General features: G+C 40.8%; 1 protein-coding gene and 1 pseudogene across 5 annotated transcripts; one reads left to right on the top strand and one right to left on the bottom strand.

The window, feature by feature from the left end:
• Positions 1–55,812: 55,812 nt before the first annotated feature.
• LOC126244356 (caspase-1-like) lies at positions 55,813–253,739 on the top strand. 5 transcript variants are annotated; one of them, XM_049948231.1, is made up of 8 exons: positions 55,813–55,886; positions 87,982–88,187; positions 110,750–111,021; positions 147,959–148,131; positions 194,883–194,966; positions 215,736–215,819; positions 246,624–246,717; positions 252,142–253,733. In XM_049948231.1, the coding sequence occupies exons 2-8, from the start codon at positions 88,030–88,032 to the stop codon at positions 252,369–252,371; spliced, it is 1,095 nt and encodes a 364-aa protein (XP_049804188.1). In that variant the 5' UTR covers positions 55,813–55,886; positions 87,982–88,029; the 3' UTR covers positions 252,372–253,733. The 5 variants fall into 5 exon arrangements, with proteins under 5 accessions (XP_049804188.1, XP_049804189.1, XP_049804192.1 ...); XM_049948232.1 differs by having other exon boundaries at positions 55,822–55,886; positions 87,987–88,187; positions 252,142–253,739; XM_049948235.1 differs by lacking the exons at positions 55,813–55,886; positions 252,142–253,733 and adding exons at positions 57,115–57,554; positions 251,222–251,386.
• Positions 156,600–156,717, bottom strand: LOC126206430 (5S ribosomal RNA; annotated as a pseudogene).
• Positions 253,740–288,358: the final 34,619 nt, after the last annotated feature.

The following is a 288,358-nucleotide window of genomic DNA, read 5'->3' as shown; positions in this document are numbered from 1 at the left end:
CTCAAAGTACCCTCCGCCACACACCATCAGGTGGCTTGCGGAGTATGGATGTAGATGTAGATGTAGATGTAGATGTAGACGTAGAAAGAGGCACATTTTCTTACGTTAATGTCAAGTTACTGACAGACATTTTTGAAAGAGCAGAACAGGACAAAAATATATGTAACAGTTGCCAGGAAAATAAAATTAATTTGGTTCATCAGAATGTTGAAAAAAAAAATATATGAGCTTCTTATGTGCTGAAATATGTGAAAAATTCTGAAGTGACAGATGTTCGTGCCTCTCTGACCAACTAGTACCCACAGAGATAGGGAAGTTAAATATCAGGGATTATAGACTTGCATTATTTTTGTGTGGAGCTGCCATGGAAAAAGAAGTGTTGCAACATATGTTAAAGTTGGACACAAAGTCAAAAATATTGAAACCAATATTTTGTGTGTTCATCATAACCCAGAAGCATGTGCCTGCAAATTGTTACTGCAGAATACTTCTTTGATAATTGTAATAGTCTACAGATCCCCTCTAGGAAACTTTTGGCTATTTATGAGAAATCTAGATACAGACAGGAAAAATGAACTAGAATTTTTATTTGGGTGTTTAAATCTAATTTCAAATGATGTCTACCCAATTACTATTGGATCATCTGTTCATGATGCGCAATTAATGGAAATAACAATATCGTGCCTCATAACCATGAGGCAGGTTCACATGAAGCAGTGAGGCTTATTAGTAAGAAGAGGATACAATGTTTTAAGAGTAAGTTAAAAGGGGTGGTACAGATTAGGTACGTGGGAACAGGGCAATATACTTGGTGGCTAAAATGACATATGTCACTTTATGCAGCGAAACATGCTTATTACAGTACACAGATACTGAGTTGTAATTCACTAACAATCACAATGGCAAGAGAAAACAGACTGAGTCAAATATGATATCATTGAGCTTAACAGAAGTTTAGGCAGACTCTTGAGAGTCAATCCACTATTGATAGTCACCACAGGAGAGTAATTCTAGTGTGGCAATTGTACTTTGTTGTGGTTAATCTCCACACTACAGTCAACGAGTTCTTTAAGAAAGTGTGTTACGTGTTTCTTCTGCTCCTCAGGAAATGTGGACCAGGTGAGAATTTCATCAAGATAAGCATAGCAAAAAGACTGCAGGGCGCAAAGCAGTATTCAGACAAGCCAAAATGCATAATTTTGGCTGTTTTCAGTATGTCTTCTTTGTGCATAGGGATCTGATCATATGCATTGTGGCAGCCAATCACAGTAAAAATCCATGCACCATTGAATAGTTGAACGAAGTCTTGGATTAGATTAGTTTTTCGTTCCATAGATCCGTACTGAGGAGATCCTCGTGGCTGTGGAACAATTTTTTTTTTTAAAAAAAAAGCTGAAATAACAATACTAATAGTATGAATAAATACAATACATCATTTGTTTCTATTAAAAAATTCGTCAATGGAGTAGGAGGAGCTGGCCACTAGTAAGTCTTTCAGGCTCGTCTTAGACTGATCTTTATTTGTAACTAAATTTTTTATGTTTGCTGGCAAATTGTTGAAGATGAGTGTTCCTGAGTAGTGGACCCCTTTTTGACCTAAAGTAAGTGCTTTTAAGTCCTTGTGCATATCATTTTTGTTCCTGGTATTGTATGTATGAACTGAGCTGTTTGTTGGAAAAAGAGATATATTATTTAGGACAAATTTCATTAAGGAGTAAATATACTGAGAGGCAGTAGTTAGTATATGCAGTTCTTGGAAGAGGTTTCTAGAAGACGTCCATGAATTTACTCCACAAATAATACGTATTACATGCTTTTGGACTCTGAAAACTTTTGTTTGACTTGAAGAGTTACCCCAAAATATTATACCATATGACATTATGGAATGAATGTAGGCAAAGTATGAAAACTTTTTCATTGTTATGTCGCCTATGTTAGCTAACACTCGAATTGCAAATACAGATTTGTTAAGGCGTTTCTTCAGTTCTGTGGTGTGCTCCTCCCAACTGAATTTTTTATCAAGTTGTAATCCCAGGAATTTAAGACTGTCAACCTCTTCTATCTGCTCTTCTTCATACTTTATGCATATGCTGGGTAGAAACCTCTTACAGGTTCTGAATTGCATATAGTGAGTCTTTTTGAAGTTTAATGTTAGTGAGTTGGCTTTAAACCATTTATTAATATCCATGAAAATATCATTAGCAGGTCTTTCTAGAACTACACTCGACATACTATTTATTGCAATACTTGTGTCATCTGCAAACAAAACGAACTCTGCTCCTGGCAGTGTAACTGAGGAGAGATCATTAATGTACACAAGAAAAAGCAATGGCCCTAAGATGGATCCTTGTGGGACACCACATGTAATTTCTTCCCATTCTGATAATAACTGATGACTTAATTCACTAGTCCCTTGCACTGACACCCTTTGTTTCCTGTTAGCGAGGTATGACTTGAACCATTTTGCCGCACTGCCTGTGACACCATACAATTCTAATTTATTTAAAAGGATTTTGTGGTTCACACAATCAAATTCCTTTGACAAATCACAGAAAGTATCTGCTGCTTGTAATTTATTATTTAATGAATTAAGTACATTTTCACTGTAGGTGTAAATAGCCTTCTCGATATCAGAACCCTTCAGAAATCCAAACTGTGTTCTTGATAATATGTTATTTGTGGTCAGATGGTTGAGAAGCTGCCTGTACATTACTTTTTCTAAAATTTTTGAGAATGCTGGCAAAAGTGAAATCAGTCTGTAGTTTGATGGTATCTCTTAATCCCCTTTCTTGAATAGAGGCTTAACATCTGCATATTTTAGCCAGTCAGTAAATGTCCCAGTTATAATTGACTGGTTACACAAATAACTTAGAATTGTACTAAACTCTCAATTAACTTTGTTGATATTTCATTGTAACCACTAGAATGCTTTGTTTTTGAAGATTTTATTATGGAAGTTATTTCTTTTGGTGAAGTGAGTGACATATTCATGTACCTGAAGCTATTTGTAAAGGCTAGTTTCAGATATTCAAGGAAATTATTTACAGATCCTGACAATCCCATTCTATCAGTAATGGGTATAAAGTACTTGTTAAGTAGATTTGCCACACTATGCCCATTAATTAGTGATGTGTCATCTACCCCTAATGCTATTTGCTCATGTTCCTTTCTGGTTCTACCAGTCTCCTCTTTCACTATATTCCATATTGTTTTTATTTTGTTCCCTGACATGGCTATCTTCTTCTCATAGTGCATTTGTTTAGATGTCTGAATTACTTTTTTTAATATCTTAGAGCATTCCTTGTATTTAGCTAAATCATCGGTATTGGAGCTATTCTTGGTTGACAGATACATTTTCCTTTTTGTCTTACAGGAAATCTTTATTCCTTGTGTAATCCATGGTTTTATTGCAGACTTCTGTTTAATTTGAGTAACTTTTAGAGGAAAACAGTTTTCAAATGTGGTGGTTGTATGTGAGGTGTTAGTTGAGCAAAGTCTCGTATGTGAGGAGTAGGGTAGTTGTCCATATTGACACAATTGCTGAGCTAGCAATGGCCCCCAACCATCCAGAATGAACCATCTTTCTTAGGGTCTAGATGAAGAGTGGATGCATGATTCCAGTATTTAAGAGTTCATGAATGACTGATTTTGCATGATGAAGTTCCTTAGAGGTTAGGCATTGGGCCTTGTAAAGGACTGGAGGGCCTCCTGTAGTAGATATCATATGGCAGGCACCATTTCTGATTGCACCAACAACAGCAGTTTGGGTATGTGAGGGGAACACACATACACCAACTTGAGATGGAAGTCCCTCATCACAAGAAACATTGATAGTTTCTGTCTAGCTACCACCGACTCTGACATCACCGTGATGACCTTTCCAAGACATCAACAAACCTACCACACCACAAGTCACATCATGCCTGACCATTCTCATTGTATGCTCACACAACTATGGCATACCATTGACCTCAGTATGGTCACTGCTAACTGCATCACACTGAGCAACCCTGCACCATGTGTTGGCATGTCCTCACAGGAGCAGTCTGACAACACTGCAGCCAACTATTGCCTGCCTTGTGACTACTCAATAGTGCATTCAACAAGTTCATCCATTGGAGAAGACTATCCTAATCATTTCAACACTCAGTATGGCACTAAATCTTCTCTCACTCCACCAATAACAATGCTATCACATGTCATATCTCTGATACCACATATGAACACAATCTTCTGATTGACATGCACTCTGAAGAGTTCGATGGGGCTTCCATCTCAACTGGATCCACTTCCAAGAACCATGTTTTCAAATCTGCCACCTGCCTCCTTCCCTCCAATGAAACATCGTCTAGCAGACGTAAGTCCTGATATCAGTCCTCTGCCATCTGATGGCTCATCAATGAAGGACAAATCTATGGCATTGAGAGGCAACCAGCTTGTCAATAGCAGTGCATGGATCCTTGACTCATGGAAATTCTCTGTTAAGGAAATCATGAAACCATAAACGTGGTGGACGTTTTATGGCAATTCGACCTCTCATTGGCTGTACAACACACTGTGCTCCTGTAATTTGACTCAGGCTGCTGCATGAAAGGACCTTTAGCCTTGGCGCCTACTTCTGTAAATGGTACATCAGCTGTTCAAGATGAACACTGTAAGACAATTGTACATCCATTGACATACTCAACGAGTGTACCAACTCAGCAGAGGAGCTCTTGGTGGTTCACCAATGCTACCTTGGCTGCTATGTATCACTGGACGCACTCCATATGAAAACATATTACTCCTGCAGTGTTGTTGTTGTGGTCTTCAGTCCTGAGACTGGTTTGATGCAGCTCTCCATGCTACTCTATCCTGTGCAAGCTTCTTCATCTCCCAGTACCTACTGCAGCCTACATCCTTCTGAATCTGATTAGTGTATTCATCTCTTGGTCTCCCTCTATGATTTTTACCCTCCACACTGCCCTCCAGTACTAAATTGGTGATCCCTTGATGCCTCAGAACATGACCTACCTTCTTCTAGTCAAGTTGTGCCACAAACCCCTCTTCTCCCCAATTCTATTCAATACTTCCTCGTTAGTTACGTGATCTACCCACCTAATCTTCAGCATTCTTCTGTAGCACTACATTCCAAAAGCTTCTATTCTCTTCTTGTCTAAACTATTTATTGTCCACGTTTCACTTCCATACATGGCTACACTCCATACAAATACTTTCAGAAACGACTTCCTGACACTTAAATCTATACTCGATGTTAACAGATTTCTCTTCTTTAGAAACGCTTTCCTTGCCATTGCCAGTCTACATTTTATATCCTCTCTACTTCGATCATCATCAGTTATTTTGCTCCACAAATAGCAAAACTCCTTTACTGCTTTAAGTGTCTCATTTCCTAATCTGATTCCCTCAGCAACAGCTGACTTAATTTGAGTGCATTCCATTATCCTCGTTTTGCTTTTGTTGATGTTCATCTTATACCCTCCTTTCAAGACACTGTCCATTCCGTTCAACTGCTCTTCCAAGTCCTTTGCTGTCTCTGACAGAATTACAATGTCATCGGCAAACCTCAAAGTTTTTATTTCTTCTCCATGGATTTTAATACCTACTCCGAACTTTTCTTTTGTTAACTTTACTGCTTGCTCAATATACAGATTGAACAGCATCGGGGAGAGGGTACAACCCTGTCTCACTCCCTTCACAATCACTGCTTCCCTTTCATGTCCCTCGACTCTTATAACTGCCATCTGCTTTCTGTACAAATTGTAAATAGCCTTTTGCTCCCTGTATTTTACCCCTGACACCTTCAGAATTTGAAAGAGAGTAGTCCAGTCAATATTGTGAAAAGCTTTCTCTAAGTCTACAAATGCTAGAAACATGGGTTTGCCTTTCCTTAATCTTTCTTCTAAGATAAGTCGTAGGGTCAGTATTGCCTCACGTGTTCCAACATTTCTATGGAATCCAAACTCATCTTCCCCGAGGTTGGCTTCTACCAGTTTTTCCATTCGTCTTTAAAGAATTCGCATTAGTATTTTGCAGATGTGACTTATTAAACTGATTGTTCGGTAATTTTCACATCTGTCAACACCTGCTTTCTTTGGGATTGGAATTATTATATTCTTCTTGAAGTCTGGGGGAATTTTGTCTGTCTCATACATCTTGCTCACCAGATGGTAGAGTTTTGTCAGGACTGGCTCTCCCAAGGCTGTCAGTAGTTCTAATGGAATGTTGTCTACTCCCGGAGCCTTGTTTCGACTTAGGTCTTTCAGTGCTCTGTCAAACTCTTCACGCAGTATCAAATCTCCCATTTCATCTTCATCTATATCCTCTTCCATTTCCATAATATTGTCCTCAAGAGCATCGCCCCTGTATAGACCCTCTATATACTCCTTCCACCTTTCTGCTTTCCCTTCTTTGCCTAGAACTGGGTTTCCATCTGAGCTCTTGATATTCATGCAAGTGGTTCTCTTTTCTCCAAAGGTCTCTTTAATTTTCCTGTAGACAGTATCTATCTTACTCCTCATGAGATAAGCCTCTACATCCTTACATTTGTCCTCTAGCCATCCCTGCTTAGCCATTTTGCACTTCCTGTCGATCTCATTTTTGAGATATTTGTATTTCCTTTAGCCTTCTTCACTTACTGCATTTTTGTATTTTCTCCTTTCATCAGTTAAATTCAGTATATTTTCTGTTACCCAAGGATTTCTACTAGCCCTCGTCTTTTTAGCTACTTGATCCTCTGCTGCCTTCACTATTTCATTCCTCAAAGCTACCCATTCTTCTTCTACTGTATTTCTTTCCACCATTCCTGTCAATTGTTCCCTTATGCTCTCCCTGAAACTCTCTACAACCTCTGGTTCTTTCAGTTTATCCAGGTCCCATCTCCTTAAATTCTTACCTTTTTGCAGTTTCTTTAGTTTTAATCTACAGTTCATAACCATTAGATTGTGGTCAGAGTCCACATCAGCCACCGGAAATGTCTTACAGTTTAAAACCTTGTTCCTAAATCTCTGTCTTACCATTATATAATCTATCTGAAACCTTCTAGTATCTCCAGGGTTCTTCCATGTATACAACCTTCTTTCATGATTCGTGAACCAAGTGTTAGCTATGATTAAGTTATGCTCTGTGCAAAATTCTACCAGGTGGCTTCCTTTTACATTTCTTAGCCCCAATCCATATTCACCTACTACGTTTCCTTCTCTTCCTTTTCCTGTTGTCGAATTCCAGTCACCCATGGCTATAAAATTTTCATCTCCTTTCACTACCTGAATAATTTCTTTTATCTCATCATACATTTCATCAATTTCTTCATCATCTGCAGAGCTAGTTGGCATATAAACCTTTACTACTGTAGTAGGCATGGGCTTCGTGTCTATCTTGGCTACAATAATGCATTCACTATGCTGTTTGTAGTAGCTTACCTGCGTTCCTATTTTTTATTCATTATTAAACCTACTCCTGCACTACCCCTATTTGATTTTGTATTTATAACCCTGTATTCACCTGACCAAAAGTCTTGTTCCTCCTGCCACTGAACTTCACTAATTCCCACTATATCTAACTTTAACCTATCCATTTCCTGTTTCAAATTTTCTAACCTACCTGCACGATTAAGGAATCTGACATTTCATGGTCCGATCCGTAGAACGCCAGTTTTCTTTCTCGTGATAATGACGTGCTCCTGAGTAGTCCCCGCCCAGAGATCCGAATGGGGGACTATTTTACCTCCGGAATATTTTACCCAAGAGGGCGCCATCATCATTTAATCATACAGTAAATCTGCATGCCATCAGGAACTATTACGGGTGTAGTTTCCCCTTGCTTTCAGCCGTTCACAGTACCACAACAGCCAGGCCATTTTGGTTAGTGTTACAGGGCCGGATCAGTCAATCATCCAGACTGTTGCCGCTGAAACTACTGAAAAGGCTGCTGCCCCTCTTCAGGAACCACACGTTTGTCTTGCCTCTCAACATATACCCCTCCATTGTGGTTGCACCTATGGTACGGCTATCTGTGTCATTGAGGCATGCAAGCCTCTCCACCAACGGGAAGGTCCATGGTTCATGCAGTCTAGTAACATCAAATCTGCTGCCCTCAGCCTGGCACAAGACCAGCTCATGGCCTTGACACAAAACAGTCATGACAACAAGACGGGGAGCACTCACATGGCTACAATCCCCTTGGATGGTCATGGCCACCAGCGGTTCAACCATGCCGACCCCCTGCCCTACCCAAAATTCCTACTGTCACTAATCCTGGATACACAGTAAAGCACACACATCAGTAACCTTGCCCCACCTTCTCACCTAACTTGTCAATCAAAGCGCATGGACATTCTCTGTTAAGGACATCATAAAATCAGACCTAGTTATGGACTTCTTACACTGATCCCCCCTCCTTGGTCATACAACACACTGAGATCCAGGGCTTTGACACAGGCTGCTGCATCCCTGTGTATTTGGACATGCCCCTCCAGCTGAACAGTGCACCGTCACCATGTCTCTTCTGCATGGCCCACCACAATACAGCTTGATCACCATCCAGTGGGGATCTTCACATGACAACAGTGATCCCACATATCTACGTTCACCTGGTTCCGCGTTTGACTTCTATACCCCTTCCATGGGTGGCTTGTGGTCTACAAAATAACACCCAGAGCACATGAGAGGAACTGAATGCAACATAACACCTTTTAGACCACTTTCAATCATGTAATTCACCTTTAAGTGCCACTGACAACTTCAGCACCTATTCCTGACATGAGTTTACCACAACAACACTGAACTCTATAGTTGAAATTCTGTCTGCTGTGACTTCAACCATGAAGCAAAACGGGCTGGTACTCTGTGTTTCTGCCTCCCTGTGGCCCCCACTCCCACCACAGATGGCCTCTTCATAGACAACACCCTTCGAAGTTCGCTACACCAAATAAATTATCAGCTAATGTGAACCACACTACCCCCTCAACATACACCATCACTTTGAACAGATTAAAGTCTTTCTTGCACACGTGGCCTCCACATTCTGACATCCTCATCACTGACACCACACCCCTGTCTGTTTGGTCATACTGTTGGTGTCCTGTGTGGGCACACTGTATACTTCCCACAACAGCTACAGCTGCACGATCACCTGTTTAGCGTTCATACCATGCCTACCACAACTTCAATAAGTGGCTGTCATACATCAGTTATATCATACCTTCTCCATACTCTCACTACAGATTTTTCAGATAACGTGCATTCAGTGTCTGTATTCATATGTATTTCTGGCAAAAATTAAACAATGGAAACTCTAGGTAGAAATATCGACAATGTAGGAAAAGACAGACTGCTACTTACCGTAAAGAAGACATGTCACGTTGCAGACAGCATCGTTAAAAGGCACTCACATACGGCTTTCAACCACAGCATTTTCCCATAAAGAGAAACACACACACACAACATTCACTCACACATACACACAAGCAAGCAAAGATCATGCACACATGACCACCAACTCCAATGACCTAGAGTGGAATGCCTTTTGTTACTATCTTTTAATCATACCTGTCTGCAACTTAATGTGTCTTCTTTACAGTAAGCAGCAATCTATCTTTTCCTACATTGCTTCTATAAAAATTAAGTAATGATTCTGTACCTGGTTCTACTTCCACATTGTGAGTAACTTTTTTCTGATTTTTCCCCTCACACATCAATGTTCATTGCCTTCCAGAATTTCCCATCAAAATACAGTCTACTCATTTCATATCTATCTCCATCTCTCTGTCTGTATGGTAGAAATTTTCTCCTTGTCTCATAACCTTTTTTGTAGTAATTAGCTTGATATCTATCTCCATCTCTCTGTCTGTATGGTAGAAATTTTCTCCTTGTCTCATAACCTTTTTTGTAATAATTAGCCTGATTTCATATATTTTTCCTCACCCCAAACTGAAAGCCTCCAATGGGATCATCCCAGATGTTCCTGTTCATTACCCCTACTTTCATATCTACTGTGGTTAAATGGTCTCTTATTTCCTTCCCATGGTCTGTTTCTGTTTTCATGTTTTCTGTTCTCATTCCCATTTCTGTCATTATACTTTGATTCTTGTCTGTCACCTCTTCCCTGATAATTTTCTGTATAATGTCCTCTTTCTCTCTTTCCATATTAAGTACATGATAGCAGTTTTTATTCCACTCCTCATGCTGAAATCCACCATGACCATTTTGATCAAGATTATACCTACCATTTCTCTGTATTGTCCTGTCTAGTTTTTCTACATATTTCAAAAATTGTTCACTGGAATTACAAGCCCCACAAAGCAATCCCCACTGCACTTTCCCTGGCAATCCCCTCTTTAATACATTGTAAGATCGTTTAGCTATGTGGATTAATCATCCCAGTTGCTTCTCAAAAAACTCTTCCTACTATCATTCCCTCCTTGATAATGTGATCAATTTAGGACTTCACTTCTGAACCAAGCTTTTTCAGATTCTGATCAGAATTTATTCAGAGATTGTTTTCAACCAATAATGTACTGGTTAACACAAGAGAGAGCTTCCTCATCCAGAAACATTTTTATAAATTTTATCTTGAGTAAATTAGCTATACCACTAATTAAATTATCAAGACAATATTGTAATAAATCATCTGGATGAAGTTTATTGTCTGATGGAACACTTTTAATTGGTACAAAGGCCCACAGCTCACTACAGTTACTACTGGAACTTTTAGTGCAAAATGTTCTTCCAGTTCAACTAGTTTCCTACAAATATTATGTACATAACTGTGACATGCATTGACATTGATAGTTATAGCTTGCTTCACCTTGAAAGGTTTACTATTAATTACCAAAATTTGATTACCTATTTTACTCTCTAAATTACTGAACTTATATTCAGGACTTTGAGTATTTTGACCAATTTTGGATCATAATACATGAGTCTCTTTTTTTATCACATTGTGGACTATTTCAAAACTTTTGCCAATTTTCTCAGCTGTCTCAATAAAATTTGCATTAAGGTGGCAGCCCTCTTTAGACACATGAAAAATATGTGATTTTCATGTTCTTTTTAACTAAAATAAAAGGCAATGCTAACTGCTAACTTTGATGATATAGTTTTATTACTTACACTTTTGACTTTTGTTTTCAAGAAATCGTTTTTCTGTCCACAGTGGACACTCCCTGTAACTGCTGCACTGTGTGTAATAACCCCTTGCAGCCAGAACATTAGTTATTGGTGAACATTTCTGAAGCCCTCCTATTAGAGCAGTAAAAAACGACTCTGTAAAAGATCCTTTCAGTATCTTTTATATTTTGGCGTACAGAGGGTAACTGAAAAATATCAAGTTCCAAACAAAAGATGACATTTTAAAACAAATGTCATTTCTTTTCACACAAAACTGAGACAAAATTGTGCACCAAAAAGAGACTTGTGAAGATATCGCAAAATGGCTACCCACATTGATAGAGAATTCAGCGTTTAGAGTGCCGACATCAAATTCTGAATGAAATGGTATGTACCATTCTCGAGTCATGTCTGTCATCAATTTGAAAAAAAATGGTTTTGGAAAAAAAGCCTTTAAAGTTTCCAGTTTTTTTGACTAGTTAAAATAAACATACCTCTAGCCAGTGATCCCTGGACCATACAGTAATGCATCCAGATCTCAAAGAATGTAGTCCTCCTCCATCTTATTCGTGGCTATGGTGGTCTTGCAGGCCTCTGTGGCAGGTGCTGTCATCCACTGCTCTGCTCACTCAATACACTTTTGTACAGAAGTTGTAACTAGCTGGTCTGTTCTCAAGTTTGTGCTCATTCATAGGCTGTCATTGAAATTACATGTTGCCTATTTTCTCCCTGCTGTGAATGATTTTTGGAGATCCTCTCTTATTTAAGTGACCTGAACACTAGTATTTAAAATTTCATTCCCCAACTCACTTAACATATTATTTGTGGCATATGTCTTTCAAATGACTTATTGACCCTTCAGTCCTACCACCCAAGTCTCTATTTAATCCGGTTTAGAGGCCTCAGTTCTACCACCCAGTTCTTTATTTAGTCCACTATTTGATGTGTCAGTTCTTCCACAGAAGTATTTATTCTGATTACTCAAATCCTTTTTTATTTCATCTATTTCTTAAGTTTGGTTTTCGAATTGTTCCTGCATAAAAGTCTATAGCTGTTCAAAAACATCAATGGTGATCGCTAAAAGTTCTCTTGTGATCAGAACCTCAGAATGGACTGCAAACATTGCTAATATTGCTGCCTACTGCTCCTTCATCACGACTCTGATTACATTCAGCATTATTGTTCAAAACTATTTCTGCCTCACAAAGACTTTCATCAAGTTCTACATTGTCATTTAAAATTGATTCATTGTTAACTATGCCTACCTCTTTTTGATTTTTCCTTTTCCCTTAAACTGAGCAATATAATACATTGACACTAAGAAAAAAAGATTCCCTCAATCTAACCACTGTTTTTGTTTTTTTACTACTGTACAGAAACAAAATACGAAAATTGCAAAAATTATCTTTTTTGATCTTCACAATAATGATGTTCAATTCTATTAATTCCAGCCATTTAGGTAATCATGTTTCTTCTCCATCTGTACGTTTCATTTTTGATCAATATTGCTGTCTGCCCATCCATTTATGTATTTTAAATTTTGTTTTTGTAATGCATTGAAGTCTGAATCTAAAAAAAACTGGTTTTCACATCTATCCTGACCTTTTCAGTGAACCTTGGCACACCTTTACCATATTAAAACATAACCAGCGTTTGTGAATACATTTCAGTTACTCAACTTGCTGAATGTCAAAGCAATGTTGAGTGCATAACACAGTTCTAATATAGTTACTCCTTTAATATATTCTCTGGGATCAGTTATTATGTATTTATTAGCACTTCATTGTATGTTGACCAACAAATAATGTAGTCAAAAAACAGAAAAATGCTTTTAAGATATGTTTATTGCATCACATTACAGACAAAGCTGATATGAATGTAATGTTCACAAAACTGATTAGAGACTGGCATGCATGGCACTGCTGCTAGCGCTTGTATGACATCCAACAATTACAAGATTTTCTTCTGTGTATTGTTTAAATTGACCATGATTAGACTTACAAATGAAATTTGTGTGTTTTCATAATACTGATTACAGAATTTGGTTTGACAGATGATGGCAGCAGGCCAGTTACAATTAGCCTATTGAAATAAATTTGTTTCTGCATCAAAACTTCATGAAATACTTACTGATAGCAATGCCGTCACTACTTCCATTAATTACTTCATAATTACACTATGACATTTTATGCTAACATTATTTTGATCCCTTTATTTTGAGTTCTGTCATTAGTAAACTACTGCTCTTTTGCTTATTTTTCTTAAAAAGGATGTTCTCAGTGTTTAGTTTAACATACTTTGGGTTTGCAGTACAGTCCTTCCACAAATTACTGGAATTGTGTGTTGTGCACTTAATTTAATTGTAAGTTAATAATTTTCATAGATATAGTAAATATATGATAATTCAGTTGAAACTTCTGCATATGTATGATTTTTCATAACAATCAGGTGATAGTATCACAATCTTAAAAATGTATGGCATCATTCTCTTCATTTTATTTTTAGTTTTTTAAATTTTTATACTGTCTCATTCTGATACATTACAATACATACAACAGAATGAGATACACTTTGACGCAGACTCACTTTCCTGTTGACAATCCTAACTGTCATCCCATGTTGCCTTTGTCAAAAAAAAAAACATCCTACCTTATGTCCCATGTATTTCAAACCATGTATCCAGTTGAAACTAAGATGCCAGATGCCGCTCTGTTGTGGGCTTTATGGAGTTTCACCCCATGACTACTAGGCTACTGCCAGGGTGAAACAGAATCTCTCCCTCCACAAAGTAACTCAAGTGCAGTTTCATCTGACATTGTCAAAACTGAATTTAACTTTTATTAAAATGTTATTAAATGCAAAATATTAAAATTCATACACAAGAAACTTATAACCACAAGACCCAAAACCAATATGACTGAATGTATTTTCAATCCAGCACACATTCTAGAGCCAATATACAGGGTATCCATATAAGTTTCAGTTTCAAAACACTGTAGAAAGAGAACCATTGCTGAAAATGGTGTCAAATTTGAACAGTATGTTATTGATGCATGAGGAAACATCACGGAACAAAAAGAAAATTAATGACAATTTTACTGATAGATGTGTCTTAACATAAATGGGATCCACTACAAGTGACAGATGAATCACATTTGTAAAAAAACTGACTCGTTCCACAGCCTTGTGAACCCAACACAGTTGGACCTATGGAGCACAAAATCAAATAAATCAAATCAAATCAAATCACAATATTACAGCTGTGGCTGGAGTTGCATGATACACCATATGTACTGTTCAGTGTGCATGACTGCTTTAAGTTCAACAGTCAACATTTGTGGCATGGTTAGTTAGATAACCCTATCCACGACAGATAGGATTGGAAAAATTGATTTTTGTTTATCCTGATGCCAAAAACTGCATAAAAAGCAAAATGATACTCGTTTTTAATTGTCCTATGGCCAAAAACCACATAAAAAGTAAAATGACATTGTTTTCTAATTGTTCTGGTGAAGCATAACTGTATTTACATGCATAAATGTGCCCTTGGTAGCAGTGCCTCCCTTCAAACACTTAACTTGCACTTTGACTGTTGAATGAAGTACTGTTTATGACTAGATTGAGTCTTGCCTATAAAATTTATGTGCAGATAAACAACTGGTCACATTCTATGCTCTGTAGATTCCTATAATGTGAATGTTCAAGTGCAGCAACCTAACAGTGAAATTAATCAAAAATTCATGGGTGGCAAATAAGTTATTAACACATTTATGACTACACTGTCCATCCAGGTGGATAGTCATATCAAAATGAACACTCTGTGCACAGTAATTATATTTTTGAAATAACACTGTCCATATTGTCTCCCATAAGTCCAACACCTCGTCCAAGTCGTGGGAGATGGGCAACGGCACAAAGTAGGGGACTGCCTATAGGGGCGATGTACAGCGGGGACTTCATGTGCCCCAGGACCGCTACGGTAGCTGGGAAGGCCCTATGGGAACCCTGAAACGTGACGGCTAACGGGGCTCTGGTGAAGCTGCGATAGGCCTAGCAAGCCAGTAGTGGATAAATCAACTGCTTTTAAAAAGGGAACATGCCTCGGATCACGGAACGGATTTAAAGGAAACTGACCAAGCAATGGAAAAGGATTACGAGATGGTTTACGACTGGGCACCTTAAACGTAAGGACTCTAACTGGGAAGTTAGAAGAAATTGTAGAAATGATGGAAAGGAGGAAATTGGACATCTTGGGACTTGCTGAGACTAGGTGGAGAGGAGTTGGTGAAAAACCACTAAGTAAAGGATGTATACTGGATAGGGAATGAGAGGGGAAGAAATGGAGTGGCAATAGTGGTCAGAGAGGGTCTGCAGGAGGAGGTGGAAGGTATCAATGATCGAATGATAAAAGCCAGAGTACGAGTGAAAGGAAAAAGCATTGAAATCATCCAAGCATATGCCCCACAGGTGGGGTGTACAAAAAAGGAGAAGGAGGAATTTGAAGATGACATGCAAAAGCAGCTAAATGGAGGTAATCACATTATAATAGGGGACCTCAATGCACATGTTGGCACAGACAGGAAAGGATTCGAGGAGATAATGGGACCAGAGGGCTGCGAGAAACGAAATAGAGAAGGAAAATTGTTGCTGGAATTCTGCAAGAGGAATGGGCTGGCGATCGCAAATTCCTGGTACAAGAAGAGAAGTAGCCACAAAATAACTTGGTACAGTGGAGACTGGTCCCAAACTTCAGTAGTAGACTATGTACTAGTGGATAGGCCGATGATGAGCAGCCTCACAGATGTTAAGGTCATTCCATCTGAGGCCTTAGACAGTGACCATCGGCTGTTGGTAGCCACCCTGAGAGAGAAAAAAGATAGGAGGGCAACAGATATACAGGAGAAAAGGTTGAAGACATGGATGCTGAAAGAGGATGAACGGAGGACCCAGTATCAGACACTGATCAGGAAGAAGCTGCCAAAGGAAGATCAGAGAACAGTGGAAGAAGAATGGGGAGATTTTAAGAGGGCTCTAGTTGAGGCAGCTGAGACTGTGTGCGGAAGAACTAGCACAAAGAGGAGAAGTAAGGAAACCCCATGGTGGAACAACATATGTAAAGAGGCAGTACTTCGAAAGAACAAAGTCTTCAGAGAATGGTTCCAGACCTGAACAGAGGAAGCTAGGGTAAAATACACTCCTGGAAATTGAAATAAGAACACCGTGAATTCATTGTCCCAGGAAGGGGAAACTTTATTGACACATTCCTGGGGTCAGATACATCACATGATCACACTGACAGAACCACAGGCACATAGACACAGGCAACAGAGCATGCACAATGTCGGCACTAGTACAGTGTATATCCACCTTTCGCAGCAATGCAGGCTGCTATTCTCCCATGGAGACGATCGTAGAGATGCTGGATGTAGTCCTGTGGAACGGCTTGCCATGCCATTTCCACCTGGCACCTCAGTTGGACCAGCGTTCGTGCTGGACGTGCAGACCGCGTGAGACGACGCTTCATCCAGTCCCAAACATGCTCAATGGGGGACAGATCTGGAGATCTTGCTGGCCAGGGTAGTTGACTTACACCTTCTAGAGCACGTTGGGTGGCACGGGATACATGCAGGCGTGCATTGTCCTGTTGGAACAGCAAGTTCCCTTGCCGGTCTAGGAATGGTAGAACGATGAGTTCGATGATGGTTTGGATGTACCGTGCACTATTCAGTGTCCCCTCGACGATCACCAGTGGTGTACGGCCAGTGTAGGAGATCGCTCCCCACACCATGATGCCGGGTGTTGGCCCTGTGTGCCTCGGTCGTATGCAGTCCTGATTGTGGCGCTCACCTGCACGGCGCCAAACACGCATACGACCATCATTGGCACCAAGGCAGAAGCGACTCTCATCGCTGAAGACGACACGTCTCCATTTGTCCCTCCATTCACGCCTGTCGCGACACCACTGGAGGCGGGCTGCACGATGTTGGGGCGTGAGCGGAAGACGGCCTAACAGTGTGCGGGACCGTAGCCCATCTTCATGGAGACGGTTGCGAATGGTCCTCGCCGATACCCCAGGAGCAACAGTGTCCCTAATTTGCTGGGAAGTGGCAGTGCGGTCCCCTACGGCACTGCGTAGGATCCTACGGTCTTGGCGTGCATCCGTGCGTCGCTGCGGTCTGGTCCCAGGTCGACGGGCACGTGCACCTTCCGCCGACCACTGGCGACAACATCGATGTACTGTGGAGACCTCACGCCCCACGTGTTGAGCAATTCGGCGGTACGTCCACCCGGCCTCCCGCATGCCCACTATACGCCCTCGCTCAAAGTCCGTCAACTGCACATACGGTTCATGTCCACGCTGTCGCGGCATGCTACCAGTGTTAAAGACTGCGATGGAGCTCCGTATGCCACGGCAAACTGGCTGACACTGACGGCGGCGGTGCACAAATGCTGCGCAGCTAGCGCCATTCGACGGCCAACACCGCGGTTCCTGTTGTGTCCGCTGTGCCGTGCATGTGATCATTGCTTGTACAGCCCTCTCGCAGTGTCCGGAGCAAGTATGGTGGGTCTGACACACCGGTGTCAATGTGTCCTTTTTCCCATTTCCAGGAGTGTATAAGGAAAGCAAGAAAGCGGCACAGACCATAGTAAGGGCGGAGAAGAAGAATTGGATGGAAAAATGGACAAGAATGTTAGAAGAGGACAGTGAAGGGAACAAAAAAGTACTTTACACCATGGTAAGAAATAAGAGGAACGACAGAAGTGAGTGCCTGAGGATCATGGATAATAATGGAAGAGTTGTGGAGGAAATGCATGAGCTCAAAAAGATTTGGAAGGAGTACTTTGAAGATCTGTTGAATGCCGCCAAGCGGGTAACTAACAGCGATGGAGAGCCTAAGGCAGCAGACGATTATAATAGTGGGGAAAGTGATGATCTAACTTGGAAGGAAGTGGAAGAAGCCATAAAGAGGATGAAAGGGGGCAAGGCACCCGGTTGGGACAAAGTAACAGTGGATATGATATGAGCAGCAGGAGAAGTAGGAACCCAGAGGCTATACAGAGTGCTGAGGGTGGTGTGGAAGGAGAACAGAATTCCTGAGGATTGGAAGAAAGGAATTATAGTCCCGATCTTCAAGAAAGGGGATAAAAGGAGATGTGAGAACTACAGAGGAATCACCCTGCTATGCCACTGTGGAAAAATCTATGAAAAGATCCTGGAGAAGAGAATAAGAAGCAGTATTGAAAGTAGACTGCAAGAGGAGCAGTATGGTTTCAGACCGGGAAGATCAACAACGGACCTCATATTTGCGGTAAGGCAACTGCAGGAAAGGCACTATGAGTACGGGAAGGACTTAATCATGGCCTTTTTAGATATTGAGAAGGCGTATGACAGTATCTGTAGGGACAAGCTCTGGGATGTGCTGAACGCAAAAGGGATAGATGAAGAGATAACACGAAAAGTCAGAAAAATGTATGAGGGAAGTGAGAGTTGTGTGAAAGTGGGGAGGGAACGTACTGCATGGTTCAAGCTGGAAAATGGGCTGCGACAGGGAAGTGCACTTTCGCCTTTATTGTTTATTATTGTTATGGATGAAATCCTACAGCAAGTATCAGATGCAATTGGAGATCATAAAATGAAAGCAGTGCTTTTTGCCGATGACCTGATGTTATGGGGAAATTGCGAGAAGGAGGTGCAAGAGCAGTTAGATGTATGGGAGGCAACGGCAGCACAATATGGAATGCATTTCTCTGCAAAGAGAAGTGAAATAATTGTCACAACAAGGAAGAAGAATAGGCCAAATGTGGATATAACTTGCGGAGGGGAAAAACTACAAGTGGTGGAGAACTTCAAGTACCTGGGAAGCATGATTGAAAGTAAGGGGGGAAACGCAATTGAAATAAATGAAAGGTGCAGAAAAGCAGGGCAGTTCTACAAATGCATTAGGGGGCTTATTTGGAGCAAGGAGGTGCCACAAAAATCCAAGGGAATTATATACCGAACCTACTTTGTCCCCATATTGGCATACGGAAGTGAGACATGGGTAATGCACAAAAGCGACAAAAGTAGAATACAGGCTAGTGAAATGAAGTTCCAGAGGTGCAGGTTGAGTGTAACAAGACGAGACAGATTGCGAAATGTGTATGTGAGGGAAAGACTAAAGGAGGAACCAGTACAGGACAGGATAGAAAAATCAAGACTGCAGTGGTATGGACACATGAAGAGAATGGATGAGGGAAGAATTCCAAAGAGGATGTTTGATCTGCAACTGGAGGGGAAGAGGCCCAGAGGAAGACCAAGAGATAGATGGGTGGAGGGAGTGAAGGAATGTGTGACGAGAAGAGGAGAGAACTGGAAGAAGGTGGAAGAGGGGGAATGGTGGAAAGACAGAACATGATGGAGAGGCTTGTGTTCCTGACAGACCCAGCCAGTGGCTGGAAACTGTCCAAGATGATGATGATGACTGTCCATATTCTGTTCTTGTTATCACAGTGAGCATTATTCAAGTTATGGCACAGTTCCTGATATTAATTACATATTCACTGTTCAATCAGCCATTTAAAACAGTCACTGAACTATAGAGTGATATCCCAGATGCAAAAATTAGATAAAACGTGGTACATTTTATGACTTGTGAACTGTGCTAACTTGCCTGTGGTATATTTGTGAAATCGGCGGTCATAGATCTTGTGCCTTTCACAACCTTCTGTAGATGACTAAAGCGGCTTCCAGCAGCCTTTCTTTCATAAATTTGCAGCAATTAGAATTGCATTCAGCTATTGTTGCTTGTTATACTTTCATTAATTACAATTCAAGATTTCCTTTTATGAGAATCTGAAAGTGTAATAAGATTTTTTTGGCTGAGGATTTTTAGATACAATAATTTCATTTAAATGGTGGCTAGTTTGCTAAAATATGGGTGAAAAGCTTGCTAACATTTTTTAAACATTAGCTGTATAGGTACTTCACTTATTTGTGCATACCTCTGATCTACTGCATCAGGTAGTTAGTACTCAGGTATATGTCCACAAATGAACAATGAAATCAAAATCTGAAATTACTGGTAATCTTAATTAGCATGCTTTTTAGGTAAATAGTCACACCAGTGGATTCTAATTAACCAAATGACTGTAATGAATAATAAAGTTATGTTGGCTGAGCCCCAAATTAATATTCCAGATTTTTGGTTACTGTGCACATCTCGTAAAAATGACACTATTTAAAATAGTCACACTGGGGCCAAAAAATGCATAAAAAGTAAAATGACATTGGTTTCTAATTGTTATGAGACTGACACAAGACATGTTCAATATACTGTCCATTGTTTTCTACCACAAACTGAAACTGAGAAACAACAACATGTCCCACAACAGATCAGAGTTTCTTTGGGGTCACATTCAGAATGTGTCATGCAATGCATGCCTTCAGCACAGCTACATTTGTAATTGGAGCACTGAACACAGCATCTTTCATATAACCTCACAGCCAGGAGTCACACGGATTAAGATCACGTGATCTGGATAGCCAGGATGAAGGGAAATGATGGCTGATAATTGTAGCCTTCCCAAAATACCTGTGCAGTAGCCACCCACTGGCTGTGCAGTGTGCAGAGGAGCACCACCTTACATAAATATGATCCTACCAATACATTCATACTGTTGAATGGTTGGAATGATGTTGGTGTGCAAAAGATTCTCATAGCATTTACCAGTGATGGTACAGCTAACACGACCTGCAGGACTAATTCACTTGAAAAAATACAGCCTTACAATAAATGAAGCCATCAACCTGCACACAGTCACCTTTGCAGAATGAAGTGGTACCAGCTGACATGCATGCAGATTTTCCATGGTCCATATTCTGCAATTCTGCTTACTGACATGTCCTTGGAGATGGAAATGGGCTTCGTCTGTCCACATAATGTACCATGGCCATTCATTGTCCATTTCCATGTGAACAAGAAATTCTAGAGTGAACATTTGTCTTTCTGGTAGGTCAGCAGGAAGCAACTCCTGAACATTGTTGATCTTGTATGGATAGCAATGTAGGATGTTTTGTAGCATTTATGCACCATGCTCACAGGCATGTCCAATGCCTGGGCAATTACCGGGGCACTGCACGTTTGAATACCACCGCTCAACCCCCTCCTGCAATGCTGTGCCACATCTTCAACAGACATCAGATTAACTGCTTTCCTCCCTCTGCCACATTGCACTTGAAAAGAACCTGTCGTTTTGAATTTTTATCATTTTCTCCAGGGACTTAGCAGACATCAGATCAATGCATTTTTTCATACCCTTGAGTGTCTGGAACTTCATTCCTGTAAAAGAGCTTTACTAGCAGCGCGTGATTCTTCACGGAAACAGTCATGTTCATCTTGGACGTAAACTGAGGAACAGCCATGTGCTGCATGTCTGTCGATGTGCATATTCTGATGCTTACAGTCCCATCTATCAGTCAAATTTTTGTTAATGTAATTTTTTCCATGACATTCCCTCCATGTCAAAGATATGCTGTTCAAATTTTATGTCATTCTGATCAGGGGTTCTCTTTCTACATCATTTGAAACTGGAATTTTAATTATGGTCAACCTGTATATGTCTAACTTCCTGTATATTCATATAATGTGTGTATTGGTCTATGCATTATTTTGAAAACACTGATTGCAAACTAACTCTGCATTGCACAAGAAATGTTTTGTATGACTGTGATGTGTATAGAAAAGCATTCACTCAACAAAATTATAAAAAGAATACTTGCAATGACCTAACAGTTCAATTTCTTATCAGAAACTGTACTAACCCCAATCACTTAAAACTGTGTCTAATCACCTTCCTCTTACTATTTCAGGCTCTAATTGTTTAAGAAAATTAGTGTTCTCTGCACATAATTAACTATTTAAAATTGTGTGTCTTTATTAATTAAGTAATTGCTCTGATTTACCTATAAATTATAGTTACCTTTTGTTAATTGGTTTAGATGAAACCATATGCTGCAAACAGAAAAATTGTGGAAAAACTATTATTGTTCCTAGAATGAAATTTTCACTCTACAGCGCAGTGTGCACTGATATGAAACTTCCTGGAAGATTAAAACTGTGTGCCGGATCGAGACTCAAACTCGGGAACTTTGCCTTTAGCGGGCAGACTTAATTCCGCCAGTACCTCGTCTGTGAGGACGTGGCACGAGTTGTGCTCGGGTAGCTCAGTCAGTAGAGCACTTGCCCACAAAAGGCAAAGGTCCCGAGTTTGAGTCTCAGTCTGGCACATAGTTTTAATTGGCCAGGAAGTTTCACTATTATTGTTTCTTAAATAATGAAGAGCAGAAGAGCTATTTTGATTTTTTTCATTTACACGCCATACTAACCAGCTAATCACTGAAATTACAGTGTACCTAGGCCATGACCTAGCTCTAACATAGGCAAGACCCCCCCCCCCCACACACACACACCACAAATTAGCCAGTAATTAACACTTCCTTACTACATGCTCTGATCTTCTCCAGCATCCACTTTGGGGACAGTGTAGTCCACACATGCAGCAAAGACATTGAAGTGTAGCCATGTTTACCTGTGAAAATATGCCCTTGGTAGCTGTGACTCTGTCAAATCTGGCTGAAAAGTGATTTTTTATTTTCTCAAGTAAGCTATTTTAAATCAGGTGGTCCACACTCAGTTTGCAGTCCAAATGCTTAAACTGCACTTTGATATGAGATAATCTACATTTTATGGCCAGACAGACTCATATGTTATAATTTATGAACAAGTAATCAGCTAGCCATGTACTATACTTGGTTGATGTCCTATAATGAGACTGTTCGCGTGCAGTAACCTAACACAGAAGTGTGGCAATTAAATCACAACACATTCCTCAATTACACTTTCCTTCCAAGTATAAAGTCATACCAAAACAAAAAAAATAATGATGAGCACAAATATTAACTGTATATAACTCAGTACTATTGTCACAATTTGCAGAATGCATTATTAGTGTTCGACACAGTTCTTGAAATTAATTGCAAGCTTGCAATCAGTCATTGAAAAACAGTCAATGTACGAACTCTCAGACATGGAATTTAGATACAGCTCATCACATTCTTATGAATTGTGATTTGTGTCCACTTCTTTACATACATTGTGCAATAACATCATTCCCTTCTGCAGACTGGCCAAAACAGCTTCTAGCAGCCACTCTTTTATAAGATTACAATAATTAGCAATACATTCAGTTATTGTTGTTTGCTGTCTTTTTACAAACTGTAATTAAAAATTTCTGTATCTGAATAACTGAATAGTGGAATAAGGTTTGTTTTACTGAGAAATTTTAGATAAAACCCTAACTGCTATTGGATTATGCTGTCTGTCTGGTTTGTCAAAATATATGACTCTACTTCAGTAACAATATTTTAGGTAAGAATGCCAGTTACTCTGATACTAAATGAGTGCAAAAGTTGCCAAGATATTTTCAGCATTAGCTGTCTAGATACTTCAGTTATTTATGTATAGATTTGATGTACTTCATCTGATCATTAGTAATTCAGCATATGTTTACATATGAACAATGATAATGAAGTTTGAAATTTGTAATTTTCATGGCTTTTACCTAAAGCTACTTAGGCCAAAAGATTCAAATTAATCAAAAGATGATAATGGAAAATGAAGTTAAGTTGGATAAGCCCTGAGCTAACATTCAAGATTTTGGGTACTGTGCACATGCCACATAAGTAACACCACTATCGGAGATAATAATAATAGTAACAAACAATAATAATAATAATAATAATAATAAAAAGATGGGCAGGGGAGGAAGAAAAACATAGCAGCTGGTAAGAATCCACTTGCTTTGTTACAAGAGCTGCTACTTACTCTTAAATGTTCCACCTAAATTTTAGTGTAGCTAACAACTTAAAATTGTTCTTTAATTTGAAAACTTTTACTGGCTCCAAATCTCGGAAGTTAACTTTAACTCTGAAAGTGACTCCTTAAACAGTCTAAATTAGCATAAACTGCTTCATTAAAATTTATTGTGCCTTGGGAGATAGGAACATAGTGTACTCCTACTGAATCTTAACCATCAACCAAGTAAGAAGACTGTATTTACTTTACAGTAATTTTCAGTATGCATTCAACACATCACTTTAACTTTATATGTATAGGCAAACTAAAATGATGAAGCTCAGGATTACCACTGTTAACTGAGCAGCATAGGCAAATAGATGATAATGATTTGGCTTTATCATAGCAACTTCTTCTGACTTTAAAATGCATGATATTTATTACTGTTTTCTGTCATGAAATAATACTGTTGAACTTCATTGGTAATCAGTAAGCAATTCTTTTTAATAGTGAAAAACTTAGCTACTAATGCAATTTCTCCTTAAAATTGTAAAATAGTTTTATTTTCATTAATTATTATTGACTGTGCTTAACTATTGTTACTATGTTAGCTTGAAATCAGCAAGATCTTATTCTGATTTAACTGATGCAGTATACAAATTATTATACTGTGTTGTGAAGGCCTTTGATGTATGAAAGCTTTGTCCCGCTTTGCAAGACATCCAATCTGCAAAAGTTCACTGATACCAAATACTGTGAAGCAATGCTGACTTTACTTATGTAAGCAAATAAATGAAGTTCTTTATATACAAGCACAGAGTCATCAGGACTAGTAGGTTGTTTTAAGAAACAAACAAACACTAACTGTTTTCAATTGACTTATAATTTCAAACGAAAACATATTTTCCACTCTCTTAGTGAAGGGAAGTCACCCCCCCCCCCCCCCATGAACCATGGACCTTGCCATTGTAGGGAGGCTTTCATACCTCAGCGATACAGATAGCCATACCATAGGTGCAACCACAACGGAGGGGTATCTGTTGAGAGGCCTGTCAAACGTGGTTCCTGAAGAGGGCAGCAGCCTTTTCAGTGGTAGCAGGGGCAACAATCTGGATGATTGACTGATTTGGCCTTGTAACACTAACCAAAAGGGTACCCTGAGTACCTCTATCAGTTCTCCCTTCTATTCCAGTCTCGTATTGTTCGTGGAAAGAAGGACTGTCGGTATGCCTCTGTGTGGGCTCTAATCTCTCTGATTTTATCTTCATGGTCTCTTCGTGAGAAATACGTAGGAGGGAGCAATACGCTGCTTAACCCTTAGGTGAAGGTATTTTCTCAAAACTTCAACAAAAGCCCGTACCGAGCTACTGAGCGTCTCTCTTGCAGCGTTTTCCACTGGAGTTTATCTATCATTTCCATAACACTTTTGAGATTACTAAATGATCCTGTAACGAAGTATACTGTAACCTAATTCCTTTGTTTTTTGACTGCATTTCCTTAGGATTCTTCCAATGAATCTTAGTCTGGCATCTGCTTTACCGACGATCAACTTTATATGATCATTCCATTTTAAATCACTCTTAATGCCTATTCCCAGATAATTTATGGAATTAACTGCTTAAAGTTCCTGACCTGCTACATGGTAGCTAAATGATAAAGGATCTTTCTTTCTATGTATTTGCAGCACATTACACTTGTCTGCATTGAGATTCAATTACCATTCCCTACACCATGCGTCAATTTGTTGCAGATCCTCCTGCATTTCAGTACAATTTTCCATTGTTACAACCTCTCAATATACCACAGCATCATCCGCAAAAAGCCTCAGTGAACTTCCGATGTTATCCACAAGGTCATTTACGTATATTGTGAATAGCAATGGTCCTACAACACTCCCCTGCAGCACACCTGAAATCACTCTTACTTCGGAAGACTTCTCTCCAGTGAGAATGACATGCTGCCTTCTGTTATCTAGGAACTCTTCAATCCAATCACACAATTGGTCTAATAGTCCATATGCTCTTACTTTGTTCATTAAACGACTGTGGGGAAATGTATCAAACGCCTTGTGGAGGTCAAGAATCACGGCATCTACCTGGGAACCCATCTATGGCCCTCTGAGTCTCATGAACAAATAGCGCGACCTGGGTTTCACACAATCGTCTTTTTTGAAACCCATGCTGATTCCTACAGAGTAGATTTAGAGTCTCCAGAAAAGTCATTATACTCAAACATGATATGTGTTCCAAAATTCTACAACTGATCAACATTAGAGATATAGGTCTATAGTTCTGCACATCTGTTCAATGTCCCTTCTTGAAAATGGGGATGACGTGTGCCCTTTTCTAATCTTTTGGAGTGCTACACTCTTCTAGAGACCTACAGTACACCGCTGCAAGAAGGGGGGCAAGTTCCTTCATGTACTCTGTGTAAAAGCAAACTGGTATCCCATCAGGTCCAGCAGCCTTTACTCTTTTGAGCGATTTCAATTGTTTTTCTATCCCTCTGTCATCTATTTTGATATCTACCATTTTGTCATCTGTGTGACAATCTAGAGAAGGAACTACAGTGCAGTCTTCCTCTGTAAAACAACTTTGGAAAAAGACATTTAGTATTTCAGCCTTTAGTCTGTTATCCTCTGTTTCAGTACCATTTTGGTTACAGAGTGTCTGGACATTTTGTTTTGATCCACCTACCGCTCTGACATAAGATCAAAATTTCTTATGATTTTCTGCCAAGTCAGGACATAGAACTTTACTTTCGAATTTGTTTAATGCCTCTTGCATAGCTCTCCTCACGCTACATTTCGCTTTGTTTAATTTTTGTTTGTCTGCAAGGCTTTGGCTATGTTTATGATTGCTGTGAAGTTCCCTTTGCTTCCGTAGCAGTTTTCTAATTAGGTTGTTGTACCATGGTGGCTCTTTTCCATCTCTTATGATCTTCCGTGGCACATACTCATCTAATGCATATTGTACAATGGTTTTGAACTTTGTCCACTGATCCTTAACACTATCTGTACTAGAGAAAACTTTTGTGTTGAGCCGTCAAGTACTCTGAAATCTGCTTTTTGTCACTTTTGCTAAACAGAAAAATCTTCTTACCTTTTTTAACATTTCTATTTATGGCTGAAATCACCAAAGCTGTAACCACTTTATGATCGCTGATTCCCTGTTCTGTGTTAAGTGTTTCAAATAGTTTGGTTCTGTTTGTCACCACAAGGTATAATATGTTATCACCATAAGTCGGTTCTCTGTTTAACTGTTCAAGGTAGTTTTCAGATAATGCACTTTAAAAAATTTCACTGGATTCTTTGTTCCTGCCACCTGTTATAAATGTTTGAGTCTCCCAGCCCATATCCGGTAAATTAAAATCTCCACCCAAAACTGTAACATGGTCAGGAAGTCTACTCGAAATATTTTCCAAATTTTCCTTCAGGTGTTCTGCCACAACAGCTGCTGGGCCAGGGGGCCTATACAGACATCCAATTACCATGTTTGGGCCTGCTTTAACCCTGACCTTCAGCCAAATTATTTCACATTTCGGATCTCCATCAATTTCCTTGATACTATGGCATTTTTATTGCTATAAACACGCTTCCCCCTTCACTGTCCAGCCTGTCTCTGCAGTATACATTCCAATGTGAGTTTAGAATTTCAATACTGTTTACATCTGTTTTCAGCCAACTTTCTGTCCCTAGTACTACGTGGGCATTGTGACCGTTTATTAATGAGAGCAGTTCTGGGACCTTTCTATAGATGCTCCTGCAGTTTACTATTACCACATTAATATTGTCATTCCCTGTTGCCTTTTGCCTAGTGCTAACTTGTCATGTCTCAGGAGGCATCTTGTCGGGCCTAGGGAGGGAATTCTCTAACCTAAAAAACCCACATGTGCACTCCACACATACTCCGCTACCCTTGTAGCTGCTTCCTGCGTGTAGTGCACTCCTGACCTATTCAGGGGGACCCTACATTTCTCCACCTGATAGCAGAGGTCGAGAAATTTGCACCCCACATCTCTGCAGAATCGTCTGGACCTCTGGTTTAAGCCTTCCACTCGGCTCCAAACCAGAGGACCGCAATCGGTTCTGGGAACGACACTACAAATAGTTAGCTCAGATTCCACCCCCCAAGAGCGAGGCTTTCCACCTTCACTGATTCTGCCAATCACCTGTATGAAGTGAGTATGACCTCTGAACCCCGACAGTAGGAGTCATTGGTGCAAACATGAGCAACAATTTGCAGTCGGGTGCACCCAGTGCTCTCTATCACTGCCAGCAGGGCCTCCTCCACATCTCGGATGGGACCCCCACCCTCCCCCCCCCACCCCCACCTTTTCTGCTGTTTCCCTAAGGGGCTCCATGACCCGCCTAAAATTGGACATTGGAGCTCCCAATCACTAATAAGTACCTCCCCCCCCCCCCCCCCCGTTTGCCTGCTCGGACTTTGCTGAAGGATCAGCCACATGTCTACTCACAGGCAGAGTGGGTGATGCCACACCGCCAGCCTCCACATTGACCCTCCATCTCGTGAGACGCAAACACCGTTGAACCCGCCACTCCCCTTGGGGAGAGGTTGGCCCAACCGTGCCTGGTACCTGCGAAGATGTCCCGACAGCAGGGACCATGGGGGAAGCATGTAACACCTGGGGTGTACCATGCGATGCACCAGACTCCCCACTGCCGCTACGCTCCGAGGTAGCAGCCTGAAGATGGCTGACCGTGGCCATCAGCATGTTTAGCTGTTCGCGAACAGTGACCAGGTCCTCCTGCATCTGTACACAGCAGTCACATATCCTATCCATCCTAAGAAATCAACAATTTACAGTAGAGTGTTAAGTAATCAACTTTTAACTAGACTGTTTATTCACTATAGGCGGCTGATAGCCGACTAAACTGTGGTTACTAGACACTTCTTGTTGGAAACAATGAAAATAAGCAATATCTGTCATTGGACTGTATTCAAAACAAGCATGAAATCTATGGAACAATATTACTAGTATTCGAAAATTAAAGCTTCCTAAAAGCAAAAACACACGGAAAAAGAAGTGACAAGTAAGAAAAACACAGTTAATATTTAAATTTACGTAGCTTGCTGCACAGGAGATGTGAAGCAGACAGCGGTTTCTTAAATATAGTAGAAAGTAAATGGACAAACATTTCAAGAGAGAAATCACACCTGTGTATTGAAAAAGCAATTCTCATAGAATTCAATCAAATGAATGTATCACCAACTTCTCCTTGTGAACTTAATGAAATTATACTTCTCTCAAAAATAAAAGTTCATCTGGTCTTCATGGTGTTTCCAATAGAGCACTAAAGATTTATTTCCATATAATAAGCCCTGTATTATCAGGAATATGTAATGCATCACTAGCACAAGGGATTTCTCCAGCAAGACTGAAAGATGTCATTGCCAAATTCCTCCTTAAGGAAGGTGGTAGGATAACTACTGATCAGCTTCACTGCTCACAACATTCCATATCATTAAAATTTTGCAACATGCCATGTTACTTAGTTAGTTTCATGTTTCATGGATCATGAGCACAATAAATCATAATTATGTGAAACAAATCATTTTACATACCCATCACAACTTAATTTTTAAATATGCAATGGATTATTTACTAATGAGGGAAGCAGTAGTCAGACTGCTCAACTCTTTAGATGTCCACAAGATCATCATGGATGTGCATTATATGTTACTCTTACAGCACAAAATTGTTGAAACGGCTCTGAGCACTATGGGACTCAACATCTTAGGTCATCAGTCCCCTAGAACTTAGAACTACTTAAACCTAACTAACCTAAGGACATCACACACATCCATGCCCGAGGCAGGATTCAAACCTGCGACCGTAGCGGCCGTGCGGTTCCAGACTGTAGCGCCTAGAACCGCATGGCCACACCGGCCGGCTCTTACAGCACATTTTTGGGCAATGAAGACTTTAAGCACACATGAATTTGGAAGTTTCCACCCTATTTATTATTTCCTCATCATGTGTTGCATTTATCACTGGCGTAGTACCCCTAGGTATGCAGAGCTGAATATGTTGCGTCTACTTAAAATTGAGGGTGAGACTATTCACAGAAAACCAGTCAATTATGCTTTTCAGGACATTTTTTACTATTTCTTGTTTCTATATGTATGTTTGGATTTATTACAATACTAGTGATCTCTGCTAAAAGAACTAATTCTACTTGTTGTACATTGGACAGAAGATAGTTTACATACATGAGGAACAACAGTAGACCTAAGATGGAGCCTTGGGGAAGCTCATCCATGACTTATTCTGCCAGTATAATGTTTCTGGACTACATTTGTTGAATTACTAAGTACAACTTCCTGCATTCTTTTGATTAGATATGAAATTATCTATTAGTTGGCTATACCATCAATTCTATTAAACCTCAATTTCTGTGGCAGAATATTGTGATTCATCATCTACATCCACACTCCACAAGCCACCTGACGGTGTGTGGTGGAGGGTACCCTGAGTACCTCTATCGGTTCTCCCTTCTATTCCAGTCTCGTATTGTTAGTGGAAAAGAAAGATTTTCGGTATGCCTCTGTGTGGGCTCTAATTTCTCTGATTTTATCCTCATGGTCTCTTCGCGAGATATACGTAGGAGGGAGCAATATACTGCTTGACTCCTCGGTCAAGATATGATCTCGAAACTTCAACAAAAGCCCGTCCCGAGCTACTGAGCGTATCTCCTGCAGAGTCTTCCACTGGAGTTTATTTATCATCACCGTGACGCTATCGCGATTACTAAATGATCCTGTAACGAAGCGGGCTGCTCTCCGTTGGATCTTCTCTATCTCTTCTATCAACCATATCTGGTACGGATCCCACACTGGTGAGCAATATTCAAGCAGTGGGCGAACAAGTGTACTGTAACCTACTTCCTTTGTTTTCAGACTGCATTTCCTTAGGATTCTTCCAATGAATCTCAGTCTGGCATCTGCTTTACCGACGATCAATTTTATACGATCATTCCATTTTAAATCATTTCTAATGCCTACTCCCAGATAATTTATGGAATTAACTGCTTTCAGTTGCTTACCTGCTATGTTGTAGCTAAATGATAAAGGATCTTTCTTTCTATGTATTCGCAGCACATTACACTTGTCTACATTGAGATTCAATTGCCATTCCCTGCACCATGCTTCAATTCGTTGCAGATCCTCCTGCATTTCAGTACAATTTTCCATTGTTACAACCTCTCGATATACTACAGCATCATCCGCAAAAAGCCTCAGTGAGCTTCCAATGTTATCCACAAGGTCATTTACGTATATTGTGAATGGCAACGGTCCTACGACACTTCCCTGCGGCGCACCTGAAATCACTCTTACTTCGGAAGACTTTTCTCCATTGAGAATGACATGCTGCCTTCTGTTATCTAGGAACTCTTCAATCCAATCACACAATTGGTCTGAAGTCCATATGCTCTTACTTTGTTCAATAAACGACTGTGGGGAACTGTATCGAACGCCTTACGAAAGTCAAGAAACACAGCATCTACCTGGGAACCCGTGTCTATGGCCCTCTGAGTCTCGTGGACGAATAGCGCGAGCTGGGTTTCACACAATCGTCTTTTTAGAAACCCGTGCTGATTCCTACGGAGTAGATTTCTAGTCTCCAGAAAAGTCATTTCAAGCTGTTCAAAAGAAAAATTAAAAAATAATCGAAGTTTGGTCATGACAAAAAATGCCAAGGAACAGACAAAGACGAGGTAAACAAATTATTTTACATCACCTGCCCGGAGTAATCGGACCTGCGGAAAACGTGACTAATATTCTAGATTCATGGAAATGCCTCATCCCTGACACAACGATTCAGCCTGTTGTAGAAAATACAAACAAATTTATTCTTACAATACAAGATAGTTATTCTCGTTCAAGGGACGCTCGACAGACAGACACAGTGGAAATGAAAGCCTTATTCGGGCTACTTTTCCTCGCTAGGGTGTACCGCCCGAGTCGTCTGAATCTAGAAGATTTATGGCGGATGGATGGCTTCCTTACTGTCGTGAGTATAAAAACATTTCAGTTTTTAATGCGATCTGTTCGTTTTGATGATGTGGAAACAAGAGAATGAAGAAAAACTGACCGCCTAGCTCCTATAAGAATTATTTTTGAAGAATTCGTTGTGATCTGCCAAAAATACTATTCACTTGGTGAAAATGTCACAACCGATGAAAAGTTCGAGGCTTTTTGAGGTAAGTGTGGTTTCATACAATATGTCAAAAAACCAAGCAAATATGGCATAAAAATTTATGCCTTGGTCTACTGTTAGCTATATTATACATATAATATTGAAATAAATACTGGAACCCAACCAGAAGGTCCATTAGTGTAAGTCATAAACCATCCGACGTTGTGAAAAGGTTAGCAGCACCCATTTCTAGTGGGGGAAATGTCACAGCCGACAATTGGTTTAGGGATTACAATTTCGTAAAGGAATTGAAATTAAAAAAAAAATCATATGTTCGCACGTTACTAAAACCAAGGCTTAGATTCCTCCAGAATTCACAGCGACCAGAAAGCGAAAGCCCCACTCAAGTCTGGTTTTTGCAAAGAGGCAACACTTGTTTCATATGTGCCAAAAAAGTACAAGAATGTTTTGTTGATACCCAGCCTTCAAAACGATGTAAAAATCGATGAAAGAGCAGGTGATCTGAAGAAACCAGAAATTATAACTTTTTACAATCACACGAAAGGTGGCGTTGACACTGTCGGCAAACTTTCTGGGTCTTTCAACGTTGCGAGAAACACAAAGTGATGGCCTCTGGTGGTGTTTTTTTCGATTACAAACGTTGCTGCCATAAATTCATTTATAATCCTGAAAGGAAACATCAGCAATAATTCAAGAGAAGGAAATATCTCAGATATCTTTCGAACGAACTTGTACAGGGGCATGTAAAAAGGAAAAGTACCAAAGTGACTGGAGACCTCTGTGCAAAAGTTTTAGATGTGCCGCACACAGAAGATAAACACCAATAGCAACAAGGAAGCGGAGAAGAAGATCAACCTCAGGAGCCTCTGAAGAAAAGATGTAGGCCATGTTTGGATAGTAAGAAAACGAGAATCATCCGTTTCAAACGTGAAATATATGGACTGTTTATTTGTTTCCAGCATTCAAGAAATGCTTGCAATGATTGTATTTCAGCTTCTAATAATCATCCATTTCAAATGTCAGGTATATACACGGTATGTTTTGTTTACATCATTCAAGAAATGTTTACATTGATTGTATTTCAGCTTCTAAATAACTTTAGTGTATTGAGAAACCAGAATTTCAAGCATAATCCTGTACAAATTTGACATTCGTACACGGAAAGTATCAGTACCTCGAGAAGCTGTTTTCGAACACAACTTTATTTTTAAATAAATTGAACTTGCTTTTGTTTGTATAACCCGTGAATAATACCTGATATTACTTTTATGATAAAAACTTAATGTTTAAAGAGACAAAGTTTATTAACAACAAGTGGTATCTGCGAGATAATCGCGACCGCCCTTGGCCGACTAGAAGGCGCGCCTGTCGGAAAGCGACATGGAACGCTTTTATTAATTGCCTTAGATATCATCATTTCCATTACTGTCATTGCTTTCCAAACATTGTCCCCCATGTTGGCTGATGCCTACTGCTTCATTACCCCCATCACAGCTGTCACCTGGAGCATCAACACTTTCGTTATTCCCATTGCCTTCCAGATATTGCCCTACATCACTGCCAACTCCTGCTGCTTCATTACCGCCATCACAGTTGTCAACTGGAGCATGTAATCTACCCCTTCCTCACATCATTTGTTGAATGCCACTCATTTCATAATAAACTCTTTTAATAAAATAGGTTTAAACTCTGTCAATAGCTAAGACAGAACTTTAAAAATCACATCATCTTACATAATACATTCCTGACAATGGAAAAAGAACAAAAAAAGTATACTTATGGATCCTGTCTATTTGCTTTCAGTTCAGTGATATTTCATAATCCAAACAACTTCTTATATTTAGGATACACTGGGCTGTATGCATAAGGATGTGGATTTTCAAGAATTTTGCATGGTCCAATACAAATACTGAAAAATTTCTTTATCTCAGATGTCAACACTTCAGATATCTCTTTGGCTTCAACCAACACAAGATCTCTTACCCTAAACTTAGAAAATCTGCCTTTACCATCATGACTCTGCTTTTTCCTATCCAATCCATACTGAGAATTGTATTTTCTTCCAGTCTAGGGATCACTAAGCATCCATGTTCAAAGGTTTTGTCTTCTATACTAAACATTAAAAGTACCTGAGATTTTATCAATCTGCTTTGCTTACCTGTAGCTCCTCTTGTCTTTACACCTACAACAGGCATTTCCACAAATTTCTTACTATACCTGATTTTGTCTCTAAATTGTTTAGATGGAACACAAATCAGGCTACCTGTATCAATCAAACAGGTCCCTTTTCACTGATCAATCTTAATTTTAATGTAAGGACACCCAAAAGCCAGCCCTCAATAATTCCAAAGTATTAACCAGTTTTGTTGAAAGTATTGTTTGTATAAATGTATTAGTTAATTTCTTCATTTAAACAAAAAATTTGGCTTAACCCTTATAGTAGAAGAAAGTGTTAAAATGAAGGAATTTTCTATATATTCAGCTAATTGAATGAGTTATGATTTAATTGTAATTTCTATAAATCAAATATCGAACAATGTATAGTTTCAGTACCTATTACTGTGAGGATGTATAAAGGCCCGATTTTTGGTCCCAGGACAGTCAGTCCATGACCGATTTCCAGATGAGGAACCCGTATTGGTTAGGTCAACAACAATGCATCAACTTAACTGTAAAATAAGTGTAACACAAAGAGACCATGTGTTAAAAAAATGACAGTGTCTGTTCAATAATGCCACAGGTAGCGTATTACTCTGTTAGAACTGTGTGGTTAGGTTTTTACTGCTCATATATGTTCAACGGTAAACTATTGTCACAGTAAGCTGACGTTTGCCTGCAAACTATTAATGAGGCTTATCAAAAGTTAACCAGTAGTGAACTGGCCATATTAACTGTGTAATACTGGGTGGGGAAGGGGGGGGGGGAGGAGGGGGGGTTGTGAACAGTGAAAGTAAAGAACCGTGAAATGCAACTGTGCAACTGTCGGCTACATCATGCTTCCACCACGCCTCTCCCCCCTCCCCCATTTTTCAAGCAGCATAACAATGCAGTATGTCAACACTGAGGGCTATCAACGAAGAAATAAAACAGGTGGATGTCACAAGCAAAATAGGAATAATGGGGATAACTGTAGGCAATTTAATAGAAGAAGGAATCATAGAAATAATTACTCAGTAAACGGCATCAGCAGCTCGTGGTCTAGTGGCTAGAATTGCTGTCTCTGGATCACAGGGTCCCGGGTTTGATTTCCAGATTCCCAGCTGGGTTGGGGATTTTCTCTCGTCAGGGATGGGGTGTTTATGTTGTCCTCATCATTTCATTATAATCATCAGTTGTGATAGTGGCTCGATTGGACTGTGTAAAAATTGGACTGTGAAAAAATTGGGACTTTGTACAGTTGCTGATGACCACACATTTGAGTGTCCCACAAACCAAACATCATCATCATCATCATCATCATCAGGAAATGTCAGTCAGACTAAATGAAGGTCCACAGCTTTGGGTGAGGAAGGACAATGAGCACAGGACCCCTAATTCACACTTGCAATTAGACAATAACAACAGTGTTAATAATGTGGCACAGTTGTCTGAAGTTGAACAAAAGGAATATCAGATTTCTCATAAGTTTTGGGGTACTATGTTTAATTATAGTGATGTAGGTGCTAATCACAGACCACAATGTTAGAGCAGTGAGAATTTTGACATAGTATGTACTAAAGATTTCTTCTCTTCATCAGAAAACAGTGTTATTGATGTATGTAAATCAAGTGATGACTGTATTGGATCTGAATTAGGTGGTATTTTTGATGAAGATGTGAACGAGTGCTGTGGTAAGTCTGATACTGGTAGCTTATTGCAAATGAATGGAGGTTAATGATATTAATGATGTTGTTGTTGAAGTAATTGTGGAACAAAATGATAATAAAAATAATGATGATGATGATGATCTTGATGTTGATGAGTATCAGGTATTTGGGGGATTTAAGAACAATGAAGTTTAAGAGTTATTTGTGAATGATGTTGACAATACAGCTAAGGTAAGTGGTGTATGTGATGATGTGAGTCAGTCATGGTGTACCACTCCAGTGAGAGCAGTTTTTCATTAATTTCATGCGGAGTAATGATCCAAACAGTAAAGGTGAGTTATCTGTAAGCCTAGAGAACAAAGATGAAAATTTTTGAAGTGTGTTTGGGACCAGATTGATGATAACATAGATAAATGTGCATTCTGGAATAAGTTAGCTGTGGATAGTCATGATTTGTATCCAAATTGGTGGATTGAAGTCAAAGAAGGGCCAAACAGGAAGTGTAATTTTTACAGTAATATATTTTGTGTTCCTTCTGTAATAACTGATGTTAGTTGTGCTATGTAATCCATCCGTTGTGTTCAATCTTTACCTGACAACATGAGGAACCAAAGTAATACTATGATGCCAGTAAAGTTTATAAAAACCTCTAAAGTCAGTGTGGATGTATCATTTGATGAAATAGAAAGTGACACTACCATCCTTATACATATATGAAAGCATATGTTTCTTAAAAGAACACGAGGAATTTTCTACATTAAACAGAGAATTTAACAACTACGAAATGAGGAATAGGAATGATTTCCACAGAGAAATTCATAAAACAGCTATGTATCACAAAAGTGTACTATACCAACCCAAAATCCTCTACAGTGCTCTCCCCAAAGAACTAAAAATAATACCAAAACTGCAAATTTTTAAAAGAGAATTAAAAAACATGTTATTGACCAATAGTTTTTACAGTATTGAAGAGTTTATGAATCATTGACAATAAAAGTGCAGTTAATATTTCCCTGACATAATAAGTATGTGTAATTGCTCACATTTAAATACTTGCTGTTTCTATGAAAGTGTGAAACAGTGTTAATGTAAGAATGGAAATAATCTTTGATGTGAGAATCACTAGCTTTTTTTTTTTGTATGTTGTTATCCTACTTGTATATTTTTATGTTAATGTTCTTATAGTCATATTAAAATTGTAATGTCTAAGTGACAAGTAAATGCAATTATAAATTTTCATGTACATGTATTTCAAATTGTAATGTTTTTTGACAATTCCTATGTCATTTTGATGATGTACTATAAGGACGCTAATAAATTGAATTGAATTGAATCTTTTACATGAAGTGTCTAATAACAAAGATGAAATAAGTTTAATCCAAAAAAATATCCCGGAGTTTTGACATGTTCTTTTCATGGAACAGTGAAACAAGTATAACCACATGCAGTGTCGGCATCAGTAATCAACCATGTGGTAACAAATATGGATTGGAAAAAAAAGGTGATGTAGCTGTAAGAGATCTTAAGACTCTCACATAATTTCTGGCAATTAATGTCAGTAAAAAGCAGATATGGACAAAATCCATATCCTGGAGGCATACAAAAGACTTTCTTTGAAAGTCAAAATACAAGTTCTCTGAAGAAAACTAGTAACCTGAAATTGAAATGAAGTTTATATAGAAATCAATGTAACTGAACAATTGTTTTGATTTTCAGTATTATTTGTACTGAACTGCGAATAGACATTTCCAAACGCACCCACTTCAGTAGCAATGTGTCACAAAAAATAGATAACAGATGGTATTAGGAAGTCCTCAGTTCCATGAAAGATAGTTATAATGAGCTATTAAAATTTTACCACAGTAATAAAAAGATTTGTAGGAACTCAAATGCTCCAAAAAGTCATCTAATCACAGCATAGTATACAATGAAAAGCATAAAAACAAAGCTGTATGGAATGTGATAAAAACAGGAAATGGAGAAAGAGAAACAATAAGGTATGTGATAAAGTAAATGAATCACCCCGCCCATGTAACCAACTCTGAGAATGGGCATTTTACAGGTACTGAAGTAGACTTGGCAAAAATGTTTCCAAAACAGTAATAACACCTAAACATAATTATTAGCCAAATTCCACACTACATTATTACTAGCCATAGAGCATTAAGCCAGTAAAGTGGTAAATTTTTTTTAGCTGATCAGGCCTAGTTGAAGTAATGAAAGCATGTATTGAAATAATGCACACAAGCTCCCCTTAAATATATACTAATTTATGCTCAAGCATTAAATGTGTAAAACTGTACAATTAATTCTCAAATGTAAAGTATATAATGATTATTATGCAAAATAATGACATGTGAAAGAGTAAAAATTACTAATTACTAAAAAGATTTATGCATATATATGCATAATGTATAACGTAAAAATTAGCAACAACTATACTTTTATGAGTATGTAAAATGTATTTTGACGAAGCCAATTGCATGGTAAACATGCTGAACGGCTAATAAATAAACATGTAAACATATAGAGAATCATCCAGAACGGGCGAAAGCTGTGCTCCTGCATAAAAAGTAAGACAGAAGCATAGAAACATACTGGACCATTTCCTGCTGTCATTATCATAAAGAATAAAATGAAAGACAGATTAATGAATTACTTGGATAAATACAGCTTTGTAAGAGTATCACAGACTGGGACTCAAAATGGCAGAAGCCCAGAATCAATGACAAAATAATTTACAAAAGCGATCCTTGATGCAACTGATAAGATTGAATATCTCACAGGCATATTCTCAAATCTATCTAATGCTTCTGATACTGTTGTCCTTTCAGAGGCAGACCTAAGTGACAAAAGTGGCTAGTCACGTGCCAAGCCAAGCATGGCAAAAGAGGCATCCGTGTGTAAAATCTGCATACAAACTGTATTGTTATTAGTAGAAACATTGACATGGGTGAATGTTTATAAGAGAGGATGACAGGGGGCGCCAAATGATATGTTGCTTATGTGGAAAAGGGCCCTGTGTCCTTAAAATCCTAGAATATTTAGGTATAAGGGGTGTAGGTAATGACTTTGATAATTCTAGGACACAGATACAAGACTAGAGATAACCCAAATCTCAAATAACACAATAGTTTTGTGAAGCACTTATCAGAACCAAAATAAATTACTACAGGAATTACTCTGGGTAGCATAGGGAGATCAACAGTTTTCCCGAAATATTTCAAAAACCTTCTCAGTTATATTAGTCATGGGGAAAGAATTCTCTCTGCTGCTGAAAGCAACATTATAGTCAAAGAAAAAATAAATAAGAAAACTTCATAGTAGGGGAAGGAAATAAAATCCTCAAGCAAGCTTACATTTGTTGAATATGCAATAAATTAACATCAGACATTTTTAAAAATGCCATGAATTTTAGTTTTAAATGTTTAAATGTAGGTGGTACCTCTATAGATTATTTAACATACATGAAATTTTTAAGAATGAATATTGTATGATGAAGTGGTGTGGACACACAAAGATATCTTCTAACAAAATGTCATGAGTGTGTTACGTCCATATAATTCTGCCAACAGTAACAGCCAATACCTTTTAATTACCTACTGTTCAAATGTATATTCAATTCTTAACTATTTTTTTCCTTGGACTTCTTTTCTGGAGAACAAATGCTCAAATTATGAACATCGTTTCTGAACTGTACAAAAAGGTCGCAATAATAATAATAATAAATAGTAATTGGGCTCAATTTGATCTTTTCAGAATATTGTGGGTTTAATTTTACACTGTGGAAGTACATATAAAAATCTGTTGTGTGAATGAAAAATAAATTTTGTAATTTCTGTGTAAACAGCTGTGTCCATAACTATGGAACAAGATCTAGACCAAACTTACATTTACCGAGAAAGGGTAAACATAAAATTCAAAATAACCAATTAATGAATTTTGCAATAAACTACCTAAAAATATTGAACAGATTACAGAAATAACTTATTTCAAAATGTTAAATGAACCTGATAAACAATATAGTCTATACAGTGAAGAATCCCTTGGATAACAAAATGTACAGGTGTGGAAGAAAATGTAACAGACATTATTAATAATAAAACAACTCTGTCATTTAACAACACACTTTCATGCTATGATGCTTTTTAGTTGTGTTCTAATTATACATCAAAGTTCTGCAGTGAATGATACTAAGATTTTATCTTCTTTCTGAAGAAGATAAGATAGTAATGTTGCCAGCTGAAATTGTATCATAAGTATAGATATCCAGTAACTGGTGTCAGGAAATTAATGAATAGTGTGGCACAAGTTTTTCTTCTTACCTCATGAAATTACTTATTTACAGTAATGTACGAGGGTTGCCCAGTAAATAATGCCCCATATTTTTTTTCTCCAGAAGTATTTATTCCACAACAATCAAATTTACATATGTGAAAGACTGATGTTTTGTCTACTTGCTTTATTTTTCCACATAATCTCCTTCAAGTTCGACGGCCTTTTTCCAGCGAGACACAAGAGCGTGTATTCCCTGCCGGTAATAATCTTTACTCTCCCTACGGAGCCAGGTTGTCACTTCGTGAATCACTTCTTCGTCATCGGCAAAACATCTTCCACGAATGAAATTCTTCATTGGCCCAAACAAGTGAAAGTCTGAAGGAGCCAAATCGGGGCTGTAGGGTGGATGGGGTAACACTATCCAACCCAGTTTCGCGATGTGTTCACAAGTCCTCAAACTTGTGTGAGGACGAGCGTTATCATGCTGAATCAAAACATCCTGTGGGTTAACATGACGCCCAAGGCGCCGGAAGCGCTGCTTAAGTTTGTCTAATGTTTTGACATAAGCCTCTGAATTAATGGTACTGCCTTTTGGCATCACATCAATGAGAATTACGCCCTCGCAATCCCAAAACACAGTCATCATGACTTTTCCGGCTGAAGGACCTGTTTTGAATTTTTTCTTCTGTGGAGAATAAGCATGACGCCATTCCATCGATTGTCTTTTTGTTTCGGGCTCAAAATGATGCACCCAAGTTTCATCACCTGTCACAATCCGTGTCAAAAAGGCCTCCCCGTCAACGTGAAAGCGTCGCAACAAATCGAAAGAAATGTCTTTTCTTTGGGATTTGTGATCGACAGTAAGACACCGAGGAACCCATCTTGCACACACTTTTGAGTATCCAAGCTGATTGATAATTACATCCACACTTCCTTTGCTTACTGACAACTCCAGTGCCAATTGTCGAGTCGTAATGCGTCGATCCCGTCGAATGAGAACATCAGCCCGCTGCAACATGTCAGGCGTGACAGCCGTGGGAGGCCTTCCCGACCGCGGCAAATCTCGGAGCTCCGCAGCACCGCCCTCTGATGCTTTCACCCTCTGTGCCCAGCGACCAACAGTACTCCTATCGACTGCAGATGTTCCGTAGACGTTGCACAAGCGTTTATGGATATTGCCCACGGTTTCTTCCTCTGCTACGAGAAATTCAATCACTGCACGTTGTTTCTGACGGATGTCACTTGCAGACGCCATTTTAGAACATTCCTACACCACCGCTCTCTGTCGGAGGAAATTGAAACTTTGCGTACACACGCGGGAAACTTCAAATAACTCGCACCTAAAGTTTCACATTTCTAATATTTTTTATTTCGGAGAAAAAAAATATGGGGCATTATTTACTGGGCAACCCTCGTATAAACAAGACATTAATGTACACTGAGGACAAAATGAATGAAGAACACTCTTGCTTTAAATTTATAGGAATGGAAGCTCTAACCTACATACAGATACCTGATTTTCTATGGTTTCTCTGAATTATTTCAGGCAAATACTATGAATGTTTCTAATATAAGACCATGGATGATTACCTGACTATACTTGTCAGTCTAACCCTGTGCCTATGTAAATGCCTCTATATATGTGAGTTATGGTTTTTTTGTCTTTTTGTGTGCTCTCAAACTAATAAAATCCAAGAACCACACACACACACACACACACACACACACACACACACACACTCACACACACTTAAAAATATGGTGCTGTCATCCCTCGCTCTGCTAGTTACTAGCAAACTGAGTCTTATTTCACTAGCTGACAGTGTATATTGTACTGAAGAGGAATCCAACGTCCTAAAAGAAAAAATAACATGGAACAGCTACTGAAAGTTTGTGGCCTTGTTCATGACTTAACTACTGGCCTTATTCTTGCTCTGCTGGACCACTATTATTGTAACATATTTTGGAAAATGCAAACTGCACAGAACAAGTTTTTCTACTCCATTCTGACTTGCACAAATTTATGAATACCCTCTTGACCACAGGATATTGCTTCATACAATCACTTGAACAATGGAGGTGAAAGCAAACTTGCATTCTCAGTGCCCCTCAGTAGAGCATGGCATATCAACAATTGTGAATGGGTCTTTTGCAGGTTGTGTGCACTGTTTTGTCAGTATGCCTCATGGGGTTGTTTGGAACTTAGACAACATGTGCATTGTCACTTTATAGCAAGAAGGGTCATCAATGTGACAAGATGATTGTATTATTCACTCCACAGTGACGTTATTCGAAAACTGAGCCACAATAGTGGGACACAAAACAATGAAAATCTGTCTTATAGTGGTCACTAACTGACATCAGCTGATGAGTTGTACATATAAATTTAGCTTTTAGGTACTCAAAGGAGAAGGGGTACTACTGTGCACTGCCTGTTTGACAGCAATTGAGAGGACTTTGTCAACACAGACACAGAGACAGCCATCCCCACAAAGACAATCTAGCCTCTAGGTGTTGCAATGGAACCAGGCATTGTTCTATATTTATTTAGATGTAGATAAAGTAATTTATGATAAATTTTTGACAGTGTAAGGCACTTAATTGTTAGAGACCATCACTTGTTAACTCAAGCTGTATGCACTTACAGTAAGTTCACTTGCTTCCTGGATACGGGATGCAAAAGACATCCACCACTATTTTTTGGTATAAAATGATGATGCTGCCTTGGCTAAAGCAAGCTGCTAAGGAAATGGACCAGACCAGGGCTAATCTAACACAGTTATGTAATTGACTACTTGCTGATACAATGAGAACTGTTGCTTTGATGCCAGCCAATTACAACACTGCAGGCACCAGTGTCATAATAATGATGACAGAACCACTGTGGTGTGGTGGCTTGGTTACTTCATCCTAAGGTGTAAGCTCTTTTGGGGCTGTTGGTTGGCATCAACACCTTCGCAAAGCAGGTAGCCTATGTAACAAGCCCGTATAAATATCCCTCATTTGTAGACAGGCTCTCACCTGAAAGCTTCAAGGAGGTGTCCATATGCGACTATGAGTTGACCTGACTCTACAAGCAGCCACTATGAGACTTGGTCTCCACGACTGCTGATCTACTACTGGCTTTGAGTATGATGGTGTGAACTTAGCGTCTTCCAGCCAGTGGGCCAGCATTTCCTGTCACAGTATTTATTCTGCCCTGTAGCAAAAACAGTGTCTCCCTAAAGACCAGGCAGAAGAAATTAAGCAAGAAATGTCCCACACATTGCATTGGGCTTGGTAAGTGTGGGTAACATGTCTTCTGTTGAGAGAACAGGTATTCATTCCCTTTGTAATTGTTATGAAGTAGTAGTTCTACCAGATGCCAAGTGGAATGCCATGGTTGTTTTGACAAATGATGATGATTACATCCTTAAAAAGGATTCACTACTCAGTGACTGGATAACAGAAGATTATATACAGATTCCACAGAAGGGATTAAATGAAAGACTCTGCTTCCTTTTAAAATGAGCACATTGTCAAAAGATTTGTGTGGGAAACTTCATTCTGGTGCTGTTGTTCTGCCTATGTTGCATGGTCTGCCAGAGGTACATAAGGAAGGCATACTCTTAATAATCTGGGTGCACCCAGTTACAACCTGGTGAAATACTTAACACTTATTTTTAGATCATATGTTGTTAAGTGTGAACACCATATCTCCTTTTGGTGGATTTTATTCCACATTGAAATCTCTTGAGACTGGATCCTTAGGATTTACTTGTAAGTTTTGATGTGGTCTCTCAGTTCACATGAGTCCCTCTGAAAGAATCCTTGAGTTTGGTTAGTGAAAATGTGGGTGAGGGGTTGGTGAATGTTTGTTGTCTCGTGCTGACATCCCCATATTTTTCTTTTAATGGTAACATTTTTAACAGAATGATGTAGTGAATACTGTCAGTTCTTTATTGCCCATAGCCACCAGTTTATTCGAGGACAGGGTGCTGAGAACTTGAGCATTGCAACCAACGTGCCTCTGGAGATATATTGTATCTGGCTTCATGGACATGAAGCTCCAAAGTGATTTTAAGACCACTTCAGCTGTACAGGATAAGTTGTACCATAGGGCTCGAAAGTGACAGGAGGCATCCATTTTTGGCCATCATGGTTTACCCAGGGAAATAATGTTCACCGAAAGCCAGCACATACCAACCAGTAGTATACAGATACTGGTTAGTGTCTGCATGCTAAGAGTTGTCATCCACCATACCAATGTAATGGCATCTGCAGGACTTTGGTACACAGAGTTTATGCTGTTCCTCATGTAGACAGTTCAACCCACGACATAATACATTTGGCAGCTGTGTTTAAGGAAAATGTTTACTCTGAGAAGCAGATTCATTGAGCTATTGAGTTTCAACTAACCTTGGAGGTGCATAAAGAGGGGATAGATCTGCAGCCTTTGTTCCTTATGGTGGGGGCATATTGTTTAAGATTGGAAGAATTTTAAGGAGTTTTGACATTAAGTGTGTGATATGGGACTTAGCAAGCCTGGCATATACAAAAGTCCACGTGAAAGTGGAAAGCATTACATTGGCCGTTCGATCCGCACACTCTAATATACGCTATTTGATCAAAAGTATCTGGACACCCCCAAAAACATACTTTTTTCATATTAGGAGCATTTTTCTGACACCTACTGCCAGGTACTCAATATCGGCAGCCTCAGTAGTCATTAGACATTGTAAGAGAGCAGAATGGGGTGCTCCGCTGAACTGACAGGCTTCGAACGTGGTCAGGTGATCGGGTGTCACTTGTATCGTACGTCTGTAAGCAATATTTCCACACTCCTAAACATCCCTAGGTCCACTGTTTCTGATGTGATAGTGAAGTGGAAACGTGAAAGGACACATACAGCACAAAAGCATACAGGCCAATCTCCTCTGTTGACTGACAGAAACCACCAACACTTGAAGAGGGTTGTAATGTGTAAGACAAACATCTATCCAGATCATCACACAGGAATTCCAAACTGCATCAGGATCCATGGCAAGTATTTTGACAGTTAGGCGGGAGGTGAGAAAACCTGGATTCCATGTTTGAGCGGCTGCTCATAAGCCACACATCACGCCAGTAAATGCCAAACGACACCGCGCTTGGTGTAAGGAGCGTAGACATTGGACGATTGAACAGTGGGAAAAACGTTGTGTGGAGTGACGAATCACGGTACACAATGCGACAATCCGATGGCAGGAAGCAGGTACGGTGAATGCCCGATGAATGTCATCTGCCAGAGTGTGTAGTGCCAACCGTAAAAATCGGAGGTAGTGGTGTTATGGTATGGTCGTGTTTTTCATGAAGGGGGCTTGCACCACTTGTTGTTTTGCTTGGCATTGTCGCTGCGCAGGCCTACACTGATGTTTTAAGCATCATCTTGTTTCCACTGTTAAACAGCAATTCGGTGATGACGATTGCATCTTTCAACATGATCGAGCACCTGTTCACAATGCACGGCCTGTGACGGAGTGGTTAAACGACAATAACATCCCTTAATGGACTGGTCTACACAGAGTCCTACCTTTGGAAGTTGTGGAGTGCCGACTTCGTGCCAGGCCTCACCGACTGACTTCGATACCTTTCCTCAGTGCAGCACTCCATGAAGAATGGGCTGCCATTCCCCAAGAAATCTCCCAGCACCTGACTGAACGTGTGCATGCGACAGTGGAAGCTTTCATCGAGGCTAAGGGTTAGCCAACACCATATTGAATTCCAGCATTACCGATGGAGGGCACCACGAACTTTTAAGTCTTTTTCAGCCAGGTGTCCAGATACATAGTGTAGGAGCATGAAGCATCGTCATCACACGAGGCTATAACAGCCTGAAAAGTCGGCGGTAGCTGAACATTGTTTAAAATGGGGACATGGTACTGGGGCGCCCGCAGTGGGGGCAGCTGCCCTAGTGAGAATTCATTCAGTTTACAAATATAAAAAATACCTTTAACTTTAGGGCTCAGTTATGTATGATTTAAAATGCCTGTAAAATTACCACTAAAATAACCGGAAAATATAGATAAAATGATGTAAAAATGATATAAAACATATGTAAACAGAATTACAGGATGAACTAGAGCAATTAAAAACTTTAAAGGAGAATCGAATTAAAATTAAAAAATGACGATAAATTTAAAAATTGTGTTTTTTTTTTCTTTAAGAAATCTCGTTCGTTGAAGATGTGCAAAATTGTTATATATCCGTCTTACAGCTGTTGCCTACGAAGTATCTTTATTTTTATTTCTACACCCACACGTGGTAGAAATTAACAACAGCAAGTGAGGCAACAATGGGAATAATCAGATGAACCAGCAGCATTTAAGCGTTTTTCCTGAAGGCACGCCCATTGTTCGTTCTTTACATACTAAAAGAATCAGTTGTCTAATAAAGGGACGTTAAACACAAACGTAAAAATATTATATCTTACTTGAAAAATAAACTACGATACAGTATCTATACGACGAAAAATACAAAATTAAAGATAGATATCTATAGCCGGAATATTCGAGATTTTAGTAACTGTAAACAATGCATATCTGATAAGGAAAGACCGTTTACATGTTAACAAACTCTGGGCATCACTAATAAACTGTAATAAAATAAAGCAAATCTGCCGATCGACAAACTACTACATGTGTACGTGGTCCCATTAAGAATGGTACCCATGGTTAGAGTTCCATCTCCAAAATGTTGACTCATAGGGTACTAAAATGTCACCCCCTCTGTTCCCACCTCACTAGGTACAAACCTCTTCATAAACCTCAACTGGAAACACAATACAGTTGCACAACAAAACACACTCGGCAAAATGTTATTCTTTCAAATTTCAAATAATGGTTAACAATTGTCAGACGCTAATTTAAATTAGCGTATTGTATTACGTTCCTTTTCGTTTGCTGAAGTGTTCGAGGGTAGTGTGTGGCCACTAATATCGCTACTTGTCTGTAGAAGGAGGCAATATTCGTCATTGGAACTACTGTCAACTAACGTGATCTAGCAGGGTGTGGCGTGAGCTACCTTCATTTCCGGAACGTTCTAGATGAATCTTGCTATGTTCTAATAGGAACATCTCGCATAAATTTTTTCACATCAATCGCAAGAAACCGCTCCAAACGATCGCGCGAAACTCAAAGTCGCTGGCTTGCGGTCTAATGGACACCGCGCTGTTTCATTGTTGAACCAAAACCCCTCCCTCCCTCCCCCCTACCAGCACTGTGATACGATTTCAGCTTCTGTTCTTTAGTCATCGCTCAGATCGGTTCGGCATAGCATCGCGTTAAGGGTTGCGTAAATTCATTGTGAGTTGTAAGTGGACAGTGGTGCATGATTGTGGTTTGCATAGACGTCTGTGGGTTGTGAATTTAAAAGCGCAGTGTATACAGTGGCAAAATGACCGATATACGGAAGGTTTTTGTACCTCATAAGCGAATGAAGGTGGAGGTGTCGAAGAAGATACTGTCTATGATGTGGTATCACAGGAAAAGGGTGACTCAAACGCAACCATCGCTTTTAAAAATTCCATTAGTTGTGCTGATGGAGAAAATAAAGACGAAGCCAGTACCTCTGCTGGCTTCAAGTGCGTTGATGAAGAGGGTAGTAGTATCCTGGTCAGTATTCCCGATGTCGCAAATTACATTGAAAAAAAAAAAAAGAATATTGACAATTGCCTAAAGTGTAAGATTTTATTGAATCCATGGCAACTTGAAAAAAGTTATAATTTTAAGAATGACATAGACAGCACAAAAAGAACATTTCGACCAGACTGGCTGCCATTATATCCGTGGCTGGTCTATTCTAAAGCAGTTAAAGTTGCCCTCTGCATGTTTTGTGTGCTTTTCCGCCCACGCATAACGCATAAGTCATTATGGCGCATTCATAAGCCGCCCATTCACAAATTTCAAAAAGTTCCATGAATGTGCAAAAATGCTTATGAATTCCGAGTGGCATAAAGATGCAATAGAAAAGTCAAATAATTTCATTAGTGTTGTGACAAACAAAACTAAAAGTGTGGAAGAACTCGCCAACGAGAATATTGCGAAATTAGTACAAACTAATCGTGCGAAGTTAAAATCAATTATTTCTTGTGTATTGTTTTGTGCATTATATGACTTACCTTTAAGAGGAAAAACAAATTCAATTGCTGTATTTGATGATTTGTTACAATTTAGAGTACAGTCAGGTGACGAAACATTTGCGGAAACATTTTGAGGGTTCGCCTAAAAATGCTACCCATGTTTCTCATAGAACCCAAAATGATTTAATTGATGTATGCGCCGAAGTACTAAGAAATGATTTGATTAATACCATCAATAACAGCGAATCATTTTCAGTTTTGGCAAACGAAACAATGGATATCGCAGGCACAGAACAACTTTCTCTTTCTGCATGTTATTTTGATCTTGCAACTAATGTTGTCAGAGAAGACTTCCTTGGATTTACACCATTAGCAAGGTTAGATGCAAAACATATCTCCAACACAATAGTATCTACTTTATCTTCTTGGAGTTCAAATCTAGATAAAATGGTAGGACAAGGCTATGACGGGTGAAGTTCGATGGCCGGTAAAATTGGCGGGGTACAGAAGATAATTGCTGAGAAATATCCCAAGGCTCGCTTCTATCATTGTGCTAGCCATAGACTTAATGTAGTTGTGAATGATTTGAACACCTTACCAGAGGTTAGAAATGCCATTGGTACTATCAAGGAAGGAATTTCTTCTTTCCGGGGGAGCATGCAAAGGTAAGTCCTAGTTGGGAACCTTCAAAAACTGTGTGAGACTCACTGGTCTGAGAAGCGTAAGTCTATAAGGAAATTTAATGGTAAGGTTTTAGAAATCGTTGAAGGATTAGCAATTTTACATGAAGAAGGAGATCCTGAAACTAGGCAGAAAGCCTGGCAACTTTACTGCACACTTACTTCTCCAACATTTATTGTTATATTAAAAGTCATAGCAAAATATTCAGCCAAACTAGAACCTGTCACCAATATCCTACAATCAGTAAACATTAACTTGTTAGAAGTTTCAGAACACATTCAAAGAATTGTAAAAATGTTATTGGATGAGAGAGAAAATGCGGAAACCGAATTTGAAATGATAATGAAAAGTGGTGAAAGCAACTATAATGCACTTGGAATAGATGTCACTGGCATTCGACAACCGCGAGTTGTTGCACGACAAATGCATCGTTCAAATCATCCGTCAGTTTCTGTCACTGAGTACTACAGAAAATCTCTCTTTATTCCATATTTGGATTCCCTAGTCCGGTCCCTGCAAGAACGGTTTCCAGAAGAAAACAAGGCATCTATTGAGATTTTCTGCTTGCACCCAAAGGTAATGAAATCCCAAAGCGACCTAGATATGAAAAGGATAATTGAAAATATCAAAAGATTTTATGGCGATCTTTTAGATAACTTCACTGAAGAAGTGCGGACATGGATCAGTATGGTTGGTTCAAATGGCTCTGAGCACTATGGGACTCAACTGCTGTGGTCATCAGTCCCCTAGAACTTAGAACTACTTAAACCTAACTAACCTAAGGACATCACACACATCTTTTAGATAACTTCACTGAAGAAGTGCGGACATGGACCAGTATGGTTGGTTCAAATGGCTCTGAGCACTATGGGACTCAACTGCTGTGGTCATCAGTCCCCTAGAACTTAGAACTACTTAAACCTAACTAACCTAAGGACATCACACACATCCATGCCCGAGGCAGGATTCGAACCTGCGACCGGCAGGATTCGAACCTGCGACCGTAGCAGTCGCACGGTTCCGGACTGCGCGCCTAGAACCGCGAGACCACCGCGGCCGGCTGATCAGTATGCGAAAACGCGATAAAGTAACTGAAGGAGATATTGCTGAATTAAGCCTGACTGATCTACTGGAAAAAGCCAATTTCTTGCCCGCGGTAGCTTCAATCTTGAAGATAGCCGCTAGCTAACCGGCAACCACCCGCTCTGCGGAAAGATCGTTCAGGTACTTAATTACCACAGTAAATTTTTTCTGATTGTAATTACTTAATTAGAAAGACTTTGAAACAATTTCTTAAGTCAGATGAAACATTTCTTCTTTAAATCTTGTTTGAAATATTATCACAATAGATTAATTGAAGAAGGTTACACTGTGTGAATTAGTATAGGCCTACATCATGTTTGTTTGCAGCACTCTCAGGCGCGTGAAAACGTGGCTAAGAACTACCATGGCAGATAATCGACTCAGTTGTTTGTGCATCGTGTCAGTTCATCGTGATAAGATAAAGTCAGAGGAGGAGTCCTTTATCGAAAAAGTGGTAGATAGTTATGGGAAGGACCCGAGACGAATTCAATTTCGGTTTAAGTAATGCAGGTATGTGAGTAGTCAAGTATTGCACATTATTAGTAACAGAACCGATTTCCACAATCGTATGCTATCTTTTGTTCTTAATATTAAATTTACAGCAGTATTTCAAACTACATTAATATGTTTGTAACAATAAAACAGTCACATCATCCTTACAACCAAAGTTCACAAAATTTGTTAAGACATGAATCTGTTATGGGTTGTGGAAATTATTGTGTACATTTAGTTTTTACTTTACAAAATAGAAAGTAAAGCCCTGTTTTTTTTCACTTTTCAGGGGACTAACAGAGAAAAGTGTAAATAGCAAGAAAATGTGTTAAGGCAGGCGAAAATGAACGATTCATTCTTACTTAAAAAGAGAAAATAATTTATTTTTACCTATTTAACAATCTGAAATTGTTATTATTTATTTTAAGCGCCTATTAACATCTCTCAGCAGTGGTGCACTTACTGACATGGCGTTGTGCCTCAAAATGTGCATTTTCGAGAGCAATTCAGAATATTCCCACAACATTAACTCTTAAAATGAGACACCTTAACAGCAAATGTGTGAGAAACAGCGAATTTATCTAAAACCGATGTGGCTGACACTAGGGCGTCTGCCTGTAAGAATACAGCATAGCACACGAATCTAAACTTTGTAGAGCTGCCAAATTTTATTCGGAAATGCGTTTCCAGTTTTATTTGTCTCCTCTCTGTGACCATGTGGAGTCGCCGCACTGGAACCAAGTTTGAAACATTTGCCAGTTGCCATTTACTTCAGTATTGCAAGCGAGGGTACGCCATTAACCATTCAGGCATTTGATCAATATGGCATATTGTAGAGAGATGGTAACTAATAAATGACTGATGATTAATGAGACAATGATGGCTTGTTTGTGATAGTTTGATAATGACTTACAAATGAGTGGTCTCAATCCCTTAGGAGTCACAAGGGCCACCTGTGTTTCTAGGCTTCGTTCCTATAATATATTCCGGATGTGCCAGTTTCCAAACATGCAGGAAAGATAAAAACTGATTTTCAGCGTCTTGAAGGCCTGGTCAGGCACAAGGCACAGCGGATGACCGGGGCAAGGAACGCCGCACAGGCAAAAACGGTTGCTGCTGCGTCAACTGTCACACCGTGGAAACGGATGGAACCTCATCACATAGCAGCCTGCACGTGTAACGTGGTATCAAAGATCTGCCTCGCGCCGTTGCTGTCAAATGCGCCAGCAAATGCAAACAGCCGCTCCGGGCTGCTGTGAATCTGCCTGTGTTGAATCTCGACGTCAGCCGGTGCGGCGAGCCGGACCAACAGCCGGCCAGAGTCGCTCTGTGTAACCGACACATATACAACAACGATGCGGCCTGGCCGTTGCCGTTGCTATTCAAGCACACAGGTCGAACCGCCAGGCCGCGCTCTTTCTGACCAGGTTTTTAAGGCCGTTTGCACTCAGCGGATATTTTCCGCCAGGTCAATTGACCGTCGCCATTGTCAAAAGTCCAGTGTTTACACACACGGCGCTAAAATCACCGTCGCCACCGCACGAGTCAGCAGATTAACGGCAATGTACTTTCATCATCAAAATGTGTAACATAAATTATTACTTTTTTTAAAACGTACAGTTTTGTTGGAAATGAACAGACAGTAAAATCTAAGTATTGTTATTGTGTCGACTAATGAAAAGGAGAAGGAAAAACCGAATAATTTGGGGTCATCATCCAATTAATTTAAGAAGAGGGGAGGATGGAGGTTTCTAAACGTTGTTTGAAGGGAAGGATGACAAGATATCCTTCGGTTGCTTCCGAATGTCGATTTTTAATAGCAGAACAACAAGTAGTTCAGAGAGAAAAAGCTTAGGACAGGACCAAACGAAAATGGCGGCAAAATGTAGTCTGCTAATGATAACTCTGGCATGGTACTAAAAGTGCATCAGTATTTCTAAATTGCATATAAGGGGAAAACATCTGGCTTACCATGAAACGACAAATGCTCTTCAGAGAACAACAGTAATTCAGTAAGCATATTAGAATGCGAGGTCTATTCCAAAATAGGGCTGTATCACATGAAAGAATCGTTCTTAGTACATTATGCAGCTGCAGAACACTATTGTTGAGTGCATAAAAGAAGCTTTCACAGTAATGTAAGTGAATTTGACCAGGTTTACACAGTTGAGTGTAGTGAACCGTTTTTTCCGGACTGTTAATTTAAATCCAACTGCGCTCACTGCATGAGCAGTGTTTTCAAGCGCTTAAACAATTATTAGTGGTAAGAAAACAATTTATTGGCAGAATACGGTTCAGAAACATAAATTATGGGAATATATATATATACATATATGTGTGTGTGTGTGTGGTGCAAATGTTTTGCCCCTACTGAGACAAAAACCTGCGGGCGCCCCTGACATGGTGTGAAATTTGATGATACACAGATAGATGCCATTACAAACGGGTTTTCGAATGTTTATTTATATAAACACGGTTCAAATTAGACTTGCAGGTAATTTGCTTAATAAAGACAAAGGTTTTCCTCTTAGTAGGACGCGAAACCACACTATAAACTCTCTCATCAAAACACTGCACTCTTTGGAGGGGGGGGGGGGGGGGGGCGGCCCGAGATAGTGTTTGAGTGTGACATCTCGTTGACGGCGATGTGTTACCAGGGGCGGTGCCTGGAGGCAGCAACCGTAGTGGGCAGCGCATGCACCGTGCACGGTATGGAGACCTATGTAAGAAGACCATTTGCAGACTGGGCGTCAGTTTACAACGGGACTCAGTAGCAGCAGCGTTCTCCGGAAGATGGCGGACAAATGGTTCAAATGGCTCTGAGCACTATGGGACTTAACATCTGTGGTCATCAGTCCCCTAGAACTTAGAACTACTTAAACCTAACTAATCTAAGGACATCACACACATCCATGCCCGAGGCAGGATTCGAACCTGCGACCGTAGCAGTCGCGCGGTTTTGGACTGAGCGCCTAGAACCGCTAGACCACCGCGGCCGGCAGTCTGTAACAGCCTGGGGGTGTGGCTAAGCCATGTCTCCGCAATATCCTTTCTTTCAGGAGTACTAGTTCTGCTAGGTTCGCAGGAGAGCTTCTGTAAAGTTTGGAATGTAGGAGACCAGGTACTGGCAGAAGTGAAGCTGTGAGGACGGGGCGTGAGTCGTGCTTGGGTAGCTGAGATGGTAGAGCACTTGCCCGCGAAAATTGTAAAAGCTCGTTCCCAGTGGTTGTCTATGATGTACACAGTGCACAATTAAGCGAATTGAAAGCATCATCAAAATCATGATAAAAAAGCTGTGAGCACAGCAGGTTCATCCATGACAAGGAAACGTGGGTAGCACATGGCCTCTGTTAAGGGGCTCCGGAACGCTCTATACTTGCAATGTTAAAATAACGCTTATAAATTACATCTTTCCTCACAAAGTATTTGAGGTAGGAAGCTGAACTTTTTACAGATTATTTATTGGAATACGGGCTACAACTTAACACAGGGATTTTACAAAATTTTCGTTCAGTTATTAAAGATGATTTTTTTTTCAATTGTAATGAAAATTCACAACATTTTTTTGCAATTTTTTATTTATATATTCAAAAATATACAGTTTTTTGGAAAAAGGCTGTGTTAAATTATGCAGAGGGTACTGTGTAACATTTACTGAAAGTTTGAAACAAATATGTTTGGAAGATCCTTAGAAAACATGTAATTAGTATGAGAAAATAGAAGTTTGGGGAATCGAGCGACAAAGATTGGATTAACTTTTTAGTGCATTCCAGGTCCATAGGATGGATTATCTTCATCCTCTGCAAACTCATCCTCCAGCTTCCTCTTGTTCCTCCTCCTGTTTACTCTTGCTTGTATTTCTAGACTCTTTACAGCCCTGTCTGCAGCCCGAAGGCGTTCCTTGTCTAAAGCAAGCATCGCTCGTACCATGTTAGAACCTATCTTCATTCCCATATTTCTAAATACCTTGCACCTTACAATGTTGCCATCATTGAAAGTCGCAACAGCATCATACACACCAAAGTGAAGTGTTTCTATTCCAACAAATACAGTCTTGGGGATTCTCGACCATATAACACTATTTACACTTTCATTGGGGTTTTGAGTTTTTCCGTGAATACACTTTTTCAACAGTTCAGGTGCTGCTAAGTCTCTGAAAATAGGTTTTATCACCTCCATTATTGCATGAGGCAGACTATGCTTATGAGTGTACACTTCACCAGTTAGCAATCCTTTGTTATATTTACACCAACTGTCTTCTTCTTTGGGACACAAGCTATGTTGGGGATTTTCATCGTCTTTATTGTTTACAGTAATAACACATACCTTTGGCTTTCCAACATTTCTCCTTTTCTTAAAAGCCTTCAGAGGATTTCTAATAACTTTACTTTTACTCATTATTATACTTCAACAAAACAGAGACTCAAGAAACAGAATTAATTACGAATATTTTCGAGATAACGACAGAGTAAATAAACATGAAACAATCGACAATCACACCAGCGATATATATTGAACCATCACAGGTTAGCCACAACACATACTTTATCTCACCTCACTAAAATGTACCTGATGAACACGGACGTTAATAATAACACAATTTGACAGCAGTTTAACAGCGCCACAGTGGGTCACGCCCATGTAGAACACATTTCAAAAATAATTTAAAAATAGTTGTAGTCTTCGGAATTGAATAAATTATATATCAGATTCAGAAAACGCAAAAAAGTAAAAATTGAACTTTTCATGATTTTGAGCCTTTCCGGAGCCCCTTAAAACTCTAGCCCGCGAAAGGCAAAGGTCCCGAGTTCGAGTCTCGGTCCGGCACACAGTTTTAATCTGCCAGGAAGTTTCATATCAGCGCACACTCCGCTATAGAGTGAAAATTTCATTCTAGTGTTACATAGTCATCGATGTAGATTTGGATTTCATGAATCCATACTAATTTTGTGATTATAATCAAAAATACTGGACGGAGAAACGAAAACGTGAACATTCTGAGAAAGTTAAAGACTCATCGGAAAGCAAAAAGAGCGAAGAAAGACAGGGAACTGAAGCCAGATCACCATACTATTGCCTGAATTCGAATCTGAAAAAAGTAAAACGCTAGGGAATGCTAAGTGACAGATTAGCTGTACAAGGAAACTACTGTATTCTGCGTTGCTCCAGTCGGCCAGAGAAGCGGATGTCGCCATTGGCCGGACTTTATCAGTAGGCGAGCGCCGGAAAAGTGTTGGCTGGATTCGTTTATCAGTAAGTCAGACTCTCTTAGCTGTGACAGTAGTTGATTAGTCATTTGAGCAGCGAGACACACGATAGCACCTCGGTGAGTAAAGTGCGGTCGCGAGTTCTACACGTGCGCTAAAATCTGATCCCTTAAAAAAAGTAGTTAGAGACTTGGAATTTTAGGAGTCTGATCGCTAACAGCAAAAGTTCGTTATTCGTAGAGGCAGGGCAGAAATGTCAGATGCTTAAAGGACGTTTCACACTTGACGGAAAAACAGAACCTCAAAATACTCCAAAATGCGTTTCAGATGGTGGCATTCACGGGGTCGTTTGCTAATATCGGAAGATAACATATGCTCGCTGTATTCGCTTATATCATTGTCGTGGATTTTCTGTCAGTCTGCATTTGATTCTTCGTTTTGTTTTCATGACACACTGTGACAGTTGCACGAACGCTTGGATACATTTCCTATACGCTTTCTTTCGCAAAAAGGACCGAAAAATAATTTAGGTTTTGCAATATCTGCACAAAGAATAAACATACATTGTGTATAAATGACGACATGAACTGATGAAAGAATTTTCATTGAATAAACTTTTTAACAGTGAGGAAGTCACCTGTACTGAAGGGAAAAATTAGAGTTGTTTTTAACATTATTTGGTGTTAGGAACAAAAGGAAAATACCATGAATAATGTAGAGAGGTTTTATGTATAGCCGCCTAAATATTATTTCGTATGTTCTCTAGCAAATAACTGTCGATGAATTGAAATGTTTGGACGACACTTTTCGTATTGTTTGACGTCTGAGCAGTTTATCATAAAAACCTTGTCAACAACGTTGATTTGAATTTTGCTTTACTGTCAGTGAACTTTATCATTACTAGTTCCTTAATTCTGATTTTGTATTCCGACTTTTTGTATCGCCGATGGTGTCTCAAATCTCACTTTAACCACTCGATACTAGCAAAAATTGAAGCCCGCGTTGTCTTCTCACCTAACTTCCTCTCTTTTCTCTCTGCTAGCAGGCGCTGTGGGAAGTGACGTCAAGACGAAGCGTCACTCGATGCGACTGGTTCCATACTGGTTTCGTCACGCTTTGCAGTTTTACGCTGTTTGTCAAAGACTGACATTTTGAGACCCTGGCTGTGTACAAAATATAGGTTGACTCTTACATACAGGATTACGGCAACCAGCCACTTTTTACAATGCTATTTATTTATTTAAACAGTGCCCTTACCGGTTTCGAACCGACAGGTTAATCTTCAGACGGCTAGTTCACGTTTTACATTAGATTTCGCCTTTTGTGTATAATATTATATATGACATATGTTACACACAAAAAGGTGCATTATACAGTTTTCGCTGCTGCAAGATGATAAGCAGCCTGCACTGGAACATACTGGCGCGGATTCTTCATCACAAGTAATCGAAACATCTTCCCTTTAATAACAGTAATTTGTTACTTCACTTAAAATCGTTGTGAGGCACAATTACACTTAAAAAGACGTTGTCTCACATCTTGTTTTGGCTGTAGTGCACCACCAAGCCAAGGAAATTTCGTCAGTTGGGGAAACAAAAGGCGAAATGTAATGTAAAACGTGAACTAGCTGTCTGAAGGTGAGCCTGTCGGTTCGAACCCAGTAACGGCGCTGTTTAAATAAATAAATAGCACTGTGTAAGAGTCAACCTATATATTGCAGTTTTTCCGTTATAACTCGCAGCATGCCGTATCAAGGAAATGTCACACCGAAGATATATCACAAACAGGTCAGCCTTGGTATGATTTCTTCTAATTAAAAGTTAGTTAATGCATTATCGGCGACAAAGCCTTCATTGGATACAAATAAGAATCATATAGCATATAACATGACTGCACTACAGCGAAGTGTTGTAGTAGGTGAACTGGGAACTGTAAGCAGAGAGGCTTGCATCCTGACAGGGACTAACTTTTTTTTATCTCAGAGTTTTTAACACATTCTGGACTTTCTTATGGCCCTAATTCAGCTATGTTTTGCAATACTCGATATTATTTAGAGATAATAGAGCACTCCTTCGGAACTGGGTGCGTTGTGCGTAAATGCAGTTTTATACAACAGTTTTTACACGATAATTAATAAAAGGTAATAGCTAATTACAACAAATAACCATAACTGTAAGACTGGTATGATTGTTTTGTTTTTAGCTCAGAGGCAGCAACGAGAATCAAGAAGTTTGCACTATTGTTTCCTGTTGTTTACACTGCACACATGACTTTCTTGGCAGACGATTTATTGTTCACATCGATGTCCACAAGTATCCTCGATTTCTGTCTGATTAGAAAACTACGGATGAAATTACTTCCAGTCAAACAACGAGGAATGACATTTGTATTCTTGCTTAACACAAATATTTGGCCGTGCTTTCCGAATATGTCGTGTTTTCGAAGAGTGTGTTGAGACAGGAACCTAGGACTTTACCGTAAATTTCTTCGTGTGAAATGAGCAACAATGATTTTTGTATTCCTTGCTTGTCACAAATATTTGGCTATTTATTTCTGAATAAGACCCGATTTCCGAGAGTGTCGTTAGGAAGGAACCTGAGAGCACAGCTTATATTGCCGCGAGTGAAATATTTAGCTATTGTTTCTACGATGCTTCTTTTGGCGAGGGAAGATGTCTTTGCCGGTTCTATTCTCCTTTTCTCGTCTGTCATGCATTACTTTCCATCTAGTCTCGGAAAATTGCGTCACTTAGCCCACTATGTGGCTCCCAGTTTTGATTTCAAATTTGTCTCTCATCTCTTTTCAGCTACCATACTTATTTAGCAACATTCGATTGTATACTCGATAGGGGTTTAGTCAAGTATAAGCACATAACAACTAAATAGATTTAGCTTCCTACGTGAGAGACACATACACGTAACATTTTGATTATACAACACAATAAACAATATTAAAAGTTGAGTTGGGAAATCAGAACAGCAAACAGTATTAGCCAATATGTAGTACCATACCTAAGCCGCGAGGGGTAGCCTTGTCACGCTTCGCGCGCATCCCCCGGTCGGAGTTTCGAGTCTTCCCCCGGGCATCGGTGTGTGTGTGTGTGTTGTCCTTAGCGTAAGTTATTTTAAGCTAGATTAAGTAGTCGATGGCCTCAGCAGTATGGTCCCATAGGAACTTACCATAAATTTCATACCCAAGTAAAGAACGTTATCAGTCACTGTCACATTAGTTTTGCACATTGGTATTATAATGGCTGGACTAAACACATTTTAAAAAAATGCTTCCAAACGTGAGCAGTTTTTAGTTACATTAATACAACTGTTAAAGTAGTGATGTAAGTAATTTTCACAGCAGCACGTCAGACAGAGACTGCATTCTTAACTGAGCTCAGTCAGGGGTAATTTTCCATCCTGGGGATTTGCTGCGTAGCTAAAAGCGCAAAATAAAGCCTTTTCTGATTCAGTTCACTTTACAGTTTTACTAAATCTTTTCGGATAATCCACAAGAGCCCAACACAGCACTCACAACAAGGAAGACTAAGAGATACAACATCTGAGACAAATTAATACTGACCACTGCCGTCATAGCCATGATCTTATTTACATTCTTTCAGCAATTAATATATTTATTATTTTGTTTAAAAATTGTTATTACGATGGGAGTTCAACAAGTAATGCGACACACTTTCTTCTCGGCCAATTTAGGGTGAAAAGATGCGAAATTTGCTGTGGGACATCGTGGAATTATCCCACTCCATCCATCTCCTATAGTTTCATGAAGTCCTGACAGATGGCAGTGCTATACATTACCTTCAAAATGGCGTCTCTAACGAGGTGCGTTCCAAGCAGAAAGCTGTCATTGAATTTCTTTTGGCGGGAAACCAGAGCATCCAGACATTCATAAGTGCTTGCAGAATGCCTACGGAGACCTCGCAGTGAACAAAAGCATTTTGGGACGTTGGGTGAGGCGTCTGCCACCATCACAACTAGGTTGGGCAAACCTGTCCGAACTCCTATGTGCCGCCAGCTACACACAGCCTTGACTCGTGCAATATTAGAATGTGCGGTCACTCTTATTCGGGCCCATCACGCCTGGATCTCTGCCCATCCTACCTTTTACAAATCCCTTCAAATCCTAGAACGCCATGCGCTCCACCTCGCCAATCGCATCCGCCTTCCCTCCCCCACACGGACCTGTATGACCTCATTCCATTCTCATACCTCCTCCTTTTCCTTGAACGGATATGGATCCTCTACACCTCCCGTAAACTTGATCCCCCTCACCCGCTTGTCTCTCCCATCCTCCCCCACCCCCATCCGCTGTCACGCCTGTATTCCCTCGTCCCACCTGCTCTCCATCTCTCCACTCTCCACAGCCTCGCCCAAGGTGGTTTGCGCCAACTCCTCCTCCCTGATGATGCCCACATCTCCTCCATCTACCCCTCCTACCAACTTTGATCCTCCCAGTCCACCCCCTGTGTCTTTTCCCAAGGGCACCCTCTCTCCTTTCTCTCCCTCCTCACTTCCTCCCTCCCTCCTCTCCCCTAGGCTTCCCCTACCCCCTACCTTCTTTCCTCCCCCTCTCATCTCCTCTGCCACTGGCATCTACACCCTACCGTCTCCCTCCTCCCCTGCCTTTTCCCCTTTGGCAGGTCCCCAGACTCGTACACCTACAGTGAACTTTCGCGCGCCGGAGATCATCACCATCGGTTTTTTTAATGTGTGTGCCATCGTGTTAGTGCCTTAGTGTTTCACTGCCCACGCTCCATCGTTCACGTGTGTCTTTCGCCTACGTTCGTGTACCAGTGCTAACCATTTTTTATTTTACTACGCCTGTGAACGGCTCCGTGTTTTTTACTCAGTGTGTCTACTGTTTTCTGTCCATCATTTTGTTTTGTTTTTTGTATGTCTTCCTGTTTCTACTTTTATTATCTGTGGCTGAAGAGCGGCGTAGTATTGCTGCTGCCGGCCTACCTTGTCAAGGTGTTAAAATTACAATAAAGAAAAAAAAACTCTTAATCTAGGTACAAACAAAAGTCTTCTTCATGACAACGAAGTCCTCACATAAATCTGCACACCCTAGAGGAGCACACAAAATGGATTGTTCTTCCTCATCCCCCCTACAGCCCGAACCTCTCCCCTTCAGACTTCCCCTTTTTTTCCCAATGGAGGATGCATTTCGGAGGAAGTAATACGTGGACGCTTACTCCATTGTCGACCAGCGGAGTGGTGCCATGCGGGCTTACAGGCTCTCCAGTAAGGTGCCTTAAGGTAGTGGTTGTAGGTGGTAAGTTCCTATGGGACCAAACTACTGAGGTCATCGGACCCTACGCGCGGCTACCCCTCGCAGCCCATAAGGTCGTCGCATTGCATAGAGATTATGTGAAAAGAACGTAGAATTTTGTAACCAAAAGAGTGGGTTATAATATCGTGCATTGGAATTATAAATAAAATCAATTTGCTTTCAGAAAAAAGATTTGCTGCGTTACTTATTGAACCCACCTCGTACATTTAGTTTTATCTACTCAAACAATTATGACAGACTTATTGTGACAGTTTTTTATTAATTACCAGTAAATTTGTGAACATTCGATTGTTTTGCAAATATGACCTCCCTGCTATCGTGGCGGATACATATGGCGGGCGGCCCCCCCGCCCCCCCTTGCGGTGCCGCCCGTTTTGCCACCCTCGCCGCCCACGCCAGTCAGCCCGCTTGCTATTCGTTCGTTCCTTTCGTCAGTCAATTTGACTGAATCGAGTTATCGAGTAGTTGTACTTTTCTATGTAGCACACGTTTCCGCGTCATCGTTACGTTTTTGTCTGGCACATAGATAGCTAACACATACCTACGAGAAAAGTCGCGGCCATTCCACTAATCTCGATACGTTATTCTGTCTGGCATTTCTTAGAGAAAAGTCGCGAATATGTACAGGGTATCTTCAATACGTAGCGTTATAAATACGGGCTATTCGCCGAATAAATGGTTCAAATGGCTCTAAGCACTATGGGACTTAACATCTGAGGTCATCAGTCCCCTAGAACCTAGAACTACTTAAACCTAACTAACCTAAAGATATCACACGCATCCATGCCCGAGGCAGGATTCGACCTGCGACCGTAGTGGTCGCGCGGTGCCAGACTGCAGCGCCTAGAACCGTTCGGCCACACCGGCCGGCTATTCGCCGAATAGGAAGGTAGTTAACATTCAGAAGCAGAAATATTAAGACTGAAGAATGAATAAGGAACAAGTCCTAGTTGTATCAAGTGCAAGTGTGAAGATTAGTCAAGAGTGAGAGTAATTATCTGGCACATAAACTGAATCAGTGCTTAACTGAACTACCGTTCTTTGAAGAAGAATCACTCTTTGTGATGAAAAAGAGACTAATGGGAGAGATTCTTCAATACAAGCAACCGAGCATAAACGCCTTTAATGATAGGGATTCTGTTTTTCGAGAGTTGTCTGTTTGTCCTGGATCTGACTATCCTACTTTGCAGACGCTGTACAAAATATTTGCTTGTCTACCTGCATCTGTTGCTTCGGTAGAAAGAAGTTTTTCAGTATTGCGGCATACAAAGACAAGGCTGAGGTCGACAATGAAGGAGGATCGACTTAATCGCTTAGCTCTGTTGAACACCCACCATGACATTGATTGTCTTATTGCCGATATAACTGACTAATTTGCTAGGAAGAATAGGCGCATAGAATTCATTATTTAAGGAAGAGAACCACACTTGTAACTTTTTTGTAACATAAGATGCCATTGTCTTAGTTATGTGTGTAATCAGTTTAAATAAAACGTTCTTAAGCTTTGCATGTAACTTGATTATTTTTTATTGCGGTAAAAGTAAAGGTTGTTGTTGTTGTGGTCTTCAGTCCTGAAACTGGTTTGATGCAGCTCTCCATGCTGTTCTATCCTGTGCAAGCTTCTTTATCTCCCAGCACCTATTGCAACCTACATCCTTCTGAATCTGTTTAGTGTATTCATCTCTTGGTCTCCCTCTACGATTTTTACCCTCGGCGCTGCCCTCCAATACTAAACTGGCGATCTTTTAATGCCTCAGAACATGTCCTACTAACCGATCCCTTCTTCCAGTCAAGTTGTGCCTCTTCTCCCCAATTCTATTCAATAACTCCTCATTAATTATGTGATCTACCCATCTAATCTTCAGCATTCTTCTGCTGCACCACATTTCGAAAGCTTCTATTCTCTTCTTGTCCAAACTATTTATCGTCCATGTTTCACTTCCATACATGGCTACACCTCCATACAAAGACTTTCAGAAACGACTTCCTAACACTTAAAACTATACTCGATGTTAACAAATTTCTCTTCTTCAGAAACGCTTTCCTTGCCATTGCCAGTCTACATTTTATACCCTCTCTACTTCGACCATCATCAGTTATTTTGCTCCCCAAATAGCAAAACTCCTTTACGACTTTAAGTGTCTCATTTCCTAATCTAATTCCCTCAGCATCAGCTGCCTTAATTCGACTACATTCCATTATCCTCGTTTTGCTTTTGTTGATGTTCATCTTATATCCTCCTTTTAAGACACTGTCCATTCCGTTCAACTGCTCTTCCAAGTCCTTTGCTGTCTCCGACAGAATTACAATGTCATCGGCGGGCCTTAAAGTTTTTGTTTCTTCTCCATGGATTTTAATACCTACCCCGAATTTTTCTTATGTTTCCTTTACTGCTTGCTCAATATACAGATTGAATAACTTCGGGGAGAGGCTACAACCCTGTCTCACTTCCTTCCCAACCACTGCTCCCCTCTAATGTTCCTCGACTCGAACAACTGCCATCTGGTTTCTGTACAAATTGTAAATAGCCTTTTGCTCCCTGTAGTTTACCCTGCCATCTTCAGAATTTGAAAGAGAGTATTCCAGTCAACATTGTCAAAAGCTTTCTCTAAGTCTACAGATGCTAGTAATGTAGGTTTGCTTTACATTAATCTATTTTCTAAGATAAGTCGTAGGGTCAGTAAAGGTAGCTCAAGATATATTCCGCGCCCGCTCCTTGAGGTTTTTATGTATCCGCCACTGCCCTGCTACAAATATGCATCCTTTCTCATGCGACTTACATGTTGTCACTCTCTTATGACATTTATTACCTATCTTTAGGTTTATTAAATACATTTCTCAATCAACGTTTGTTTGGTACTGAATCAAATGCTTTTGTTAATCTGCTTGACTGCCATGCCCATGGTTTTCAGCATGTCATGTGAGAAGAGCGAAAGTTGGGTTTCACATGGCCGATGTTCTCGAAATCAAAGATATTTTCATGGATAATGTAATTCTGCTCAAGATACCTCATTATACTTGAGTTAAGAATATATTCTAGTATTCTACAACGGATGGGTGTCAGTGGGAGTGGCCGACAGTTCTGTGGATCACTTCTGTCACCCTTCTTACAGACTCGTATGAGCTGTACGTTTTTTCCAGTGACTGGGCACAGATTTTGTTCAAGGGATATACGGTGTTTTAAGGTTAAAATGGGAGCTAATTCACCTGAAAATTCTGTATGGAATTTGACAGAGATCCCATCAGACTTGTGAGCTATGTTGAGTATTAGCTGTTTCTCATTTTCACTGACGCTAATATCTATATCATTTACCTTTGCAGTGGTGGAAGAAGTGAGCTAGGATGTTCCTCCCGTATCTCGCATAGTAAAGGAGCAGAACCCAAAAATGACAAGATACAAGATCATAATACGTGGGTGAATCAGGTTCTTCATTACGCATTTATTTCGTATGACCCAAGAAACGACAAGATACAGGATCATAATACGTGTGTGAAACTGGTTCTTCATTACACATTCATGTAGTGTAGTAGATTACAAGCTGTCTAAGACGGTTACATTTCAGTATTAATTGCTGCCTTTGTTACTTTTCTATTTCATTTAAATTGTCTTTCACAGTTTAATAAGCTTTTTAAGGACATACGCTGTGTCCATTTATAGTTCTTTAATGCCTGTGAGGTAATTTATGATAGAGTTTTAACCCCCCCCCCCGAAATCGTATACTGTTCTGGGTTCTCATTTTGGTGTTCTTTCTAGCTGCCGACGTTCACTTTATGTTGTGTTGTCTTGTATATAGAGATGTTTATAGTATCATAGTGTTTATTTTTCCTTATACACACCATTGTTTCACTGGACTCGCATTCTGGAGGACGACGGTTCAATCCCGCCTCCGGCCATCCCGATTTAGGTTTTCTGTGATTTCCCTAAATCGCTCCAGGCAAATGCCTGGATGGTTCCTTCGAAAGGGCACGACCGACTTCCTTCCCCGTCCTTCCCTAATCCGATGAGACCGATGACCTCGCTGTTTGGTATCCTTCCCCAAACAACCCATCCCAACACCATTGTTTGGAAAATACACTCCTGGAAATGGAAAAAAGAACACATTGACACCGGTGTGTCAGACCCACCATACTTGCTCCGGACACTGCGAGAGGGCTGTACAAGCAATGATCACACGCACGGCACAGCGGACACACCAGGAACCGCGGTGTTGGCCATCGAATGGCGCTAGCTGCGCAGCATTTGTGCACCGCCGCCGTCAGTGTCAGCCAGTTTGCCGTGGCATACGGAGCTCCATCGCAGTCTTTAACACTGGTAGCATGCCGCGACAGCGTGGACGTGAACCGTATGTGCAGTTGACGGACTTTGAGCGAGGGCGTATAGTGGGCATGCGGGAGGCCGGGTGGACGTACCGCCGAATTGCTCAACACGTGGGGCGTGACGTCTCCACAGTACATCGATGTTGTCGCCAGTGGTCGGCGGAAGGTGCACGTGCCCGTCGACCTGGGACCGGACCGCAGCGACGCACGGATGCACGCCAAGACCGTAGGATCCTACGCAGTGCCGTAGGGGACCGCACCGCCACTTCCCAGCAAATTAGGGACACTGTTGCTCCTGGGATATCGGCGAGGACCATTCGCAACCGTCTCCATGAAGCTGGGCTACGGTCCCGCACACCGTTAGGCCGTCTTCCGCTCACGCCCCAACATCGTGCAGCCCGCCTCCAGTGGTCTCGCGACAGGCGTGAATGGAGGGACGAATGGAGACGTGTCGTCTTCAGCGATGAGAGTCGCTTCTGCCTTGGTGCCAATGATGGTCGTATGCGTGTTTGGCGCCGTGCAGGTGAGCGCCACAATCAGGACTGCATACGACCGAGGCACACAGGGCCAACACCCGGCATCATGGTGTGGGGAGCGATCTCCTACACTGGCCGTACACCACTGGTGATCGTCGAGGAGACACTGAATAGTGCACGGTACATCCAAACCGTCATCGAACCCATCGTTCTACCATTCCTAGACCGGCAAGGGAACTTGCTGTTCCAACAGGACAATGCACGTCCGCATGTATCCCGTGCCACCCAACGTGCTCTAGAAGGTGTAAGTCAACTACTCTGGCCAGCAAGATCTCCGGATCTGTCCCCCATTGAGCATGTTTGGGACTGGATGAAGCGTCGTCTCACGCGGTCTGCACGTCCAGCACGAACGCTGGTCCAACTGAGGCGCCAGGTGGTAATGGCATGGCAAGCCGTTCCACAGGACTACATCCAGTATCTCTACGATCGTCTCCATGGGAGAATAGCAGCCTGCATTGCTGCGAAAGGTGGATATACACTGTACTAGTGCCGACATTGTGCATGCTCTGTTGCCTGTGTCTATGTGCCTGTGGTTCTGTCAGTGTGATCATGTGATGTATCTGACCCCAGGAATGTGTCAATAAAGTTTCCCCTTCCTGGGACAATGAATTCACGGTGTTCTTATTTCAATTTCCAGGAGTGTATATTCACATGCGGCAACTGTAATACCTATCTCCGTAAGTAATTCAGCGCAGTGAGACCACTTATTCGCTGTCACTGGCTCCTAAAAGCCCTTTTCGTGACTTGAAAATTTTTCCTAAGTTCTGGCAGTTTGAGCCCCAGACAGTTATAACTTACCTATTGACATGTGCATAATAAGTTACTCTGAGGCAAGTTCTGGTTCTGGTACGCTAGAGCATAGCATGCAGATGTAATTTATTTTGTTCTCCTCGTAATACACTCTCTCCGCTTCAGTTGCTCAGTTGCCGTCTATATCCATCCTTAAAAATTTGTGTTAATTACACATCTTACCGAGCCACCATTTAATACCGACATTACTTTTGTTAATACTGAAGGTCATACTCTTCGGTATTTTTATATTAAGTGTTACCTTATTCTCCTCTTATCATTTATGCACATTTTTAGCATATTAGCTTTGCACAGAAATAACACTTTTGAGTTATTATACTGCTGTGTCAGCAAACCGAAATTTGTGTCTTTGCACGACACTTGCTGGGAAGTCATTCATGTAGATCAAAAACCGTATTCGGTACATTTCTGTAAGGATCTTATGCTGAAATGTTTAGCGCTCATCTATTAGATGTTACGCTGTGTATTAGAGATCTTTATTGATCTGTGAAATTTCCACTCTATGTAAGTGATTAATGAGATATGACTAGAACCACCTGTTTACTACTCCTCTTAATCTGTTCAAAAATGGTTGTTCAAATGGCTCTGAGCACTATGGGACTTAACATCGGAGGTCATCAGTCCCCTAGAACTTAAACTACTTAAACCTAACTAACCTAAGGACAAGACACACATCCATGCCCGAGGCAGGATTCGAACCTGCGACCGTAGCAGTCGCGCGGTTCCGGACTGTAGCGCCTAGAACCGCTCGGCCACCAAGGCCGGCTCTTAATCTGAGCGCATCCATTTTATGGAGAAGTATTGTATAGGATACCGTATCGAACGCCTTCCGCAAATCTAAAAACATTTCCTGTTACAAAAACTCCTCCATCCGAGGTCCGCATTAAGATTTTAGAAAATTCTGTAGTTGCTGATGCTATTCTACAGTGTAGTCTGAATCCGAATTGCAATTTTGTGTATAGCCAGAAGGAAAATGCAGAGAGTTCTTCTGTCTATACCCTGTGAAAATACGTATATGGTGAAGGTACAAATGGCTCTGAGCGCTATGGGACTTAACATCTGCCGTGCGGGATTAGCCGAGTGGTCTGGGGCGCAGCATTCATGGACTGTGCTGCTGGTCCCGACGGGGGTTCGAGTCCTCCCTCGGGCATGGGTGTGTGTGTTTGCTCTTAGGATAATTTGGTTAAGTAGGGTGTAAGCTTAGGGACTGATGACCTTAGCAGTTAAGTCCCATAAGATTTCACACACATTTTTGAACTTAACATCTGAGGTCATCAGTGCCCTAGAACTTAGAACTACACTACCGGCCATTAAAATTGCTACACCACGAAGATGACGTGCTACAGACGCGAAATTTAACCCACAGGAAGAAAATGCTGTGATATGCAAGTGATTAGCTTTTCAGAGCATTCACACAAGGTTGGCGCCGGTGGCGACACCTAGAACGTGCTCACACGAGGAAAGTTTCCAACCGATTTCTCATTCACAAACAGCAGTTGACCGGCGTTGCCTGGTGAAACGTTATTGTGATGTCTCGTGTGAGGAGGACAAATGCGTACCACCACGTTTCCGACTTTGATAAAGGACGGATTGTAGCCTATCGCGATTGCGGTTTATCGTGTCGCGACATTGCTGCTCGCGTTGGTTGAGATCCATTGACTGTTAAGCAGAATATGGAAGCGGTGGGTTCAGGAGGGTAATACGGAACGCCGTGCTGGATCCCAACGGCCTCGTACCACTAGCAGTCGAGATGAGAGGCATCTTATCCGCGTGGCTGTAACGGATCGTGCAGCCACGTCTCGATCCCTGAGTCAACAGATGGGGACGTTTGCAAGACATTAACCATCTGCACGAACAGTTCGACGACGTTTGCAGCAGCATGCATTATCAGCTCGGAGACCATGGCTGCGGTTACCCTTGACGCTGCATCACAGGCAAGAGCGCCAGCGATGGTGTACTCAACGACGAACCTGGGTGCACGAATAGCAAAACGTCATTTTTTCGGATGAATCCAGGTTCTGTTTACAGCATCATGATGGTCGCATCCGTGTTTGGCGACATCGTGGTGAACGCACATTGGAAGCGTGCATTCGTCATCGCGATACTTGCTTATCACGCGGCGTGATGGTATGGGGTGCCATTGGTTACACGTCTCGGTCACCTCTTGTTCGCATTGACGGCACTTTGAACAGTGGACGTTACATTTCAGATGTGTTACGACCCGTGGCTCTACCCTTCATTCGATCCCTGAGAAACCCTACATTTCAGCAGGATAATGCACGACCGCATGTTCCAGGTCCTGTACAGGCCTTTCTGGATACAGAAAATGTTCGACCGCTGCCCTGACCAGCATATTCTCCAGATTCTCACCAATTGAAAACGTCTGGTCAATGGTGGCCGAGCAACTGGCTTGTCACAATACGCCAGTCACTACTCTTGATGAACTGTTGTATCGTGTTGAAGCTGCATGAGCAACTGTACCTGTACACGCCATCGAAGCTCTGTTTGACTCAATGCCCAGGCGTATCAAGGCCGTTATACAGCCAGAGGTGGTTGTTGTGGGTACTGATTTCTCAGGATCAATGCACCCAACTTGCGTGAAAATGTAATCACATGTCAGTTGTAGTATAATATAGTTGTCCAATGAATACCCACCCGTTTATCATCTGCATTGCTTCTTGGTGTAGCAATTTTAATGGCCAGTGGTGTAGTATTGGGGTGCGGCAGTCTTCGGTTGGTACAACTCTCCGAGTTGGGCACAATCGTAGGTTTGGCGCTGTTTATTCTTCGCTATTTGTTCTTGGTACGAAGGACGTTCATAGGTCCAGTGGCTGTTTGCACAAAAAGAGACAGTCTAGTGATCTATCATCGCTGTCCTTTAAAATGAATGAGAATGACAGAAGAGAGAGATGAGAATACTCTATTCGCATAAGCGACGGAACTGAAATGATGGTAGGCTGAAAGTAATTTGGAGCCCGCGCGTCGGAGACGGGCGCGCTGGCGTGAGACTGCCAGGGAGCGCACCCTGATGCCATCTATTGGCGAAACCGGGAATACAACCCGAACTAACACCAACGGGAACTAGCGGAAAGGCACCACCGCGCTATCTGTCAGACAATGCACTAAGCCCTCGGACTCAAATGTATTCTTTTTCTTGTTAATTATAAGTTATTACTGTATAATTTAATGTTGTTAAGCGTTAGTAGTAAATCATTATGACTGCTATTAACTCCAGGCTAATAAATATAAAATTTCTTAAACACTAACTGATTTCGATAAAAATGTGGTAGGGGAAGGCCCCCACTCTTGGTGATACGAGCGTCGCTCGTGGTAGCTGGAGACACAGGGATTGAACAATAGAATGGCCTGGGTAGTGTTGACGTGATCGGACGTGTGTAACTGTGCTCACGAAAAAGTGATTGTGCAATGCCGAAGAGGCGAATATCGTCGCCGTTTGTGGAGTAAAACGCGACGAATGGTTATCGAAGTCGTCTCATACATCTCACCACCAGCACCGGCACGTCTACCCAAGGCAAGACTGTTTGTAATTGTTAATTCGAACTTTATAGAAATGTAAAAGGAGAATACCAGTTACAGAGGACAGAATACAGTTATGAGTAAAATTACGACGCATGTTGTTCATTGTAAAGTGTAGTAACCTCAAACATAGTATAGTGAAATCAGACTGAGGCCACCATCGCCTCTTTCATTTACAATTCTTTTTGTTTTAGAATACTTTAGCGCGTAAGAATGTTAAAAAGAGCAATGGTCACACCAGAATGAGTCGCCATTTTATAGTTAACTTAAATTTTTCTGAGTAACTTTTTAAGTAACATTACTTAAGTAGTTCTATATCAATTGTTCAAAGAGTAATATCCAAAATCATTACATAAAGTTGAAGGATAGAATTTTGTTAACCCAAGTTGCATAAATAGCCTTGGTAGTAATTACGAAGTCAACACACAGAAATTGAAAGAGTATTTGCTTTGTTGAATCACCTTGAATGATCAGTAATAGTAATATTCAAAATTAAGTTTAAATTCAACTCAAGCCTTTTCACTTTGAAACGAGCCAAAAAATTGATTTCTTCTTTTGCTCCTTCAGAGCTGGCGACCGTAGTTATATGTATTTTCGGGAGGATTCGACGGTAAGTCTGCTGCTCTCGTCGTTCTGATAGGATCACCACTGCTGCTAGCAGTGGTGATTGGATACATAAGCTCACTACCAAGTTAAGTGGGTCAGGTAGGCAGTGTTACCGTGTGAACTATAGGGCACTGTAGACCGTGGATCGAACCCGCTCAATCATCACAGCTCTTTGGGAAATAGTCCGGTTAGGAGTGTGCTTTAATTATTAGGTAAATACTGGCGAGTAACGGTCAAAATGTACATGCGAGTGAATTTAATAGCTTAGCAAGGTCCAAGTAGCACATAGTTAATGTTGTGCAATGGCGAGGGCAGGAGCGGAGTAAAAGTGAACCGAGCATGTGACAGCTGTGCTGTATTCAAAAATTAACAACTTGAATTCACTACTACCTCTTACCATTGGGGCTGAGTTACTTGCTGGTAAAATACGTAGCAGTAAGCGCAAGGGAGTGACAGCTACAAGTCCGTATTGGTGATATAGATACGGAGTTAGGAAGCGGGTCATTCCGTCAGAGTTGTTGTTGTTGTGGTCTTCAGTCCTGAGACTGGTTTGATGCAGCTCTCCACGCTAATCTATCCTGTGCAAGCTCCTTCATCTCCCAGTACCTACTGCAACCTAGATCCTTCTGAATCTGCTTAGTGTATTTATCTCTTGGTCTCCCTCTACGATTTTTACCCTCCACGCTGCCCTCCAATGCTAAATTTGTGATCCCTTGATGCCTCAGGACATGTCCTACCAACCGATCCCTTCTTCTAGTCAAGTTGTGCCACAAACGTCTCTTCTCCCCAATCCTATTCAATACCTCCTCATTAGTTACGTGATCTACCCATCTAATCTTCAACATTCTTCTGTAGCACCACATTTCGAAACTTCTATTCTCTTCTTGTCCAAACTATTTATTGTCCATGTTTCACTTCCATACATGACTACACTCCATACAAATACTTTCAGAAATGATTGCCTGACACTTAAATCTATACTCGAGGTTAACAAATTTCTTTTCTTCAGAAACGCTTTCCTTGCCATTGCCAGTCTACATTTTATATCCTCTCTACTTCGACCATCATCAGTTATTTTGCCCAGCAAATAGCAAAACTCCTTTACTACTTTAAGTGTCTCATTTCCTAATCTAATTCCCTCAGCATCACCCGACTTAATTCGACGACATTCCATTATCCTCGTTTTGCTTTTGTTGATGTTCATCTTATATCCTTGTTTCAAGACACTGTCCATTCCGTTCAACTGCTCTTCCAAGTCCTTTGCTGTCTCTGACAGAACTACAATGTCATTGGCGAACCTCAAAGTTTTTATTTCTTCTCCCTGGATTTTAATACCTACTCCAAATTTTTCTTTTGTTTCCTTTACTGCTTGCTCAATATACAGATTGAATAACATCGGGGAGAGGCTACAACCCTGTCTCAGTCCCTTCCCAACCACTGCTTCCCTTTCATGTCCCTCAAGTCTTATAACTGCCATCTGGTTTCTGTACAAATTGTAAATAGCCTTTCGCTCCCTGTATTTTACCCCTGCCACCTTTAGAATTTGAAAGAAAGTATTCCAGTCAACATTGTCAGAAGCTTTAAGTCTACAAATGCTAGAAACGTAGGTTTGCCTTTCCTTAATCTATTTTCTAAGGTAAGTCGTAAGGTCAGTATTGCCTCACGTGTTCCAACATTTCTACGGAATCCAAACTGATCTTCCCCGAGGTCGGCTTCTACCAGTTTTTCCATTCGTCTGTAAATAATTCGCGTTAGTATTTTGCAGCTGTGACTTATTAAACTGATAGTTCTTCCCCGAGGTCGGCTTCTACCAGTTTTTCCATTCGTCTGTAAATAATTCGCGTTAGTATTTTGCAGCTGTGACTTATTAAACTGATAGTTCGGTAATTTTCACTTCTGTCAACACCTGCTTTCTTAGGGATTGGAATTATTATATTCTTCTTGAAGTCTGAGGGCATTTCGCTGTCTCATACATCTTGCTCACCAGATGGTATAATTTTGTCAGGACTGGCTCTCCCAAGGCTGTCAGTAGTTCTAATGGAATGTTGTCTACTCCTGGGGCCTTGTTTCGACTCAGGTCTTTCAGTGCTCTGTCAAACTCTTCATGCAGTATCGTATCTCACATTTTATCTTCATCTACATCCTCTTCCGTTTCCATAATATTGTCCTCAAGTACATCGCCCTTGTATAGACCCTCTATATATTCCTTCCTCCTTTCTGCTTTCCCCTCTTTGCTTAGAACTGGGTTTCCATCTGAGCTCTTGATATTCATACAAGTGGTTCTCCTCTCTCCAAAGGTCTCTTTAATTTTCCTGTAGGCAGTATCTATCTTACCCCTAGTGAGACAAGCCTCTACATCCTTACATTTGTCCTCTAGCCATCCCTGCTTAGCCATTTTGTCCTTACATTTGTCCACTAGCCATCCCTGCTTAGCCATTTTGCACTTCCTGTCGATCTCATGTTTGAGACGTTTGTATTCCTTTTTCCCTGCTTCATTTACTGCATTTTTATATTTTCCCCATTCATCAATTAAATTCAATATTTCTTCCGTTACCCAAGGATTTCTACTACCCTCGTCTTTTTACCTACTTGCTCCTCTGCTGCCTTCACTACTTCATCCCTCAGAGCTAACCATTCTTCTTCTACTGTATTTCTTTCCCCCATTCCTGACAATTGTTCCCTTATGCTGTCCCTGAAACTCTGTACAACGATCTCTGTCTTACCATTATATAATCTATCAGATACCTTTTAGTATCTCCAGGATTCCTCCATGTATACAACCTTCTTTTATGATTCTTGAACCAACTGTTAGCTATGATTAAGTTATGCTCTGTGCAAAATTCTACCAGACGGCTTCCTCTTTGATTTCTTAGCCCCAATCCATATTCACCTACTATGTTTCCTTCTCTCCCTTTTCCTACTGTCGAATTCCAGTCACCCATGACTATTAAATTTTCGTCTCCCTTCACTACCTGAATAATTTCTTTTACCTCATCATACATTTCTTCAATTTCTTCGTCATCTGCAGAGCTAGTTGGCATATAAACTTGTACTACTGTAGTGGGCCTGGGCTTCGTGTCTATCTTGGCCACTATAATACGTTCGCTATGCTGTTTGTAGTAGCTTACCCGCACTCCTATTTCTTTATTCATTATTAAACCTACTCCTGCATTACCCCTATTTGATTTTATATTTATAACCCTGTATTCACCTGACCAGAAGTCGTCAGAGGAGGGGGTTAAAACAACTGACTCTGTTGACAACATACCCCATTTACTGACGGAAGGATTCGGCGGTTCGGTCGCAACGGGTATTGCATATTTGCTAAGGAACGACTTTACAATACCATGCAGAAAGTATTTAAGGATTTAGTTGACAGTGAAGGACGAAAAATTACAATTATCGACAGACGGTATTCACTGTTCTGTACATCAAGAAGCACTTTGTGCTAAATTTGCAGTCGTGGAGAACTTGAAGAAATTGGTGGTACGAATAGTAAAATTTGTCTAGTCGCACACATTATTCCATTGCCAGTTGCAGTAGTTTTCAATGGAAGGAAGAGTAAGGAAACTTCATATATTACTGCCAAGTACGTTGATTAAGTCAATTTTTCGATTTAAAATTCGCTATTGTCGAACTTATGAAGGAATACGGAGTGCAGAAACCAAAATTAGAACATCATTCAAAATGGATTGCAGGCTATGCATGTTAAATGAACTTGACTGCACATTGCCCACAGTAAGAAATTGTAAGGTAACTTCATTCTGATTTGATGGGGATGCATTTAAAAGAGGACACATAACTATCAAAGACAGTCCATTTTCCTAAGCTCAATGGCGTTAAAGAAAACGCGAGGTTTGAAGAATTCATTATGGCCTTGAAATAATTACAAGGATAGTTTTATAAAGGTTTTGAGGACACTGTCAATATTACATCTGTTTTTGAGCTGTTTTCGCAGTTTCAGTTGAAAGTGTCTCTTTCCCCTCTGCAGATGTAACTGATTGACCTGCAACGTAATTCGGGTTTTAATGACAAACGAATTCCCAGGCCTCCATAATAATTCGAGTGACATATTTATGTGAAAGACGTTCTTTCGGTTATTAAATTAAGTCACGACTGCGTCGGAACTTCAGTGCCAAACTCTGAAATTTTCTACATTTGTCCGAATACCAACAGTCTGTACCAGATAAAACATATACACTGAAGAGCCAAAGAAACTGGTACACCTGCCTAATATCGTGTAGGGCGAGCACGCAACAGGACGTGGCATGGAATCGACTAATGTCTGAAGTAGTGCTGGAGAGAACTCACACCATGAATCGTGCACGGCTGTCCGTAAATCGGTGAGAGTACGAGCGGTGGAGATTTCTATCACGTTGCAAGGCAATGCCCAATAATGTTCATGTCTGGGGAGTTTGGTGGCCAAGGGACGTATTCCAACTGAGAAGAGTGTTCCTGGAGCAACTCTGCAGCAATTATGAACGTGCGTAGTGTCGCAGTGTCCTGCTGGAATTGCCCAAGTCCGTTGGAATGCACAATGGACGTGAACGGATGCAGGTGATCAGACAGGATGCTTATGTGCATGTCACCTTTCAGAGAGCCGGCCGGTGTGGCCGAGTGGTTCTAGGCGCTTCAGTCCGGAGCCGCACTGCTGCAACGGTCGCAGGTTTCAATTCTGCCTCGGGCATGGGTGTGTGTGATGTCCTTCGTTTAGTTAGGTTTAAGTAGTTCTAAGTTGTAGGGGACTGATGACCTCAGATGTTAAGTCTCATAGTGCTCAGAGACATTTGAACCAGTCTGTCAGAGTCGTATCTAGACGTATCAGGGGTCCCATACCGATCCATCTGCACACGCCCTGTACTGGTCCGTGACTGGCAGTACCCAAGATGGATTGACAACGACAAGGGATCGTACTGTACCAACGTCTCTATGCCGTTACTGCAGAGTATCCTTAGGCCATCAGTCAACCACCGCACCTTTAATTAGGTACAGTTTCTTATTTTTAAATAGATGTTAAGACTGCAGAACGCTATCTAATTGCAGAAGATTCCAGTTACGACAAGAATCTAGCCCGCGCCGCAATCACACTGGCAATGAACTAATCGGACACGAAATCAGCCTTAGTACAATTAATATTGCAGCCACCTCAACCGCTGACCATGCAAACAGCCTGTCTGCCAAATGATGGGAACAATACCCTGCCTAGACATGACGCCGAAATCGTACCAAGCCACGATAGAACTACGAATAATCACTTAACAATATTCACACACCAATGATTACTGAAGTTAAGCAGTAGTGAATAAATGGGCCTATTTAATGAATCACTCTCGTTGTCTACGATACTGATCTCGTCAGAGCAACAAATTACTTTAATTTCAGTACCTGATTATCTTGCGTGATGATAAATGCGACATCCAACTAGTAATTGTTATCTTTCGCAACGAGCTTTTCACAACGCAGTATGTACTCTCTGACATAAACTCGGAACTATTTTATTACTTGTACTAAAATACCAATCTGTCTACCGTATTGAAATGATTATTCTGTTTATGGACACTTCCATCACTACTGTTAGGAATTAAAACTTTTTAATTTTCCCTTAAATATTTTTCCAACTCGACGCAGCGATAATATGTAAGTGATGAGAGACTTCGCATGCGTCAAAGAATAACGAATCTTTGTTAGTAGCAAAATATTTGGCCTTTCCGTAAATAATTCAATTACTTCAATTAAACTTATTCATCATTTAGGAAGTTTTTTCCCTTAATTGAACTCTTTTCTTTAATATTGAGATCTACTTACAGTAGATTATTTATAATTTTCATTCTTTCAGGAACCTTTTACCAAGCACATTTAAAAACACCGCATTATACGTGATATCGACTCCACTGTATCAATATCTCTGAATTACACTCGTTTATACTTCCAAAAACCGAGCGAGGTGGCGCAGTGGTTAGCACACTGGACTCGCATTCGGAAGGACGACGGTTCAATCCCGCGTCCGGCCGTCCTGATTTAGGTTTTCCGTGATTTCCCTAAATCGCTCCAGGCAAATGCCGGGATGGTTCCTTTGAAAGGGCACGACCAACTTCCTTCTCCATCCTTTCCTAACCCTATGAGACCGATAACCTCGCTGTTTGGTCTCTTCCCCCAAACAACCAACCAACCAACCAACTTCCAAAAATTCTATAGATATATTCATACTAGATACCAATTAAGTGGACTGGAAGGTTTCCTTTAACCCCAATAAAATTGGATTTATTTTCCTTCTAGGTATCTCAATACACGTTGGTTATCACCAGTGAACGAGTGAAAGCAAATATGTTATCATTCCCCACAATACGGAAACAAGTAATAAAAAAAATCAAACAAAAATCCTAAATGTCACCGCCACTTTTCAACTAACCTTAAGTTACAATTTAAAAGAAAATCTTGACCTCTTCAGGTGTTGAGCACACGCGATCCGCTAAGTTCCCTAACATTTAAATCGGCCACGCTTCGCCTTGATGAATCAAGTTTTGGTTTAGCTATGTGTAGCTCGTTAAATGGTTCCTTCAATTTACTATCGCTTGTCTACTCAGTGATACGTGCACACCATCACCGTATAGTGAAACAGTTCGTCGTTCTATGAGCCAATTCGCTGTCTGCCGCAAGCTAGTGGTCTTGAAAATACAACTACCAACACGTGTTCGAGGTTTTCCCTTCTTGATACACACACGCACAATACCCAAACCACCTCAATAAAAACGACAAGCAACCCAATTACCTCTGGGCGCGTCGCGACCACTCAACATACAATGCAGACGGGATATCGGTCACACCGATTCCACAAAACTCAGCACCTAACAAATCAGTCTCTCAATTAAATCAGGCTCACGCGGGACTCACCCCAGCAAATTTTACGAACGAAACTGTTCCCACAACTATAATCAACAAAATTCCGTGCACTCTTCCAAGACTAAGGTGTCAACTGAGTAGCCTCACTACACCACGCAGTGAAACTCTATAAGATCAGACCTGATATACACCACTACCACCACGTGGTTGGTGAGAGGTCTATCCGGGAACTAAATAACCCTTTTCGTTGTACAATAGGAACCATTTAAAACGAACAAACACGCAACGCCACGCCAACTTCTAACCATTAATGTAATAGTTTTTGATGCTGTCGATTCTTTGCAATAGCGGTCGGCTGCTGCGCGTCGCTCAGGCGGCATCTCTGGACGCAGCGAGGGCGATATGGTATATCGCTGCAGTCGCGCATGTCGCTACCTGCTATTCCGTAGACGCTCTCATATCATCTAGAACACAATTTGATTTTGGTTTTACCACATCATACACTTATATTATCGTGACCACCAGGTGTTATCATTGATTTATCACGCAGGACGCTCAGCACCAGTAAGGGCGAACGTACCCCGTGCGTTTTGACACAGAACAGCCCGACACCATTACAGAGCCTCCACCAGCTTGAACACTGCACTGCTGACGTGCAGGGTCCACGGATTCATGAGGTACACGTCCATCCGCTCGATACAAATTGAAACGAGACTCGTCCGAGCACGCAACGTGTTTCCAGTCATCAACAGTCGAATGTCAGTGTTGACGGGCCCGGGCGAGTCGTAAAGCTTTATGGCGTGCAATCATCAAGGGAACACGAGTGGGCCCTCAGCGCCGAAAGCCCATATCGATGATGTTTCGTTGAATGGTTCGCTCGCTGACACTTGTCGATGGCCCAGCACTGAAATCTGGAGCAATTTGCTGAAAGGGTTGCACTTTTATCAGGTTGAACGATTTTCTTGAGTCGTCGTTGGTCCCGTTCTTGCAGGATCTTTTTCTGACCTCGTCAGTGTGGGAGATTTGATGTTTTACAGGATTCCTGATATTCATGGTAAACTCGTGAAATAGTCGTATGGGAAGATCCCCACTTCAATTCTACCTCGGAGATGCTGTGTCCCATCGCTCGTGCGCCGACTATAATACCACGTTCGAACTCAATCAAATCTTGATAACGTGCCATTGAAGCAGGAAGAACCGATCTAACAACTGCGCCAAACACTTGTTGCCTTATATAGGTGTTTCCGACCGCAGCGCCATACTCTGCCTACTCCCTTGAGTACACTCATTGCCACTTCATCTACCCCCGAGAATTTTTTTATTTTTTAACCTGCACATTACTCTTCTGACTGCCTAATTACCAGCTTGGTATAAACAGCAGTGAGTTTGTTGAGCAGCTTCTGGCTTGCAGTATGTATGACTCTGAAAAGTTTTACTGTAGTTTTGTTGCAATGATGCGAAGTAACTGTTCATGAAACTGACCAGTTTCCACAGGTTACAGATTAACATTCCTCTATTTCTTATTTGGAACTCATTTCTGATTTTTCCTTCCCCGTCTCGTTTCTTACAACTATCACAACAGGTTTGCTTACATTGTATGAACTACCTAAGATTCTGTCATTCAAGGATTTATTTTCCACTAGCAATGCTTTCCTGTACGTTCTTTTGTATTTGTATGATGTTATTTAAACTCTGGTTCTGTGACGGCTTTGCGGAAAGGTAAGCTAATTAAGAGTTTGGGAGGATTTCGTAATTTTCATGGAGCGAAGTCGATGTTCACAACTGAAAGGTGTTAATTGTGTTCAGATTGTACGCTGGGCAGGCCAGTCCGTTTCGGGAATGTTATTGTCCACAGACCATTGCCTCACAGATGCTGCTTTAAGGAATGTTGCATTGTCACGCTGATACAGTCATCGCCTCTGAACTGTTTCTCTACTGCACGCACTACACATGCTCCCGCCACGCGAGGTAGCCGCGCGGTCTGGCCGGTTTGCCACGGTTCACTCTGCTGCCCCTGTTAAAGGTTCGAGTCCTCCCTCGGGCATGGGTATGCATGTTTGTTATCCAGAGCGTAAGTTAGTTTAAGTTAGACTAAGTAGTGTTTAAGCTGATGACCTCAGCAATTTGGTCCTTTAGGAACTTACCACAGGTTTCCCAATTTTTGCTGTGCGGAGTGACCATCTACATCTACATCTACATCTATACTCCGCGAGCCACCTTACGGTGTGTGGCGGAGGGTACTTATTGTACCACTATCTGATCCCCCCTTCCCTGTTCCATTCACGAATTGTGCGTGGGAAGAACGACTGCTTGTAAGTCTCCGTATTTGCTCTAATTTCTCGGATCTTTTCGTTGTGATCATTACGCGAGATATATGTGGGCGGTAGTAATATGTTGCCCATCTCTTCCCGGAATGTGCTCTCTCGTAATTTCGATAATAAACCTCTCCGTATTGCGTAACGCCTTTCTTGAAGTGTCCGCCACTGGAGCTTGTTCAGCATCTCCGTAACGCTCTCGCGCTGACTAAATGTCCCCATGACGAATCGCGCTGCTTTTCGCTGGATCATGTCTATCTCTTCTATTAATCCAACCTGGTAAGGGTCCCATACTGATGAGCAATACTCAAGAATCGGACGAACAAGCGTTTTGTAAGCTACTTCTTTCGTCGATGAGTCACATTTTCTTAGAACTCTTCCTATGAATCTCAACCTGGCGCCTGCTTTTCCCACTATTTGTTTTATGTGATCATTCCACTTCAGATCGCTCCGGATAGTAACTCCTAAGTATTTTACGGTCGTTACCGCTTCCAATGATTTACCACCTATGGCATAATCGTACTGGAATGGATTTCTGCCCCTATGTATGCGCATTATATTACATTTATCTACGTTTAGGGAAAGCTGCCAGCTGTCACACCATTCATTAATCCTCTGCAGGTCTTCCTGGAGTACGTACGAGTCTTCTGATGTTGCTACTTTCTTGTAGACAACCGTGTCATCTGCAAATAGCCTCACGGAGCTACCGATGTTGTCAACTAAGTCATTTATGTATATTGTAAACAATAAAGGTCCTATCACGCTTCCTTGCGGTACTCCCGAAATTACCTCTACATCTGCAGATTTTGAACCGTTAAGAATGACATGTTGTGTTCTTTCTTCTAGGAAATCCTGAATCCAATCACAAACCTGGTCCGATATTCCGGAAGCTCGTATTTTTTTCACTAAACGTAAGTGCGGAACCGTATCAAATGCCTTCCTGAAGTCCAGGAATACGGCATCAATCTGCTCGCCAGTGTCTACGGCACTGTGAATTTCTTGGACAAATAGGGCGAGGTGAGTTTCACATGATCTCTGTTTGCGGAATCCATGTTGGTTATGATGAAGGAGATTTGTATTATCTAAGAACGTCATAATACGAGAACATAAAACATGTTCCATTATTCTACAACAGATTGACGTAAGCGAAATAGGCCTATAATTATTCGCATCTGATTAATGACCCTTCTTGAAAATGGGAACGACCTGCGCTTTCTTCCAGTCGCTAGGTACTTTACGTTCTTCCAGAGATCTACGATAAATTGCTGATAGAAAGGGGGCAAGTTCTTTAGCATAATCACTGTAGAATCTTAAGGGTATCTCGTCTGGTCCGGATGCTTTTCCGCTACTAAGTGATAGCAGTTGTTTTTCAATTCCGATATCGTTTATTTCAATATTTTCCATTTTCGCGTCCGTGCGACGGCTGAAGTCAGGGACCGTGTTACGATTTTCCGCAGTGAAACAGTTTCGGAACACTGAATTCAGTATTTCTGCCTTTCTTCGGTCGTCCTCTGTTTCGGTGCCATCGTGGTCAACGAGTGACTGAATAGGGGATTTAGATCCGCTTACCGATTTTACATATGACCAAAACTTTTTAGGGTTCTTGTTTAGATTGTTTGCCAATGTTTTATGTTCGAATTCGTTGAATGCTTCTCTCATTGCTCTCTTTACGCTCTTTTTCGCTTCGTTCAGCTTTTCCTTATCAGCTATGATTCGACTACTCTTAAACCTATGATGAAGCTTTCTTTGTTTCCGTAGTACCTTTCGTACATGATTGTTATACCACGGTGGATCTTTCCCCTCGCTTTGGACCTTAGTCGGTACGAACTTATCTAAGGCGTACTGGACGATGTTTCTGAATTTTTTCCATTTTTGTTCCACATCCTCTTCCTCAGAAATGAACGTTTGATGGTGGTCACTCAGATATTCTGCGATTTGTGCCCTATCACTCTTGTTAAGCAAATATATTTTCCTTCCTTTCTTGGCATTTCTTATTACACTTGTAGTCATTGATGCAACCACTGACTTATGATCACTGATACCCTCTTCTACATTCACGGAGTCGAAAAGTTCCGGTCTATTTGTTGCTATGAGGTCTAATACGTTAGCTTCACGAGTTGGTTCTCTAACTATCTGCTCGAAGTAATTCTCGGACAAGGCAGTCAGGATAATGTCACAAGAGTCTCTGTCCCTGGCTCCAGTTCTGATTGTGTGACTATCCCATTCTATACCTGGTAGATTGAAGTCTCCCCCTATTACAATAGTATGATCACGAAACTTCTTCACGACGTTCTGCAGGTTCTCTCTGAGGCGCTCAACCATGTGGTTAGAGGCGCCATGTCACGAATTCCGCAGCCCACCGGAAGTTCGAGTCCTCCACAGTCATGAGTGTGTGTGTTGTTCTTAGCGTAACTTAGTCTAAGTAGTGTGTAAGTCTAGCGATGCAAAGGCCTTGCCGCAGTGGATACACCGTTTCCCGTGAGATCACCACAGTTAAGCGCTGTCGGGCGTGGTCGGCAGTTGGATGGGTGACCATCCAAGCCGCCATGTGCTGTTGCCATTTTTTGGGGTGCACTCAGCCTCGTGATGCCAATTGAGGAGCTACTCGACCGAATAGTAGCGGCTTTGGTCAAGAATACCATCTTATGACCAGGAGAGCGGTGTGCTGACCCCACGTCCCTCCTATCCGCATCCTCCATCGATGATGACACAGCGGTCGGATGGTCCCGGTAGGCCACTCGTGACCAGAAGACGGAGTAAGTCTAGGGACCAATGACCTCAGCAGCTTGGTCCCTTGGGGATGCACCCCCACCCCCCACCCCCGCCCCCACCACACACACACTGCTGCCATATGTGTGCATTTCCTTCCGCATTAGGCTATTTTTAAGCACAATGAGGGGACCATTGTCTGATCACGAAAATCGCCACAATGCCGTAACACCACTGCTATATGTGATGACAGGTATCGTTCTCCAGGCATTCATCAAACCCAAACCCTTTCATCGGATTGTCACAGAGCATATGTGGTTTGTCAATAAAAGCATTCGTTTCCTGTCATCCTTTGACTAGTGGCGTCACTCTCTGCACAATGTCAAGCATCACTCACTGCAGCATTGAGGTATATAATGTGTGGCTTATGAGGACCATTTACCACATTCTTTTTAACTCATTTTACACAATCGTTTTGCTAGGTGGACTGCTGGTCTATAGTACACGACTGGCCATTAAAATTGCTACACCACGAGGATGACGTGCTACAGACGCGAAATTTAACCCACAGGAAGAAGATGCTGTGATATGCAAATGATGAGCTTTTCAGAGCATTCACACAAGGTCGGCACCGGTGGCGACACCTACAACGTGCTCTCATGAGGAAAGTTTCCAACCGATTTCTCATACACAAACAGCAGTTGACCGGCGTTGCCTGGTGAAACGTTGTTGTGATGCCTCATGTAAGGAGGACAAATGCGTACCATCACGGTTCTGACTTTGATAAAGGTCGGATTGTAGCCTATCGCAATTGCGGTTTATCGTGTCGCGACATTGCTGCTCGCGTTGGTCGAGATCCAATGACTGTTAGAAGAATATGGAATCGGTCGGTTCAGGAGGGTAATGAGGAACGCCGTGCTGTATCTCAACGGCCTCGTATCATTAGCAGTCAAGATGAGAGGCATCTTATCCGCATGGCTGTAACGGATCGTGCAGCCACGTCTCGATCCCTGAGTCAGCAGATGGAGACGTTTGCAAGACAACAACCATCTGCACGAACAGTTCGACGACGTTTGCAGAAGCATGGGCTATCATCTCGGAGACCATGGCTGCGGTTACCCTTGACGCTGCATCACAGGCAAGAGCGCCTGCGATGGTGTACTCAACGACGAACCTGGGTGCACGAATGGCAAAACGTCATTCTTTCGGATGAATCCAGGTTCTGTTTACAGCATCATGATGGTCGCATCCGTGTTTGGCGACATCGCGGTGAACGCACATAGGAATCGTGTATTCGTCGTCGCCATACTGGCGTATCACGCGGCGTGATGGTATGGGGTGCCATTGGTTACACGTCTCAGTCACCTCTTGTTCGCATTGACGCCACTTTGAACAGTGGACGTTACATTTCAGATGTGTTACGACCCGTGGCCCTTCATTCGATCCCTGCGAAACCCTACATTTCAGCAGGATAATGCACGACCGCATGTTGCAGGTCCTGTACTAGTCTGGCCGACCCGTGTGGCCGTGCGGTTCTAGGTGCTTCAGTCTGGAACCGCGTGACCGCTAAGGTGGCGGGTTCGAATCCTGCCTCGGGCATGGATGTGCGTGATGTCCTTAGGTTAGTTAGGTTTAAGTAGTTCTAAATTCTAGGGGACTGATGACCACAGATGTTAAGTCGCATAGTGCTCAGAGCCATTTGAACCATTTTTGTACTGGTCTTTCTGGATACAGAAAATGTTCGACTGCTGCCCTGACCAGCACATTCTCCAGTTCTCTCATCAATTGAAAACGTCTGGTCAGTGGTGGCCGAGCAACTGGCTCGTCACAATATGCCAGTCACTACTCTTGATGAACTGTTGTATCGTGTTGAAGCTGCATGGGCAGCTGTACCTGTACACGCCATCCGAGCTCTCTTTGACTAAATGCCCAGGCGTATCAAGGCCGTTATTACGGCCAGAGGTGGTTGTTCCGGGTAATGATTTCTCAGGATCTATGCACCCAAATTATGTGAAAATGTAATCTCATGTCAGTTCTAGTATAATATATTCGTCCAATGAATACCCATTTATCATCTGCATATCTTCTTGGTGCAGCAATTTTAATGGCCAGTGGTGTACTTTGGAGTTTATAACAACGATTTCATGTGATTTCTTACAACCGCCCAACACGGTGGTCGACGATCCCTGTCCACCAGAACATGAGGGTTGTCTGGTCTTGCTTTAACTGTGGTTGTTCCTTCACATTTCCGCTTAGCTATAGCATTGCCAACAGTTGGCTTGGACAGGTTTATAAGAGTTGAAGTGTTCCTAATGGATTTGTAGTTAATGTGACACGGGCTTATTAGTCCACATTCGAAATTACTCAGCTCTCCTGACCAACCCATTCTGCTGTAACTGTTTCTCTGCTGACAGCACGGTACTTGCCACCTCCTTTTATACTGGCGGATCCCCCTCTCATGAAGTCTAACTGTCAATTCCACGTTACTTAAGAGTACCTCAATAACTTTGATCAGATAGCATATGTATCAGCGAGCAATTCGTGCTGTTGAACACTGGCAACCACTGAGTGGGAGATCTTCAATAATGTGTGTCTTACGATAGCGCCTGAATTTTCGAGTGACGTCACACCATGTGCGCCAATTCGGCGGGCAATGCTCTGAATCCTGCTTGCTGTAAAGTGACAAAGGGGACATGGGCTACTAACCAGCCGCGCAGTCGAACGCGCTGCTTCTCGAGTGGGATGGCGTGCCGGTCCCCGGCACGAATTCGCCCGGCAGATTCGTGTTGAGGTCCAGTGTGCCGGCAAGCCTGTGGATGGTTTGTAAGGAGGTTTTCCAACGACCTCGGTGAATGTGGACTGGTTCCCCTTATTCTGCCTCAGTTACACTGAGTTGGCAATTGCCATGCAAACACCATTTCCACATACGTGTACACCATAATTATTTTACGAGGGTCACTCCAAAAGAAATGCACACTATTTTTTTTTAAATCCATCTTTTATTCTACATGTTTGAAAGTTTTACAGTGTGTAGATACATCCTTTAGGAACAATATTTTACGCCATCTTGGAGCCAGCACCTGTATACCCGCACGGTACAATTCTGGACCAACATGTTGGAGTCACTGTTTGGCAGCGTGCACAAGGGAGTCATCATCTTCAAACCTTGTTCCATGAAGAGAGTCTTTCAGTTTCCCATAAGAGACAATAGTCACATGGAGCCAGGTCAGGACTGTAAGGCGCGTGTTTCAGTGTTGTCCATCCGAGTTCTGTGATCGCTTCCATAGCTTTTTTACTGACATGTTGTTGTTCTGGTCTTCAGTCCTGAGACTGGTTTGATGCAGCTTTCCATGCTACTCTATCCTGTGCAAGCTTCTTCATCTCCCAGTACCTACTGCAACCTACATCCTTCTGAATCTGCTTAGTGTATTCATCTCTTGGTCTCCCTCTACGATTTTTACCCTCCACGCTGCCCTCCAATGCTAAATTTGTGATCCCTTGATGCCTCAAAACATGTCCTACCAACCGATTCCTTCTTCTAGTCAAGTTGTGCCACAAACTTCTCTTCTCCCCAATGCTATTCAATACCTCCTCATTAGTTACGTGATCTACCCACCTTATCTTCAGCATTCTTCTGTAGCACCACATTTCGAAAGCTTCTATTCTCTTCTTGTCCAAACTAGTTATCGTCCATGTCTCACTTCCATACATGGCTACACTCCATACAAATATTTTCAGAAACGACTTCCTGACACCTAAATCTATACTCGATGTTAACAAATTTCTCTTCTTGAGAAACGCTTTCCTTGCCATTGCCAGTCTACATTTTATATCCTCTCTACTTCGACCATCATCGGTTATTTTACTCCCTAAATAGCAAAACTCCTTTATTACTTTAAGTGTCTCATTTCCTAATCTAATTCCCTCAGCATCACCCGACTTAATTTGACTACATTCCATTATCCTCGTTTTGCTTTTGTTGATGTTCATCTTATATCCTCCTTTCAAGACACTGTCCATTCCATTCAACTGCTCTTCCAAGTCCTTTGCTGTCTCTGACACAATTACAATGTCATCGGCAAACCTCAAAGTTTTTACTTCTTCTCCATGAATTTTAATACCTACTCCGAATTTTACTGACATGTGGCCGTGAATTGTCGTGCAACAGCAAAACATCCTGCTTTGGCCGATGTGGTCGTACACGACTCAGTCGAGCTTGAAGTTTTTTCAGTGTCGTTACATATGCATCAGAATTTATGGTGGTTCCACGTGGCACGATGTCCAATCGGAAAACACTGTAGCCATTACTTTTCCAGCAGAGGGTGTGGTTTTGATTTTTTTTCTTGGGTGAATTTGCATGATACCGATCCATTAATAGCCTCTTTGTCTCTGGTGAAAAATTATGGAGCCATGTTTCATTACCTGTCACAATTATTCCAAGAAATTCATCTCCACCATTCTTGTACTGTTCCAAAAGTTTGCTGCATAGCGTTTTTCTTGTTTCTTTGTGAGCCACTGTCAACATCATGGGAACCCACCTGGCACAAACCTTATTTAACGCCAACACTTTCAGTATTCTGCAGACACTTCCTTCCCCTATCCCAACGTAGCATGACAATTCATTCACTGTGATGCGATCGATGGCAGCATCTGCATACACCTTTTTCAATCTCTTGTGGATGTTTCCCACTGTCCTGTTTTCACAGCACAGGAATTCTATGACAGCACATTGCTTCTGACGAACGTCAAGTGTAGCAGCCATCTTTAAGACATGCTGTGACAGCGCCACTCACGGGAACAGGTTGAACTAAGTTTGAAAGCAGGCGGGAAGGATGTATCTACACACTGTAAAACTTTCACACATGCAGAATGAAAACAGTATCTTTACAAAAATAGTGTGCATTTCTTTTGGAGTGACCTTCGTACCATGCAAACGTTTGGGGTTACACTTGTCTGGTGTGAGACATTCCCATGGGGGCCCACTGGGGGCCGAACTGCACAATAACCCTGGGTTCGGTCAGGGGCAGCGGTGGAGCGAGTGGACTGCTGTATCCTGTTGTGGGGTTGTGAACCACTGAGGGCTACGGCGGGACGAAGCCTCTCCGTCGTTTCTAGGTCCCCGGTTTTATACAATACAATACAATGGGCTAATAACCCTGAAATGTGCACAAACCATATTCTCCCATTACTGAGCAAACTTAGGTTTTGTGCTTTATTTATCTGTTTTTCACTTGTTGCAGAGCAGACCAGTAAGCAAAGACTAAGCGAGTCTCAGATCCTCCGTAAGAATGGAACAAGGTTACGAATCCTCTGACAGTGGAGTGTACGACATAGTGGACATCGCATTCCCATTTGAATACCCCCGCCAGCCTGGCAAGGATTACAGTGGCGGAGGTCCTCACCAAGAAGCGGGTGCCGGACATTCAGGATTCCTTCCCCCTGGCATGTAAGTACCGAAGCTTGGTTCATACTTTATTCATTCACTGGTCAGTTTACAATCATTCTCAGGTCAGTTTACAATGAGAAATATCAGATTAACACAACAATAAAACATAATTAAAATTTAACAAACATTCGAGCACATAAATTCGTAAATTTATTGATTTTTTAAAAATAACATTATGCGATTTGTTCAGATCTCATCACAAAACACTGCATGTTTTACACTTGCTGCTGACACTACACACACACACACACACACACACACACACACACACACACACACACAGCCGGCCGAAGTGGCCGTGCGGTTAAAGGCGCTGCAGTCTGGAACCGCGAGACCGCTACGGTCGCAGGTTCGAATCCTGCCTCGGGCATGGATGTTTGTGATGTCCTTAGGTTAGTTAGGTTTAACTAGTTCTAAGTTCTAGGGGACTAATGACCTCAGCAGTTGAGTCCCATAGTGCTCAGAGCCATTTGAACCACACACACACACACACACACACACACACACACACACACACACATCTATCTTTTCGCCTGACTGGAGGATCATGGTGATATCCTTGCCTCTCCATCGCATTCGTGGCACGTTCCCATTTGTCTGTCTGGAAAACTGAGTCTTCATCTCTCCAAAATGAAGATGGTGTGTCCAGGCAGTTGAAAGGAGAACAACATTTTCTGTCACAGATCTTGGGCATACAGTTTTCCATTAACATACATTGTGTTCTGAAAATGTGCTGAAGGTTGATTGGTACGGTTTAAATTTAAAGTTATTATCAGCTCCAAAATTTGTTATTGTTCCGTACAGTGAATGGTATGACGCCATTAATAAATATAGACCTTAATCAGAAGCATATAGCTAAGGTAGAATATTCCAAATTTTTAGGTGTGTCCATTGATGAGAGATTAAATTGGAAGAAACACATTGATGATCTGCTGAAACGTTTGACTTCAGCTACTTATGCAATAAGGGTCATTGCAAATTTTGGTGATAAACATCTTAGTAAATTAGCTTACTACGCCTATTTTCACTCATTGCTTTCATATGGCATCATATTTTGGGGGAATTCATCACTGAGGAATAAAGTATTTATTGCACAAAAGCGTGTAATCAGAATAATAGCTGGAGTCCACCCAAGATCATCCTGCAGACATTTATTTAAGGATCTAGGGATATTCACAGTAGCTTCTCAGTATATATACTCTCTTATGAAATTTGTTATTAACAACCAAACCCAATTCAAAAGTAATAGCAGTGTGCATAACTACAATACTAGGAGAAAGGATGATCTTCACTATTCAAGATTAAATCTAACTTTGGCACAGAAATGGGTGAATTATACTGGCACTAAAGTCTTTGGTCACTTACCAAATAGTATCAAAAGTCTGACAGATAACCAACAAGTATTTAAGAAGAAATTAAAAGAATTTCTGAATGACAACTCCTTCTACTCCATAGAGGAATTTTTAGATATAAATTAAGAAAAAAAAGAAAAAAAATATTTAAAAAAAGATAAAAATAAAAAATAAAGAAAAACAAAAAACACAAAAAAATAAAGTTGTTATATTAACTTAAGTATGTTGTTAAATTAACCTAATTATGTCATGTATTGGAAAATTCGACTCGTTCCACATCATTACGAAATATCGTATTCATGATCCATGGAACTAGTATTAATCTAATCTAAAAATCTAATCTGTTGTAGTCTGTGTCATTCAAGATCGTCTTTGCGTTTCTGAACATCTTTACTACTTGAGAGGAATTTTAACTGTTTCTAACATGCTGGTTCTGGCTACCTATTCGATTTTGTTAAAATGCACCATTTGTTCAGGCGAGATAGCACCTATAATATCCTTTGCCCGTGGCCAAGTTCGACTGAAAATGGGAATCGGTACAAAAATCTTGGTGTCAGACTGTAATACACCAAACTCTCACAATTATTTTCTTACTGATACTGCCAGTTTTACGCTCATTTATTCTGCTCATACATATTTAACATAATAAGAGATAAATACAGAAATGCAGAACTGGGGAGGAGCTTTACAAACACTGGTTAGAGACTAAGCGTATTAAATTGCAAAGAAAATATTCTGATAAACTGTTGTGTTCCAATGCACAGACAATTTAAAAAAATGCAGACTTTATCCAAGCAGTCTGCTATGAACAGTTAAGTGTGGGATATTTTTTAAATACAGTTGTTGTAGTTGTTAAATGCTTCATTTACTGTGCAACTGTCGTATTTATTAGATGATTTGTGCCACCACCATGTGTAGCCTTTCTTCTTCGAATTAGAAATGAGTTTCTTATACTTTCACGTCATCTTTTATGCTGTTATTGTTGTTATGGTCTTCAGTACTAAAAATGGCTTGATGCAGCTCTTCATACTACCCTATCCTGTGCAAGCCTCTTCATCTCTGAATAACTACTGAAATCTACAGCCTTCTGAATCTGCTTACTGTATTCATCTCTTCGCTCCCTCTATGATTTTTACGCCTCCCCCCCTTCCCAGAAATACACTTCCTTCCAATACTAAAGTGATGATCCTTTGGTGTTTCAGAATGTGTCCTACCAACCAACCACTCTCCTCTATTAGTCAAGCTGTGCTACAAATTCCTTGTCTGCCAAATTATGATCAGTACCTCGTACTTAGTTACGTGATATACCTATCTAATCTTCAGCGTTATTCTGTAGCGCCACATTTCAAAAGCTTCTATTTTCTTCTTATCTAAACTGTTTGTAGCACGTGTTTGACTTCTGTTCATGGGTACACTCCAGACAAATACTTTCGGAAAAGGCTTCCCATAACTTAAATCTATATTCTATGGTGACAAATTTCTTTTCTTCGGAAACGTTTTTCTTGCTACTTCCAGTCTACATTTTATACCCTCTCTACTTCTGCCATCATCAGTTATTCTGCTGCCCAAATAGCAAAACTCATCTACTAGTTTAAGTGTCTCGTTCCCTAACCTAAATCCCCCAGCATCACTTGATTTAATTCTATTACATTCAATTAACTTTGTTTTACTTCTGTTGATGTTCATCTCATATCTTCCCTTCAAGATGCTGTCCGTTCCGTTCAACTGCTCTTCCATATCCTTTCCTTTCTCTGACAGAATTGCTATGTCATCGACAAATCTCAATTTTTTTGTTTCTTCTTCCAAATTTTTCTTTGTTTTCCTTTAATGCTGGATCAATATACAGACTGAATAACATGAGGTATAGGCTACAAAGCTGTCTCACTCTCTTATCAACCACTGTTTCCGCTTCATACCCCTCAGCTCTTTCAACTGCCGCCTGGTTTCTGTACAACCTGTAAATAGCCTTTCGCTCCCGGTATTTTAACCACGCAATCTAATGAATTTCAAAGAGTGTGTTCTAGTCAACATTGTCAAAAACTTTCTCCGAATCTACAAATGCAATAAATATTGGTATAACTTTCTTTAACATATCTTCTAAGATAAGTTGTAGGGTCAGTATTGCCTCGAGTATTCCTACGTTTCCCTGGGATCCAAATTGATCGTCTCCGAGGTCGGCTTCAACAATTCGTGTTAGTATTTTGCAAATCTTCCGTGTGCTGCTGCTATACCATAGCCTTAAAGTTGGATGCAGATCGTAAAATGGAACTATATTGTTAAAGCAATTATGGGATAAAGCAACAGAGCAGTGTTACCCTCTGAAAGAAATTTTGTTGTGATGACCGCGATGTACCTAACGGAGGTGGCTTATAGGAAGTGAAAGTCAGAATTACGTAAATATTTAAACAGAAACAAACAATAATTTACCCATCCACAGTGTCCAAATGATAATAAAAACGATCGACAGCCTAATTAAGCATAAGAATGAGTAACATTCTTGTTCAAGAAACTGAAAATAAATTACTTCAATGGGCAAACACAGCCTATACTTTGTCACATGAGAGTGCAATGAACTCTGCCACCTGCATACAGTATGTTAACGTTATGGTTGGAGCTGACAGAGCAGAACAAACTACTTGGATAACAGGTAACAAAACACACTATTACCTTGACGACTTAGTCAAACTGAATGATCTCAATAACGTTTCTGTTAATATTCACTGTAGAATCGTAAATTAGACATAGGTTAAATATTACTTTTCAAACAAATCCCTGTTTGACATGAAATATGAATATGGTTCACAGCAAAATTAGTTATTGTGCATAGATTAAGTCTCTCACTACTAAATACCTTTCTACTTAGAATGAAAATTAAATGGAGTTCACTAACAAATTACATCTCAGTGTCTTTTGAATAAAGAAGTTACTATTTTCATGGATAGTGGTCTTTCTATTAATCGTTATCTATCATGAGCACAATAGACAAACTGTGGATCCTGTTACACCATTAATATGCACTTCCAATACACGAGAGAGACAAGCACTTAGCAAACATGAGTATATAACTTTCCACAAATGCAGTTCATGACTTTTAGTGCAGTGAGACACAATATTGACAAATTTGTAAAAAAAAAAAACTGACTCACCTTTTAAAATTTACAACAGGCAGCACTATGATCATTAACTAAGCAAAACTCTATAAGCCTCAGTTTTAAGAACTTTTAATTTTTGAAAGTAACAGCAAATTGTCTTTATTACTACAGTCTTCTGCTTTTAAGTCAATGATTAAATAAGTAACTTTGAAAGTCCACAAAACTTTAAATTGGACTGTTTCAATCGCTGAGAGGCTTTCAAAAAGCTACATTTACTACCTTCCACAATTTTACCCAATGCACAGTAAATCTGAGTACTCCCTTCTTACCAAAGATCAAACAACATTATTTAATTAACTGTTTGGCTTTGAGGCTTTTGTTTTTTCCACAACAAGGACACTCGGTAATCATAGTTCAAATGGAGAGGAACCTGAGAGGTGTTGTGATAAGGAAAAAATCAAGGTAGGTACATAAATTCAGTTATAAATTACCTTATATTTGAGCACACTGAAACATCCAATGAGCTGATCCTTCACTGTACATTAGTGTAGTTCTTCTGTTCCATTACAGTGATTGCGCATTGTGGTGGCGAGTGCATGTTGGTAGATGGATTTGCAGGTAGAATTGCTGGACTCTGTCATTTATTGGTGGCGATGATAGATACCAATTCCAGAATAGTCCCAGCTCTTTATCCATCCATCCGAGGCATTGGAAAGCGCCAGGAAAAGCCTCTCTTGGAACCAGCACAATACACAACTTCTACATAAGCAGTTGATAGTTTGGTAGCTCTTCCCCGACTGACTCTTAATCCACCTCTTCTACCTGTGCCAACCACAATTTGCGCGCGCTGCTAAGTCTGTTCCGTAGGGGAACCACACCACCTTTTACATAAAAAATAACTAAGAGCCCTTAGTGAGGATCAGTCTTTACATAACAGCAACCAAACATATTAAATAACACAGAACCTTTGCACATATTGACATTTGTACAAAAAGTTATTTAAACAAAATTACAATTATATACATTAAGTTTTGTTCCCTCCAAATGAGACAAAGAATTTAAATGATAGATACACTATATTGCATAGAATCAAACCATGACATCAAAGTTTTTACAAAGGAATAAAGTGAACAATTGTGCTATCAATGCAATCAAAACATTTACAGAAACTCAACGTTTTGACATTAAACATCAAACAAAAGGCAAAATAAATCAGTACAGCATTAGATCAATGGTGTTACAACCTGACTTACTAAACTGATAGTTCGGTAATTTTCACACCAGTCAGCAACTGCTTTCTTTGTCATTGGAATTATTATGTTCTTCTTGAGGTCTGAGGGTATCTTACCTGTGCAGCGCAGGGTAGCCTCACGGTCTGGGCACCTTGCCACGGTTTGCGCGGCTCTCCCTGTCAGAGGTTTGAGTCCCCCCTCGGACATGGGTGTGAGTTTGTGTGTGTTGTCCTCAGCGTAAGTTAGTTTAAGTAGTGTGTAAGCCTAGGGACCGATGACAGCAGCAGTTTGGTCCTATAGGAACATACCACAAATTTCCAAATATCTTACCTGTCTCTTACATCTTGTATGCCAGATAGAAGAGTTTTGTCATGACTGGCTCTCCCAAGGCTATCAGTAGCACAGACCGAATGACTTCTACTCTCTGGGGCTTGTTCCGACACGAGTCTTTCGGTGCTCTGTCAAATTCCTCCCTCCCATTTCGTCTTCATCTATGTCCTCTTCTGTTTCTATAACACACCCTTCATTATCATCTCCCGTGTATAGACACTGTATATGCCGCTTCCACCTTTCAGTTACCCCTTCTTTGCTTAGAACAGGTTTTCCATCTGAGTTCTTGATATTCATACAGCTGCTCCTCTTTTCTCCAAATGCCTCCTTAATTTTCCTGTTTACGTGAACGTCTTTTGTATTATTTATTTTGCTTTACATGATCTATTTGCTCAGTCACGTTGCATATTTCAATAATCATTTTACTTAATAATTGTGGGGATACAACCTCTCAATTTATGCCACTGGCTAGAAATCGTAATGTGGTTAACAGCCTCTCCTTGCAGTTTACAACCTCTCTCATCACTGTATTCTTTTTCGTTAAGAACGATTTTATAATATTCAGCAGCTTCGAAATCATTCATCCATTCTTAGATAATGACGAAAACCATCGGCTCTCAATTGTTTAAGCAACAGCACGTGTGTAAATTTCTTTCCTTGCCTTAGCAAATTCTTTGCTAACGACTTAATCTCGGCATTTTTTCGCATTGTTGCCTCTAAAACAGTCAAGGCAAACCCTGTTTTTGTTTCTGTGTAAAACCGAGCGGGATCTCGTAGAATATAAACTCAATAAAACTTAAGATAAACAAACCACAACAAGAGGGCGGCACTGTAATCACTGACTGCAGACGGTCTGGATGTATATAGGCTGCCAGGAAATTTGTCGGTCGATTGGCCGATAAGTTGATGCGTGTGTAGGGGTCTTTACCATCCTTTACCCACCACATGCGTGATCTCAAAATCGCGCGGCACGCCTATGAGATATCTCTGTCAATAGCGTGTGTTTATAGTCGGTGGCCGAGGGAAATGCGGTTTTTCGTAGGCAGACAAGAGCGGTAGGAGAACTCACATACATTCTTAATCCATTTTTTTCTTTTTTTTTGTATTTTCATTTTCTTAATCGGTCAGATTTGCGCACATCCTGTGCCCTATCTCGCCACATTCTTGGTATAGCCCAGGAGGGACAAGAGGTGGAACTTCTCTCCGCCACCCCCCCCCCCCCCCCCCCCACACACACACACCTCCCTTTGGATTCTCGTGTACAGTGTCTTTATTCGTTACAGTATTCTCATACATTTCTAGAAGTGAGTTCCCGTGATTCCGCCAAACCTCTTGTTTAGCCAATTACAACATTATCTTAGCTGATGCTGGGGTGACAGCAAACACCTTTAAAAAATAACTAAGACTTGCCGACGGCACAGCAGTCGTGGGGAATTTTGAACCTTCGGCGAATGCCATTGCGGTAGTAAGGGTCTGTTAAGTAGAAGCGGATTGTGTGGCTTTTAAGAACTCATTCCGTCTTCAGGCCATGAGTGGCCTACCGACCATGCGATCGCCGTGTCATCCTCGGTGGAGAATGCGGATAGGAGGCGCGTGAAGTCAGCACACCACTCTCCCGGTCGTAAGATGGTATTCTTGAGGGAAGCCACTACTATTCGGTCGAGTAGCTCCTCAATTGGCATCACAAGGCTGAGTGCACCCCAAAAAATGGCAACAGCGCATGGCGGCCTGGATGGGCACCCATCCAAGTGCCGACCACACACGACAGCGCTTAACTTCGGTGATCTCACAGCAACCGGTGTATCCACTGTGGCAAAGCCATTGCCAGCGGCTTTTAAGAGCACAGATCGGAAATTATGTATTTATTGGGGGGATATATACTGTATTTGTTAGTGGTAATTGCCCTTTCTACTCATTCTAGTTTACGTGAAAAAGGTGGGGAAGAATTTAAATGCAGCGTTTAATTGCACAAATAAATTCGATAAAGTGACCAACATTAACTTTCGAAAGTTTGTGGATATTTTTAAATGTTTTGTATATTAATGCACTTGCCTTATAACTGTGTCTACAACGTGATAATATAATAAACACACATTTAATTGCAGGTTTCCTGTTTCAAAACCACAACTTTTTGAAAGGTTAAATGCTATCAGGAGGCACACTTCCTGACCAACAAAAAACGAGTTTCTATATTCAGAACATTTCGAGGGACGCTGTTTTATTAGGAACTATGTAAATTGCAGAAGGCTCAAAGATGGTGCTGTTCCATCTAACTTTCCTTTTCAGAGTCATGTACTATTGAATGTAAATTACTGTTGTACCCCGTAGGGCCTATTATATTTTATTTTAACTACAGAACTTTAAACACACCAAAGTGTAAGCAAAGGGAGATTTCGTGCATAAGTTTACCACTACAGTGGCCGCTATTCAATTAGTCCAATGTTCATCACCGACCACTTACGGCATAGTGGGACATTGGTTCACAGTGGCACCGACTTCGGTGTATTCTGCCGACAATCGACATCGCCCAAAAACGGCCGAGTGTTTCAAATCAGAATGTAAATATGTACGCAGTCAATAATGCAAGCGATCTCATCATCTGAAGGTACAGACTTAGGACGACAATCGGTAATATTCAAATCAGTTTCTTTTCTTCGGTTGAAATGGCAGACATTCTCACACACGAAATATATATTGTGAGGGACTGGTTCAAGAAAGAAGGAATAATCCGGTGTATCGACAAGCGCCGGCACGAAGATGAAGAACACAAGAGCAGAGAAGGCTGTGAGACAACGTCAGCCAATAGTCCGCTGACGAGGACCGCACCACTGCAGGAGCGGCCTCTACAAGAAGAGAATACACTAGACTCTCACTAATCCGGCCATTCCTGGCACATATGGGTGCCTGATTAGCGGAAGTTTTATTTTATTCATTTATTTTGTTTTTTATTTATTTTGAAAACATAGGGAAAGCAGAAAGGTGGAAGGAGTATATAGAGGGTCTATACAAGGGTGATGTTCTTGAGGACAATATTATGGAAATGGAAGAGAAAGTATATGAAGATGAAATAGGAGATATGATACTGCGTGAAGAGCCTGACAGAGAACTGAAAGGCCTAAGGCAAAACAAGGCCCCAGGAGTAGACAACATTCCATTAGAACTACTGGCAGCCTTGGGAGAGCCAGCCCTGACAAAACTCTACCACCTGGTGAGCAAGATGTACACTCCTGGAAATTGAAATAAGAACACCGTGAATTCATTGTCCCAGGAAGGGGAAACTTTATTGACACATTCCTGGGCTCAGATACATCACATGATCACACTGACAGAACCACAGGCACATAGACACAGGCAACAGAGCATGCACAATGTCGGCACTAGTACAGTGTATATCCACCTTTCGCAGCAATGCAGGCTGCTATTCTCCCATGGAGACGATCGTAGAGATGCTGGATGTAGTCCTGTGGAACGGCTTGCCAAGCCATTTCCACCTGGCGCCTCAGTTGGACCAGCGTTCGTGCTGGACGTGCAGACCGCGTGAGATGACGCTTCATCCAGTCCGAAACATGCTCAATGGGGGACAGATCCGGAGATCTTGCTGGCCAGGGTAGTTGACTTACACCTTCTAGAGCACGTTGGGTGGCACGGGATACATGCGGACGTGCATTGTCCTGTTGGAACAGCAAGTTCCCTTGCCGGTCTAGGAATGGTAGAACGATGGGTTCGATGACGGTTTGGATGTACCGTGCACTATTCAGTGTCCCCTCGACGATCACCAGTGGTGTACGGCCAGTGTAGGAGATCGCTCCCCACACAATGATGCCGGGTGTTGGCCCTGTGTGCCTCGGTCGTATGCAGTCCTGATTGTGGCGCTCACCTGCACGGCGCCAAACACGCATACGACCATCATTGGCACCAAGGCAGAAGCGACTCTCATCGCTGAAGACGACACGTCTCCATTCGTCCCTCCATTCACGCCTGTCGCGACACCACTGGAGGCGGGCTGCACGATGTTGGGGCGTGAGCGGAAGACGGCCTAACGGTGTGCGGGACTGTAGCCCAGCTTCATGGAGACGGTTGCGAATGGTCCTCGCCGATACCCCAGGAGCAACAGTGTCCCTAATTTGCTGGGAAGTGGCGGTGCGGTCCCCTACGGCACTGCGTAGGATCCTACGGTCTTGGCGTGCATCCGTGCGTCGCTGCGGTCCGGTCCCAGGTCGACGGGCACGTGCACCTTCCGCCGACCACTGGCGACAACATCGATGTACTGTGGAGACCTCACGCCCCACGTGTTGAGCAATTCGGCCTCCCGCATGCCCACTATACGCCCTCGCTCAAAGTCCGTCAACCGCACATACGGTTCACGTCCACGCTGTCACGGCATGCTACCAGTGTTAAAGACTGCGATGGAGCTCCGTATGCCACGGCAAACTGGCTGACACTGACGGCGGCGGTGCACAAATGCTGCGCAGCTAGCGCCATTCGACGGCCAACACCGCGGTTCCTGGTGTGTCCGCTGTGCCGTGCGTGTGATCATTGCTTGTACAGCCCTCTCGCAGTGTCCGGAGCAAGTATGGTGGGTCTGACACACCGGTGTCAATGTGTTCTTTTTTCCATTTCCAGGAGTGTATGACACAGGCAAAATACCCTAGCCTCCAAGAAGAATATCATAATTCCAATCCCAAAGCAAGCAGGTGTTGACAGATGTTAAAATTACCAAACTGTCAGTTCAATAAGCCACCGCTGCAAAATACTAACACGAATTCTTTACAGACGAATGGAAAAATTCGTAGAAGCTGACCTCGGAGAAGATCGGTTTGGATTCCGTAGAAATGTTGGAACACGTGAGGCAATACTGACCCTATCTTAGAAAATAGATTAAGGGAAGGCAAACCTACATTACTAGCATTTGTAGACTTCGGGAAAACTTTTGACAATGTTGACTGGAATACTCTCTTTGAAATTCTGAAGGTGGCAGGGGTCAAATAAAGGGAGTGAAAGGCTATTTACAATTTGTACAGAAACCAGATGGCAGTTAAACTTTGAGGCCCGCCGATGACATTGTAATTCTGTCAGAGACAGCAAAGGACCTGGAAGAGCAGCTGAACGGAATGGACAGTGTCTTGAAAGGTGGATATAATATGAACATCAACAAAAGCAAAACGAGGATAATGGAATGTAGTCGAATTAAATCGGGTGATGCTGTGCGAATTAGGTTAGGAAGTGAGACACTGAAAGCAGTAAACAAGTTTTGCTATTTGGGGAGCAAAATAACTGATGGTGGTCAAAGTAGAGAGGATATAAAATTTAGTCTGGCAATGGCAAGGAAAGCGTTTCTGAAGAAGAGAAATTTGTTAACATCGAGTGTGCTCCCTGCCGTCGTTGGGTAAGCAGCTGCCAGCAGCAAGTCGTATACTCTTAGCTGACTTACTTGTTACATAGTTTAATTCTTAATTTCTTTGCATGTTTTTGGTACTTGCATTGTTTAATTCATAAATTTCGGGCTTATTATAGTATTTGAGGGTTGTAGCATCGCATTTTAGTACCTGAATAGTGTAAAATCGCGTAGTCTCCTTCCACCCCCGAGCAGTGTGTCAGCAGTGCGCAAGTAGCAGCATTACTGCATTTACTAGGCAATCTTGTATTTTAATAACCATTTAAATTTTGTGTCGAATTGTTTGTGCTCACTGTAGATTAGTTCAGACATTCTTTGCACAACACCTTTTAGCATGGATAGGGACTGCAACTGCTGTGTTCGGATGCAGGCTGAGTCGCATCCCTTCGCTTCCAACTTCAGGCAGTGTTGGCTTCGGTCACAGAGCTTGAGGCTGTTGCCAATGGGCATCACTGTGGGGGTCCAGATAGGGGTTTGTCGGGGATGGCCAGCTCGTCCCACGCATCCCCCAATCGGACTACGGCTGTGGCTGCCCGGGATACTGCCCACACTGAGGCTGACCCCTCACGCGTGGTAGAGTGGGAGGTCATCTCGAGGTGTGGCAGGGGGCGAAAGACATTCCGGAGGGCTGAACGGAAGGCCTCTCCAGTTTGTAATCTGATGAACCGGTTTCAGGCTCTGTCTCCGGCTGATACTTATCTTCGGCCAGACATGGCTGCTTGTCCTGTTCCAGAGGTTGCCCCTCAGTCTGCAAGATCCGGGCGGTTGCAGAGGGTGGGCTTAGTGGTAGTTGGGGGCTCCAACGTCAGGCGCGTAATGGGGGCCCTTAGGGACATGGCAGCAAGAGAGGGGAAGAAAACCAATGTGAACTCCGTGTACATACTGGGGGGAGTCATTCCAGATGTGGAAAGGGTCCTTCCAGATGCCATGAAGGGTACAGGGTGCACTCATCTGCAGGTGGTCGCTCATGCCGGCACCAATTATGTTTGTTGCTATGGATCGGAGGAAATCCTCTCTGGCTTCCGGCAGCTATCTGATTTGGTTAAGACTGCCAGTCTCGCTAGTGGGATGAAAGCAGAGCTCACCATCTGCAGCATCGTTGACAGGACTGACTGAAGACCTTTGGTACAGAGCCGAGTGGAGGGTCTGAATCAGAGGCTGAGACGGTTCTGTGACCGCGTGGGCTGCAGATTCCTCGACTTGCGCCATAGGTTGGTGGGGTTTCGGGTTCCGCTGGATAGGTCAGGAGTCCACTACACACAGCAGGCGGCTACAAGGGTAGCAGGGGTTGTGTGGTGTGGACTGGGCAGTTTTTTAGGTTAGATGGCCTTGGGCTAGTACAGGAAGGGCAACAGCCTCAAAGGGTGCGGGGCAAAGTCAGGACATGCGGGGACCAAGTAGCAATTGTATTGTAATTGTAAACTGTCGAAGCTGCGATGGTAAAGTACTGGAACTTCAAGCGCTGATAGAAAGTACCGAAACTGAAATCGTTATTGGTACGGAAAGTTGGCTGAAGCCAGAGATAAATTCTGCCAAAATTTTTACAAAGGCACAGATGGTATTTAGAAAGGATAGATTGCATGCAGCCGTTGGTGGCGTGTTTGGCGCTGTTAGTAGTAGTTTATCCTGTAGTGAAGTAGAAGTGGATAGTTCCTGTGAATTATTATGGGTAGAGGTTACACTCAACAACCGAGCTAGGTTATAATTGGCTCCTTTTACCGACCTCCCGACTCAGCAGCATTAGTGGCAGAACAACTGAGAGAAAATCTGGAATACATTTCACATAAATTTTCTTAGCATGTTATAGTCGTAGGTGGAGATTTCAATTTACCAGATATAGACTGGGACACTCAAATGTTTAGGACGGGTGGTAGGGACAGAGCATCGAGTGACATTATACTGAGTGCACTATCCAAAAATTACCTCGAGCAATTAAACAGAGAACTGACTTGTGGAGATAACATCTTGGACCTACTGATAACAAACAGACCCGAACTTTTCGACTCTGTAAGTGCAGAGCAGGGAATCAGTGATCATAAGGCTGTTGCAGCATCCCCGAATATGGAAGTTAATAGGAATATAAAAAAAGGAAGGAAGGTTTATCTGTTTAGCAAGAGTAATAGAAGGCAGATTCCAGACTACCTAACAGATCAAAACGAAAATTTCTGTTCCGACACTGGCAATGTTGAGTGTTTATGGAAAAAGTTCAAGGCAATCGTAAAATGCGTTTTAGACAGGTACGTGCCGAGTAAAACTGTGAGGGACGGGAAAAACCCACCGTGGTTCAACGACAAAGTTAGGAAACTTCTGCGAAAGCAAAGAGAGCTTCACTCCAAGTTTAAACGCAGCCAAAACCTCTCGGACAAACAGAAGCTAAACGATGTCGTGAAGCGTTCAGTGAATTCGAAAGTAAAATTCTATGTCCAGACTTGACAGAAAATCCTAGGAAGTTCTGGTCTTACGTTAAATCAGTAAGTGGATCGAAACAGCGTATCCAGAAACTCTGGGATGATGATGGCATTGAAACAGGGTATGACACGCGTAAAGCTGAAATACTAAACACCTTTTTCCAAAGCTGTTTCACAGAGGAAGACAGTACTGCAGTTCCTTCTATAAATCCTCGCACAAACGTAAAAATGGCTGACATCGAAATAAGTGTCCACGGAATAGAAAAGCAACTGGAATCACTCAAGAGAGGAAAGTCCACTGGACATGACGGGATACCAATTCGATTTTACACAGAGTACGTGAAAGAACTTGCCCCCCTTGAAAGTCCACTGGACTTGACGGGATACCAATTCGATTCTACACAGAGTACACGAAAGAACTTGCCCCCTTCTAACAGCCGTGTACCGCAAGTCTCTAGACAAACGGAAGTTTCCAAATGATTGGAAAAGAGCACAGGTAGTCCCAGTCTACAAGAAGGGTCATCGAGTAGATGCGCAAAACTATAGACCTATATCTCTGACGTCGATCTGTTGTAGAATTTTAGAACATGTTTTTTGCTTGCGTATCATGTCGTTCCTGGAAACCCAGAATCTACTCTGTAGGAATCAACATGGATTCCGGAAACAGCGATCATGTGAGACACAACTCACTTTATTTGTTCATGAGACCCAGAAAATATTAAATACAGGCTCCCAGGTAGATGCTATTTTCCTTGACTTCTGGAAGGCGTTCGATACAGTTCCGCACTGTCGCCTGATAAACAAAGTAAGAGCCTACGGAATATCAGACCAGCTGTGTGGCTGGATTGAAGAGTTTTTAGCAAACAGAACACAGCATGTTGTTCTCAGTGGAGAGACGTTAAAGTAACCTCTGGTGTGCCACAGGGGAGTGTTACGGGACCATTGCTTTTCACAATATTTATAAATGACCTAGTAGATAGTGTCGGAAGTTCCATGCGGCTTTTCGTGGATGATGCTGTAGTATACAGAGAAGTTGCAGCATTAGAAAATTGTAACGAAATGCAGGAAGATCTGCAGCGGATAGGCACTTGCTGCAGGGAGTGGCAACTGACCCTTAACATAGACAAATATAATGTATTGCGAATACATAGAAAGAAGGATCCTTTATTGTATGATTATATGATAGCGGAACAAACATTGGTAGCAGTTACTTCTTTAAAATATATGGTAGTATGTGTGGGGAACGATTTGAAGTAGAATGATAATATAAAATTAATTGTTGGTAAGGCGGGTATCAGGTTGAGATTCATTGGGAGAGTCCTTAGAAAATGTAGTCCATCAACAAAGGAGGTGGCTTGCAAAACACTTGTTCGACCTATACTTGAGTATTGCTCATCAGTGTGGGATCCGTACCAGATCGGGTTGACGGAGGAGATAGAGAAGATCCAACGAAGAGTGGCGCGTTTCGTCACAGGGTTATTTGGTAAGCGTGATAGCGTTACGGAGATGTTTAGCAAACTCAAGTGGCAGACTCTGCAAGACAGGCGCTCTGCATTGCGTTGTAGCTTGCTGTCCAGGTTTCGAGAGGGTGCGTTTCTGGATGAGGTATCAAATATATTGCTTCCCCTTACTTATACCTCCCGAGGAGATCACGAATGTAAAATTATAGAAATTCGAGCACCCACGGAGGCTTTCCGGCAGTCGTTCTTCCCGCGAACCATACGGGACTGGAACAGGAAAGGGAGGTAATGACAGTGGCACGTATAGTGCCCTCCGCCACACACCGTTGGGTGGCTTGTGGAGTATAAATGTAGATGTAGATGTATAGATTTAAGTGTCAGGAAGTCGTTTCTGAAAGTATTTGTATGGAGTGTAGCCATGTATGGAAGTGAAACGTGGACGATAAATAGTTTGGACAAGAAGAGAATAGAAGCTTTCGAAATGTGGTGCTACAGAAGAATGCTGAAGATTAGATGGGTAGATCACGTAACTAATGAGGAGGTATTGAATAGAATTGGAGAGAAGAGAAATTTGCGGTACAACTTGATTAGAAGAAGGGTTCGGTTGGTAGGGCATATTCTGAGGCATCAAGGGATCACCAATTTAGTATTGGAGGGCAGCGTGGAGGGTAAAAATCGTAGAGGGAGACCAAGAGATGAAAACACTAAACAGATTCAGAAGGATGTAGGTTTCAGTAGGTACTGGGAGATGAAGAAACTTGCACAGGATAGAGTAGCATGGAGAGTTGCATCAAACCATTCTCTGGACTGAAGACCACAACAACAACAGGAGATATAGTGTACTGTACTTTAGTAAATGAAGGATACAGTTTTAAAACATAAAGGATATACTTTATTAAATCCAAAAATACATTAATTTTCAAAGAAAACTTAATCCTTGAGTGCTTACTGTACATAATTATACAGTCGTATCACTCACTGTCAAACATGTCCCTAATTTTTAACTGTCACAATGATGATGCGTGACGGTGGCATACGTTGTCACGCAACCGCTTTACAGAAATTACATTGGTACTGCATATATTTGGTTGTTGCATATTGTGCTCCAGGAAGACGTCGGCAGCTTCAGCACCAGCAATGTGAGAAATCTTCATGCTCTCTCCTCCTGTGTCCTCTGCTTCATTACTTTCATCATTACTTTCTTGCACGCTTTTGATTATTTCTTCGTATGTTAAAGTTTGGTCCTTATCACAGATTTCCTCATTCGGCCACTTAGTAACATCTTCATCATCAATTTCTCCTCCTCCTGGAAGGTTGTGGAACATGTCAGTGTACAAAGTAATTGATAATTACGAATTGACTGGCTCATCGCTCTCACTCACTACTGGATCCAATTCGGCATCAATGGATGGCCACAATTTTCTCCAGCTCTTCGTTATCGTAAAACTCTCCACTTTATCCCATGCTTCGGTTGCTTGGAAAACATCTCATATGTTAATTGCTTTCCATGCCTTCAGCATAGTTTCGATAGAGTCGTTTTCACTTTCGTTCAGCAAGGAGACGAGAAGTGAATGTCGATAATGACGTTTAATTGATTCCTAAATTCCCTGGTCCATAGGTTGAATTAGGGCTGTCAGACTGGGTGAGAGAAAGAGTGCTTGTATACCATCAGATTTTAGAGAAACATCTGAAAGATGACTGGGAGGTTTGTCAGTTATAAGGATAGCTTTCAGTGGAAGCTTTTTTTTCTTCTTTAGCTCTTTTCTCACTGCTGGTACAAACGTTTCATGGAACCACCGAGAGAATATTTGTCTGTCCATACACGCTTTCTTCTGAGCCGCAATACTGCACTGGTAGAGTACAGTCAGTGTGTTGAAAACAATGTGGATGTTGGGATTTTCCAGTCACCATAAGCGGTAGTTTATGACTCCCATTTGCATTTCAACACGCCATTAATATTACGTGCTGTTTCTGTTGCTTGTAACCATGAGCTTCCTTCTCGTTCCTGGCAGCTAATGTTTTTGAAGGAAGTGTCTTGTAAAAGAGTCCTGTTTCATCAGCATTATACAAGGCATCAGCAGTGAAATCTTCTTCCTCTGTTATCTTCCGCATCTTGCTTACAATCTCATCAGGATCCTTATCTTTAGGTGATCGAATTTCCCTGGTGACTGTCAGCTACCGGAAGCCATGTCGTTTTTTCTTTCAGTTTGATAGCCAACCTTCGCTCTCTGCAAACAAGTTACTACTGCAAAGTTGTTTGTTAAATGCAGCTGCTTTTTCCTATATAATCGGGCCACTGACTGGATTTCCTTTACTGAATTGTTGCATGAACCATCTATAAACAGCTATGTCCAGTTCTTCATTCTCACTCTTTTGCATAACTTTCTGTTTTCCCAAGTCACTCTCCGTTTGTGTTGAGTATTGTCGAATACCATTTTCTTTCCTTTTTATGTCATAAATAGTTGCTCGTCCAACATTGAACTCAGCAGCAATGGTTTTCTGCGAAGAACCTCGATTTTAGTTATCTAAAATTTCGAGTTTCTGCTTGAGGTCTAGCGTAACGTGTTTCCGTTTAGAAGACATGATTCCGAACTGTAAAGAAACCTACAATTTCAGATACTGTATATAAAGCATTGTTTAACTAAGCAGTGTTGCGCACGGTAATTCATTGTACACGTGTTCTTGGATGTACGCCGGATTACTGAGAGGCCGGAATACTGAGGACCAGATTCGCGAGAATCTAGTGTATAAGCACCGCTCCTGTCAGCCTCGGTCGCACAGTACTAGGCTGGCTCTAGGAGAGCACTACTCTTTCAATTATTAGTGATTCATATCCATTGCTTGTACGGACATAGTGTATAGAGAAGGACACTGATTGTTCGCATGTCGCCCATCGCTTGCGACACGTTCTTTTAAATCCAAAGTTACGCATTGTCAATCTTCGTTATAGTAATCCAGTAACAACGATTAATGTGATTTGCCTGAATTGTATAGCTATCTGAGAAGGCAACATTCTTTAGGTACCCTGTAAGAAATGAGTGGGCAGAACACCACAAGGAGTGTGAGGGATCCTGAGATTGAGAAAGATCATAATTGGGATATATCTCGGAATGTACAGACTGAAATCGCAACTTCATTGAAACCACAAGTAGGCAAACTCTTCATCTGAAATTTTAGGCATAAATTATAAACTCAAAAAATAATTTGTTCAAGTGAAAAGGGTGGTGCACTGTGTCTTACGGTCCAGTTATTGTAGTAGATCTTTCTCGGGTTGTGGTAGATGAGCATTAGCTGTCTATGAATTATAAGTATTGCTTACTGGCGTTTTTCTGCAAGCAGGGTAGCAATTCTGCTATTTTAGGTGGTTTGCAAATGTGGTGTGTGTTTCCACCTTTCAGTACTTTAGGTGTGGAGAGCCTCTTATTCTAAAATGTACGTTTGTCTTTCACACATATGCTGAGATTAGATTAGATTAGTACTTGTTCCATAGATCATGAATACGGCACTTCATAATGATGTGGAACATATCAGGTTAATAAAAGGTGTCTATACAAGATATTACATTACACAAAATATTACATGACACTTAATTATTTTTTTGTGGGGGGTGGGGAAATTACCCACTTACTACATCCAAAAATTCATCTAATGACTAGAAGGAGTTGCCATTCACAAATTCTTTTAATTTCCTTTTAAATGCTATATGGCTATCTGTCAGACTTTTGATGCTATTAGGTAAGTGACGAAAGACTTTTGTGGCAGCATAATTTACCCCCTTCTGAGCCAAAGTTAGATTTAACCTCGAGCAGTGAAGATCATCCTTTCTGCTAGTGTTGTAGCCACATACACTGCTATTACTTCCGAATTCGTTCGGATTGTTAATAACAAATTTCATAAGTGAATATAAATATTGTGAGGCTGCAATGAAGATCCCTAGCTCTTTAAATAAGTGTCTGCAGGATGATCTTGGATGAGCTCCAGCAATTATTCTGATTACACACTTTTGTGGAATGAACGCTCTTTTACTCAATGATGAGTTACCCCAGAATATGATGCCATAAGAAAGCAGAGAATGAAAATAGGCGTGGTAAGCTAATTTACTGAGATGTATATCGCCAAAATTTGCAATGACCCTAATAGCATAAGTAGCTGAACTCAAACATTTCAGCAGAAAAAAATGGTTCAAATGGCTCTGAGCACTATAGGACTTAACATCTGAGATCATCAGTCCCCTAGAACTTAGAACTACTTAAACCTAACTAACCTAAGGACAATCACACACATCCATGCCTGAGGCAGGATTCGAACCTGAGACCGTAGCGGTCGCGCGGTTCCAGACTGAAGTGCCTAGAACTGCCCGGCCACATCGGCCTGCCATTTCAGCAGATCTTCAGTGTGTTTTTTCCCGTTCAACCCCTCATCAATGCATACACCTAGCAATTTGGAATATTCTACCTTAGCTACCGATTTCTGATCGAAGTCTATATTTATTAATAGTGTGATTCCATTTACTGTGTGGAACTGTATATACTGTGTTTTGTCAAAGTTTAATGAGAGCCCATTTCCAGAGAACCACTTTTTTTAATGATTTTCTGAAAAACATCGTTTAAAATTTCACCAGTTAATTCTTGTCTGTCGGGTGTCATAGCTATACTTGTATCATCGGCAAAAAGTACCAGCTTTGCATCTTCGTGAATATAGAATGGCAATTCATTAACATATATATTAAGAACAGCAGAGGACCCAAGACCGAACCTTGCGGCACCCCATTCTTGATTGTTCCCCAGTTTGAGAAATCACCAGTTTTTTGCGCATTATGTGAACTGCGTATTTCAACTTTCTGCACTCTTCCAGTTAGATATGATTTAAACCATTTGAGCGCTGTCCCATTCATAACTTAGTACTTGAGCTTATCTAGAATTATTCCATGATTTACATAATCAGAAGCCTTTGAAAGATCACAAGAAATCCCAACAGGTGACTTTCGGTTACTCAGAGCATTTAATATTTCATTGGTAAAAGTATATATAGCATTTCCCGTTGAAAAACCTTTCTGGAAACCAAACTGACATTTTGTTAAAACTTTATTTTTACAAAGGTGTGAAGCTACTGTACAATACATTACTTTTACAAGAATTTTGGATAAGGCAGTCAGAAGAGAGATTGGGTGATAGTTGTTGACATCAGACGTATCCCCTTTTTTATGGAGTGGCTTAACAATGGCATACTTCAGTCCATCTGGGAAAATACCTTGCTTCGGAGAGCTATTACATATGTGGCTAAGAATCCCACTTATCTCTTGGGAACAAGCTTTTATTATCCTGCTGGAAATGCCATCAATTCCATGCCAGCTTTTATTCTTGAGAGAGTTTCTTATCTTCCTAATTTCAGAAGGAGAGGTGGGTGGAATTTCAATTGTATCAAATTGTGTTGGTGAGGCCTCTTCCATTAACTGCCTTGCTTCTTCTAATGAACATTTAGATCCTAGTTTTGCTGCAACATTTAAAAAATGATTATTGAAAATGTTTTCGACTTCCGGCTTGTTGTTTGTCAAATTTCCATTTGCTTTGATGGTAATGCCATCATCCTATACTCTTGGTTGCCCTGTCTCCCTTGTAATAATATTCCAAATTGTTTTGATTTTGTTATCAGAGGTATTAATGTCAGAGATGATGCACATGCTTTTGGACTTTTTAATAACCTTTCTTAATGTGGCACAGTAATTGCTATAATATTTGACTGTTTCTGGGTCATTACTCTTTCTTATTGTTAGATACAGTTTCCTTTTGAGGTTACAAGATATTTTTATTCCTTTAGTAAACCAAGGTTTCTTCCATGGTTTCTTATAATTAGATTTAACTACTTTCTTGGGGAAACAGTTTTCAAATTCTTTTACAAATGTATCATGAAATAAGTTGTATTTTAAATTACCATCAGGTTCCTTGTACACCTCATCCCAGTCTAAATGCTGAAGATTTTCCCTGGCATTTCTAAGTGTTGAGCCATTAATTGAACGCACAATTTTGGAGTCTAGTTTTGAATTACTGAATGGAGCCTTGTCATATAATGTAACTAGCTGAGCACCATGATCACAAAGGCCATTCTCAAAAGGACAAGAATTTATGTTTTTAAACTTATCTTGGTCTGTAAAAGTGTTATCTATCAATGTGCTGCTGTCCTTTACTACCCGAGTAGGAAAGTCAATGACAGATGTCAAATTGAAAGTACCGAGCAAGACTTCCAGGTCATTCGTCCTATTACACTCTTTCAGTGAATCAACATTGAAGTCCCCACAAATAATAATTTGCTTTGCCCTATCTGACAGATAGCACAACAAGGCGTCCAAGTTTTCCAGGAATAAATGAACGTTGACTGAAGGGGACATATATACTGTTACAATTATAAAAGAGCCCTCTTTCAGTTTAAGTTGGCAAGAACATGATTCTATATGTTGCACAAAGAACCTATATCCTCTACCACCTGGCTAAGACATGCACTTGGCTTGAAAAAGTTTGTGACCTGGTACCTGTCACGTAATTTTTCCAGCAAAATCTGGCCCACACCTCTTCCACGGCTGCTACCTAGCAACATAACCTTCCTCTTACTTTCTTACCTCTCTTACCTCTGAATCACAGTCATTGAAGATAACTGACATATGTCTGTTCTTATTTGAATTTGTACAGAGTGTCTGTATTCTTGCTTTTCACTGTCACAAAAAATCACCTAGAGTATTTAACAGGACGTTTCTCTCTTTGCAAAATTTATCTGGTTGTTCCAGTAACTGAGGAAAGACAGTATCCACTACATGTTTTTTCGAGGCTGACATAGATTACTGTCGTGCATTCAACCATTTTTTAACAGCAAAAGTCGCAACGCAGCACTCGTATCCAGGCATAGATGTGTAGTGGCACCTATGCTGCCCAAGGAGATTACAATAGATTTTGAGCCCCTTAACGGGATAGATTTTAACGTACCATAAACTCTTTCATCCCACCGAAAACTGACGAAGGAGATCGGACAACTTGTGATGAAGCTGTCAGCCGATGTTATCGAGCAACCTCTGGCGACCTGAGGACCTCCTTCTGTGCCACTTTGAACAGCCTTAGTTTTTGCGACTTGACATCTCGAAACTGACACACTAATTTAAATAAAATAACTATATTTACATCTGTGTTATTATCATTACATTATAAATGTGCAGCATCTTGAAGCTATTGGATGTTGAGATAATGATTGTGGAATATTAATTTTGCTTTCTGAATAACCCTGCAATATCATTTTTGCTTTCTCTAGAATCCCAGTGCCCCCGCCGTCGACCCAGCCTGAGGACGTGGTGCCAATACGTGGAGTCTCTGGAGAAGATGAAGAGTATCCCATGGGCAACCAGGAGCGTGGGATAGCCCTCATCTTGAACCATAAATTCTTTGAAGAAGACTCCCTTCATAACAGAGCGTACACAGAGTTAGACAGAAACGCATTGATGCGTGCATTCACAACACTCGGCTTCGAAGTGCGCTGTTTCGACGATCTGACATATAGCCAAATTCGCCAACAACTCAGACGAGGTAAGTAAGTCTACATCTTCATCTTCTTCACATCTGTGTCTGTTCTCTGACAAAGCATGTCATGGTGGTGAGAGATTTGTATTGTATTTAGAATGGACAAATAGAGGCTAAGTTGATCATGCGGAGACGGATCCGCACTGTCTTGATGAATTCTGCCCTCCAAGCTGCCTCCAAAACGGCAGAATATAGATATTTTGCATTCTTTTGTGCGTACCTACCCATAATTTGCAGGTAGTGGTCATCACCTGATGTTGAAGCTTCATTTCAGATTAAAACTGTGTGCCGGACCGAGACTTGAACTCGGGACCTTTGCCTTTCGTGGGCAAGTGCTCTACCATTTGAGCTACCCAAGCATGACTCATGCCCCATCCTCACAGCTTTAATTCTGCCAGTACCTCGTCTCCTACCTTCCAAACTTTACAGAAGCTCTCCTGCGGACCTTGCAGAACTAGCACTCCTGAAAGAAACGATATTGCGGAGACATGGCATAGCCACAGCCTGAGGGATGTTTCCAGAATGAGATTTTCACTCTGCAGCGGAGTGTGCACTGATATGAAACATCCTTGCAGATTAAAACTGTGTGCCGGACCGAGACTCGAACTCGGGACCTTTGCCTTTCGCGGGCAAGTGCTCTACCATCTGAGCTACCCAAGCACGACTCACGCCCCTTCCTCACAACTTTACTTCTGGCTGGACCTCGTCTCCTACCTTCCAAACTTTACAGAAGCTCTCCTGTGAACCTTGCAGAACTAGCACTCCTGAAAGAAAGGATATTGCGGAGACATGGCTTAGCCAAAGCCTGGGGGATGTTTCCAGAATGAGATTTTCACTCTGCAGCGGAGTGTGCGCTGATATGAAGCTTCCTGGCAGATTAAATCTGTGTCGAGACCGAGACTTTGACTCGAAGGTAGGAGATGAGGTACTGGTAAAAGTAAAGCTGTACGGACGGGGAGTGAGTCGTGCTTGGGTAGCTCAGATGTTAGAGCACTTGCCCGCAGAAGACATAGGGCCCGAGTTCGAGTCTCGGTCCAGCACACAGTTTTAATCTGCCAGGAAGTTTCATATCAGCGCACACTCCACTACAGAGTGAAAATCTCTCTCTGGAAACATCCCTCAGGTTGTGGCTAAGTCACATTTACATATTTTATGCCCACACTGGAGCACTTTATTCAATCCATACACAATTAAGTCTTAATACTAGTTGTAGATTTGGCTTTCCTCTTCTGCTCCCAAAACGTCTTCATCCTTTTTGACCTGGCTACCCTTTCTTCATCAGCTATGGTGTATTTTTTGCGTTTAAATGTCTTTAGTTTAAAACTCTTGTCACTGTGTTTCAGGATCTTCTTCTCTTCTCTGCATTCAATTTGTTACATTGTCAAGCCTAACTCGTCTAAATCATCTTGAACTTCTTTGAACCAGTTGTTCTTGGTCTTACTTTTCCAAAAGTAGCTGAACAGTTGTTTCAGTAGCCTGCTTCCTGGTAGTCTGGAAATGTGGCAGAAAAAAGCAACCCTCCTTTTCCGTATTGTGTCAATTATTGACCCAGTTTCTTGGTATACAATTTCATTAGGTAATAGTCGCCATTGTCCCTCTACTTGGTATTTTTTGTTTATAATTGTTCTAAGGATTCTTCTGAATGCCTTCTGTAGTTTGCCTGTGATTATTTGGTGTCCCTCTCGAACAGTGTTTCACTAGCACAGGTTGCTTCAGGTTTAATAGCATAGTGATAGTGTCTGAGTTTTGCATTTATCGAGAGACATTTCCTTTTGTACGTTGACCAGGTGATGCGCTGCGCTTGTTTCAGTTCAGTTGTTCTGCTTTCTACTGACATTTTCTCATTTGAATTCCAACTTATAACCTCCAAAAGATATTTGAATTTCTTTACAATTTTAATTTGTTTGTTATATTTCAGTGTAAGAGCTGGTGTTTCAATTCCTTGTCCGACTTCTGCTGCTATTTTTTCGAGTTCTTCAATTTGGTGTTTAGGCTCTTCCACGCTATTTGCGAGCAGTGCTAGATCATCAGCAAAGGCCAGGCATTTGAGTTTGATATTTCTGACAATCTTGATGTTTGGTTGGCTTTCTTCTTCCACTCTCGCATGACTTTCTCCAATGCGCAGTTACATAGTATTGGTGAGAGACCATCCCCCTGTCGGAGTCCCGTCCGGATTTCAAATGATTCAGATAGTCCACCTGAATTTAACTTTTGATTTAGTATTCTTAAGAGTGAGTCCAATAAGATTAACGAGTTTCAGGTGCAATCCAAATTCCACGAGGATTTTAAGTAATGACTCACGATGGATACTGTCATATCCTTTCTCTAAGTCAACAAAAGTGGTGACTAACTTCTTGTTTCTCACTCTTTGAAGTTTCATGTTCCACTTAAGGCTGATAATTTGATCTGGACAGCTTCTTCCAGGACAAAATCCTCCTTGATATTCTCCAAGTTCTTGGTCTAGTTGATTCTGAATTCTTGTAAAGATAATTGTAGACAAGATCTTACATGTGACATCAAGCAGTGAAATCCCCCGATAGTTGTTTGGATCAAATCTATCGCCGTTTTTCTGTATTGGGTGGATTATAGCTCTATTCCACTCTTCTGGCATTTTCTAAGGATTCCAGAGGTCTACTATGTGCTTACGGAGGTTCTGAAGTGTTTGTTTATTTGTGTTCTTCCACAGCTGTGCGACCAGTTGATTCTCCCCTGCTGCTTTGTAGTTCTTGAGCCACCTAGTTGCTTTGATCGCTTCACTGAGATCTGGTGGTGTAATCTTCTCTGGATGTGTTTTGTTTTCTTGATGTGGTTCGAAATCTAGTCATTCTTTTGGTTCCTTGGCATTTAGTAATTCTTTGAAGTGATCAGCTAGAATGTTGGCATTGTCTTGATTATTGTGCGCTAGTTTCCCTTTTTCATTTTTCATCATGAGTGTGGTTGCAGTATACTTTGATCGATATTATCTGACTGTCCTATAATAGTCCCTTGTTTTATGTTGTTTGAATAATTCCTCTACGAAGTTTAGGGTTTCTTCCTTGATGGTCTCTTTTGATTCTTCTGATTTTCATGGCCGTTTGTCTTCTGGCAATGGTTAGCTCTTCTCGATATTTTTCAGTTGTCTTTTGCTGGTCATTCAGCCATGCTTTGTGCCTTTTCTGTATTGCTTCTACTTTTAGTACTACTATTAGTATAAATAAATGCTATCTCTGTATATATGTATGTAACAAGTGTCTGTGTACTTGATATTAATTTTAAGGAAATGTCCATGATAATGGTGAATCCAGGGCTCTGAGTGCCTTTCTGGCTTGCATGGTCCTCTAGTTCGATCACTTGTGTAGGTCAACTGCTTCCTACTTGATGCTGTATTCGGCCACAGTGCACCCATTTCTGCTAATATCGTCGAATGGTGGCATCGCACCTATTAAAATGTCAAGTGATTCGGCGATTCCTACAGCTGGCTTCTTCAACTATATGAGATCTGTTCAAAAAACTCCAGAACATAAGTAATTTCGCGCCAATGGCGTGTTGAAGTGAAATGCACTTGGCATCCCTGCATACGCCTGTGTTTAATGAGTAGCTGGCGGCAGTTTCATTGTTGTACGTCTGTTAGTTATTGTCAGTGTGTAAGCTCCTCCTTCCCAATCGGCCTACTGGATTGCAATATAACTGACCGTGATCGCATATGACTAATGAAATTGTACAGTGAGTAAGACTATCGTTACCAAAGGAAAATAATGCCGGTTAGTTGGAGAGAAGTGTACAGTAGGCTCTTCTGAAGGAATTTTGAAACAAGTGGAATGTAATGCAATTGCTCACGAACTGCACAGGGGGAAAAATGGTACCATGTAATGTTTACTACAAAAATCACTAATAGTACAAATAAAACATTGATTAGGTAAAAAAGAAAAACGGTCGCCAGCCCGCTAGGGCAATGAATCTCCAGAATCTTAAGAAAGGTAATGGCAAAAGTATTGAAGCAAATAATCATTGGCGTGGCAACAGAAGGCTGTCACGCTTTTCCACAGCACAACAATTCACAAGAAAATAAATGAATCAGAAAGCACTGAGTTTGCAGTTACTTATTCTGAAATACTAAATTTTGAAGGTAAAGTTAAATGGAGTTACTGGTTAAATAAATGAATGGCTTAACTTAAACTTTGCGGTGTAATAAATTACTTTTGGTAACCTGAGTGAGACGTAATGCAAAATTTAGAAGAAGCCAAGCAATTTACTTTTGAGTATTGAAAGATTAAAGTGAATTTACTTTAAGAAAACAGACAACTGATTTTATTTTTAATATAACAACAATAAGATACATACCAAGTCAGCAGAAGTCACTCGCTAAGCTAAATACAAAATAAATGAAAGTGCGCACTCTTAATTTGTGCGGTATCTTTAGTTATTAGCTTTGTTATTGAAATTTTACGTTACTTTAAGCAAATGAAGTTAATACTAAAACTTGCAAATTAGTTTAGCCTTTGTTATGCAATACAACCCCCCCCCCCTCCCAATGAACCATAGACCTTGCCGTTGGTGGGGAGGCTTGCGTGCCTCAACGATACAAATAGCCGTACCGTAGGTGCTACCACAACAGAGGGGTATCTGTTGAGAGGCCAGACAAACGTGTGGTTCCTGAAGAGGGGCAGCAGCCTTTTCAGTAGTTGCAAGGGCAACAGTCTGGATGATTGACTGATCTGGCCTTGTAACACTAACCAAAATGGCCTTGCTGTTCTGGTACTGCGAACGGCTGAAAGCAAGGGGAAACTACAGCCGTAATTTTTCCCGAGGGCATGCAGCTTTACTGTATGATTAAATGATGATGGCGTCCTCTTGGGTAAAATATTCCAGAGGTAAAATAGTCCCCCATTCGGATCTCCGGGCGGGGACTACTCAAGAGGACGTTGTTATCAGGAGAAAGAAAACTGGCGTTCTACGGATCGGAGTGTGGAATGTCAGATCCCTTAATCGGGCAGGTAGGTTAGAAAATTAAAAAAGGGAAATGGATAGGTTAAAGTTAGATATAGTGGGAATTAGTGAAGTTCGGTGGCAGGAGGAACAAGACTTCTGGTCAGGTGACTACAGGGTTATAAATACAAAATCAAATAGGGGTAATGCAGGAGTAGGTTTAATAATGAATTAAAAAATAGGTGTACGGGTAAGCTACTACAAACAGCATAGTGAATGCATTATTGTGGCCAATATAGACACGAAGCCCACGCCTACTACAGTAGTACAAGTTTATATGCCTACTAGCTCTGCAGATGACGAAGAAATTGATGAAATGTATGATGAGATAAAAGAAATTATTCAGGTAGTGAAGGGAGATGAAAATTTAATAGTCATGGGTGACTGGAATTCGGTAGTAGGAAAAGGGAGAGAAGGAAATATAGTAGGTGAATATGGATTGGGGCTAAGAAATGAAAGAGGAAGCTGCCTGGTAGAATTTTGCACAGAGTATAACTTAATCATAGCTAATACTTGGTTTAAGAATCATGAAAGAAGGTTGTATACATGGAAGAACCCTGGAGATACTAAAAGGTATCAGATAGATTATATAATGCTAAGACAGAGATTTAGGAACCAGGTTTTCAATTGTAAGACATTTCCAGGGGTAGATGTGGACTCTGACCACAATCTATTGGTTATGAACTGTAGATCAAAACTGAAGAAACTGCAAAAAGGTGGGAATTTAAGGAGATGGGAACTGGATGAACTGAAAGAACCAGAGATTGTACAGAGTTTCAGGGAGAGCATAAGGGAACAATTGACAGGAATGGGGGAAAGAAATACAATAGAAGAAGAATGGGTAGCTTTGAGGGATGAAACAGTGAAGGCAGCAGAAGATCAAATAGGTAAAAAGACGAGGGCTAGTAGAAACCCTTGGGTAACAGAAGAAATATTGAATTTAATTGATGAAAGGAGAAAATATAAAAATGCAGTAAATGAAGCAGGCAAAAAGGAATACAAACGTCTCAAAAATGATATTGACAGGAAGTGCAAAATGGCTAAGAGGGATGGCTAGAGGACAAATGTAAGGATGTAGAGGCTTATCTCACAAGGGGTAAGATAGATACTGCCTACAGGCAAATTAGAGAGACCTTTGGAGAAAGGAGAACCACTTGCATGAATATCTAGAGCTTTGATGGAAACCCAGTTCTAAGCAAAGAAGCGAAAGCAGAAAGGTGGAAGGAGTATATAGAGGGCCTATTCAAGGGCGATGTACTTGAGGACAATATTATGGAAATGGAAGAGGATGTAGATGAAGATGAAATGGGAGATACGATATTGCGTGAAGCACTGAAAGACCTGAGTCGAAACAAGGCCCCCGGAGTAGACAACATTCCATTAGAACTACTGACAACCTTGGGAGAGCCAGTCCTGACAAAACTCTACCATCTGGTGAGCAAGATGTATGAGACAGGCGAAATACCCTCAGACTTCAAGAAGAATATAATAATTCCAATCCCAAAGAAAGCAGGTATTGACCGATGTGAAAATTACCGAACTATCAGTTTAATAAGTCACAGCTGCAAAATACCAACGCGAATTTTTTACAAACGAATTGTAAAACTGATAGAAGCCGACCTCGGGGAAGATCAGTTTGGATTCCGTAGAAATGTTGGAACACGTGAGGCAATACTGACCCTACGACTTATCTTAGAAGAAAGATTAAGGAAAGGCGAACCTATGTTTCTAGCATTTGTAGACTTAGAGAAAGCTTTTGACAATGTTGATTGGAATACTCTCTTTCAAATTCCAAAGGTGTCAAGGGTAAAATACAGAGAGCGAAAGGCTATTTACAATTTGTACAGAAACCAGATTGCAGTTATAAGAGTCGAGGGGTATGAAAGGGAAGCAGTGGTTGGGAAGGGAGTGAGACAGGATTGTAGCCTATCCCCGATGTTATTCAATCTGTATATTGAGCAAGAAATAAAGGAAACAAAAGAAAAGTTCGGAGTAGGTATTAGAATCCATGGAGAAGAAATAAAAACTTTGAGGTTTGCTGATGACATTGTAATTCTGTCAGAGACAGCAAAGGACTTGGAAGAGCAGTTGAACGGAATGGACAGTGTCTTGGAAGGAAGGTATAATATGAACATCAACAAAAGCAAAACGAGGATAATGGAATGTCATCGAATTAAATCGGGTGATGCTGAGGGAATTAGATTAGGAAATGAGACACTTAAAGTAGTAAAGGAGTTTTGCTATTTGGGGAGCAAAATAACTGATGATGGTCAAAGTAGAGAGGATATAAAATGGAGACTGGCAATGGCAAGGAAAGCGTTTCTGAAGAAGAAAAATTTGTTAACATCGAGTATAGATTTAAATGTCAGGACGTCGTTTCTGAAAGTATTTGTATGGAGTGTAGCCATGTATGGAAGTGAAACGTGGACGATAAATAGCTTAGACAAGAAGAGAATAGAAGCTTTTGAAATGTGGTGCTACAGAAGAATGCTGAAGATTAGATGGGTTGATCACATAACTAATGAGGAGGTATTGAATAGAATTGTGGAGAAGAGGAGCTTGTGGCACAACTTGACTAGAAGAAGGGATCGGTTGGTAGGACATGTTCTGAGACATCGAGGGATCACCAATTTAGTATTGGAGGGCAGCGTGGAGGGTAAAAATCATAGAGGGAGACCAAGAGATGAATACACTAAACAGATTCAGAAGGATGTAGGTTTCAGTAGGTACTGGGAGATGAAGAAGCTTGCACAGGGTTGAGTAGCATGGAGAGCTGCATCAAACCAGTCTCAGGACTGAAGACCACAACAACAACAACAACATGCAATACAAGAATGAGCAGTAACTGAGGCAGAAATTTGGACTGAAACTGGTCATTAGCAAACACACAAAACTGACAGTAAACAGTTAATCAATTTTCACATTCTGGCGACACTCGGTGATTGCATGGAAAGGAAAAGGGACCGTGCCTGGTAATAATGTCTGAAGACAATGACAACGCAGATGCCCTACAAGGTTTAACTATTGTAAGTTGCTATTCAAGTTAGTCATACTTTGTGAAAGAAATGTAACTGGGTAAAGCCTCTTGTAGTGGTTAATAAAAAAGAAAAAAGAGAAGAAAAGAAAAGAATAGAAAAGGTGGGAAGAAATGGTGAATAAAAACGGGGTTTTAAAATCGTAAATGACCGCGAAAAAGGGAAAGAATGAAATGCAAATCGGACTTTGTATTAGAGAAAAGCTATTAGACTTCGTGATTCGGAAAAGCTATTGTTGGGGTGGTCCTTGTGGCGTTTCTGAGCAAAAGTTAAACCAATTTCCACTACAAAAATTATTGAAAAAGAACAGAGAATAACAAAATGTAACTGACAGGGGGAAATCTTGTAGATAAGAGTTCATCCTTTACCATGTTAACATGTCTTCTTTCGTGCGGCGTCCAGGTCTTCAAAAATCTCCTATTTCATTTCTGCGTGAAAAGTCTGCTCCGAAATCTTGCAATAAGTTTCATCGTCCAGGAATTTCTAATGTATACAAAACTGTCTTGATATTAAATGCAATTTATTTTACGTTGCTTCCCTCCTCCAAATGTCATAACAACTTCCACAATATGTCTACACATTAATAAGTTTTTTTCGTCTTCATCAGATCACGTCTGTATTAAGCTTCCGCTCTCGAGAAACAATAGATGGATAGAAAAAAAGTTACAATTTTAGTACAAGATGCATTCAAGTTCTAAGGCCTCCGATTTTTTTTCTAATTAACTACTCACCTGAAATCGATGAAACTGGCGTTACTTCTCGACGTAATTGCCCTCCAGACGTACACATTTTTCACAACGCTGACGCCATGATTCCATGGCAGCAGCAAAGGCTTCTTTAGGAGTCTGTTTTGACCACTGGAAAATCGCTGAGGCAATAGCAGCACGGCTGGTGAATGTGCAGCCACGGAGAGATCACGTCTGCATTAAGCTTCCGCTCTCGAGAAACAATAGATGGATAGCCAATTTTAGTACAAGGTGCATTCAAGTTCTAAGGCCTCCGATTTTTTTTCTAATTAACTACTCACCTGAAATCGATGAAACTGGCGTTACTTCTCGACGTAATTGCCCTGCAGACGTACACATTTTTCACAACGCTGACGCCATGATTCCATGGCAGCGGCAAAGGCTTCTTTAGGAGTCTGTTTTGACCACTGGAAAATCGCTGAGGCAATAGCAGCACGGCTAGTGAATGTGCAGCCACAGAGAGTGTCTTTCATTGTTGGAAAAAGCCAAAAGTCAGTAGAAGCCAGGTCAGGTGAGTAGGGAGCATGAGGAATCACTTCAAAGTTGTTATCACGAAGAAACTTGCGTTACGTTAGCTCGATGTGCGGGTGCGTTGTCTTGGTGAAACAGCACACGCGCAGCCCTTGCTGGACGTTTTTGTTGCAGTGCAGGAAGGAATTTGTTCTTCAAAACATTTTCGTAGGATGCACCTGTTACCATAGTGCCCTTTGGAACGCAATGGGTAAGGATTACGCCCTCGCTGTCCCAGAACATGGACACCATCATTTTTTCAGCACTGGCGGTTACCCGAAATTTTTTTGGTGGTGGTGAATCTGTGTGCTACCATTGAGCTGACTGGCGCTTTGTTTCTGGATTGAAAAATGGCATCCACGTCTCATCCATTGTCACAACTGACGGAAAGAAAGTCCCATTCATGCTGTCGTTGCGCGTCAACATAGCAACATTGCTTGGCAACATGCCACACGGGCAGCCATGTGGTCGTCCGTCAGCATTCGTGGCACCTACCTGGATGACACTTTTCGCATTTTCAGGTCATCATGCAGGATTGTGTGCACAGAACCCACAGAAATGCCAACTCTGGAGGCGATCTGTTCAACAGTCATTCGGCGATTCCCCAAAACAATTCTCTCCACTTTCTCGATCATGTCGTCAGACCGGCTTGTGCGAGCCTGATGTTGTTTCGGTTTGTTGTCACACGATGTTCTGCCTTCATGAAACTGTCGCACCCACGAACGCACTTTCGACACATCCATAACTCCATCACCACATGTCTCCTTCAACTGTCAATGAATTTCAATTGGTTTCACACCACGCAAATTCAGGAAACGAATGATTGCACGCTGTTCAAGTAAGAAAAACGTCGCCATTTTAAGTATTTAAAACAGTTCTCATTCTCACCGCTGGCAGTAAAATTCCATCTGCCGTACGGTGCTGCCATCTCGGGGACGTATTGACAATGAACATGGCCTCATTTTAAAACAATGTGCATGTTTCTATCTCTTTCAAGTCCAGAGAAAAAAAATCAGAGGCCTTAGAACTTGAATGCACCTCGTATTTTCTCTGCTGTCGAGCACTCATACCGCTGCGATGGTATAATTTATATCTAAGGGAACGAGTGTAGCGCAGTGAAATTCAAAGTCCCGCTACATTGCCCCCTCGACTTTCACGCTAAAACATTTAGCGTGGCAGGCTAGCAAACAATATAATTAATAGATATACCTAAATGTCAATATATATATATATATATAGGAAAGGCCATGTGCATTCATAGGGGATAATCTTTGTCAATACTTACTTTCTAAACCTATATACTAAATACAATTGTTACAGTTTTGATCCTTGTTACACAATTAATATATAGTTACGTACAGTTTGTCTGAACAAGCTGCTCGCCAGCGCAGTTAATGTTGTGTGCTTCCAGCGTTGGTTTCCCAATGCATCTCTGGCAGCACGTAGTCTTTGCGCATGCGCAATAGCATCATTGAATTTCGCGTGCGGCAGTTTCAAAATTGCTGTGTTATGACAGTCTTGAACAGCATTCACTTTCACATAGTGTTCATTACAAGTTGTTATTCCAGCATAAATGGCGTGTTAAGCCCGGAGACCCCATAAGATTGAGCGTGTGCATGATCTGAAGCAATGTCCATGTCTTCTGTTACGACACAACACTCCAGGTCCTTGTGCGTTTTCGTGACTATTGTTCCCGGGGCATATATGGTGGATGTAGTTTTTAGCCTCCACATCGCCTACGACAGGTGCTGAGTTTTTTTGTCTCCAAAGCATCTGAAGGCCGGCCAGGAACAATGGCGTTGATGTTCGCAAAGGTAGGTGTTTCATCACATTGTCTACACTCACCAACAAACGTTCATTTGCAGTGTGAAAATCCTCATTATTGTCGAAGTAAATTGCAGTTTATATCGGTTTACAAACAGTTATTTGGTTTATGCACCATAAGTTTCACAAATAACACAAAATTCGTCGTTTATAACGTTCACAGTTTAACACAGTTTGCAACACCTTTTTTGCCATATTTACATTTTAATGAAGTTCACTGTGTCCCAGCATGTTTACATAGTTAATTATGAAAGCTTACATTTCGTGGTCACATTTCGAAATATGTTGACAATATGCAAAGTTTTAACACATATACAAATACATATAAATTTACAAGAATATGCATGTGAAATATTTACACTAAAAATTATTCTAAGTCCCATTGGCTTTCTTTTATTGGGGTATTAATTTTTTTTTTCATTCAGGTTTGGGCGTGCCAAGGGATATCAGACTTAACATTTAAAGCATGGGCTTTCCTTCATTTATTATTTCTTTCTTTCTTTTGATTCCATATCTTGGCTAGTGGTTGACCAGGCTTGTAACGCCATCAATATTCATGTCTTTTTATTCATACCTGAAAGTTTAGTGTCACACAATATATTCTTACATTCCATAAACAAACAATACCCAGCTGCAGGAGGTGGTAGGGTAATGGAGAAAGAAAGAAAGATAGACTGGAAGAAACTATTCACTACCTATAAACTACCAAATCCTACAGCTAATACATAAAAAGAGAACATAATACATTATAACATTTGCATCACCTTCAAGGGGTGTGTGAAAGGAGGTGCTTACCATTTACCAAATCATGGGTAAATGTAAGTGTCCTTACGTTATAAACTACCAAATCCTACAGCTAATACATAAAAAGAGAACATAATACATTATAACATTTGCATCACCTTCAAGGGGTGTGTGAAAGGAGGTGCTTACCATTTACCAAATCATGGGTAAATGTAAGTGTCCTTACGTTAAGTCTGTGTAGTGTAACATCATGACAGGTTCTCTGTTTGTGTTCTGACTGTTCATATGACTAAGTGTATTATACCTTAATAAATCCTTGCATGAGTAAATCACATATCTGCTCAGTACTTCCTCGTTATCTCCACTTCTTGTGGATACCGTCTATACAAATGGAAAATATATCTCACAGAGATTGTCTCTCTCATAATGTGTATTATATAATAACATATCAAATTTCCTCTCAAGAGTTCAACCATGAACTTTCTTCTACTTTAGTGAAAGTTAAACATCATGTAGGTTGTGTATATATTATTTCTTTCTATAAAACATAAATAAAGAACATAGTATTATAATTGACAGTAAAATGTCTCTTTCCCAGTGTCCGTTGCTCAATGTCGGCTGCACGGGTGGTCACTGCTCCTTTGCACTTACCTTGCATAGCCGAAAAGTCAAATGTTGTCTTCAACGTAGATGTAATTTTGTCATCTGTTCGCTTAAGTGGAGGTGTTGTACGAGTCACAAAACGGCCTTAATAACTCTCCTATCTTTTGCTTCCTCAGGGTTTTCTGTCATGTGTAAGTATAATAAAGGCTGACATGGCACTAAATTTCACTTTCGTATACACAAATGTATTCACATGAGGGCTGTGTAAAAACTATATTTCAACTTAAGTTCCTTAAAATATCATTCTCCTGTCTGAACACGAACTAACTTAACTAAAGGTTACGAAGTTACACTTCTGAAATAAATTAAAGCTAATGTGTTTCCAAGTTACATTCTTATTACACTTCTTTCCACAGCTGTAATCATCATTATGTTCACTCTGCTTTTCTTGCAAGCGTTCATTTTGAAGGGCACTGAAAATAGATTCGCATATAATGTCTTGTACTCACGTGTTCTAACTCATCACAAATGTTTTCTTTCAAACTGAAATTCTTATGTAATCTTAAAGATGTAGACTGTTTACTCACTTCTCTATGTAGCACAATATTGCCAAAACATTCTCACTCATTCCTTACTCACATATTCATCATAATATATATATCCTTATACATTAAACATATTCCTCATCAAACATTAATATATCACATACGTGGGGCCATTTGGCACTTCCATTCTCATAAAACTCTAATAATATTTTCCTCAAATAATCTCTTGTCTCCATCAACTACTTCACAGTAACTTACCTTCTTATATTAACTTAAATATTAACTCATTCATACTGATCATTCATTCTTACATCCTCATTCATTCTGCTACATACCTATGTCATTAATGATCTCAATAGCTATTATCTCCTGTCATTAGAGTGCCTTGAAATAACTAATTGTTGATTCACCTTATAATTTACAATTAACGACAAATGTAACCTGTGTAGATCTCATTCCTATATGAATATCTTTTCTTATTCAGTAAGTGTACTCAACTGGGTTTACATTCTCTTCATAATTATGTGTACAAGTGTAACTGCAGTATATAATTTCCTTAAATTAACGTTTGTGTTCTTAGGCTGTATAACTTAATGTTCGTGTATGCAATACAAATATTTATGATCTCGTTATCACAGCGACTTGCTCATGTTCAAATTAGTTGTCATTATATTATGTTGTTTTAGTGCACAAAGGGTTTCAAATGTCTGTGGGGATGCAGCCCCCTCGGCTTGTGAGATAACGGGTATTCTAGGGAGTAACAGCCTGGGTGAGGTATGCTTGCTATTCTGAAAGGACCTGAATATAATAGCTGCCATTTTCTGTTCAGTTCTTTTAATTTTGTAGACTTGGGATGTGAACGCAAAAGAACAAGGTCATCAACCTGATAGGTTTGTGTATTTGTAACATGTTTGTAATACTTCTCTTTCCTGATCTTAGCTATATTGCACAACATAGTGTATGCCTGTCTTACTTTCTCTTCCAAAGGTGTATGTGTTGTGGATGTGGTTAGCTTTGGAATGGGCATAGTCCACTTGTTCTGTTCAGGTTTGTTTAATAATAATTCCTGTGGTGGGTATCCTGTTGAGGCACGAGGCAAATTGTTTACTATCTGCTCAAAGGCTGCTAAAAATTCGATCCACTTTGTGTGTTTGCAAGGAGAATGTATTCTCATGAATTGACCAAACTCTCTAAAAATCCTTTCTACGGGGTCCCCTTCCGGATGAAATGCTGATGTAAGAATATGTTTGATGTTATGTGTGGCAATAAAAGATTTCCATTTTCTTCCCGTAAAATAGGGTGCGTTATCCGTGATAATGCTGTGGGGTTTGCCAAACCTTGTAAAGTAGCTGTTAGTCAAACGTCTAGCAATAGCAGATGCATTGACAGTACGGATAGCATACAATTTTAAGTATTTTGAGAAGACATCAAGTACAGCAACGATGTATTTCACACCTCCACGAGCTTTGGGATAAGGTCCGGCGATATCTAATGATACTAACTCCGAAGGTTGGGTTGGTACAATAGGATGTAATTCATTCAAAGATGATCGGTTGGAAAATTTTGCTTTTTGGCAGATGATACATTTACGAACAATTTTCAACACTCTCCGACGTACTGTACTGTACTGTACTGTACTATTTTATCAGTGCATTTGGTGACTCCGTAGTGTCCCCAAGTTTTGTGTGTGAACAGAATAAAATCGTCAACATGCGCTTCGGGTAACCAAACACACCAATGGTGCGAGTCTGGGGTACGCCTATGAAAAACTACATTTTTATGTATTGTGCCATAGTTTTGCAAGTGTGAAGAAGGATCTGTACGTAATTTCTTTTTGATGTTTGACCACCTGTGGTCGCTGTCCTGAAGTGAAGCAAAGTTCTTGCACATATTGCGGTAGTATGGGGCGTATGTACCATCGTACATAAGTAAGATGTTAAAGTCTGATGTTTGCTCAGAAAGTTCCGAAAAATCCTGTATGCCTTGCAGCAAACGGGACAGGGCATCGGCTACTACGTTTGATTTACCTTTAATGTAAATAATTTCGAAGCTGTATTCTTGGAGTGAAAGGCACCACCGGGTGAGCCGTGAATGAAGCAATTTGCATGATAGCAAGAAAGAAAGGGCTTGATGGTCTGTGTATATGCGAGTATGTTTACCCCAAAGAAAGTAGCGAAACTTACGGAATGCCCAAATAATGGCAAGAGCCTCCCGCTCCGTCACCGAGTACGACCTCTCGCACTCTGTGAGCGTGCGGCTCGCAAAACTTATCGGTTTGATGACAGATTGTCTTGATTCAGATTGAATTTGAAATAGAAAAGCTCCAAGGCCGTATGATGACGAATCCGTGGCTAGGCAAAAATCTGACGTCATGTCAGGGTGGCAGAGGAGGGGTGCGTTCACCAGTGCATCTTTAATAGCCTGAAAATCAGCTTGGCAAAACTCTGTCCATCTCCAAATTGCGTTCTTTTTCAGTAGAGTTATCAGGTGAGAGCTGTTCAGATGCTGTTGTGAAACAAACTTCCTAAAGAAAGAAGATAATCCTAAGAATGCTTTCAACTGTTTGCGGTTTTGTGGAGGAGGGAAATTACGAATAGCATCAATCTTCTTAGAATCGGGACGAATGCCTTCCGGCGAGACAATATGGCCTAAAAACTTGACTTCACGCCTTCCTACTTTGGACTTCGAAAAATTTACTGTGACTCCAGCTTGTGAAAATTTAAATAAAATTTCCTGTGTTGTTGTTGTGGTCTTCAGTCCTGAGACTGGTTTGATGCAGCTCTCCATGCTACTCTATCCTGTGCAAGCTTCTTCATCTCCCAGTACCTACTGCAACCTACATCCTTCTGAATCTGTTTAGTGTATTCATCTCTTGGTCTCCCTCTACGATTTTTACCCTCCACGCTGCCCTCCAATGCTAAATTTGTGATCCCTTGATGCCTCAAAACATGTCCTACCAACCGATCCCTTCTTCTAGTCAATTTGTGCCACAAACTTCTCTTCTCCCCAATCCTATTCAATACCTCCTCATTAGTTACGTGATCTACCCACCTTATCTTCAGCATTCTTCTGTAGCACCACATTTCGAAAGCTTCTATTCTCTTCTTGTCCAAACTGGTTATCGTCCATGTTTCACTTCCATACATGGCTACACTCCATACAAATACTTTCAGAAACGACTTCCTGACACTTAAATCTATACTTGATGTTAACAAATTTCTCTTCTTGAGAAACGATTTCCTTGCCATTGCCAGTCTACATTTTATATCCTCTCTACTTCGACCATCATCGGTTATTTTACTCCCTAAATAGCAAAACTCCTTTACTACTTTAAGTGTCTCATTTCCTAACCTAATTCCCTCAGCATCACCCGACTTAATTTGACTACATTCCATTATCCTCGTTTTGCTTTTGTTGATGTTCATCTTATATCCTCCTTTCAAGACACTGTCCATTCCGTTCAACTGCTCTTCCAAGTCCTTTGCTGTCTCTGACAGAATTACAATGTCATCGGCGAACCTCAAAGTTTTTACTTCTTCTCCATGGATTTTAATACCTACTCCGAATTTTTCGTTTGTTTCCTTTACTGCTTGCTCAATATACAGATTGAATAACATCGGGGAGAGGCTACAGCCCTGTCTCACACCTTTCCCAACCACTGCTTCCCTTTCATGCCCCTCGACTCTTATAACTGCCATCTGGTTTCTGTACAAATTGTAAATAGCCTTTCGCTCCCTGTATTTTACCCCTGCCACCTTCAGAATTTGAAAGAGAGTATTCCAGTTAACATTGTCAAAAGCTTTCTCTAAGTCTACAAATGCTAGAAACGTAGGTTTGCCTTTTCTTAATCTAGCTTCTAAGATAAGTCGTAAGGTCAGTATTGCCTCACGTGTTCCAACATTTCTACGGAATCCAAACTGATCTTCCCCGAGGTCCGCTTCTACCAGTTTTTCCATTCGTCTGTAAATAATTCGCGTTAGTATTTTGCAGCTGTGACTTATTAAACTGATAGTCCGGTAATTTTCGCATCTGTCAACACCTGCTTTCTTTGGGATTGGAATTATTATATTCTTCTTGAAGTCTGAGGGTATTTCGCCTGTCTCATACATCGTGCTCACCAGATGGTAAAGTTTTGTCATGACTGGCTCTCCCGAGGCCATCAGTAGTTCTAATGGAATGTTATCTACTCCCGGGGCCTTGTTTCAACTCAGGTCTTTCAGTGCTCTGTCAAACTCTTCACGCAGTATCTTATCTCCCATTTCGTCTTCATCTACATCCTCTTCCATTTCCATAATATTGTCCTCAAGTACATCGCCCTTGTATAAACCCTCTATATACTCCTTCCACCTTTCTGCCTTCCCTTCTTTGCTTAGAACTGGGTTGCCATCTGAGCTCTTGATATTCATACAAGTGGTTCTCTTCTCTCCAAAGGTCTCTTTAATTTTCCTGTAGGCAGTATCTATCTTACCCCTAGTGAGACAAGTCTCTACATCCTTACATTTGTCCTCTAGCCATCCCTGCTTAGCCATTTTGCACTTCCTGTCGATCTCATTTTTGAGACGCTTGTATTCCTTTTTGCCTGCTTCATTTACTGCATTTTTATATTTTCTCCTTTCATCAATTAAATTCAATATTTCTTCTGTTACCCAAGGATTTCTATTAGCCCTCGTCTTTTTACCTACTTGATCCTCTGCTGCCTTCACTACTTCATCCCTCAGAGCTACCCATTCTTCTTCTACTGTATTTCTTTCCCCCATTCCTGTAAATTGTTCCCTTATGCTCTCCCTGAAACTCTCTACAACCTCTGGTTCTTTCAGTTTATCCAGGTCCCATCTCCTTAAATTACCACCTTTATGCAGTTTCTTCAGTTTCAATCTGCAGTTCATAACCAATAGATTGTGGTCAGAATCCACATCTGCCCCAGGAAATGTCTTACAATTTAGAACCTGGTTCCTAAATCTCTGTCTTACCATTATATAATCTATCTGATACCTTTTAGTATCTCCAGGATTCTTCCAGGTATACAACCTTCTTTTATGATTCTTGAACCAAGTGTTAGCTATGATTAAGTTGTGCTCTGTGCAAAATTCTACAAGGCGGCTTCCTCTTTCATTCCTTCCCCCCAATCCATATTCACCTACTATGTTTCCTTCTCTCCCTTTTCCTACTGACGAATTCCAGTCACCCATGACTATTAAATTTTCGTCTCCCTTCACTACCTGAATAATTTCTTTTATCTCGTCATACATTTCATCAATTTCTTCATCATCTGCAGAGCTAGTTGGCATATAAACTTGAACTACTGTAGTAGGCATGGGCTTTGTGTCTATCTTGGCCACAATAATGCGTTCACTATGCTGTTTGTAGTAGCTAACCCGCACTCCTATTTTTTTATTCATTATTAAACCTACTCCTGCATTACCCCTATTTGATTTTGTATTTATAACCCTGTAATCACCTGACCAAAAGTCTTGTTCCTCCTGCCACCGAACTTCACTAATTCCCACTATATCTAATTTTAACCTATCCATTTCCCTTTTTAAATTTTCTAACCTACCTGCCCGATTAAGGGATCTGACATTCCACGCTCCGATCCGTAGAACGCCAGTTTTCTTTCTCCTGATAACGACGTCCTCCTGAGTAGTCCCCGCCCGGATATCCGAATGGGGGACTATTTTACCTCCGGAATATTTTACCCAAGAGGACGCCATCATCATTTAATCATACAGTAGAGCTGCATGTCCTCGGGAAAAATTACGGCTGTAGTTTCCCCTTGCTTTCAACCGTTCGCAGTACCAGCACAGCAAGGCCGTTTTGGTTAATGTTACAAGGCCAGATCAGACAGTCATCCAGACTGTTGCCCCTGCAACTACTGAAAAGGCTGCTGCCCCTCTTCAGGAACCACACGTTTGTCTGGCCTCTCAACAGATACCCCTCCGTTGTGGTTGCACCTACGGTACGGCTATTTGTATCGCTGAGGCACGCAAGCCTCCCCACCAACGGCAAGGTCCATGGTTCATGGGGGGGAATTTCCTGTAACAGATCAATATGTTCCCCTTACGTATTTGTTGCCACGACAATGTCATCGACGTATGTCGTGACGCGTGACAACAAACACGGGCCGAGAACAGCGTCAAGCGCCTCGATGAACACGCCCGCGCTTACACGCAAATCAAAAAGCAACACACAAAACTGATAACTGCGTCCTTCACAAAGGAAAGCAGTGTATTTACGACTGTCATTGTGAAGGGACACCTGGCAGTACGATAAGTGGAGGCCAATATTAGTTAGGTATTGTACATTATAAAATTTTAGCAACTGTTCGTCCAAGTTGACGGGTCTTGTGTTAACTGGTATAATAATTTTGTTGATTTCATGTGCGTCTAGCACCAATCTGACGTTGCCATCTTGCTTGCCTACTGCCAGTATAGGACTGCAATAAGGGGAATGTGATTTTTCTATGACACCCCAGGTCAACATCGCTAAATTTCACATAAAACTGCAGGTTTCTTCGCCCATGGAATATTATGATGTGTCCTACAATAAGTCTTATGTGGATTAACATCCATTTTGTAGCTATAACCTCTGATTACATCAGGCCTCTCACTGAAAACTTGGGCATAATCACATAATAATTTGTACAATTCTTATTGCTGTTGTTTCATTAAATAGTCAGATTCGACACATTTCTGATACAATAAATCCTGCTCAATCTCCTGATAGTCTGAATCTTCAAGTGTTAAATTTACACTAACTATGGTAGGATATACCAATTGAAATTGACTTACTTCGTAATGTTTTTGTCGTGGTTCAATAGTCTTGTTAAGTTCAGCATTAATTAGTTGTTCTCCTACAGATAATTGACATATGCCATTACTTAAATCTATGATTGCTTTGTGTTCATTCAAGAAATCCATCACACTTGAACTGTGTATTGGAAAATGTGAAGTTAACAAGGGCTTGCATGGGTATGTTCTTAGATTTAGTACCTTGGCACTAACCACGTGGCAATTCTGTACAGGTAATGTAGGTATGTTTATAATTTGTTTCAGTTCATTATAGAATGCGGTTGACATCACACTTGCAGCAGCACCAGTATTGAATAAAATTTGTACATGATAATCATTAAACTTAACCCATGCCGTAGCTTGTATGAATTCTTTAACACAACTGTCTGATGTAATGTTTTTCTCGTCGGTTAATTCCTGTTCTGCTGTCATTTTGTTATCGTACCTGACGAAACAAACCATTTCAGCGATTGCGCTCTTACAAGACTTCACGACCGAAGCATAAGCACTTAGCTCGGTGGACGACTGTTTTCCGTTGTCTGCTGTGTTTGGCCGGGTTCATTGACCAGCTTCACTATGTTTACATTCCGCCCGGTTGGCGCCCACGTGTCAGCTGATGGCGCGCCGCAATTGTTATTGCTACTTCGTGGCGGGGAGTGCATAACTGTACTGGGGAACAGCGGCGGATTCCGTGGAGGGTTATGATTTGTCATGCGTGAATTTTGTGTGTTCCACATATTGTGTCGGTGATTGTTGGGATTGTTATTGTTTTGGTGGTAATTATGTCTGTTATATGGCATGTTCCTGTCAAAGTAGCCCGGGTTGTACCGGTTATTCTCACGTCTCCCATTGCGGTTGTTGTTGTACTGTCTGTGATTTTCATTTTGCATGTAGTTACCATTTTGATATGGGTGATAATTATTGTTGTTATTATTCCACGAACTTCTGCGGTTGTTCCTACCGTCATACACGTTTCCATTTGAATATGTTTCGCGCGCAGGCATCGTATTTTGTCGCGGCGCGGACGGATGGTTCCACCAACCACCATCACTATGGTTCCTTTGGGGTGGGTGCTGATTTTGGTTACTAATAAGAGTAAAATTTGAATGGCGTTGTGGTGTTACCTTTTATTATCTTCTCCTCATTAGCTATTGAAACAACATCGCTTTGTAATGTAATTTTAATTTTCACCAAAATCACATTCAACACATCGCGGAAAAATACACGTCTTTCGTATCAAGACAAGAGAGAGAGAGACATCCATTAGTTCTTAAAAACAAAAAAACTACGCAAAAGTAAAAAAAAAAGAACAAAATTATTTATAAAATCGGTCGCTGGCGCAGCGCTCTTCTGTGTGCGCGATCGTAAATTATAACTTTGCGGAAGTCAAAGTACCAATGCAATGCCTCCTCTACTGACACGCTCCGCAAGCGAGTGTGGCAGTATAGAAAATTTACATACATACATATATGAGAAAATAAGAAATTTACATATTACAAAAAATATTTCTGTGCACAATGCTCTTTGCATATCAGTCTTTGTATACAGTCTTTTTGGTGTGTATCTTCTTTAGGAGTCGTAACATTAATGTCTTTGAATTGCAGTGTATTATCGTTGCTTAGCACAGCGTTTGAATTCAGTTCACATGATTCGTGTTTACAATGGAATTAATTCGAACAATAAATGTTTCTATTATATTGCTCCAATGTCTTTAAACGTAGTATCGGATTCTGAGTGTGTGTGTACTGCCTGGATCTCTTGCGTGTGACTTGAAGAAAATCCAAAGTTTGTTCAATGTGTCAACACGAAATTGTGATCTCCAGCAGTCGAATTTTGGTGGCGTCTACCGGGGTATAAATGGTAAATGAGGGCACAGGAAACACCTCACTGCCTACGACAGGTGATGAGCTTGTCTTTTACACCAACCTGAAGACCTGCCGGCTTCCACAACACCATACACTTCAAAGCATATTGACACTACGTAAATATTTCTTGACCAGTGTTCCATCACGTTGGTTTCTTCTTTGCATTTTCAGTTCCATTTATATGAATCATGTGATACATGCACAAGTCCTATGCAGCTCATTAACATCTCCTTAAAATACATTTCTTGATATAGTAAGTACATAAATATACAAATATTTACAATTAATCATTACATGAGATAGTTACATTGTTGTCATATACTACATATACAGAATTAAATGAAAAATATAGTAAATTTTTTATGTTACATTCAATACCATTATGCTGACATGTGAATTACATTACATTCAGATTGAAATATACATTTTATTTGTTAGCTCTCTTCCCCCCCCCCCCCCCTTTTTTTTTTTTTCCCCCGTTACACTTGCAACATTTGAAGATAATTGTGGCAACTCGCTAGAATATTCAACTTAAAATTCATCTTGCACCCTGGAATAAAATTTACACATATTTCAAGCTTCAAGACAGCCCTCTGTAGGAGGATAGGTTCATGGGATGGTTGCTAACTACTTCGTAAATAGGCCTACTAGTAAAGTCATCCCCTACAGTGGACTACACAAAATAAAATATGATAAATAAAATACATGTTAACTTCATATAATGTAAAAGTTCCTATACCTAATACTGTTTCTAAGTGTGATGTCCCCACTATTGCAGTTTCTAAGAGTGGTACCCCTCTATTACCGTTTCTAAGAGCGGTGCCCCTCTAAATATCATAGGATCCTACAAGTATGTGCATCAGATATATATATATATATATATATGAAACATGTCTGCTTGTGTCTGTATATGTGTGGATGGATATGTGTGTGTGTGCGAGTGCATACCCGTCCTTTTTTCCCCCTAAGGTAAGTCTTTCCGTTCCCGGGATTGGAATGACTCCTTACCCTCTCCCTTAAAACCCACATCCTTTCGTCTTTCCCTCTCCTTCCCTCTTTCCTGATGAGGCAACAGTTTGTTGCGAAAGCTTGAATTTTGTGTGTGTGTTTGTGTTTGTTTGTGTGTCTGTCGACCTGCCAGCACTTTCATTTGGTAAGTCACGCATCTTTATATATATATATATATATATATATATATATATATATATATATATATAAACAAAGATGATGTGACTTACCAAACGAAAGTGCCGGCAGGTCGACAGACACAAACACACACACAAAATTCAAGCTTTCGCAACAAACTGTTGCCTCATCAGGAAAGAGGGAAGGAGAGGGAAAGACGAAAGGATGTGGGTTTTAAGGGAGAGGGTAAGGAGTCATTCCAATCCCGGGAGCGGAAAGACTTACCTTAGGGGGAAAAAAGGACGGGTATACACTCGCACACACACACACATATATTCATCCACATATTCATCCATACATAATGTGTGGATGAATATATGTGTGTGTGTGTGCGAGTGTATACCCGTCCTTTTTTCCCCCTAAGGTAAGTCTTTCCGCTCCCGGGATTGGAATGACTCATTACCCTCTCCCTTAAAACCCACATCCTTTCGTCTTTCCCTCTCCTTCCCTCTTTCCTGATGAGGCAACAGTTTGTTGCGAAAGCTTGAATTTTGTGTGTATGTTTGTGTTCGTTTGTGTGTCTGTCGACCTGCCAGCACTTTCATTTGGTAAGTCACATCATCTTTGTTTATATATATATATATATATATATATATATATATATATATATATATATATATATATATATATATATATAGTTCAAGTCAATCATGTTCCTATAAAGTTTGTGTAGTTCATCTCCTTCCTTTCATGAGTATCAAGCAATATAAATAAATGTTTTACTTAATAAATAAATAAATCTTCTTAGATAATTGCTGCTGCGTTCCATGCTGTATATCCATTCTGTATTTACCTTGTGGTACCTGTAAAATTCTATTCATAAATAAATATGTGTGTATGTCTCTCCATACTGTCAGATAATCACGAATTATATAATGTCAAATATTTCATCAACATGTATAAATTTTTCTAAGGAAGGGATGAGAGTATGAGCCACAACAGAGGACTGACGTTTTGTTTTCTCCTTATTCTCCTTTCTATTTAATGGTGCATCAGTTCAGTTCAGTAGATGAGCTTTAATTATGTCATTAGATGACTGCTAAATATGTTCTCTTAAATAATTCTTCCAATCTGAAGTGTCAAGCCTACATAACTCCAAAAATTTCATTACAAGTTCCCATTAGATTAGTGTTAAAGTGTTATAGATTTAAATCTTCTGGTATATTTCCAACAGTGGCTGCTGTAAATAATTCTTTCCACATAAATCTATACTTTCACCTTTAGTTATAAGAATATATAAGACACCACATAAGTATTTATCTCAGGCATACCAATCTTTCAATAAATAATATTCTTTCCACTACTTTCATTCTGTATTCCATGAGTACATGTGATATAGCGTTCAAATCTAGTTTCTCTCCTCTCAACATATTCTCAATTACTCATAACATTCTCACCTATCCATTATTCATTCTTCACAAAATAACATATACTTATTCCTCAGCATTATATATATATATATATATTTTCCTCTTATTCATCACCACTTACTTTTTACTTCAACAACAACAACAACAACAATAATAATAATAATAATAATAATACCATTTTCTCATCTTATATACCATTTACCTCTCTCTGTATTACTATTTGTCCTCTTATTAAACTAAAATTACATTCACTCATCTCATTCAGTCACTCACATCATTCATATCAACATTACTATTATCACATGCCTCCTAAAGAAAATAATTCTGTTCAGTTTTCTGCCTCCTCTAATGTGTATATGCCTCCTCTAATGTGTATATGCCTCAATAGCAACTCCTCTTATAACCAAATATCTTATTAGCTATTGGATTGTTCACATTGCTTTCTAGACTTACCTGCATTCATTAGATTGTAAGTATCTGTATAACTTAAATGTAGGCTCATCATAACTGTATATCATATTAATTATCTTCTTTGTTTAACTGGTACTATTAAAATCTACATCCTGATATAATTCTTTTTCTACTTTCTTACTGTCATCATATCGGAGAAAACAATCGTCGGTTCCATTGCGCTCTGCTCCCTATCGACCGTAACTCGAGCGCTTAGCTCGGTCGTCGTTCGTTTTCCAGTAAATTCGGTTGTTGCTGCGGGTTGGGTTCATTGCCCAACTCAATAATATTTACATTTCTGTCGCGCGTCACCCAAGTACCAGCTGTTTGGTTGTTGACATTACCCCGCGTCGCATTGGGAGTTCCGTTAGGTACAAATTGAGGGTTGCTGTATTGCATGTGTCGTGGCGGTTGTCCATTGTGATTTCCCCATACATTATTTCGCCCATGACTGTAACTGGTATTGTCATTACTGTTATTCCTGCAATACATGTTTGGATGTTGTTCGATGTTGTTTCTCTGAAAGTATCCTGGATGGTACCTGTTATCCTCTCTTCTTTGATCTCTATAATTTCGGTTCCTTCTTCTGTTGTTGTTATTTTGAATATAACTGTTATTGTTCTGATTGTAATTACTGTTCGGATAACCATTATAGTAATAATTACTGTTTCCTTGCCAATGCTGCAAGTTGTTTCTCCTAATATTGAATGGATTTGTCCCAGTGTAGTGTGAATTGTTTCTTTGAGTGTTTTGTTGTGGTGTCGAATAGCCTCTGTCATTTCTGTTGTGCGTACGCGAATTGCTTGGATGGATCGGATACAATTGATTGAAATTCCTGATCTCATCTCTGTAAACAACATCTATCTCATCAACATAACTGAAAAAATTCTTTATGTTGTCCTCGAGACACTCCTATTAATTTATCATGGTAAGGAAATGGTAAGTGGCTTTTAAGTGTTCTAATTACATCTGGTAAATCTGCTGGTTTTGTCCAATATAATGTTTTGTCTAGGTAGCGTTCAAAGTATTGTCGTAAAGTCTCTTTCTTCGGGTTGTAAATTTCTGGATTGTATACTTCTCGTTTTAAACTTTGCTGTTCTGTGATCGACCAGAATTCCTCAAGAAATGCTTGTTCAAATGTTAAACATCTTCTTTTAATTGCTGCTCCCCACTTAGCTGCTCTTCCACGTAACAAATTTGTAACATATCAAATTTTATCGGCTTCTAACCAATGTCTCGGGAAAATACCATCAAAAGAGCGGATGAAAACAATCGGATGCACTTTGTCTTTCTCATCACATGAAAATGTCTTAAAGTATCCATGTCGTACTAATGTTTCATCAGCTACTCCCGATGCTATTATGGGTCCTGTATTTTGTGTCAAACTGTGCATAGTATGTGGTGATGTCTGATAGTAATTTTGATCTTGTGGTAGCATTGAAAATGGTTCATTGGGATTTGTATCACTCATTGGTAATTCTATTTTCGGCTGTGTGCTGGGTCTAGCATTATTATGATTCTCATTTATGTTTTGGTTGTCTGTTATGGGTTTTGGTATCACTGACGAACTTGGTATTACATTCTCTTTAAGTTTACGTACCTCTTTCTGAATATTATCTGTTTCTCCCTTTACTTGTTCCTTTGTCTTATCTAAAATGATCTGTGTCATTGTCTCAAACTTCTCATCTAAATAATCATCACATAATTTGCATTCATGTACAAGTTTTTCTGCTAGAGTTGTGTCATTCTTGAAAGATGCTACATCTGCTCTGTCTTCAAGCTTTTCTAACTTTTCCTGTAAGGATTTCTGCTCCAATGTTACATCATTTAATCTGTCTGAAAGGTCTGTAATCGTCAGGTCTAAGTGTTCTTGGTTTGTTTTTACGGAATTGTGTGACTGTCATAATTCGTCAACTTGGGTACTGGTTTTCTGTTGTTCAAAAACTACTGTTAACAATTTCTCATTACATCGTTGTAAGTCAGTTTTTGTCTCGTCACTGAATTCCACAAATACCTTTTCTTGTCTCGTAACCTTGTCTGATAAGTCAGTAAATTTCCTTCCGAGACTACTGGTGGTTTCTGTCAAGTCGGCAATTTGTCTCGATTGTTTTTCAAAATTTTGTTTTATGTCCCGTGTCAGTTCATCGAATTTAGTGTCAAATTTCCCAATGTCACGTTTTAAATTGTCATTTTTCTCGTCTAAAGCATCAAATCTTTTGTCTAAAGTGTCAAATTTTCTGTTTTAGTCACCAAGTAACTTCAGAATCTGGTGGAGCATGTCAGAGTCCTGTGTCTTAGTTTCGTCATTTTTTCGTGTCTGATTGATGTCTGGTTCTGAAGTTGACGTTGTCAATGTCACGTTTTGTCGCGTAGTACTCACTCTCCATTCGCCTGTATATCTGTTTAAATATAGGGGTTGTTGTCTTAATCGATCCGGTAAAATTATGTCTTGAACATCCTCACTATTAAGTTCAATACTCATTTGACTGTCGGACATGTTTTGCAATGTGTCACTTTCACTAAGCTCGTCCGCGGAAACAATTTCTATGCGTCTAGCGTCCATCTTGCGATTTTCATAATTAATTGCAAATAAAATTTTCCAATGGTAAAAAAAAAAAAAAATTTTTTTGAAATATGATATGTTGAAATCTGAAATTTCTCTTATGTAAATGGATATTTCTATATTATTTCTAATTAGAAATTGAATTATTAAACTGGTACTGAAATTTCCCTCTCACAAATAAATGACTGTAAATATGCTCTTCACTTACCATTTCCAATAATAGTAGTAAATCAATTTTAACTACAATTTGAAAAAATAATTTCGAAATAAATGGATCGGAATAAAGGAAGTACAGATGGCTGCTTGAAACTGGAAAAAATGTAAATTTCTGTACTCACCAATTTTTTTTCAGTCTTATGTTGCAAATGTAGCGTCAAATATACAGTTTTCAATCCAAAATTTTTCTTTCAGGTTCGTGCAAATTATTTTATGGAACGTTATCCTTTTCCCTTTTTTTTTACCAAATTAATTTCCTCAGCATGAAAATGAAAATTCACACAAATTAATAACAGGGAAAACAATATTGTTGTAAATTTCATGCACGTAACATTACAATTGAAATGAATGAGACTTAGTCCAAATTCATTTTCTGATGCTATTAAGTGGTTAAAATGAGATAAAATGTCCAAAATTTATAATAATTGCACTTGTATCAAATCCAAACTGCACTTGTATCAAATCCGAAGATTGCAAGTCCTGTCACCAGGACGCCAATTGTGGTGTTACCTTTTATTATCTTCTCCTCATTAGCTATTGAAACAACATCGCTTTGTAATGTAATTTTAATTTTCACCAAAAGCACATTCAACACATCGCGGAAAAATACACCTCTTTCGTATCAAGACAAGAGAGAGAGAGACATCCATTAGTTCTTAAAAACAAAAAAACTACGCAAAAGTAAAAAAAAAAAGAACAAAATTATTTATAAAATCGGTCGCTGGCGCAGTGCTCTTCTGTGTGCGCGATCGTAAATTATAACTTTGCGGAAGTCAAAGTACCATTACAGCGTGAATCGTTTCTGTAAACTACGTCCATTTGATCTAAGAAGTTTAAGAAAGTCTTAATGTAATTCTCCGGTACTCCTATTAATCTGTCTCAGTATGGAAAGGGTAAGTGGCTTTTTAAAGTGTCAATTATCGCTGGCAAGTCAGCTGGTTTGGACCAGTACAGTGTCTTGTCTAGGTACCTCTCAAAGTATTGTCTTAATGTCTCTTTTTTTTAGGGTCATAGGTCTCGGGGTTGCACACTTCTCTCCTTAGACTCTGTTGCTCATTCTCGGACCAGAATTCGTCCAAGAAGGCTTGTTCGAACTGTTCAAATGTAAGGCACCGCCGTTTCATAGCGGCACCCCACTTAGCTGCTCGTCCTCTCATGAGATTGGTGACGTATCTGATTTTATTGACTTCTGACCAACTACGTGGAAAAACACCGTCAAATGATCTAATAAACACAATAGGGTGGACTTTGTGCTTGTCCTCTCTGGAAAATGTCTGGAAATACCCATGCCTTACAAACGTGCCATCGGCCATGCCGGTTGGTGTAACTGTATTGATGTGATTTATGCCACCGGCTACTCTAGGTGTCGTACCGTAATATTGCTCGTTTGGTGGAAATGAAAGCGGCACATTGTAATTTTGACTTGAAATAGGTGATTCCACAATAGGTGTTCTGTCTGTGTCATTAACCATGGTTTTAGCTGTTTTGTCGTTCCCTGACGATGCGTTTGCACCAATCGCCAAACACGGCACAACATTGTCTCGTAATTTTGTCACTTCGTCTTCTATGTGTTTTGTCTTGTCTTTAACATGTGTCTTTGTTTTTGAAAGTATGTCCTGTGTAATTGTTTCAAGTTTTTTGTCCAGATAGTCTTCACACAATTTACATTCAGGTACAATTCTTTCGGCCATGTTGGTGTCGTTGTTTAGTGACGCTCGGTCCGCTCGGTCTTCTAATTTTTCTAGCTTTTCTTTGAGGTGGATTTGTTCAAGAACTACCATTGTGAGCTGTTGGGTAATATTTCCCACTTCTTCAGTCAGCTTTTCTTGGGTGGAGCTAGCTGAAGTGCGGGCCTGAGCTAACTCTTCCACACTGGTGTTCACTTCCTGCTGCACATTAACTATTTGAGTTAACTGATTCTCGCATTGGGTGATATTGTTTTTTGTTTCATGTGTGAATGTAACCAAAGTTTCTTCCTGTTTAGTGACTCGGTCGGACAATGTCTCAAATCGCTGGCTGAGCTGTTGAGTGGTGTTATTTAATTCTGTCATCTGTTTTGTCGTTTGTTCAAAATTTTCGGTCATAGTATGGTTTAATATGTCAATTTTCTGACTAACGTCTCATTTCATGTCTGCAAATAACTCTAATAGTCGGTCCAGTTTGTCAGTTTCCTGTGTCCGATTTGTGTCACATTGCTGAATTTGTCTCATATTCGGTTCTGACATTGATGTTAACAATGGCGCTGACGGTCTAGTCTCGCGTCCATTCCACATTTCATCATTTAAAGTCGCCATCTGTGTATTATCACAAATGTTGCGAGTTTGAGGCAAAATCATTGCATTGATCTGTGAACTCGTCCATGGAGGGAAACGCGGACTTTCTTGTTGGTTGAACGATGAATCTACTTCACTTAACTCATCTGCCGAAACTATCTCTACCTTACCGCGTTCCATTGTAATAGGATGTATAATCATAAGTCAAAAAGGGAATAATATAAGTCTGATTAATAAAGATTTGACTCAAATTTAGGTTGAAATATTTTCTCGTCAATGTAAATAATCGCTCTATTGCAAACAATGGTTGAGAAAGATGCCGCGCAGGGCGGACAAAATTTTTCATAACTAATGACTGTTTGGCGGTCAAATTCATGATCTTCATATGCTACAACAATACTATAATTACCACAAACTACAATAGAGATAGATAATTTTGGAAAAATCTAGAAGAAAACAACAGGATGTGTGGAAAGGGAAAAATGGGTTCTGGAGTTGGCTATTGAATGTTTGAATGAAACATAATTGTGTGACTCACCATTAAATTTTCTGCCCTGCAGCGGCTGGACAAGCACTTCTGCGTCAATCGTATTCGTCAAAATATGGATTTTCTTAATACATCTCTATCGGATAATCACCAAAAGGTCTCAAAATAACAGTTTTGCATAAATATATGCCATGCAAAGAAAAACAGATTGAATTAGTTACAAAAATTCTTTACAATATTGTTGTATGATCATTTGCTTAGGTACAATAAGGTTGGTCTTTTAGTTACCATTTAAACTTCAGGATTTTTGGTTATTCTCTGTTGGGAAAAAATGCAAATTAAAGTTTCAAATTTGCTCAAAAACGACACATCCGAAAATTGCGTCCTGTCGCGGGAGCCAGTTGTAGTGGTTAATAAAAAAGAAAAAAGAGAAGAAAAGAAAAGAAATGGTGAATAAAAAGGGTGTTTTAAAATCGTAAATGACCGTGAAAAAGGGAAAGAATGAAATGCAAATCGGACTTCATATTACAGAAAAGCTATCAGACTTCGTGATTCGGAAAAGCTATTGTTGGGGTGGTCCTTGTGGCGTTTCTGAGCAAAAGTTAAACCAATTTCCGCTACAAAAATTATTGAAAAAGAACAGAGAATAACAAAATGTAACTGACAGGGGGAAATGTTGTAGATAAGAGTTCATCCTTTACCATGTTAACGTCTTCTTTCGTGCGGTGTCCAGGTCTTCAAAAATCTCCTACTTCATTTCTGCGTGAAAAGTCTGCTCCGAAATCTTGCAATATGTTTCATTGTCCAGGAATTTCTAATGTATACAAAACTGTCTTGATATTAAATGCAATTTATTTTACATTGCTTCCCTCATCCAAATGTCATAACAACTTCCACAATATGTCTACACATTAATAAGTTTTTTTCATCTTCATCAGATCACGTCTGCATTAAGCTTCCGCTCTCGAGAGACAATAGACGGATAGAAAAAAAAGTTACAATTTTAGTATTTTCTCTGCCGTCGAGCGCTCTTACCGCTGCGACGGTATAATTTATATCTCAGGGAACAAGTGTAGCGCGGCGAAATTAAAAAAGTCTCGCTCCACTCTACATTCCTATATCTGTTAGGATGTTGTAGCTGTGCGGCCGACCAAGAATGTAGCCGACGACAATGCTGAGCTGCTGTTGTTGCTGCTGCTGCTGCTGTTTGAGTCTTCTCCAGAGCCACGGATAAATGCGGTATAGGCAATAGCTAGAATAGCAGCTTCCTCCGCCTGTCCAATCCGACCGCACTCTCAATACTCGCCGGTTAACGAATCAGGTGCGTCTACACTGGCGAGAGCATAGCTGCACACCGTGTCTGCGGGAGCGCCCAATAAACTCTTCCACACTCTTTCATCACTCGAGCTACGCTGCTTCCTCTCTTTCGCAAAGCGACAGAGACTCTACACACGTGAAGATTAACAACAGCACCGCTACTGTCATTTTGTCGTTGCTATCGATACATTTAAATAAAGTTCGCTTGGCTACCACCCAGAAATTTACAATATTTTCATTTACAATCGATTACACAGGGTGGTCCATTGATCGTGACCGGTCCAAATATCTCACGAAATAAGCGTCACACGAAAAAACTACGAAGAACGAAACTTGTGTAGCTTGAGGGGGGAATCAGATGGCGCTATGGTTGGCCCGCTAGATGCCATAGGTCGGACGGATATCAACTGCGTTTTTTTTAAATAGGAACCCCCATTTTTATTACATATTCGTGTAGTACGTAAAGAAATACGAATGTTTTAGTCGGACCACTTTTTTCGCTTTGTGATAGATGGCACTGTAATAGTAGCAAACGTACAAGTACATGGTATCACGTAACATTCCGCCAGTGCGGACGGTATTTGCTTCGTGATACATTTCCCGTGTTAAAATGGACCGTTTACCAATTGCGGAAAAAGTCGATATCGTGTTGACGTATGGCTATTGTGATCAAAATGCCCAACGGGCGTGTGCTATGTATGCTGCTCGGTATCCTGGACGACACCATCCGGTGTCCGAACCGTTCGCTGGATAGTTAAGTTATTTAAGGAAACAGGAAGTGTTCAGCCACGTGTGAAACGTCAACCATGACCTACAACAAATGATGATGCCCAAGTAGGTGTTTCAGCTGCTGTCGCGGCTAATCTGCACATCAGTAGCAGACAAATTGCGCGAGAATCGGGAACCTCAAAAACGTCGGTGTTGAGAATGCTACATCAACAGCCATTGCACCCGTACCATATTTCTACGCACCAGGAATTGCATGACGATGACTTTGAACGTCGTGTACAGTTCTGCCACTGGGGGACGATGACAGATTTTTTGCACGCGTTCTATTTAGCGACGAAGCGTCATTCTCCAACAGCGGTAACGTAAATCGGCATAATATGCACTATTGGGCAGCGGAAAATCCACGATGGCTGCGACAAGTGGAACATCAGCGACCTTGGCGGGTTAATTTATGGTGCGGCATTATGGGAGGAAGGATAATTGGCCCCCATTTTATCGATGGCAAACTAATTGGTGCAATGTATGCTGATTTCCTACGTAATGTTCTACCGATGTTACTACAAGATGTTTCACTGCATGACAGAATGGCAATGTACTTCCAACATGATGGATGTCCGGCACATAGCTCGCGTGCGGTTGAAGCGGTATTGAGTAGCATATTTCATGATAGGTGGATTGGTCGTCGAAACACCATACCATGGCCCGCACGTTCACCAAATCTGACGTCCCCGGATTTCCTTCTGTGGGGAAAGTTGAAGGATATTTGCTATCGTGATCCACCGACAGCATCTGACAGCATTGTCAATGCATGTGCGAACATTACGGAAGGCGAACTACTCGCTGTTGAGAGGAATGTCGTTACACTCATTGCCAAATGCATTGAGGTTGACGGACAACATTTTGAGCATTTATTGCATTAATGTGGTATTTACAGGTAATTGCGCTGTAACAGCATGCGTTCTCAGAAATGATAAGTTCACGAAGGTACATGTATCACATTGGAACGACCGAAATAAAATTTTCAAATGTACCTACGTTCTGTATTTTAGTTTAAAAACCTACCTGTTACTAACTGTTCGTCTAAAATTGTGAGCCATATGTTTGTGACTATTACAGCACCATATATCACAAAGCGAAAAAAGTATTCCAACTAAGACATTCATATTTCTTTACGTACTACACGAATATGTAATAAAAAATGGGGGTTCCTATTAAGAAAAAACGCAGTTGATATCCATTTGAGCTATGGCAGCGCCATCTAGTGGGCCAACCATAGCGCAATCTGGTTTCCCCCTTCAAGCTAGACAAGTTTTGTTCTTTGTAGTTTTTTCGTTTGACACTTATTTTGTGAGATATTTCGCCCGGTCACGATCAGTGGACCACTCTGTATAAGTAATAATAATGCACAAGTACATCGATTACTTAGTAAATACAGTTTCTGTAATACAGATTACAGCTTCAGAATCAGAAGTACAGTACAAGTTATCAACGACTATTAAACACAGAAAATTTTTGAATGGTGCACAAGGTATCTTATCTGTATTTTCGGTGTTACAAGTGCTGTATGGACTAGAAAGTTGTGTCGCACAGTTCGCGAATTTCGAGATGGCAGAGTTAGTGGTGCAACACGCCTGTATTTTAATTTTGAATGAAACTCAAGAAACCCTTTACGGAGACACGCCAAATGGTGCAGGAAGCCTATGGTAATGAGTGCTTAAAGTGGTACTCCGTGTTACGAATGGTTCACAGGGTTTAAAAATGGCCGGACGGGAATGAAAGATGACCTTCGTTCAGGACGCCCATCGACATCTACTGACGACACTCATGTCAGGAACTTCAACGAAAATGTGCGAGCCAGTCGAAGACTGACTGTCCGAGAGATTTCAGAAGAATGTAACATTTCAGTTGGCTCATGTCATGAAATCCTGACACAGCATCTTGGAATGGATCATGTTGCCGCCAATTTCGTCCCACGGCTCATCAGTCAAGATCAGATATACATCTACCTTGTAATCTGTGTAGAGCTTTTGGATCGCGCAAATGAGAACGACATGTTGCTTAAGAGAACCATAACTGGTGATGAAACGTGAATCTACGTCTAAGATGGTGACACCAAGGTTCAATCTTCACAATATGTCGGGAAAGGTTCTCCAAGACCAAAAATGCTTTCCAGGTCTGACCAAATGTCACAGCCATAGTTTTCTTTCACTTTGAAGGATTAGTTCATCATGAATTCGTGCCACGGGGACAAACTGTTAATCGATGGTGTGTGTGTGTGTGTGTGTGTGTGTGTGTGTGTGTGTATTGAACCAGGGACCTAGAAACAGCAGAGAGAGAGATCGTCCCCACTGTAGCACTCAGTGGTTCATAACCCCACAACAGACTACAGCAGTCCACTCACCCCATCACCCCACCGCCGCCCCACACCGAAACCAGGGTTATTGTGCGGTTCGGTGCCACCAGTGGACCCCCCTGGGAACGTCTCATACCAGACAAATGTAACCCTAAATGTCTACGTGCTAGAGTAATTATGGTGTACGTGAACGTGGAGACAGTGTTTGTGCAGCAATCGCTGAAAAGTGTAACTGAGTACAATATAGTACAATAGATGGAAATAGGAGGATATGCATTTCTGGCATTACAGGATAATGCACCCGCATATTCACCCCTGTTGGAGCGTGACTATTGCACAGAAAACGAAATTACTGTGCTGCCTCATCGTCCGCACTTTCCAGACCTGGCACCTGTGGACGTTTTCCTTTTCTTTCCAAAGCTGAAAGGCAGAAGATTTGCAACTATAGACATAATAAAAGAAAATTTGCAGACGGCACTTCGCGCATTCCAGCAAGTGGCGTGCCAGGACTGCTTCCGGAAATGGAAACGGCGTTGGGAGCGGTGCATCAATTGTGGAGGTGTTGAGTGGTACTAAACAAATTAGTGAATTCAAAGTGAAGTAGAAATTAGAATATAAATTAAAAACTTGGTGTAGTTTAGAGAATTACATACTGGCAAACAGCGGGCAGAACAGCAGAGCAGAAGAGACAATGACCGTGAAGTCAACAAGTTCCACACAAGCGGACGCTGTCGATTCAGCCGTCAGGGCATCGCCCGACTGGCTCACGTGTTTCTCAGTTGTCACATGTGAGCAAAGGCCCTCGCCTACATTCCAAGAGCCAATGACCGACGTTAAGAAGATTCTTCGAGAAGCTTTTCAATGTGGCAGAAGAGGCAATGACCGGCTCACGTGTTTCTCAGTCATCACATGTGATCAAAGGCCCTCGCCTACATTCCAAGAGTCAATGACCGACGTTAAGAAGATTCTTCGAGAAGCTTTTCAACGTGACAGACGAGGCAATGACCGTGAAGTCATTCACCTCCAGTGGACTGAAGTGAATAAATACGCGAGACGCAGTGGGCCCGAGGGAGGAAGAAGAAAGAAGAAGAGAAGAGTAGCAGTTGTTTTCAGTCAGTTTCGGTGCTGAAGACCGTCATGCAAGAAGAGACTACATCATACACAGACGCACCTAGTCCGCCGCTGTAATGGAGTAGCAAGCAGCAGCCTCGGCGCCAGAAGACAGAAGTTAAAAGGTATTTGAAGACGGATTTTTACATACCCGAGTGACTCATGAGGACGGGAAGGAGACGGCCTCGCATCAGCAGTCTCCTGTGAGCTGGGATAAATATCTGACAGCCAGAGACTGGCAAACGGGAGTCCGTTGTTCGAGTCCGGGACACTGGCCTTCCCCCGCCGTGCCACTCCGCTGGCTGACACACAACACGCGCGGCCGCTTAGATAAGAGAAACACTGGGACGCCACATCCAAGGTATCACCATCCGATGCACGACTTCGCTCGCAATAATTAAACGGGCCACCTCGCGCTGCGCGTCTCCAGTCAACTGGGCGAGACGGCGACACGAGATACACACTGCCACGTGTAATCAGTCGCCGTCGCCGCCGCTGCCGCAGCACAAGTCTTCGCAAGCGACACAGCTGCCGTTCTCCGAGCCAGAACATCGAGTAAGGAAACAGTTGTACAAATCTTCAATAAAAGTTATCTTATGTAAAAATGCTGTTTCATTCTACCTCATACCCGAACCAAGGAAGAACCCACCCTGCCCACATGTTGTTAAGAGAGAAAAATTAATTAATTTAGTATTTTCACCGTGACAGAATGCTTTAGAATCAAATGCCCTTTGCAGTAATGCTCATCCTGACAATTGCCTAGCATCAGAAGAGAAAACCCAGTTACATTTAGTGACAGAACTGTTACAGAGGAGAACATTTCGAAGGAGACCATGCAGAATAAGTTAAAGATAAGCGTAGAAAAAAATTGTGGACAAATTTCTGGAGTTTTCTGAACAGACCTGGAACATCCTCTCTCAAATGCTGTTAACTAAGTATATCATTCATGTGTCTGACTGCGAGGTGTATCGTCCAACTGAGTATGTGGATGAAATTTGCAGAGACTTAGTGCCCTGCTATCGACATATACCCTGTTTACTTTCCTGCCAGCTGTGCAGTGAAATTGTGCTGAAGCGTCATACATTCGTCCATAGACCACTAAAGTTAACAATGTTGCATTCTCCGTTGATACATGTATGATTATCGGTTCGTGGCCAACTTGTGTAACTTCTTCGTCTTACGTATTTTTTGTCTTAAAGTGTAAATGAAAATGAAATGAGTACAGTGACATTTCGCCGTAAAGTTAAGTATGTCTGTGGTTACAGTGGCAGAGGAGGACCACGTCAACTGCGTTGCAGTGGCTGTGCTTTCGCATGGCGGGGCGAATAATGTGCTGTTTGCAAAAGACCAGGAGTATCATGTCAGTGAGCTGCTGGAACCTTTCAGCCCCGCTCAGTGCCCACGCCTTGTTGGGAAACCCAAACTCTTCTTCATACAGGTAGGTCAACAAATGCACTCTAAGTGCATTTGCATGTCTTGGTAGCTGTTCATATCCTTTGGAATCTTCCGGTTTGTTGGTGTGAAATCAGTTTGATTCATAGTAGCAGCTAGTTTCACGATTAACACGTTACGTATTAAGGCAGTCTGGGGAGAAATGATACAAAATTTAGGAGAACGAAGGTGACAAAAATGGAAGTTCCCGACAAGCAGAAACCAAATTGTAGTCAGTTTTTAACATGGATCGCCACACTATTTAGCACGTTCCGACCTCTCTTCGAGCTCTTACTAGAGTTCTTCTCAGTATCCTGTAGATTCCGGTACTCCATATCTGGCGTACGCACCGTCCGCCACCTCCATATACGTTCGTCTGTCTGAAAGGCCTTATGATCATACACTATGGTCACTAAACTTGCTACACCACGAAGATGACGTGCTACAGATGCGAAATTTAACCGACTGGAAGAAGATGCTGTGATATGCAAATGATTAGCTTTTCAGAGCATTCACATAAGGATGGTGCCGGTGGCGACACCTACAACGTGCTCACATGAGGAAAGTTTCCAACCGATTTCTCATACACAAACAGCAGTTGACCGGCGTTGCCTGGTGAAACGTTGTTGTGATGCCTCGTGTAAGGAGGAGAAATGCATACCATCACGTTACCAACTTTGATAAAGGGCGGATTGTAGCCTATCGCGATTGCAGTTTATCGGGTCACGACATTGCTGATCGCGTTGGTCGAGATACAATGACTGTTGGCAAAATATGGAATCCGTCGGTTCAGGAGGTTAATACGGAACGCCGTGCTGTATCCCAACAGCCTCGTATCACTAGCAGTCGAGATGACAGGCATCTTATCCGCATGGCTGTAACAGATCGTGCAGCCACGTCTTGATCCCTGAGTCAACAGATGGGGACGTTTGCAAGACAACTACTATCTGCATGAACAGTTCGACGACGTTTGCGGCAGCATGGACTATCAGCTCGGAGACCATGGCTGTGGTTACCATTGACGCTGCATCACAGACAGGAGAGCCTGCGATATTGAACTCAACGACGAACCTGGGTGCACGAATGGCAAAACGTCATTTTTTTGGATGAATCCATGTTCTGTTAACAGCATCATGATGGTCGCATCCGTGTTTGTCGACATTGCGGTGAACGCACACTGGATGCGTGTATTCGTCATCGCCGTACTGGCGTATCACGCGGCGTGATGGTATGGGGTGCCATTGGTTACACGTCTCGGTCACCTCTTGTTCGCATTGACGGCACTTTGAGCAGTAGACGTTAAATTTCAGATGTGTCACGACCCGTGGCTCTATCGTTCATTCGATCCCTGCGAAACCCTACATTTCAGCAGGATATTGCACAACCGCATGTTGCAGGTCCTGTACGGGCCTTTCTGAATACAGAAAATGTTCGACTGCTGCCCTGGCCAGCACATTCTCCAGATCTCTCACCAACTGAAAACGTCTGGTCAATGGTGGCCGAGCAACTGACTTGTGACAATACGCCAGTCACTACTCTTGATGAACTGTGGTATCGTGTTGAAGCTGCATGGGCATCTGTACCTGTACATGCCGTCCAAGCGCTCTTTGACTCAATACTCAGGCGTATCAAGGCCGTTATTACGGCGAGAGGTGGTTGTTCTGGGTACTGATTTCTCAGGATCTATGCACCCAAATTGTGTGAAATTGTAATCACATGTCAGTTCTAGTATAATATATTTGTCCAATGGATACCCGTTTATCATCTGCATTTCTTCTTAGTGTAGCAATGCCCAGTAGTGTACAACCGCCCAGAAAGGGCTTGAAATGTTACGTGATGTGGTTGGTGTCTGTGAAAGTACTTTTTTTAGTATAGTTGTGGTTCCTCTCAGCCGTTTCCATCCACTTAGCCCCATCCAAAACACCCAACTCAGCTTGTTCCCGACATAAATGACGGACCATTTTGCTGCTTATAGCACGCTGCGTTAGTCACACAGCCTGCAACACACAAAGAACACACAGCATGTGGTCAGAGGAACTTGCAATCATCAGCACTATTTACCGTGGCAATGATGTATTTCCGGACACAAGTTTATAGCGCCTTTCTTCCTCTATTTCGAGTCAGGAATCCGTAATCAATCATTTAAAGCTTTATCAATGGCCACGCAGGAAATCAAACTAACCTGAAAACTGCTGTAAAAATATTTGTCAGAAAAAGCCACCTAATTTCTAATGAACAGACGATGTTTTACTGCATTTTCGTAAAAAAAATTGCCATCCTATCTTGTAGAAAATTTATTTTGGTACAAAACAAGACTAAGTTCATCAGTTTTCGTTCAGGATTGAAATGTTGATAATATTTTGTAGTGCACACATTGTTTTGCATTTCAGACAATTATATTCATACTTAATTCTGATTGTTTGTTGCAAAATTATTCACGTGAGGTTTTCTAGCGATGGTTTCTTAGTTTTCAATTTTTATTGATGCATGTTTTAAATAAACAAAGACAAACTTGAAAAAATAACAGGATGTGTGCTTTTCAGTAGTTTACTATTTGTTGAGTGAATCACTCACCCTGCAATATAGTAAGGTTTTAAGCAAGTTTATTTATGTAACTCATTTGTATCGTAAAGTTATCTACATAATATGAACTATTTACATATATTATTTTTATCATACAGGGTATATCTAAAAGAATCATCCGATTTGGAACGTCTACATTTCTGAAACAAATAAACATATACAATGAATTTTGTTTTTTGACTCACGAGAAACTCAAAAAGTTTTTTTCATACCTTTTCATAGGTGTTCAATAATTCCCCCATGAGACGTACGGCATATGTCAATGCGGTATTCAGGTTGTTCCCACACTGCACCGAGCATGTCTTGAGTTACAGCTTCCGCAGCTGCTGTTATGCGATGTCTCAGTTCATTCATTAATTGACGGAGGCACAGAAACAGTCTTTTGTAAGCCACCACAAGAAATAATCACATATCGTCAGGTCTGCTGACATTGGAGACCAGTAATATAAGACTGAATCAGTTGGTCCAATTTGACCGATCTGTCATTCAGTAATCCTTTGATTTAAAAATTCCCGAACTCCCAGATGCCATTGTGGCACTGACGCATCCTTTTGGTAAATGAAGTAATTCGATCAGCCTCTAGCTGTGGGGAAAGAAGGTTTCCAAGCATCTCGAAAAATGTGCTGCCTGTAACGGTGTTCTCGGCAAAGAAAAAATGGACCATACACCTTTTCCTGTGAAACTGCACGAAACACATTAACTTTTGGAGAGTCACTCTCATGTTGTACTGCTTCATGTGGTTGTTCCGTATCCCATATTCTCATTTTCTGACGGTTCACCTTTCCATTTAAATGGAATGTTGCCTCGTTACTAAACGCCAAAAGTGGGAGAAAGTTGTCACCCTTTATCTTGCCAAGAACAAAATTACGTAACTTCACATATTGTTGCCTGTCACCTTCACGAAGAGCTTGCAGCAGCTAATTTGGTTTGGTTTCATGTGTAAACGTCGACACAATACACGCCAGACGGACATCGGGGGCTTGTTGAGCTCTCGAGCTGACTCCTTGTGAAACGATAGCGTATGCGTTCGACGTCTGTGTCAGACAATCGGGGACGGCTCGGCGATTTCCCTTTACACAAACAACTTGTTTCTTGGAATCGTTCATGCCATCGTCTAATGCTCTGTGCCTACAGGGGGATCCACATCATGCCTAGTATGAAAGTTGCGCTGAACAGTTATTACTGACACGCACTGTGCAAAACGTAGAACACAAAACGCTTTCTGTTGTCCCGACACCATTTTTACTAGAACTGAAGTGGGCGCACACCGCTACTACCTAGCGGGAACCATGTAAAACACGAGAGTTTGCTATTCACGCACATATCTCAAATAACAAATAGTTATCATTTTTGATATACCCTGTGTACTTCACGCAGTACTTAATATTTAGTTCGGTATCGTGTTCATGTTTTCTGTTATTTTCTGCCCCAGGTAACTGTAGAGCAGCCAGACTAAGGATGCCGAACTCAAGCAATATGGTTCGAAAAATAATAAAAAAAATCTATACTGGGTCAGTCGACGTCCAGGTCATCAAAAATCTAATTCGGTTGCCAAACTAGGGCGGTCTAATGTCAAAATTCTGGTAGAGAAGAAGTTGGAAACCAGAATGAGAAGTACTCCTACCAAAGCACAAAAAAAGGCTAATATGCCCTGGACAGTGTTAGTGATGTAAAAGAAGGGTACTAGATTTTCGATTTATCTGATACCTTCAAAGACATTTAAATCGAAACATCTTGACGTATTCGTGCTTTCTTTACGAGTTAACCCTACTCCCTCAGTGTATCGAGGTCTCTTACCTGCATCGTGTTGGTACACTTGCATATTGAAATTTATAGGCTAAAATCCCTGCTCCTGTGCCCAAAATCCAGAAGATTCGTCAACCATAGCATACAAAATATAATAGCATTGTCTGAAGAGCATACATGTAATAGCTAAAAAAGCGTTTCTTGAAGAACAACATTTCTGGGGGTGTATTGTCCCATCCATTTTTTGATATCTGGGTGGGAGGTGATGATTTTATTCCCCGAGGGCATCATTTCTCCCTCAAACCCGTCCCGTTTCATGCATAGAGAGGGCTGTAAGAACAAATAGACACAAATTGATGTGCTTCTAGAGAGTCGGATGGATTTACAATAGCAAGTGTCTGAGGGTGGGGATGTATCTGTAATATGAAGTATCCCTGAGTGTTGATGCATGCACTCTAAACTTTACATGTTGTGTCATATAGTACGACAAAAGAAATGCCGTGCTGGATTATGCGATGGACTGTGTCATGTTGTACATCACAACGTGTATCACATTACTTTATTTTCTTTATTTTTTTCTTTATTGTATTTCAAGTCCCCCCCCCCCCCCTCCCTGGCGGGGCGGGGGGGGGGGGGCTGGCAGCAGCATAATATGCTGCTCTACAGCCTACAGAAAAGTTAAAAAACATAATGAGAATATAAACAAACAAGAAAAACAGACGATAAAATGGTGACATTGTGAAAAAACTGTAAAATAGGAGATTGTTGTGGAATTTAAAAAATATAAAAACACTGTGGTGACAATGCGGATGAAGATGCACAAGAAGGAGACAGGCACAATTAAAAAACATGGTGACAGTCTGGTTTCTGTTCGCACGAGATAAAAAACATAAACTAGCGAAAGTATGGTGGCTGTTCGCAACACTGACAGGGACAAACAACACTGAATGCTCCCTTATAACAGCAATATACAGGTAACATGGCGGCGGAGGGGGGGGGGGGGGAGGGAGACCTGGACCTATGAGGTGGAGAAAGGGGGAGAGGAGAGAGAAGAAAAAAAGGGGGAGCCGGAGAAAAGGAAAAAAGGGGAGAGCAAAAAACACTCGGGGGAGAGAAAGGAGGCAGAGGGAGGGTAGATGGGGAAAAACAGGATGGAAGGGGGGGGGGGAAGAGGATGCCCGGGGAAAGGACAGAGGAAGGGAGAGGGAGGTGCGGATCAGAGTTGATAGGAAGGATAAATGGAGGGAGAGAGGGCAAGAAGGTGCTTTAACATCAATGTAGGCCTGTGCTGTGATAGTGCCACTCAAAACAGCAAGGAGTGCAAGCCCCCTCCATGAAAACCACGACCACACCAAAACACCACCGCCTCCGAACTTTTCTGTTGGCACTACACACGCTGGAAGATCTACATCTACATCTACATCCATACTCCGCAAGCCACCTGATGGTGTGTGGTGGAGGGTACCTTGAGTACCTCTATCGGTTCTCCCTTCTATTCCAGTCTCGTATTGTTCGTGGAAAGAGAGATTGTCGGTATGCCTCTGTGTGGGCTCTAATCTCTCTCATTTTATCCTCATGGTCTCTTCGGGAGATATACGTAGGAGGGAGCAATATACTGCTTGACTCCTTGGTGAAGGTATGTTCTCGAAACTTCAACAAAATCCCGTACCGAGCTACTGAGCGTCTCTCCGGCAAAGTATTCCACTAGAGTTTATCTATCATCTCCGTAATGCTTTCGCGAATACTAAATGATCCTGTAACGAAGTGTGCTCTCCGTTGGATCTTCTCTATCTCTTCTATCAACCCTATCTGGTACGGATCCCACACAGGTGAGCAGTATTCAAGCAGTGGGTGAACAAGTGTACTGTAACCTACTTCTTTTGTTTTCGGATTGCATTTCCTTAGGATTCTTACAATGAATCTCAGTCTGGCATCTGCTTTACCGACGATCAACTTTGTATGATCATTCCATTTTAAATCACTCCTAATGTCTACTCCCAGATAATTTATGGAATTAACTGCTTCCAGTTGCTGACCTGCTATATAGTAGCTAAATGATTTCTTTCTATGTATTCGCAGCACATTACACAGCATTGAGATTCAATTGCCATTCTCTGCATGTTTGCGTCAATTCGTTCCATATCCTCCTGCATTTCAGTACAATTTTCCATTGTTACAACCTCTCAATATATCACAGCATCATCTGCAAAAAGCCTCAGTGAACTTCCGATGTTATCCACAAGGTCATTTATGTATATTGTGAATAGCAACGGTCCTACGACACTCCCCTGCGATACACCTGAAATCACTCTTACTTCGGAAGACTTCTCTCCATTGAGAATGATATGCTGCTAGGAACTCTTCAATCCAATCACACAATTGGTCTGATAGTCCATATGCTCTTACTTTGTTCATTAAACGACTGTGGGGAACTGTATCGAAAGCCTTGCGGAAGTCAAGAAACACGGCATCTACCTGGGAACCCGTGTCTATGGCCCTCTGAGTCTCGTGGACGAATAGCGCGAGCTGGGTTTCACACAATCGAAACTCACGCTGATTTCTACATAGTAGATTCTTAGTCTCCTGAAAAGTCATTATACTTGAACATAATGACGTTCACTGGGCATTCTTCATACCCATACCCTGCCACATTGTGTACCATGTTTTGTCACTTCACACAACGTATTTCCACTGTTCAATCGCCCAATTTTTACTCTCCTTACACCAAGCGAGGCGTTGTTTGGCATTTACTGGCGTGATGAGTGGCTTATGAGCAGCCGCTCGACCATGACATCTAAGTTTTCTCACCTCCCACCTGTCACAGTACTTCCAGTGCATCCTGATACAGTTTGAAATTCCTGTGTGGTGGTCTGGATAGATGTCTGCCTGTTACACATTTCGACCCTCTTCAACTGTCGGCGGTCTGTCAGTCAACAGACGAGGTCGGCATGTACGCTTTTGTGCTGTAAGTGTCGCTTCGTGTTTCCACTTCATTATCACATCAGAAACAGTGGACCTAGGGATGTTTAGGAGTGTAGAAATGTCGCGTACAGACGTATGACGCAAGTAACACCCAATCACCTGACCACGTTCGATGTCCGTGAGTTCCGCAGAGCGCCTCATTCTGCTCTCTCACTATGTCTAATGACTACTGAGGTCACTAATATGGAGTATCTGGCAGTAGGTGGCAGCACAATACACCTAATGTGAAAAACGTATGTTTTTGGAGGTGTAGGGATACTTTTCATCGTATAGTGTATGACAGAATAGAAAAGCAATTGCACAGTCGTTTTGCAATGGATGGGCACCAGGACCAGATTAAATATCTGTAAGATTCTACAAAGATTAGGAGAAAGGGCTTGCTCCCCTTCTAGCAGCAGTTTATCATAGATCGCTAGACCAACGAAGGTACCTAGCGAGTTGAAAAAAGTGCAGGTTACTCTCGTTTTCAAAAACGACTGTAGGATAGTTGACATAATTATGGACCTATAACGCTGAAGTCAATCTATTTGAATTATGGGATATATTTTGTGCTCATGTATTATGACGTTTCTGGAAGACTGAAATCTATAAAAATCAACATGGACTCCACAAAGAGGGATCTTGCGAAACTCAACTTGCTTTGTTCTTCTGTGACGTCTGTCTGTAACCCTGTGGACAACAGCGCTCATAACGCCGTGTCCTTTCACTTCAGGAAGGCATATGACACCACACACACTGCCATTCAGTGTTTACAATGTCTATAAATGATCTAGTAGAAAGCGTCGGACGCTCTTTAAGACTGCTCACGGATGACATTGTATCTAAAAGAAAGTAGCAATGCCAGAAGATAGTATCGATTTGCAGAGGATTGATGAACGGTGCAGGCCCTGCCAGTTGACAATCAACGTAAATAAATGTAGCACATTGCTCATACATAAAACTAAAACTAAATTAAACTTCGTCCGAACAGGCCATGAGGGCCCAGCGGCACCGACCGGCCGCCATGTCATCCTGAGCTCACAGGCGTCACTGGATGCGGATATGGAGGGGCATCTAATCAGTACACTGCTCTTCCGGCAGTATGTCAGTTTACGAGACCGGAGCCGCTACTCCTCAATCAAATAGTTCCTCAATTTGCCTCACAAGGGCTGGGTGCACCTAGTTTGCCAACAGCGCTCGGCAGGCCGGATGGTCACCCATCCAAGTGCTAGCCCAGTCCGACAGTGCTTAACTTTGGTTATCTGACCGGAACCGGTGTTACCACTGCGGCAAGGCCGTTGGCACTGCGCATACATAGAGAAAGAAATTTATTACTGTACAGCTACACTACTGATGACAAATCGCTGGAAACAGCATCTGCAGTTAAATATCTAGGAGTAACTATCCAGAGCGATCCTGAAGTGAAATGACCATATAAAACTAATAGTAGGAAAAGTAGATGCCAGACTGAGATTCTACTATGAATCTTAAGGTAATGTAAATCATCCACGCAGGAAGTGACTTGTAAGGCATCTGTTCGACCGATTCTTGAGTAGTGTTTATCAATCTGGGACGCTTATCAGTTACGAATGGTAGAAGGGATGGAGAAGATCCAATGAGGAGCGGCACGTTTGGTCACGAGACCATTTAGTCAGCGTAAGAGCACTACAGATATGTTCAACAGACCCCAGTGGCAAACACTACAAGACAGGGATTCTGCATCACAGAGAGGTTTGCTATTGAAATTTCGAGAGAGAACTTTCCGGCAGGAGACGAACAACATAGTACTTCCTTCCACACATATCTCGTGAAATGATCACGAAGAGAAAATTCGAGAAATTAGAGGTAACACAGAGGCTTTGTAATCCCTGACACAGTACTCGTTAAAGCCTGTGCTATGGTAAGTTATCGGAATTCACCTTATGAGAAAGGATTTTCGCATAGATATCGACTGCGTGTACCTGAATGGTGGCAAATCAGACTTACATCCGCTCTGTAATAACAATGATCCATCAAGTAAGTTCGAAATGCAATCACACGTCAGGATGGATCAAAGGATCAAAAGCAAACCAGAAGTTGCTACCAATGTGACAGTATTGCGGTCGCCAGCCTAATTAGGTATTAACTGAGTTTCTTCCCTGCTCAAGTTGGTATATATTCACGCAAAACAAGTTGTAACACTGCATAATACAGTAGAATTTTAGAACCTGAAAATCTATTGAATTGATAGTTTCACGTTCTGTACTGATATGGAAAATCATGAATACATAACACTACAATATAATGTTTACTACAAAACTTTATACTGTCTATTAATCTGATTAAAATCAGGCATAGGTTACCCTAGAAATTGTGCTTTCATGCCACACACAAAATGTCAATTTTGATAAAGATAAAACACTGATAAATTTTGACTTTTATATTGACTTTAACTTTTGCTGGTCAGACCAATTTAGATCACTTCAGAATTCGACCGTGAAACTGTTATGATCATTGTATTTTTTAAAAAATGATTACTGAATTTATTATTCATTCAAGATTTCCAGTATATAAGTAACTACTCTTTTCATCTTATTTACTGTTCATTGAAACGCCTTTAAATCCGTCTCGAAATAATAAACTTCATTACTATATCAATACTAAAGTTATCATTCGACTTCGTTAAACCTTCGCTACTCATTTACTGGTTCATTAACAAAACCTTTCTTTAAACATCATTCTAATATAGCTAGTTCAGCAAATAATTATTATTAACGCAATTTTTAATTTTCATTTCGGGACACTCGGATTGCACAATGTTTGGAAAGGACCCTGTCTAGGTTAGTTGTGAGGATAATTAAACGATGGAAAAGTTCTGGTAAAATTTAGGTTATTATTGCACTAAACAAACACCACTCTCTGATCCATACGAATACAGTACTAAAAATTTCAACCTGCTAGTATCGATGCGGCGGTTAGCGGGCGGCAAGATGGCGAGGAACAGAGGACACATTCAACCACAGCTATGGCTCTTGATGTATCGGCACTTTAATTCTTCTTAGCATAGCAATGCTTTTCCATTTAGTGCCTATGAAATTTTGCCATGCTGTGTGGGCGTTGGAACGGCATACCCGAGGCTCAGTGAAGCTATGTCTTCCAGGAGAGCCTCCTCGCTCCAGAAGGTGTTGCTCAAACCAGTGCCAAACTCCAGCTACTACTGTGCCCGTTGTGCCGTGCAGTGCCCGTATGCATTTTCCCGCACTCGCCTGCCATCCACCTTTTACCGCTCCCTGACAGACCGGGTATTCACCCGAGGTTTTGCATTCTACATATCCTAACACATTGCCTACGTATGGAGCAGACACACAGTTACAATTTTAAACATCTTACAACAGTTTCAACATTTGTTACATTTCAATTCTATTACAATATTGCTTGACATTTGACATAAACATTAATATTCACATTGAAACTTATTTACAGTTTTCTTAACATAATGGCATGAAACAAAACGAAATGAAATCAGAACATCAATTACACAAGTTTATCGTAAAATCAGATGAAAAGAATTACTTATATGTACAATAGTACAGAGTCGTTGTTGTTACAGCTTAACCGACAAACATTCTTCCCATGCGCCATTCGCGAGTAAAACAGGGAAGGGGGAATTACTTAGTGGTGCCAGAAGTACCTACCAAAAGTATGCTCGGGTACACACCGTTAGGTGGCTTGCGGAGTATGATGCAGATGTACATGTTCATGTTTGCATAACGATTTTAGTATTCTTACACCATCTGTTGTGGTTTTCACTCCGAAGACAGGTCTGATGCAGCAAGTGTTTTCGTCTCTGCGCAACTGTTGCACACGATATTCACTTGCACCAACTTACTGTAGTTTTATGTTACTGTCCTACACAAAGTTTTTCATTTAGTGAAGTTGTGCCACAAAGTTATTTCCTCCCCACTTCTATTTTACCCCTTAATTCCGAGTGTCGCGAATTCGCATCATACCAATGCTGTGTGTTGAAGGTTGACCGTTTTAGAGCGCCAGTGCCGACAGGTGCTGGAAACTAACAATGCTTCTGATAACTGGTGCATCCTCCTGAGTGTTTCGGGCACGTCTAAAGCGCCACAGTTTTTGATTTTAATTTTTCATCTACAAATTTATTCAGCCATTAAGGGGTTAATACCTCTTCGTTTAGTATACCATCCACCCACACAATATTTCTACACTTTTTTAAAGTACAGTAAGAAGGCTTTTTTTTACAAGTATTCTCCTTCATTGATAGCCTCCATTGACATATTATGCATTTTAGCTGCCTGTAGAAGCTCTTCTGTGTTATGCACATGTTCGAGCTGTGGCAGCAGCCCCCCCCCCCTCCCCCCCCCCCAGCCAAAGAACCCCCTGCTGATAGTCCTGCGAGTGCTGGGATTAGAAATGGGATGATCCCATTTGATGTCTTAGATATCGAAGGAACTCTTGGCGTTTTAGCACGATTTTTTCTCCCTTTCTCTTACAAATCACTTTTAGCCGCTACCACTGCTGACTAGAAGTAATTTTTTTTAAACCCCCCGCAGATTCCTTCTTTAGTGTACGACAAACTTGAAATTCATTTCCAGCACCGAATTTAAGTTTTCCACATATTGTTTTATGAACTACGAATGCTGCAATATGTTGTCCTATGTATATGATCTTTCTTCCATGTACTTGCCTAGTATAATTTTAATTAATTATTGTGTTTTTAATGGTTGCTGTTGAGGAGGAAATGTAGTTATTAGTATTTTATTAATTATCTCATTCATAAGCAGCCATATCACAGTCATCACAGTCGCTCAAGAAAGTTATAATTAAGCTTTACTTGTTTAATCAGAATCGGACGATGACTCTCCTTTTCCGCAGTCTCGATGATTCGAAGCGATCTGCAATCCTGTGTCTTGGTTTTCTTGCGTTGCGTAGTCAGTCGGAAAACATCAGATCAAGCGGAAAGTTTGCTTTGATAGAGTTTAATTATCCAATGAAATAATGGAGCTCTTGGATCTAATAATTGCAGGTTCGTTTCCAATTCGTCGGAAGTTCCCTTCTGACTACCAACGAAACGACACCTCCGTGCTAATTTCCAATTAGAGAATACATGTATAATACACACCTTTGATCTAAATGCTCAGTATATATTCTCTTGATTAGCATACAATATATTTTCAATCTCTTTCTTCCAGTAATCCCGATAGCAACATTACAATTATTCAATGTGGCTATTCGGCACGGAGAAAGTCCTAGAAGTCCTTCCAACACACATCAGAGACAATATTACAAAGAGTAATTATGCGCTCATGGAATAGTAATAGTACTGTACTACTTTTCGCATCGATTCTGCGAGTATACAGATGGTCAAGTATGAAACGTAATTCACTCATAGAATTGTGCAAGGATAATTAGTAGAATATAAAGAGATACAAAAATTGCCCCTCGCAGCGAGCAAAGTTAATGATAATACACTTTGCGAGCTAACTGTAAATTTTGTTGGCTCGTTTATTCAAAAGAGAAATATTTTGAAGATTAGTTTTTTATAAATTTACCATAGAGTGTATGGGTAACATGTTAAGACTGTATGTTACCAGAATACCTAGGCTGTGATTTTTACATGTACCGGGGTATATCCGCATCCTGCATACATAACCAGGGAAGATATAAATCAGTATGATCACAGAAAAGGTCTACCCATTTGGGAGCTGGCCTTCACAGGGAAACCCTGGAAAACCCGGAAGATTAGACCCCGGCTCAGGTATTAAAGACGATAGGAAAGCCTAAACAAAGTGATTTTGAAATGTATAAAAATTTGATAGATGAGGTAGATAGAAAAGTGCCTCATAGCCAAAAAAAATCTTTACAATAGTGTTTAAAAAAAAAAAAAATTTAAATTTCTTCTTTCGACGGTGTAGGCGGAGATCTCGTAATGGAACCGATGAATTAGGAACACTGGGTACGGACAGTGGGTAGGCGATGTACAGCATTTGGTGGAGGCGGTACGGAGGACAGGTGATGAGTGGCGGTACAGGACAGAAGCTGGTAATGTACCGTAGAAACAGCAAGATGGTTTCAGGAACAGATGGTCAGGGACGTGAACATGCAACACGTTTGAAGTGGAATGAGAAAAGGTTCTGCTGAATAAATCCCTGGGAGAGAGTGGATTAAGCCACTGAAGTCCGTATTTCATCGTTGAATTCAAAGTCTGAATTGATTCATGTATTCTTCCATCTGTACTAGACCGAATATCCAACAGTCCTGAAAATCGCGAATTTTATTGTCGTCCTCAATTCTGAAGTTGTTCCGAATCACAACTTCAGATCGTCCAAAGTATTGCAAAAGAAACTGTGTTAATTTAATTTTGCTGTCGCACGTACCGAATGTATTCCTCCCACAGATTTTCTTACTCTAATCTTCGATTTGATGTAGTTCAGGTGGAAGTAAGGCACTGAATCTGTCCGAATTTTGTTTTCAAGTACGAAATTATGGATAAAATTCAAGTTCATACACGAGGAAAATTTTAAAATATAGGCATATGACATCGAATACACATAAAATAATATTCTTTCAGTACAAATATCTTAAATATTTTAATCTTTGTTACTATTGTTATTTGATCTGCAGATCCACCTGCAAATAAACAGCATTAATGGTGATGTATGCTCCTTTAGCTCAGCATTAATGGTGATGTATGCTCCTTTAGCTCATCATCCACTCGCAGAATCTTTTGTCATTCTCTCATGAACATTAATGGAAAACATATTTTCAACAATCATATGAATAATATGAAAACACAAGAAACCCAACTCTTAAAAATTCAATTAAAACTCTTAAATTAATTCAACTGAAAATGAATGCATAATGAGAACTTTTAAATATAATAAATTTTCTCTCGCGCGCCCAGCGAGTTTCTTTAACCGTTCGTAGCGGTGATATTATCGACTGTAGTTTCACTTCACATTTGACTTGTTTTTACCGCGAACAACGCGCATCCTGCCTTCAACGTACTTCCATACATAATTACTACGTTTAAAGTTTCACACGACATGTTCATGTTTGTTGTGTATTGAGAGAATATAGGTGCACTTTAAGTAACACATTAACACTCCCTGTGGCTGTTACTTATAGGCAATACGTACACACACTAGCAAATGCTACAGTCTGATACATATTCTAAAGATTATACTAAACTATCACAGAAGTAATCTCACTGTCTCTTAACCTATCAACCACATAAATATATACACTCCTGGAAATGGAAAAAAGAACACATTGACACCGGTGTGTCAGACCCACCATACTTGCTCCGGACACTGCGAGAGGGCTGTACAAGCAATGATCACACGCACGGCACAGCGGACACACCAAGAACCACGGTGTTGGCCGTCGAATGGCGCTAGCTGCGCAGCATTTGTGCACCGCCGCCGTCAGTGTCAGCCAGTTTGCCGTGGCATACGGAGCTCCATCGCAGTCTTTAACACTGGTAGCATGCCGCGACAGCGTGGACGTGAACCGTATGTGCAGTTGACGCACTTTGAGCGAGGGCGTATAGTGGGCATGCGGGAGGCCGGGTGGACGTACCGCCGAATTGCTCAACACGTGGGGCGTGAGGTCTCCACAGTACATCGATGTTGTCGCCAGTGGTCGGCGGAAGGTGCACGTGCCCGTCGACCTGGGACCGGACCGCAGCGACGCACGGATGCACGCCAAGACCGTAGGATCCTACGCAGTGCCGTAGGGGACCGCACCGCCACTTCCCAGCAAATTAGGGACACTGTTGCTCCTGGGGTATCGGCGAGGACCATTCGCAACTGTCTCCATGAAGCTGGGCTACGGTCCCGCACACCGTTAGGCCGTCTTCCGCTCACGCCCCAATATCGTGCAGCCCGCCTCCAGTGGTGTCGCGACAGGCGTGAATGGAGGGACGAATGGAGACATGTCGTCTTCAGCGATGAGAGTCGCTTCTGCCTTGGTGCCAATGATGGTCGTATGTGTGTTTGGCGCCGTGCAGGTGAGCGCCACAATCAGGACTGCATACGACCGAGGCACACAGGGCCAACACCCGGCATCATGGTGTGGGGAGCGATCTCCTACACTGGCCGTACACCACTGGTGATCGTCGAGGGGACACTGAATAGTGCACGGTACATCCAAACCGTCATCGAACCCATCGTTCTACCATTCCTAGACCGGCAAGGGAACTTGCTGTTCTAACAGGACAATGCACGTCCGCATGTATCCCGTGCCACCCAACGTGCTCTAGAAGTTGTAAGTCAACTACCCTGGCCAGCAAGATCTCCGGATCTGTCCCCCATTGAGCATGTTTGGGACTGGATGAAGCGTCGTCTCACGCGGTCTGCACGTCCAGCATGAACGCTGGTCCAACTGAGGCGCCAGGTGGAAATGGCATGGCAAGCAGTTCCACAGGACTACATCCAGCATCTCTACGATCGTCTCCATGGGAGAATAGCAGCCTGCATTGCTGCGAAAGGTGGATATACACTGTACTAGTGCCGACATTGTGCATGCTCTGTTGCCTGTGTCTATGTGCCTGTGGTTCTGTCAGTGTGATCATGTGATGTATCTGACCCCAGGAATGTGTCAATAAAGTTTCCCCTTCCTGGGACAATGAATTCACGGTGTTCTTATTTCAATTTCCAGGAGTGTAGATTTATATATATTCACTCAAATAATCATAAAAATCCATTCTTGATTCTTCTTTAAGTCCATTGTCGAGGTTTTAAGATCCTTCAAAAAATATCTTGATACCATTATGCGGGACTAAACCCTTTACCCCTTTTGAATCGGAATAGGCCAACAAGTACGATGCCGGATTTGGTATACTGACAATAACATATGGTCCGGTATATATAAGATTCCATTTGTTGGTGTTCTTTCTCAGTTTCGAGGAATGCAGGTGTCGCCTCAATAAAACCTATTCTCCGAGATGAAACGTCTGAATCCGGTGTATCCTTTGATCATATGTCAACTTCCATTGTGCTGCATTTTCAGTAAAACTGACAAGTGCTAGTCGAATCTTTTCCTCCCATGTTAGTTTTCGATCTTCATGCTTTGGCAAATGGTTTATCCAGAAATTCTTTTCAGCCTGCTTAAACATTAGCTCTGTAGGTACCGCTCCTCCGGGGCATGGAGAAAATCCTAGAAGTCCTTCCAACACACACCAGAGAGAATATTACAAAGAGTAATTATGCGCTCATGGAATAGTAATAGTACTGTACTACTTTTCGCATCGATTCTGCGAGTGTATAGATGGTCAAGTATGAAACGTAATTCTTTCATAGAATTGTGCAGGGATAATTAGTAGAGTGTAATGAGATATTACACTAGCTTTATTAGCTAATATTCGATCTGCAGCATGAGGATCTTTATTTGTAGCATTAGCAGTGCCATGTTCCTTTCAGGCATTGTCTAGTATGTTAATTCCCTTACCACCACAAGGTAGCGGGTTTTTCAGCTTCGTTTCAGGTCCATAGTAGTTGTGTCCAGTAACTGTAATCATGTGGTAACTTATTGAGAATAACACTACCACCACTATCTATGGTGTGCTTACGAGCTGTCATTTCACGTTACTATATAGTTCGAGATTTATGTGTCCTGTTTATGTACCAAATTGTGAACATTCACTCAACTGTTGTGCGTTGATGGGAAGCTGAGCCACTTCAGTATAGCCTCATTCCCTCGATGCCTTATAACACGCACTGTAGTGACATTTGTGATTCAGAGGTTTTCACTAATTCCTCTGTGTAAAATGTTCCAGTGGTCTTATCACCTTTGCTGTCCTTTAAAAAGTAAGTTCTTCAATTTGCATGTTGCACTTTCCAAACTGTGAATGTGTGTGCTGACCAGTTTGGTAGGTAAAACGTCTCAAATGCAGGGTCCGTATTTCGAAATATGCACCAAATCACCCACATTCTACTTCTGCTTGCGTACATCTACCATCTTAATACAGCTGTAAGCTATATTTAGAGACCCATTATCATGTACAGCAAGAGGTCTCATTTTAATTGTCTTATGTCTAGTTCCAGTTCTAAGCAAAGAAGGGAACGCAGAAAGGTGGAAGGAGTATATAGAGGGTTTATACAAGGGCGATGTACTTGAGGACAATATTATGGAAATTGAAGAGGATGTAGATGAAGACGTAATGGGAGATAAGATACTGCGTGAAGAGTTTGACAGAGCACTGAAAGATCTGAGTCGAAACAAGGCCCCGGGAGTAGACAACATTCCATTAGAACTACTGATGGCCTTGGGAGAGCCAATCATGACAAAACTCTACCATCTGGTGAGCAAGATGTATGAGACAGGCGAAATACCCTCAGACTTCCGAACTATCAGTTTAATAAGTCACAGCTGCAAAATACTAACGCGAATTCTTTACAGACGAATGGAAAAACTGGTAGAAGCGGACCTCGGGGAAGGTCAGTTTGGATTCCGTAGAAATGTTGGAACACGTGAGGCAATACTAGCCTTACGACTTATCTTAGAAGAAAGATTAAGGAAAGGCAAACCTAAGTTTCTAGCATTTGTAGACTTAGAGAAAGCTTTTGACAATGTTAACTGGAATACTCTCTTTCAAATTCTGAAGGTGGCAGGGGTAAAATACAGGGAGCGAAAGGCTATTTACAATTTGTACAGAAACCAGATGGCAGTTATAAGAGTAGAGGGGCATGAAAGGGAAGCAGTGGTTGCGAAAGGAGTGAGACAGGGTTGTAGCCTCTCCCCGATGTTATTCAATCTGTATATTGAGCAAGCAGTAAAGGAAACAAAAGAAAAATTCGGAGTAGGTATTAATATCCAGGGAGAAGAAATAAAAACTTTGAAGTTCGCCAATGACATTGTAGTTCTGTCAGAGACAGCAAAGGACTTGGAAGAGCAGTTGAAAGGAATGGACAGTGTCTTGAAACGAGGATATAAGATGAACATCAACAAAAGCAAAACGAGGATAATGGAATGTAGTCGAATTAAATCGGGTGATGCTGAGGGAATTAGATTAGGAAATGAGACACTTAAAGTAGTAAAGGAGTTTTGCTATTTGGGGAGCAAAATAACTGATGATGGTCGAAGTAGAGAGGACATAAAATGTAGACTGGCAATGGCAAGGAAAGCATTTCTGAAGAAGAGAAATTTGTTAACATCGAGTATAGATTTAAGTGTCAGGAAGTCGTTTGTGAAAGTATTTGTATGGAGTGTAGCCATGTATGGAAGTGAAACATGGACGATAACTAGTTTGGACAAGAAGAGAATAGAAGCTTTCGAAATGTGCTGCTACAGAAGAATTCTGAAGATAAGGTGGGTAGATCACGTAACTAATGAGGAGGTATTGAATAGGATTGGGGAGAAGAGAAGTTTGTGGCACAACTTGACTAGAAGAAGGGATCGGTTGGTAGGACACGTTTTGAGGCATCAAGGGATCACAAATTTAGCATTGGAGGGCAGCGTGGAGGGTAAAAATAGTAGAGGGAGACCAAGAGATAAATACACTAAGCAGATTCAGAAGGATGTAGGTTGCAGTAGGTACTGGGAGATGAAGAAGCTTGCACAGGATAGAGTAGCATGGAGAGCTGCATCAAACCAGTCTCAGGACTGAAGACCACAACAACAACAACCACAACAACAACATGTCTAGTTCGATTATACTACTCAGTTATTTGTAGGAGATTGTCTAACCATTTGTATGACCCCAGAAGATTAAATCTCGTCCACGAGAGCTTCTTAAAATCCTGTTCAAACAATCAAAAATACTTGCTTGCATGTGTGAGATTGTCAAGTAGTGGTTTATCCCGTAACATTTTAGTACTAACTTGAAATGTAATATTCGCCTCCATGGTCAGCTTGCAGATTGTCAGGACACTGATTTATCCCCATCTGCAGCAATTATTCAGATACCATTGCAGTCTCCTTTCCTGTCTTTGTCCTCTCAGGCAGGGCCATTTGAAATTTGAACACTTATCTATAACCATTAAATATATTTTCTAGATTTAGTCAATAGTGATTACTGATTCATATCAACGAGATCAGCCTACCATAAGGTGTCAAAACGTCATAATATGATGTGTAAACCCTATATTATAACATGTCTATGGGGGAATGTTTTGTGTACAGACTTTTGAAGATCATGAACGGTCGTCTCCATAGCCGTAGCCACTTGAGGATCTGTCTTTCTCAAAGCTCTGAAATTATTGCTATAATTTCATATGTTCATGCTGTAGTCACGGCTTCAGCTGATGCTGTTAGTAGATGTAGATATTCTATGATTTTATTTGGGTCATCATAGCATGTATACTCCAGAGGTCCAGTGTTCAGTATTTTATGATGAGCATCGATGCCTTCACCAGCATTACATATACTACTTAAAGCAGACACTATTTTTGTGGAATCCTGCGCACTTGAGTCTTATAGGGTGCTTAGGATGCTGTTTTTTTTTTCGGTTAGCTAGACAACATACAAGCATATCATATTAATGGAGTTTATTACAGTAATTGAACTGACGATAGTTAACTTTGTATTTACAATGATTTGTCGCAAGCAATTGGTAACATGCAAATAATCAATGTCCATGCAAGTTAATCACACAAGTTCATATGGGTCACAAATTGCGGCTCTTCTAGTGCCTCTCGTCTAGTCCGTCTCTACTAGTGCGTGTCTTCTACTGTCCGACCCAGACTGGCAGGATCGGCGTTTATATTCTCTTCGGATAGAGGTCGCTCCTGTTGTGGTGCGGTCCTAGTCAACGTCCCCCGGAAAATGACCAGAAGGGTATGTGTCCACCTCCTGATGCCATAACCAGATGAAGAAGATGGTGACTGCTGCGGTGTGGACGGGTCCAGCTCCATCGGTAGAACGAGAGGAGGCGAAGGCTCCATATCCATGAGGTCGTCCTGCAGTGTTGTGATGACACCTTGTGGCGGCTGCTGTGGCCGAGCTGTCCTCTGGATCCCTGAATCTGGGGGAAGAGACACTGATAAATCATCCTGCACGTGACAGAGGCGAAGTCGATTTTGATGGTGCTGCAAGCCATCTGGACCCGAAATAAGGTACGTGCAAGCGCCAAGTCGACAGATAATCTCGCCTCGTGCCCACCATCTGCTGCCGCTTAAAATCCTCTAAAAGAGAATATAATGCGGCGCGATGCTGAGGAGGGTGGAGCAGTGTCTGATGGCGGTGGCCGTGAAGTAATTTCGCCGGCGATGGTCCATCTCGAGGGTGCGAATGATAGGAGGCGAGAAACAGATGCAACGCTTGATCCCTGGTGTGTGCAGAGCGAAGTTTGGCCATCTGCTGCTGGAAGGTTCTGACAAAACGTTCCGCTCCACCGTTTGTCTGTGGATGGAACGATCCACTTCACAGAAAGTTTCAAATTCATTTGACGTGAACTCAGGTCCGTTGTCTGACACTATTACTCCAGGTGTACCTTCGAGGCAGAAAATAGAGGCCACTGCCTGAATTGTGCTACATGATGTTGTCGAGTTCATTGGCACAGCAAGAGGAAACTTGCTGCACGAGTCGACCACAACCAACCAACAAGTGTTCCAAAAAGGTACCGAAAATCTATGTGCACACGTTGCCATGACAATTGCGACTTAGGCAAAGCAGAGAATTTTTTTGGTGGAGCGGACTGATTTTCCGCACATGCATGACACTGTGACGTCATCTCTTCTATTTGGATGGCCATACCCTGCCAAGTACAGTATCGAAGCGCAAACTGTTTCGTACGAACAATCCCCAGTGTCCTTTGTGAAATAACTGCAACACTTCTTTTTGCAAAGCTTTAGGGATCAACACAGGTGACTGTCCACTGCCAATTTGAACACGAATCACACCTTTCTGTACGAGGCTATGTCGACGTGCAAATTATCGGCGCACTACAAAGTTCTTTATGCTACGCAAGGAACGAGGCCACGATGTGTGAATGTATGTGAGCAAAATGTTCAAATCTGAATGAACTTCCGTGGCCTGTGAAATTTTTCCTATAGTTTAGTGGGAAAGATGGAAGCAATTTAGAATCCTGAGCATCGATGTGACAACGAGATGTAGCAGTAGCGTCAAAGTCTGTATCAGGGCCAATGGGAAGACGTGAAAGTGCGTCCGCATTATCATGTTGAGCTGTCGGACGATACACAATCTCGTACTGGTATTGAGACAACAACAAACCGAATCTTTGCAATTTTTGGGCAATTCGTACAGTAACCGGTTTCGTCGGATGAAACAAGGACTACAAAGGCTTGTGATCCGTAACTAAGTAGAATTTTCTGCCATATAAATAGTGGTGGAACTTGGTGACATCTTACACAGTAACCAAAGCCTCTTTCTCAATTTGTGAATAGTTACACTGAGCTTTGGACAACATTTTTGATGCGAAAGCGATAGGCCTGTCTTCATCACCAAATCTGTGCGAAAACACTGAACCGATTCCGTAAGAGGGACCGTCAACTTGCAAGACAACTCGCTTGTCAGGATCAAAGTGAACTAAGCATCCATCACTGAGCAATGCATCTTTAAGTTTTTGAAAAACTTCTTGGCGCAGATCTGTCCAAACAAAGGGGACATTCTTTCGACGCAAGCGAAGCAATGGGGCCGCGATATGAGCCATGAACCGAATGTAATAGTTCATTTTCCCTAAGAGTGACTGCAATTTTGTAACATTGCGAGGAACTGGTAAATCTCATGTGGATAACAAATGCGACTGCAGTGGATGTACACCTTGACTGTCTATGACATGACCAAAATACTCCAACTCACGTTTAAAAAAATCACACTTGTTCTGTCTACACTTTAATCCTGCATCAGATAACACACGAAACAAAGCACGCAAATTTGCAATATGTTCTTAAAGTGTACGACCTGCTACGACAATGTTGTCCAAATAGTTGGAACAGATTGGCACTTGTGCAGTCAGCTGTTCCAAACACCTTTGGAAAACGGCAGGTGGGGAAGCACTGCAAAAAGGCAAACGCAAATATTTAAACAAGTTCAGATGAGTATTCACTACACACACTTTTTGAGATTCTTCATCGAGCGTTATTTGAAGACATGCATCACACAAATCAATTTTTGAAAAGTACCGTCCAGCGCCTACCGGTAATATGTCCATGAGATCATCTGGGGTGGCAGTTGATACATATCAATCACACTTTGTGGGTTTACTGTAGGCTTAAACTCAGCACAGAGGCGAACGTGACTTGAAGGTTTGGGGAGCAGCACCAATGGACTTGCCCACTGACTAACTGAAATGGGCGCAATAGCTCCGCTATCCTGCAGTTCTTTAAGTTCAGCTGTGACTTTGTCCCCTGATGCAGACTTTGAATATACTGCATTAATGACATGGACCTTGTGACGAGATTTTTGTCAGTGGGCCGAATTGATATCTTCATTCCATTGCAAACATACAGATTGCACCTGTCCTTTCCTGCTACAAGCGTAACACTGAGCTTGTCAGGAGGGTAGTCTTGGGGTTTGTGCCGTGAATAACATGGAGGGCAAGACTTAATTCTGTTCGCTTGTGTAGCCGCCTCTTTAGGAACTTTTACGCGGCGTGAAGGGCTGTTTACTCAGTGTGGCGAGCGCACGCCACCAATGTCGAATGGACCAGTCACAAACAAGGGACTCAACCCGACAAATAGCTGGCTGCTCAAAAATATCGGCTGACAATGCATCTGAATCGCACTGATCTAATATTTGCACTACCTGCTGAAATGATGGATCATACTGTTTCAAAATCTGCTATCTCAATTTGACATCAGGTACATTGTACACCATTGCAACACGCAACATAACATGTGAATATAAAGCACCGAGAGCACATTTGAATTTCAATTTCCTTGTCATACCCTGCAAATCTGTTACGCACTCGCAATAAGTTTCTTCTGACCGTTTTTTACAATTAAATAACTGATACCTAACTGCTACCACATTCACTTGTTCATCATAATAGTTAGTTAACGAATCAATAACTTGTTCATAAGTAAGTTCACTCAGAACACTGCACTTCTTACTGTGGATAGGAAATAATGGCTGTTCACATTACCTGGCACAGGCGCCGACTCCATGGGGTCTGAGGGAGGCCAAGCCCCCTCAAAAATTCTTTTGGGGGAGGGGGGGGGGCTCTGGGATCTGCCACCCCCCCTCCCCAATAATTTAAGAAAATTATTGGTTATATTATGCTTTGTAAAATCACAAAATTATGTTGGAATTTTTTATTTACCTTGTTTGACGATAGTTACCTTTTAAAATACCTACAGTAATGAGTAATAACAAATAATTATTATGGTAGTAAGCAGGTTAACTGAAAACGAGTGGTGTGAATCATGATAGTGTTACGGTACTGCGGGCACACTTAGAATTTGTCACGGTGCGCGAATCTTCAGGGAAAGTCTGGCGCCGGCAGACCAGCGCTCCGACCACAGCGACATCAAAAAGGACTGGAGCAGAAGCGCCTGGAACCCTACGCCTCGCGTCGCCTTGATGCTTCGAGACATTATGACGCCGCGGCTATATAAAGCCCACCCTGCTGTCGCAGTCATTCAGTGTGGATAGTTTCGTTCAGTGCATGCTGAAAAGATTAGATTAGATTAATACTTGTTCCATAGATCATGAATATGACACTTCGTAATGATGTGGAACGTGTCAGGTTAATAAAAGATGTCTGTACAAGATATTACATTACACAAAATATTGCATGACACTAATGTTTAAGGTTTTTTTTTGTCTAAAAATTCAGCCAATGAGTAGAAGGAGTTGTCATCTAGAAATTCTTTTAATTTATTTTTAGATGTTAGTTGGCTATCTGTCAGGCTTTTGATGCTGTTTGGTAGGTGACCAAAGACTTTTGTGGCAGTATAATTTACCCCTTTCTGTGCCAAAGTCAGATTTAACCCTGCATAATGAAGATCATCCTTTCTCCTGGTATTATAGCTATGCACAATGCTATTACTTTTGAACTGGGTTGGATTATTAACAACAAATTTCATAAGAGAATATATATACTGTGAGGTTACTATGAGGATCCCTAGATCCTTAAATAGATGTCTGCAGGATGACCGTGGGTGGGCTCCAGCAATTATTCTGATTACACTTTTTTGAGCAATGAATACTTTTCTACTCAACGATGAATTAGCCAGAATATGATGCCATACGAAAGCAGTGAATGAAAGTAGGCATAGTAAGCTAATTTACTGAGATTCTTATCACCAAAATTTGCAATAACCCTAATAGCATTCGTAGCTTAACTCAGACATTTCAGCAGACCATCAATGTGTTGCTTCCAGTTTAACTTCTCATCAACGGACACACCTAAAAATTTTGAAAAGTCTACCTTAGCTACAGACTTCTGTTCAAAGTCTATATTTATTACTGGAGTTGTGCCATTTACTGCACGGCACTGTATATACTGTGTTTTATCAAAATTTAAAGAGAGTCCGTTTGTTGAGAACCACTTAATAATTTTGTGAAAAACATCATTTACAATTACATCACTTAGTTCTTGGTTTTTGGATGTTATTACTATGCTTGTATCATCAGCAAAAAGAACTAACTTTGCATCTTCAAAACTAACTTTGCAAACGTGTTTAGTATTCCGACTTTAGTGTCTAGTGGAGTATTTTATATGACTATATTTTACAGATTTACTTCAGTCTCTTAGTGTATTGTGAATTAAGTTTGCAATGGATAAATTTGTTACCAAAACGGCGCCCTTAGAAGCTGTTGATACTGCAAGTCTATCCCCAACAATTATTATGTCATCAATTGCTTCCTGATCTTCAGGCGAGAACTGTTCATATCCGAAACCTGGACAATCCGGTGAGGGAAGATCATTTCAGAAGTCTTGGTTGATCAAATATACATGGCTAGAATATGAAGCATCTACCGAAAAAGTTTGTTGCAAAACCTGCAAAGAGCAGATTCTAAAAATCTATTACAATTTTCTTAAAAAAAAGAAGATGCATTTACTTCCGTAGGGTTTCCTAACTGGGGAAAGGCTTTGGAAAAATTCCGTCTTCATGAAAACACGTTTACACATAAAGAAGGTGTTCTGCAACTAAATTCTATCACTAACCGAAGTGTGGCCTCCCAATTGAATGAACAGTTAGACAGTGATATGATGAAAGGGCGTTTAGCTCTTGAGAAAATTTTTACTACCGTGCAATTTCTATGCCAAGGACTTGAAATTAGAGGGCACGAAGATGTAAACTCAGAATTTTTTTCAATTGTTGGAACTCCGAAAGAATGAAATGCGTGAGTTTAAAGATTGGTTAGGGCGTTCGGGGTATAAGTGGATGTCCCACGATATTCAAAATGAGATCATTGATCTACTAGGAAAGTCTGTGTTGAGAAAGGTATTGGCTTCAATCAAGAAGACTGAACACTTTTCTATTATGGTTGACGGAACAAATGATTTTTCGCTTCACGAACCAGTGTAATTTTGTAATCGTACTGTCGATGATTCCTTAATCATCAATGAAGACTTTGTTGGCTTATGCAAGACCCCCAACACTGAATCACAAACTCTGTTTACTATTTTAAAAGACTGTTTGCTGGTCTTGATTTGTCAACGCATAACTTAAGAGGATAGTGCTATGATGGTGCCTCGAATATGAGTGGTAACTTCGAAGCACTAAAAAATGTTAGTTTTGGATATGCAACCAAAAGCACATTGTGTGCACTACACTGCTCACAGTTTAGACTTGGCAGTTGTATACAGTCTCTGCCATCTTACGTCTATGAGGGCTATTATGGCTTTAGCCAAGAACTTAAACACGCGGGTCTACGATACCTTTGTCGGACTCGATGGACTATGCGAGCTTCTAGTGTCTTGAGAATATTGAAAACAATTGAAGAACTTCTAGAGTTTTTTTGAAACATTTTCTGCTGAGGACAAAACAGAGGCAGGTTAGAAATGTGCTGGCTACCTTGACTCAATGTTACAGTTCAAGGTTTATTTCTTTTTACATATTTATTGCCATGCAATGCATCCAGTAGAGGATGTCAATGAAAAAATTCAATGTCCTCATTTAAGTGTTGCTGACCTGGAAAAAATATATAAGGGCTTGATTTGTATATTGAATGGAAGGCGTGATAGTTTTGCACACTTTTGGGAATTGTGTTTAAAAGAAGAACCTTCACAAGTTGATGATCCTTCGCTTCCTCGGAATCGAAGTATACCAAAGAAGTATGAAAACAACAAAGCACACCGCCCACTTTTAAAGCCCCAAAGGAATACTACAAAGCTATTTACACTGAAGTTTGTGAAACGGTGCAATCTTGCATTACTGAGCGGTTTGCTTCAACTGGACTCTCACAGGTCATTGCAGTTGAACAAGAGTGCTTGCTTTTAGTAAACAGAGGTGAAACAAATTTTGAAAAATCAATAGTTTTTCAAAAATGACCTAGACATTGAGAGACTATGCTTACACTTGAATATCGCTAATAAAAAACAACTGGGCTTAAAAAACATGCATGATGTAAGAAAGTACATTACACAAGAACTTGCAGTTGGAGAAATGTTGCGACGTAGTGAGTGCACTAAGCGTCTCCAAACAGTTCCAATAACGACAGCAACAGCAGTATGGTCATTTGGCGCCCTTAGACGTCTGAAGCCATATCTCTGATCAACAATGAGACAGAATCAACTGAAGAACTTGGCTGTTCTTCATGCCAGCGAGATGGTTTGGATGAATTGGATATCTGACTAGTCATCAGTGACTTCAGATTCAGTAATCCAGCCAAACGGTCGACATTTGAACCTTTCTAAAGATGCTCTAGCCCTGATAATGGCATTTAGAGCAATATTAAAAATATTTATAAAATAGATAATTAAATACATACATAATGTTAAATTTTCAGTTTCGAAATATTAATACTAGTTTAGTACTGTATTACTATAGTATGGTATTAGTTATTTTCAAATACTTAAATATTTTTAGGGTGTAAGACCCAATTAAAACCTGAAATTTACATACTTTTTGACTGAAAGTATTAGGCATACTGTATTAACTTTATTAACTTATGGGGTGGGGGGGGGGTGGAAAATGAAGTTATTATTATATATTTTCTATTTCTTTTGTATTTTCGTTCTCAACACAGGCTCTCTTAACTGCAATGTTGGCAACCAGAAAGTGATCAGCAAAAACGTGATGCCTGTAATTAGAGTTCACTGTGCCCACTCTGATGGAAAATAAAAATTATTGATTATTGAAGTTCATTTACTCTGGGGATTTAGGATGTCTGGGAATCATAGTAAATGCAGTTTACTATAACCATTTTCACTATATTCTGAAAACAATAAAATGTAAAATTCCAGATGAATGATTACCCATATCAGCTATTGTTCTATCAAAGCTGTTCAGAGTCTATTGCGCGGATCATATTATCCCTAGATAACGAAACTGTTCAATAACTGTTATTGACGTAAATGTTCAAAGTGAATGCTCGCCAAAATTTGATGTTAATACTCTTCAAACGCATGCTAGTAATGGTAGAAAGTCTGTCCTGCAGCGACACGAGAAAATATGACATACGCAAACTGCGACTAAGTCACTGGAGTCGTTCCGTTATTAACTCTTTACCCCAATGCGAGCTCATTGTTACGTGCACACCGAGTTACTTAATACGGCATCCAAGGCTATTCCTGGCAACTGCTCAAACGCAACGTGGTGTGCTTCTGACATGGAGTGCACGCTGATACGAATCTAGAAGAGAACTGGGGCCTGACTCTAGTTTTTTTTTTCTTTTTTAATATATATATATATATATATATATATATATATATATATATATATATATATATATATTTTTTTTTTTTTTTTTTTTTTTTTTTTTACTTGATTTTCAATTCCCCCGAAGGGGGCGGGCTGGCAGCAGCTTAGTACGCTGCTCTACAGCCTACAGACTGTTTTTTTTTTTTCAAAAATGGAAGAAGAAAAGAAACAAGAAAAACAGGCGATAAAACGGTGACTTAAAGTGTAAAATGGCGGAAAAATGCTGAAAGTTAAAACAGAAAGCAAAAGGGGTTGGCAATGTTAATAAAAGACACAGGAATCAGACAAGTAACGTAGTACACACACAATTAAAAAAACATGGCGACAGTCTGGTTTCTGTTCGCAAGAGATAAAAAGCACACCCAGCGACAGTATGATGGCCATTCGCAACACATCCCCCAAAAAAAAAAAAAAAATAAAAAAAAAAAACACGGAACACTTACTGTAAAACACTCACTGCACAAAAACGGCAGCACAAAGATGACACTCCCGGGCCAGGGCAGATGGGGGGGGGGGGACCTCGTGGAGGGGGAAGAACAAGGAGGGAGGAAGGAAAAAATGAAAAGGGGAGGGGGACCAAGGAGGGAGAGGACTCATAAAGGGGGAAAGGGGCAGGGCAGACGCGAGAGGGAATGAGAAGAGGCAGAGGAGGGAAATGCAAAAGGACTCGGGGGAGAGAAGGGGGCAGAGAGAGGGGAGGTGGGGAAAAAAGAGGATGGAAGGGGGGGGAGAGGGAACCCGGGAAAAGGACAGAGGAAAGGGAGGGGGAGTGAGGATCAGAGTTGATAGGAGGGATAAATGGAGGGAGAGAGGGCATCATCCGGGAGGGGGAGTTGATGGAAGCCACCTTGGGAAAGGAGATGAAGGGTGTAGAGATGGAGTGTAGGGGGGACACAACAGTGAAGACGTGGGGGACGGGAGGCGTATACAGAAGGTGAGGCGGAGTGCATGACACTCAAGGATCTGGAGGGACTTATAGAATTTGGGGGGGGCCTGACTCTAGCTTGCACACTCTTATTTATATAGCCGCGGTGCGGACCGCCGAAGGCGCAGCTGACAACATTTGCCTTACTGACTAGCTGCTGGGCTAGCAAAACACCTCTTCAAGTTACTAAATAATTAATTGCTTCATTCGCTGAAGGCCAATGAAGCTCTCGATTTATTTGTGCAATCAGCACACAAGTAAGTATCTATAACAAAATTCTAATGTCGTTAGGTTAAATATTTTTGGCGAGAGAATTATTACAGTTGTACTGCACGCAATAGATGAGCTCTGAACTTGCCCGTTGGAGAGATGCTACAGCTATAGTTTTATAGCTACCTTTTTGAAACTTCTCACATCTTTGTTATTATAGCGTATCTCCATTCTACCTAAATCTAAGCATCCTAGCTTTATCTACTCACTTACTTAAGATATCTTGCTTCTGAACTTTTAGGACACAAAAACAGAAAATCATGAATTCCAACCAAAATATTACTTTGCGATATCCAGCATGTGGTTTCCATTAAATTACAATGAAAAACGAATCCGAAAATAAATTTTGAAGTTTCTAGCTCCTTCCTGTTGCGCCGATGATTTTTACGTAAAACGTTCAAATTTAGAAAACTGTTGAAGTTACTAAACTGAAACTTAAAGCATTATCATTTTAGCATCATTCCTGATATGCTATCAACTTTTCCGATTATTTACTTTAGTTTAAAGGTATTGCACAACATTCGTGATGTCATAGCTAGTTAGAGCAGACTAACTGGCACATAATGGTAAGCATATGAATTTCATATGGCGTGACTAGGCTGCTTCCCTACAAACTGTATTAAAGCATTAACTCTGAGATATTGTTTTTGTTTAATGAACCCTGAGCCTTATTCAAAGTAAGCTTAAATTAGCTATTTCACTTATTAATCAATGTGCTATTACTATGCGACAGCAATATTTTACTTTTTATTCTTTTAATGGTAGTTTAGGATTTATTTAAATATAATTTCAACCTTTTAAAAGCTATATATTCACTGCTCTGTAATAGTCTATAAGCATGATTATTACTGTAAATTAAATTAGCTTTTCACCTAAAAAATACCGAGCGGGTTTATGTTGTTTCTTTTTTCAAAGCCAAAAAATGTGTCAGGCTTGTCGACTTTCCCGCAGTGCCCGAATCATCGAGAGTCCAGTTTTCCTGGGTTCTAATGTTGATCATATGACACTAAAATGCTTAAAAGATCTTTAAAACTCACTATTTTTCATCTAAAATTTAGAAAATTTCGCGGGTCAAGACCCCAGTATGCCCCCCCCCCCCCCCCAAATATTTTTTGTAAGTCGACGCCCCTGGTACGTTGTGAGCAAATACACACATCAGAAAAAGTTTTGCGTCACTTCGGTTCCGAGAGTTCCGGAACCTGTACAGAAAATTGGAATAATGATCAACATAAACATCATTTCTGCCATTTTTATTGCTCATGAAAACCACATATTGGATGCCGTACCTTCAGAGGTTATGGTCTAGATTGCTGTACTCATCCGTACCTCTAATACCCAATAGCTCGTTCTGTATTCGTCGTGGCTTACTATCCACAAGTTTATCAAGGCACTGTTGGTCCAGATTGTCCCAGCCCTCCACGGTGATTCGGCGTAGATCTTTCGGAGCAGCTAGTGGGTCACATCGTCCATAAACAGCCCTTTTCAATCTATCCCAGGCATATGCGATAGGGTTCATGTCTGGAGAACATGCTGGCCACTCTAGTCGAGCGATGCCATTATCCTCAAGGAAGTCATTCAATAAAGTAATTGAACAAAAGCAATGTCTTGATAGCAGACTTTCTTTTATAGAAAGTTTGGAAAAAGCATTCTTCATACCACTTGCTTCATATTCTATTAGTTAATTAAACCAAACAAGCAATAAGCCTCCTAATTCAGGCGATAGCAACGAAAGGTGTTTGTTTCATTCTCACTATCTGCTTTTTCGCAATAAAGAACAGCGGTAATTGTTTATTTTCTATTGTACTTCGACGAAACGTGAGTAATTCATAATCATACCAACAATGTTTGTCGGTATTTTGCGTGATATGTTAAAGTCCTCTGGGAAACATACTGAACGACGAGCTGCGTTAGCGTAATGGTTAAAGTGTATGACTGCTAAATGAGAGGTTCTGAGTTCAAATCTTGATTGGTGCTTAATATTTTCTTTATTTAAAAACAATATCGAAGTGTCTTACTTCATGAATTTTATTCGTTTGAATGTAATTTTTTGAAATTTCTAGTGGCAACTAAAATCGACCATACGGAAAGTATATTTTTACCTCTGCAAACTCTTCAAAATTTCATGCAATGGTTTACTACATCTAATGCTGCACAATAACTGCGTTGAAAATCGAAACAAACTTAAGTCGTTTATGGGGGGAAGGCATCAGTCAAGAAGATGTTTAAAAATCAAATTTTTGGGCCAATTAGTTTTTGTGAAATCAAATGATACAATACGTCAAAGCAGTCGAAACACCATGTGTCTGCACAGGCGAGCAGTGCAATAATGACAAAATCGTGCACATCCCGGAATGCGGGGAACACGTCTCTGTAGCAGCGAAAGGGTTAATGCGGCCGTGGTGACTTTACTTCATAAACTGCGCCCTACCCCCTAAACGTAAGTTTGCGAACTATACTATACTATGGTGCTGCTTCTCTTGGCGCTACAACTGGCAACGCAGCAATCTCCCATGTCTGGGCGGGCATGCGCGAACTGCCATGATAAAAGAATTGAACTATAATAACTCGTCGCCAATATGGAATCATGCCCACTTGTATCTTATAGGGTGCCTAGGATGCTGTTTTCTCGGATAGATAGACAACATACAAGCAAAGCATATAAATGGAGTTTATTACAACAGTTGAATTGACAATACTTAACATTGTATTTACAACGAGTTGTCGCCAGCAGTTGGCAATATGCAAATATTCAATGTCCTTCGCTGCATACAATATCCATGCAAGTTAATCACACAAGTTCATATGGATTACAAGTCACGGCTCTTCTAGTGCCTCTCTTCTACTCTGTATCTACAAGTGCACGTCTTCAACAGTCCGGTCGATGCTGACAGGAGCGCCGCTTATATTCTCTTCGGATAGAGGCCACTCATGTCGTTGTGCGGTCCTATATAGCGTACTATTGGCTGACGTCTCACAGCCTTCTCTGTGATTTCGTTCTTGACCTTCAAGCCGGCACTTGTCGTTACCCAGAACAATTTTTAAATTTCTTATTTATAGGGTCTTTTATTTATCATTTATGTTCTTTGTCTTTCCTGTATGCATTACTCATACATAATATTTCAGCATATGCTTGCTTCTCTTTAGGTAGATTGTTGTCAGGACATGAAGCTTTTAAGAGTATTAGCTTTGATAAACCTGGTACCCCCCCCCCCCCCCCCCATATTTTGTATTCCAAATGTATACTTCAGCCTTAGATGAACACACAGGATGGGACCCTAGCATATATGACTCATACTTGCTGACCCATATATGGTGCCTAACTCTCTATTCTAACATTTGTTATTGTAGTTTCTAATAGTGTTTTCGTCTCCTTCTTCTTATTATTATTATTCTTCACCTCCTTCTGCTCTTCTGCCTCCATCTGTAGTTCATGAGAGTCTATTCAGATTTTCAGTTACTGGTTTATGCATTTCTAGAGAGACTGTTCTCGTTGCAGCTGTGTTAATTTTAGCACCCATAATTTCCCCTGAATAGCTTTTTGCGCTTTGATAACTTTATGCTTTGCCGTTTGCCATCGACATAACATCATACACTAAACCATTTCTGAGATAGTGTACCAAGCGAAAGCGTTGTCATGTTGATAGACACACAAACAAACAGAAACACACACACAAAATTCAAGCTTTCTCAACCAAAGGTTGCTTTGTCAGGAAAGAGGGAAGGAGAGGGAAAGACGAAAGGATTTGGGTTTTAAGGGAGAGGGTATGGAGTCATTCCAATCCCAGGAGCGGAAAGACTTACCTTAGGGGGAAGAAAGGGCAGGTATACACTCGCACACACACACATCCATCCGCACATATACAGACACAAGCAGACATCCTTTTGTCTTTCCCTCTCCTTCCCTCTTTCCTGACAAAGCAACCATTGGTTGCGAAAGCTTGAATTTTGTGTGTGTGTTTGTGTTTGTTTGTGTGTCTCTCAAGATTCCAACGCTTTCGCTTGGTAAGTTACATCATCTTTGTTTTTAGATATATTTTTCCCACTTGGAATGTTTCCCTCTATTTTATATATATATATATAGCTATTGTTATTGTTGTTATTGGGACTCATCTGACTGGACCACGTTTCTCCAGTCATCTAGCGTCCAACCGGTATTGCCACGAGCCCAAGAGAGACTGCTGTCAACAAAGGGAAATACGTCGGTCGTATGCTGCCGTAGTCCATTAACGCCAAATTTTGTTCTAAAGACATTACGGATGCACTCCTCGTACATCACACATTGATATTTGCGGTTAATTTATGCAGTGTTGCTTGTCTGTTAGTATTGACAACTTTACGCAAAAACCGTTTTTCGCTCGTTAAGTGAAGCTGTCACCAACGACGTTGTCAGTGGTGAGACGTAATTCCTGAAATTTAACAATCCAGAACACTCTTGAAACTGTGGATCATGGAATACTGAATTCGCTAATGATTTCCGAAATGCAATGCCCCATGTGTCTAGCTCGAGCTATCATACCACGTTAAAAATCTGTTAATTGCTGTTGTGTGGTCACAATCACGTCGGAAATCTTTTCACATGAATGGGTTGAGTACAAGTGACAACTCCACCAGTGCACTCTTCCTTTATACCTTGTGTATGTGATACTGAGAGGTGGAGCCATCCATGCCCACCCGGGCATGATGGCGAACACAAAAGATCTGCCATCTCTGCATAAGGGAAATTATTCAGTAAGGTGAGGTCTCGCAGGATGTGGGTACTGCGATGTTTGCATGGGTAGGTTATGTTAATAGCGGGTATCGTGAAGGAGGATACTGTGTCATGCCACTGCATTGCCTTGAGCCCTCCTGTGCCGTGTCGTCCGTGATTTGGCACGGCATCATCAGGCGCTGGTGCTGAAAGGCGCAGCTCGATGTTGGTCAGTATCCCCTGTTACTGCGTGGCCCAGTTCTGCCGCAGATGCCCGTGCATGATATATGCTACCCTTTTGTCTTCTCTATCCCTTGCGGCGGCTGTCCCCACGGCAGTCGACGTCCTGCCATTACCGTTGGGGCGGCGGTTGTCTGTCAAAGGGACTGTGCCTGTGATACAATATCCACAGTCAACGGCTATCCTCAGGAGTTTTAGGAAACAGGGTGAAGTAAAAGTGTATCTGATGTGTGTGTATGTGTGTGTGTATGTGTGTGCCTCGAATTGGTACAAGCACTCGAGCCATTCTTCTTTTTGTCCATGAAACTGTCGAAAAGGCAGTATAGCAGTATTTGTTGCCGTATGTGGTGCTTGGTCCATCGGGCGTGCAGTGTGGACCAGTAGCTGCTACACCGTATTGTACAGCATAGAGATATGCCGCGTCTGGAACTGAAACAATTGCATTAACTGTGTTGCATCTAATGACTGCAACTGTGGCGCCTGAGCAGTGGGTGGGATTGTCGGGGTGGTCATTTTGGAAGAGACAAAAGCAAGAAACAGACAAGGCAAGCAAGAAAAATACGTACAAAAGAAAAGAAAATGTCTGCAATGGTCACCTGAGAACAATGATCATCAAAAGAAACCGTTAAAGCAAGTTAACGTCCCTGTAAAGAAAAGAGAAGACAAAATTAAGGCACCAGCAGAAAGAAGAAAAAATTTGCTAGCCGCCAGGCACTGGGTTCTTCTGATAACTCGTCGCCAATGTGGAATCCTGCCCTCTTGTGTCCTATAGGGTGCCTAGGATGCTGTTTTCTCGGATAGCTACACAACATACAAGCAAACGATATTAATGGATTTCATTACAGTTATTGAAATGACAGTATTTAATCTTTGTATTTACAACGAGTTGTTGCAAGCAGTTGACGACATGCAAATAATCAATGTCCTTCACTGCATAGAATGTCAATCACACAAAGTTAATCACTCAAGTTCATATAGGTCACAAGTCATGGCTTTTATAGTGCCTCTCTTCTAGTCTTTCTCTACAAGTGCGCGTCTTCTACAGTCCGGCCGAACCTGGAAGGAGCGCCGCTTATATTCTGTTCGGCTAGAGGCCACTCCTGTTGTGGTGCGGTCGTAGTCAGTGTATGTTCTTGATCATGAGGCCGGCGCTTGTCGTTACCCAGAACAATTTGTATATTTCTTACCTATAGAACCTTTTATCTATCATTTATGGTCCTTGTGTTTCCTATATGCATTACTGATACGTAATATTTCAGCATATGCTTGCTTCTGTTTAGGCAGATAGTTGTCACAACTTGAAGTTTTTAAGAGTATTAGCTTCATATTCCAAATCTATACTCCAGCCTAAGTTGAACATAGCATATATTGTTCATTCTTGCTGACCACATACATGGTGTCTAACTATCTATCCTCACGTTTGTTGTTGTTGTTTGTATTAGTGTTTTGTTCTCCTTCTTATTATTATTCTTCACCTCTTTCTACTCTTCTGCCTCCATCTGTAGTTCATGAGAGTCTATTCAGATTTTCAGTTACTGGTTTAGAAATTTCTAGAGATATTGTTCTCGTTGCAGCTGTGTTAATTTTAGCAACCGTAATTTCCCCTGAAAGCTTTTTGCGTTTTGATAACTTTATGCTTTGCCATCGACATAACATCATATACTAAACCATTTCTGAGACTTGTGGTGGCGATGATAGTCAAGTGCCTTAGGTATTGAATTGACATATCCACATATATATCAATTAGTTTTAATTGGCTAAGCAGGGATGGCTAGAGGACAAATGTAAGGATGTAGAGGCTTGTCTCACTAGGGGTAAGATAGATACTGCCTACAGGAAAATTAAAGAGACCTTTGGAGAGAAGAGAACCACTTGTATGAATATCAAGAGCTCAGATGGCAACCCAGTTCTAAGCAAAGAATGGAAGGCAGAAAGGTGGAAGGAGTATATAGAGGGTTTAAACAAAGACAGTATTATGGAAATGGAAGAGGATGTAGATGAAGACGAAATGGGAGATAAGATACTGCGTGAAGAGTTTGACAGAGCACTGAAAGACCTGAGTCGAAACAAGGCCCTGGGAGTGGACAACATTCCATTAGAACTACTGATGGCCTCGGGAGAGCCAGTCATGACAAAACTCTACCATCTGGTGAGCACGATGTATGAGACAGGCGAAATACCCTCAGACTTCAAGAAGAATATAATAATACCAATCCCAAAGAAAGCAGGTGTTGACAGATGTGAAAATTAACGAACTATCAGTTTAATAAGTCACAGCTGCAAAATACTAACGCGAATTCTTTACAGACGAATGGAAAAACTGGTAGAAGTCCACCTCAGGGAAGATCAGTTTGGATTCCGTAGAAATGTTGGAACACGTGAGGCAATACTGACCTTACGACTTATCTTAGAAGAAAGATTAAGAAAAGGCAAACCTACGTTTCTAGCATTTGTAGACTTAGAGAAAGCTTTTGACAATGTTAACTGGAATACTCTCTTTCAAATTCTAAAGGTGGCAGGGGTAGAATACAGGGAGCGAAAGGCTATTTACAATTTGTACAGAAACCAGATGGCAGTTATAAGAGTCGAGGGGCATGAAAGGGAAGCAGTGGTTGGGAAAGGAGTGAGACAGGGTTGTAGCCTCTCCCCGATGTTATTCAATCTGTATATTGAGCAAGCAGTAAAGGAAACAAAAGAAAAATTCGGAGTAGGTATTAAAATTCATGGAGAAGAAGTAAAAACTTTGAGGTTCGCCGATGACATTGTGATTCTGTCAGAGACAGCAAAGGACTTGGAAGAGCAGTTGAACAGAATGGACAATGTCTTGAAAGGAGGATATAAGATGAACATCAACAAAAGCAAAACGAGGATAATGGAATGTAGTCAAATTAATTCGGGTGATGCTGAGGAAATTGGATTACGAAATGAGACACTTAAAGTAGTAAAGGAGTTTTGCTATTTAGGGAGTAAAATAACTGAGGATGGTCGAAGTAGAGGATATAAAATGTAGACTGGCAATGGCAAGGAAAGCGTTTCTCAAGAAGAGAAATTTGTTAACATCGAGTATAGATTTAAGTATCAGGAAGTTGTTTCTGAAAGTATTTGTATGGAGTGTAGCCATGTATGGAAGTGAAACATGGACGATAACTAGTTTGGACAAGAAGAGAATAGAAGCTTTCGAAATGTGGTGCTACAGAAGAATGCTGAAGATAAGGTGGGTAGATCACGTAACTAATGAGGAGGTATTGAATAGGATTGGGGAGAAGAGAAGTTTGTGGCACAACTTGACTAGAAGAAGGGATCGGTTGGTAGGACACGTTTTGCGGCATCAAGGGATCACAAATTTAGCATTGGAGGGCACCGTGGAGGGTAAAAATCGTAGAGGGAGACCAAGAGATGAATACACTAAGCAGATTCAGAAGGATGTAGGTTGCAGTAGGTAATGGGAGATGAAGAAGCTTGCACAGGATAGAGTAGCATGGAGAGCTGCATCAAACCAGTCTCAGGACTGAAGACCACAACAACAACAACAGTTTTGTGATGACTTCTTCAACCTTGTCATTGACATGTAGTTCACATTGCAGGATTTTAACATCCAGCCACCCCAACATCTCATTATTTCTAGTAACCACATTCGCAAGACTTTCCAGCTGTATCATTTTAGCGTTAATTCCCTCAATTTTTGTGTCAGCATATAGATGCTGTAGATGTAGGAAGTATGCAGCAGACCTCAGCAGTTACGGTGGCTAGGACAGTTGCAAAGTCTAAGAGAAAGAAGAAGGTTCTGCTGTTAGGTAGTTCTCATGGTAGAGGTGTAGGCCAGCAGTTGCAGGAAGTTTTGGGGAGTGAGTACCAGGTCACCAGCATTGTGAAGCCTAATGCAGGATTGTCTCAGGTGACTTTTAACATAGAGGGGTTATGTAGGGATTTTACTAAAGAGGATCAGGTAGTGATTGTGGGTGGGGCTGGTAATAGTATTGATAGGGATGGGGAGTATGACATAGATGGTGACCTGGAAAAGATAGCCACTCAGACTGGCAACACGAATGTGCATTTCGTGGAACTGTTTCAGCGTCACGATCGGCCTCATCTTAATACAGCCGTCAGGTGTAATAACATGAGACTTGGGGGTGCACTGATGACAGAAGGCATGAGTCACATTTCAGTGGTGTCGGTGGAGTCTATCAGCAGGACGGGTTTCACTAGACATGGCCTGCACCTCAACAGGTATGGGAAGGGGAGGTTGGCAAAACTTATAGGTGACAGCATAGGTGGGGGTGGTGGGATCACTCATGGGAAAATTCCGGTAGTTGTGGGTGTTAGAGCTGTTCCTTTTTTAGATTGAAGTCAGCTGATAGGTATTCCTGCTTAAGGGAAGTCTCTCTAACAAAGAAACCACTTTCTACAAAGCTTGGGTATCCGATTAATGAGGGAATTAGTATATTTCATCAAAATATACAAGGTATTAGAGATAAAGTTAGTGAACTGCTTATAGATGTTGACTCTGAAATTATTGGTATATCTGAACACTTCTTAAATAAGGAGATAATTCAGAGGCTTCCTTTACCAGGATACAGGTTGGCTGGCAGCTTTTCTAGGAGCTCTTTGCGGTGTGGGGGAGTAGCCATGTATGTGAAAAACGGTATCCCATTTGAGTCAATTGATGTTTCAAAGTACTGCACTGAAAAGGTGTTTGAATGTTGTGCAGGTGTGGTTAAATTTAGTGGAGCTAAACTTCTTACTGTTGTTATTTATAGATCCCCAGACTCCGATTTCACAACATTTTTGCTAAAGCTAGAGGAGGTTCTTGGTTCACTTTATAGGAAATACAAGAAGTTAGTTATATGTGGTGACTTCAATATTAATTGTATAAGTGATTGTGCAAGGAAAAGGATGCTGGTAGACCTCCTTAATTCGTATAATCTTATGCAAACCGTATTCTTTCCAACGAGAGTGCAAGGGAACAGTAGAACAACCATAGACAATATTTTTGTTCATTCATCATTATTAGAAGGGCATTCTGTTAGCAAAAAGGTGAATGGCCTTTCAGATCATGATGCACAAATTTTAAGTCTAAAAGATTTTTGTGCTGCAACACATGTTAAATATAGTTACCAACTTTTTAGGAAAGCTGATCCAGTTGCTGTACAGACTTTTGTAAACCTTATCAAGGAACAAGAGTGGCAAGATGTTTATAGTGCTGATACAGTAGACGATAAATATAATGCTTTCCTCAAGACTTTTCTCGTGCTCTTTGAAAGTTGCTTTCCGTTAGAATGTTCAAAACAGGGTACTAGCACAAACAGGCAGCCTGGGTGGCTGACTAAAGGGATAAGAATATCTTGTAGAACAAAGTGGCAATTATATCAAAACGTTAGAAACAGTCACAATCTAAATGCAGCAGCCCATTACAAACAGTATTGTAAGGTGCTTAAAAAAGTTATTAGGAAGGCAAAAAGTATGTGGTATGCAGATAGAATAGCTAAGTCTCAGGATAAAATTAAAACCATATGGTCAGTCGTAAAGGAAGTGGCTGGTCTGCAGAGACAGGTCGAGAATATAGACTCAGTGCATAGTGGGGATGTCCGTGTTACTGATAAGTCGCATATATGTACAGTACTTAATAATCACTTTCTGAATATAGCAGGTGAACTAAATAGAAACCTAGTCCCAACAGGGAATCATATAGCGCTCTTAGAAAAAAGTGTTCAGAGACTGTTACCTGAAATACTCCTCCATGATACTGACAAGAGGGAGATTGAGTTAATAATTAAATCACTAAAGACCAAGAACTCTCATGGATATGACGGGGTATCTAGCAGAATACTGAAGTATTGTTCCACGATGTTAGCTCAGTACTTAGCCATATCTGTAACTTTTCCTTTAGGAGTGGTCGGTTTCCTGACCGATTAAAGTACTCGGTAGTGAAGCCACTTTATAAAAAGGGAGACAGGGATAATGTTGACAATTATAGACCTATTTCTATGCCATCGCTGTTTGCTAAAGTTATCGAGAAGGTTGTATATACAAGGTTACTGCAGCATTTAAATTCACATAATTTGCTGTCAAATGTACAGTTTGGTTTTAGAAATGGCTTAACAACTGAAAATGCTATAGTCTCTTTTCTCTGTGAGATTTTGGACGGATTAAATAAAAGGTTGCGAACGTTAGGTGTTTTCTTTGATTTAACGAAGGCTTTTGACTGTGTTGACCACAAAATATTACTGCAGAAGTTGGAACATTATGGAGTAAGGGGAGTAGCTTACAATTGGTTCGCCTCCTAACTTTAAGAACAGAAAGCAGAAGGTAATCCTTCGCAATATTGAGAGTGGTAATAATGTTCAGTCCCAATGGGGCACTGTTAAATGGGGCGTTCCCCAAGGGTCGGTGCTGGGGCCACTGCTGTTTCTTAATTATATAAATGATATGCCTTCTAGTATTACAGGTGATTCAAAAATATTTCTGTTTGCTGATGACACCACCTTGGTAGTGAAGGATCTTGTGTGTAATATTGAAACATTATCAAATAATGTAGTTCATGATATAAGTTTGTGGCTTGTGGAAAATAATTTGATGCTAAATCACAGTAAGACTCAGTTTTTACTGTTTCTAACTCACAATTCAACAAGAACTGACATTTTAATCAGACAGAATGGGCATGTTATAAGCGAGACGGAACAGTTCAAGTTCCTAGGCGTACGGATAGATAGTAAGCTGTTGTGAAAAGCCCATGTTCAGGATCTTGTTCAGAAACTAAATGCCGCTTTATTTACCATTAGAACAGTATCTGAAATAAGTGACATTTCAACACAAAAAGTAGCATACTTCGCATATTTTCATACGCTTATGTCATATGGTATTATTTTTTGGGGTAATTCTTCTGATTCAAAAAGGGTATTTTTGGCTCAAAAACGGGCTGTTCGAGCAATGTATGGTGTAAGTTCGAAAACCTCTTGTCGACCCCTATTCAATAGTCTGGGAATTTTGACATTGCCCTCACAGTATGTATTTTCTTTAATGTCGTTTGTTGTTAGCAATATTAGCTTGTTCCCAAGAGTTAGCAGCTTTCACTCAGTTAATACTAGGCAGAAATCAAATCTGCATGTGGAATGCACTTCCTTGACTCTTGTGCAGAAAGGAGTGCAGTATTCTGCTGCATCCATTTTCAATAAGCTACCACAAGAACTCAAAAATCTTAGCAGTAGCCCAAACACTTTTAAGTCTAAACTGAAGAGTTTCCTCATGGCTCACTCCTTCTATTCTGTCGAGGAGCTCCTGGAAGAGCTAAAAAATTAAGCAAATTCCAGTGTTACATTCTTGATTTTCTTTATTTAAACTAACGACTTGTCGCCTGAATATGTTTCTTATATTTCATTTCATCTGTTTCTACAATCGTGCTATAATTTCATGTATTGACTCGTTCCATGACCATGGAGACGTCTCCTAAATGTGGTCCCACGGAACAATAAATAAATAAATAAATAAATAAAATGTGTAACCTTCACACCCTCAGAAGAGTGCATGCTATCTGTGCCAATTTGTCAGTAGTCTGCAGTATACTGATATAGTAAAGCAGTAGTATACAACGTTTTAAGCAGAATCTCCTGGAAGTTTCGTTTGTATCGTTCTTCACTCAATTGCCTCATTTTATCAATTACTGGAACACTATATAGTGTATGATTCCAGCTATCAGCTCATATGCTAACAAATTCTACATCTACATGGTTACTCTGCAATTCACACTTAAGTGCCTGGCAGAGGGTTCATCCAACCATTTTCATACTGCTTCTCTACGATTCCACTCTCGAATGGCGCGTGGGAAAAAGGAACACCAAAATTTTTCCGTTCAAGCTAAGTTTTCTCTTATTTTATTGTGATGATAATTTAATTCTCCCTGCTTAGGTGGGTGTCAACAAAATATTTTTGCATACGGATGATAAAATTGGTGATTGAAATTTTGTAAATAGATCTCACCGCAAAGAGTGACTGCCACCCCAACTCGCGTAACGTATCAGTGACACTCCCACCCCTATTGCACTATAACATGAAACGAGCTGTCCTTCTTTGCACTTTTTCGATGTCTCCCGTCAATCCCACCTGGTAAGGATCCCACACCGCGCAGCGATAGTTTAGCAGAGGACGGACAAGTGTAATGTAGGCTGTCTCTTTAGTGGGTTTGTCGCATCTTCTAAGTGTTCTGCCAACAAAGCGCAGTCTTTGTTTCGCCTTCCCCACAATGTTATCTGTGTGGTGTTTCCAATTTAAGTTCCTCGTAATTGTAATTCCTCGGTATTTAGTCGAATTGACAGCCATTAGATTTGCACGATTTATCGTATACCCAAAATTTATCGGATTTCTTGTACCGAGTGGATGACCTCGCACTTTTCTTTGTTTAGTGGCAATTGCCACTTTTTACAAGACGGTAAATTACAGCGTCATCTGCAAACAATCTAAGAGGGCTCTCATATTATCACCTAGATCATTTAGCTAAATCAGGAACAGCAGAGGTCCTATGACACTACCTTGAGGAACACCAGATATCACTTCTGTTCTACTCGATGATTTACCGTCTATCACTACGAACTGTGATCTCTCTGAGAGGAAATCACGAATCCAGTCACACAACTGAGACGATACTCCATATGCACGCAATTTGATTAATAGTCGTTTGTGAGGAACGGTATCAAAAGCCTTCTGGAAACCTAAGAATATGAATCGATCTGAGATCCCTTGTCGACAGCACTCATTACTTCGTGGAATAAGTAAGAGAACGATATTTTCTGATTCCATGTTGGTTATGTATCAATAAGTCATTTTCTTCAAGGTGATTCATAATGTTCGAGTACAGTATATGCTCCGAAATCCTACTGCAAATTGAGGTCAGTGATATGGATCTTTAATTCAATGGATTACTCCTATTTCCTTTCCTGAATACTGGTGCGACCTGTGCAACTTTCCTGTCTTTAGGAACAGACCTTCCGTCAAGCGAGCGGTTGTATATGATTGCTAAGAAAGGCACTATTGTGTCTGCATACTCTGAGAGGAACCTGATTGGTACACCATCTGGACCAGAAGACTTGCCTTTCTTAAGTGATTTGAGTTGTTTCGCAACACCTAAGATTTCTACAAGTTTTTATCACTCATGCTAACAGCTGTTCTGCTTTCGAATTCTGGAATATTTACTTCGCATTCTTTCGCAAAGGAATTACGGAAACAGTTTTTAGCAACTCCGCTTTATTGGCACCATCATAGATAACATTTCCATCGCTATCGTGCAGTGACGGTATTGACCCCCCCCTTTTTTTTTTTTTTTTTTCCCCTCCCCCCCCCACTGGTGTACTTTACATACGACCAGAATCTCTTTGGGTTTTCTACCATATTTTGAGACAATGTTTCATTGTGGAAACTGTTGAAAGCATCTCGCATTTTCATCCGCACTAAATTTCGAGCTTCAGTGAATTCACTGAATTTTATGTGTTAGTACTTACATATGTCTCGTAAATATGTATTAAAATTCATACTGTCATGCTTGAATGTGTTAATAAGATTAGCATTTTCTGTCACCAACTAGACTAGAGTCCAGCATTACGCATGGCTCAAATACATGACGTCCACTTCATATGATGACATAAACAGAAATATTTGTGTATCTTACTTTGCTCTTCCTCTGCCACGACGTGAAATATGATCACAGTGTTCATCTTTACTTTCTGAGGTGGTGGAAAATCACTGCTTTCACTAAATGACTGTTAGATTATTCCATCAATACTGGGTACAATCGGCTGTAATAGTGTTTTTGAAATTATGTATATATGTGCTGAAAGCGAATCTCCTCAGGGTGGGTTTACAGTGACGGAAGAAGATTAGTCTTCCTGCAATCACATGGCTAGACAATGGAAGCATGTACACTGATGAACCAAAACATTATGACCACATGCTTAATAGGTTGTTTGTCCATCTTTGGAACGAGCTACATCAGAAATCGTGCGTATCAGGGATCCGACAGTTTGTTGGTAGGTTTTTGTAGGTATGTGCCATTAGATATCTATGCTCAGGTCGTGTAATTCACATAAACAATGGGCCGCTGACTTGCATACACAGAGACTGCGACCAACAGCAACCCAGTGGGCTCAATAGGATTTGCGACAGGCTCATTTGGTCACCGAGACATCAATGTGAATTCACTATAATGCTAATCAAACCACTGGAGCACGCTTTTGGCTCCCAAACAATAACAATTATATTGCTAAAAAGTGACATCGCTGTTGGGGAAGACATTAAGCTTGAAAAGATTCACATGTTTCGCAGTTGTCAGCGTGTCTTTGATTACTGCACAGATCCCATGCAAGCACAGGAGAATGTCTCCCATAGCATAATAATGCTCCCACCAGCCTACATTCCTGGCATCTGCACATTTCGAAGGGCTGTTCCCCTCGATGACGACGTTTGTGGAGATGACCATCGAGCTACTACAGAGAAAATGTGATTCGCATGAAGAGCCGACACTTTTCTATTCATCAAAGGTCGAATCCTGACGGTCTCTTGCCATCGGGAACCGTAATTGACGATGTTGTTTGGTCAACATGTGGGCTGCTGTAGAGTTCCATGTTCAACAATGTATGATGAACGGTGTGCTCCAAAACAGTGTTGCGTACACCAGCTTTGTGTGCTTTTGGAAGAGATGTCACAGATCACTATCTATCCTGCATTACATAGCAGACGAGTCCCCAAACCCCACGTTCTGTGAAGAGTCGTGGACGTCCAAACTATTTAGCTCCTAGTGGTAGTTTCAATGCCCTTGTACCTCTTTCCATAGATACTCACAATAGTAGCACATGAATATTCGACCAGCTTCGCCATTTTCGAGATACTCATTCACAGGCTCTGTGTAATAATAATCTGCCCTGTGTCAAAGTCTCTTACCTCAGTGGATTTCACCATTTGCAGCCAATATCTTCACTAGTGTGATTCCCTATCTGTGTCTGTTCTGATTCCATACTTGTGTTACTGCATCACGTGCCTGTAATGCCACCAAGTGGCATCCATCATCGTGGTGGGTAGTGGTCACAATGTTTTGTTTTATCAGTGTTTGTTATTAGGCACTAGTGAGCGATTCCTGTTGTGCCAGTTTCAAGTATAAATACAGGACCAGTTGGTAACTACAAGGCTCTTGTGACAGGGCTACTTCATCCATTCAGTCATGGTGGTGAACATGCAATTCCATTAACATGCATGGAACTTTTACAGCTGCACTTCTTTCTTGATAATCTCTTACATATAGCAAGGTATATGAAGAGACTTAAGTAAGAGCACAGTTGTATGCCTACATTTAATTAATGCATTTCATTTTCTTCTTGCATCGATAATAAAAGTGATTAGTAGAGCTGAGTGATGGTTTCTTTTGATGGATGAGGAGTTTTGCGCATCATCTCGAAGCCAACATGTTTACAGGCGCTCTTGTTTAAGTTGTAGATAACCATAAACAATATTATTTATGATGTCATGGTTAGCCATTGAGAATTCTCATGCAACTGGGTGAGTGATTTATCAATAAATGTTAAAATGTAGCTTAGCAGGAATATTTTTTGTTATTAATCTAGTATAATTTTGTTCCTCCTCACCTGAGGCACTGGACAGCGTCCTTATCTCTGCCTCGTAACATGCATCTAACGTCAGGGATGGCACATGTGGACTGGTTTCTCAGCACACATTCATATCGTCTTGGCCATAATTGTGGAGTACAGACATGCGCATAATTATATCACAAGTGTGTTTGAGTATATGCTGTTTGTGTGTATATTTATATGATACATCTTAGTTATGTGAACGTCGGAAAACATTAATAGGTCGTAATGCAAATATGTACATGGCCATGTGGGCACTGAACATTATAGAATGGTGTTCAGACTGTTTGCCATTTGGCAAAACAGCAGTAACAGTACTGCTCCTCTTCCCATACCATGGGTGAAGAACATGATTTGGCACTGTTGAGAAAGTGTGATTTTCAAGCAGTGGAAATTCCATGACTTCCAAACAATGTAAGTAAATATGTGGAAGTCTGACTGTAGCCACCCCTTTGTTTTGGCACAACACATGTTGCATGGTTCCTGTTTGGTAGGAGCAAAATGGGCAGATATTGGGAGGGAGCTCGATTTATATTGGATGATCTCTCACAACAATCTCCCCCCCCCCCCCCCCCCCCTGGATGACCTTGCCATGTGTCAATTGTGACCTTCAATATGACATGTAAATGTTCAGAAAGTACTGCCATATGTTGAGTCAGCGATTTGGGCTCATTCTCTCACTGCCGCTCTACTATTGCAGACTGTTGCCTGTGTGCAATGAGTAAGTCATAATGATGTTTACAGCAAAAGAAGAGATTAGTGGCCTGTAACTACACATTCACAGTTGTATCGCAATTATACTGTAGACCCATATTTACAGGAACGTTTCCGCTTCTGTTTTCATATACTTTCAACCATGTTAGTTTTCGCTATTAATTAAGAACATTCAATGTACTGTAATTTACCGAAATCTGAAACCTAATCGAGTGTGTCTTTCTGTTGCAGGCGAGTAGGGTATGTATGGCTGTAACTTCATCGACTCCGTTACGCCATAAGGAGAAGACCTCATATCGTACTCCACCTGTGCAGGTAAGACATTGTCTTAATATCTGTCTGATAGTTTGAAAAGTTAATTTCTTAGTTAAGGTTTGCTCATCAGTAGCCCTACGATGGGCATTCAGATAAGGTAAAGGCATTGGATGTTCCTGCCTTGCACAACATATGGCACAGTTGGACCTCATGTACGACAGTTCTGTACGTTCACAGCACCATGCAAAATAACACGAGCCTTGTCTGTTCAAAGAATATTTCATCGCCCTATGTCATACATTTCCAGGTGTGAGTGAGTCCTCGTTATTCAACACAAAAAAGTAACATTTTCAACCTGGCCATTTCAGATGTCTTTCAAATTTGGTGCATCCAGTGATCCAGATAAGAGATGTAGAATTACCAGTTTGCAGAGGTGTAGGACAACTGCGAAGAAAGTCACAAGTCTGCAAAGTTTGGGAATAGTGTGAGATTTACATGTGTATGGTTGAGCATAAATGTCTATATTTCTGATTCTATACAGGTACAGCAATGAAACTAGTATCCCTGAAAAGCTAACGAGTAGGGTTTTACACTGATATGCAACCTTGGAGGTTTCTAAGAATTTTCATAATCAAGGTAACTGCCCTTGACTTTTGACCTTGAATATCTCAAAACACTCCACTTTCATTTTTCTTAAGAATAGATATTCTACTGTATCGATATAGTATTTTGAACACGGTAAAAACTCTTATGAAGATGGCACATCAAAGACATCATGCCCAAAAATTTATTTTGTCAACATCAATATCCTATCAAAATGCAGGAGGTAGCACATAAATGTGAAACACAAATTATTAAAAAATACAGTTCATAAGTAACATTATATAAAAAGAATGTTTATATTACTGTTGTGGTATTATGATTCATTTATAGTGTAGCTTCAGTGAAAAGGCAATGAAAGTGGTTACATCAGGTTTTTACGAATCTCCAATTAAATCTTTAATGTTCACCGGACTGATGCAGGGGAAGATCATGTTCTTCTAGTAGATGTCACTAGTTGTAGTCTTCTAAGAATGCCACATCTTCTGATAACACAAGTATTTGGTGTGGCAGGAAACTCAAATGATGGAGATGGTCCATGTAGATGCAAGAACCTGGCCTATACTTCATCCGTTTCTTCATAAATTTGTAAGAAGTATGCAACCATACAAATAGGCTGCCTGTTAACAGCATTTCTTTCCAAAGAGCAGCCACTGATTCCTCTCTGCTCTCTATAAAAGTAGAATATGTGTTTGTTTTTACTATACCTTTGTCAGTAGGTATGGGTACATGGAATCGTACTTGTATTCTTGAAACGTTATTCAGCCTTGGCGATGTCGTAGTAAAGATGTGTATCGATATGTAGTCGTAGATACACAAAGAAATATTTTCCTTACACTACAACAGTAGTTCTCTTCCAAAATAATGCCATTCAAAACCTTCCTGATGGTGGCACAGATTCATGAAATTATTTCCGTTTTTGTATAGGGCAGCATTTTCATCTCGAAAGTGGTAAATGTGCTACGAAGCTGGAAAGTGACATTTTAAAAATGTATGAAATTGTACTGCAAAGAATACACACACACACTGTATCATACTGAACTCAATCACATAGTTGCACATAAAAGATGACAGTTATTGAAGTATATGAAAATCACATAAATCAGTTACAAACTACAGTGGACACACACTTCATTCAAGACGTACGTGTCCCTACAGATATTTGGATTTAGGATATGGCATGTTTGATATGCTTGCCGTCATTGGTGATTATGTGGCGCAGATGAATAGCGGAATTCTGCATGACCCACGGAAGTGTCGGAACATCGATGCTGTCGATGACCTCCTGCATGTCTATCTTCAGCTCAGCAATGGTTTTGGTGTTATTGCTGTATACCTTATATTAAGCTGCACAAAAAGGAGTATCATTGTGCTGATCCAGAGAATATGGCGGCCAATCAAGACCCACGCCAGTAACCTCTATGTACCCCAGAGCCAGAATGCGATTCCCTAAGTCCTCTTCCAGGACAAGACACACTCTTTTGCTTCGATGGGAACGAGCTCCATCTTGTGTGAACCACATTTTATCGAAATCAGGGGCACTATGGATAATGGGGATGAAATTAGCTTCTAAAACCTTCGTGTACAATTCGATTGTCACCAAGCCATCAAGGAGTATCACACCGATTATTCCGTGACCGAACATCGGACACCACGCAGTCACACACTGAGGGTGAAGAGATTTTTCGATCGCGAAATGCGCCAATTTTGTTTATTGACGAACCCATCCAAATGAAAGCGCGCTTCGTCCTTAAACAGAACCATAATGACAGCCTAGTCCTGCTCGTCAATTTTGTGGACAGTAGTGTTAGAGAAACATAACTGCTGTTCCATAGCCCTGGGGCTTAATGGCTGATGGGTTTGAATTTTGTATGGGTAGACATACATGTGTTCAACAACAATTTTACGCAGTGTCGCCCTGTTGATTCCCACCTGTTGTGCAGATTGTCTGATAGATTTCCTTGGGCTGGTCTGAAACACAGTGCGTTTCTTATCTATGTTTTCAGGTGATCTTACCTTTTTGAATGACTGACATGGACACTCTGTCATTACGAATCTACCCATTCTCTAAAATTTGTGAATCAAATTCTTGATTGTTATCACTCTTGGACAGGTTGTCTTCCGCTTACACATGGCTGCAAACTTCGTTTGATCCGCAGTTGGGCTGTTATTGCTCGCATAGTAGCCCCTTCACAAGTGCTATACACTCAGGCATGCTGTACCATGACATTTGCATGTGCAAATGGCCGACAACAACAAAGCATGTGCCCTTGCGAACACTAATCCCCAACATACCCTGCAGCCAAGTGTGCAGTTTGAACGCCCTAACGCAAACCGTTCAGAAGTTATGACGCTTTTATCTCATATAGTTCAATAATTGTCACCCAGTATGTCACATGAGTATTTGATCAGTATTCGTGTTGTGTTGTAAGTTATAAACGGGTGAATTGTAATCTGTGAGCTATTCCAGAGAAATCCCTGTACTTCATCCTGAGTGGTAACGCAGTAATCACAAACAAGATATTCATTTACTCTGAGATCTTCTTTAGTGATTTTTAAAGATCTGTGCGGTGATACTGGATGATACATGAGTGTAGAAGGAGTTGTTGTAAACTCGGTGCAAACACCTCAATGAAATGATCTCTAGAATTTGTTATATCTCTAGAACTACCCTATTTGTGGTTAACCAACACTTGTTTGTAATTTCGTCAATGCAATCGGTCTTGCCAAACATGCACAATAGGGATATGCACCTAAGAAACATGCTGGAAGTGCAGAATTGCACGTAACAAACGCTACACAGTGCTTACATGATGGTAAAGTGCCTTCTTTACAATTTATTGACGTTCGCGTCATGTAAGAAGGCGACCAAATTTTCACCAGTTCTGTGCATTCCCCTCCACTAGCCACTACCAGCCAATAATATTCACTCTCTTTCCGGGTGGCTAGCAGAGAGTTACGGCTAGAGAGCAAGAATCTCGCTCCTACTTGCTGCACTGTGTGCACTGTAGCAGTATAGCTGTGAATGTGTATCTGTAAATGTTTAGCCGGCCGGAGTGGCCGAGCAGTTCTAGGTGCTACAGTTTGGAACTGCGCGACTGCTACGGTCGCAGGGTCGAATCCAGCCTTGGGCATGGATGTGTGTGATGTCCTTAGGCTAGTTAGGTTTAAGTAGTTGTAAGTTCTAGGGTACTGATGACCTCAGCAGGTAAGTCCCATAGTGCTCAGAGCCATTTGAACCATTTGTAAATGTTTAAGTGCGATTAAAAAACAGTCATGTGACAGCAATAAATGTGAAGTGCTTTACAAGCAGGCAGGCGGATTATTTACCTTATTTATACCTTTTTCAAATGTGAATTAAAGCAGGTCTCCTACTGTTTACAATTTAAGGCACAAGAACGGACTTTAGAACAATGTGGTGTCGGCAATAGAACTGGAAGAGAATTGTAAATGAAAGTGTCTGAGCTGTAAGAACCATAGAAGCATTTGGTTTCTTGTCGCCTGGAAATCGCAAGGAACTTGTAACACAAACGGATGGTTTTAACAACGATTTGTTAAAGTGCTTAATGTGAATGATGAATGCCCGACATCAGTAAAACGTCTTACAGTTATGCGGCTTCATCAATGTAAAGAATTTTAAAAGATGTTGGTTTCAGATACGTTAAGAAGACAGTTTTTAGTTCAAAGAAGCGACATAGGCTCAGCACGAACTATATCTAATATAAAGATTCACGATACAAGAGAAGGAGGTAGTTCAGCAGTGTTTACCTTGATGAAAAATGGGCCAATTAGAATCATTGGAAGATGATCTGCTGGAAAATGAGTGATGGTACTGTCAGTATTAAAGTTATCATAGGAATAGGTTCTCGAATAATTATTGAGCTTTACGACTCATCTTCTGGTTATGTTTCTGAGAATAAACTTGTATTTACGTGTAAGAAAATCAGCTGTGATTGCCATACGGAATTGAATGCTGTCGTTTTCGTGACGTGATTCATAACTGTTGTGATACCTACCTTCGAAGTCGGCCATTGCCAGTTATACTTGAAACATCAGGTAGAAGCACCAGAAAAGCGGATATTTTTCATCGACTTAAAAACAGAAATATTAAGCACCGTATAAATCACACTTATGCCGATCTCCTGAAGCTCGTTAATTTATACAAGTCACATGACAGAACGTCAAACTTGACTTCCTTGCACGTAAATGGGGTCACATAGTTTTGCGTGTACCCCCTGTCACTGTCAGCGTAGCCCCTCAGAATTAATTGGAGCAAAGGGTTTTAAGGCTGTGTGAGAGAAAAAAACAAAACATTCGAGGTAACAATAGTGAATCGCTTGTGCGTGAGAAAAAAGACAATGAGGCAATAGACAACATTCCGCCTGCATAATGAGCACTGTCCCTGCGGTATACTGAAAAGCTTCAGAAAGAAGAATTTGACAGGGAAGTAATGATGAATATAAGCCTTCAACGTATCATCGTAGATTTTCAGTCATATTGTTCAGAAACAGACTCAAATAGGAGTGACAATGGTATTACGACATAGACTTTGGAAGAAAGTAATAATATTTCTTAGCTTGACAGACTTGTGGTTTAAAAAAATGTGTCTGTTAACATATTGGATGTATACATAATAATGACAAGTTCCTAGCCCTTTTGATTTGGACTTTTTGCCCTTTTAGTTATGCAGATTATAACGATCAAAATATTACCCAAGCAGATGTTAACCCTTTCCCACCAGCAGATGTCAACCCTTTCCCACCAGCAGATGTTAATCCTTTCCCACCATACTGTATGCTTTAATAGCACGCGAGAATATGCTACTGGATAAATTAATGAGAAGACCGATATTTCCAAATGTAGACGTCTGTCATTACGACCAATGCTTACCTATGCAGAGCGATTACACTTAACTATAGTCAAACACGTCCACACACACACCTTACACATTTTTCCCCTCATAGATTTGACCGTATAATACAAATGCAAACCGTAGACAAACGAGCCTGACACTTGTCTGCAGCAATGCAGTTGGGCATGTGCAGTTCTCATCCCCCCCCCCCCCCCCCTCGCCCCTTCCTGTCTAGTCCGCCACTATGCGTGGAAGTGCCATCGTAGGTGACACGGGCTTTAGTTCTTTCGATCTTTCGATTTACACCATACAACTTAGTATAGTGTGAGAGACACAAACAAACAGCATTGGTTTCACTCGCATTGGCACGAAGACAGTGTTTTGACCACAACTCCCAAAGGTTTGAGAATTCAATATTTACATCTGGGTATATAGCTTTGAAATGTGCATATAATTTCTTAGAGGCTGATATAGGGCAAAATTGCGAGAAAATTCAAAGTTTTGTAACCGCACAGTTTATTATATTGAATCTTTAAGAATAACATGCAGAGTTTCATAATCGAATTCTGACTAGAAATATCTTTTAGGAAAGGTTATTTGGGTGTCTGTGCATGCTACGCCCTTACTTTCTGTGCTGCGATCCACACCTTCTCTATGCTAGTAACTTTTTGTGCATAAATTTTTCGTTCACACTACCAAAAGGAACTGCAGATGAGTCTAGACTTCCTTTGATTTCAACGTGGTTCTTCTGCAAAGTACATGCTTCAAACTTATTTCAGTTTTTAGTTTTGCATATATCAACCTGTTTTGCTGGAAATAGGTCGAAACGCATATTCAAAAAAGTGAGGAAATTTCGAATTTCACTAGTAAAAGGTGCAGGATATTTAAATAACAGTGTTACAGATGCTGCTCCTAAGTGTAAAGAACAAGTTTCGGCTAAGTCACTGAGTTCATCGAAGAAGAAAATTTGTGAAGGAATTGGTGATGCTGCGTACAATCTAAACCATGGCTTTTCCAGTGGATTTTAGTTAGCTGAATTAGAAATACTTGCCTATATGATTAATGTTTCATGTGCATGTAGTAATTATGGATCAAAGGGCCTTAGACTTTATGATGACAGTGAAAGAATTGTCATTGTAGGTAATATACATACTTTGTGTAAAGTTTGTAAACAAGATGTTCATTTCAAGACTTCGGCTCTCCATGAGAAGATGTATGAGGTGAATACAACATTTTGTCACGCCTTGAGATGCTTAGGTGCAGGCAGAGAAGGCGAAAATTTGTTTTGTGGCATGATGGACGTGCCTGCATCAGTTACTGGATTCAGTGATTACAAAAGAACACTCCTCAGTGCTCTTGAAGTTGAGTGCAAGGAGGACATTAAAGCAGCTGTTGAGAAAGCTGTAAATATAAATAGTGAAGGGGAAGAAGGACACTGTGTAGTGAAGACAGATCTTTGTGTCTCTTGTGATGAAGTGGGGCCATACATTTTTTTGTGTGGATAAAGGGAAATCTTAGATCTCAAGCAATGAGCAAATATTTTTATCAGTGTGACGAAGGAAGGACAACAGTGCAGTGATAAAGTCTCAGAACACAAGTAAGTGGGCACCAGGAATTGCGAGGGGTCAAATGGTGTGATAGAAGCAGGTGGGATGAAACAAATATTCTAAAGGTCAGTTGAACAATATGGTGTTACATATGTGAAGTATCTAGGTGATGGAGAGTTCAGTGTCTTTAAGACTGTTTTAGAGAGCAATCCTTGTGTCTCACAAACTAAAATGGAAAAAGTGGAATGTGTGGGGCATGTTCAAAAGTGAATGGAAGTTATACTTCTCAGATTGAAGAAAGAATTGAAAGCCAAGAAATTAGATGGAAACTCACAGAGAGGTGTTAACAGACTGACAGACAAGGAAATTCACATTTTGCAAATATATTATGGAATAGCTATCACAGGTAACTTACATTGTGTGACCAAAATGCAGGAAGCCATATGGTCAATATTCTTTCACAAAATTTCCACAGATGATAATCCTAGAAATTCCCATTGTGACATATCGTGGTGCAAATATCTTCAGGCAGAAGCCAGTGGAATGCCATACACCCACAAACATGGTTTGACACTTGTTGTTTTAGATGTTATAAAACCTGCTCTCAGATACCTAGCTAATCCTGAACTGCTGAAAATCAGTGTACATCAGAAAACACAGAATACAAATGAGAGCTACAATTAGCTTATGTGGATGCATTGTCCAAATACAGTATTTGTGTCCTCAGTTGTTATGAAGATAGTTGAATGTGATGCCTGTCCAGTGTTCAGTAGTGGAAATTTAGGTAGGATTAAGTGCCAACAGAGACTATGCTTCCATTCAGGTGCATTCACACTGAAGATACTGAGAAGCATCCATGAAGCATTACTGGACAAAGCCCAGGCAGCAGAAGAAAAAATGCAAACGTTGGCTAGGCAAAGATGGCAGGGGAAGGGATTACTCTAGGAAGATGAAGAAGAGAATAAAGATTATGGATATGGACAGCATTAGTCACTAGAGGTATAGCAATATTGTAAAAAACTGAAATAAAGACTTTAAATGCTTTTGCAGTAAACCAACTTTTTTGACTTATAATGTGCCTTTTCTCAGAAAATATAAAAGCTAACATCCTGAAATTTGGCATAGTTCTTAAGATTAATTACTGCATATCCTGTGCAGCAATAGTTCATTATCTTCCATCTGAGAAATGTCCTCTTTTAAAACTTGAGAAAAATAGAACAGCTCTGGGTAACACAAAACTGAAAAATTAATTTCATATCAACTGTGATATTAAACAAAAATCTGTTCCACACGTTTTATTTGCCTCTTATGCAAATATAACTGTTGGATTCCAGTTTTGTTGTTTGACTAGTTTATACGAAAAGCTACATTAAAAATTCAAATTCTTATAAAATGTATGTCGATGTGCATTTTCAAACAAAAACTGCACAGGGTATCAAGCATTATGTTCTACATAATAGTCGCAATTTATACTATTCTATCTGTAATAAATTTAGACATATACATGTTTAGGTACAAGAATCCATTTTGCCCTACATCTGTCTTTAAGATTGTGCAAACCTAGGTGCTTCTGCTTTGTGTTCTAATTCCATTTTTTCTCGCAGCACAAAGTCTTTTATTGATGATATCTCATGGCTAACATTGCCATCACAATAAAAATCGTGTACATGTTGAACAGCTTTTTTACAACATGTCTTACTTGGTTTTGGATTTGGTGCCACTAATATACCATGTTCTTCTAATAGCTGTTTTGCTCTTCGTGTAGTGTAATTTGAAGTGGAAGTACTGTGAAAATTTGTATTTTATCACACATACCTTCCGTGCGTGAAATTCATATTCCAGCTGGGCTACTATTTCTCTATCTCCATTTCTTCATCCACCTTCGTTAATTGGGTTTGGATGGGAATATTTTAATAAACCAAATGCAGAAATAATCTTTAGAATGTGATCTTTAATTACCAATATTCACTTCTGCACATAATCACCAGCCAACTGGATAAATTTCTGCCAACAATGAACAATTTTTCTGCAGCCATCGTGGAAGAAGTCCTTGCATAAAAAGTTCTCGGTTTACTTGCCGTGGCAACTTTGGATAAAATCTCAAAGCTTTCGATGACTACCTCCGTCATCTTCGTCAGGGGTAAAACTGACTGTCGTGGACCAGTGAGGCTTCCGCTTTTATAAGCAGTGGACGGCTTCTCATTGGCTGGATGACGTTACAGTGAGACCGGCGCCTACTGAAGTGGCGGTCTCTATATCCATAGATTTTGTTTGCGTGCTTTATCCAGGATTGCTTGCAGCACCATCCATCGCAACAGGCAGAGAACTACGAGGAATGTACGAAGTCTCCCTCTGTGCTCTTTCTTTATCAGTTGCGTGCTTCCATGCATTTGTGAGTGCATAACTGAAGTCTCTGTTGAAATTATTTTCACAGAGTCTAATTTCAACTGCTTCCCTGATGACAGAGTCCCAATAGTTTTAAGCATGAGTAGTAGTCTTGTTTCATTGAATAAAATCTTATGTTTATTTAACAAACTGTGCTGAGCCACCGCTGATTTTTCTAGGTACCTGTATCTCAGGTGACGCTGATGTTCCACACAGCGATCGGCAACAGTTCTTATAGACTGGCCCACATAATTATTCCCACACTCGCAAGGAATGCTGTCAATTCCCGGTACTCTCAGGCCAAGATTATCTTTCATGGGTCGCAGCATTTCCTTAATCTTCCTGGGTGGCCGGAAGACTGGTCTGATTCCCTGCCGGCTCAGGACTCTGCCAATCTTGCTGGTCGTTGCACCGATGAAGATGACGGAGATAGTCATCGAAAGCTTGGGATTTTATCCAAATTTTACGTGGCAAGTAAACCGAGAACTTTTTATGGAAGGGCTCCGTCGCGAAAGACTTCGTAGTCATGGAAGAAGTTGACGCTCTTTCCACAACCACAGTCTCACAGTTCTCTCAATGTCTTCCTCAGAAGCATAATGATGTCCACGCAGATCGTCTTTATCAGGAAGAGATGGAAGTCAGACAGTGCTAAATCTGAACTGTGTGGAGGATGCTATGTGGTGGTGAATTCAGAATTTCATTTCGGAGCGTTGTTAGCCATCGTTTCAGAGTTTGCAGCATTGTGATGTAACGCTCTGAATTTACTGTTGTTCAACGATCAAGGAAATCAACATGGATAATAAAATCTGTGTCCCAGAACACTGAAGCCATGATTTTTCCAGCTGAGGGCAGCGCTTTCAAATTTCTGTTTCTGGGGCGAGTCTTTGTGTCGATATTCCATAGACAAAGCATTGTCTTTAAATATGTCTGCTTGTGAGGTGTCTGCTTGTGTCTGTATATGTGTGGATGGATATGTGTGTGTGTGCGAGTGTATACCCGTCCTTTTTTCCCCTTAAGGTAAGTCTTTCCGCTCCCGGGATTGGAATGACTCCTTACCCTCTCCCTTAAAACCCACATCCTTTCGTCTTTCCCTCTCCTTCCTTCTTTCCTGATGAGGCAACAGTTTGTTGCGAAAGCTTGAATTTTGTGTGTATGTTTGTGTTTGTTTGTGTGTCTGTCGACCTGCCAGCACTTTCATTTGGTAAGTCACATCATCTTTATTTTTAGATATATTTTTCCTACGTGGAAAAAATGAGGTGACTTACCGAACGAAAGCGCTGGCAGGTCGATAGACACACAAACAAACACAAACATACACACAAAATTCTAGCTTTCGCAACCAACGGTTGCCTCATCAGGAAAGAGGGAGGGAGAGGGAAAGATGAAAGGATGTGGGTTTTAAGGGAGAGGGTAAGGAGTCATTCCAATCCCGGGAGCGGAAAGACTTACCTTAGGGGGAAAAAAGGACAGGTATACACTCGCACACACACACATATCCATCCACACATACAGACACAAGCAGACATATTTAAAGACCAATTTTTCCCACGTGGAATGTTTCCCTCTATTATATATATATATATATATATATATATATATATTTTCACATGTCCCCATATATCTACTGTTGGTAACTTAGTTCGTGTGAAATGATCACATTATGGCTGAGAAACGTCTACTAAAACAAATCAGAATTGTACAGTGGCAGTAGAGTTACATACCAAGGCTGCAGTATGTTGTTCTACAACATTGGCCGGAAACATGTCTGCCATTGTAATATGGAGTCGATGCCTCCAGGCAGCCTTACTCACTGGCATGAAAGATCTCAGCAGTCCCAAAATCACCTAGAGGTACGGACCCCTTTAATACCGTTCAGATCCATAAGAGTCAAATGGTAATCGTTGCAGCATCTCCAGGCACCTGAAGTATCACCAGCTGCCCATCTCTACATACAGGCTGCTCTCTCTCAGTAAGTCTAGGATCTTCTGCATCACTGTGTTATCCGCTTGGCCATCCAGAATCATGCAGCTGCGTCACGTGCACTGAGGTGACAAAAGTCATGGGATAGAGATATGCACATATACCTAAGGCGGTAGTCGTGAGTACATGAGGTATAAAAGGACAGTGCATTGGCGGAGCTGTAATTTGTACTCAGGTGTTTCATGTGGGAAGGTTTCCGACGTGATTATATTCGTACGATGGAAATTACCACACTGAACGTGGAATGGTAGTTGTAGACACATTGCAAATTCCATTTCAAGAGTCGTTAGGGAAATCAAAAGCCCAATTACACCAGGTCAAGAGTGTGCCAGGAATACCAAATTACAGGCATTACCTCTAACAACTGAGAAACAGTGGCTGACGGACTTCACTTGACGATCAAGAAGTGGTTATCTTCAAGAGTTGTTAGTGCTAACGAACAATACCACTGCATGAAATAACTGGAGATATCAGTCTGGGACATACGACAAATATATCCTTTAAGATAGTTCGGCGGAATTTTAGCGTTAGTGGGCTATGGCAGCAGACGACCGTCTGGAGTGCCCTTTTTTAACAGCACGCCATCGCCTGCAGCTCCTCTCCTGGGCTACTGACAATATCGGTTGGGCCCTAGACAACTGGAAAACCCTGGGCTGGTCAGATGAGTCCCGATTTAAGATGGTAAGAGCTGATGTTAGGGTTCGAGTGTGGTGCAGATCCCATTAAGCCATTGACCCAAGTTGTCAAAAAGGCACTGTGCAAGTTACCGCTGGCTCCATAATGGTGTGGCCTGTGTTTACATGGAATGTACTGCGTCCTCTCGTCCAGCTTAAACGATCATTGACAGGAAATGGTTATGTCCGGCTACTTGGAGACTATTTGCAGCCATTCATGGACTTCATGTTCTCAAACAGTGATGAAATTTTTATGCGTGACACAATGGAATCGCATGTTGCCTACGCTGTCTTCACCTGCACTGAGGTGACAAAAGTTACGGGATGCCTCCTAATACTGTGTCGGGTCTTCTTTTCCCCAGCATGGCATGGACCCAATAAGTCACTGGAAGTCTGTTACTGAAATCTTGAATCAAGCTACCTCTGTATCTGTCCATAACTGCGAAAGTATTGCTGGTGCAAGACTTTGTGCACGTGCCGACCTCTCGATTATTTCACATAAATGTTAGATGGGTGGCCAAATCATTCTCTCGAACTGTCCAGAATATTCTTCAAACAGATCATGAGCAATTGTGGCCTGGTTACATTGCGCAATGTTATCCATAAAAATTCTATAATTGTTTGGGAACATGATGTAACTGAATGGCAGCAAATGATCTCCAAGTAGCCGAGCATAAGCATTTCTAGTCAATCATCGTTTCAGTTGGACCATAGGATCCAATCCAATCCATGTAAACACACCCCATGCCATTATGCAGCCACCACCAACTTGTACAGTGACTTATTGATAACCTGGGTGCATGGCTCCGTATGCCTGCACCACACAACAACCTTACCATGAGCTATTACAAACCTAAATTGGGACTCATCTGACCGGACCACGGTTCTCCAGTCATCTAGCATCCAACCAATATCGCCACGTGCCCAAGAGAGACGCTGCAGGCGATGACTGCTGTCAACAAAGGGAATTACGTCGGTCGTATGCTGCCGTAGTCCATTAATGCCAAATTTTGCTCTAAAGACATTACGGATACACTCCTCGTACATCACACACTGATATTTGCGGTTAATTTATGCAGTGTTGCTTGTCTGTTAGTATTGACAACTTTACGCAAAAACCGTTTTTCGCTCGTTAAGTGAAGCTGTCACCAACGACGTTGTCAGTGGTGAGACGTAATTCCTGAAATTTAACAATCCAGAACACTCTTGAAACTGTGGATCATGGAATACTGAATTCGCTAATGATTTCCGAAATGGAATGCCCCGTGTGTCTAGCTCCAGCTATCATACCACGTTCAAAGTCTGTTAATTGCTGTTGTGTGGTCACAATCACGTCGGAAATCTTTTCACATGAATGGGTTGAGTACAAGTGACACTCCACCAGTGCACTCTCCCTTTATACCTTGTGTATGTGATACTAAGAGGTGGAGCCCTCCATACCCACCCGGGCATGATGGTGAACACAAAAGATCTGCCATCTCTGCATAAGGGAAAGTATTCCCTAAGGTGAGGTCTCGCAGGATGTGGGTACTGCGATGTTTGCGTACGTCTGGTTAAGGTAAACAATTAATACATGCTCATCTGGAGATAGATTGCGTTGAAAGTCAAACAAAGTGTAGCGGCTTGAAAGGCACAGGGGAAAGAAGTGACAAAACAAGGGCCAAGGGAGAAAAACCTCTGCGATAGTTAGGTCGGGTAGTAAGGGCAGTAGCAGATGTCTTGTTGACTGCGACAGGTCATGCAAGGGTAGGTTATGTTAATAGCGGGTATCGTGAAGGAGGATACTGTGTCATGCCATTGGTCATTATAATGAAAGGAGTCTGGTGCAGCAACGCAGAGCATTGCCTTGAGCCCTCTCGTGTGCCGTGTCGTCCGTGATTTGGCACGGCATCATCAGGCGCTGGTGCTGAAAGGCGCAGCTCGATGTTGGTCAGTATCCCCTGTTATTGCGTGGCCCAGTTCTGCCGCAGATGCGCGTGCATGATGTATCCTACTCTTTTGTCTTCTCTATCCCTTGCGGGGGCTGCCCCCACGGCAGTCGACGTCCTGCCATTACCGTTGGGGCGGCGGTTGTCTGTCAAAGGGACTGTGCCTGTGATACAATATCCACAGTCAACGGCTATCCTCAGGAGTTTTAGGAAACAGGGTGAAGAAAAACTGTTTTTGATGTGTGTGTGTGTGTGTGTGCCTCGAATTGGTACAAGCGCTCGAGCCATTCTTCTTTTTGTCCATGAAACTGTCGAAAAGGCAGTATAGCAGTATTTGTTGCTGTATGTGGTGCTTGGTCCATCGGGCGTGCAGTGTGGATCAGTAGCTCCTGCACCGTATTGTGCAGCATAGATATATGCAGTGTCTGGAACTGAAACAACAGCATTAACTATGTTGCATCTAATGATTGCAACTGTGGCGCCTGAGCAGTGGGTGGGATTGTCGGGGTGGTCATTTTGGAAGAGACAAAAGCAAGAAACAGACAAGGCAAGCAAGAAAAATACGTACAAAAGAAAAGAAAATACCTGCAATGGTCACCTGAGAACAATGATCATCAAAAGAAACCGTTAAAGCAAGTAAACGTCCCTGTAAAGAAAAGAGAAGACAAAATTAAGGCACCAGCAGAAAGAAAAAAAAATTCGCTAGCCGCCAGGCACTGGGTTCTTCTGATAACTCGTCGCCAATGTGGAATCCTGCCCTCTTGTATCCTATAGGGTGCCTAGGATGCTGTTTTCTCGTATAGCTACACAACATACAAGCAAACGATATTAATGGATTTCACTACAGTTATTGAAATGACAGTATTTAATCTTTGTATTTACAACGAGTTGTTGCAAGCAGTTGACGACATGCAAATAATCAATGTCCTTCACTGCATAGAATGTCAATCACACAAAGTTAATCACACAAGTTCATATGGGTCACAAGTCATGGCTTTTATAGTGCCTCTCTTCTAGTCTTTCTCTACAAGTGCGCGTCTTCTACAGTCTGGCCGAACCTGGAAGGAGCGGCGCTTATATTCTCTTCGGCTAGAGGCTACTCCTGTTGCGGTGCGGTCGTAGTCAGTGTATGTTCTTGATCATGAGGCCGGCGCTTGTCGTTACCCAGAACAATTTGTACATTTCTTACCTATAGAACCTTTTATCTATCATTTATGGTCCTTGTGTTTCCTATATGCATTACTCATACGTAATATTTCAGCATATGCTTGCTTCTCTTTAGGCAGATAGTTGTCACAACTTGAAGTTTTTAAGAGTATTAGCTTCATATTCCAAATCTATACTCCAACCTAAGTTGAACATAGCATATATTGTTCATTCTTGCTGACCACATACATGGTGTCTAACTATCTATCCTCACGTTTGTTATTGTTGTTCGTAATAGTGTTTTGTTCTCCTTCTTATTATTATTCTTCACCTCTTTCTACTCTTCTGCCTCCATCTGTAGTTCATGAGAGTCTATTCAGATTTTCAGTTACTGGTTTAGAAATTTCTAGAAAGATTGTTCTCGTTGCAGCTGTGTTAATTTTAGCAACCGTAATTTCTCCTGAAAGCTTTTTGCGCTTTAATAACTTTGTGCTTTGCCATAGACATAACATCATATACTAAACCATTTCTGAGACTTGTGGTGGCGATGATAGTCAAGTGCCTTAGGTATTGAATTGACATATCCAGATATATATCAATTAGTTTTGTGATGACTTCTTCAACCTTGTCATTGACATGTAGTTCACATTGCAGGATTTTAACATCCAGTCACCCCAACATCTCATTATTTCTAGTTACCACATTCATAAGACTGTCCAGCTGCATCATTTTAGAGTTAATTCCCACTATTTTTGTGCCAGCATATAGATGAGTAATCTTCACACCCTCAGAAGAGTTCATGCTATCTGTTCCAATAGCTTATTTGTCCATCTTTGGAACGAAATACGTCAGTAATTCTGCATATCAGGGATCCGAGAGTTTGTTGGTAGGTTTTTGTAGGTATGTCGCATTAGATATCTATGCTCAGGTCACGTAATTCGCATAAACAATGGGCCGCTGACTTGCGTACACAGAGACTGCGCCCAACAGCAACCTAGTGGGCTCAATAGGATTTATATCAGGCGCATTTGGTCGCCGAGACATCAATGTGAGTTTACTATAGTGCTAATCAAACCACTGAAGCACACTTTTGGCTCCCAAACAATGACAATTATATTGCTAAAAAATGACATCGCTGTCGGGGAACACATCAAGCTTGAATAGATTCACATGGTTCGCAGCTGTCAGTGTGTCTTTGATTACCGCCACAGATCCCATGCAAGCGCTGGAGAATGTCTGCCATAGCATAATAGTGTTCCCCGCAGCCTGCATCCCTTGCAGGCTGCACACTTCGAGGGGCTGTTCACCTCGATGAAGACGTTTTTGGAGATGGCCATCGAGCTACTGTAGAAAAAACGTGATTCACCTGAAGAGCTGACACTTTTGTATTCACTGAAGGTCGAATATTGATGGTCCCGTGTCCTCTGCAACCGTAATTGATGATGTTGTATGGTCAACATGTGGGTTGCTGCAGAGTTCCATGTTCAACAACGTATGATGCATGGAGAGAGATCAATATCTAACCTACTTTACAGAGCAGACGAGTCTCCAAACCCCACGTTCTGTGAATAGTCGGTGACTTCCAACCATTTAGTGCCTTGTGGTAGTTTCAATGCCCTTCTACCTCTTTCCATAGATACTCACAATAGTAGCATATGAATATTCGACCAGCTTCGCCGTTTTTGAGAAACTCGTACACAGGCTCTGTGTAATAATAATCTGCCCTGTGTCAAAGTCTCTTATCTCAGTGGATTTCACCATTTGCAGCCAATATCTTCACTAGTGTGATTCCCCATCAGTGTCTGTTCTGATTTCATACTTTTGTTACTGCATCACGTGCCTGTAATGCCGCCAGGTGGCATCCAACATCGTGGTTGGTGGTGGTCACAATGTTTTGTTTTATCAGTGTTTGTTATTAGGCACTAGTGAGCGATTCCTGTTGTGCCAGTTTCAAGTATAAATACAGGACCAGTTGGTAACTACAAGGCTCTTGTGACAGGGCTACTTCTGCCATTCGGTCATCGTGGTGAACATGCAATTCCATTAGCATGCATGGAACTTTTACAGCTGCACTTCTTCCTTTATAATCTCTTACATATAGCGAGGTATATGAAGACACTTAAGTAAGATCGCAGTTGTATGCCTACATTTAATTAATACATTTCATTTTCTTCTTGCATCGATAATAAAAGTGATTAGTAGTGCTGAGTGATGGTTTCCTCTGATGTATGAGGAGTTTTGTGCACCATCTCTAAACCAACATGTTCACAGGAGCTCTTGTTTAAGTTGCAGATAACCATAAACAATATTATTTGCGATGTCATGGTTAGCCTTTGACAATTCTCATGCAACTGGGAGAGTGATTTATCGATAAATGTTAAAATGTAGCTTAGAAGGAATATTTTTTGTTATTAATCTAGTATAATTTTGTTCCTCCTCACCTGAGGCACTGCACAGCGTCCTTATCTCTGCCTCGTAACATGCATCTAGTGTCAAGGATGCCACATGTGGACTGGCGCTCACCACACATTCATATCATATTGGCCATCATTGTAGAGTACAAACATGCACATAATTATATCACAAGTGTGTTTGGATATATGCCATTTGTGTGTGCATTTATATTATACGTCTTGGTTAAGTAAATATCGGATAACATTAATAGGTCGTAATACAAATATCTACATGGCTATGTGGGCACCGAACATTATAGAATAGTGTTCATACTGTTTGCCATATGGCAAAACAACAGCAACAGTATTGCCCCCCTTTCCATACCAGGGGTGAAGAACATGATTTGCCGCTGTTGAGAATGTGTGATCTTCGTTGTTGTGGTCTTCAGTCCTGAGACTGGTTTGATGCAGCTCTCCATGCTACTCTATCCTGTGCAAGCTTCTTCATCTGCCAGTACCTACTGCAGCCTACATCCTTCTGAATCTGCTTAGTGTATTCATCTCTTGGTCTCGCTCTACGGTTTTTACCCTCCATGCTGCCCTCCAGTACTAAATTGGTGATCCCTTGATCTACCCATCTAATCTTCAGCATTCTTCTGTAGCACCACATTTCGAAAGCTTCTATTCTCTTCTTGTCTAAACTATTACCGTACATTTTTCACTTCCATACATGGCTACACGCCATACAAATACTTTCAGAAACGACTTCCTGACACTTAAATCAATACTCGATGTTAACAAATTTCTCTTCTTCAGAAACGCTTTCCTTGCCATTGCCAGTTTACATTTTATATCCTCTCTATTTCGACCATAATCAGTTATTTTGCTCCCCAAATAGCAAAACTCCTTTACTCCTTTAAGTGTCTCATTTCCTAATCTAATTCCCTCAGCATCACCCGACTTAATTCGACTATATTCTGTTACCCTCGTTTTGCTTTTGTTGATGCTCATCTTATACCCTCCTTTCAAGACACTGTCCATTCCGTTCAACTGCTCTTCCAAGTCCTTTGCTGTCTATGACAGAATTACAATGTCATTGGCGAACCTCAAAGTTTTTATTTCTTCTCCATGGATTTTCATACCTACTCCGAACTTTTCTTTTGTTTCCTTTACTGCTTGCTCAATACACAGATTAAATAGCATAGGGGAGAGGCTACAACCCTGTTTCACTCCCTTCCCATCCACTGCTTCCGTTTCATGTCCCTCGACTCTTATAACTGCCATCTGGTTTCTATACAAATTGTAAATAGCCTTTCGCTCCCTGTATTTTACCCTTGCCACCTTCAGAATATGAAGGAGAGTATTCCAGTCAACATTGTCAAAAGCTTTCTCTAAGTCTACAAATGCTAGAAACGTAGGTTTGCCTTTCCTTAATCTTTCTTCTAAGATAAGTCGTGTTCCAACATTTCTACGGAATCCAAACTGATCTTCCCCGAGGTCGGCTTCCACCAGTTTTTCCATTGGTCTGTAAAGAATTTGCGTTAGTATTTTGCAGCTGTGACTTATTACACTGATAGTTCGGTAATTTTCACATCTGGTAACACCTGCTTTCTTTGGGATTGGAATTATTATATTCTTCTTGAAGTCTGAGGGTATTTCGCTTGTCTCATACATCTTGCTCACCAGATGGTTGAGTTTTGTCAGGACTGGCTCTCCCAAGGCCGTCAGTAGTTCTAATAGAATGTTGTCTACTCCTGGGGCCTTGTTTCGACTCAGGTCTTTCAGTGCTCTGTCAATCTCTTCACGCAGTATTTTATCTCCCATTTCATCTTCATCTACACCCTCTTCCATTTCCATAATATTGTCCTCAAGTACTTTGCCCTTGTATAGACCCTCTATATACTCCTTCCACCTTTCTGCTTTCCCTTCTTTGCTTAGAACTGGTTTCCACCTGAGCTCTTGATATTCATGCAAGTGGTTCTCTTTTCTCCAAAGATCTCTTTAATTTTCCTGTAGGCAGTATTTATCTTACCCTTCGTGAGATAAGCTTCTACATCCTTACATTTGTCCTCTAGCCAACCCTGCTTAGCTATTTTGCACTTCCCATCAATCATATTTTTGAGACGTTTGTATTCCTTTTTGCCTGCTTCATTTACTGTGCATTTTGGTATTTTCTCCTTTCATCAATTAATTTCAGTATCTCTTTTGTTACCCAAGGATTTCTACTAGCCCTCGTCTTTTTACCTACTCGATCCTCTGCTGCCTTCACTATTTCACCCCTCAAAGCTACCCATTCTTCTTCTACTGTATTTCTTTCCCCCATTCGTGTCAATTGTTCCCTTATGCTCTTCCTGAAACTCTGTACAAACTCCGGTTCTTTCAGTTTATCCAGGTCCAATCTCCTTAAATTCCCACCATTTTGCAGTTTCTTCAGTTTTAATCTTCAATTCATAACAAATAGATTGTGGTCAGAGTTCACATCTGCCCCTGGAAATGTCTTACGATTGAAAACCTGGTTCCTAAATCTCTGTCTTACCATTATATAATCTATCTGAAACCTTCTAGTATCTCCAGGGTTCTTCCATGTATACAACCTTCTTTCATGATTCTTGAACCAAGTGTGATCTTCAAGCAGCGGAAGTTCCATGACTTCCAAACAATGTAAGTAAAATATGTGGAAGTTTGGCACAACACTTATTGATTGTTGGAATACAATTTTAATGGCTCTCTGTGCTAGTGTCATGTTGTGACACCCTCTGGTCATTAGGGTACTTTTTGAAATATCAATTTGTTACAGTAATAAACAAGAAATTGATCGTAGGATCATCCTCCTACAGAGCACAGAACTTGAATGGTTCCTACTTTTTCAGAACAAAATGGGGGGAGGATGGGAGGGACCTCAGTTCACACTTCATTTTCTCCCTCCCCCACCCCCCCACTCCCCAGGTGATCTTGCCATGTGTCAATAGTGACCTTCAATATGACATGTAAAGCTAGAAGGTGACACCAGTCAAAAAGTACTGACAGATGAGAAACCAGCGATTTGGGCTCATTCTCTCACTGCTGTCTACTATTGCGGACTATTTATTGAGTCCAATGAATAAGCCATAATGATGATTTCAGAAAAACAAGAGATTAGTGGCTTGTAGCTACACAGTCACAATTGTATCGAAATTGTACTGCAGAACAATATTTACAGGAAAGTTTTCGCTTCTCATTTCACATACTTTCAACCATGTTAGGTTTCGCTATTAATTAAGAACATGCAATGTACTGTAATTTACCGAAATCTGAAACCTAATTGTGTGTGTCTTTCTGCTGCAGGCGAGTGGGACAGATTTCAATGTAAATCCGTTGTTGGAGTCAAGCTCAGTGACGAGGCGTATTAGTCTTGCTCGGTGTCTGCGGGTACGATATTACCTTAATATCAGTGTGATAGTTTGAAACGTTCATTCCTTAGTTAAGGTCTGCTCATAATTGGCCCTACGATGGTCATACTGAAAAGCTAAGTTTAAAATGTTTAAATGTTTGTGAGTTGCTAGACATACACACTACGTAAACTAACTTAAAGTAACTTATGCTAAGAACAAGACGTACACCCATGTCCAAGGGAGGACCGAACCTCCAGCGGGAGTGGCCGCGCAGTTCGTGATGTGGCGCCTTAAACTGTGCCGCCACTCCATAAGTTAAGTGCAGTGGATGTTCCTGTCCTGCACAACATACGGCAGAGTAGAACCTAGTGTACGACAGCTCTATACATTCACAGCACCATGCAATATAACATGAGATTTGTCTGTTCAAAGAATATTTCCTGACCCTATGTCATACATTTCCATATGTGAGTGAGTCTACGTTAATTCAGCAATGAAAAGTAACATTTTCAGTCTGACCATTTCAGATAGCTTTCAGATTTGGTGAATCCAATGATCCAGATAAGAGATGGAGAATTACCAGTTTGCAGAGGTGTATAATAATTGCTAAGAAAGTTACAAGTCTGCAAAATTTGGGTATAGTGTGAGATTTACATGTGTCTGGTTGAGCATAAATGTCTATATTTCTGATTCTATCCAGGTACAGCAATGAAACTAGTATCCCTGAAAAGCTAAGGAGTAGGGTTATACATTGATATGCAACCTTGGAGGTTTCTAAGAATTTTCATAATCAAGGTAACTGCCCTTGACTTTTGACCATGAATATCTTTAAACACCCCATCTTCATTTTTCTTAAGAAAAGGTATTCTGTTGTTTCAGTATAGTATTTTAAACACGGTAAAATCTCATATGAAGATAGCACATCGAAGACTTCGTGCTCAAAAATTTAATTTGTCAACATCAGTATCCTATCAAAATGCAGAAGATAGCACATAAATATGAAACACAGATTATTAAAAAATGCATTCATAAGTAATGTTATATAAAAATAAGGTTTATACTACTGTAGTGTTAATATGAACCATTCACAGTGTAGCCTCACTGAAAAGGGAATTTCGAATTAAATCGTTAATTTTTTCCAGATTGTTGAAGGTAAACATTATGTTCTTCCAGTAGTGTCACTAGATCTAGTCTTCTGAGAATTTCACATTTTCTGATAACACAAGTGTCTGGTGTGGCAGGAAACACAAATGATAGAGATGGTCCATGTGGATGCAAGAACCTGGCTTATACTTCATCTGTTTCTTCATAAATTTCTAAGAAATATGCAGACTTACATATAGGCTGTCTGTTAACAGCATTTCTTTCCAAAGCGCAGTCACGGATTCCTCTTTGCTCACTATAGAAGCAGGATATGTCTTTGTTTTTACTATACCTTTGTCAACAGGTATTACATAATGAAGCTTATGGGTACATGGAATCGTACTTCTATTCTTGAAACGTTATTGCAGCCTTGGCAATCTCGAAGTAATGATGGGAAACCGATATGTAGTCGTAGATACATGAAGGAATATTTTCCTTGCACTACAACAGTTGTTCTGTTGCAAAATAATACCATTCAAAATTTTCCTGATGGAGGGACAGATTCATGAAAATATTTCCGTTTTCGTATAGGGCAGCATTTTCATCTCAAATGTGGTAAATGTGCTGTGAATCTGGAAAGTGACATTTTAAAAAGTGTATAAAATTATACTGGAAAGAGTACACACACACTGTATCATACTCAACGCAATCACTCAGTAGCACATACAGGGTGACAGTTATTGAAATACACTCCTGGAAATGGAAAAAAGAACACATTGACACCGGTGTGTCACACCCACCATACTTGCTCCGGACACTGCGAGAGGGCTGTACAAGCAATGATCACACGCACGGCACAGCGGACACACCAGGAACCGCGGTGTTGGCCGTCGAATGGCGCTAGCTGCGCAGCATTTGTGCACCGCCGCCGTCAGTGTCAGCCAGTTTGCCGTGGCATACGGAGCTCCATCGCAGTCTTTAACACTGGTAGCATGCCACGACAGCATGGACGTGAACCGTATGTGCAGTTGACGGACTTTGAGCGAGGGCGTATAGTGGGCATGCGGGAGGCCGGGTGGACGTACCGCCGAATTGCTCAACACGTGGGGCGTGAGGTCTCCACAGTACATCGATGTTGTCGCCAGTGGTCGGCGGAAGGTGCACGTGCCCGTTGACCTGGGACCAGACCGCAGCGACGCACGGATGCACGCCAAGACCGTAGGATCCTACGCAGTGCCGTAGGGGACTGCACCGCCACTTCCCAGCAAATTAGGGACACTGTTGCTCCTGGGGTATTGGCGAGGACCATTCGCAACCGTCTCCATGAAGCTGGGCTACGGTCCCGCACACCGTTAGGCCGTCTTCCGCTCACGCCCCAACATCGTGCAGCCCGCCTCCAGTGGTGTCGCGACAGGCGTGAATGAGGGATGAATGGAGACGTGTCGTCTTCAGCGATGAGAGTCGCTTCTGCCTTGGTGCCAATGATGGTCGTATGCGTGTTTGGCGCCGTGCAGGTGAGCGCCACAATCAGGACTGCATACGACGAGGCACACAGGGCCAACACCCGGCATCATGGTGTGGGGAGCGATCTCCTACACTGGCCGTACACCACTGGTGATCGTCGAGGTGGCACTGAATAGTGCACGGTACATCCAAACCGTCATCGAACCCGTCGTTCTACCATTCCTAGACCGGCAAGGGAACTTGCTGTTCCAACAGGACAATGCACGTCCGCATGTATCCCGTGCCACCGAACGTGCTCTAGAAGGTGTAAGTCAACTACCCTGGCCAGCAAGATCTCCGGATCTGTCCCCCATTGAGCATGTTTGGGACTGGATGAAGCGTCGTCTCACGCGGTCTGCACGTCCAGCACGAACGCTGGTCCAACTGAGGCGCCAGGTGGAAATGGCATGGCAAGCCGTTCCACAGGACTACATCCAGCATCTCTACGATCGTCTCCATGGGAGAATAGCAGCCTGCATTGCTGCGAAAGGTGGATATACACTGTACTAGTGCCGACATTGTGCATGCTCTGTTGCCTGTGTCTATGTGCCTGTGGTTCTGTCAGTGTGATCATGTGATGTATCTGACCCCAGGAATGTGTCAATAAAGTTTCCCCTTCCTGGGACAATGAATTCACGGTGTTCTTATTTCAATTTCCAGGAGTGTATATGAAAATCACATAAATTAGGTACAAACTACAGCGTACACACACATCACTCAAGATGGACGTGTCCCTACAGATATTCGGATTTAGGTTATGACATGTTCGATATGCCTGCAGTCATTGGCGATTATATGGTGCAAACGAATAGCGAAATTCTGCATGACACACTGAAGTGTCGGAACATCGATGCTGTCGATGGCCTGCTGCATGTCTGTTTTGAGCTGAGCAAGGGTTTTGGCGTTATCACTGTATACCTTATATTAAGCTGCGCAAAAAGGAGTCTCATTGTGCTGATCCGGAGAGTATGGCGGCCAATCGAAACCCATGCCAGTAACCTCTGCATACCCCAGGGGCAGAATGCATTCCCTAAGTGCTCTTCCAGGACATCAAACACTCTCCTCCTTCGATGGGATCGAGCTCCATCTTGCATAAACCACATTTTATCGAAATCGGGCACTATGGATAATGGGGATGAAATTATCTTCTAAGATCTTCGTGTATCGTTCGATTGTCACCAAGCCATCAAGGAGTATCACACCGATTATTCTGTGACCGAACATTGGACACCACGCAGTCGCAGATTGATGGTGAAGAGACCCCTCGATCACGAAATATGGATTCTGAGTCCCCCAAATGCGCCAATTTTGTTTATTGACAAACCCATCCAAATGAAAGTGCACTTTGTCCTTAAACCAAGCCATAATGACATGCTAGTCCTGTTCGTCAATTTTGTGGACGATAGTGTTAGAGAAACATAACTGCTGTTCCAAGGCCCTGGGGCTTAATGGCTGATGGGTTTGAATTTTGCATGGGTAGAGATGCATGTGTTCAAGAACACTTTGTCGCAGTGTCACCCTGTTGATTCCCACCTGTTGTGCAGATTGTTTGATTGATTTCCTGGGGCTGGTCTGAAACACAGTGCATTTCTTATCGATGTTTTGAGGCGTTTTTACCTTTTTGAACGACTGACATGGGCACTCTGCCATTACAAACCTACCCATTCTCTAAAATTTGTGAATCAAATTCTTGATTGTTATCACTCTGACCGGTCGTCTTCCGCTTACACACGGCCGCAAACTTCGTTTGATCCTCAGTTGGGCTGTTATTGCTTGCATAGTTGCCCTTCACAAGTGATATACACTCAGGCATGCTGTACCGTGACATTTGCTTGTGCAAATGGCCGACAACAACAAAGCATGTGCCCTTGCGAACACTAATCCCCAACATACCCTGCAGCCAAGTGTGCAGTTTGAACGTCCTAACGCAAACCGTTCAGAAGTTATGACGCTTTTATTTCATATAGTTCAATAATTGTCACCCAGTATGTCACATGAGTATTTAATCAGTATTTGTGTTGTGTTGTAAGTTATAAACGGGTGAATTGTAATCTGTGAGCTATTCCAGAGAAATCCCTGTACTTCATCCTGAGTGGTAACGCAGTAATCACAAACAAGATATTCATTTACTCTGAGATCTTCTTTAGTGATTTTTAAAGATCTGTGAGGTATTACTGGATGATACATGAGTGAACGCATTATTGTGGCCAAGATAGATACGAAGCCCATGCCTACTACAGTAGTACAAGTTTATATGCCAACTAGCTCTGCAGATGACGAAGATATTGAAGAAATGTATGATGAAATAAAAGAAATTATTCAGATTGTGAAGAGAGACAAAAATTTAATAGTCATGGGTGACTGGAATCCGGTAGTAGGAAAAGGGAGAGAAGGAAATGTAGTAGGTGAATATGGATTGGGGCTAAGAAATGAAAGAGGAAGCCGCGTGATAGAATTTTGCACAGAGCACAACTTAATCATAACTAACACTTGGTTCAAGAATTATAAAAGAAGGTTGTATACATGGAAGAAGCCTGGAGATACTGACAGGTTTCAGATAGATTATATAATGGTAAGACAGAGAGTTAGGAACCAGGTTTTCAATTGTAAGACATTTCCAGGGGCAGATGTGGACTCTGACCACAATCTATTGACCACAATCTATTGACCACAATCTATTGGTTATGAACTGTAGATTAAAACTGAAGAAACTGCAAAAAGGTGGGAATTTAAGGAGATGGGACCTGGATAAACTGACTAAACCAGAGGTTGTAGAGATACCAAGTCGATTCTACACAGAGTACGCAAAAGAACTTGCCCCCCTTCTAACAGCCGTGTACCGCAATTCTCTAGAGGAACGGAAGTTTCCAAATGATTGGAAAAGAGCACAGGTAGTCCCAGTCTTCGAGAAGGGTCGTCGAGCAGATGCGCAAAACTATAGACCTATATCTCTGACGTCGATCTGTTATAGAATTTTAGAACATGTTTTTTGCTCGAGTATCATGTCGTTTTTGGAAACCCAGAATCTACTATGTAGGAATCAACATGGATTCCGGAAACAGCGATCGTGTGAGACCCAACTCGCTTTATTTGTTCATGAGACCCAGAAAATATTAGATACAGGCTCCCAGGTAGATGCTATTTTTCTTGACTTCCGGAAGGCGTTCGATACAGTTCCGCATTGTCGCCTGATAAACAAAGTAAGAGCCTATGGAATATCAGACCAGCTGTGTGGCTGGATTGAAGAGTTTTTAGCAAACAGAACACAGCATGTTGTTATCAATGGAGAGACGTCTACAGACATTAAGGTAACCTCTGGCGTGCCACAGGGGAGTGTTATGGGACCATTGCTTTTCACAATATATATAAATGACCTAGTAGATAGTGTCGGAAGTTCCATGCGGTTTTTCGCGGATGATGCTGTAGTATACAGAGAAGTTGCAGCATTAGAAAATTGTAGCGAAATGCAGGAAGATCTGCAGCAGATAGGCACTTGGTGTAGGGAGTGGCAACTGACCCTTAACATAGACAACTGTAATGTATTGCGAATACATAGAAAGAAGGATCCTTTATTGTATGATTATATGATAGCGGAACAAACACGGGTAGCAGTTACTTCTTTAAAATATCTGGGAGTATGCGTGCGGAACGATTTGAAGTGGAATGATCATATAAAATTAATTGTTGGTAAGGCGGGTACCAGGTTGAGATTCATTGGGAGAGTCCTTAGAAAATGTAGTCCATCAACGAAAGAGGTGGCTTACAAAACATTCGTTCGAGCTATACTTGAGTATTGCTCATCAGTGTGGGATCCGTTCCAGATCGGGTTGACGGAGGAGAAGAAGAGTGGCGCGTTTTGTCACAGGGTTATTTCGTAACCGTGATAGCGTTACGGAGATGTTGAACAAACTCAAGTGGCAGACTCTGCAAGAGAGGCGCTCTGCATCGCGGTGTAGCTTGCTCGCCAGGTTTCGAGAGGGTGCGTTTCTGGATGAGGTATCGAATATATTGCTTCCCCCTACTTATACCTCCCGAGGAGATCACGAATGTAAAATTAGAAAGATTAGAGCGCGCACGGAGGCTTTCAGACAGTCGTTCTTCCTGCGAACCATACGCGACTGGAACTGGAAAGGGAGGTAATGACAGTGGCACGTAAAGTGCCCTCCGCCATACACCGTTGGGTGGCTTGTGGAGTATAAATGTAGATGTAGATGTAGTTTCAGGGAGAGCATAAGGGAACAATTGACATGAATGGGGGAAAGAAATACAGTAGAAGATGAATGGATAGCTTTGAGAGATGAAGTAGTGAAGGCAGCAGAGGATCTAGTAGGTAAAAAGACGTGGGCTAGTAGAAATACTTCAGTAACAGAAGAAATATTGAATTTAATTGATGAAAGGAGAAAATATAAAAATGCAGTAAATGAAGCAGGCAAAAAGGAATACAAACTTCTCAAAAATGAGATGGTCAGGAAGTGCAAAATAGCTAAGCAGGGATGGCTAGAGGACAAATGTAAGGATGTAGAGGCTTATCTCACGAGGGGTAAGATAGATACTGCCAACAGGAAAATTAAAGACCTTTGGAGAAAAGAGAACCACTTGAATGAATATCAGCTCAGATGGAAACCCAGTTCTAAGCAAAGAAGGGAAAGCAGAAGAGGACAATACTTTGGAAATGGAAGAGGGTGTAGATGAAGATGAAATGGGAGATACGATACTGTGTGGAGTGTTTGACAGAGCATTGAATGACCTGAGTCGAAACAAGATCCCGGGAGTAGACAACATTCCATTAGAACTACTGACGGCCTTGGGAGAGCCAGTCCTGACAAAACTACCATCTGGTGAGCAAGATGTATGAGACAGGCGAAATACCCTCAGACTTCAAGAAGAATATAATAATCTCAATCCCAAAGAAAGCAGGTGCTGACAGATGTGAAAATTACCAAACTATCACTTTAATAAGTCACAGCTGCAAAATACTAACGCAAATTCTTTACAGACGAATGGAAAAACTTGTAGAAGCTGACCTCGGGGAAGATCAGTTTGGATTCCGTAGAAATATTGGAACACGTGAGGCAATACTGACCCTACGACTTATCTTGGAAGCTAGATTAAGGAAAGGCAAACCTACGTTTCTAGCATTTGTAGACTTAGAGAAAGCTTTTGACAATGTTGACTGGAATACTCTCTTTCAAATTCTAATGGTGGCAGGGGTAAAATACAGGGAGCGAAAGGCTATTTACAATTTGTACAGAAACCAGATGGCAGTTATAAGAGTCGAGGGGCATGAAAGGGAAGCAGTGGTTGGGAAGGGAGTGAGACAGGGTTGTAGCCTCTCCCCAATGTTATTCAATCTGTATATTGAGCAAGCAGTAAAGGAAACAAAAGAAAAATTCAGAGTGGGTATTAAAATCCATGGAGAAGAAATAAAAACTTTGAGGACAAAAAGGACTTGGAAGAGCAGTTGAACGGAATGGACAGTGTCTTGAAAGGAGGGTATAAGATGAACATCAACAAAAGCAAAACGAGGATAATGGAATGTAGTCGAATTAAGTCGGGTGATGCCGAGGGGGATGCCGATGGGGATGCCTCCAGGAAGTCGGACCAGTTCCCTGCATATGCTCGCAAGGAGCATTCACCATGGATGTGTTGGATCGTCTGTCTAGGGGCACCGCAGTCGCATTCTGGTGACATCGCTCTTCCCCATTTGTGTAGTGAATCCGCACACCTGCCATGTCCAGTACGTATTCGATTTAATGCGGACCATGTTTTCCGTGTTAGTTCCATTCCAGAGATGTTGCAGTTATAGCTCTCAAACCAGGTCTGTAGTTGGTCATTTGTCTTTTGGTTCCAATCTAGTCTCCATTGTTTCATGTGGTCATAGTTATTATTTTGAAGCTGCTCAGCTGTGCGTTTGGGTGGCTTTCTTGATTTCAATCGAGTGTGTCGCAGTTGTGAGAATTCTTCTTTAATTGGTAGTTCTGGTTTTGTCTCAATCTTTCTGAATTCGTGCAGTAGGGCCGCTTTTCTATGCAGGTCTGGGGGCAGGATATTACATAGCACCTGTAACCAGTACGTGGGCATTGATTTAACAGTTCCAGAAATCAACCTCATTGTGTTATTTAATTGCCTGTCAATAAGTTTGGTGTGACAGCTATTAATCCAGACTGGAGCGCAGTACTCAGCCACAGAGAACACTAAGGCGATAGATGAGGTGCGTAATGTTTTTGTGTTAGCTCCCCAAGTAGTACCGCTAAGTTTTTGGATGATGTTATTCCGTGTTCCAATGTTTGCAGTGGTGTTCTCCAGATGTTTTCGGTAAGAAAGAGTGCGATCCAATGTTATACCTAAGTACTTTGGAAACTTATTATGTTTGAGGTTGGTGTTTCCGAGTTTTATGTTAATAATTTCATTTGCCATTTTGTTATTAAGATGGAATGTAGATACTTCAGTTTTGTTAGGGTTTGGCTTGAGTCTCCATTTCTTGAAATAATTGTATAGTATTTCAACGTCATTATTAAGGACTTCCTCTGTATTGAAGAGATACTTGTCTCTGGTAGCCAGTGCTATGTCATCCGCATAGCAAAATTTTCTTGACTCTGTGTTTGGGAGATCTGCTATATAGAGGTTAAACAGAAGAGGGGCCAATACGGAGCCTTGCGGAAGCCCGTTGTTAATAAGTTTTGTTTTGCTTGTCTTTCCGTTTAGGGTGACCTGGAAGGTTCTGTTACTCAGCATATTATGTATTAAGGATGTTAAAATCTGGCAAGGAATCACTCTTAAGAGTTTGTAAATTATTCCATCTTTCCAAACAGTATCATATGCAGATGTTAAGTCTAGAAATACAGCACTTGTTTTCAATTTCTGTTGAAAGCCAGCCTCTATGTAGGATGTTAATGCCAAAACTTGGTCACAGCAACTACGGCCAGGTCTGAAGCCTGCCTGTTCTATAGGTAAGTTCTCCATAATAATGCCGCTAATTCGATTATGGACAAGTCGTTCAAGAAGTTTGTATGTACAGCTAAGAAGTGCTATTGGTCTGTAGTTTAGCGGTTGGTCTGATGGTTTCCCTGGTTTCAGCAAAGCTATTATTCTTGCCTTTTTGAATTCTCTAGGGAGATGGTTTGTAGTCAAAATGTTCGAAAAGAAATTTGCCAGCCATTTGACTACGTTCTTTCCAGCGTAGGTTAGAAATTCTGGATGTATGTTGTCAAAACCTGGGGCTTTGCCCGGTTTCATATCCTTGAGGGCAGTAATGACATCATCCTCAGTGAATGGTCTGGAAAGCTCTGATATATTCGGAGTATTCTTTTTTAGTGTTCTGAGTTCGCGCTTAATCATCCTGGTATGTGGTTTGTCTCTCGGAGCTCTTGACATTTCGACAATGTTATTTGCAATTTTCTCTGGTGTTATGGTTGGATTTTTCTGGGCTGGTCTTGTCGTACCTCCGAGTTTACGTAACAAACTCCATGCCTTCCTACTTGATTGAGTGAAATTCATTCTTTCAGTTGCTTCAGTCCATCGTTGTCTTCTTGCGGAATCTAGATTGTGGAGGAGGTCATCAGCTATTTCTTGGTCACCACTACTCCTCATATAGCTGATGGCATTTTGCATCCCATCCTGGGATGTATTCTTTTCGAAACCCCCTAGGGATGTGTTTTTTAGCTGTGGTAATCATAGCTTTCCTGAAACGATCGTAGCATTTAGGTAGTGACGGTATAAACCGGATGCATTTATCAAGGTCCGCTGAATACATCTCCCAGTCAGCTTTTTGGAAATTACATCTAGGTCGAGGGAAGGACCATATCAGGGGTATAGTGACACCGGTGTCTAAAATAACAGGCCTATGCTGGCTGTGTGGGAAATCTGTGGCAACCCTTCTATGTATAGGCACTGGTTTTCCCTCGTTATCGGTAGTTACAAAGCAGAGGTCCTGATTGTAGTCCCTGCGCCAGGCGGCCGAGTGGAATGTGCTCCTCTCCTTGGCATCGAATATAAGATGTAGATTGTTCTCGTCGGCCCATTCCACCAGCGCTTCTCCATGTTCATTATTTTGGGTGTATCGCCACATTTCATGATGGCTATTAAAATCACCGGCATATATCATTGGGTGTTCATGTACGGGTAGTACAATACTTGGCCAGATTTGGTTTGGTGGTTTGTAGACATTTATAAGTCTTATGTTTTCTACTTTTATATCAACAACATGGATGTTGTTTTCTGTGCTTGCGGACAGCAGGTGTGCATGTTCAATATCGGATCAGGCATATGTGGTGGTGCCATAGGCGTGATGATATGTTGCGCCTATTTGTTGGAAGCCTTGAATACGTCCTCTTCTTTGTAAGTCTTCCTGCGAGTCGGTATGTGTTTCCTGAAGGAGTACCACATCGATGCTATTGTCCAATAAAAACTTTGAAAGATATTCAGATTTGGATCGACTAATTCCCTCAATATTTAGCTGGCAGATCCGGACTAATGGTCCCAATCTTCTAGTCGGATGGTTTCCAAAGGAATCGTTCGTTTGGTCACTTCGTTGCATGTTTGAATTACCAGGAGATCCCAAAGGATAGTCTGGTAGCCAAGTTTGTAGACTATTTAGCCGCGATATAATCACGTTGCCCGGGGTGCACCACGTGGAGGCTAGTCTACTACTATACATCTTGGTATATCACTTTGAAATGTGCATGTAATTTCTTAAGGGCTGATATAGGGCAAAATTGTGAAAAAATTCAAAGTTTTGTTACTGCACAGTTTATTATATTGATTCTTTACGAATAACATGCAGAGTTTCATAGTCAAATTCTGAGTAGAAATATCTTTTAGAAAAGGTTATTTGGGCATCTATGCATGCTATGCCCTTACTTTGCGCTGTGATCCACACCTTCTCTACACTAGTAACTTTTTGTGCATAAATTTTTCGTTCACACTACCGAAAGGAACTGCAGATGAGTCTAGAAGGCTGTGAGAAAATTATCTTTGCTTCTTCCTTTGCTTTCAATGTGGTTCTTCTGCACAATACATGCTTCAAACTTATTTCAGTTTTTAGTTTTGCATATATCAACCTGTTTTGCTGGAAATGGGTTTTAACGATGGACGTAGATTCAAAAAAGTGAAGAAATAATGAATTTCACTAGTAAAAGGTACAGGATATTTAAATAACAGTGTTACAGATGCTGCTCCTAAGTGCCTCTTATGCAAATATAAACTGTTGGATTCTGGTTTTGTTGTTTCACTAGTTTACAAGAAAAGGTACAGTATAGAAACAGTGTTAATTATTAAAAATTCAAATTCTTATAAAATGTATGTCGATGTGCATTTTCAAACAAAAACTGCACAGGGTATCAAGCATTATGTTCTACATAATAGTCTCAATTTATACTATTCTATCTGCAATATTTTTAAGGTACAAGAATCCATTTCGCCCTACATCTGTCTTTAATATTGTGCAAACCTAGCTGCTTCTGCTTTGTGTTGTAATTCAATTTTTTTCTCACAGCACAAAGTCTTTTATTGATGATATCTCATGGCTAACATTGCGATCACAATAAAAATCATGTACATGTCTTACTTGGTTTTGGATTTGGTGTCACTAATATTCCATGTTCTTCTAATAGCTGTTTTGCTCTTCGTGTAGTGTAATTTGAAGTGGAAGTACTGTGAAAATTTGTATTTTATCACACATACCTTCCGTGCGCAGAATTCATATTCCAGCTGGGCTACTATTCTCTATCTCCATTTCTTCACACTCTTCTTTTTTCAGTTGTGCAGCATAAGTATGCACCAATACTGAGGCTACCTTTTCCAGGTTTTGTTTTGTGTACCTTCGCACACTGATGCCTCTTTTTCTTTACCTAAAAACTGAAGGCTAGGATTTAAAGCATCCAATGCCAAGTCCGATACTACGAGGGTTGAATGAAAAGTAAAGCCTCCACCTTCATTAATTGGGTTTGGATAGAATGTGATCTTTAATTACCAATATTCACTTTTGCACATAATCACCAGCCAACTGGATAAATTTCTGCCAACAATGAACTATTTTTCTGCAGCCATCGTGGAAGAAGTCCTTGCATAAAAAGTTCTCGGTTTACTTGCCGTGGCAACTTTGGATAAAATCTCAAAGCTTTCGATGACTACCTCCGTCATCTTCGTCAGGGGTAAAACTGACTGTCGTGGACCAGTGAGGCTTCCGCTTTTATAAGCAGTGGACGGCTTCTCATTGGCTGGATGACGTTACAGTGAGACCGGCGCCTACTGAAGTGGCGGTCTCTATATCCATAGATTTTGTTTGCGTGCTTTATCCAGGATTGCTTGCAGCACCATCCATCGCAACAGGCAGAGAACTACGAGGAATGTACGAAGTCTCCCTCTGTGCTCTTTCTTTATCAGTTGCGTGCTTCCATGCATTTGTGAGTGCATAACTGGAGTCTCTGTTGAAATTATTTTCACAGAGTCTAATTTCAACTGCTTCCCTGATGACAGAGTCCCAATAGTTTTAAGCATGAGTAGTAGTCTTGTTTCATCGAATAAAATCTTATGTTTATTTAACAAACTGTGCTGAGCCACCGCTGATTTTTCTAGGTACCTGTATCTCAGGTGACGCTGATGTTCCACACAGCGATCGGCAACAGTTCTTATAGACTGGCCCACATAATTATTCCCACACTCGCAAGGAATGCTGTCAATTCCCGGTACTCTCAGGCCAAGATTATCTTTCACGGGTCGCAGCATTTCCTTAATCTTCCTGGGTGGCCGGAAGACTGGTCTGATTCCCTGCTGGCTCAGGACTCTGCCAATTTTGCTGGTCGTTGCATCGATGAAGATGACAGAGGTAGTCATTGAAAGCTTGGGATTTTATCCTAATTTGACGCGGCAAGTAAACCGAGAACTTTTAATGCAAGGACTCCATCGCGAAAGACTTCGTAGTCACGGAAGAAGTCGACGCTCTTTCCACAACCATAGTCTCACAGTTCACTCAACGTCTTCCTCAGAAGCATAATGATGTTCCCGCAGATCGTCTTTCATTATCGGGAACAGATGGAAGTCAGACAGTGCTAAATTTGGACTGTGTGGAGGATGCCGTATAGTGGTGAATTCAGTCTCTGAAGTTCTGCTGTGGTGGCATGTGAAGTGTGTGGTTTGGCATTGTCGTGCTGCAGGAAAACATTTCCCTTTTCGTTTTGGACTGTTGTTAGCCATCGTTTCAGAGTTTGCAGCGTTGTGATGTAACGCTCTGAATTTACTGTTGTTCAATGATCAAGGAAATCAACACGGATAACACCATCTGTACCCAGAACACTGAAGCCATGATTTTTCCAGGTGAGGGCAGCACTTTCAAATTTCTTTTTCTGGGCCGAGTCTTTGTGTCGATATTCCATAGACTGACGTTTCGTCTTCGGGTCGTAATGGTGTACCCACGTTTTGTCTCTTGTCACAATTGAATGGAGAAAGACATCAAATTCATTCTTGTTACGTGAGAGGAGTTCCTGTCAAATTTCAAGTCTGTGCGCTTTCATTTCAGAAGTCAGGAGTCAGCATCTGGGGTACCCATCGTGCACAGATCTAATAGACAAGCAAAGCAATAATATGACCCTCACGTTCTGGTGAAATACCGATTGTGCTTGCAGTTTCTCTCTGAGCGATAAGACGATTGTCCTGAATCAATCTGTCAACATTTTGCTTGTGTAACTCGATGGTTGCTGTCACGGGTCATCCAACTCCTTGTCACGCAGGTCAGATGTTCCTGCCTCAACATCTTTAAACTTTTTCGTCCAATGACGCACAGTACTCACATCAACACAATCACCATAAATTGCTTTCAATCTATAATGAATCTCCTTTGGGGTGACACCTTCTGCTGTCAAGAATTCAATGACTGCATGTCGCTTAAACCGCATTGCCCGACCGTCTGCACAAGGTTCCATACATTACACTGTAACAAAACAATCGTTCAATGCTAAGGCTTCCCGCCAACTGGAGCTGTAGAGAAGAGGCTACGGAACAAGCCAGTACCTGCCGCATACCGATGCTGCCAACTGTAGAAGAGTTGCGCAGGTGGAGGTATTACTTTTCAGTCAACCCTTATATTTCATTTACACTTAACATTTTTTCTGGAAAAACTTGGCATAGCTGAGGCAACACCTCTGGGTGATTGGTTTTGTGATATTTGCGTTCTACATATTCTGCAAATTTTTCCACCCAGCAATACATTAGGACACTTTTCACGGTCAGCTCCTGAACATTCCTCAAATTCTTCTGTACTCTTTCATGACCTTCTTTAAATGGAATGCAACAGTACAATTTTGACCTGAAATAAATTTTTTACAAGTTCCTACCGTATAATATGCTCCACATTTACAGCGCAGGTTGAATTACCAAGCCACAGCCATGAAACAAGCTGGATGGTTGTTCACAGCAACAAGTTTTCACCGATTTATCAGTGTAATAGTAACTGATATTATTTTCTGTTCTGGGATGAAAGCTGAATACATAGATGCTTACAGCATTTTGTTACTGTAATGATGTAGATGAAGGAAATTTTTGGCAGTGATGACTTTGGTGTGGCATTTTGATATTTAACACGTTTATAGTAGCATATTAGGGCAATTCAATATTTTTTTTTTTTTTTTTTTTTTTTTTTTTTTTTTTTTTTTTTTTTTTTTTTTCAAAAATATTTAATTCGGGGTGCTTTGAGATATCCAAGGTCTAAGGTTACCTTGAATGTGAAAACTCTTAGAAAGTCAGCGTGTTGCATATCAATGTAAAACTCTTCTCATTAACTTTCTCGTTATGTAAGTTTTACTGCTGTATGTGGATTAGATCCAGACTTATAGTCACTTAGTTTGAGAGTGACTCCATGTAAATTTCACACTATTCTCAAACTTTGCAGATCTGTAACTTGCATCAAAATTGTCATATACCTCTGCAAATCGGTAGTTTTCCATCCCTTATCTGGATCGTTGGATGCACCAAATTTATGAGAAATCTAAGATGGTCAGGTTGAGTGTTGCGTTGAATTGACGTCTGCCTGTGTGCCAGACAATGGAGCGTGAAATCACAGCTTTATAGTCGATCTTGGGGCTTGACTTGGTCTGCATTCTGAATCTTGTAAGGATACAAGTGTAAAATTCGTAGCAAAATCTTTTCAACTGTTGATGTGTGCAGAGGAACATACCATGACACAGCTTGAGTACTGACAGCAGAATTTGAGGTATGTGCTGTACAGATGGCTGTAGCTGCCGCAACTTCATCATCAACTGCCATGGGAATGTGCTTCCTCTCTCTCTTTCCCCTTTCCCTACTGCACCACCTAATTCACCTGTTTCTTAAAATTCCTTAATCACATTCCAGAATGAGATTTCCACTCTGCAGCGGAGTGTGCACTGATATGAAACATCCTGGCAGATTAAAACTGTGTGCCGGACCGAGACCCGAACTCGGGACCTTTCCGACTTCGAGTCGTGGTCCGGCACACAGTTTTAATCTGGCAGGAAGTTTCTTAACCACATTGTTTATCGTCTTGGTGAACATGGGGCCTCTTCACAGCTGTTTCTATCAGCGATATTCCCATAATTCAGCACTGCCACTGCTATCTTTCTGATAAAACAACTTGACCAGCAGGACACGGTCTTCTTTCTCCAAAGCCATTGAATTTCATTCAGAAAAGATGAACCCTTACTCCAACTGTCACTTCACAAAACAAATCAACGCATGTTGCCAAGAGACAAACAGCGTACTGACGTCAAAATAGGAAACATTTCGTATTTTGACTACTTGCAGCGACATGTTTCCACCTGGTAGCAGGAAGTGACTCCTCTGTGGGAACGCCAACTAATGAATACACCTATGATGTTTCAGTACATGTCTGATAACAGCTTTGTTAGCTGAAAACCAGTTGCTGCAATAAATTAATACTATAGAACAAAAGCAAACATATTGCAAATCACTGTGATACTTCTATTATCACATTTGTTCGAGTTTGCAGGAGGTGAAAATTTGTCACACTTAATGTTATGCCCTTTCAAGCCATAATACAAGTCAGTTACAGCCCATAATCCTTGGTTCTTTTCATGGTCACTACCTGGTCTTTTCTCGGTATATGGCTCAGTAGTCCATCCATAACTCTCTTCATTGTCAGAAACTACCAGTAACCTGATGCTATACTTTGGTGGCTTATTTGGGACATACTTGCAGAAATAGCATTTTCCCCTGAGTGTAGCAAGTGCTCATCTACTGTAACAAACATACTAGAATTGTATAACTTAGGTGATATCTCTACCCATTTTCTCAAAGATTCCTCTACAAACTTATCTTGTTCACATCTTCATCGTCTCGTCTCATGGTCGTAACACTGAATAACCCTTGATATATTTTAGAACGTTTGTAGTGTCATTCTAGCTATGAAAACAGGGCGACCTCTGTATTCATCCACAAAAATTTTCAGTACACTCGTCATGTGACTCATAAACTTTTAGTAGTAACATCAGACCAATGTAAGCACCTAAGTCAAGAGCGTCCAATTTTTTTTCACCTGTCTCCATATATCTACTGTTGGTAACTTAGTTCATGTGAAATGATCGCATTATGGCTGAGAAACGTCTGCTAACACAAATCAGAATTGTACAGTGGCAGTAGAGTTACATACCATGACTGCAGTATGTTCTTCTACGACATTGGCTGGAAGCATATGTCTGCCATTGTAATATGGAGTCGATGCCTTCAGGCAGCCATACTCACTGCCATGAAGGATCTCAGCAGTCCCAAAATCACCTAGAGGTACGGACCCCTTTAATACCGTTCAGATCCATAAGAGTCAAATGGTAATAGCTGCAGCATCTCCAGGCACCTGAAGTCTCACCAACTGCCCATCTCTACCTACAGGCTGTTGTCTCTCAGTAAATCTAGGATCTTCTGCATAAGTGTGTTATCTGCTTGGCCATCCAGAATCACGCAGCCATGACGCATGCACTGAGGTGAGGTCATGGGATAGCAATATGCACATATACGGAAGGCGGTAGTCTTGTGCAGTGCATTGGCGGAGCTGTCATTTGTACTCAGGAGTTTCATGTGGGAAGGTTTCTGACTTGATTCAAGACCACAATATCCACTAGGTCAAGAGCATGCCAGGAATACCAAATTACAGGCCTTACCTCTAACCACTATGAATGCAGTGACTGACAGCCTTCACTTAACGACCAAGAAGTGTTTATTGCGAATAGTTGTCAGTGCTAACTAACAATACCACTGCATGAAATAAATGGAGAAATCCACTTAGGACATAAGACGAACATATACTTTTTATGGCAGCAGACGACCCACTCGAATGCCCTTTTTTAACACCACGCCATCGCCTGCCGTGCCCCTCCTGGGCTACTGACAATATCGGTTGGGCCCTAGACAACTGGAAAACCCTGGGCTGGTCATATGAGTCCCGATTTAAGATGGTAAGAGCTGATGGTAGGGCTCGACTGTGGCGCAGATGGCATGAAGCAATAACTTGCACAGTGCCTTTTTGACAACCTGGGTCAATTGCTTCGTGTGTCTGCGCCACTCTAGAACCTAACCATGGCACTCGAATTGGCCATCTGCTGCCTTTGTCCATTAACGCCAAATTTTACTGCAAAAATACGGATACGCTCGTCGTACATCTCACATTGGTTTTTGCAGTTATTTCACGTAGTGTTGCCTGTCTATTAGTATTGACAACTTTATGTAAAATCCGCTTTTCGGACGTTAAGTGAAGCTGTCACCAACCCCGTTGTCAGTGGTGAGACGTAATTACTTAATTTTAAGATTCCAGAACACTCTTGACGCTGTGCATCTCGGAATACTGAAATCCTTAAAGAGTTCCAAAATGGAATGGCCCATGCGTCTAGCTCCAGCTACCATTCCGCGTTCAAAGTCTGTTAATTGATGTTGTGTGGTCACAATCACGTCGGAAATCTGACACAGTTGTATCCAGAACAGGAATGTCGAAATTTTTAAAAGCATTGTGAATCCGATATATCTATATTTAAAAAAAAAAAAAAATTCGTTCTCGGCTATTGATATATTGACAATAAGTATCGATATACAAAATTTTAAAATTTTTAAGTTATTAATGGGACTTTCTGCAGATGAAAAGATTTTATTGTAATACTTTTTGGTCGACTGTTATGCTGTTAACTAACAACTGTGTACATGGTGCACATCCGTGCAATATTTCATTCCAGTTAACATCTCGGAATACTGAAATCCCTAAAGAGTTACAAAATGGAATGGCCCATGCGTCTAGCTCCAGCTACCATTCCGCGTTCAAAGTCTGTTAATTGATGTTGTGTGGTCACAATCACGTCGGAAATCTTTTCACATGAACGGCCTGAGTACCTAGTGACAACCCCACCAGTGCACTCTCCCTTTATACCTTGTGTACATAATACTGAGAGGTGGAGCCCCTCCATAACCACACTGGCATGATGGCGAACACAAGAGATCTACTGCCATCTTTGCATTAGGGTTAGTTTTCACTAAAGTGAGGTGTCGCAGGATGTGGGTACTGTGATGTTTGCGTACGTCTGGTTAAGGTAAACCATTAATACATACTCATCTGGAGATAGATTGCGTTGAAAGTCAAACAGAGTGTAGTGACTTGAAGGGTAGAGGGAAAAAAGTGACAAAGCAAGGGCCAAGGGAGAAAAACCTCTGCAATAGTTAGGTCGGGTAGTAAGAGCAGTATCAGATGTCTTGTTGACTGTGACAGGTCGTGCAAGGGTAGGTTATGTTAATAGCGGGTATCGTGAAGGAGGATACCGTGTCATGCCATTGGTCGTTATAATGAAAGGAGTCTGGTGCAGCAACGCAGTACATTGCCTTGAGCCCTCTGCTGTGCCGAGTCGTCCGTGATTTGGCACGGCATCAATGGGCACTGATGCTGAAAGGCGCAGCTCGCTGATGGTAGGCATCCCCTGTTACTCCGTGGCCCAGTTCTGCTGCAGCTGCGCGTGCATGATGTATGCTACCCGTTTGTCTTCTCTTTCCCTTGCAGCGGCTGCCCCCATGGCAGTCGACATCCTGCCGTTACCGTTGGGGCGGCGGTTGTCTGTCAAAGGGACTGTGCCTGTGATACAATATCCACAGTCAGCGTCTATCCTCAGGAGTTTTAGGAACCAGGGTGATTCAAAACTGTCTTTGGTGTGTGTGTGTGTGTGTGTGTGTGTGTGTGTGTGTGTGTCCCTCAAATTGGTACAAGCGCTCGAGCCACTCTTCTTTTTGTCCATGAAACTGTCGAAAAGGCGATATAGCAGTAGTTGTTGCTGAAGGTGGTGCTTGGTCCGTCGGGCGTGAAGTGTGATCCAGTAGCTACTGCACTGTGTTTTGCGGCATAGAGATTTGCAGCGCCTGGAACTGAAACTTCTGCATTAACTGTGTTACATCTAATGCTTGCAGCTGTGGTGCCTCAGCAGCGGGTGGGATAGGCAGGGTGGGCATTTGGCAGAGACAAATGCAAGAAACAGGTAAGGCAAGCAAGAAAAATAAGTACAAAAGCAACAAAAATGTCTGCAACGCTCACCTGAAAATACTGGTCAGCAAAAGAGACTTTTATAGCAAGTAAACGCCCCTGCAAAGGAAAAAGAATAGAAAATCAAGGCGCCAGAAAAAAGTAAAAAGGATATTTGATAGCCGCCAGGTACTGGATTCTTCTGATAACTCGTCGCCAATGTGGAATTCTGCCAACTTGTGTCTTATAGGGTGCCTAGGATGCTCTTTTCTTGGATAGCTAGACAACATACAAGCAAACCATATTAATGGAGATTATTACAGTAATTGAATAGACAACACATAACTTTGTATTTACAATGAGTTGTCGCAAGCAGTTGATGACATGCAAATAATCAATGCCCTTCGCTATGTACAAGTCAATCACACCAAGTTCATATCGACCACAAGTCACGGCTCTTCTAGTGCCTCTCTTCTAGTCCGTCTTTACAAGTGCGCGTCTTCTACAGTCCGGCCGACGCTGACGGGAGCGGCGCTTATATTCTCTTTGGATAGAGGCCACTCATGTCGTCGTGCGGTCCTAGCTAGCGTACTATTGGCTGACGTCGTCTCACAGCCTTCTCTGTGATTACATTCTTGACCTTCAAGCCGGCACTTGTCGTTACCCACAACAATTTTTAAATTTCTTATTTATAGGGTCTTTTATTTATCAGTTATGTTCTTTGTCTTTACTGTATGCATTACTCATACGTAATATTTTAGCATATGCTTGCTTCCCTTTAGGTAGATTGTTGTCAAGACTTGAAGTTTTTAAGAGTATTAGCTTTGATAAACCTCATACCCTCCCATATTTTGTATTCCAAATGTATACTTCAGCCTTAGATGAACACATAGGATGGGACCCTAGCATATATTGCTTAGATTAGATTAGATTTACTTTCATTCCAATTGATCCGTAGTGAGGAGGTCCTCCAGGATGTGGAACAAGTCAGAAAAACAACAATACATGACAAATATTTACAACTAAAGCAAATAAGCTAATGTACCATTCCACAGATCCCAAGTGGAATGATCATCATTTTTTAATGAACACTATATGAAAGTCATTTTACAAATACTAATGCACTGAATTTAAAATAAAAAAGTTTTTTATTTATTTATAAGGTAATAAACATGTAATACAACTACTATAATACTTATTTACAATGAACACATTACTGCACTGAAATTGCGCAGAAGTTATATTGTACTTATATATATAGATATATATATATATAAACAAAGATGATGTGACTTACCAAATGAAAGTGCTGGCAGGTCGACAGACATACAAACAAACACAAACACACACACAAAATTCAAGCTTTCGCAACAAACTGTTGCCTCATCAGGAAAGAGGGAAGGAGAGGGAAAGACGAAAGGATGTGGGTTTTAAGGGAGAGGGTAAGGAGTCATTCCAATCCCGGGAGCGGAAAGACTTACCTTAGGGGGAAAAAAGGATGGGTATACACTCGCACACACACACATATTCATCCACACATATACAGACACAAGCAGACATATTTAAAGACAAAGAGTTTGGGCAGAGATGTCAGTCGAGGCAGAAGTGCACAGGCAAAGATGTTGTTGAATGACAGGTGAGGTATGAGTGGCGGCACCCATCCTTTTTTCCCCCTAAGGTAAGTCTTTCCGCTCCCGGGATTGGAATGACTCCTTACCCTCTCCCTTAAAACCCACATCCTTTCGTCTTTCCCTCTCCTTCCCTCTTTCCTGATGAGGCAACAGTTTGTTGCGAGAGCTTGAATTTTGTGTGTGTGTTTGTGTTTGTTTGTGTGTCTGTCGACCTGCCAGCACTTTCATTTGGTAAGTCACATCATCTTTGTTTTTAGATATATATTTCCTACGTGGAATGTTTCCCTCTATTATAACCATATATGAAACATTCCACGTGGAAAAAATATATCTAAAAAGAAAGATGATGAGACTTACCAAACAAAAGCGCTGGCAGGTCGATAGACACACAAACAAACACAAATATACACACAAAATTCAAGCTTTCGCAACAAACTGTTGCCTCATCAGGAAAGAGGGAAGGAGAGGGAAAGACGAAAGGATGTGGGTTTTAAGGGAGAGGGTAAGGAGTCATTCCAATCCCGGGAGCGGAAAGACTTACCTTAGGGGGAAAAAAGGACAGGTATACACTCGCACACACACACACATATCCATCCACACATACAGACACAAGCAGACATATGTCAATCCCGGGAGCGGAAAGACTTACCTTAGGGGGAAAAAAGGATGGGTGCCGCCACTCATACCTCACCTGTCATTCAACAACATCTTTGCCTGTGCACTTCTGCCTCGACTGACATCTCTGCCCAAACTCTTTGTCTTTAAATATGTCTGCTTGTGTCTGTATGTGTGGATGGATATGTGTGTGTGTGCGCGAGTGTATACCTGTCCTTTTTTCCCCCTAAGGTAAGTCTTTCCGCTCCCGGGATTGGAATGACTCCTTACCCTCTCCCTTAAAACCCACATCCTTTCGTCTTTCCCTCTCCTTCCCTCTTTCCTGATGAGGCAACAGTTTGTTGCGAAAGCTTGAATTTTGTGTGTATATTTGTGTTTGTTTGTGTGTCTATCGACCTGCCAGCGCTTTTGTTTGGTAAGTCTCATCATCTTTCTTTATATATATATATATATATATATATATATATATATATATATATATATATATATATATATATATATATAGACACACACACACACACACACACACAAATCAGTTGGTTTTACTGAGAAATTCATCAATGGAGTAGAAGGAGTTGGCCACCAATAAATCCTTTAGGCTTCTCTTAAACTGAATTTCATTGGTTGTTAAGCTTTTTATGGCTGCTGGCAAGTTATTGAAAATGTGTGTTCCTGAATAATGCACACCTTTTTGTACAAGGCTAAGTATTGTAATTGTAAACTGTCGAAGCTGCGTTGGTAAAGTACCGGAACTTCAAGCGCTGATAGAAAGCACCGAAGCTGAAATCGTTATAGGAACAGAAAGCTGGCTGAAGCCAGAGATAAATTCTGCCGAAATTTTTACAAAGGTACAGACGGTGTTTAGAAAGAATAGATTGCATGCAACCGGTCGTGGAGTGTTCGTCGCTGTTAGTAGTAGTTTATCCTGTAGTGAAGCAGAAGTGGATAGTTCCTGTGAATTATTATGGGTGGAGGTTACACTCAACAACCGAGCTAGGTTAATAATTGGCTCCTTTTACCGACCTCCTGACTCAGCAGCATTAGTGGCAGAACAACTGAGAGAAAATTTGGAATACATTTCACATAAATTTTCTCAGCATGTTATAGTCTTAGGTGGAGATTTCAATTTACCAGATATAGACTGGGACATTCAGATGTTTAGGACGGGTGGTAGGGACAGAACATCGAGTGACATTATACTGAGTGCACTATCCGAAAATTACCTCGAGCAATCAAACAGAGAACCGACTCGTGGAGATAACATCTTGGACCTACTGATAACAAACAGACCCGAACTTTTCGACTCTGTGTGTGCAGAACAGGGAATCAGTGATCATAAGGCCGTTGCAGCATCCCTGTATATGGAAGTTAAAAGGAATATAAAAAAAGGGAGGAAAGTTTATCTGTTTAGCAAGAGTAATAGAAGGCAGTTTTCAGACTACCTAACGTATCAAAACGAAAATTTCTGTTCCGACATTGACAATGTTGAGTGTTTATCGAAAAAGTTCAAGGCAATCGTAAAATGCGTTTTAGACAGGTACGTGCCGAGTAAAACTGTGAGGGACGGGAAAAACCCACCGTGGTACAACAACAAAGTTAGGAAACTACTACGAAAGCAAAGAGAGCTGCACTCCAAGTTTAAACACAGCCAAAACCTCTCAGACAAACAGAAGCTTAACGATGTCAAAGTTAGCATAAGGAGGGCTATGCGTGAAGCGTTCAGTGAATTCGAAAGTAAAATTCTATGTACCGACTTGACAGAAAATCCTAGGAAGTTCTGGTCTTACGTTAAATCAGTAAGTGGCTCGAAACAGCATATCCAGACACTCCGGGATGATGATGGCATTGAAACAGAAGATGACACGCGTAAAGCTGAAATACTAAACACCTTTTTCCAAAGCTGTTTCACAGAGGAAGACCGCACTGCAGTTCCTTCTCTAAATCCTCGCACAAACGAAAAAATGGCTGACATCGAAATAAGTGTCCAAGGAATAGAAAAGCAACTGGAATCACTCAACAGAGGAAAGTCCACTGGACCTGACGGGATACCAATTCGATTCTACACAGAGTACGCGAAAGAACTTGCCCCCCTTCTAACAGCCGTGTACCGCAAGTCTCTAGAGGAACGGAAGGTTCCAAATGATTGGAAAAGAGCACAGGTAGTCCCAGTCTTCAAGAAAGGTCGTCGAACAGATGCGCAAAACTATAGGCCTATATCTCTGACATCGATTTGTGGCAGAACTTTACAACATGTTTTTTGCTCGAGTATCATGTCGTTTTTGGAAACCCAGAATCTACTATGCAGGAATCAACATGGATTCCGGAAACAGCGATCGTGTGAGACCCAACTCACTTTATTTGTTCATGAGACCCAGAAAATATTAGATACAGGCTCCCAGGTAGATGCTATTTTTCTTGACTTCCGGAAGGCATTCGATACAGTTCCGCACTGTCGCCTGATAAACAAAGTAAGAGCCTACAGAATATCAGACCAGCTGTGTGGCTGGATTGAAGAGTTTTTAGCAAACAGAACACAGCGTGTTGTTATCAATGGAGAGATGTCTACAGACATTAAAGTAACCTCTGTCGTGCCACAGGGGAGTGTTATGGGACCATTACTTTTCACAATATATATAAATGACCTAGTAGATAGTGTCGGAAGTTCCATGCGGCTTTTCGCGGATGATGCTGTAGTATACAGAGAAGTTGCAGCATTAGAAAATTGTAGCGAAATGCAGGAAGATCTGCAGCGGATAGGCACTTGCTGCAGGGAGTGGCAACTGACCCTTAACATAGACAAATGTAATGTATTGCGAATACATAGAAAGAAGGATCCTTTATTGTATGATTATATGACAGCAGAACAAACACTGGTAGCAGTTACTTCTGTAAAATATCTGGGAGTATGCGTGCGGAACGATTTGAAGTGGAATGATCATATAAAATTAATTGTTGGTAAGGCGGGTACCAGGTTGAGATTCATTGGGAGAGTCCTTAGAAAATGTAGTCCATCAACAAAGGAGGGGGCTTACAAAACACTCGTTCGACCTATACTTGAGTATTGCTCATCAGTGTGGGATCCGTACCAGATCGGGTTGACGGAGGAGATAGAGAAGATCCAAAGAAGAGCGGCGCGTTTCGTCACAGGGTTATTTGGTAACCGTGATAGCGTTACGGAGATGTTTAACAAACTCAAGTGGCAGACTCTGCAAGAGAGGCGCTCTGCATCGCGGTGTAGCTTGCTCGCCAGGTTTCGAGACGGTGCGTTTCTGGATGAGGTATCGAATATATTGCTTCCCCCTACTTATACCTCCCGAGGAGATCACGAATGTAAAATTTGAGAGATTAGAGAGTGCATGGAGGCTTTCAGACAGTCGTTCTTCCCGCGAACCATACGCGACTGGAACAGGAAAGGGAGGTAATGACAGTGGCATGTAAAGTGCTCTCCGCCACACACCGTTGGGTGGCTTGAGGAGTATAAATGTAGATGTAGATATAGACTTTAAATCCTTGTGAAGATTATTCTTATTTCTAGTATTGATTCCATGAATTGAGCTGTTGGTTTGAAAAAGTGATATATTTTTAATGACAAATTTTTTTAAGGAATAAATATATTGAGAAGCAGTAGTTAGTATCCCTAGTTCCCTAAAAAGGCTTCTGCAGGATGTTCTTGAATTCACACCACATATAACTCTTACTGCACGTTTTTGTGCCCGGAAAACTTTAGCTTGGCTTGATGAATTACCCCAAAAAATAATCCCATTTAACATTATGGAATGAAAGTAAGCATAGTATGCCAGCTTTTTCATTTTTATATCCCCTATGTCTGACAAAATTCGCATTGCAAACAGAGATTTGTTAAGACGCTTCAGCAGTTCTATGGTGTGGCCCTCCCAGTTGAATTTATTATCAAGCTGTAATCCCAAGAATTTAACACTGTCCACTTCTTCTATCTTCTTGTCATTGTATGTTAGACATATACTCGTGGGACACCCCTTACAAGTTCTGAACTGCATGTAGTGTGTTTTTTCAAAGTTTAGTGACAAAGAATTGGCTAGGAACCAGTGATTAATGTCCACAAATATTTTATTAGCTGATCTCTCTAAGACTGCGCTTGATTTGCTATTTATTGCAATGTTTGTATCATCGGCAAACAAAACATACTTGGCATCTGTTAATGTTACTGATGAAAGGTCATTGATATACACAAGAAAAAGTAAGGGCCCTAAAATGGAACCTTGTGGGACCCCACATGTAATTAGTTCCCAGTTGGATGATGCCTGATAGCTTGATACATGTCTCTTTCCTAATAACACCCTTTGTTTCCTGCCAGACATATAAGATTTGAACCATTTTGCAGCATTTCCTGTTACACTATAATACTCTAATTTGCTTAAAAGGATATTGTGATTTACACAGTCAAATGCCTTTGACAGATCACAAAATATACCAGTTGCCCGCAATTTTTTGTCTAATGAATTAAGCACATTTTCATTGTAAGTGTAGATAACCTTCTCAATATCAGAACCTTTTAGAAATCCAAACTGTGACTTCGACAGTATGTTATTTGAGATAAGATGGTTACTTGCTGACCCAATATGGTGCCTAACTCTTTTCTCACGTTTGTTAATGTAGTTTGTAATAGTGTTTTCTTCTCCTTCTTCTTATTATTATTATTCTTCACCTCCTTCTGCTCTTCTGCCTCCATCTGTAGTTCATGAGTGTCTATTCAGATTTTCAGTTACTGGTTTAGACGTTTCTAGAGAGACTGTTCTCGTTGCAGATGTGTTAATTTTAGCAATCGTAATTTCCCCTGAATTGCTTTTTGTGCTTTAATAACTTTATGCTTTGCCATCGACATAACATCATATACTAGACCATTTCTGAGATAGTGTATAACTTATATATATATTTCTGAGACTTGTGGCGATGATAGTGAAATGCCTTAGCTATTGTATTGACATACCCACATATATATCAATTAGTTTTGTGATGACCTCTTCAACCTTCTCATTGACATGTGGTTCACATTGCAGGATTTTAATATCCAGCCACTCCAACAATTCATTATTTCCAGTTACCACATTCATCAGACTTTCCTGCTGTATCATTTTAGCGTTAATCCCCTCAATTTTTGTGTCAGCATATAGATGCGTAACCTTCACGCCCGCAGAAGAGTGCGTGCTATTTGTGCCAATTTGTCCATAGTCTACAGCATACTGATACAGTTAAGTAGTAGAATACAATTTTTTAAGCAGCATCTCCAGGAAGGTTCGTTTGTATCGTTCTCCACAGTTCCCTCATTTTATCGATCACCAGAAAATCATGTAGCATATGATTCCAGCTGTCAGCGCATATGCTAACAAATTCACTGAATTTAATGTGTTACTACTTACGTATCTCACGTAAATATGATTTACATTCATACTGTCATGTTCGAATGTGTTAATAAGATTTGCTTTTTCTTTTACCAACTGATTTGGAGTCCTGCAATACGTATGGCTCAAATACATGACGTCCACTTTCATATGATGACATAAACAAAAATATTTGTGTATTTTATTTTGCTCTTCCTCTGCCACAACGTGAAATATGATCAGTGTTCATCTTTACTTTCTGAGGTGGTGGAAAATCACTGCTTTCACTAAATGACTGTTAGATTATTCCATCAATACTGGGTACAATCAGCTGTAATAGTGTTTTTGAAATTATGTATATATGTGCTCAAAGCGAATCTCCTCAGGGTGGGTTTACAGTGACGGAAGAAGATTAGTCTTCCTGCAATCACATGGCTAGACAATGGAAGCATGTACACTGATAAGCAAGAACATTATGACCACCTGCTTAATAGCTTGTTTGTCCATCTTTGGAATGAAATACATCGGAAATCGTGTGTATCAGGGATCCAAAAGTTTGTTGGTAAGTTTTTGTAGGTATGTGGCATTAGATATCTATGCACAGGTCATGTATTTTGCATAAACAATGGGCCGCTGACTTGCATACACAGAGACTGCACCCAGCAGCAACCTAGTGGGCTCAATAGGATTTACATCAGGCGCATTTGGTCGCCGAGACATCAATGTGAGTTTACTATAGTGCTAATCAAACCACTGAAGCACGGTTTTGGCTCCCAAGCAATGACAATTATATTGCTAAAAAACGACATCGCTGTCGGGGAACATATCAAGCTTGATAAGATTCACATGTTTCGCAGCTGTTAGCGTGTCTTTGATTACTGCTACAGATCCCATGCAAGTGCAGGAGAATGTGTGCCATAGCACAATAGTGTTCCCAGCAGTCTGCATCCCTGGCATGCTGCACATTTCGAGGGGCTGTTCACCACGATGACGACGTTTGTGGAAACGACCATCGAGCTACTGTAGAAAAAAAATGTGATTCACCTGAAGAGCTGACACTTTTCTATTCATCGAAGGTGGAATCCTGATGGTCCCATGTCCTCTGCAATCGTAACTGACGATGTTGTTTGCTCAACATGTGGGCTGCTGCAGAGTTCCATGTTCAACTATGTATGATGAATGGAGATGTCACAGATCACTATCTATCCTGCATTACAGAGCAGACTAGCCTCCAAACCCACGTTCTGTGAAGAGTTGTGGACGTCCAACCATTTAGCGCCTAGTTGTAGTTTCACTGCATTCTACTTCTTTCCATAGATACAATAGTAGTACAGGAATATTGGACCAGCTTCTCCGTTTTCGAGATACTCGTTCACAGGCTCCGTGTAATAATAATCAGCCCCTTGTCAAAGTCACTTATCTCAGTGAATTTCATCATTTGCAGTCCATATCTAGTGTGATTCCCCATCTGTGTCTGTTCTGATTTCATACTTTTGTTACTGCATCACGGGCCTGTAATGCCACCAGGTGTCATCCAACATCATGGTGGGTAGTGGTCACAATGTTTTGGCTCATCAGTGTTTGTTATTAGGCACTAGTGAGCGATTCCTCTTCTGCCAGTTTTCAGTATAAATGTAGGACCAGTTGGTTACTACAAGGCCGTTGTGACAGGGCTACTTCATCTAGTCAGTCATGGTGGGGAATATGCAATTACATTAGCATGCATGGGGCTTTTACAGCTACACTTCTTCCTTTATAATCTCTTGCATATAGCAAGGTATATGAAGAGACTTGAGTAAGATCGCAGTTGTATGCCTAGATTTAATTCATACATTTCATTTTGTTCTTGCATCGATAATAAAAGTGATTAGCATTGCTGAGTGATGGTTTCTTCTGATGTATGAGGAGTTTTGTGCACCATATCCAAGCCAACATGTTTACAGGAGCTCTTGTTTAAGTTGTAGATAACCATAAATAATATTATGTCATGGTTAGCCTGTGTGAGAGATGTATCGATAAATGTTAAAATGTAGTTTAGCAGGAATATTTTTTGTTATTAATGTAAAATAATTTTGTTCCTTCTCTCCTGAGGCACTGCACAGCGTCCTTATCTCTGCCTCGTGATATGCATCATGCGTCAAGGATGGTACATGTGGACTGGCGCTCAGCACACATTCATATCATCTTGGCCAGCAATTTGGAGTACAGACATGCACATAATTATATCAGAAGAGTGTTTGAATATATGCCATTTGTATGTGTATTTATATGATATGTATTGGTTATGTAAATATCGGGAAACATTAATAGGTCCTAATACAAACACGTACATTTCTATATGGGCACCAAAGATTATAGGAATGGTGTTCAGACTGTTTGCCATTTGGTGAAACAACAGCAACAGTACTGCTCCTCTTTGCATACCAAGGGTGAAGAACATGATTTGGCGCTGTTGAGAATGTGTGATCTTCAAGCAGTGGAAATTCCATGACTTCCACACAGCATAATTAAATTATGTGTAAGTTTGGCTATAGCCACCCTTTGTTTTGATACAACACACATTGATTGCTGGAATACAATTTTAATATCTCTCTGTGTAAGTGTCATGTTGTGACACCTCTATTCATGTGGATAATTTTTGAAATGTAATTTTCTTACAGTAATAAAAAAAAAAAAAATTGATCAAAGGATCATCTCCCCACAGAGCACAGAACTTGAATGATTCCTATTTGGTGAGAGCAAACTGGGGGGGAGGGTGAGAGGGAGTTCGATTCATAATGTATGATCTCACCATGCACTCCTGTTCCCTCCCCTGGATGGCCTTTCCATGTGTCAACAGTGGCTTTCAATATGACATGTAAAGCTATAATATGACAGTAGTCAAAAAGTGCTGAAAGTTAATGAGTCAGCGATTTGGGCTCATTCTCTCACTGCTGTCTACTATTGCAGACTATTTATTAAGTGCAATGAATAAACCATTTGATATTTACAGCAAAACAAGAGAATAGTGGCTTGTAGCCACACATTCACAATTATACTGCAGACCCATATTTACTGGAACATCTTCACTTTTGTTTACAGATACTTTCAACAATGTTAGTTTTCCCTATTAATTGAGAACATCAAATGTACAGTAATTTACCGAAATCTGAAACCTAATTAAGTATGTCTTTCTGTTGCAGATGAGTATGGAAAGGGAGGCTTCTGAGAGTGGTATCTTCAGAGGCCCTGTTAATACATATGGTGATGTCCTCATATCGTACTCCACATCTGAAGGTAGGTCATTATCTTAATGTCTGTCTGCTAGTCTGAGAAGTTCATTTCTCAGCTAAAGGTTGCTCATCATTAGCCCTATGATGGGCAGTCACATAAGCTAAGTGCAGTGGATGTTCCTGCCCTGCACAACATATGGTAGAGAAGAACTTTATTTATGACAGTTCTGTGCATTCACAGCATCATGCGAAATAACATGAGCCTTGTCTGTTCAAAGGATATTTCCTTCCCCTGTGTCTTACATTTCCATTTGTGGGGAGTTCCACGTTAATTCAAAGCAGAAAAGTAACATTTTCAACCTGACAATCTCAGATTTCTTTCAAATTTGATGCATCCAACGATCCAGATAAGAAATGGAGAGCTACTAGTTTGCAGAGGTGTATGATAACTGTGAAGAAAGATACAAGTCTGCAAGTCTTGGGAATACTGTGAAATTTACCTGTGTCTGTTTCAAAATAAATGTCTATATTCATGATTCTATCCAGATACAGCAATGAAACTTGTATCCCTGAAAAGTCAACGAGTAGGTCTTTACACTAATATGCAACCTTGAAGGTTTCTAAGAATTTTCATATTCAAGGTAACTGCCCTTGACTTTTGACCTTTAATATTTCAAAAGACCCCACCTTCAACTTTTTTTAAGATAAATGTTCTATTACTGCAATATACTACTTTAAACATGGTAAATACGAAAATGGCACATCAAAATATCTTGCCAAAAAATTTATTTTGTCGACATTAGTACTCTATCAAAATGCAAAATGCAGGAGGTAGCACATAAATATGAAAAACAAATTATTAAAAAATACAGTTCATAAGTAAATTCATATAAAAAGAAGGTTTATATTAATTTAGTGGTATTATGACTGATTTATATTGTAGAGCTCTTCAGTGAAAAGGCAATGAAAGTGGTTACATCTTGTTTTCACGAATCTCCAATTAAATCTTTAATGTTCACCGGATTGATGCAGGGAAAGATTATGTTCTTCTAGTAGTCTTCTAAGAAAGTCACATCTTCTGATAACACAAGTTTTTGGTGTGGCAGGAAACTCAAATGATGGAGATGATCCATGTGGATGCAAGAACTTGGCCTATACTTCATCCGTTTTTTCATAAATTTGTAAAAAGTATGCAACCATACAAATAGGCTGCCTGTTAACAGCATTTCTTTCCAAAGAGCAGTCACTGATTCCTCTCTGCTCTCTATAAAAGTAGAATATGTGTTTGTTTTTACTATACCTTTGTCAGTAGTCGTCACGCAGTGAAGTTTATGGGTACACGGAATCATACTTGTATTCCTGAAACATTTTTTTTTTTTTTTTTTTTTCAGCTTGGAAATGTCGTAGACATGATGGTAAACTGATATGTAGCCGAAGACACATGAAGGAATGTTTTCTTTGCGACAGCGGAACAACTATTGTGGTTTCAAAATTTGGTTTTCAAATGGTTCAAATGGCTCTGAGCACTATATGACTTAACTTCTGAGGTCATCAGTCGCCTAGAACTTAGAACTAATTAAACCTAACTAACCTAAGGACATCATACACATCCATGCCCGTGGCAGGATTCGAACCTGCGACCGTAGCGGTCGCTCGGTTCCAGATTGCAGCGCCTAGAACCGCACGGCCATTCCGGCCGGCATTTGGTTTTCACCATATCTCTTGAAGCTGGAAAGTGTGGTTAATCTTTTCACAGCCCCTGCGTCCGCAGCTCAAGGTCCTTTTCCATGTGCTGTTGCAAAAAATGCCATTCAAAATCTTCTTGATGGTGCGACAGATTCATGGTATTCTTTCCGTTTTTGTGCAGGACAGCATTTTCATCTGTAAAGTGGTAAACGTGCTTTGAAGTTGGAAAGTGACATTTTAAAAAATGGATGAAATTTTACTGGAAAGAATATTAAACGCGCAAACAAAGTTGGCACTCGGCGCGCTGGCTGATGGGAGCGGCTGTAAATGGGAAATACCTTTGCTTTCGCTCCCATCAGCTGCTGCGCCGAGTGTCAACTTTGTTTGCGCGTACAACACACAGATACTGTATCATCCTGAACGCAATCATATATTTGCACATACAGGGTGGCAATTATTGAACTATATGGAAAAACACAGAAGTTAGTTAAAAACTACGCCGTGCACACATTTCCTTCAACATGTACACATCCCTATAGATATTCGGATTTAGGTGATGACATGGTCGATATGACTGCCGTCAATGGGGATGATGAGGTGCAGGCGAATAGCGAATTTTTCCATGGCTCGCTGAAGTGTCGGAATGTCGATGCTGTCGATGACCTCCTGTCTGGCTGTTTTCAGCTCAGCAATGGGTTTGGGATTATTGCTGTATTTCTTACGTTTAATATAGCCACACAAAAAGGAGTTGCATGTGTTCAGATCCGGAGAAAATTGTGGCCAATCGAGGCTCATGCCAGTAGTCTCTGCGCACCCCAAAGTCAGAATGCAGTTCCCGAAGTGCTCCTCCAGGACATTAAACACTCTCCTGCTTCGATGGGATCGATCTCCGTCTTGCATGAACCACATCTTGTCGAAATCAGGGGCACTTTGGATAATGGGAATGAAATCATCTCCTGAAACCTTCACGTACTGTTCAGTAGCCACCATGCCATCTAAGAGTATCACACCGATAATTCTGTGACCGAATATGCACACCACACAGTCGCCCATTAAGGGTGAAGAGACTTCTCGATCACAAAATGCGGATTCTCAGTCCCCCAAATGCGCCAATTTTGCTTATTGATGAACCCATCCAAATAAAAGTGGGCTTCATCGTTAAACCCAAAGGTATTCTCATCTTAGACCTGTTCATCAATTCTGTGGACGATAGTGTTAGAGAAACATAACCGCTGTTCCATAGCGCTGGGGCCTAATGGCTGATGGGTTTGAATTTTATATGGGTAGAGATGCAGGTCTACAATAATAATTTGTCGCAGTATCTCCCTGTTGATTACCATCTGTTGTTGAAATTGTTTGATCGATTTCCTGGGGCTGGTCTGAAACACAGCGCCTGTCTTATCGATGTTTTCAGGTGATTTAATGGTTTTTGGACGTAAAATGGCCGATACTGCCATCACAAACACTACCCGTTCTCTCATTGTGAATTAAATTCTTGATTGTTAGCACACTTGGCGAGTTATCTTCAGCTTGCACACGCTCGCAAACTTCCTTTGAGCCGCAGTTTGGCTGTTATTGCTCGCATAGTAGGCCTTTGCATGCGCTATACGCTGAGCCAAGCTGTACTGTGACATTTTCACAAGCAAATGGCTGACAACAACAAAGCGCGTGTGCATTCGCTTGCTAATTCCCTTCATGCCCCACGGCCAACCATGCAATTTGAACGTCCTAACCCAAAACGTTCAAAAGTTATAACGATTTTATTCCATATAGTTCAGTAATTATCACCCTGTATGATACATGGAGTATTTAATTAGTGTCTGTTGTAACCTATAAATGGGTGAATTGTAACCTGTGAGCTGTTCCAGTGAAATCCCTGCACTTCATCCTTAGTGGTGACAGAGTAATTCTCTGCAAAATCACAATCAACAAGATATTCATTTACTTTGAGTTCTTCTTTAGTGATATTAAAGATCTGTCACTGATGCTGGATGATACATACGTGTAGCAGGAGTTGTTGTAAACATGATGCAAACGCCTCAATGAAATTATCTCTTGATTTTGTTATATCTCTAGAACTACCCTATCTGTGGTTAACCAACACGTGTATGTAATTTCATCAATGCAATTTGTATCAAAAAATTCAAACAGGTAATCAGTCCATTTAGCCAAACTTGTACAATAGGGATATGCACCTAAGAAACATACTGGAAGTGCAGGATTGTGTGGAACAAATGCCACACAGTGCTTACATGATGGTAATGTGCCTTCTTCACACTTTATTAGTTCTTTCAGTTTACACCCCTCAACCTTTAACATAGCGTAGTGTGACGCACGAACTAACGGCATTGAGTCCACTGTCATTGGCATGAACACAGTGCTTTGGCCACAATTCACAAAATTTTGAGAATCCAACCTGGGTATATAGCTTTGTAATATGCATATAATTCTTGAGAGCAGATTTAGGGCAAAAGTTTTTTATTGCATAATTTATTAGATTGATTCTTTTAGAATAACATGCAGAGTTTCATAATCGAATTCTGATTAGAAATATCTTTTGTAAAAGTATGTTTCGGCATCTGTGCATGCCACGCCTTTTCTTTTTATGCTGTGATCCACAACTTCTCTACTCTAGAATTTTTTTGTACATTAATTTTTTGTTTACACAACTGAAACGAACTGCAGATGAGTCTAGAAGGCTGTGAGAAAATTATCTTTGCTTGTTTCTTTGTTTACAACATGCTTTTTTTGAATAGTACGTGCTACAAACTTATTTCAGTTTTTAGTTTTGCATATAACAATCTGCTTTGCTAGAAATGGGACATAAAAGTAAGGGACTTTCGAATTTCACTTGTAGAAGCTACAGGATATTTAAATAACAGTGTTGCAGATGCTGCTCCTAAGCGTGAAGAACAATTTTTGGCAAAATCACTGAGTTCATCGAATAAGAAAATTTGTGAAGGAATTTATGACGCTGTGTACAGTGCCAACGACGAATTTTCCAGTCGATTTAGGTTAATTGACTTAGAAATACTTGTCTATATGATTAATGTTTCACGTGCATGTAGAAATTGTGAAAGAATTGTCATTGTAAGTAATAAATATATTTTGTGTAAAGTTTGTAAATATTAAGTTTAGTTTGAGAGTTCTTCTCTCCATGAGAAGATGTATGAGACGAATACAAGATTGTGTTACGCCTTGAGATGCTTAGGTGTAGGCAGAGAAGGCGAAAATTTGTTTTGTGGCTTCATGAGCTTGCCTGTACCAGTTACTAGATTCAGTTATTCCAAAAGAACACTCCTCAGTGCTCTTGAAGTTGAGTGCAAGCAGGACAAGAAAGCAGCTGTTGAGGAAACTGTAGATATCAACAATGAAGGGGAAGAAGAACACTGTGTAGTGAAGACAGATCTATGCGTCTCTTGTGACGAAGTGGGGCCGTACATGACTTCATGGTGTGGATACAGGGGAAATCTTAGATTTCAAGTAATGGGCAAATATTGTTCTCAGTGTGACACAAGAAAGAACAGTGGTGGTAGTGAAGAAGTGGCAGCATCAACACAAGAAAGGATATGAATTACTTACAACTTCGGCAACCATCATTACCATTCCTTGTACGTTCTTCTGTATATATTACAATTTTTCATTTATTTGAAACTTGTTCAATATTTACAAACGTTTGTTGGATCATCTTTGAAACCTCCGTTATGCGTAATTTTTTGAGTAAGAGTGTCCATTGTGCACAGTATCTTTCTTATTACGTAAGTATCTGTCGCCTTACTGTGAATCCTTTGAAATGTTACAGGTTCACTGTCATACCGCAACCTACAAAATGGTGCATGGTATGTGCAGACCCTGTGCGCCCAACTGGAGGCCCACGGCAGAACTAAGGACTTAGTGTCGCTGCTCACAGACGTGAACCGCATCGTGAGCGAACAGTTTCGCTCGCACATCCCTCATAATCCAGAGTTACATAACAAGATTCAGGAACCCTGCTTCACTTCTTCCTTGAAACGGCGATTGTATTTCCGGTAGAGTAATCATCCTGGACAGCCAAAGTTCCCAACCAGCCAAAGTTCCCAATCAGCCACTACTTGCGTTTCCAGGCTCGTTACTGCATTCATTGGAATCAACACCAATGCATTCACTGTACCAGAAGATTAGTCAACCAGATTCAACGTAGCCTACAAACAATCTTCTTCTTCTCTTCTTTTGGCCAATAGCATGATTTTTTGCAGATCATTATTTCTATTCTATTGGCACTGATCTTTCAGGAGCTTAACACTACAGTTTTGTTTCATTGACCTTTACAGCCATTATTATTAGGATATATTTGCACTATTGAAAGTATGAGACTAAAGGTAATACAACATAATATGTATCGAAATATGGCTGCACGTTCACAATATACAGATAAATACATTGAATAGTAAATTAACTAGAGATATCAAATGAAAAATATGGCAACTTGGGGCGTCAAAAGGAACATTCAATTTCTTCCTACAAGAATCTCATGTCAGAGAAATTGACATGATTTTTTGCAGATCATTATTTCTATTCTATTGGCACTGATCTTTCAGGAGCTTAACACTACAGTTTTGTTTCATTAACCTTTACAGCCATTATTATTAGGATATATTTGCACCATTGAAAGTATGAGACAACATAATATGTATCGAAATATGGCTGCACGTTCACAATATACAGATAAATACATTGAATAGTAAATTCACTAGAGATATCAAATGAAAAATATGGCAACTTGGGGCGTCAAAAGGAACATTCAATTTCTTCCTACAAGAATCTCATGTCAGAGAAATTGACATCCACGATTTTAATTTTCGTTGCTAGTAGCTGGCCGCATTTCTGATTTGGCACTGTGCCCCACTTTTTCATTCATAAATTTTCCATATCATAAATGGACTATCATTGCACCTTATTAAATCTTTCCTCATCTCACTGTAAATAATGATATGTAGTTTTTTTCTTTCTGTAAACATCCTACAGTAAGATTTCTTAGAAGTAACTTTGTGTAATCCGTACCAATCCTTACTAATGTTAGCTCTTGTCTTTGAAATTTCCTGTAAAGTACACTTGAACTGGACTGGAGAATGTCTTAATAAACAGCACAGCACATCAGTAAAAGATATAGAAAATTCTCATTAAATTAAAGAATCATAGATGTGTATACAGGGCAGAATAACAAATGCATCATGTCTACCTTCTCTTGAAAGTGCCTTGTGAATGAAAACTTGAAGGTCATTCTTCGAATTCACCAGTGATATCTCTTACTAAATGTGACATGATTTTATAGAGATTATTCAAGTCCTTGATCTACATCAAATATCTGCTGTGGGTATATGATATACCGCAATTTATTTCGATTTGTAAGCTTATTTACTAACTCATTCGATTAAGTATCCAACAAAACCGATTCTCAATTAAAGTAAATTAATTTGCAAAAACAGACACTGATTTCATGTTCAACAGTATTTCGGAAATGAAGATACTATTGCGTTTGACAAATTAGTATTTCATCACCTTTAACATGGATCTTTAACAATTTTATATTCAAAATGACTTCTTACTTTATGAAGAACTATAAACCCTTTTCTGGATTTGTAAGTGAACAGACTGATTTACTGAATACTAGACTTGGGTTCCGAAGGAGTGACTTTCTAAACCACATACGACCATCCACGTTTGTGTTTCCTAAGATTTCACTAAACAGTTTAAGACGAATTCCGATATTTTTCTCCTAAAAACATCAGAGCTCATTTCGCTGCTCTTCCTTACCCAGTCCGCAGATGTGCTCCGTCTCTGATGACAACTTTGTCATTGACACATTACGTCCTAAAGCTTCTTCCATTCTTCCCAACTTACACTGTAACGAAATGTGTTAATGAGGTGTTGTAGAGCTGTTTCTACATTTATTTTAGGATAAAATCATCATAATTCGCTAAAGGTGCTCTAGATACACTGATGAGAAAAAAAAAACACATAAAATATAAACTCAAATACTTGTCCTTATCTACGAGGCGCGTTCAATAAGTAGTAAAATAAATTGCTTTAAGCAGGCTGGTTTTATTGAGGATTGCAATACTTTTACATCTACATCCATAATCTGCAAGCAACTTGACGGTGTGTGGCGGAGTACCTCTATCGGTTCTCCCTTCTATTCCAGTCTCGTATTGTTTGTGGAAAGAAAGATTGTCGGTATGCCTCTGTGTGGGCTCTAATCTCTCTGATTTTATCCTCGTGGTCTCTTCGTGAGATATACGTAGGAGGGAGCAATATACTGCTTGACTCCTCGGTGAAGGTATGTTCTCGAAACTTCAACGAAAGCCTGTACCGAGCTACTGAGCGTCTCTCTTGCAGAGTCTTCCACTGGAGTTTATCTATCATCTCCGTAACGCTTTCGCGGTCACTAAATGATCCTGTAACAAACCGCGCTGCTCTCCGTTGGATCTTCTCTATCTCTTCTATCAACTCTATCTGGTACGGATCCCACACCGGTGAGCAGAATTCAAGCAGTGGGCGACCAAGTGTACTGTAACCTACTTCCTTTGTTTTCGGACTGCATTTCCTTAGGATTCTTTCAATGAATCTCAGTCTGGCATCTGCTTCACCGGCGATTAATTTTTTATGGTCATTCCATTTTAAATCACTCCTAATGCCTACTCCCAGATAATTCACAGAATTAACTCCTTCCAGTTGCTGACCTGCTATATTGTAGGTAAATGATAAAGGATAGTCCCAGATAATTCACAGAATTAACTCCTTCCAGTTGCTGACCTGCTATATTGTAGGTAAATGATAAAGGATCTTTCTTTCTATGTATTCGCAGCACATTACACTTGTCTGCATTGAGATTCAATTGCCATTCTCTGCACGTTTGCGTCAATTCGCTCCAGATCCTCCTGCATTTCAGTACAATTTTCCATTGTTACAACCTCTCGATATACTACAGCATCATCCGCAAAAAGCCTCAGTGAACTTCCGATGTTATCCACAAGGTCATTTATATATATTGTGAATAGCAACGGTCCTACGACACTCCCCTGCGGTACACCTGAAATCTCTCTTACTTCGGAAGACTTCTCTCCATTGAGAATCACATGCTGCATTCTGTTGTCTAGGAATTCTTCAATCAAATCACACAATTCGTCTGATAATCCATATGCTCTTACTTTTTTCATTAAACGACTGTGGGGAACTGTATCAAACACCTTGCGGAAGTCAAGAAACACGGCATCTACCTGGGAACCCGTGCCTATGGCCCTCTGAGTCTCGTGGATGAATAGCGCGAGCTGTGTTTCACATGATCGTCTTTTTCGAAACCCATGCTGCTTCCTACAGAGTGGGTTTCTAGTCTCCAGAAAAGTCATTATACTCGGACATTATATATTGGCCACAACATCTTGGTAGATGATTGTTGCAGTGTCTGTGTGTTTATGGGTTGCAGTTTTCTAACTCGGTTGTTGTACCACAGTGGCTCTTTTCCATCTCTTACAACCTCGCTTGGCACATACTCATTTAATGCATATTCATAACATTCTCCATCATTTTAGTTACAGAATCTTATTTTTCAACATGATCTTCGTTCAATGCGACAGATTTACGCCATCTTACTGGAAGATTCTGTATGCTCGCATGGCGACGTCGGAGCGAACGTCTTGCCGCACCAACAGAGACGTCCAGTGTGCAGTGAGGTGTGTGATTGTGATCTGTCAATCACCACAATTAAGTGTCCGCATTTTCCAGTATTACAGAAGTCACAGCTGTGTACGGCCGGCCGCCACGCGGGAGATTAGACAGGTTTGAGAGGTCTTGTTGCGACAGCACCACACACATCGCCCGACGACTCACCGTGACATTGTTCAATGCCGTTACTCCGTAGGAATCCTGCAAGGGTAGACATTCCGCAAGCGTAGACATTCTACAAGCGCCTAGGAATACCTGCGGTGCTCAGGTTTTTCGCCAAAAGAGACTTGATGACAGCGCTCTGCTTGGAATGCACCTCCGTTGCAGACGCCATTTTGGAAGCTACATATAGGGGCTGAAGCGGGAATATTTCATGATGCCCCACAACAAATGCTGTATTTTTTCAACCGGAACTAGTCGAGAAAAAAATCTGTTCATTAGTTATTGACGCCCATCGCTATCATTTGTTTGTTCTGTTTTAAAACTATTATTTATGCTAATGTGGCTTTCATCTACAATTGAGTAAATAAAATTGTTTGTGGAAAACCAACTATTGTTTTACGGTCGAACAACACAGTTATGCGTGCGTTTAGGAGACAATGGTACATTCGCTTTTAATATGCTCTTCTACCATGCAACATTTTTAAAACTGTTTTTTGGATATAATAACTTGAGTTAGACGTGCAGCGGATAAAAATACATTCACTGTTAATACATTATTCTACAGCAAAGCATAAGAAATGAAAATGAAATTTTTGTGTACGATCTAATAACTAACAAAGAGAGGTCCCCACTGGAGTGAGGAGGGGGGGGGGGGGGGAGGGGAATCGGCAATGGACGCCATATATACGGTGGTGCAGGTTAGAGTCCCATGTGTCATATCCTGGAGTAAGTCACCCTAGTGGGCCCCCGTTTGCAATTAATGGACAAAAAAAGAAAGTTCCGGAATTCCGCAGGAGACTCTATACAATCAATGTACAGAACACAGCCCGTCAGCTGAAGCAGCGCACTGGATAACACGTATGCTTCCTGTGCAAGAGCTTGTGGGTTCAAATCTTGTCAGGTGTTGGAACATTGTTACTATTTTAAAATCTTTATCGAAATGAGTTTGACACTGCATTATTAAGTCTTGTAGCAAAATACACATTCCTGAATCACATTGCACAACCAGTAGAGACTGATTATTCTACTTTGTTTTTTAATCAGTTCATCAGCATTTTCAAAAGTTTAAATATTATGGTAGATGAAAATAATTAGTCACATACGCAAGGATACCAAATGGACAAAGAAAGACAGGAACAAAAAGTGACCTGGTGAAAAAGTTATTACAATGTTTTCAACAATCTTTAAGAGTTGAACACCTAGCTCTTCTGCACACAATTGTCCCTCGTCTGCTGACTCGTAAGAGCTGTTACTGATGTCTGAAGTAGCTGTTTCTGTCGAGTCTGAATCTGCCTTATCCTATATACACCATGTGATTAAATGTATCCAGACACCCCCCCAAAACATACGTTTTTCATATTAGGTCCATTGTGCTGCCACCTACAGCGACCTCAGTAGTCACTAGACATCGAGAGAGCGCAGAATAGGGTTCTCTGTGGAACTCGTGGACTTCGAATGTAGTCAGGTGATTGGGTGTCACTTGTATCATACGTCTGTACACGAGATTTCCACACTCCTAAACATCCCTAAGTCCATTGTTTCCGGTGTGATAGTGAATTGGAAACGTGAAGGGACACGTACAGCACAAAAGCGTACAGGGCGACTCGTCTGTTGACTGACAGAGACTGCCGACAGTTGAAGAGGGTCCTAATGTATAATAGGCGGACATCTATCCAGATCATCACACAGGAATTTCAAATTGCATCTGGATCTACTGCAAGTACTATGACAGTTAGGCAGGAGGTGAGGAAACTGCGGGCGACTGCTCATAAGCCACATATCACGCCGGTAAATGCCAAACGACGCGTCGCTTGGTGTAAGGAACGTAAACATTGAACGATTGAACAGCGGAGAAACGTGTGGAGTGACGAATCACGGTGCACAATGTGACGATCCGATGGCGAATGCCTGGTGAACGTCATCTGCCAGTGTGTGTAGTGCCAACAGTAAAAGTCAGAGATGGTGGTGTTATGGTGTGGTTGTATTTTTCGTGGAGGGGGCTTGAACCCCTTGATGTTTTGCGTGGCACTATCACATCACAGGCCTATATTGATGTTTTAAGCAGCTTCTTGCTTCGCACTGTTGAAGAGCAATTCGGGGATGGCGATTGCATCTTTCAACACGATCGAGCACCTCTTCATAATGCACAGCTTGGAATGGACTTGCCTGCACAGAATCCTGATCTGAATCCTATAGAATACCTTTGGGATGTTTTGGAACGCCGACTTGGTGCCAGGCCTGACCGACCGACATCGATACCTCTCCTCAGTGCAGCACTCCGTGAATAATAGGCTGCCATTCCCCAAGAAACCTTCCAGCACCTGATTGTACGTATGCCTGCGAGAGTGGAAGCTGTCATCAAGACTAAGGGTGGGCCAACACAATATTGAATTCCAGCATTACCTATGGAGGCGCCACGAACTTGTAAGTAATTTTCAGCCAGGTGTCCGGATACTTTTGGTCACGTAGTGTATGCTCAGAACCGCGAAATTTCAATGTCACTGTCTTGTTGAAGCTGAATAATTATGCTCTGAATAGCTTTGTACGTCAGTGTGTCTCTGTACCAGTGTTCGTCCATAATAGTTTTCCCTCTCCTTCCAGCAGTCTTTCGCAATGCTCTGTATTGTAGCCGTAGTCATTTGTTTAAGTCGGGAAAGGGTAACGCTACTGACGTCGTTTGATGAATCCTTCAAATGGCTCTGAGCACTATGGGACTCAACTGCTGAGGTCATTAGTCCCCTAGAACTTAGAACTAGTTAAACCTAACTAACCTAAGGACATCACAAACATCCATGCCCGAGGCAGGATTCGAACCTGCGACCGTAGCGGTCCTGCGGTTCCAGACTGCAGCGCCTTTAACCGCACGGCCACTTCGGCCGGCCGATGAATCCTTCTGTTTCATTAAATTCCGGCTAAGTTCGACGGGGTTCACATCACAGTTGTAGGGTGGAAGGCGTAACACTGTAAGTTCTTTCCCAGATTCTTTTAGTATTCTATCTATTGTAATTCTGGCTTAGGTTTGTAACGTTTTACAACTTCCAAGAGCTCGTTGCGTGTTAAATCCGCATCCAACGGAATTTTATGCTTAGTCAGCCATGATTGTGTATCAGCTTTACGAGAAGACGTGTTAGGCGCTTTATTTCGTGAACCCAACACTAGGGTGCATTGTCTAATATCACAATACTTCCATCTGGAATATTTGGTATTGAGTGCTCTTGTAACTATTTTATGTAATTTTTGTTGTTCATTTCGTTTTGAGAAACTTTCGAGGTTGATCTCGAATCGTAGATGAGCTCTACACCTTCAGGGAACCCCATTTCTCCTCCCGCATGAACCACTATTGTGGTTTGTACAGAACTTTCATTTTTTCGCACACCTGGTACGTCACTATGCTTCCAACATTTACTGACAGTATAGTGTGTACGCACCCGTGTTTCATCCGTATACACGACGGGTTTCTTCGCACCTTTCTCCTTTTCGCTCAGCGTTCTAAGAAAGCATGCACGCCATGCTACAATCTCCTCCCTCTCAACCAGAAATGTTCGTTTTTTTTATTTTTTTAAAAACGGGACCACATATCCTTCATAATTTTCCAGAACGTGTTTCGTTTTTCCGTGAAATTAACTTCTGTATCCTCCTTCACCCAACTGTAAGGCTTTCGAAGAGTTGGTTTTTCTTCTTTAACGTCGTAATATTCCAAGAGCTTCCTTTTCACTAAAGACTTACCAAAGCCGTCGAGACTCTTCATTTTCTTCCTCAGACTCTTTTATCCTGGCGTCACAATTTTCTGACCACTCTGTCTGGCTTTCTTAGCATTCTCCGCAACATTACACGTTGTTCTCACACTCTTTGTTCTCACACTCTTTCCTACTGCGGCTTCTAGTAAAGGAATTATATAAATTTTTTTTTAATGAATATGTGGACACTAGTTCAACTACCAGAGATTAATGCGTAAAGCATTTGCTGAACAAAATAAGCTTTACGCTCTTCGTTTATTAGTTTTAGAATAAGTTACCTTTCGCTGTTATCCTGTCCTAGTGTTAAGACGTGTTGTGCCATTTCTTAATGATAAAATTGGGTTAAATAATGAAAGTGATTTTGAAGCAGAGCGATTTCGTCTTTTATGATACTATGGGTCCCAGCTACTGAAATTCTGGAAAATTATTACCATTATTTTAATTTTATGCACAGAATTTAGATGGAGGCGACGATCTTCACGGTGACATTGCTCAATAGTAGAGGTATGTGAATGTGTTCATCTTTTTACTTTCATGGCCGCTACCGTCAATTTCAATGTATTTGCCGCGACATTCAGAACCTGCAGTCTTTCTTTTCATTTATGTTCTAAGATGAAGAAATGCATTTAACCGTAATTCTTTTTATCCAGGCCACGGGGGATGGTATACTCAAAATGTACGTGCCTCTATCCCGTTCGTATGTTCGCATACATTTGAGTGTGTACCAGGGTAACTATATTTAAGACTCATTTCCTACACAGACCACTCATTCGCGAATGTACGTGCCCTCTTATTTGATGTAGTCAGTCGGCCGTATTCTTTAATAACATTATTTGTAATATTCAGTGGCTTAGCTTCCACAATTGAGCTTTGCCTGTGTCGTAACAGCGCTCCACGCGAAATATTTGTTACGCGACATCCACAATAACTTTTATTTCAAAATTTCGACGACCGACTGAATAAAGATTTTTCCAACAATAACTATAGCAAAACATAATAATATAAGAGGGCGCGTTACAAATGGCGACCGAGTGCCATGACGTTATGTTAATTTTCAGAAAAATTTAGTACAAATTTTAAGTGGAAATATTTAAGTAATTTTTCCCATCCATTATTGCGACTATAACCAATTGTTTCTGTTACATGTTACGCTATAAATTTCACATATATCCATAAAATAAAAATTTTGAAAAAGGGAGGAACTTATGGAACATCAAATTTTTAACCGACTACTAAGAAAACGACTGGCAAAAGAAAATAACAGCGTAGCACGCATTTTCTTTTTTTTTTTTTTTTTTCAAAATATCAATTTTTTTGATTTGTAGATTGCTGTTAGTAAAATATACGTGAATGCGTCACAAGATGACGGATCATTTTCATTGATTGCGCGCGTAAAAGTCATTTATCAGTCTACTGTTTTACCAGAGACATATTTTACCACATTGAATTTCACGAAAGAGCGCGACATCATCTGTGATTTGTTTACGTGTAGTACGAGCCGCAATAATAGTGAAGTTCGGCGGCACGCTGGTTTACGATTACATACAGCTGTGGTGAAATTAAGATCACAAACCAAATGGCTCTGAGTACTATGGGACTTAACATCTGAGGTCATCAGTTCCCTAGAACTTAGAACTACTTAAACCTAACTGAATTCAGGATATCACACACAGCCATGCCCGAGGCAGGATTCGAACCTGCGACCGTAGCGGTCGCGCGGTTCCAGATTGACGCACCTACAACCGCTCGGCCACTGCGGCCGGCTCACAAACCAAAACGGTGAATAATTCGTCAGATGAGGAATCAGTTGCTCAACCTATACCTGATACAGAGATAGAAAACATTGCAGATACAGATACCGCACTCGCAGCGACTAGCGGTACTCAGTCGCAAGCGACAGACGAAAATATGTCAACTCTAGAAACTGTTCCGGATTCCGCAGATGTACCAGATCCAGCAGAGCCAGGCATTATGCAGATGTTAAGAATAACAACAACACAGATAGAAGATGTCACAGCACAGATAGGGAATGTAACGGCCCAAATGAATGCATAGGCCGAAAATGTCACAACGCAGATAGAAAATGTCACAGCGCAGATAGGGAATGTAACAGTCCAAATGAATACACAGATAGAAAATGTCACAGCACAGAGAGGGAATGTAACAGACCAAATGAACAAGCTAGACAGCGATGTAAAAACCCTTACTGAAATACACAATAACCTGACGACACAACTGACAACTAAAAAGAGAGGTAGCGGATCAGGTAATAGAAGTGGTGCGTGAAGATCTACACTGTATGAATCGGGATACTGATAATTTGAAAACCACAGTTAAGGATGTGCCAAATCAGATAAGTTAACTGAAAATTTCAATGCCATGAGCTTAATACAAAAATGCAGGAAGCTGTAAATCAAGTTGAGGACTTGACAAAACAGCAGAAACAGCAATTCGAGGACTTTTTAGAAGAAAAAGACACACACATAACCCGTACTCTAGAAACAGAGCTACAAAAAGCAATAAGTAACACAATGGAGCAAGTATACACTACACAAAACACATCTGTAGTTAAAACTGCAAATTGACACAGGTCAGATACAAAAAACTTTGACACAGGACTTACCAGAGTGGCAGAATCAAATAGTCGAGCAACTAAACAGGAAACTTGGTACAATGAAAGAACGAAACCAACATGCAGCAGAACAACTTGACAACATACCCACAGGTAAGAGCGATAGTGCGGTCAGTGATATCCTACCCAGTGATATCCTACCCCGGATGTACATGTGTATTCACCAAATTATCAGGTGTACGGTAACCAACGACACCGTCACGAAAGAAGGGAACAGCAGATAGCTGAACCCACTTTGCCATCAGTTTTGTTAGAATAGAGTCATATAAAACACCGTCAATTTCAAGTGTTTATCCCGGAAAAAAAATCCGTGCATCCGGTAATTTTTATAAAGTCATTCAAAAATGTATTGCCTAAAACGCGGTCGGAACAGCAAAAGATTCAATATGTCACTGGTTATATCCAATGCGATGGAGCGTTATAGGCGATGGAAATATCAGAGACTTGTCAGACATTAGAACAGTTTGAAAACCCGTTTCTTTCAAAGTATTGGTCACAGGGCGTGCAAACGAGATTAAGAAAAGCCTTATTCAACCCTCAACAATATAATCCAAAATTGGGATCACTCCGAAAGTACTTTGAGAAATATTTAAATAAAACAAGATTCTGGGATGAACCAGTGACACACACGGACGTCCTACACATTCTGAAAGCTAAACCACCGCTAAATATTATAAGCTAGTACTAGTACCCGAAAGCGATTTGGAGTATTTTCTATCTGTCTTTGACTCTATTGACTTAATTAATGAAGGCGCAAGACAAAGCCACACCAATCAAAATAATTTCCGTAGCAGCGGTGGCAACTAGCCTGCGCGGCGCCAGCCGCAGTACGGCGTCAACAATGTAGCCTGCGCGGCTGTCACGACCGGCTTTTGTCGATTCCGCCGCAGCAGCGCATATGCCAGGGCCGAATTCTGGAGGTAATTTCAATAACAACTATAATCAAAATTTTAATCCAGGATTTAAAAGAAAAAATGGGGACAGAAACTACTCTGGCTATTCTGGTAGCCAGCCGGAGTGGCCGAGCGGTTCTAGGCGCTACAGTCTGGAGCCGCGCAACGCTACGGTCGCAGGTTGGAATCCTGCCTCGGGCATGGATGTGTATGATGTCCTTAGGTTAGTTAGGTTCAAGTAGTTCTAAGTTCTAGGGGCTGATGACTTCAGAAGTTAAGTCCCATAGTGCTCAGAGCCATTTGAATATTCCGGTAACCGGAAGCGAAACTGGAATAGGAACGATAACAGAAATCAGTGGGGTAACGCTAACCGTAACTTTCAGCCTCAATTTAGCAACAACACGGCTAATCCAGGAAATGTGCAGTGGCAGTACCCGATTAGCAATCTACACTATCAGTCCCAAGCTCAAAGTAACATTACGCCTGTAAACTCAGGGCAAAATCATGATCTCAATGTGCAATCGAGTAATAACACGTCGGGGATGAATATTATGGATGTGACGAACGAAACACATACAAACAGTAATAATGGGGCGTTAAACTAACGTGGCCTCATTATGCTCCCCATGTTGGCCATGAATAGTCGTGGGGGCGATCCATGCTACCATGGTAATAACTTGCTAAGATATCAAGATGAAACGGACATGCATGATTTGTTAACCAGTGAGGGGGAACCACAGTTGTATGGAGAGGATGGTATAGTGCAAGCTAGAATACAGGCTATAGTGGGAAAAATACCCAGTATCCTTGTGGATACTGGCGCAAAAATTAGTGTTATGTCGAAGGCATTGTTTAAAGAGATTGACAGCCACAAAGCTTTACTGACCTATCCACTGCAGAACTGCAGGATATTAGGAGCCATAGGTGGAAAATCTAAATTAATTAAGGTACAAAACATGGCCGAAATACAAATTTAAGATATTGTTTTTCAGGCAATTTTTCTAGTAGTGGAAGGACTGACGGAACGATGTATTTTTGGCATGGATTTCTTAAGAGAAAAATATGCAAAAATTGAACTAAGAACTGGGAAGTGTTATCTGTTTATAAATGGGAAGAATTGTACTGTAGATTTGATAAAAGTCAAAAGTAGCAACGCCAAGCCTTGTCAAGTTATACACATCCAAATTTTAAAAGACAACACCTTTCGACACCCTGACTCGAACGGAATGTGGTGTCAGCAAGTAGAGCAGCACGAATTTGAGGATAAAATATCAGAATGCACAGGAATCTCTCAGCAACAAAAGGACGACCTCAGAAGTGTATTGTTGCGTTTGTACGCGTGTTCGACAAGAAACCTGGAGTTATTAGAACGTATAAATATCACATGGATGTCCGGCCCCATGACACGTTCTGCAAAAACACTTATTCCATACCGTGGTCACAAAGAGAGGCAGTGGCCCAGGAGATAAGAAGGATGCTTGCATGCAATATTATAGACCTCCTTATCGCCATATTGCAGTCCATTGCTTGCAGTGAAGGAAGCGGATAAATCGGTGAGGCTTGTTCTCGATGCCATAGGATGCAATAGGATTATTGTTACAGTAACCACCCGACCTGAAAACCTACAAGAACAATTGCAGTGGTTCCACGGGGTACAGTTTTTAACTAGTGTCGACCTCTGTATCGTACTGGCAAATTCCCCAATCACATGAAAGTAGGAAATATACAGCATTCATATTTGCAGGCAGGTCCTAACAGTATTGCGTTTTGCCCTTCGGGTTAAACGTGAGTGCTGGTGTTTTCATCACTGCACTCGACACTGTGTCAGGGCCTGACATCTTAGACAAACTCACAGTATATATAGACGACATCTTAATAGCACCTCCTAATTGGGATGAACATATAGAACTTTTAGACAGGATGTTACAGAGATTTTCAGCAGCTGGTGTTACAGCGAACCTTAAGAAATCTAACCCTTTGTAAGAAAAGAAATCAAATTTCACGGTCACATAATTTCGCCCGCTGGGATAAAGCCTGACCCTGAGAAACCATTAGCGATAAAAAAAAAAAATTTCGAGCCCCTTGCACAAAGCGACAGCTAAAGGCATTCGTAGGCTGGTGTTCATTTTTCCGCTGGTTCGTTCCGAACGAATTGCTCAATAGCCCTGCATTATTACACCTATTAAAGGAGGACAAACAGTGGAACTGAACGCAGCAGTGCCATCTGATTTTGATAGTATAAAACATGCTTTGGTAAACTCCAGTATTTTAGGACATCCTGACATGAACAAAGATTTTTGTATAGCAGCAGATGCTTCATTTTCGGGATTAGGAGCCTGTCTGTTTCAACTGGACCAAGGTGGGGGCGCAGACAATGTTAAAGTTAAAGCCGCACACTATCAGAATGTGAACGCAGATATTTCACCACAGAGTTAGTAGCCCTTTCTATTTTGTGGGCATTCAAGAAATTTAATTATTATCTATTTGGAAAACATATACGAGTCTACAGTGACGACCAGGTGTTAAGCTTTTTACTCATATGTAAGTTATTACATAATCGCCTTGCGCGGTGGACTTTGTTTTTGCAGTCTTATGATTTTGAAATTATATATGTGAAGGGCAAAGACAACGTAATCGTCAATGCACTGTTACGGTTACCCCAAGGATTACCCGAGTTGGAAGAGTTGATAGAACAAAACACAGAATTTAAGGTTATGCTCATAAAAGACACTAAATTTAGAAAATATTTTTTGGATATGTGTAACAACATGGCGAAATTGCAGGAAGAAGATGAGCGGTGGAAGAAAGTCAGATTTCAATTAAACGATAACCCACCTGTACCTGTACTACAGCATTACAAGTTGTATAAAGATGTGTTCTTCTATAGGCGAATCCTAAGCAGCAATGTGTGGTGCGTTTGTGTACCCGAAGCGTACGAGAAAAGTTTAATTTGGCATACTCATTTCACTTGGGGACACTACGGTGCCCGCAAGTGCTGTAAAAAGTTTGTGTACTGCTATTTCTCCAATATGCTTCGACGCATACAACAAATTTTGGAAACTTGTATTGTTTGTCAAAAGGCTAAGCCTGTCAATCTGAACTGCGAGACAGTGTTACATCCTATTTTACCAGAAAACCCTCTAAAGCTGGTATGCGTAGATGCTATGGATCCTCTACCCTCTGCAAGAGGAGGGGTGAAATATGTAATTGGTGTATATGATGTATTTTCGAAATCGGCCTATGTGAAACTATGCCACAAAACAACTGCAGCTAAGCCTATTATCAGACATATGCTAAATGACTACTTCCGTCTGTTGGGAAACCGCAGGCGATCTTATTAGATAATGCAACCAGTTTTACATGCCATGCTTGGAAACAATTTCTAAAAGAGCAGCAGGTGAAACAAATTTTGATATCCAAATATAGCCCGTAATCCAACCCGATAGAAAGTGTTTTTCGTGAATTGAACAGGTTTATGAGGACGTATGTAGCCAACAAACAGTCTAAATGGATTGAACACTTCAATGTTTTTGAACAGGTAGTAAATAATCTTCCGATTTACGAAACAACAGTCACAAAAAAATGGTTCAAATGGCTCTGAGCACTATGCGACTTAACTTCTGAGGTCATCAGTCGCCTAGAACTTAGAACTAATGAAACCTAACTAACCTAAGGACATCACACACATCCATGCCCGAGGCAGGATTCGAACTCGCGACCGTAGCGGTCACTCGGATCCAGACTGCAGCGCCTAGAACCGCACGGCCACTCCGGCCGGCCAACAGTCACACCGTCGGAATTAATATACGATAGGAAAGAAAACAATGAATGGGTTAACCCCATCCCATCTGTTCCAAGACAACCTGGAGATTTAAATGAAAAGGTAAGACAGGTATTGATCTCTATTATAGAACAAGCTCAACGCCGTAAGACACATTTTGACAGCCAGCTACATGGTGTTACCAGATATGTGGTTTGAGAAAAAGCATTACTTAAGACCAATGTGAAATCTTTTCTGTCAGCCAAGAAAAGCGCTTAGTGGCAAGTAAGATATACTGGTCCGTATATTATTGTAATATTCCGCATGTTATTTACTTGTGTATCCTCACAATGGTATAATCAAAGGACTCTATGCACACACAGACTTCAGGAAATTCCACCATGTTTAAGTATCACACTTTATATCTATCTATGCACACGAGTGAAATAAGTGAATTATGGTAAAAAGAAGAAATACGATTAGGTTAAAGTAGGTATATCTTCCTATGCAGCTACGTGAATCAGAGCATTTCACTATTTCTGTTTACATTTATCAGAGATTGTGAACTCAATACACAAGCAAGCTAGGACATACACGTCAATTGATGACTAGCAATGTTAATATAGGATGTACTTGCTTGGAAGGTTGACTGAATAGTTTCTGATCACAGTGGTATTTTAGTTTTAAGTTTATGTACAAAGGACCCTGGAGCGAACAATTAGCACAGATCTCGGAACAAAGTAAATGTTCAAGATTATAAAGTACAGGTTAAGTTACAGAAAATATTGGACTCCCAAGGATTCATAAGTATACGGTCACGCAAGTACATGCCATGTTGCAGAGACAATTTTTTTTAACGTGTCCGCACCACTAGGCTTTATTTATTAGTACATCGAGCAAAACGATATTAATTTTTTTTATGCTCCGATGATGATATGATTTCTGGCTGCTAATAAAGTTTAGCGTATTATACACCATACGCACGACAACCTGATCTAAGTAATGTGCATCCAAAGACAGTTTAGGAATTAAAAAAAAAAATGGTGTGATCTTACTGAAATAAAAATAATTTTTCAACTTTATACACACGTTTGAGTGCAAGTAAACTGCTGAGGTACGATTTGTAAACATGATATGAGGCATGCTTAATACCGTCTCTTCTAGAATAAAGTAAAAGAAATATGTGCGGGGTAAGTTACAGGAAACTGACGGGCAGAGAAATTGGACAATGCCGAAACAACCTTAATTCTTTACAGGCGGCGTTCATCGAGATGCTACGAGACCTCAGTCGGCGAAGAGAAGCAAGTATATTACTCTTAAGTCACTGCGAATATATTATGTACACGTGCCAGTGATACAATGATGCACACAAGTAAACATGAACAGACTCAGAAAGCAGTATAGCGGCCAAGCTTCATTATCAATCTGTTGTTCGTAGTGCCTAATATTTTAATTTTTCTATTTATGTATGAATTTTAGTATAGTGATTTATTTATTTATATGTTTTTTTATTTCTTTGTACTTGTTCTTGATGTGTACCATGCGTTGTTACAATCTTGAGTGACGTAAAGATAAAATTCTTCCCCCCACAGTGACTCGCGGGTAGTAAATAAACAGATTTTTCCTCATTTGGAAACAATTTCTATAAGCACTTTTTGTGCATTCATTTTTTGTAATGTCATTTCAATGTGTAAGTGCGTCTATAGCACGATCCTAAGTGCTGTTGTTCACGAAAACGTGACCTCTTATGCCCTGGGAGACGTCAGATAGTAACGCGATTGCGAACTGTAGTACTAGAGGCACGTATGGTCTGTGAACTCATTCACCTACCAACTTCTACAATGAAATATTTTGAACAATATGTACCCCGATAAAGTTCTGAAAGAGAATACAGGAGCAAACAACGAGGGACAGAAAGAAAATCAACGGGACGGTGTATAGTTATCCAACGACAGTGAGTAATTCAGTGTCAGTGACATGTGAGATATACGCATAGGAACCAGTGAGAATACTATTATACCACAAGCTTTCTCCTTCGAAATAAAGATGACCTGGTAAATCGAGAAAGCACGAGTGTTTGTGCGAAGTATAGGACAGTGTGCCGTTGGCAAGCTAAATAATAAAGTGCAGTACTTACCTTCCCGCAGTGACCGTTGGGGGTGCCCTGTGGCCCCTTCTCACAGCCAAGGTGTACGACGAGTGGAAACAGATGCAGTAGTTTCGTAAACACTACGAACGCTGCACAAACACTTCACGGAAATAAATTGATCGGCGCGCGCGACATCGCTATCTGGCGGTGTTTGCACAACTACTGGACTCCTAACGGCGCGTAGCGTGTCGCCAGTCTCATTGTTGCGCGTGCGGTTGCTTTTAACTGACACATTATTGATTGACAGCGTGAAGCTGGATGACAATTTGAATATGAAGCAAAAATCTACGTTCAAACGGACGCTCACCATATTGCAAAGAGGCAGAGAGACTCGATTTCCTGACCTGCTAAATAACGTCTTACCACTACAACTCATGATTTACGTCCCACGTTACAAAACGAAATGTAGAAAAACGACATCCATGTTCATTGAACAGTACCCATGTTTGTGTATATGTTAGTGTCAAGCTAGAATAAGTACTAATCTCTGTGAATTTCATTTGTCACATGTTTATCTTGCCCATGATGAGACAACTATGAAACCCAGAAAGGACATTATCAAATAGATGCTGGTATAAAACTGGGAGGAAGTGGAGAGCATAAAAAAAGCACGACTCACGCCCTGTCCTCACAGCTTTACTTCCGCCAGTACCTCGCCTCCTACCTTCCAAACTTTACAGAAGCTCTCCTGCGAACCTTGCAAAACTAGCACACAGTTTTAATCTCCCAGGAAGTTTCATATCAGCGCACACTCCGCTGCAAAGTGAACATCTCATTCTGGAAACATCCCCCAGGCTGTGGCTAAGCCATGTCTCCGCAATATCCTTTCTTTCAGGAGTGGTAGTTCTGCAAGGTTGGCAGGAAAGCTTCTGTAATGTTTGAAAGGTAGGAGGTGAGGTACTGGCAGAAGTAAAGCTGTGAGGACGGGGCGTGAGTCGTGCTTGGGTAGCTCAGTTGGTAGAGCACTTGCCCGCGAAAGGCAAAGCTCCCGAGTTCGAGACTCGCCCCGGCACACAGTTTTAATCTGCCAGGAAGTTTCATATCAGCGCACACTCTGCTGCAGAGTGAAAATCTCAATCTGGAAACTTAACTGTAAGTTTGATCTAAAACACGATGTAATGTACACTACTGGCCATTAAAATTGCTACACCACGAAGATGACGTGCTACAGACGCGAAATATAACCGACATGAAGAAGATGCTGTGATATGCAAATGATAAGCTTTTCAGAGCATTCACACAAGGTTGGCGCCGGTGGCGACACCTACAACTTGCTGACAAGAGGAAAGTTTCCAATAGATTCCTCATACACAAACAGCGGTTGACCGGCGTTGCCTGGTGAAACGTTGTTGTGATGCGTCGTGTAAGGAGGAGAAATGCGTACCATCACGTTTCCGACTTTGATAAAGGTCGAATTGTAGCCTATCGCAAATGCGGTTTATCGTATCGCGACATTGCTGCTCATGTTGGTCGAGATCCAGTGACTGTTAGCAGAATATGGAATCGGTGGGTTCAGGAGGGTAATACGGAACGCCGTGCTGGATCCCAGTGGCCTCGTATTACTAGCAGTCAAGATGACAGGCATCTTATCCGCATGGCTGTAACGGATCGTGCAGCCACGTCTCGATTCCTGAGTCAACAGATGGGGACGTTTGCAAAACAACAACCATCTGCACGAACAGTTCGACGACGTTTGCAGCAGCATGGACTATCAGCTCGGAGACCATGGCTGCGATTACTCTTGACGCTGCATCACAGACAGGAGCGCCTGCGATGGTGTACTCAACGACGAACCTGGGTGCACGAATGGCAAAACGTCATTTTCTCGGACGAATCCAGGTTCTGTTTCCAGCATCATGATGGTCGCGTCCGTGTTTGACGACATCGCGGTGAACGCACATTGGAAGCGTGTATTCGTGATCGCCATACTGGTGTATCACCCGGCGTGATGGTATGAGGTGCCCTTGGTTACATGTCTCGGTCACCTCTTGATTGTATTGACGGCACTTTGAACAGTGGACGTTACATTTCAGATGTGTTACGACCCTTGGCTCTACCCTTCATTCGATCCCTGCGAAACCCTACATTTCAACAGGATAATGCACGACCGCATGTTGAAGGTCCTGTATGGGTCTTTCTGGATACAAAAAATTTTCGACTGCTGCCCTGACCAGCATATTCTCCAGATCTCTCACCAATTGAAAACGTCTGGTCAATGGTGGCCGAGCAACTGGCTCGTCACAATACGCCAGTCACTACTCTTGATGAACTGTGGTATCGTGTTGAAGCTGCATGGGCAGCTGTACCTGTACACGCCATCCAAGCTCTGTTTGACCCAATGCCCAGGCGTATCAAGGCCATTATTACGGCCAGAGATGGTTGTTCTGGGTACTGATTTCTCAGGATCTATGCACCCAAATTGCGTGAAAATGTATTCACATGTCAGTTGTTGTATAATATATTTGTCCAATGAATACCCGTTTATCATCTGCATTTCTTTTTGGTGTAGCAATTTTAAAGGCCAGTATTGTGGCCAGTAGTGTAATATCCATGTATTTGATCTAAAAGACGATTTAATGTAATATCCATGTATTTGATCTAAAAGACGATGTAATGTAATATCCATGTATTTGATGTAAAAGATGATGTAACGTAATATCCATGTATTTAATGTAAAGGACAATGTAGTAATTTTTTTACCTAGTATGTAAGTATTTTGTGTGCCCTAGTGTGTACGTTTTGTTTTCCTTGCTAAGTACCAATGCCAGCACCAGAACTATATAAAGTAAGTGATGAAGAGAACTCCATTAAAGAAATAAAAAATGCCATTTAAGTACGTGTGTAGAGGAGTCAAGGACTACCAGTGTGTAAAGTGGTTGGGCTCATTGCTCGGAATTTGACATTTCTTCGGACAATTCGCCGAAGGGGGCAATGTAAAGGAATTATATAAATTTTTTTTATGATAATAAAGACACTAGTTCAACTACCAGAGATTAATGCGTAAGGCATTTGGTGAAGAAAAGAAGCTTTAAGCTCTTCGTTTATTAGTTTTAGAATAAGTTACCTTCCGCTGTTTTCCTGTTCTAGTGTTGTGTTGTGCCATTTCTTACTGATAAAATTGGGTTAAATAATGAAAGTGATTTTGAAGCAGAGCGATTTCGTCTTTTGTGATACCATGGGTCCCAGATCCTGAAATTCTGGAAAATTATTACCATTATTTTAATTTTATGCACAGAATTTAGATGGAGGCAACGATCTTCATGACGACGCTGCTTAACAATAGAGGTACGTGAACGTGTTCATCTTTTTCCTTTCGTGGCCGCTACCGTCGATTTCAATATATTTGCCGCGACATTCAGAACCTGCAGTCTTTCTTTTCATTTAATTTCGATGTCCACGAATTTACGTTCTAAGATGAATAAATGCATTTAACTGTAATTCTTTTTATCCAGGCCACAGGGGATGATTGCTCTCAAAACGTACGTGCCTCTATCCCGTTCGTATGTTCGCATACATTTGAGTGTGTACAAGCGTAACTACATTTAAGTGCTGGATCCCAACAGCCTCGTATCACTAGCAGTCCAGATGACAGGCATCTTATCCGCATGGTTGTAACGGATCGTGCAGCCACGTCTCGATCACTGAGTCAACAGATGGGGACGTTTGCAAGACAACAACCATCTGCCCGAAAAGTTCGACGATGTTTGCAGCAGCATGGACTATCAGCTAGGAGACCATGGCTGTGGTTACCCTTGACGCTGCATCACAGACAGGAGCGCCTGCGATGGTGTACTCAACGACGAACCTGGGTGCACAAATGGCAAAACGTCATTTTCTAGGATGAATCTAGGTTCTGTTTTCAGCATCGTGATGGTCGCATCCGTGTTTGACGACATCGCGGCGAACGCACATTGGAAGCGTGTATTCGTCATCGCCATACTGGCGCATCACCCGGCGTGATGGTATGGGGTGTCATTGCTTACACGTCTCAGTCACCTCTTGTTCGCATTGACGGCACTTTGAACAGTGGACGTTACGTTTCAGATGTGTTACGACCCGTGGCTCTACCCTTCATTCGATCCCTGCGAAACCCTACATTTCAGCAGGATAATGCATGACCGCATGTTGCAGGTGCTGTACGGGCCTTTCTGGATACAGAAAATGTTCGACTGCTGCCCTGACCAGCACATTCTCCAGATCTCTCACCAATTGAAAACGTCTGGTCAATGGTGGCCAAGCAACTGGCTCGTCACAATACGCCAGTCACTACTCTTGATGAACTGTGGTATCGTGTTGAAGCTGCATGGGCAGCTGTACCTGTACACACCATCCAAGCTCTGTTTGACTCAACGCCCAGGCGTATCAAGGCCGTTATTACGGCCAGAGGTGGTTGTTCTGGGCACTGATTTCTCAGGATCTATCCACCCAAATTGCGTGAAAATGTAATCACATGTCAGTTGTGGTATAATATATTTGTCCAATGAATACCCGTTTATCATCTGCATTTCTTCTTGGTGTAGCAATTTTAATGGCCAGTAGTGTATAAAGCACTTTTCAACTCATAACATTTAACATTATACAAAGAAGTTTAAGTAAGTACTTTGAGAAGTATCTGAGTATAATTCGCTTCTGGGATGAACTCGTATCACACAATGATGTGTTACGCTTTCTGAAAAACAAACTGCCGATTAATATTAGAGATAAGCTAGTACGAGGGCCTGAGTCACATTTATAGTACTTATCTGTGCTGGAATCAATTGGTTTAATAATCGAAGATGTAAGAACGAGCAATAACAAGAACAACTATCGAAATGGCAATGGTGAGAATAGGACAACGCCACCATGCCCAACAGTACGGCAACAGCAGCGGCTGATGCTCACATTGGTTTTGGCGCTCCACTGCTGGCTTTTCAGATGTTGGGTGGTCGTGGATAATAAATGGTTGTTCTCTGAACCATAAAATGAGGAGGAGAACTGATGATATCTTTTTTCTTGACTATCAGAATAATGGAGCACGTCCCTGAATAACCATCACAGCAATAATCAGTGGTATTCTGGTGCTCAAAATCAGTCACGGTTTATTTTAAGTTACGATAACTCTAATAACCAGTGGCATCCTACTGAAAGCAATCGATCGAACCGCAATGTTGACACGTAATAGTGACATCAGAATCCCCTATTCAACGTTGTTGAAGTCACAGACAAGACGCGCCCTGTGATTTTAAGTTCGACAAACTAGACTTGGCCTCACTTATTCCCCCTCCCCCCCTCCCCCAACCCCCGAATGATGGCTATGAAATGGAGTGAGGGTAATGAGCATTACCATAAGTGTTCCGAAAAATTAGAAGAGGTAGTGCCAGCCTGCTTCCTTGGTGTTAAGAGAACTATTTCACCTATCATTTCGCTTGTTACAGGAGCTATGGTAAATGTCCTGTCCCGAACGTTATGTAATGAAATAAGTAGTGTACAAAACTTACATATTTACCCTCTGAAAAATTGTTCAGTGGTTTGCGCTATAGTTGATAAGACGAAGCCCATAAAAATAAAGACGAAGATTGAAATGAGAGTGGGGAGTATTGTGATAGAATGTATGTTTCTTGTGCTAGAGGAATTAATAGAAAAGTGTATCTCTGGTCTTGAATTTCTTAGGGAGAAAAATGAGGAGATTGGGTTATAATCTGGAAAACGCCAGCTACAAATAAATGGGAAAAATTTTACTGAAAACGTAATCAAAACAAGTTGATGTCATAGCAAAGTTTTGTCGGCGTATGCAGTTAAAGCCCATGCATACAAAATCGTTGATGGTTAATAAATTTTCTGGCCATAATGTTTGAACTCATGAAGGTGATAATGTTATCTATAATGAACTCTTAATATCGAACATCACAAAGAGCAACGGAAAGAATTACTGTTGAAATACGCACGATAAAAAACCATATGTGATCAGTACATATGAATACCACATGGAATTTAAGCTCCATGACACTTTTTGTGAGAACACTTTGTAACCTCCCCACGGAAAATTTCTAATGACTATATTTATTAGTAAATGGGAGCCAGAGCTAAGTGTAAGCTTTCCCAAAAAATATTAATGACAAAGACAATTAAGCAAAAATTAGCAATCTGACTCAAGTATAAGCTCTCCACACAAAAAGTAAGATAATCCCATGACAATGAAACTACAGTGATAATCAAAACTCAATTTAACCGAAATGACGGTCTTTGGCCCTGTGCAAAAATCAGAATTAATTTCTTACGTTAGTAAAACTGCATGTCAAAATTCTGCTCTTATTCTGCGCCACAGCTTGCAGCAGATGCATCGCAATAACTAAATTTTTTGAAGTTAATTGAAATTTTTTTTGTTTAAAGGAAATGGAAGGAAATCGAATGATTCTTTGTTAAAAAATTGCTTTTAAATCAAAATTATTATTGGGGGCGATTCTTACAGAAATTACACTTAATTAACATCATTAGCTGATCGCAATGCTGCTTAATAATATACCTTGTCCTGAATCTCGACCATTGCGGTGCCGACGCCCGCCGACTGCTCTGCGCTACCACTACTACACTCTCTCGCATCTAGACCGCGACTGCGTCATCTCCGACGCGCTACTCGCAACTACTGCTCGCAACAGAACTGAACTCTCGCGCTACTGCCTCTGGTCAGAGATTCTTACCATGCCTCACCATCGCCGCTACACAACATACGTGTTTCATAACCCTCCACTGGGGGGCAAAAAATTTGGCAGCGATGGTGAGTCATGTGGACTTGCCATCGCAAGAAATTTTTTTCAACTAATTAACTTTTACAATTTACAAAATATTCACTTATAGTACAAAATGTGAGTACAAAACATATCAGAAAAATGTATATACAAATTATTTGACAGATAACAAAGTGCATACGCACTGTAAGATTCTGTAGCATTTTCTGAACAAAATCATGTTGACAAGGGACATGAGTGCACATGCACTGCAGTGGAGAACATATCAGCAAAAGACGAAATGTATATACAACGAGTAACAAATGACATAAATCATAAAAGTATGCAGAATGAACACAAATCATATCGAAAATTGAGAAGAGTGCACAGGCACTGAAGTTCAGTTGAAAACATATTCACATAAGTGCACATGCACTGAAAAATTTTTGAACATTTTTATAACAAATAAACGCAAGGGTAGAAAAATCATCAAATCACAAAAAGTATATACAATATAGATAACAAGAGTGCACACATACTGCACTTCAGAACAAATCGAAAAATGTCTTTAGTATAATGGCAAAAAATCATGTCGACAGGTGACAAAAGTGTACTCGCACTGGAGTTCCACAAATCGAAAAAAAAATGTATAGGCCATGAACATAAATGGTGTTAGTTAAAAATGATTTTCACTATTAGGATAGGAAAGGAAAGGATTGCATCATGGTTGTAGCACTTTAGTTTGCACACAGCTGCACTGAAAGTCCATATCTTTCCACAGGGTCACAACACTAAGTGATACAATCTGCAGTTCCGTTCCCAGAAGTATTTATCAGCGTATCAAGACACTGAAACGTTGTAGTAATATTCCATGCTATCATTTGGCAGTACACCAAACAGTGGGACCATAATAACGTCTTCATCGCTTACGGTGGTGGACAGCATGTCGTGTCAACACCACGCTCTTAAGAGGCACACCAACGTAGAATTAGTGCAAAAACCAAATATAGTGCTCCATGATAATGAGGATGGACAAGACAAATGGATGTTACAATAATTTCAGGTAGTTAGGTCAGAAGGTGAAGGACATTAACTAACACACAAGTCTTGATTAGTGATTACATAAGTAGTTTGCGGTATCCATACTCTAGTCATTGAACATTTCTGTACCATGTATTTTAATATTACAGAACATGTTCATAAAAAGTCTTAATTATAGGCACTCCGTGGCCAGCAAGTATTGAATAGTATAGAACATTAGTCATCATTCAGTATTATTCATATAATTAAGAAATCATTATTAGAAAAATGTTAATTACAATCATAGCATTAATAAGCATGGGTATTATAAGTAATTACATTAATTATGGGCACTCAGTGGCCAGCAAGTATTGAATAGTATAAAACATTAGTCATCATTCAGTATTATTCATATCATTAAGAAATCATTATTAAAAAATCAGTTAATAGCATTAATAAACATGGGCATAATAAGTACTCTCATTACAATAGATAGTGGCAATTATGTTTTGGTATCATTAAGAAGTCATTATTCAAGTGACATACTATTCAGAGCTGATCAGTATTATTCAGAATTATCATAAACTAGTGACATTATATGGGACTGGTAATACATTTTGTTTTTTTGTGCTAGCAATGCATTGCTTTGGGTAATTATAAGGGAAAGCCAGAAGAAATAAGAGAAAAAATTGCTTCTAGGTTGTTCCTATAAATGAAAAGATTGTGTAACGTCATTCGTCATGAGTCAGCTGTAGCGAGGTTATCACATTTATAAATGATAGACACAAGTGGGTAAAAAAAAATGCAAGTACTAGAACAGGTATAATAGGTAACAAGTTTAGTGAGTATCATAAAAAGCTTCTCCTGAAAAAATATAAAATGGATTATTGAGCTGAAAGAAGAAACGCAGACTATGCTGAAAAGTAGTGAACTTCAAATTAACAGGTAGTGAAATGTGTATAAAAAATGTGTTCCATAGCTGTCCTTTCCAAAATCTTCAGTCATCCTACTATGCAATATAACACCTGCTGTCAAAGCAAACTGCAACAAATACTTAAATAACTACATAGCATAAATACATAACTTCAACATTATCCTCATCTGTAAAGAAAAACTTCATTATCCATCACTTCATTATCCATATTATCATAACTTCATTATTATCATCACCTGTAAAGAAAAACTTCATTATCCATATTATTATATTCTTCATCATTATTCATCATCAGCATTCATTATCATCTGCAAAAAAATCACTTCATTATTCATCACACAATTATTCCTTATCCCTAGCATATTACATCACTTAAAACTAAGATATGTAGTTCTGTCTGACAGCTTGCATCAATCGCTTCGTATTCTGAAAGAAAAAATTAGTTAAGACTGCTACTCTGCGATGTGTATAGTATATTCTTGTTAATGCTTGTTAATCCTAATCCATTTACTCTTCCTCATAAGGTTATTGCATCTTCTTTCGTTTATTCCGTAGGTGAAATTGCCATTTCTGTTCAATGTATTTCCTTTATGCATCATTTCTTTCTGAAATTGATGAACAAAGATTAATGTCTTGCATTTAAATCAGATACCCATTAAATAATGACTGGTTAATGGTGACAAAATTAAGCATACAGCATAACATGACAGAAAACGTAATACGTCAAAGGCATAGACAGTGTTTAAAGGCAAAAAGTGTACAGACAATATCATAATGCAGCAGCAAAGAAAGGAAAATGTAAAACAGTCACGATGTTGATATATCATAGGACAAAATGTCAAAGTCAAATGGTGTGTGTTATACCTTAACTAGTTCACAGTGCATACAAACAAAACATGAGAACAATCGTACATACATAAGAAAGACAAAATGTGACATTCGTTGTGCTCAGCTTGTATATGGTGTAGTTAATAGAAGCGATAATTAAAGACTTCAATGGAGAGAGAATTTGATAAAATTAATGCGTCATTACAGAGAATTGCATAATTATTCATAAAATGCGTAAGTTCATTTGGAAAATATGCACGGTCTGATGTGTAACGACAAGAAGAGCGACCTGCTAACCTTACCTTGCCGGGCACTTGCCAAGAAAAAATACGATAATCATCAATAAATAGTCATGTGAATATAATTGCAGAAATATTCATAAAAATTAGCAAATAGCATTACGGCGTGATAAATCATAAAGTATGTTCACTCAATAAAGGGTTTAACATTGGAGATATGGTGATTGCCTTTCGATTTTCTGGTTCTCAAAGTTTCGACGTGTACAACATTGGGGTGAGGAATGCTGCGAATCCGATATGGACCTGCGTACAGAAGTTCAAATTTACTGCACTTACCTTTTAATTTGCTGGATAAATAGTGTGTACGTACTAATATCTTCTGTCCAACGTGAAAGTCTCGGCGTCTACAAACCTGTTTTTGCTGTCTTCTCCGGCGCTCTGCGGCACGTTTGATGTTGTTCAGCGCAATGTCAATTATTTCGTGGTGTCGTAATCGACGAGATGTAGGAAAGTGTACTAATTCTTTAATTTTGTTTGGTGGTTCAACATTTTTCAGTATAACAGACGGAGATAACATAGTGGATTCATTTGGAATGGAATTAATTACATCTTGGAATGAGTGTATGTGTGTGTCCCAATTAACATGTCTTTTGTGGCAGTATATTCTACACAGTTTACCAATTTCTTTCATTAATCGTTCACAGGGCTTCGAAGAAGCGTGGTATTTGGATATATAAATCGGAGAAATGTTTCTAGCTCGTAACATGCGTGTCCATATAGCAGAACGAAATTGTGATCCATTGTCAGAAATTACTTTCATCACATGCCCTACATGAAATAGAAAATGCTTTACAAATGCTTTCGAAACAGTTTTAGCAGTAGCTTTGCGTAACGGAGTGAAAGTAACAAATTTTGAAGTGAGTTCAACAGCGACAAAGATGTAGCAAAAACCTCTATTAGTTCTCGGAATTGGACCAAAAATGTCTACTGCGGCCATATGTCTTAATTTAACAGGTATAATGGGATATAATGGAGGAATGTGTGAAGTTGTGTCAGACTTAGCTTTCTGGCAAATTTTACATGACGCTAAAACTCGTCGTATACGTCTTTCCATATTTGTAAAATAACAGTTGTGTCTCAGTATAAGAAAACATTTTCTAGCTCCGTAATGTGCGTAGCTTAAATGAGTGTACCAGATTAATTTGTTAACCAGTTCGTCAGGAATGCATAATAACCAATTGTTGCTGTCTGGATGAGAGCGGCGAAACAGAATGTCATTGCGTACAGTGTAGTGGTTCCTAATCGTAACATTATTCTTATCGTGCCAAAGGTGTTTAATTTCTTTCCACACATTGTCTTTGCTTTGCTCTCGTGCTATGTCCTGTAATGACGATGAAATAAAATTTTCAAATGCTACTTGCTGAATGTACATAACGCTGAAATTTGCTTTGCACAAGTTGGTTGCGACGTCTTGCTGATTGTTGCTGAGAGAACGAGAAAGTGCGTCTGCTATAACATTTTGTGTACCGGGAATGTGAACTATTGTAAAATTAAATTCCTGTAAATATAGCTTCCATCTACTTAGTCTGTCATGAGTAAATTTAGCTGAAAGTAAGAATTGTATCGCTCTGTGGTCTGTGTAAACGGTGGTATGTCTGCCATAAAGAAAATGCCTAAATCTCGTAAAAGCCCATACAACACATAACGTTTCCAATTCTGTGACGGAATAATTTCGTTCAGCAGGTGACAAAATGCGGCTTGCAAATGCGATGTTCTTAATTACTTTAGAACCATCTTCTTCAATTTCCTGAAAAATGTGTACGCCTAAAGCTGTGTTGGAACTGTCGGTGGCAATGGAAAAATTTTTGGTAAGATCTGGGTGCGATAAAAGTGGAGCATTCAACAAAGCATGTTTCAGGTTCACGAATTCAGAATGTGCTTGCTTGTCCCATGACCAAATAGTGTTTTTACCTGTTAATTGGCATAATCTAGGTGTGTCTAATGCAGAGTGATGAATAAATTTGCGAAAAAAGTTAATTAAACCCAAAAAGCTGCGTAATTGTTTCTTCGTTGTAGGAACAGTAATGTCACGTAGAGCTTGAAGTTTTTCTGGATCAGGCGCAATGCCTTCTGCTGAAATTACGTGTCCAATAAATTTTATAGAAGTTTTCCCAAAGTGCGATTTACTGAGGTTAACTGTTAGTCCTTGTGCATGAAGAGTTCGCAACAGTCGTTCTAACATCAGATTGTGTTCAGACCAGTTAGCTTCTGCGATAAGAATGTCGTCTACATACGTCGTAATTCTGTCTTTAAGTTCTGTCGGAAGTATTGTGTTCAAACCGCGAATAAAAGCTGCAGAGGAAATAGTTAAGCCGAATGGTAATTTGCAAAATTGATAACAGTCACCAAAACAGAGAAAAGCTGTGTACTTTCTGCAATTCGGATGAAGCTGAATTTGCCAAAATCCCGATTTCAAATCTAATGTAGAATAAATAGCCGTACCATGAAATTTCTGTAGCAGTTCCTCTAAAGTCTGTGGTCGATCTGTTTCATTAATAATAATGTCATTGATGTGACGTGAATCAAGTACAAGCCGAAGTGAGCCATCTTTTTTCTTAACAATATGCAGCGGGTTTATGTACGGACTAACTGCTGGTTCAATAATTCCTTGATCGAGCATATCCTGCAACTCTTTTTTAACTTGTTCTCGGTGGATATATGGAATGGGATAATGCTTTGCTTTAAATGTGTCGTGCTGTTTCACCTGAAATTCATACATAAAACCGGACATAGTACCAGGAATGTTGTCAAAAACTGGAGCTTGTTGTAAAAGAATTTTGTGTAATTGCGTGCGTTCGTCGTCTGTATTTGCACTACTTTGTTTAACTTTATCTGAAATCATCTGCATTACGTCGTAGTCAGCTTCGTCTGGAATGTTATAGTTATGTACGTACGTGTCTGTGAACAATGCGCGCTTACAGTCTATGTTACGTGTTGCGGAAATGACCTCTGTGCGGTTAATTGTTTGTTCTTCTGCTGATAGTGAATGCTGAAATTCTAAAGCCAGTTGCACATTTTCATCCTTCAACATTAAATATGAATTCTGAAAATCGACCACTGCGTCGTGTTGTACGAGAAAATTAGTACCTAAAATTACGTCTGTTGTCAATAAAGGAACAATCCAAAAATTTGAATGAAAAGTATGACCTCCAATACAAAATGATAAATGCGTCTGAAATTTTACGTCCACTCCTTTACTCGATACTGCTCCTTTTACTTTCGTTTTGCCTAATGGTAATGTGGGATAAGTATTCTCTTTGTTGCACTCATTAAAAGTTTCCTCATTTATTACTGACGTAGGTGATCCGGAATCGATTACTGCCGAAAATTTCGATGAACCAATTTTAACTTCGATGACAGGATGTGAAATGGTTTTCTGAACAACTGGTCTTTCCTGCAAAAGAGTGTCTCTGATATCGTCAAAAGTAATTACATTTTCGTGAACAACATTTTGCGTGTCAAAGGTAGTGCTTGTGTTATTGGAAGATGCGTCCTGTACGGTATCTAGTCAGATTCTATCTGACGTGTTACTATTATCAGGAGGATTCCGTGGCATTTCTACTATTTGAACTGTTCTATTACTTCTTCCAGACGTGTTACGCTCTGGATGATACCTACTGTCGGGTTCATTCATGAGAATATGTTCTTGCGGATGATTTTGCTGTTGGTAAGATCTACTGTTATTGTACGTACGCTGATAATTGTGCTCATTGTTTTTACGTCTGTCGTGATAGTCATTCCTATACGGTGCATTGCGATAGGAATTGTAATACTGTCTTCTCTGTACGTAGTTATTTTCTTGCTCCCGTGCGTTACTATTTATTGGACCGGGGACTATACGTGCACGCGGCGAAGCATTAAAGCTTGGTTGACCTTGTGCATTCCATTGTTGGTTAGGTATGCTAACCGGCTGGTTTTGTTGCTGTTGTGAAAAACCTCTGTTGTTACTAAAATATGGCTCCTGTTGCTGAAAATTTTGACGATATTGATAATTAGAATCTTGTCTGTTATTAAAGTTTTGGTGGTTGTCGGTCCTAAAGCGCCTGTTACCTCTCCTATTGTAATTACGTGTCTGATCATAATTACTGTAAGTTTGCTGACCTTGGTTGTTATATGAAAAGTTTTTGTTTACAAAGGAGTAATCAGATTGTTGTACTTCTAAAAGCTGCAACAGATCCCTGAATGCCGAAATGTTTTCTTTTTGTTGACCTGTTAGAAGTGACACTCTTAATGATCGTGGCAATTTAGAGATACATAATTGAATAAGTGCAGATTCACTATAGGGTTCACTTAGGTACTGGTTCTGTTGCACCATGTGCTCAAAAAATTGCGTCACACTCGGAAAATTTGAGTTCTCATAATTCGGTAAACTAATTAACTGATCTTTAATTCCGCGCTGTGTCGTCTTTCACCAATACGCAGATAGAAACGCATTCTGAAACTCTTCCACTGAATAGCATTGTCTCGCGATCGGCCTCATACGAGTTGCCGGTTCGCCTTCCAAAAAGCTGCAAATAAATTCAAGTTTGTGTGTAACAGGCCAAGTCGGTGGAAAAGCAAAGCTAAACTGTTGTATCCAATCTAGTGGGTGAATCTGTGTTCTGTCGTTTTTAAACACTTTAAATTTTCTTACTGACAGAAAATGTTTGTAATCGAAATTATCATCTCTGTATGATGGAACAGGTTCAGTATTGTAAGAGAATCTATTGAACTGTGGTTGTTCGGAATCTAAGTCCCGTACTCTCTGTGGATTATTCAAATTACACGCGCTGCGTGAGTCTGGCAAATGTTCGAAAAGTGGCGTCTGCTGTGATGTGTTATTTATTGAAATGTTTTTCATCTCTGTTACCTCCTGCTGTAAACTTGACAATTTTCTACGCATTGTGTTATTAGATGAATCGATCTCATTAATTGTCTGCTGCAAATTTTGAAATTCAGGTGTTTGGTTAAATGAAACCGGTGAAGTATCATCTGATTTGCTGTCATTACTACTTTCGATAGCATCAATACGACTGGCCAATTCATCATATTTTTCAGTCAGTATTTTTGCCTGATCATCGGTTTTAGAATCAGACGCATTAATCTCTTTTTGCAAATTACGTGTAGTTTCGTTCAGTTTTCTAACGTCAGCTTTGACAACATCGGAATCCTGTGTTAGTTCTAATTGTTCAAGCCTGTCTGTCACCGTCTGAAAATCTGTTGTGTATGTGTCTGTTTTCGATTTAAGATCGCAAATTTCGTCACGTAATTCTGTGTTCGACTGTTCGATAGTATTAATTTTGTCCGAAACTGTGGCAATATTATTGTCTACATACGTTTTTGCCTTCGCAAACATTTTACGTTTGTCTTCTTGTCTCTGAGCAGTGATTGTTTCCATTACTTGACGTTTTACTTTATTTTGATCCTCAATAAATTTGCGGAAACGCGTATCACTGTTTTGTATATGAAGACTAAGACGTTCGTTAGTTTGAGTGTTCTGTTGGTCGAATTTCGCGTCAATCTTTTCATCCATTGTGCGCGAAAGTTCTGTTGTCATTGCTTTAAACTCGTCGCGTAATTGTGTAGCTTTTTCAGAGCATTGTTTAGCGACTCCGCTAATTTCGTCTCTGAGTGTTTCTGTTGCAGCTGTTTGCAATTCCCTTAATTCCTGAGCAACAGACTTAATTTCTTCGCTACTTTTTCGCGAACAAGCCTCGATTTCCTCGCGTAACTGTTCCTTAGTGTCATGGCACTGCGCGGCAACGGCTCTAATTTGTTCACTTAACTGTCTGGAATTGTTATCTAATTTTTCATTTAACTGTCTGGAATTGTTATCTAATTTTTCATTAAGATTGTCTTGTTTTTCGTTCTGTTGTTTGACCTGTTCACTAAGTTGTTTGAGATTTACATCATTGTTGTCTAATTTTTCACTCTGGTTGTCTTGTTTTTCAATAATTTGGTTAATTCGTTGCAGCAATAGTGCCATAATTTGATCCGAGCCAAAATTAACATTTCCATTCTCTGTGCTAATAAATGGTGGATCTGGAATTGTCTCGCTTTGTGTGACCACTTGGTCATTCTGTAATTTACAAAAACGTTTATCAGTCAGATGTACACTGTCAGACACCATTTCGGAATCAAATAAATCCGTCGTACTTTCAGTATCCCGTTCATTTTCATTACACAAATTTGTCTGTATGTTACTTGAATTTTCCAAACCGGGTGTGTTATGCTGGGCAGCGCTCATTACAATAGTGCGCCCCGCGTCATCAATTGTCGTTAAATCAACAGAAGACACAATTGAGTTCGTTTGTTCATCATTAAGACAAAAATCATCATGAGTGGTTGGAACGCACTGATTGTTAGTGAACGCAGGATTGTTATCATTACACTGCGTGTCACAATTACTATCGGTCACGTTGTTTAAGTCGGTAAATTCATTCATAATACCTCGCGATACACTATTCACAGTCTTTCGCGGCATTTTTATAACAGTCACAATTATTCAAAAAGAAATAAGCACAAATACAAAAGCAACACACAAATACAACAGAGCAACGAATTGCCGATGATCTGAGGAGAGAAATTCACAAATTAGTAAAAGCGTTGCGCCAAATTCTAATTATATCTAAGCAAATAAGAGCAGATATCTGACTGTTTTTCAAAAGATTCTCACGAAATACGATCCTGGACCGGGTGTCGCCAAGTGTAACCTCCCCACGGAAAATTTCTAATGACTATATTTATTAGTAAATGGGAGCCAGAGCTAAGTGTAAGCTTTCCCAAAAAATATTAATGACAAAGACAATTAAGCAAAAATTAGCAATCTGACTCAAGTATAAGCTCTCCACACAAAAAGTAAGATAATCCCATGACAATGAAACTATAGTGATAATCAAAACTCAATTTAACCGAAATGTCGGTCTTTGGCCCTGTGCAAAAATCAGAATTAATTTCTTACGTTAGTAAAACTGCATGTCAAAATTCTGCTCTTATTCTGCGCCACAGCTTGCAGCAGATGCATCGCAATAACTAAATTTTTTGAAGTTAATTGAAATTTTTTTTGTTTAAAGGAAATGGAAGGAAATCGAATGATTCTTTGTTAAAAATTGCTTTTAAATCAAAATTATTATTGGGGGCGATTCTTACAGAAATTACACTTAATTAACATCATTAGCTGATCGCAATGCTGCTTAATAATATACCTTGTCCTGAATCTCGACCATTGCGGTGCCGACGCCCGCCGACTGCTCTGCGCTACCACTACTACACTCTCTCGCATCTAGACCGCGACTGCGTCATCTCCGACGCGCTACTCGCAACTACTGCTCGCAACAGAACTGAACTCTCGCGCTACTGCCTCTGGTCAGAGATTCTTACCATGCCTCACCATCGCCGCTACACAACATACGTGTTTCAACTTACGGTATTCCATGGTAAAAGAGAAATTCAAGAAATTAGACGTATGTTAGAGTGGTGAATCATTGAACCTTCACTCTCTTTCTATTGTAGTCCACTTCTAGTGGTAACTAAACCGGATGGAAAGGTACGCCTCGTTCTTGACGCTATGGCAATCAAACAAATTATTACACTTGTTCAGACACGACCAGAAAGTCTGTAGGAACAACTGCAAAAGTTTCATGGTGTTAAAGTTTTTGGCTAGCATGAATGTGTGAGGTTCTCACTGGCAGATTCCGCTCTCTAAAGATTTCAAAAAGTGGACAGCTTTCATATTAGTTGGAAGATCCTATCAATACTGTGTATTACCTTTCAGCCTAAGCATCAGTTCCGTTATTTTCGTTACTGTACTTGGTAAGGCGCTTGTACCTGTTCTATTAAATAATTTTACGCTTTATGTTGATGACATCCTCAGAGCTACCATCACTTCGGAGCGGACGTTGCAGAAATTTTTGTCTGCCAGTGTCACTGCCAATTTATCGAAGTCAAAGTTAGTCAGGAGCGAAATTAATTTTTTAGGAAATATAATTTCTCCTAAAGAGATAACCCCTGAATCTGACAAGATTAGTGGTATAGAGAATTTTCCTGTTCCCAAAGCAAAAGGCTATTAAAATCTTTTATCGGATTATGATCATTCCTTAGACGTTTCGTCCCGCATCAGTCGTTAAACAGTATTGCCTTGTTAAATCTATTAAAATAGAATGGAAAATAGTATTGCACGAACCACTGTCATGAGAATTTTGAGGCTATAAAATAGTCTTTAACACGTTCCGACGTACTATGTCACCGTGATAGGTCAAAAGGTTTTTGTATCGCCTCCGATGCCTCGTTTTCTGGGTTAGGGGCGTGCCTCTTCCAACTTTCCAATGAAAGATGAAAGAGTGAAGTAAGAATCCCATTGCACGTAAATGTCACACGATGGTGGAATGATCAAAGTTGATCACGTTTTCCATATTTCGAACATACTGACGTGGATTATTGTGGATTAACGTGTTTAGACGATCTTCATCGAACCCCCAAAGCTTAAAACGGTCCTCCTTAAATAGAGAATGCTATTTTCTTGACGTGCTCTGAACAATGCCTTTATCCTCATACACGGCGCAAATGTTTCTGGCTGCCTCACCTACTGTCGACCCCTCTATTGAATTCACACAGAAGAATATGTCGAAAATGTTCCAATTTCTCCACATGGCATTTCATTTCCCAGCGTCCACAGCTCCACTCACAATCTCCAAATGACAAAATGAAAATACGTAACTTCAAACAGCAGTAGTGAAAAATAGTTAACTACAAATAAAAAATGACAATCGATAAATAAACCCATATTTATTTATTTATTTAGCGTATGGCGCTACACACATGGTAAACTTATTACATTCTGAAATTATATGATAAAATACACTGTTGTTGTTGTGGTCTTCAGTCCTGAGACTGGTTTGATGCAGCTCTCCATGCTACTCTATCCTGTCCAAGCTTCTTCATCTCCCAGTACCTACTGCAACCTACATCCTTCTGAATCTGCTTGGTGTATTCATCTCTTGGTCTCCCTCTACGATTTTTACCCTCCACGCTGCCCTCCAATACTAAATTGGTGATCCCTTGATGCCTCAGAACATGTCCTACCAACCGATCCCTTCTTATAGTCAAGTTGTGCCACAAATCTCTCTTCTCCCCAATCATATTCAGTACTTCCTCATTAGTTATGTGATCTACCCATGTAATCTTCAGCATTCTTCTGGAGCACCACATTTCGAAAGCTTCTA

Source organism: Schistocerca nitens, chromosome 1, assembly GCF_023898315.1.
Source record: "Schistocerca nitens isolate TAMUIC-IGC-003100 chromosome 1, iqSchNite1.1, whole genome shotgun sequence".
Taxonomy (NCBI): Eukaryota; Metazoa; Arthropoda; class Insecta; order Orthoptera; family Acrididae; genus Schistocerca; species Schistocerca nitens.
This window is presented reverse-complemented; position numbering and strand designations above follow the sequence as displayed.

What these genes read in the sequence shown, in the direction of transcription:
- LOC126244356 (XM_049948232.1), top strand. Translation starts at nt 88,030, where the DNA reads ATGGAACAAGGTTACGAATCCTCTGACAGTGGAGTGTACGACATAGTG. An exon ending in ATCGTACTCCACCTGTGCAG is followed by an intron (nt 194,967 to 215,735) that starts GTAAGACATTGT and finishes TTTCTGCTGCAG; the next exon opens with GCGAGTGGGACAGATTTCAA. An exon ending in GTCTTGCTCGGTGTCTGCGG is followed by an intron (nt 215,820 to 246,623) that starts GTACGATATTAC and finishes TTTCTGTTGCAG; the next exon opens with ATGAGTATGGAAAGGGAGGC.